At 43.1% G+C, this 288,358-nt stretch overlaps 1 protein-coding gene across 1 annotated transcript; it reads left to right on the top strand.

The window, feature by feature from the left end:
* Positions 1 to 43,093: 43,093 nt before the first annotated feature.
* Positions 43,094 to 171,842, top strand: LOC142097880 (aldehyde oxidase 1-like). The gene is made up of 35 exons (XM_075180107.1): positions 43,094 to 43,200; positions 44,680 to 44,737; positions 50,228 to 50,324; positions 56,241 to 56,349; positions 57,669 to 57,795; positions 58,957 to 59,018; positions 59,106 to 59,156; positions 65,946 to 66,026; positions 76,234 to 76,375; positions 77,236 to 77,328; positions 79,204 to 79,355; positions 81,565 to 81,658; positions 82,739 to 82,842; positions 88,231 to 88,415; positions 88,870 to 89,032; positions 107,962 to 108,048; positions 112,652 to 112,821; positions 115,253 to 115,370; positions 116,742 to 116,864; positions 117,529 to 117,625; positions 121,187 to 121,308; positions 129,106 to 129,239; positions 136,858 to 136,945; positions 137,039 to 137,125; positions 137,407 to 137,598; positions 138,312 to 138,539; positions 138,958 to 139,053; positions 140,249 to 140,377; positions 155,894 to 155,968; positions 157,108 to 157,160; positions 161,003 to 161,117; positions 161,474 to 161,539; positions 166,365 to 166,553; positions 169,994 to 170,161; positions 171,496 to 171,842. Exons 1-35 carry the CDS (start codon positions 43,147 to 43,149, stop codon positions 171,550 to 171,552), a joined length of 3,966 nt encoding a protein of 1,321 aa, XP_075036208.1. The 5' UTR covers positions 43,094 to 43,146; the 3' UTR covers positions 171,553 to 171,842.
* Positions 171,843 to 288,358: the final 116,516 nt, after the last annotated feature.

The raw sequence follows: 288,358 nt of genomic DNA on the forward strand, positions 1-288,358 counted from the left end.
CTACTACAGACCCTCATACATACATTATATCCTATTGGAAATTGCTGCTAGCTATGGCTTAATTACATTGCACCACACAACCTCTCCAAGCCTTTCTCCTATGAGAATTTACTAGACTGGTTAACTGACAGTAGGTATAGGGCAAGCCTTCATCATTTGCCTAAGTTAACATTTTTCATGGAATACCACAACATATCTCTCATGGTACATCCCACACACCTCTGGCGCAGGGACTTCCACCTACTCATCTGCGCCTGCTTTGTACAATTTTCCTGGCAACATTGACAAAGCAACAGCTTCCACATTTCTTGAACCAGGCCTGTTTTTCAAGCTGAAATCACACACTGCTAGGGCATGCTTCATCACATCTTTTCTGGCGATGATCTGTAACAACTCTTGTTCTCTAGACAGGATCTCAGGCTTTGTATCAACAGCTCACCTTTTTCACTATCTGCTCTGAGGACTAAATGGTGACTTCCTCACTAAGGTTTGATCTCTAACAGGAACCATGTAAAAGAAACATTCTCCTGTTTGATCTCTCACAGCAGCTGTGTATAAGAAGGTGATGGGTGGTCAGAGCCCATACAGCACAGCTTCTGAACGATGGGGCCTTGTGTAAATGCTCCCTGTAGTAGTTGTTTTATACAGCTCCCATCTACATTGCTACTCACCATGCATATTTTTCTTACTACTTGGTGTATCAATTTGTCTAGTCAAATATGCAATCCACTTCTCCCCGGACTCTTGAAAGGTGTTTCTCAGCTTGTATAGGAGATCAATTGCACCTTCTGTCACTGACAATTCTATTTCTAGTGCTTCCAGGTAGACTTGAGTGATTGTTTGTAGCCCATCAGATTTTCCAACATTCTCTGGCATTTTAATGGCTCTGGAAATTTCACTCTTCAACGTACAGGGACACTGCATCTCTCCAAGTTGCATATGCCTTCTCCTCAGCCAGTATAATGCTATTGATGAGTATACAGTACTCTTCATGAGTAACCCTGACATTTTTGCCAGATTTAGGGCTAGATTACTAAACTGTGGATGAGAAACCTCAAAAGTGCTCATGCTATGAGGCCCTTCATCTGAGGAAAAATTAGATACATCCCTTCATGCTCTGTAATCTCTGACACACACTACACTCAAACAGAAATAACAGACAACAATAAAACCAAAAAATACCAAATGACCAAAAAATGTATAATCACACAAATAATAAATGCCAAATGGCTGATATTTTCTGCATATTCACCTTCTACCCCTTGTAGAAGAAAGATACATACTTAATACCTGAAATAAGACACGGACACAATTTTCATTTTTGGCAACCTAACTTCACAGTTTTAATTGTATAAATGATGCTGGTGAAGAAAGCAATGCAAGTTTAACTACCAAGCTAATACTATACAATAAAACAGGGACGGCCAACTGACCCATAAACCCAGGTGCTAACTTACGGCATCAGGGAGACCTCTTCTGGTCTCAAAGGGCACATTCACTGAAACACTGCCTAGGGCCTTCGCAGAAAGGACCCTAAGAGAGGCATAGACCGAAGAGGGAAGCATCTGACGGCCAAACATAAACTTGTGCACTGCTTTTCTACTAAAGTTGTGTTCCTTTAACAGACATACAGCCTGTCACCACCTCACCTGAGAATCTCCGCCAAAGAACTAAAAGTGCGGGCTATAAAAATACCCAATCCATCATCCCTGAGATGCACCCCATCGGGTCTATAAAGAAAATGTAATCAAAGGGTGTATTATCACACACCTAACTTCATGATAACTTTGTCCATTACCATTCTACCATTCCACTATGGGCACCTTTCCAACTTAACTTAGGGATGATATTGCACCAGCAGATCATTCGCTGGCCAGCTATCGGCTGAGCTGAAAATTTGCTATAATGTGTAAAATGAGCCCAATCTATTTACCCTTACCCAAGTCGTTACCCCCTAAATGAATTACTAAAAAATCTGCGGCTTGATCCCTGGCAATCATGTTAAATCCTAAATCCTTGAAACTGGGCCAGCATATTCCCCTCCTGCCAATCCACTTAATATCCACCAAGATGGTAAATAAGGAAAATGTCCGCGCTAAGGAATGTCTGGCAGTCCAGTTGAATGAGTGGCCAACAAACCAAACTTGGATGGGCTTCGAGAAATCATCTGTCATTTAGAATATGTCCAGAATGCTAAATATGAAAAGTGGCTATGAGCAATCGCAACAACATGAACAAAATTGAGATGCATCTATGAAAGCAAGGCAGGCCTAATCCAGTGTGAAAGCATGGGCAGGCAACCCATATGAAGGTAAAAAACGTAAAGAACCTAAAAATGTTATGAGGCCCGTCAACTGAGGAAAAATTAGGTTCATGCCCTCACCTCCAAAGGAGTCCAAAGTCTCTCCCTGTTGTGGTTTCACCTGGGTCTGATAGTAAGGTAGACAGCAGTACACAGTTCCTTAATCTCCCACCAGGTCCCATGTTGCGGACAAATCATCCCACCCAGTTGGAGTGGGGCTTTATGCTGCCCTGTGTCATAAGATGAGACAACAATAAAACTGGTCCACTCCTGTGCACACATCCATGGTAGGAGAGCTGTAGTCCTCCATTTCTTGGGTGCCTTGTCCGTCCTCAAATGCTCAACTGCAAATAGTCCCTTGGCACGTACTCTGTTTCTGGAGATCACGCTCCCCTCCCATACATACCCAAATGAAAACTGCCCAGGGGCAGGAAAACTGTGGGGCTCCCTGTCCGGTTCCTTCTCCTAAAGATCTAATCCCCCCTCACCCAAACACTCAAGTGACAATTGCCCAGTGGCAGGCAAATGTGGGTTCTCCATTAATTCTTTGCTGCTGAGGAATCCTCTGTCCCTTTCCCAAACCACTTGTGGGTGCCCATGTATGCATTATGGGTTGCATCTCCCCTCCCCCGCTACCACATCCACCTGTTGCACTACTTCCCTCGCCTATTTAGGTACATCAGGGCATTGTAGATTCTCATTGGACCCAGACATGTTCTCCTGGCAGCAAATAAGAGTGGATAGTCCAGTGCAGGCCTCTGGTATGGGGTCCTGGGTCCCCAGATTTGAAGCTAGATTGCGGTGCTTCAAAGCTTGTGGGGCTGATGATTCTTGCTGTGCTGGTGCCCTCTCAGTCAACATCTCCTCATCTGCCAGTTCTGCATAGGGAAAGGTGTAGGAGTAATTTTCCTTGGTCCCCATGGTAGGGGCCCCTGACATGACAATTCCTTTATCCTCTCCCATTAATTCTGTGATACAGTCTGTAATCATGATTTCTGCTGAAATCATATGTTGAGCAAGTTTATGTACATCATTTGAACCAGAGAGCACACATGTGGTATCCTGCATTACTTCATTGGATAAAACATTTTCAGACACAACAGGGGTGGATAACTGGCCTTTTCTGCCATTCTATTCTGACTCAGACAGTGTCAGGTGCCAATAACGCTGACAGATTATCAGAAGATGCTACTACATGGTACTGGTACTTACATGGCAGCTCTTTTCCATCCCAGTCACCAAATGGGAGGATTTCTCCTAATCCTTTCTGAGTAGTCAGAGTTATAACATCCTTACCTAGCAGTTATTCTCCAGCCTCCCCCAAGATAGTAGCTTGGGCAGCTGTGTATTATCCACTGGAGTGGACCTCCCCCTGATTAACAGACTGAACAGCCCTTTTTTAGAATGTGAAAAAATATATTGTAACTGACATTTTTCAGTATTAATTCGATAACACTGATCCTGTCACAATTCAGTGTCAATAAGTCCTTGTCGCCATACCTCGTCCTCTGCTTCTTCAAAACTCTGTTGCAGATAATGCATTTGTTTCCAGAGAGTTATGTAGGGACCTAAAGTGAGCATCCATATTCTACAGACACTAAAGGCATTAATGGGGTTCTCCTGATCTTTTAAAAGATGTTTGAGAATATCCCTGTGTGCGCAGTACAGGAACGGTACACCCCGGATCTGGCATTCCACTATCAACTTCTCCATACTCATTGTCTCTAGTGGATCTGTAAAATCTGCTAATAGGACAGAATCTCTTAGTACATTTGCATGGAATTCATTAGGCATGTCCCTGTGCTGTAACAGTCCATTTTTGTCTTTGCTTTCCTCTATCTTGGTTGTCAATGTCATTTCATATGGGTACTGCTGATTATTGTTCTAACTGGATTTTCCCTTGGCCAGATTTTGCATAGTACAAATAACTTCATTTGTAAACTCAGCGTATTCTGGTTTATCCTGAAAATTCCAGGCACTTGCTTCCCCTTTCAACATTTGGAACACATCCAACAGATTCTCCAAATTCTCTTGTAGACTGGCTCCTTTCCACATAATTATCTTTAGGTACTCCTCATCCCAATAATCCAAATGTGCTGCATTGTGGTGGAGTGGTGCAACACATCCATATCCCCATCCTGCAGACACTGTCACAGTACTTCATCCCAGAAATCCCTTTCCCTGGGTGCACTGAACTGTTTTATCCCTTCCTTTGGAATCTTTTTCATCACTGGGCTGTGATCTGCTCTCTTCTTACCAGAGCTCACACCCATTTTACTTCCAGGGATCACCTCACTGTGATTTCCCCTCATTGAGACATGGTTCTATCTTCCCGTTCTCCACTGGCGGTGTGTGCCTGCCTTTATCAAATTGGCACATAGGCTGCATCTTCCCTCGCCTACAGCTCACAACTCTTTTTGTGACACTTTTTTACATTAAAGCCTTTAGGAGTAAGTTCAGGATAATGTAGTAACTGGTTTCTAGTGCTAACTGATTTGCAGAGCCCTGGAATGTATCACGATACAGTTCCCCTGCAGCTCTACCCAGAGAGGACCCCACTGCTTGCCACCAAAAATGTGAAGATATCGGGTTTTCTGGCCTAATTCTACCCACTTCACGTTGGCTGACCACCCAGGGGTGCCTTACTATGCCAGGAAAGCCTACCCCAGAACCTTCTAAGGTTCATATAGTCACTCAGGCAAATGCACTTAGAAAGTAAAACAATACATTTATTGTAATAAAAACAATCACTAGAATATAATATACACATAGTAAATAAATGCCAGGCAGAAAAATATATAGGTAACTTGGAGCGCTTCTGTGTTGCTGCCTCAGGAGTGTATCTGGATATCACCTAATAATCAAAAAGTTATAGCGTTTCAAGGAAAATATGATCATACACCTATAGGCGGTACACAATAGGAAAATATTTCAAACAATGATGTTTAGCATATATATGGTATATAAAATACTTAAATCTTTGATCTTGATTGTCCACAAATATAATTAAATATTTCACAAATTCTTTTTTCATCAAATAGGGAGATTTTGTGTATTGAAGAGTGTCTACTTATATTCAGTTCATCAAATTATCCCCCCTATTCAGTGTCCACATCAAATTTTTTCAAACCGTATCCATATTCATATAGTTGGAGCAAGTAAAGAAAGTGAAAACAGAAATCCCATAGTGCATTATCTTTCAATACAATTTATTAATAAATATTGTCAATAAAAACACGTATAAAAGTATTTAGAACATCAAAAAATCCTTAAGTGATAAATATTGGCTGCTTACCAGAAGAGACCGATAGTCTAAACTTTAAAAGTGGGTCTTTTCCTCTGGATTCCCTTTGAAGATATGTTATAGGACGTTGTTTCTGATTGGTGAAAAGGTTAACTATGACACTATAAAAAGGAGGCGTTTTTAACCACATGTACATGCCTTAAAAATGACCCCCGGCGGGTCGAAGCACGTTGGAGTTGATCCTTTTGTTGCAGTATTGACTATCAGGCACCCCGTGAGGCATTAGCATCTTCAAATGCTAGACAGGTTCACCACATTATCTGTCCCTTACATAACTAGCTTAAGGAGTTGATGACCTATGGATCTGTCAATGTATTTCACTGGTAGAGAACGGCAACTGAACACCAGATCTTGCACCTTACAGGAATCAAATCACAGAATGAACATCATCTTCCCCTTGAGTGTCTCCTTATATCTAGAGTGTCACACTCTGCTCCTCGGGTATCTCCACCCGAGCCTCAAACACTGACTATCACTTTAAATCTCTCTTCTTAGTACATTACCTATTATATCAGTGTGCTCTGCAACCTAATCAGGGTATGTTTTGATTGTAAGCTCTCTATTGAAATCCAGTAATGTGTCTTACTTGCATAATAGCCTGGGACTGGTGGGCATCATTGCAGGGGACCCTCTGCTGCAGCTATGGTGCCTCCAGCCCAGGCAAGCCTAAGACTGGTTGAAGGAAAATAGAGGGGACCCCATGCGGTTTGCCCCCCCCCCCTCCTGATTTTCCTCCAACCAGCAGTAGGCTGTAGATATTTTCCACATGTCAGTATTTTCATTGTAGGTATTTTCTCCATATCAATATTTAGAATGTCAGGATTTTATCCATGTCAGCATTTAGACTGTTGTTATTTTTGTGTCTGTATTATTTCCGTTGGTATTTTTACAGTGGATTGCAGCTGATATCGGAGATATCTGCTTTAGTCCCACTGTTATCGTAAGCAATAGCAGTCCCCATAGGTTTCATTGGTGATTGCTATTTTCTGTGATTTAACAAGTTTTGAAAAGTAAAGATTTTCATAACTTGAGCCCGCTGGCTATGAAGTCTGTTGGGAAAGCATTGCGGTAGAGGGATCTTTGGATCACTCACCAAATTAAATGGGAATACTATTAATTTAATGTTGGGGTTAGTTGGAGGGAAATAGATCTATTTATCAAATGTAAGCACTATTACTTTAATGTTGAGGCTGGAGAGAGGCCTAATTATTAAATGTGGGTGCTGTGGATTTAATGGCAGGGATGGTTGGCATTTCTAAATGTACCCATTATTTTTTCCAAATAGGGCCCTCAACATTCCAGGATCCAGACAAGCCGCAACTAAAGAAACCAGCAGCCACAGGTGGTAAAAATGACAACAACAGGTAGGACAGTCTGTCAAATGTTCTGAGTCTAGTTCAGGCTTGGCTAACCTGTGGTACTCCAGGTGTTGTGAAAATACAAGTCCCAGCATACCCTTACAGCAATAAGCTGCTATATATTGGCAAAGCATGCTGGGGCTTGTAGTTTCACAACACCTGGAGTACCACAGGTTAGCCAAGCCTGGTCTAGTGGGACAATCCTGATTTTTGGTGACTGTTCTGCCCAATCTAAGGGGCAGGTCAAGACTGTGTATTCTTTATACACACACTGTATGCTTTATATACTACACTAAGGTGTTAGCTGTCCTTTGAGGACTGACCACTCTCCCTCTAGTGTCAGGTCCCGCCTCTATGATGGCTGACCACACCCCCTCTGGTGGGCCCCTAGTGTTGCAGTCCCCCGGTGGGCCCTTCATGCCCCAGTCCGACACTGTGCAGAACTACCATAAATTCATTGACTACTTATTAAGGGACTTCTGGGTCACCTCATGTCTGTCTGAGGAACCTGACACGCAAATTTGTGAGTCTCAAGTATCATCTGATTAATATAATACAGTTCTAACACAATTTGTTTACTGTTATTGTATTGTTAATTTAATTTTTGAAAGATGAGTGAATTTTGAGTGCATGTGTTTGTGCCTATTGTATGATGTATAAAGGATAAAAGTCACATAAGACGTTGATCAAAGAAGCAAGTAATGGAATAGAGGGAATTAGAGAGTTACTGTTGTGAACATTGGGTGAACATGTTAGACATAGTGCACCAGTCACTTTTCGCGTTTTGGGTTCTGATTACCTTCAAATTTTGGGTTCTAATGGGTTTTGCCAAAACACCCCCCTCAAGGTTTTGGGTTTTGGGTTCTGATTTTTTTTTTAAAAAGCATAAAAACTGCTAAATTCCAGATTTTGTTTTTTTTTTCACTCCTACGCTGTTATTAACCTCAATAACATTCATTTTCCACTCATTTCCAGTCTATTCTGAAAACCTCACACCTCACAATATTGTTTTTAGGCCAAAAGGTTGCACCGAGGTAGCTGGATGACTAAGCTAAGCGACACAAGTGGGCGACACAAACACGATGCCCATCTAGGAGTGGCACTGCAGTGGCAGACAGGATGGCAGTTTGAAAAACTAGGCCCCAAAGAGCACATAATGCCAAAAAAAGAGGTGCAAGATGGAATTGTCCTTGGGCCCTCCCACCCACCCTTATGTTGGGGATGGCCACGTTGATGGCATTTCATCGTCTATGTCATGACTAGTGGCAGCAGCTTCAGCATTAGGAGGAAGTGGTTCTTGATCTTTCCCTACTTTATCCTCCAAATTTTTGTTCTCCATTATATGCAGCACAAGAGAGCATACCCCTAAACCACACACACTCGGCAAAGCCTTTAAAAATTATATGCGGCACAGGAGAGTACCACTGGACTGGAGTTATACGGCTGTACCACTGGACTTATACGGCAGGATCAGTGGACTTATACAGCAGTACCACTGGACTTATTTGGCAGGATCAGTATGGCAAAATATTAGGTTTATTTGAAGTCTAGTATCTATTGGAAATCACATCGGTTTGTCCCAATTCATTTTAAGATTTTAAGAGCATTTACTAAATAGATTTACCATTTCTAACATACATTTCACTGGATGGAAGTGTACTATATTTATGTCATGTAAAACCTGGCCAAGGGTTTCAGAACTATTGTAAACAATGCAGTTGACAGTGAGCCTTGATGACTATCTTGTTCCATGAGAAAAGTTTGAGTTTTGGCTTCTTACTCTAGCTCTGGGTAAAGAGGCTGATACAGAGTTGGCTGCAAAATGAGCATAATTTACTTTAAAAAACACACAGCAATGTTGCATATTGTTCCAATAGCCAAACACTTTCTTGAGAATGCATCTGCACCATCAGCATATATGTATGTATTGTATGGCTGCCACTGAACATAACAGAGGAAATTATTACATTATGGTTAGTTCTTACCGTATATGTTGAGCTAAACCTTTTTTGTTTCAATGGTGGTAAAATTTTGAAGTTGAGCAATCATCGTGTACTCCCCCTGATCAGCCTGTCTGATAGCGTCCAGTCTCAGGCTTCCATTCATAAACAATTCACATCTTCCCATAAACTAATCCGGGTCTCGCGAGATCCGACGGCGGGATTATGAGGTTTTGCCTCGTTTTGAGTTTTGCGATCGGCGGGAATACCCGAACAGTGCTCGGATCGGGCTCGGATCGGCACTGTTCGGGGGTGTTCTGATTGCTAAAATCCGAGCCCGCTCATCCTTAGTTAGACACCATCCCCAGAGATATATCAAAGAAGGGAGATTCTGTTATCTGCCCAAAGTTTAGAAGAATTCCAAAGACCTTCATCCCAGAAACTGTCAAAAAAACTATTTTGCACGGACATCCAGTACAAGGAGACCACAAAACGCGACGTCCACTACAAGGACAACACACAGAAACTAGTTAGGAGTCCAGATTTGGACTCAACATAATGCTGGGAAATATAGATAGTAAACAGATAAATGACAACAGCTCCCCATAGATATGATGCACAAACATTTTAGGAAATAGGGGAATAGAAAGTCTGCAAGGAATTTCTCAAGAAAGCGGTGATAGCCAAAGAAAGAATTGATATGTGTGGATGGAGAAACAAGGGTGCTGCAAGTGGTAATGTGATAAGAACAAAAGGGGTATTGAGATCAAACCCGAAGAGATTGTTTGAGGTGGCAAAGGAAAAGTTAAGGGATCTGGAAAGTCGCAATATATGTGGATATGCTAAATGCACAGAAGCTGAATGCTGAATGATGAATCAATTGTTCAAAAACTGATCCAAATGATATAGTGACTAAAATAATGAATTAAGTAGGTTGTATGCTATTAATGTATGTTTGATGCTGCCCAGCTGAAAAAGTGAAATGTGCCCCCCCCTTATTCTATGTAAAAGATTTCAGAGTGTTGAGATAAGTAGGACTCTGTTTTCTGTTACCTGACAATGTATGTAAAATTGATACAAAGGTTCTTCGAGTATGCTTCAATAATTCAAGAGTAACTAAAATGTGTCCGGAGTGCTGAGTGGTAATAGCATATTGAAGCTGACTTGTATTTAATTTAATGCTGGGACTTGTAGTTCCACAGCTTTAGGCTTGAAGATAACAGTTAATTTTTCTTCCTCTATAAGTGAATTTTTGTTTTCCGTCTTACTGCGTGTGAGGGAGATCCGTGATAAGTTCACGCTGTTTGTTTTCTGTCTTAGCGCTCTGTAAGGGAGAGGTGTGATTTAGTTTAAATCACACTGTTTGTCTGTCTTGTCCATTTTTACAAGAGACATGTTTCAAGGTTGAAAAAGTTGTACATTTATAAATGTAATGCCGGCATTACTTAATTGTAAGCTTTTGAAGAGATGCAAAACAAGTTTTGAAATCTTTGGTCCGTCACTGCACGAATCAGTGGATGTACAAAACTGTAAATAATGTACAGATCGTGTCAGAAGAAAACAGTGACCTTTAGCTGGCTGGGGTCCAACAAGCCGTTTCTGCATTTGAACAAAATAATTTTGTTTCTGAAGTTGAGAAAAATAGCTTTCTCTTTAATGAAGTTGAGAGTTGTGAGAGTGAGCTTTTACATGCAGATATTACAAGCGGTTTTAATTTGTGTGAAAATGGCGCTGATGAATGTTCTCAGAAATCAAGAGAGTTTGTTATGCCCATAAGAAATGTTATGAGAGGGGCGTGGCTAAGACGCCATCTCGGATGGTCGCAGAATTTGTGATCTCCCACTCAGAGGATTCATCATCAATCATCATCATCATCAACATTTATTTATATAGCGCCAGCAAATTCCGTAGCGCTTTACAATTGGGAACAAACATTAATAAGACAATACTGGGTAATACATACAGACAGAGAGGTAAGAGAACCTTGCTCGAAAGCTTACAATCTATAGGACAATGGGAGTTAGAAACACAAGGGCATGTGCTACATCATATTGCACAATGGACCAGCCAGACTGCAAAGGTAAAAGTACTGAGTGGGCTGTGTGTGTTGCAATGTTGGTCAGAAGGTTGTTGTCTTGCGTTAGCAGTGTAGAGGATGGCAATAGGGTAATCTAGGGAAATTAAGATGATGGTTGAGGAATATCATAACCTTGTCTGAAGAGGTGGGTTTTCAGTGAACGCTTGAAGGTTTGAAGACTAGAGGAAAGTCTTACTGTGCGAGGGAGGGAATTCCACAAAGTAGGTGCAGCCCGGAAAAAATCCTGTAACCGAGAATGGGAGGATGTGATGAGAGTGGAGGAGAGACGTAAATCTTGTGCAGAACGGAGGTGTCGAGTAGGGAGATATTTCGAGACAAGTGAGGAAATGTATGTCAGTGCAATTTTGTTGATGGCCTTGTATGTTAGTAGAAGAATTTTATATTGGATTCGTTAAAATATAGGCAGCCAATGTAGAGACTGACAGAGTGGCTCAGCAGAGGAATAACGGTTTGTAAGGAAAATCAGTCTAGCCGCTGCGTGCAAAATAGATTGTAGGGGTTCAAGTCTGCCTTTGGGAAGACCAGTAAGGAGGGAATTGCAATAGTCAATGCGGGAGATGATGAGTGCATGAATTAATGTTTTTGCGGTGTCTTGTGTCAGATATGTGCGTATTCTGGAAATGTTCTTTAGGTGTATGTAACATGATTTAGATATAGAGTTGATGTGGGGAATAAACGACAGTTGTGAATCAAGGATTACACCTAGGCAAAGGATTCATATGCTGCATTACTTTTGAGCCTTCAAGCAGCGTGTCACGGGCACTAGGAGTCTTGCCCAGGATTTCACCAGATGACTGGGCTTACCAGGGTAGTGAAGTTCACACAACGGTCCTCTGGTAGCAGGGTGACTAGCGGAACATATTTCACAGCAGATGGAGAGAGAATGCCAATAAATAATAGAAAAGTCAGTGACTTGCAGCAATCTTTGGTCAAGGAATCAGCGACTAGCTGATATAGTGGAAAGGCAGATTTGAACACGGAGATCAGGATGGACGTGAGTAGATGCAGGGAGGTAGCAGGGAAGTCAGTGGTCTGCGTACAGCAAGTTGTACCACTGCTTATGGTGAAGAGACTTGTCCAGGTGCAGGTAGGTAGCGGGGAAGTCAGTGGTCTGCGTATAGCAAGTTGTACCACTGCTTATGGTGAGAAGACTTGTCCAGGTGCAGGTAGGTAGCGGGGAAGTCAATGGTCTGTGTATAGCAAGTTGTACCACTGCTTATGGTGAGAAGACTTGTCCAGGTGCAGGTAGGTAGCGGGGAAGTCAGTGGTCTGCGTATAGCAAGTTGTACCACTGCTTAATAGGTGAGGATGTGTACAAGTGTTGATGAGTGGAAGCATACAAAGATAATAGGATGCAGACACTGAGAGCACAGAGGAACTTGATCCTAATAGGTATGCAGCGTATCCAACAAAGTCTATATAACGGTATGTGTGGCGCTGCTTGGTAGAGACTTGCTCAGCACAGATATGCAGGCCAATAATGGATAGTCAATCACAGTTATGCATATAACGACTGAGTAGTACGGTTAATTCCAAACAGGTATGCAGCATAACAATAACAGTCTATAGCGGGTATGGATACCGCCGCTGAGCGTGGAAACTTGTCCTAGCGGATATGCAGAGTAAACGTAGAAAGTCAATAACAGATAGGCATACCGCTATTCAGTAGAACAGTCTGTCCACAGGGAGATGCAGGAACTGCAGAGACGCTGGACGGCAGAGACGAGTGTAGGAACCACAGGTGAGTAGATCCGGTAATCAGAGTCCAGCTGAGGACACAGGCAGGAAACCGAAGGCTGTAGCAGGTATGGAAACCAGCGATGAGTAGCACAGGGAATCCACAGGAACTGAAGATACTAGTAGAACACAGGGGACACCTTCAGAGACTCGCAGGGAATGAGACTCCAAGATCAGGCAATGAGGTAATGCACACAGGTGCCTTAAATAGGGAGTTGCCTGATCAACCAATTTGGATTAAAAGCAACAGTCACAAGATTTCTTGGGAGCTGCGCATGCGCAGACCATCAGGATGGCGGACGGCCGCGGTTCAGGATAGGTGCCGGCAGGAAGGCTAGTGAGCCACGCACCAGCGCAGAGGCACTCACGGTCCGGTGAGTGACACAGCGCCTGGGTAGTGGAGAACACTTGCTGGACCCGCTGGTGACACTTGTTTGCTTCCTGGGACGTCTGGGGGTCTCCCGGAGCCGACTGGGCATCCCGCGCTGGGTGCCATCTGATGTTCTGGGCGTGCTGCCCTCCTGGTGGTGGCCTGACTCCAGCTTCTGAGAGTCCCCCCCAGCCCTGTTGGCTCCTAGCTGAGTGCCTGACCTCTCGGTGCGCCTATCGCGGAACTTATGGCATGTTTCCGGTAGAGACCAGGGGCTGGAGTTGGAACAGCCGGGCGGACCCGCTACTTCCGGTTTCGCAGCAAGACTTCCTGTTGGCCCGGATCGATGGGAGCCAGCACCTCATCACTGGAGCCTCTAATTCAAGTTGCCTCCACTGGTCCCCTTAATCGCTGGGCTAAAGCTCACATAGAATAAAATATAGAATACAATAACCACTGGCGCTAAGTGAATGTCAAACTAGGAAAGAGATGATCCCTGCAGCTATCAAGGGGTGGTGCTGACACCCCCACAATATATATAAAAAACTAAAAATGAAGACAGCGCTGGAAAAAATCTCATGCCAAGACAAACATCGTAATGAGATGTCAAGTATTCATAAATCCCCTATTAATATAAATAGAAGAGGATAAGGAGAGGGTAATCCAATGATTTAATCACATGCACAAATAAAAAGTGGATATATATCACAAACCACAATACAAAAATATAAAAATGCACATATCATCACTTGTAATGATCAGGCTTGAGAAAGTCCACAGTACGGTGGACGAAATGCGTTGCCATTGATACCCTAATAGCATCATGCTATAAGCTACATATGACTATCTATATCCTGACCAGCCAAGTAGTGCCCTTGTCCTAATCGTCTATGCGAGTACGCTGAATAGAGACACATCGGGAACACTCGGGCGGTCAATTTGTCTTCCCTAGACGGACATCAGGTGCGCACCTGCTTCTCACATTCACTCTGCAGCAGAGCCGGCAGGCTGACATGCTGTGAAGATTTTCACTAAGGAGCCGGATTCGGGACTTTTATACTATCTAAGGCAAGTTTTGCTTAATAAGAGGATTGTGGAGGTACTTAGTTCTCAGACTGACTATCCGATTGAGGAGGATCTGGGCATATTTTTATCTACCCACATCATTGGAGGATTTCACGGGAGACTAATAAGAGTGTACAACACACATCCTAGTCACTCTTTAGTCTCCAGTTTGTAGATACTTACCCTCCGTATCAGCCTTGGAACTTTTGTTGACGGTCCACCTTGTGCAGGCTTTTTTTCAACTATAGAGTCCTTATATTCAGGATTATTTATGGCCATGGTTGTTTACTTTCATTTCTAGGATAGTGTTATTCAGGTAAACTACCGGTGTTACATTTATTGTTGATCATTACAAGTGATGATATGTGCATTTTTATATTTTTGTATTGTGATTTGTGATATATATCCACTTTTTATTTGTGCATGTGATTAAATCATTGGATTACCCTCTCCTTATCCTCTTCTATTTATATTAATAAGGGATTTATAAATACTTGACATCTCATTACGATGTTTGTCTTGGCATGAGATTTTTTCCAGCGCTGTCTTCATTTTTAGTTTTTTAAAGCTCACATAGGGCTGGTTCCTGCGGACCTCTCTCACCCCTCCGTCCTCCCGCCAGTTCTGGAAACGCTACTGTCCTCATTACCACTGCACCCCCTGCATTACTCCAGATTGCCCCCCCTACGGCTGGATCTCCCTGCACCAGACTGGAAACCACAAATGCCATTGTTGCCATCTGAATGAGGTGATACCTGTTGGATAAAACATGGGAGCTAGAGTACCAAGTGTTAACTATAAGTGGAAAACCCTGCACCCTCTGAAGGTGAGCGTACTGAGGATAAAGCAGTCAGCAGAGCTGTGTGATCCATACCAAGCTTTTTCTTTTTTCTAAAAAAAAAGAAAAGAAAAAAGAAAGAAAGTTATATATAGCTGTCATTGCTCCCATTCTAATACAACGGCTCATTGATGAAGCCTGTATTTTTGTTACTACACTTCACTGCCATCTAGTGTACATAACGATACACTACAGTCTGTATCTATTGAAGCTTCATAACCTTTCACAAAGAGACTGTAGAAAACACAGCTGCTTGAGAAACCAAGGGGTAACTAATTCTGAGTATTTTCGTACTCAGCGCACTAGGGTCGCTTCTCCCCAGGTTGAATTTACAATGTCCGCAGGTCAAAGAGTCTATATACGCATGAGTAGCTAGATGAGCCGGTAGCACATCGGCACACAGGGGAATCCATTGGGCTCTAGCTCTATAACGTCTTTACCATAACGATGGGAGAGAGAAATCTAGCTATCTGTTCACGGGCAGTGGCTATTATTGCTGCCAGATCTCGGAGTGTCTGTTAATCTTTACATCTACATTATTACAATGCCAAACAAAAATAAGAAGTTTACCACCCCGGGCACAGCCTCTATTTTTACTCAAGCTAAAAAGCGATTGGCAGTGCAATCTGAAACATCCTCGCTGACACCGCATTCAGATTCGGACAATGATGATGCTAAATCCACTAATGAAGTGTCAATGTCTACAGAGTTGAGAGACATTATTAAATCCACTATCCAATCTGAAGTTCGTGCTGTAATACAAGAAGAGAATAGAAAAGTAGTACCTGAGCTTCGCAAGGAAATAGCAGCCATTGGCTCCAGAACAGCAGAACTGGAGCAAATGGTTGACGAGGTTTGCCATTACCAAGAATTTGTTTCCACAGAACTCTCAGACATCCGCACAGATATGGAATCATTCAGAGAACACCTCGAAGACATTGAGAACAGAAATAGGCGGAATAACCATCGCATCCGGAATATCCCGGAAACCATAGATAACGATCTACTACCTACGTACCTAGAGAGACTGTTCATGCAATATCTCCCAGAGGCCACAACGTCAGAGGTTCAAACAGAGCACTACGACCAAAACCCTCTGCAAACCAACCGCCTAGAGATGTGATCGTCCGGTTTCACTATTATAAGCTTAAGGAACAATTCGCTATGGCCACCCAAGCTGCCGCTTTGCTTACTTTTGAGGGAATAGACCTGCAGGTTTATCAGGACTTGGCCCCTACTACTTTGCAAAAGCGGCGGGACCTTGCTCCAGTCACCAAACTCCTACGGGATCATAAAATCTGCTATAGATGGGTCTTTCCTTTTCACCTCCTGCTAGGTCATGAAGGACACTCCCACAAGACCAAGTCACTGGAACAGGAGTAAATCTTCTCCCAACGCTGGGAATACCGACTTCCTCGATTCCAAGAACTGCTACGATGGAAGCTACAAGACCAGCTGCTCCTGCGGCCTCATGGTCACAAGCCTAAGGAACTTAAGCAAATAACCGAGTGATTGCTGTCTTTCATTTACTAGTTCACTGACATTACCTGACTCAGCTGGAAAAGTCAGGTTGCGGTTCGGGGTGAACCACTTTGAAGAATGTCTCATTACGTATTGATAACTGTACTTACATAGTAACATAGTTGATGAGGTTGAAAAAAGACACCAGTCCATCAAGTTCAACCTATTTTGGATCTCCTGCGATCCTGCACTTATATTTCAAATTGATCCAGAGTAAGCAACCGCCAATCTGTTTCAATTGTGAAAATCCCCCCAGACTTAATATTGCAGTCCTATTTTTACCCTATATCCACTACTATCCTACATTTTAACGGTCGTATCCCTGGATACACCTTTCCTCTAAAAATTTGTCTAACCCTTTCTTAAACATATCTATTGAATCTGCCATCACAACCTTCCCTGGCAATGAATTCCATATCTTGACTGCCCTTACTGTAAAGAACCCCTTCCTTTGCTAGTTGTGATATTTCCTCTCCTCTAACCTTAGGGGATGACCAGGTGTCCTGTGTATAGTCCTTGGGGTAAAAAGTTCCTATGAACTTTTTCTCTGTATTGACCCCTAATGTATTTGTACATAGTAATCATATCTCCCCTTAGACGCCTCTTTTCTAAAGTAAACATGCCTATACTGGCTAACCTTTCCTCATAACTTAATGACTCCATACCCTTTATCCATTTTGTCGCCCTTCTCTGAACCCTTTCTAGTTCCAAATTATCTTTTTTATAGAGTGGTGCCCAGAACTGTACTGCATATTCAAGATGAGGTCTTACCAACGATTTATACAGTGGCAAAATTACACTGCCTTCCCTTGCAGCTATGCCCCTTTTTATGCATGCCAATACTTTGTTTGCCCTTGCAGCTGCTGCTTGACATTGAGCACTATTGCAAAGTCTACTGTCTACGAGCACTCCCAAATCCTTTTCCATTAGAGATTCTCCTAAATTATTCCATTTAATTTATAGATTGCGTTCTTGTTTTTGATTCTTGAATGCATAACCTTACATTTATCTGTGTTAAACCTCATATTCCATTTGGCCGCCCAATCCTCCAGTTTATTTAAGTCCCTCTGTAGAGAAGCTACATCTTGCTCTGATTTTGTTACCTTACAGAGTTTAGTGTCATCTGCAAAAATAGAAACTTTACTCTCTAAACCATCACCAAGGTCATTAATGAATATATTAAAAAGGAGTGGCCCCAGCACGGAACCTTGAGATACTCCACTTAAGACTTTTGACCAATTAGAAAATGTTCCATTTATCACAACTATCTGTACCCTATTCTCTAACCAGTTTTCGATCCAAGTACAAATGTTGATTCCTAGACCCAGTTCCCTAATTTTGTAAACCAACCTCTTGTGTGGCTGTCACAAGCAAGGTAGTCGGAAGGCCTTACCTGCTGATATCTGCGCTGCTATGCAAGGAGGCGCGGAGTCTAACCACGCCCCAGGTCTTCACCAGGGAACCCCGCAAGGAGTTTTGGACTTAGACGCTGAGACGTGTCGGTTGCGGCCCTCCTATTACTGAAGGCATCTGTCACTTTCAGGAGATTATCAAGCAAATGAGTAGAATCAGAAAGGAACAATAGCATGTCATCAGCATATAGGGCAATTGTATCTACTAACCCTCCTGCAGGGAGGCCAACAATACCAGGATCTGCACGTATAAGACATGCCAGTGGCTCTATAGCCAGAGCAAACAGGGCAGGAGACAGCGGACACCCCTGGCAAGTGCCCCTGCCCAGACCAAAAGCCAAAAGGGGCTGCAGTATAGCCATTTATGCACACCCTCGCTGCTAGAGGGGAATATAATAATTTAATCCATCTGATAAATGTGTCCCCTAGACCAAACTGGCCCAGCACCTCCCATAATTAGATCCACTCAACCGAATCAAAAGCCTTGGCCGCATTAAGAGACACCACCACTGCCCCCAGCTCAGCCCCATGAACCAACTGGAGATGCATGATACGGCGTAAATGAATTTTTGTGGACTTTCATGGCATAAACCCGAACATCGCGTCTCCGTTGCTAGGCAACGGAGACGCTCAGGGCCGCTTCCTGTCGGCGGTCAGACCAGCTGACCGTCGACCTCCACTCCCACCAATGATTAGCAGATGCTACTATTTAAGCCACTAGGGTGCCAGAGTATCCAGTCAGCTAGCCTGTCTCTTGGCTCCTCAGTTACTAACATATCTGTGGATATTCCCTGCTTGCACCTCCGGATTCTGACCCCTGCCTGCCTGACCACTCTCTCGGATTACCCCTGGTTCCAGTATTGATCTCCCGGCTCTGACCCCTGGCTTCCTGACTTCTCTCCTGCTTGACTCCTTTTTACCTCGTTGCCCGCACGGTATTGACCCCGGATTGTCAACTACGCTTGTTCATCTAACCTGGCTGGTAGCTACATCCGGTCTGCCGGGCGGAAGTGACGTCCCGTCACTAAATCAGGAGACAAGGGGCATGAAGATCCTCTTTAAATACCCACGACCGTTCTTCGAGTCCAAAGCCCTTCCAATGAACCAGGTACTGGGGACGCCCACGGAAGTTACGGGTATCCAAAATGTGGCTGATCTCATATTCGTCACCAGTGGCAGTTAATAGAGGCTGAGGTGAAGAGGTCTTGTGGGAGAATCTGTTGAGGACCAATGGTTTTAGCAGGGAAACATGGAAGGAATTGTGGATTCTCAGATAGGGGAGCAGGTGCAATTTGTAGGTTACTGGGTTAATGATCTGTGTAACCGGAAATGGCCCAATGAATCAAGGATCGTGTTTCATTGAGGGTACCCGGAGTCTAAGGTTCCGTGTGGAGAGCCAGACTCTGTCGCCAATATGGAGGATGGGAACGACTCTACGATGGCGATCAGCGGTTTGTTTATATCGTTGTGAGGCTTTTACCAGGTTCTCCCTTGTTGATGCCCAGGTGAGAGCCATATCACGAATAAGAGAGTGGGCGGCAGGAACAGAAGTTGCTGGAGGACGAGAAAAATCAGGAAGGATGGGGTGGGCACCAGACAGAGTAGAAAAGGGAGAGGAACCGGTGGAATCGTGTACATGATTGTTATGAATAAATTCTGCCCAGGGGAGCAAGTTTTACCAGTCATCTTGATTACCGGAGGAGAAACAGCGTAGAAACATCTCAAGATCCTGATTTACGCACTCCGTCTGGCCGTTGGTCTGGGGGTGGTACCCCAAGGAGAATTTTAAGTTGATTCTAAGTAAGGATGAGCGCACTCGGATTCCTGGAATCCGAGCCCCCCCGAACATTGCGGATCCTAGTCATATCCTAGCACTGTCCGGGTATTCCCGCCAATTCTGAAACTTAAAACGAGGCTGTGAGTCATAATCCCGCTGTCGGATCTCGCGATATTCGGAACCTTTAAATTCCCCGCTTGCCGCCGCCATCTTCACTCGGGCATTGATCAGGGAAGAGGGAGGGTGTGTTAGGTGGTCCTCTGTCCTGCTATTTCTCGTGCTGTGCTGTGCTGTGCTGTGCTCTGTCCTGCTGAGTCCAGTGGTGCTTTTGCCAGTGCTCTGTCCTGCTGAGTCCAGTGGTGCTTTTGTCCTGTGCTCTGTCCTGCTGAGTCCAGTGGTGCATCAGTCCAGTGCTCTGTCCTTGCTGAGTCCAGTGGTGCATCAGTCCAGTGCTCTGTCCTTGCTGAGTCCAGTGGTGCATCAGTCCAGTGCTCTGTCCTTGCTGAGTCCAGTGGTGCATCAGTCCAGTGCTCTGTCCTTGCTGAGTCCAGTGGTGCATCAGTCCAGAAACTGAGGGAAATAATCTCTCAGTGGCTTAACCCACTTAGACTCTCCTGGGGATTTGTGGTGTCAGACAACGCCAGTAACATTGTGCGGGCATTACATATGTGCAATTTCCTTTGTGGCTCCATTATCCCAATTAAAAGGATTTTTACCTGTTGGTGTAATGATGTTATAAACACTACACTTGAAAGCTTGAGCCTTTAAATGAAAAAGTCACTCTTCATTGCACGAAGATTTGCAACAGGGACAGTTTTTTTGTTCACAAAGTCAAAAAATAACACTTCGACGCTGTCTGTCTTTGACATACTTGATGGGATCTCAATGATGAATGCTCTGTACCATGGTCGTCAAAAACAAGAGGTAGTGACGCGCTCGAACTACACCCTCTATATGCTGCAGAGGATGTAGGAGCAGCCATATGTGCAGTGCAATTCAGGCCAGTTGAGGGTGATATATTGTGGCCCCGGTACCAAATTGGGTACCGGGGCCACTCCACTACGCAGTCCAGATAGCTGTGCAGTGGAATTCAGACCAGTTGAGGGTTTTATATTGTGGCCCCGGTACCAAATTGGGTACCGGGGCGACTCCACTACGCAGTCCACATAGATGCGTATCAGATATTAAACTACATTCACTGTTACTGCTGTACCCAAAAATAGGTACTGCAATTCCAAACTACGTTCACTGTTGCTGCTGTACCAAAAAATAGGTACTGCAATTCCAAACTACGTTCACTGTTGCTGCTGTACCAAAAAATAGGTACTGCTATTTCAAAATACGTTCACTGTTGCTGCTGTACCAAAAAATCAAATATTGTACCTAAAATCAATATTGTGAGGTGTGAGGTGTTCCGAATAGACTGGAAATTAGTGGAAATGATTGTTATTGAATGTTATTGAGGTTAATAATAGCGTAGGAGTGAAAAATAAACAAAAAACTTGATTTTAACCCTTTTTATGCTTTTTTAAAAATAAATCAGAACCCAAAACCATAAATCAGAACCAAAACCTTTCGTCAGGTGTTTTGGCAAAACAAATCAGAACCCAAAACCTCAAGCTAATTAGAACCCAAAACCCAAAACACTAAAAGTGGCCGGTGCACACCCTTAATTCTAAGGTCCTTACAGAATGCCCTCCAGAAGCGAGATATGAACTGCACCCCACGATCCGATATAATCTCTTGGGGACAACCATGGAGCCGGAATACTTCCCTTATGAAGGCTTGGGCCAATTTAGGGGCAGAGGGCAGACCCTTAAGAGGAACAAAGTGGGCCATCTTTGAAAATCTATCGACGATCACCCAAATAGTATTGAATCCTTCACTAGGTGGGAGATCAGTAATAAAGTCCATGGATATGCTAGTCCAGGGGCGATAAGGCACGGGTAGAGGCAGGAATAACCCAGAGGGGTGGCATCTAGGAATCTTGTTTTGGGCACAAATCTCACAAGACTTAATGAATTCCTTGAGATCCGATCGGAGTGTAGGCCACCAGTAGCTCCGAGTAAGGAGAGAACAAGAGTAAGGATAGAACAAGACTTCTTGAATCCGGCGTGGCCAGCAAACTTTGTAGCATGTGTCCAGCGAAGGGCTTTCAAACGAAGGTGGGGTTCCAAGTAGGAGCAACCAACAGGGGCTCGAGAATGTGAGGGGTCTGGCTGCAGGTACCTCATCAGAATCCTTGAAGGCCCGGGAAAGAGCATCCGCCTGAGAATTCAGAGCACCGGAGCGAAAGGTGAGTCTTAAATCAAATCGAGCAAAGAAAGAAGACCATCTTGCCTGACGAGGATTTAGGCAGCGTGCCTCTCGAAGGTAGGTTAGATTCTTATGGTCCGTAAAGACGGTCACCAGATGCCTTGCTCCTTCGAGAAGGTGACGCCATTCTTCTAGTGCTAGCTTGATGGCAAGTAGCTCTTTATCTCCGATTCCACAGTTGTGCTCAGCGGAGGAAAATTTCTTGGAGAAGAACCCACAAGGCCGAAAAACCCCAGAGGGGAATCTCTGAGAGAGAACAGCTCCTACCCCGACAGAAGATGCGTCCACCTCTATAAAGAAAGGTTCTTTTTGATCTGGTTGAGTTAGGACGTGCGCAGACAAGAAGGCCTATTTCAGGGAAGTAAATGCAGTAATGGCCTCCGGGGGCCAAACCTTCGGATCTGCCGACTTCCGAGTAAAAGTTGACGTGGAAAATTGGTTAATGAATTGTCCATAATAATTAGAAAAACCAATGAAACGTTGAACAGCTTTCAGATTCAAAGGTCGAGGCCAGTTGGTAATAGCAGAAACCTTCTCCGGATCCATCCTTAATCCAGAACCAAAGGCAATATATCCCAGGAATGGTATCTGAGAAACTTCAAGGATGCATTTTTCAAGCTTACAGAAAAGGTTGTTTTGCCGTAGCTGAAGTAGAACCTCTTTGACATGAGAACGGTGGGCAGAGATGTCGGAAGAAAAGATGAGTATGTCATCCAAGTAGACTACAACCGAGCTATAGAGGAGGTCCCTGAAGATCTCATTGACAAACGATTGAAATACAGCGGGAGCATTGCATAATCCGAAGGGCATGACGAGTTACTCATAGTGTCCGTCACGAGTACAAAAAGCAGTCTTCCACTCGTCGCCTTCACGAATCCGGATCAAATTGTAAGCACCCCATAAGTCGAGTTTGGAAAAGATCTTGGAACCACTGATACGGTCAAAGAGTTCGGAAATGAGAGGAAGTGGATATCTGTTTTTAATAGTGATGGCATTAAGCTGTCGATAATCGATACAGGGACGTAAGGTACCATCCTTCTTCTTTACAAAGAAAAAGCCCGCTCCAGCAGGACAGGTAGATCTCCTGATGAACCCGCGTTGCAAGTTTTCCGTGATATACTGAGACATGGCCTGATCCTCAGGAAGGGAAAGAGAATAAATTCTGTCCTTAGGAATGGGCTTCCCAGGTTGTAATTCAAAAGGGCAGTCCCATGGACGATGAGGAGGGAGGAGCTCAGAGGCTGCCTTGGAGAACACATCCAAAAATGAAATGTAAGGAGCTGGAACCTCAAGATGAGAGGAGTGCGTCTGGCACAACGTAAAGGAGAGATCTAACTTCTTGGGTTTGACCAAACTTAAACATCTCTTGTGGCATTGGGGGCCCCAGGAGGTGACCTGTGCTGAACTCCAATCGAACTGGGGTGCATGTAGTCTAAGCCATGGGAGACCTAGAATGACTGAATTTATGGATTGGGGTAAAAACAAAAATTCAATTAACTCGGAATGCAGGACCCTTAACTTTTTATTTAGCCACATTGGTTTAGACTTAATTCTTTTACATTTATTTCCCATAGGAATGAACTTATATGTGTATGTTTCCAACAACATTTTAAAGACAGACCACTTTTCTTCCGTATTTTTTTTCCTTCAAAGGCTTTGTCCCAGTCTATGCTCTTTATAGACTCCTTTAGCATATTAAAATTTGCCTTTCTAAAGTTTAAAGTCCTAGTTGATCCCTTATACCGTTGCTTCTGGAAACTAATTTCAAATGAGACCATATTATGATCACTGTTTCCCAAGTGCTACCTTACTTGAATATTTGATATTACGTCTACATTGTTTGTTATTACTAGGTCCAGTATAGGCTGGTTCCTAGTTGGTTCCTCTACTAATTGGGACATGTAATGGTCTTTTAGCGTGCTCAGAAACCTATTTCCCCTAGCTGTACCGCAGGTCTCAGTACTCCAATCAATGTCCGGATAATTAAAATCCCCCATAATTAAAATTTGACCTAGTTGTGTAGCCTTTTCAATTTGCTATAGAAGTTGGGCTTCCTCAATCGTACTAATATCTGGCTGTTTATAGCATATCCCTATCAGCAACTTCTCTGAACTTTTTCCTCCGCTGGATATTTCCACCTACAATGCCTCTATATTATCACAAATATTCTCATATATAACTTCCTGAATACTTGGTTTTAATTCTGGTTTAATATAAAGACATACTCCTCCTCCCCTTTTATTTACCCTATCCCTCCTGAAGAGAGAATAGCCTTCCAAGTTGACTGCTCAGTCATGTGTATCATCCCACCAGGTCTCCGTAATACCTATAATATAATACTGCTCATTCATTGCTACTAGCTCTAACTCCCCCATTTTACCTGTCAGGCTTCTTGCATTTGCGAGCATACACTTAAGTCTATTGCCTCTCTTAGGTATTTCTTTTTGCTTTAAAAAGGGCCTCTCCTTATCGGCTATGCTTCCCTTTCCCCCCTCTCCACCCCTTGACTCTTGTTAAATTCCTCCTTACTACTCTAAATGTCTATCCCATAAATACTTGCTTGCCCCTCCCCCCATGAGCCTAGTTTAAAATCTCCTTCAACCTTCTAACCATCCTCTCCCCTAGCACTGCAGCCCCCTCCTCATTCAGGTGCAATCCATCATGACAATAAAGATGGCAACTGACCGAGAAATCAGCCCAGTGCTCTAAGCATCAAAAACCCTCCTTCCTACACCAATCTTTTAGCCATGCATTAACCTCCCTAATCTCCCGCTGCCTCCCTGGACCAGCATGTGGCACAGGTAGTATTTCTGAAAATACTACCTTGGTTGTCCTTGCCTTAAGTTTGCGACCTATGTCCCTGAAATCATTCTTTAGGACACCCCTTCTTCCTCTAACTCGGTCATTGGTGCCAACATGCACCAAAACCGCTGGGTCATTCCCAGCCCCTCCCAACAATCTGTCCACCTGATCCGCAATATGCCGAGCCCGAGCACCAGGGAGACAACACACTGTTCGGCATGCAGGGTCCCGGTAACAGCATGCACGGTACCTGTGCATCCTCCTCTGTCTCTGCTCCACCCTGCTCAGCTAACACATCAACGATGAGCTGTAAACTCTGCTCCAGGTTGGCAATGTCTCTCAATGTTGCAATGGTCTGCTTTAGATCAGTTAACTGGGCTTCCAACGAGACCAATTGCTCACATTTCTCACAGAGGTATAAACCTTGGAACACTTGCTCCAAGTGTGCATACATATGGCAAGATATGCATTGAGTGAGATCATCAAGCCTGCTACTACTCATCTTATTATGGCTAACCTAACTTCTTATAGCCTACAGTGAACTTGAGAGTACTAACCTTTGCTAGCCACTTACCAGATTAAACCCCTTCCTGGATTCAACTCCTTACTGGATCTAACTCCACACTTTAAACAAACAGCACTTGAAATCAGACAGCAGTGAAATCACAAGCTCAATGAAATCGCTTACTACCTCCTGTTACTTAGTTAAGTGTTCAAGGTACCCGCAGGAAGCAAGTAAACTTTGTTTGATTAACAGATCACAACTTAAAGGTTTTTGTATTTTAGCTTGAGATCTCATATGAGCTAGTTCACTACAAGAGCCAAATGTTTATTACAAATATTGAATTAGTAGTGAACTATTATAGTGACCATACAACTACTAATGAATGAGTATAAATAATGACTATATAGAACGCATTTATATCATTAGAAGTAATAGGTAAAAATTGCTACTGCTCCACCATGAATTGGTCCACTGAGATCAGCCAAGTATTGATGAACGAATATTACTAGATAGTCATAGTCTTCGCAGGACCCAGATAGAGACTCTACATATGCAAGATACTCCATGGGTGATGATATCGCTTAGTTATAAGATCCCTGATGGTCTGTCTAATTGCTTAGCATAATCTGGCCATAATAAGTGTTAAATTACAGGAACATCACGGTTTAGCAATCTGAGGTCTGGCCCACCATTAGGCCTAGAAATGTTCCCTCGGATTAAACAAGGATCGCCATATATGACCTAAAACAGGACCCAAGCGAGGACTGTGCTATTTGTTGACTAAACTATAATGGAAGAGACCCTCGAGCCCTGAAGTATCTGACTAAATATATAGTTCCATAAGTTGGAGAGCTCTAAGTAAGACGTGCTAATTTTATAAGTGTGTCAGACAACTCGTGAAGGCTTTTGATCTTCAATGTTGAGACATCATGCGAATAGACCAAATGTTAGGTCCAAATGATTGCAAAGTTCGTTGTGTTTATTGATTTTAATAGGAAGGAGTGGCCTCGTGATCTGGGAGATGGCTGGTCAGTAGTACTATTTTTTCATTGTTGATGGGCTGCCTCCCAGGTCAGGATGCAAATTGCCTAGGCTGGCGACAAAGCAATAACTATACATTTGTTTACTGGTCTAAGAAGGTCGCTATGGTTAGCAATTAGTTTAATGTTTTCTAAGATGATTGAACACAGATATTTATCTGAACTATAAGTGAAGTATATTTTAAGTACTCCAATGTTTCCTTTATACAATTTCCCTTCCCCAGTTGAATGTTATTTAAATTGCTAATACAGATACTAACTGGTTTGTAATCCCTTGGAATCCCCTCCACCAAGTGCCCCCTTTCTGCTACGCTACCACCCCCCACACTTCCCAAGTACACAGGATGTACTGGTTCTATTGTTCGGAAGACATGTCTTGCCAGTCAAACTGTCTTCTCCCCTTAGACTTCCCCCCTAAATCCCCCCTTACATACTTTTCTTTTTCTTTAGCTTTCCTGTCTCAACCTGGTGTTTTATTTTATCAATTCAGCTACCTCAGCCGGTCTCGGTCAGATTATCACTGGTATCAGCCATGAATCTTTCGATTCTAACCATTAATGTTAATGGTCTTAATACTCCGCAGAAACGCACAATATTGATTCAATACCTTAAACGACACTCTCCGCAAGTTGTAATGCTCCAAGAAACACACTTTAAACTAGAGATGCTCACTGAACCCCGTGTTTTGGTTTTGGTTTTGGATCTGGATTACCGTCGTGTTTTGGTTTTGCCAAACCGCCCTTCCGTGTTTTAGTTTTGGTTTTGTTTGGTTTTGTTTTTCAATTTTGTTTAAAAATCAATGTTTTTGGGCATAAAATAACCAAATTTAGTGCTCCAGCTGTTTCTTGGATAAGTAATGTAATTGTAAAGCTAATAAATTATCAAAAAAACTGTTTAATTTCTGGTAGGTCGTCATTAATTCTACACACAAACCAGATTGTCTTTTTCTCCATCTATGCATATTGGCAATGCAGCCATCGTCTTTGGGTGTATATTACACCCTACACTTATAGTTAAATATTAATTGAAATGGACAAAGGCAGTTTGGTTTCTGTCTCTCTAGGCCCCCCTCCACTTGTTGAAAATGAAAAAAAATGCAGCCGTTATAGACTGTACAATATTAATTGAAATGGACAAAGGCAGTTCGGTTTCTGTCTTTATAGGTCCCCCTCCACTTGTAGAAAATACAAAAAAATTCAGCCGTTACAGACTGTACAATATTAATTGAAATGGACTAAGCCAGTTTGGGGTCAGTCTGTGTATGACACCCTACCCTTAATGAGAAATTGCAAAAACAGCAGCCTTTCAAGGCGGTACGAGATATAGAAATGCCCCAAGTCTCTTTCCTCTTTGGGGGTAGATTGCACCCTACACTTAAATAGAAAGTTTTAAAAACATGTTATCGTCATCATCTTCAGCTTCATCCTCATCAGTGTGTACGTCATCATCACAGACTATCAATTCATCGCCGCTTGAATCCGCCATTAGAGAACAGTCAGTGTTGGATGTCTTTGATGGTGAAGGCCTTCCTTGTGGAAGACGTAGTTCATTTTTATAAACATCATTTTTTCCACATTTTTGGGAAGTAACCTTCTACGGCGATCACTGACTAAGATCCAGGCTGTGCTGAATACTCGTTCAGAGTACACACTGGAGGGTGGGCAGCTTAGGTTTTGCAAAGCAAGTTTGTACATGGGTTTCCAAATGGCCTGCTTTTCTTCCCAGTAAGGAAAGGGACTGTCTGACATTTTCATATCAATTACCTCTTGAAAATAATCCTCCACCATCCTTTGCATGTTAATACTCGTATTGGATGGAGTTATGGGCAAGGTCACAAATTTTTTGGAAAAATCCTTCAAAACCAGCCCAGATGTTAAACTGTTCTGGTCTGCTCCCTGCATCTTCCCTGCTTCTTTTTTGAAAATTTAATTTTTTACGAGCAGCAGCTGCTTGAGAAACTGAAGGAGGACACAACGCCAAGCCAAGGCCCATTTCATCAGACAGCTTGCTGAGCAATAGCTCCTTGCAAAAGTTCACATCTCGCTCATTTTGAAGCAAAGACTCAATGTAGGTCTCAAACCTTGGATCAAGCACAGTGGCCAAAACGTACTGATCCGAGCTCAAGATCTTAATAACTCGAGGATCATTGTGAAGCAAATTAAGTACTTGATCTACAAGGCCAACATACTTTGCGGAATTGCTTGCTTTCATCTCCTCCTTCAGTTTCTCAAGCTGCTTTTCCAATAGTCTAATTAAAGGAATGACTCAAGCTAGCAGAGTCTGCACTCACTTCACACGTCACAACTTCAAATGGTTTCAGCACCTTGCACAGCACTGAAAGGATTCCCACTGTGCAAGAGTGAAATACATCCCTGCTCCTTTCCCAATGTCATGGCTTGTGCAATACGCTTGGATGGCTTTGCGCTGTTCCTCCATCCTCTGAAGCATGTATAGGGTGGAATTCCACCTAGTTACCACCTCTTGTTTAAGTTGGTGGCAGGGCAAGTTAAACTGTTCTTGGAGCTGCTGCAAACTCCTACATGCTGTGGCAGAATGCCTGAAATGGCCTGAAATTTTACGGGCCACCGAAAGCATCTCCTGCACCTCACGGTTATTATGTAGGAAGGTCTGCACCACCAAGTTGATGGTGTGAGCAAAACAGGGAATGTGATGGAATTCACCCAGCTGTAATGCTCGCACTATATTGTTGGCGTTATCAGAAATGGCATATCCTGGGGAGAGTCCAAGTAGTATAAGCCATGTATCATTCACATCTCTTAGTTTGCATAACAGATTGTCAGCTGTATGCCTGTTAGTGAAGCCTGTGATACAAAGAGTGGCCTGCCTGTGACAAATGTTACATAGTGGTGTATATGCTGCTGCTGTTCCTGCTAGTGAAGGCGAATGACCAACCCAGTGGGCTGTCACAGTCATATTGACTTTGGTTTGCCCACTCCCACTTGTCCACATATCTGTGGTTAAGTGGACAGTGGGCAGAATGGCATTTTTCAGCGCAATCTCTACATTTGTACACACTTTTTGGTATAGTTGTGGAGTAGCTTTACGGAAAAATGGTGTTGCGATGGAGTTCTGTGACACGGACACAAAACCTCAATTAACTGTGAAAAACCAGCTGCGTTTATTGTGGATATTGGACTCAGATCTAACACTAACATGGCAGCCATGGCGCCTGTGATTCACTTGGCGACTGGGTGACTGCTGTCATATTTGCTTCCCCTAGCAAATGATTGTTTCACAGTTAATTGTTGAAATGTAGGACTGCTCTTTTTCTTGGCCTTTCTCTGGGCTGACGATTGACCCCCAGCAGCAGCAACAGCAGCAGCAGTGGGACTAACGCTTTCTTCAGAGGAATCAATTATAGTGCAGGAGTCATCCAGCCTTACTAAGTGGGATGCAGGGCTAACTCTGAGCGCTACTGAGGATATTGATGAGGATGGTGTTGTGGGTGTATTTTGTAGTTGTCGGGATGTAGGTGACCGAAGGTTCCTAGCTGATGATGGAGTGCTTGTTATTTTTTGGGAAGAACTTTCAGCTTTTCCCAACACTTTGCCATGAACTCTCGTCAAATGGCGTAACATAAACGAGGTTCCAAGATGGTTAAGGTCCCTCCCTCGACTCACTGTGGCTTGACATACACTACAAATGGCTATAGAATTGTTGTCTGGATTTGGGTAGAAATAATTCCACACATAAGAAGTGGATTTTCTTGTTTTATGCCCAGGCATGACAATGGCCTTTTTGTTGTCACGTGCCAGAATTGCTGCCACTGGTGCAGGACTTACACAAACAACCCCATCCTCATCAACATCCTCATTAGCGCCCTCGTCACCTACACAAATCTCCCCCTCATCCTCTTCTAATTCTAAAGTGGCATCCTTAATTTGTGTATCACCGGCTACACTCGGGCTGTTCAGGCAAAAATCAGCAGAACTGCTGAAAGGGCCCTTCTTTATGGGTACACTAACAGAATGCTCACGATTAGACCTACCACTGGTGGATGTACTCTCCCCAACGATTGGTGTCATTTCTGATTCACAGCATACATTATCCTCTAATGCCTTACTGTTTTCTTGCAGCTCGGCTTTGACGCTTAACAGTAGTTGTGCACCACTTTTAGACTTCAAATTACTTGGTCTTGCTTGGTCACGAGTGACTGTACAAGATGAAGGCTCGGTAACATTTTTGGATCTGCCACTAATAGAGAAAGGCGAAGGCCTCATTCTTTCTTTGCCACTGCATGTGTAGAATGGCATGTCGGCAATTTATTTTTTTATCGGCACTTAACTTTTCCTCAGTTACACTTCTTTTTCGCTTCAACACGGTAAAAAATGTTTTGGTGTGTGTTGTTTTCCCTGATTTAAAGAGAGTATGTACTTTTACATCGCATATACCAGATGACGTACTGGGAACACTACCATCAGGACTGGTGACAGAACCTGGTTGCTGATTCTGCTCATATGTGGACTGCTTTGCATCCATTTTAATGAGCCCAAAGCACTTGTAGTGCTAAAAATTGTATTAGATAGATACTGCTGACAAATATGACTTTTTTTTGACAGCCAGAAAAATTATCACACTGGGGAATATGGGACACCCCAAAGCACTTGTAGTGCAAAAAATTGTATAGATACTGCTGATAAATATCACTTTTGACAGCCAGAAAAATTATTGTTTCACACTGGGGGATTGGGGACACCCCAAAGCACTCGTAGTGCAAAAAATTGTATAGATACTGCTGATAAATATCACTTTTGGCAGCCAGAAAAAGTATTGTTTCACACTGGGGAATATGGGACACCCCAAAGCACTTGTAGTGCAAAATATTATATTAGATAGATACTGCTAACAAATATGACTTTTTGTGACAGCCAGAAAAATTTGTGTAAAACACTGGGGGATATTGAACACCCCAAAGCGCTTGTAGTGCAAAATATTGTGTTAGATAGATACTGCTGACAAATATGACTTTTGACAGCCAGAAAAATTAGTCTAAAACACTGGGGAATATGGGAGACCCCAAAGCACTTGTAGTGCAAAAAATGTAAAAATAAGCCTCCTCTATCCTTCTGTCTTCCTGCTCTAACAATTGCTAATAGAATTTGAATTAATAATAGAATTGAATAGATTTGAAATGAAAGAATATTAGAAAGAATAAGGTGTACAATTATTGCTTTGTACCTGCGCTAATACAGCCTGTGACCTAACCCTGTTCTCTCCCTCTGTCAAATGGCGATGGATTGCTGTGGAGGCTGGTATTTATGCTTTTCAAATCTCGCGAGAACCAAGCTCAGAAATACGAATACGTCACGATGACGTTTTGCCTCGATTTCGATTCCGAATCGGCGGGAGAGTACTGGCTTGGTACTCGGATAGGCGAAATTTGGATGGATTCAGATCTCGGGGAACCGAGCCCGCCCATCTCTACTTTAAACACACTCACCCAAAACTGCAGTGTAGACAATACCTGCATGTGTTCTATTCAACCTCTTCACAGAAGGTCAAAGGCACAGCAATCCTTCACTACACACTCCCGATGACGGTAGAGACAAATTATGCGGATCCCCAAGGTCGATTTATTATTCTAACAGCCCTACTTTCGCACACCCCTATTACTCTAGCCACGGTTTATGCACCTAATATCTCTCAAAGCGCTTTTTTCTCTCACTTTTTGCCAGACTCTCACAATCTAAAGTGGGAAAGGTAATAATAGGAGGGGATTTTAATACAGTTTTAAATCTACGGTTAGACCGTTCGCAACCTATATTGCGATGCAGGAGTGCTATTCGTGAAGGCTCTAATTTACAGTCGTTACTTACGCTTGATAATCTCTATGACTCGTGGAGGGTACTATACTTTAGCGACAGAGCTTATACGCATTACTCGATGCCACATGGAACATATTCAGGACTAGATATGATCTTTGTAGACGTCAGCATGACACGGAGTGAGATAGGCTAACATCATTCCAGTTCCCTGGTCCGACCATTCAGCTATGTTCTTGCAGGTTGATATTCTGCCACAATTTGAGCCATGGTAGCGTTGGAGACTAAATGACCATCTGTTTCTAAAGAAAGAAAATCTCAATAAGATAAGAAAAGCTTTAAGTGACTTTCAAACAGACAATAGTCCAGAAGAAACCGCTCCTACTGTTAGATGGGAGGCCCATAAGGCAACTATTAGGGGTTGTCTGATCAGCCTTGCCTCCTATGATAAAAAGGTAAACAAACAAATTGTAGCCAACTTAGAGTCTCAGATACAGGCTCTTACTATCCAGCATCAGAGATATCCCAAACGTACAACATATCTTAAACTACTAGCCCTGAAAGGGCAATTAGGTAAATTACTGGCTACCAAGGCGGCGAAAACACTTCAATGGCTACAACAGCGTTTTTACGAGAAAGGAAACAAGGCCGATACGCTGTTAACCCGTAGGCTCCAGAAAAAGTGCTCGTGCAATCGTATTGTAGCCATAAGAGATGAGGCACAACAACTCATATATGAACCCCAAGCAATAGCAAATAGATTCTGTACTTACTACAGCTCGCTATATAACCTTCCCGCACCAGTAGACTCCCCAGACATTTTCAGTAGACGAATACATGAATACCTTCAAACATGTTCTCTCCCACGTCTCACGGATGCGCAGTTGTCGATACTCAATGCAGACGTTGCGATGAAAGAGATAAAGGAGACTATTAAGTCACTTAGAAACTCGGCCGCGCCAGGACCAGATGGCCTCACTGCATCGTATTATAAAACATTTGCGCCTGATATGGCACTGATGCTTCTTTCACTTTTCAGGGCAGTGCTAAGTGGTGAAAGCTTTGAGAGGGATACCACCAGAGCAGATATCATTGTTATTGCTAAGGAAGGTCGTGAGCCTAATTACTGTGAGAACTACAGACCTATCTCTCTGCTGAATGTAGATCTAAAACTATTTGCTAAACTGATCGTGAACAGGCTGGCTCAGGTGATCCCTGCCCTGGTACATCCTGATCAGGTGAGATTTATTCCCGCTTGACAGGGATCGGACAATACAAAACGAGCAATCAATCTTATTGAAACAGCTAATTCAAAATGCACCCCTGCTCTGGTGGTCTCCCTCGACGCAGAAAAGGCCTTTGATAGGGTCTCCTGGCCCTTCATGAGAGCCACTCTTGAGGTAATGGGCTTTGAGGGTCAATTTATGACTGGCCTAGCTTCCTTATATTTCAATCCCTCTGCTAAAGTATGGGCTAATGGAGCTGCGTCACCGGTGTTTCAAATCACCAACAGCACACGACAAGCATGTCCACTCTGCCCTCTGTTGTTCGTCCTAACGATGGAACCCTTAGCCTCTCGAGTTCGGGCCAATGAAGCAATCACAGGAATCCAAACGGGCAAGACCGATTATAAGATCTCCTTATATGTGGATGACCTCTTACTGACAGTCACTAACCCCCTTACCTCTCTCCCTTCCATACAGAAAGAACTTAGTGAATATGGCGAGATGTCTAACTTTAAAATCAATATGGACAAATCTGAAATCCTTCCCCTTAATCTACCGCCCCACCTCCTGGAATCTCTGAAATGGCAAACGAATTTCAGATGGCAACTGAACAAACTGAAATATTTGGGAATCTACTGGACACGTCAATATAGTCAGCTATATACCGCTAATTTTCCTCGGCTCTTGAATGTTCTTAAACAAAACCTTGAGAAATGGAATAAGCTATATATCTCATGGTTAGGACACATGACAGCGGTAAAGATGAACCTAGTCCCACAAATTCTCTATCTATTTCAGATGCTCACTATACGGGTCCCCTCGTTGGCACTAAAAGCCCTTCAGAAACAAAAGTGTGCGGTTTGTTTGGGCGGGCAAACGACCACGGATCCAAGCTCGCATGCTTCATCGTCGGACCTCCGAGGGTGGATTGTGTCTTCCAAATATTTCTAAGTACTACATTGCGATGCACCTGACCCAGCTAGTTCTATTTCACTCTTCACCTGGCACTAGGCTATGGGTTGACATAGAGGCAAATACCATACAGTTGCTTTCGCCACACACCCTTTTGTCCACCACTCCTTTCGCTTCCATCTTCTACCCGTTTCTCACTCCAGATTTGGGACTATAGTACTCGTGCCTTTCAGTTATTAGCTAATCCTGAAATTATGTTTGTGGAACAACCCGGCCTTTCCCCCTGGACAGCAAAAATCCTTTTCTCAACACTGGTTTAATCGCGGGCTCTGGTTTATGACAGACATAGCACCCATGCAAATCTTTTCGGAATTTGCAGACTTGCAGAAAATACACAACAGCCCCTATCAATGTTTCTATCAATATCTTCAACTAAGGCACTTATTTCAATCTCTTTTAGCGTTCAAAACACTCTACCAATTAACACTTTTGTCGGACTAGGTCTCCACCGACCGGTTTAATTTCAACATTTTATAGTCTTCTTGTGGCATTTCATCAACCTATTAAGGATCGATACGAGCTGAAATGGGAGGAAGACTTGGGAATTGAACTAGAAATTGATGATCGGCCCGAAATTAGGACCCGTATCGCTAAAAGCTCTATCTGTGTGAGGACTAAGGAGAATGCGTATAAGCTACTTTATAGATGGTACCTGGTCCCCACTCGTCTCAAAGCTATATTCCCAGATGCATCCAATTCCTGTTGGAGGTCCTGTGGGCAAGAAGGCTCTTTGTTACACATTTGGTGGTCCTGCCCTAAGATGGTCAGATTCTGGTAAAAGGTACATAACTTAATCCTTAGAGTAACCTCAATACAAATCCCTCCATGTCCTTCTTACTCGCTTCTGCACAGGCTAATACCTGACACTGACAAACATGAAACAGCACTAGTGAGCCATATCCTTAATGCTGCCAAGTGCGCGATAGCGGCAAGCTGGAAACACATAGAATCCCCAACGATACCCAAAATAATAAATAGGATCTGGCAGACTTATCGCTGCGACCACATCACAAGTATACTTAATGACCAACCTAACAAATTTCAGAACACCTGGCAACCTTGGCTTGCGTCTTACGGAGTAGAACAATCAAACACCTCTTGAGTTAGATACTGATATCATAAAATTAATATCAAATCTCATAACAAATGGCTGATATTCATTAAGACACCGGGTTGAGCACATTTCTCTTGATTGTTTCCTTCTTTTCTCCCTTCCCTCCCTCCCTCTCCATGCCTCTTCCCTATTGTCTCTTCTTTTGCTTTCCTCCCTTTTGCCAACCTGTTTGTCCTCCTCCTCCATTCTTATTTTCTCTGGTTCCCCTCCTCCCCCCCTCCACTTCTATTTTTGATGTATTATCTTGTTAATAACAAAGTTCTTAATAGCTTTATATATTGATTGAACAATATTTGCTTTAACCTATATGCTGTTAAAACTTGAAAAACTTTTCAATAAAATATGTTTAAAAAAAAAAAAGAAACGTTATGAGATAAAATGCCATCTGTGAGTGAGACTTGTTTAAGTGAATATATTTGTTCTTTCAACACGGAAATCACAGAATCTGGAAATATGTGTGAATATTTGGTGACGGGAAATTCTGTTGAGAAAATGCTGAGTGATTTGCAGACACAATGTGAGGTGTCTAACGAGAGTACTCTTATGAGAGGAGCAGTGTTGCTTTCAAAATGGCTTAATGCCTGGAACCTTTAGAGAGGTCTGTTTGTTATTCAATGTTTGTAAACCTGGAAAACACATTAGAGTCATTCAAGGGGGCTGTACTAGGTGATGATGAGAAAGCAGTGGCTTTGAACACTCGCCCAGGTCACGTCACTTTGACATTCCCTGTTTGTGAGATTAGGGACTGCCCCTTTGAGGAAATCATATTTTCATGGCATGGAACGCATAGCGTCACAGTTAAGCTACACAGAGAAACACGTAAATAAGTGTCTTAGTAGCAGCTGTTCACTGCACAAAAATGTTTGCTGGTTACCTGATAATGGTGTACTAAAACTGACAAGCGTGTTACATGCAATAACACACACTGATTGGGAAATGTGAATTAATGACAGTTACTGTAATCACTAATGAATAAATGTTAATCTCTATGCAAAAGTTTTTTTTCTTCACAGAAGGTCTCCAGCTACAGAGAAAGACCCTTTAGGCTATCCAGATTGAATATATCCAACTTCCAATGAATAGAAGTTTGCAATATGTTTTGGTCTACAGCCACAACAAGCATAAGTAGAAACTAATGAAGGATTTAACTAACATAGACTCTGCTGAGTAATGATTACTGTGTTTTGGAAAGAGATATTAGACTTTATGGGCTATTTGCATAGCAAATGCATGAACTAGGTGGTTTTTCTGTATGTTGTAAGGCATGTTTTGGAAAAGAAAAGGAGAAATGGACTAACATAGTTGAATATGAAATAGTGTTTGGGTTTGTTTGCTTTTTAACCAAATTTTATATTAGATGGTTTGAAAGAAAGTAATGCAATGTAATGTCAAATTATGGTAGATAACAAAAGGTTTTTATTTTTATCCTCATAACAGTTTTGAGTCAATCAGTGTTGTAAAGACATTCACTACAAAGTTATACGAGCAGCACCCAATTGCATAAAAGCAATAGCTGCAGCTGCTTTAGTGCTTGAAAAGATTATAGATATTGTGCTAGGACACCCAGTTACCTTAATGGTATCACACGCAGTAACATAAATGTTAAACCAAGCGCAAACAAAACATTTGTCACCGACCAAATTTACTAAATATGAAGATATACAGCACAATGGACAATCCCTCCTAATGTGAAATAAGTGACATATAACACTTGCCAAGCGCACTGTGTATTTTCTCCGTCCCTTTCCTTTTTTCCTTACCCATGAAATCCATAGTTAGGAGACAAAAGGAAGCCTCAGTACTACTGCCAACTGTGATCAGTGCAGAAACCAAGAACCTTTTCCTTGGATTCCACAGGCTCCTTACTGAAGCCTATCCTTATGAAGAAGCTCAACTAACTCCCAGTAATGTTACACTTAAACGATTCACAATGTTGAATCCAGCTACATTATTTTTGCATGTTTCAAAAGATGGGAGGACACATCAGGGTTCCTCTAGCGATCTGGTGGAAAACCCAGTTTGACCAAGAAGAAAGAACACACACAAATTTTTCTGAACATTTTTTGAACATGATTGTATAGAACTAATGAGACAAGAATCTCTGGTTTTATCTGACATTAAAGATAAACCATTGCCAGATGCAGACATCACTCTTTTTGTAGATGGTTCACGCTATTACATAGATGGTCTTCCTCATACAGGATGTGCTGTAGCCACATATATAGAAATAGTAATTCAACAGACTGTACCGAGTCACAAGAAGCTGAACGAAAGGCCCTGACACTTGCATGCATATATGCACAAGGACAAAAAGTAAACATTTACACTGATTCAAGGTATGCATCTGGAATTGCACAGGACTATGGCCCCATATAAAAAAGTAGGGACTTTTTGGGTTCAGCAAGCAAACCAATCAACATGCTGAACATACCAGGGCACTGTTCACCACATTTCAGCTGCCCTCCAAACTGCCAGTGATGAAGGTGAAGGCACACGCAGAGACACTACCCCCGAAGCTAAGGGAAATAGACTGGTAGACCAGGCTGCACGAGAAGCTGCCATAGCCCCAGTACCCCAAGGGGAGTATGTCTATTTACATGGTGACCCCTGACCCCAAGTTTGACTGAACCACACTCCAAATTATGCTGAGACAAGTAACAGAGAATGAGAAAAAGACTTGGGCAAAACATGGAGCACTATAAGTGCAAGGAGAGTGGTGTAAAGGTCAGGGCTGTCTTTCCCATTGGGCACGATGTGTAAAAAATCCTGTAAAGAAAAAAAACAAAGAAACTTACCTTTTGCGGTTACCTGACCGTTTAGGTCCGGCTCACTCCCTGGTCCTCTCTTCCATGATGCGCTCGCAGTGAATGTCGGGCGTGATGACGTCATCACGACCGACATTCACTGCGAGCACAGCATGGAGGAGCACAGCGACGAAGTACAGAAGAGGATTCAACGCTTCGCGATTGAAAGGTAAGTTAAGATATATATATAAATTAGATATGATCCTTTTTTTTTTTACTTATATATTTATATTGTCGAAGTCGTATAATTGGATGAACGAAAGTATATTGGTTTAATATTATTTTGCCGTACGATTGCGAACCGTACGCCACGTAACACGTGGCGTGGTGCGATCACACGGTAAAATACGCACGCACACTCTCGCATTACAACATTTAGTTATTTATATAATTCATATTCATATTGGTTTCGTTACACTGTAATTTATGAGCAGATAATATTTGGTTTATTAGTAGTATATATATATATATATATATATATATATATATATAATGATTATACGTACACTTCAGTGATATTCAAGGTTCAGGTTATAGGAAAGGCATCATGCCTAGTGTCATATTGAAGCCCTATTCATCAGCAGCTGTCCGGTGCAGTCGGCGAAGAGATCGCACATTGCATACTTTAGTTATTGATATTAGGGAATAAACCTTTGTATGATGCTGGCTATGAAAGGAGCAGACCCCCTGGAGAGACAATCCCCACCTTTGGATTCCTTAGATTGAATCAGCCTATGACCTGTTTACCCTGGACCCACCCAACGTCTGGACCTATAGAAACAATCTACGTCATCGCTATTGTTCACTATGTAACACTGTACTGTATATAATCATAGCTGCACTCCCCCTGGCTCTGTCAACTGACACAGTATTCTAAACAGATATACTGTCCACTGGGTCCCGTGGTTTGCGCAGCGAGCGCATGCGATAGCATCGGTATGTATTTATCTATTGGTATTGGCTTTACTGTACTGTATCATAATATACTAATGTATTGAATTGTTGACTATTTACATCTGCTAAAATAAATCACTTTGTGCTTTGGAAACACATACAATTGATTGGGCAATGCTTATTTGAAAACAATAGAATTACTTTAATAATTTGGGGGCTCGAAGGTGAGTTACGTTACCGGCAGGTATGGAACGCTTATGGTATTCGGTTCCTCAACAAAGGATGGATTGACGGACGCGTCGCATAACAGGAAAGAACGCAATGTGTTTAAGACCTGTGGTTCACTTGGTTCACTTTGTGTTGCGAAACCGAATGTCCGTTGTTGCATAGACTGAAGGAACGCTAATTTGAATCTAGGGACTAGAAAAAAAAATGTTTCTTATTATTGTCGTTTTGCGTTTTAAAGGGTATAGCATTGCATAAGGTATGTGTACTTCCTGGATAAAGTATGTGTACTTCCGGTATTGTTGCCACGTGTGTAAACAGTCATGATCATAGTCTGTTAGCTATGCATAGTGTAATCACTTGGTAAAATCTCTGAAAGGATAGTGCCATTGTTTGGGAAATTTATTTTCTGTACAGAAAACAAAGGTTATGTGTGTGTATGTGAATGTTATTTATACATAAAGGCAAAAGTATACTGGTAACTATAGGCAACTATAGGTTTTTACACGTGTGCCTAATACTAATCACAATGTTCACAGATAACTAGTATCTCTGAGCAGTGCGGTTGGACCGCATGGCAGGGCCGTGATTAAGTATTGGGAGGGCAGTGTGGAACTATTTAAAATTGATAGCGCTTTGGTTCAGGTGTGTGGTAAAAAAGGTGACCTGACAACAAAGGTTCTGTTCTAGGGCTGAGCAGGATATAAAGAAACCTTTGTGTGAGTGGTGTTCTGTTCTAACAAAGAGCAGGTGATAAAGAGACACCACAGAGTATGCATGGCATACTCAAAGCGAAAATAACAGGTTTTCGCGGCATTCCCAAATATTAATCGCAAAGCTTACTGATAGTTAGTATCCGTAAGCGGTGCGATCGGACCGCATGGTTGATTTAGTACAGCTGTGATTGCGACTTGGGAGATGTGGGAGGAAATACGCTGCAACCACTGATATTCTTGATTGATATCAGTTGCTAACAGTGGTAAAGTACTCAAACTAGGAAAGGCATTGATATTTTTAAGGGGACGTACCTGTTGAAACCGTCCAGGGATAAAAATCTCTAGTAGGTTCTGTTTTGCATAGCGTTGAGAAATAGGTTGTTTTTACAATGGATACGAAGCAAAAGCTAGAGATAGTTCATGTTGTGCTACCTAATGAATGGCCGGTTGGTTCGGCGAAGTATGTTATGTATAATAAATACGGTGCGTATGCAACGGCATACTGCGACAAATGGGTCAAGATGACCCGGGAGTGTGTGAAACCTTTCCCAAACATAGGTAGTCTTGACTCAGAGGTGTTAAATAATGTTAGAGATAAAGTAAGGTTGATCAAATCAACAAAAACGAGAATTGAACATGATGACTGTTTAAAATTGTGGCAACAAGAAGGGTACACGTGGCAAGGAAGCGTGTGCTCAGCTGAAGTAAGGGTACGGGAAACAAGCATTCCGGAAGTGTGCGTTGCAAAGCGTGGCGAACTGAGCGCAAACACGCCCCCGACAAATTCGGTCGGGGCGGACAGTACAGCCAATACCAAAAATGTAAAAACTGTAACTAGTAAGTTGTATGATATCTTAAGTAATGTTTTAAAGGAAGAAGATGTACCCACAGTCATTACAGCCATTGCCCATGCCAGTAACATACACAGACAAGGAAAGGGAATGGTTCCACCAGCAGGGGCAGTAGCTGAAATTGGTGAGAATAATGTAAAGGTTATCAAAGGGGGAGACATTCATTGTACTGCAACAGCGATTCCAGCAACTAGTTCAGAACATAGTGATTTGGTAGGCTTATATCCTGTCCGCACAACAGCAGTTCCCAATGGGAAAGCGGACAGAGATGGTGTAGTTCCCATGAAACAGGTAGCAATGTATTTTCCATGGACTAAGACGGAACTATTTACAATTATGTCTGATTTCCCTGATCCTAGTGTGAGAGTATAAAATAATTGATAGTTATTAAGATGTACAAATATATGGTAAATGCCTTAAAAAAGAACTATATATAGGACTACGCTTTGAAGGAAAAAAACAGATTCTTCCTATGGAACAAGACAGCAGCAAGATGCCAGACTGAAGCAAGCAACTGGCAGGAAAAGCATGTAATGCTGAACAGAGGATGTGGGCTTATATGTATATTTGCTGAGCTAAAGAGATTTCCTTATATGTCCTTGTTGTTAACCAGTTAATGCTGGTCACTATGTATAAATAAAGGATCAGTTTGTATGGACCCTCAGAGCTGATTTTGAAACTGCAACACCTCGTTTGTGTTTTATTCTTCACTCTCCTGTTAACAGCAAAATACCACATAGGAAATCAGGTTATCAGAGATCGATAATGAGGGCACCAAGCCTTGGTACCCCGACACTAGAAAAGATTTGGTCAAGTGTCAGAAATTTATTAGACATTTAGGTAATGCACATGAGCCTACTAATAAAGATTGGCGAGTGTTGTTTAGAGCTTGTCTTCCTCTCGATACTGATATACAGAAGTTCATTAAGGATTGTACGTTGGAGAAGGATAAACCCTTAACTGAGGATGATAATCAGGATAATATTGGACGTATAATCACAAAGTTAGCCATATATTTTCCAGTGACAATGGAATGGGACAAAATATTAACCATCAAACAAAAAGGTAATGAGATTACAACTGATTATTTTTCTAGGGCTATAGCGGCCTTGATTAAGTACACAGGGATATCAGATATAAGGGAAGATCCACATCATAGGGAGGTAGCTGTTGCAGTACTAATGGACGGCCTCCGGGAGGATCTAAGGACCTGGATACAAACCTCTTTTCCTAATTGGAGAGGTCTCACGGTAAATGATATTAGAGAGCAGGCTGCACTAAAAAACTAACACTCTCTTCACACCCACATCACACTTTTGCTTTTACTAGTGAAGTGAAAGCTCTCACCCTATGCAGACTACAGCATGCTACCACTTCTAGTTGTATTTTATGTATGCTTCTTTAAATGTGCACAAACATGAGCCTGGCAGGATTAAGGTTAGTCATCCTTGGGGCAGTAGATCTTTTTGCATATGTTCTCATAATAATGTACCATGGGATTGTGGGGTGGGTTAATTTGTATGTTTCTTTTTGTTTCGTTTGTTATTGGGGGAACTCAATAAACAACAATTTGTTATAAAAAAAACACACAAAAAAACTTGCACTACAAATTGAAAAGCTTTCTACTACTACATAGACAAAGCATATCCATTTTACTGTGTAGTTTTGCCTAAAATGCATGCAGTTAATATTGCAAGTCACCACAAGTTGCAAGTCACCACAAATTACTATCTAGAGACTTGACCCTCCAAATCTCTAGATAGTAAATCTGGCCGTTTGGAGCTCAAAACTGCATGCGAACTGCAGAATGCTAAAAATAAAGGCAAATTGATTTGTATTTTTAGGGTTGTTTTTTTTTTTTTTTTTTTTCATAACTTGCAAACTAAAAGACATGTTAAAGTACAATTATAATCCTAAAATTTTGATTAAAAATGTTACCATGGATAAAAAAAATAGAGAAACTATTTTCTACTACATTGTGTAGAACGATTTAGCAGACTTGTCATTTCTTGAAACCTGATGACCAGTTTGGTGAGTTTACAGTATTGCCAAATGTGTTTGCCAGCCTCCAGCCTCCAGCACTTTTTTTTTTTTTTTTTTAAATATTGTAATACACCTTGCTGGTGTCTCAAAATTTGTCAAACAAATCTTTGCAGAGCTTGACAGACCTACAGAGATGTCTTCTCTACAATCTTCAGATGAGCTGATCTTCTATGTGAATGGAAGAAAGGTATGTTTGTATTCATGGTTACATCTCAAGTATTGACATTTTGTTAGGTATAGACTGATTTTGGATGAAGAACAAACTTCAAGCACTTCCTCCATTTGAATGTGTTTCTGTTTCTTTAAATGTCACTGACATAAGGTGTATGCCTATTGAATTGTGCATTGCTCTGATCACACTTTATAATTCTTTAGATTGTATTAGGCTGCATACAGTTGACTTTGCTCTAATGAGCTGTGATCAGCAAAAAGAAAAATATATATTTCTTTTCTTTTTAAACTTATTTTGATTTTGTTTTTTTGAATCTGGAACTGAAAGCCCAAGTCTGGGCTTCCAGTTCCAGTGCACTTCGTGAGCTGGTGTGCTGGCACACGCATACACTAAAGCACCCTCCACTGTCTTTGTAAGAGTCCTCTTTCCTCTGCCAGGCAGTTGAGCAATGCTCAGTAGGTTCGGGAGAACTACCTTAAATTCGGGAGTCTCGTTGATATTCCGGTAGAGTAAGCATGGGTAGGGTACAATATCTACCTCATATATTACAACAATTGTCACCAATGCAGCCCAGATGCATTACTCAGGGGTTAAATAATTACCAAGAAAAACACAAAGATAAATACCAAATGCACACTGTAGGAATCTAGAATTTATTTTTATTAAATCACTTTTTATAAATACAAGACTTTACTGTGTTAAATGTGTTTTTTGTTTTTTTTCAGTCCTAGAGTAGAGGAAAGCTCATTTTTGCAGGCTTATAGGCTGGTTTCCCTTTGATAAATAGACCCCCCTATATGTAGAATAGGACCGTGTGGTCTAAAAATGTATATTTTCCTCCTGTTTTAGGATGGAGGATAATGACTGTGAATGTATTAATATTGCACTATATTTTATACATGTTGGCATGTGTGTGTGTGTGTGTGTGTGTGTGTGTGTAGCATACATAGCTACTGAAGAAGAAAATTATCTATTGTTCAGTCAGTGACCTAGCATGTCGAACGCTCTGACATTTGGCAGCATATTGTAAGTAGCTTCTGCATAATTGCAGTATTGTCATGGCAAGATTACAAGATATTGTTTTGTGTGGCTCCTTAAAGCAGCAAAAATGGTTAGTAAACATATATGGCTGCCAGACAGTCAGTCTGCTACAGACACAGGCTCACTGTTCTCGGCATGTCATGTGATGGAAGAGGGGAAAGGAGGATTTCACAGTGCAGACAGAGCTCAGGGGCATATTCCAAAGTCTCTCTGCTCACTATATCATCTGACTGTGGTTGCTATGATAGTGCAGACTCCTAAATCACTGACAGCCTGATTGGGGGAAAAAAACAAAGGAAAGTTGCAAACACCAACATTCAAGTCCTTTTTTAGGGGATTTCAGGGGATTGCTGCTTTAAAATATTACTTCTCACTGTTTAATTTCACCCTAACACTACATATGGTTTTTACTCAAAACAAATTCTGGACAGTACTAACGTGTTTCTTTTGTAGATGGTGGAAAAACATCCAGATCCTGAAGTTATGCTGCTTCCCTACTTGAGGAAGAACTGTATCCTTTTACATAGTGGAAGACAATGCAATTATAAAAAATTATTTATGCTCCATTTGATGTCAATTTCATGTATCATGCAAGTTTTTAATTGCTGTTCCCAGACCATAATGTAGTTTCTGGGTTAACTGGTTTGTTTTTTGTAATGACAATTTTGTAGAATGTTATTACATTGTTTCCCAGAAGTGTGGATGTGCTGCAGAAATGTACACTGAATGTAATGCACAATCGCAAAAATTGTGGACAACAGGACAAATGACATTTTGTGACATCACTAATCCATTTATCAGAGAATGTGCCACTTTTTATGGGAAGCGCATGGATTTGCACATCAAGATGCGACAAATGTGGCTATGTAAATTTTTGCTCCATCTGGTAGGAGGGTCAGCTTGATGAAACTTTGCACCTACATATAAACAGGAGATTTCATTTTGAGGTTATTTAAATGAGATTCTAATGTTGGAAAGGAGCATTTAGGAGGGCATTCCCTGGTTAGCAGGGGGCTGCAGAGCCTTTTCTGAAGGTCCCATTGTGGACTACCTTAGACTGGGTCACTGGGATACCTGCTACCCTTTTTTTTTTTTTTTAAATTGCTCCTAATAGGCTGAGCCAAGTATCGTGAAACCACCTCCGCCCTGGGCTAAAATTTGCCAGCAAGACCCTCATAGGTGAGAGATCAGGGACATACTTTCAGTGGGATGCATTTTGCACCTTCTAGACTTAAAATCTTAAAATGTATCATAGTAACATAAGTAATAAACAGTCCTGTCATCAGATTACTGTTTAAAACCTAAGTTAAGCTGGAAAGAGCAATATTTTAGAAGAGAAGTTTAAATTAATGAAGGGTATGGTCCTAAGGTGGTGGTAGGTCTCCCCCCCCCCCCATAGACTTTCTAGCTAGAACTGCACTCCCTTATAAAGTCACTTTTCTGTTGGCAGTATCAAAAATGGAACGTGTACACGGTACATAAATAAGCATATTTGGACAAACAAAACTACACTGCAGTTGAGCACTTTTTCCATTCATCACTAATAAGGGCCATTTATAAAAACTGTTACATGCCTATATATACTTTTGTTCTTAATTAGTCTTATAAGATACACTAACATTGTATGTGTAGGATTTGCACTAAACCATAGCAACCAATCAGAGGCTTGCTTTTGTTGTCTAGCATGCAGTATACTAATGAAAGTTAATTGCTGATTGGTTGCCGTGGTTAAGTACAAACTTTGCACTTTAGTGCAATGTATTAAATGAGTGCTATTTTGCTTATATTTATGTGCTATTGATGTATGCATAAGGATTAAGGCTCTGCATACTGTGCAGGCGTTTCCCATGCTGCCTGACTACCCCCTTTTATCCATTACGCAACTTCATCATTATTAATTTAGGTAGTGCCACTTATTCCACAGTGCTGTACAAAAGAACTCACTCACATCAGTCCCTGCCCCATTGGAGCTAACAGTATAAATTCCCTAGCACACACAGACTAGGATCAATTTTGATAGAAGCCAAATAACCTACCAGTATGTTTTTGGTGTGGGAGGAAACCCACGCAAGCACGGGGAGAACATACAAACTCCACACAGATAAGGCCATGGTCGTGAATTGAACTCATGACCCCAGTGCTGTGAGACAGAGGTGCTAACCACTAAGCCACCGTGCTTAGTAACATTTGGAAGTGTGATGTACGCTATAAAACATTAAGTCACACTCATCATTCTGAGATCTACCAACAAGATTGAAAGATTACTTTAGAATCCTAGTTGCCTTCTCTTCCAGAATGTCCAAAATAAGTGGGAGATCTCCCAGACTATCTAGAGCAGGCAATTCTATTGGAAAGAGCGTACTTGTTGCATGGTGGGCAGGGACATGACGCACACGATGTCAAGCTCCATCCACAACAGTAAACCTTGACACTCAGTGGGGCCTGACCACTTCATGACGCAAATCACATCAGAAAGCACTGCCCACCTCCTTTTCCAACTTCACTGCTGTAATCTGTCAAAACAGCCCTGTGCAGGCATTTTCCTTGGAAACTTCCCGATATAATTTAATATAAAAGCAAACACTCACTGTGCAAAGTAAGATGTTCCTAGATCTCAATGATAACAAGTAGCTGGCCCAAGCAGTTCTTGCACTTCAAGCATATTTTCTAATTGCGCTCTTTGATAAAGAACTGTGTGTAGACAGACTACACTCTCCAAATTAACAATTGCTGCTGCTCTAACTAACTTTTTCTATTAAAATAGGAAATGTTAGTGCCACATATTACAATTTGTTAAAATATAGAAAAGTAGTGCAGAGTATGTTTGTTTATACAATGTGGGCAATACCCTCTTGCAAACAGTGTGTACATGGAGTGCAGAGGAGGTGTGTGTGTATATGTATGTGTGTATATATATATATATATATATATATATATATATATATATATATATATATAAATGTTTAGCCATTTTGGCACCCTATTCAATCGGGTGACCAGTCAGGCTGTAGGTTGGCCTGGTAGTACTGTGTAGATATGATTATTACATAAGAGTGATTAGTGTATTCTCTGTATAGCGCTGCAGAATTAGTGGTGCTATTTAACTAAATGATTAAGTTAGGAGCCAAGTTTTCCTTCTGACCAACAAAACAAAAATTCTGTTCTGTTGGGAGGATTGTTTTGCAATAGGGTTTAACCTGTTATAATGCCAAGTTACTGTCTATTTACTTTGACTGTATCCAGAGGGCATGTACTGTATTTAAAAAGCAAAAAGCAGGACTGCAATTGTCAATTTGATTGTGTTCTAGGCATTGGCAAAATAAAGGTTTCCCCTGTACAAATGAAGTGTCTAAAGCTGGGTACACAGTACAGGGTTTTCAGCTGATTGTCAGGCCAAACGAACAATAAATAACTGTTCAGCCCGATATCATGTTAGTGTGGACGCTCCTACGATGAACGATTATCGTTCCAAAGCACATCGTATCATTTTTTTGTGCAGTCCCCCCTCTAACAACAAACTAAAAATCACATTCAATGATGGAAGATAAATCTTGTAAAATGTTTAGTGTGAACACATGAATCGGCTGCTGATCGGGACTTTTTTCTTCTTCAATCATTTCTAAAATTGTTAACTATATCACAACAGGAGAAATTTTATGTAGTGTGTACCCAGCCTAACATAAATCACTCTGATTTATGACCTGAGGAGTTTTGTGACTGACTGGCACCCACTCAAATCAGGTTACTATCCTGGGAATAAAAGGAAACCAATGCCCCATGTGTCTGACAGGGCTATTTTGCAGTGGCAGCCATCTAAATCTTCCACACAGATTGAGTTTTCAAGTTGGACAACATTGTTCTAGGAGAACAAAAGGTTAATGGTACAAAGGTGAAAAGTTGCGTTTTTGCTTTTTAAAAAAGTCTGTGGGCTTAGACCTATATTATAAAGTTGTTGTTTTTTTTGTTTTTATATACAAATCATGATTTTTGACATTCAGACAAAGGTTAGAACCACTATATTATGAAGTTTACCTAAAGATCTAAAGCGTCTAGGCAAGGAATTTAAACCAAAAGTCACAATTATGGGGCACTTCACTAAACTGCAAGTAGTGAGAATGTCCCAATGTAATTGTGCAAATTTTAGAAATTTTCAGTGAGTTAACACCTCTATTAAATGAAATTCTTCACTCCACACATTAGCATAATTGACGCTAAAAAAACAGATTTCATGACTGAAGTCCACAAATGCCCATGAAAAACACATCATAATAAGGAAATTACAATATTTAAAATTTCACTTGACACATTCGATTCTTTTTTTTTTTTAAACAAGAGGGGCTTCGTATAAAAGGTATTTAACTGTATGTAACAGATAATTGGGTGCTATTTCACCTGCTATCATTTATTATGTATAATACAGAAATATTTAGCCTGCTTAAAAGTATGTCCCTTCACTATTTATTTTGGGCTCTATTATAATACAGATTATTACAGTGAAAAGTGCACATTTTTTACCATTGTAAAATTACTAGTTTTACCATTATTTTATCACCATGGTAGATGAGTATCGGCGAAAAATGTCCAGAGCAATAACAAAGGACAATGGGGAAGCATTTGCTAGTAAAAGATATGGCTAGAGCTTCCTATCCGTTGCTTAAAATAAATAAAACCTATAAAAAAATTTAGATTAAAAATCTAATTTTCTGCATGTGGCAATATCTACATTCAATAAAAAAAACTTTCAGCATAAACATTTAGTGCATTTTTTTTTTGCAGTTTCTTTCTAACACAATCCCCAGAAGGCTTTAACAGAACAGATATTTCCAGGAAACTTGATAAATAAACTTCCCCATGCAAAGGCATAGGCAAACCTTTACTATCAAGTATTGCTGGCAGTAACCCCTTTATAAGTCTGTCTGTGGGCTCTACCTATCCACGGTCTAAACATTGCACTAACAATAAACCATACACACAATAAACACCCAGACACATGAACTGTAGTAATAACAAACGCTCAATGCAGTAATGATAAACACAAACTCCACAATAATAGTGAGGACACACATAGACACTGCCGTAATAAACATACTGCAGTATTAATAAAACACATACCATCTACTAGATATACTGCAGTAGCAATAGTCAACCTTTTTCTAATGTAAATATATTGTGCAGCGCTTTAGGTAAATGTTAATTCAGTCACATCTGTCCCTGCCCCAAAAAGTTTAGTCTAAATGCTTATGATTCTCCTTATCACTGTGAACAGCCCCCTAATTTGAGCTGAGCCTGGTGCTGGTTGCCTCTTCTGCAGGGGAAGGGTCTGATTTGGCAGTAACCAGCCCACGTTTCTAATACAGTCCCCTCTTGCTAGTTATTCACACTTTTTTTTCCTGTTTAACTTTAAAGGTATGGCCGTCGACATAATCAAGTTTGACTGCCACATCTGTATGTCTGAGCGTACATCGCCTTCAATCGCATCTGCACACTGAACTTTTAGCTGCATAATCCTTAGGATACGTGCAACTTAAAGTACAAACGTGAAATGTAAATTTGCAGCTATAGGTTTACACTGATGTAGAGCCTGCACTTCTGCGTCCTAAATGAGTCGCCATACAAGTACTAGCATGAAATGCACGTTGTAAGGCTCCTTTCAAGTAGACTAGTATAATTTTGCACGTCAACACTGTCCTTTTCTAATGATCATAATATCTAATCTATATCCTGTCTATTACAAGCTGAAGTGCTCTTGTCCCATAGGGTATTAGTGTTTCCATAAGACTCCCAGAGCAACAATTCCACTCTTGTGAACGGTGCTTTTATAGCTGGAGAAGTGGAGCTACAGCTAACATACTAAACCAGATCACAGTGCTCTATACAATACTTAAATGTATTTATTTGTTTTGTTGACAGATATTTTCTACAGACGTTAGATTCAACGGTTATTTAAAAAGTCTACAACATGAACATGCTGTAATATTTACCTTAACTATTTCCACACCAGTGCGTCTTACCGGCACGAAGTATGGCTGCGGGGGAGGGGGCTGTGGTGCTTGCACAGTCATGATTTCAACCATTCATCCAATCTCAAAGAAAATCCTGTATCCTTTTTCTATGAGAACTCTGATCTGTTCACAAGGAAAAGACCGACCATCATGGGTAAGGATGACTCTTTATAAATAAAGACTTATCTAATTGTAGTAATGTACAGCACATAGATATTTTCAAATGCTTACTTCACTTGTTAAAGTCAATACAATGTTTAGGACCCTGTTCTACCTTGCAAATGTGCGCTTATGTGAAATTCATCCACACATGGAGCATTGTAGCCGTCAACATGACCTCTTCATGTGACAATAAAATTTATTGAAAGTAAAGGAACAGAAACCAGAAACTGAGAAATAAATCCAGAAAGATCCCTCATCAGCTATTTATATAGCACCACTAATTCCGCAGCTCTGTACAGAGAACTCATTCACATCAGTCCCTGCCCCATTGGTCAAAATCCCTTGACATATACACAGAGAGATTGACTAAGGTCAATTTGATATCAGCCAATTAACCTACTAGTATGTTTATGGAGTGTGGGAGGAAACCGGAGCACCCAGAGGAAACCCACACAAACACAAAGAGAACATACAAACTCCACACAGATAAGACCTTGATCAGGAATCAAATTCATGACCCCAGTGCTGTGAGGCAGAAGTGGTAACCACTGAGCCACCGTGCTGCCCCATAAATGCAGCCTTATAGCTTGTCTGATTAAAATACGTGCTATAGAGATAAAAGTTAACAATCACCTCAGTCTCTGCCATAGTGGTGCTTATAGTTTACATTCTCTACCACATGGACACACGTTTTAATTTCATAAGAACCAATTAACTTACCATTAGGTGTTTGGAGTATGGGAGGAAACCCAAACACAGGGAGTAAATACAAATGCCACACATAGTACCCTGGTTGGAATTGAACTCATGGTCCCAGTGCTGTGAGGGATAGTATAAGGTGAAAATATTTCCAGTCAAAAATCTCTTAAGCATAGGATAGATGCTGAGAATTGGGAACAAGTGCAATCATGTGTTTATGTAAATGTCACTAAATTTATTGGTTAACCGGTATAGCAACAATTTCTTTGCTTGTGGCTTCAAATATTAAGCTAAGGTGAATATGGTTTTGTTTCACCCAAAGCTTTAATTTTTACAGGACAGCCTTGATTACCAGTATCTCTACTGTATTTGCTACATGTCATAAATAAACTGGTCAACTTGTGGCCTATTTTCCTTCTGATAAACTAGAAGGTATGGAAGTTTCTAATGCCTTTAAAAACTCGTTACAAACCATGCAAATGGTGTCCAGCTGTTTTGAATAGTGAAATTTTGACACAATTTCACTATTTCAATATTTGATTGTGTCAGTATTTGACTACTCAAACAGCTGGGCACCATTTGCATGGTTTTTAACTAGTAGTATTGTAATGGTGTGTTTTTTTTGTTTGTTTTTTTTTCATATCCAGAGTTACCCAATTCCTTTTGATTAGACACTGCCTTGATGTATGTAATTGGTTTTTAATTCTCTCCCCCTCTCTATATATACTTTGATAATCAATGTATTCTAGTAAATACCAAACTATTCTCTTGGCTATTCCACAGTATAATTTTGTTTTTTGAGAAGGGATTGCAGTATTGCCTTCTAACAGCTGCAGTGCTTAGCTGTATTTGTAACGATTTGATTAAAGCACTGGAGATTGATTTCCATTCATTTGTGCAATTATTTTTATTATTTTTTTGGAACAATCCTTAACACTTTGCAACATTTAAATTAGTTCAGTCAAGAGACTTTCTTTAAAATGGAAAAGTCCTTTCTGATAAAATTGTGGGTCCTTTACCTCAAAACAGTTCTGGTGGTTTGTTTTGAAATGTAATGGCTCTAGAAAGATTGACAAGCATTAAGACTTTAAAAATTGACCCATTATTTGAGGATTCTCTACCTGTAGCTTAAAAAAAAATAAAAAAAAAAATTATGCCAACCTGTATTTTTTTGGATTTGTTTTTAAAAACATGGCAATAATGCACACTGAATTGTACATGCACATTTAGGATGGACAATGTGAGGATACCAATGTTTGTGTATAAGAAGTCTTTTTGGTATTTTTACATTTTCATTTTATTAGCTTTGTATAATTTTCTTTCTTTCCTCCTTTTATATAATGGTATACACAAGATTTTGCTCTCTATTGGTTTTTATTACCCCCCAGCCCCCCCTCCAATGATGGAGTTGAATGAAGGAATAATTTATATTGTAAAATTCATGCTGTTCTCTTGTTTCACTGCTTTCAGCAGCATTGGTGGGCACGCTGATCTTGCTGAGGAATTCAATTTCTTCTTATATTTACTATATAGTATTCTGAAATGGTTAGTGTTTTGACTTCCTTTCAATTTGGCAGTAGCATATTTTTCCCATCTGTTCATCTTGATGTCGTGGGTCCAAGTACTAACAATGCCCTGCAGTTTTATCTTGACTCTTATTTCATTCTCTCTTGACATTGGGATAAAAGTTTGTAACTCAAACTCCTTTCACCTTTACAATGTTCTTGTTAGTGTTTGATGCAATTAATTGCATGGCAGGAATTATAGACTGTGTTTTATTCCCCATTTTGTGCAACTTTAAGCCATGCACCTTTTTTTTTTTTTTTTTGCACATTGAAGATAATTGTCTGTCTTCTACTTATTACATCTGCTCTTTCTTCCCTGTATTTTCTGTAAGATGACAAGTTTGAAATATATGTATTATATACTGGTCACCAGAATGCTGTATTGTATATTGTTCACTACAATGCTATATGTATTGTATAGCGGTCACTAGAATAGTCTTTTGTCAGATGGAAAGGTAGGTGTTTGTCTAATGTGGGCATAGTTTATATAGCTAAAAATGCATAAAACATTTTAAAAGACTAAAAGTTGCAAGCCAGCCCCTGGGATAAACATATTGCTAAGGTTTAGATAGAAAATATTAAGAGACAAAATACCCCCCCCAAAAAAAACCAAAAGAACCCTAAAACACACATAGAGCAGGCTAGATGGATCTATAAGTTTTCTCAAATAAAATTGTTTAATATCAGTGCTTTTAGGTCTGTATAAAACCTATTAGTCAAGTCTATATTGATATTAGAGATGGTCACTGACCCCCGTGTTTTGGTTTTGGATTCGGTTTTGGATCTGGATTACCGTCATGTTTTGGTTTTGCAAAACCGCCCTTGCGTGTTTTGGTTTTGGTTTTGGTTTTGTTTGGTTTTGTTTTGCAATGTGTTAAAAAAATTACATTTATTGGTGCTAAAATAACATAATTTAGGTATTATTTTGTAGCTACATTATTATTAACCTCAGTAACACTAATTTTTTAAAAAAATTGCTGCAGTTCTTGCCAGTGATAACAACAAGGCCATTGTCATGCCTGGGCATGAGACCAAAAATCCACCTCTTAAGTGTGGAATTATTTTTACACAAATCCTGGCAAGAGTTGTCTATCCATTAGTAGCGTTTTTAAAGCCACCCTCAGTAGAGGTAGGGACCTTAACCACCTGGGATCCTCATCCATGTTTCGTCATTTTTCAGCGAGTTCTTGGAAAACTGTTGGGAAAATCAGAAACTTCAGTTAAAAAAAATAACAACAAGCATTCCAGCATAATCTCCCTTCTCTCATCTACATCCCAGCACCTGCAATCTTCCCCCCCAACACCTTCATAATCAATATCCCCTGAACCAACAATTGTCAGTTAAACAATCCTCTGCAAGAGGAAGCAAGAATGAAACCTGTCACCAAGTCGCAAAGCGGATCACAGACGCCCTGGCTACTATGCTAGTGTTAGATCTGCGTCCAATGTCCACTATTAATACAGTTTGTTTAAGACATTTAATTGAGGTGTTCTGTCCCTGTTAGCAAATGTCATCACTATACCATTTTACTAGAAAACCTAATTCTCTCCTGTACCGGAAAGTTCCTTAAAATTTAATCATTGGGCGCCAAAATGGCATTCTACCCACTGTACACTTAACCACAGATATGTGTACAAGCGGAACTGGGCAAACTAAAGATTATATGAATGTGAAAGCCCACTGGGTTGGTCATTTGCCTTCCCCAGCATGGACAGCAGCAGCATGTACCCAGGTACGTCACATTTTTGAGAATTAGGCTACTCTGTGTATCAGCGGCTTCAGTAACAGGCATACAGCTGACAAACTGTTCCAAAAACTAAGGGATGTCATTGAAAGATGGCTAATCCTGCTTGGACTCTCCTGAGGATATGTCATTTCTGATTACGACCTCAATATTGGTCAAAACAGTAAATTTTTTGGGGGTTTTGGTATTTTGGACTGATTTCAAAACACTGTGTAGTTGGACATCGCCTTGCCCAGATGACGTACTGGGAACACTAACATCAGGACTGGTGACAGAACCTGGTTGCTCAATCTGATCATATGTGGACTGCTTTGAATCCATTCTGAGCGCAAAGCACTTGTAGTGGTAAAAATTATTTGGTAAGATACTGCTGACTTTTGACAGCCAGAAATATTTATGCACAATTATGGGGGACACCCCAAAAGCACTGGGGAGTGCCAAATATTTAAAAAAAAATAATAAACCTCTATCCTCCTCTCTTCTCTAGCGATTTTTGTTAGAGCAATTGCAAGAAGAATATTGGATTATCTGTCCCTGCTCTAATCAGCCTGTGACTACACCCTGCTCTCTCCCTCTGTCAAATGGCGAAGGATTGCTGTGGAGGCGTGTATTGATAATCTTGAAGTATCGCGAGAACCGAGCCCCGAGATCCGACGACATCACAATGACGTTCGGCCTCGATTTGGATTCGGAGAGTGCTCGGTACTCGGATAGGCAAAGTTCGGGTGGGTTCAGTATTCGTGGAACCGGACCCGCCCATCTCTAATTGATATAGACATATTTTCATACTTGCCAACTCTCCCGGATTGTCCGGGAGACTCCCGCATTTTGCGAGAGTCTCCCGGACGAGTGTGGCAATCTCCCTGATAGGAAGGGGGAAAAATTTAGTTTAAACGCTGCGATTCACCCGGAATCGCGGCGTTTCGCCCCGCCCCCACCGTAAAATGACGCGATTTGCGTCATTCCGTCACGGGGGCGGGGCCAAAATGACGCGATTTCGCAGCCCCGCCCCCTGCACGCCCACGTCCCAGCCGGCATCTCCCGGAAAAAGAAAAAAAAATGTTGGCAAGTATGCATATTTTATTACAAATTACAATATACTAGTATATCTATTTTGTAGCATACAACTGACTTTGTAGCACAAATTTATTTTATAGCGCATAAAATCCATTTTGCACTAAAATCCATTTTGCACTAAAATCCATTTTGCACTAAAATCCAAAATTAAGCAACTTCTGTGTTGTAACACAGTGCTCTGGGCTAATGCCTACACATTTATTTGTAAGTCTCATTCTATAGCCACACCCTCTGTACTGCTAGACAAACATAACTGGTAATTTTATGACATAGAAAAGAAAATCTAGGTTTTGAATACTCCATTTCCTATAAAATAACACAAACTAAAGACTAAGCTCAATATAGTCACAAAGCAATGACTCCACTAGTAAAATTCATGTAAACTAGCTGCACTACAACCAAATCTTGCTGTACAGACATTAGAAATGTTGTTGTGCATCTTTCCTTATCTTTTGTATAGGAATATAATTTGATACTAGACCTATATCTAGTTAATTCGTAAAATTATGCTATGTTTATCTCATGACACAGTGATACGAAGATGGGTGGTTGCTAGCAGTGTTTCTGTTTAATTGCATGTTTATTTCTTAATGTGATTGTCGCCAAAACATCTGATCTGTCTATCAGTAGCCGTATAACCTAATGGAATAGGGGATAGTAAGGGCTCATGAGGTGGACTTATTTACTATTTGATACAACTAGGTTTTCGGTTTAGAACATACAGTTTTTGCTTCTGCTTTTTATAATCCTTTACAACTTGTTAGACACTATCCAGCCACTGCCTGCCTGCTGCCCATTTGTTCCCTGTATGGAATGGCTGTTACCACAACAGAAGGAATAGGGAATTCGGCATCACGGCTGCATCCAGTTCAGGTAAGCAAAGTAACTGATAAGGAGGTTTGATGGTGGTATGATGAGGGGGCACTGGCTTTACTACAGACATGGACTTCTTACAGTAGATGGTACCATCATTGAGAGTTTCATGTTTTACACCATAAAAAAACCCTCAAACTATTTTGTACAGTTATAATAATGTACAGTGGTTTTCTGTGTTACTGGAAGTCTAATGCTTTATTATAAAAGTTACATAATAGTGTATATTCAGTATATTTGGACTGGTTATATTTACTCGGCTAAGGATACAGTTGGTTTGTCTCCCTTAATTTACATTTGTTATTGTGTAGATTTCATGCCAGTTTCTTTGTAATTTAATAAATTATCTTGAAGCCTGTAGTGTTGTTGTATGATATTTGCAGTGTAATGTACATACCTGCAAGCTGCAAATGTACCTGGCAACAAATATGGCTGTAAGGTAAATTTTACATTATATTAATGAAAACAATTCTCTACATGGCCAATATTTACACAGTAAGACTGCCATAGACAGATTCTGTAAATACTGAATCATTCTAAAAATTAAAGGAGGGAATAGATCTGTTTCAATTACAATAAAACACCATTGATATGAAACTAAACACTCCAAGTGCTCTTGTTCTTTAAAAGGTCACACAAAGTATAAAGTGTCCCTTAACATCATTGATCTCTCCAGCAGGAATAGGCAAAGGTTTACCCTTTAACTTTTATATGCTGGAGCTTTAGCAATAGTTTAATGTGTCCTCAAGGTGTAGGCTTGGAGTGGTAGGAAGGTGGGAGCCACTAGGACTACACCACCCTCCTAGATGTTGGGGAAGTCCACCCATTTTCCTAAAGGCCATGGGGAAAGAAAACAAAAATAAAATATAAGTGACACCAAAAAGTGAAAAATAAATAAGTGGCCATAGGCACCTACCAGAGTAAAAAGGAAAAAAAATGTGCTTTGAAATCTTTGGTGAGCAGGCTTTCACAATCTTCTGTGAGCTGCACTATGAGGTATATGGGTGCATGAGGGATATGGGTACTTGGCACCACAAGGTTCCCACACCATAGCCTTCTGGACAGAAGACACAACACTGCCTCACCTCCGTTGTGTACCTTTTAAACCTAATGGGTACAGGCAGATCTAGTTATTTTACACCTAATATATGGTGTATAGGGAGAGCATACACATTTCTATGGTTATTGAAATGTCCCGCATTGAAAACCAATTGCATGCAAACCAGTATATTGAAAGATGTTGGTTGGACTTAAAAGGCTTATGAATGACTTCTATAGGATAATATTAATGTGTTTCTTTGTCTGGCGTGATTGTTTAGGAGAGATTGGCAAAGGCTCATGGATCTCAGTGTGGGTTCTGTAGTCCTGGAATGGTGATGTCCATGTACTCGTTACTTAGAAATAACCCAGAACCCACCATTGAAGACATCATGGCTTACTTATCTGGTAGGTAACCAAAGGGCTCAATGTTTGAATTTATATTGTAGAATAGGGTACAGTTCGGGAGCAGTATTCGATTTAACATTTCGCAGGTATCGAGGCAACTTTTGACTCCACCTATTTTGTACATTCACATACCAGCTCAAAATTAATTCCAAGGATGTTATCTGGTGAACTGGGTTTGAGCATTGTGGAAGATTGCATGTAAGAGGTTCTGCCATGTCAAAAGACAAATTGTTGAAAATTATACTTGGAAGTAGACTTGCCTCAATACAAAACCATAACCAGACACAGATTTACATTTTCTAATCTTCTAGGTGATGTGTACTCCAAATACACCCACTCTTCATTGATGTAGAATTCCATGACTCAACTCCACCACCTCCATAGACCATGGCAATAAAATAAATGAATTATACCTGAATTTGCAGAATCATTTAAATAACATGCCTTGTTGCAGTCTGCCCATAGCAAATCAAATCTCAAAAAGTAGCAATTGCACAATCAATGGAAAGAGGTCCTTGAGCGCAAGGATTGGTCCTGAAGTTGCTAAAAGTCCAATTTGTATGTAGATCAAATAAAATTCTTATAAACCCCTGTTTTTGTGGTACTTGGCTCCATCTCTGCTATGAGTCATTTACTGGACCTCTTCAAACCTTAGCTTATGAGAAAGAGTGGACTCCGCGACACATTCTCACATTTGGTAGAACTGACTCAGGATTGAGGGCTTCTGGCAAGTGGTTCACAACATGGTTTATTATGTAAGTTCAGCTCCCTCCTAATCTTATTTACTCCCATGCCCTATCTAGGTGGTTCGAAACATACCTTGAAAGTTATCGATCATATTTTTACTGCATCTAAATACCCAATAGTACTTAAATAGGGGGGACATGTCTTCCCATAGTACCTGCTCTTATCAATAAAGTCTGATATTAGACATAGAGAACTTCTGTTATAACTGACATTACTTAGGTTTCATGTTATAACCTGCTCATTTTAGCCAAAGCGGATATTTTAATAGTAAAAAGATTGGTTTGATATAAAACATAAGTATACTAAATGTGCTCTTGCCTATCCTCCCTTTTTTACTCATAGTTTAATTGTTTTCCCTTTGACTCTGTGCTTTTAACATTTTAAATACGGCTGATACCTATTTTCATGTACTAGGAAACCTTTGTAGATGCACAGGATACCGACCAATTTTGGATGGTTTTAGAACTTTTGATAAGGTTGGTATAAAAGAAACTATAAAAAAAAAATTGTATAGTAGTCTTAAATTTATTTTGAGTTTAACTGTTCTGAATTCTTTCTTATAGAACTGCTGTTTAAACAAAATAGAGGAAGAAAATTTGGTGCCTGAGACACAGGTATAGTACAGCTGGCTGTTCTGCTTACTTCATAATCATACAAAGTAGAGATGGGCGGGCTCGGTTTCCCGAGATCCGAATCCAAGTACCGAGCTGGCTCGGTACTCTCCCGCCCCCTCGGAATCTAAATCGAGGCAAAACGTCATTGTGACGTATTCGTATTTCTGAGATTTTCGGTTCTCGCGAGATTTGAAAAGCATAAATACCAGCCTCCACAGCAATCCATCGCCATTTGACAGAGGGAGAGAGCAGGGTTAGGTCACAGGCTATATTATATTGTTCTCAGGGACAGAGAAATAATTGGACACATTTGTTTCTATTCTATTCTATACAATTCTAATATTAATACAAATTGTATTAGCAATTGTTAGAGCAGCAAGAGAGGAGGATAGAGGAGGCTTTTTTTTTTCAATTTTTGGCACTCCAAGTGCTTTTGGGGTGTCCTATATTCCCCAGTGTTTTACAGTAATTTTTCTAGCTGTCAAAAGTCATATTTGTCAGCAGTATCTAAAACAATATTTTGCACTACAAGTGCTTTTGGGGTGTCCCATATTCCCCAGTGTTTAACAGTAATTTTTCTGGCTGTCAAAAGTCATATTTGTCAGCAGTATCTAAAACAATATTTTGCACTACAAGTGCTTTTGGGGTGTCCCATATTCCCCAGTGTTTTACAGTAATTTGTCTGGCTGTCAAAAGTCATATTTGTCAGCAGTACCTATCTAATACAATTTTTGGCACTACAAGTGCTTTGGGCTCATTAAAATGGATTCAAAGCAGTCCACATATGAGCAGAATCAGCAACCCGGTTCTGTCACCAGTCCTGATGGTAGTGTTCCCAGTACGTCATCTGGGAAAGGTGATGTCAAAGTACATAGTCTTTTTAAATCAGGGAAAAAAACACACACCCAAAAAAAATTTACCGTGTTGAAGCGAAAAAGAAGTGTAACTGAGGAAAAGTTAAGTGCCGATAAAAAAAAAAATTGCCAACATGCCATTCTACACACACAGTGGCAAAGAAAGAATGAGGCCTTCACCTTTCTCTATTAGTGGCAGATCCAAAAATGTTACCGAGCCTTCTTCTTGTACGGTCACTCGTGACCAAGCAAGACCAAGTAATTTGGAGTCTAAAAGTGGTGCACAAATACTGTTACGCGTCAAAGCCGAGCTGCAAGAAAACAGTAAGGCATTAGAGGATAATGTATGCTCTGAATCAGAAATGACACCAATCCCTGTGGAGAGTCCATCCACCAGTGGTATGTCTAATCGTGAGCATTCTGTTAGTGTACCCATAAAGAGGGGCCCTTTCAGCAGTTCTGCTGATGTGTGCCTGAACAGCCTGAGTGTAGCCGGTGATACACAAATTAAGGATGCCACTTTAGAATTAGAAGAGGATGAGGGGGAGATTTGTGTAGGTGACGAGGGCGCTAATGAGGATGTTAATGAGAATGAGGTTGTTTGTGTAAGTCCTGCACCAGTGGCAGCAGTTCTGGCAGGTGACAAGAAAAAGGTCATTGTCATGCCTGGGCATAAAACAAAAAAATCCACTTCTTATGTGTGGAATTATTTCTATCCAAATCCAGACAACAATTGTATAGCCATGTGTAGTGTATGTCAAGCCACAGTCAGTCGAGAGAGGGACCTTAACCATCTTGGAACCTCGTCTATGTTACGCCATTTAACGAGAGTTCATGGCAAAGTGTTGGGAAAAGCTGAAAGTTCTTCCAAAAAAATTACAAGCACATCATCATTAGTTAGGACTCTCCGGTCACCGACATCTCGACGGCCACAAAATACACCCACAACACCATCCTCATCAATATCCTCAGTAGCGCTCGGAGTTAGCCCTGCATCCCACTTATTAAGGGTGGATGACTCCTGCACTATAATTGATTCCCCTGAAGAAAGCGTTAGTCCCACTGCTGCTGCTGTTGCTGGGGGTGAATCGTCAGCCCAGAGGGAGGGCAAGAAAAAGAGCAGTCCTACATTTCAACAATTAACTGTGAAACAATCATTTGCTAGGGGAAGCAAATATGACAGCAGTCACCCAGTCGCCAAGCGAATCACAGGCGCCATGGCTGCCATGTTAGTGTTAGATCTGCGTCCAATATCCACAATAAACGCAGCTGGTTTTTCACAGTTAATTGAGTTTTTGTGTTCGCGTTACAGAATTCCATCGCAACACCATTTTTCCCGTAAAGCTATTCCACAACTATACCAAAAAGTGTGTACAAATGTAGAGATTGCGCTGAAAAATGCCATTCTGCCCACTGTCCACTTAACCACAGATATGTGGAGAAGTGGAAGTGATCAAACCAAAGACTATATGACTGTGACAGCCCACTGGGTTGGTCATTAACCTTCACCAGCAGGAACAGCAGCATGTACACCACTACGTAACATTTGTCACAGGCAGGCCACTCTTTAAATCACCGGCTTTACTAACGGGCATAGAGCTGACAATTTGTTACAAAAACTAAGAGATGTGATTGATACATGGCTTATACTACTTGGACTCTCCCCAGGATATGACATTTCTGATAACGCCAACAATATATTGTGAGCATTACAGCTGGGTGAATTCCATCACATTCCCTGTTTTGCTCACACCATCAACTTGGTGATGCAGAGCTTCCTACGAAATAACCGTGAGGTGCAGGAGATGCTTTCGGTGGCCTGAAAAATTTCAGGCCATTTCAGGCATTCTGCCACAGCATGTAGGAGATTGCAGCAGCTCTAAGAGCAGTTTAACTTGCCCTGCCACCAACTTAAGCAAGAGGTGGTAACTAGGTGGAATTCCACCCTGTACATGCTTCAGAGTGTTGCGGAACAGCGCAAAGCCATCCAAGCTTATTGCACAAGCCATGACACTGGGAAAGGAGGGGGGATGTATTTCACTCTTGCACAGTGGGGAATCCTTTCAGGGCTGTGCAAGGTGCTGAAACCATTTGACCATTTGAAGTTGTGACATGTGAAGTAAGTGTAGATTCTGCTAGTTTGAGCCAAGTCATTCCTTTAATTAGACTATTGGAAAAGCAGCTAGAGAAACTGATGGAGGATATGAAAGCAAGCAATTTCGCAAAGTATGTTGGCCTTGTCGATCAAATACTTAATTCGCTTCACAGTGATCCTCGAGTTATTAAGATCTTGAACTCGGATCAGTACGTTTTGGCCACTGTGCTTGATCCAAGGTTTAAGACCTACATTGAGTCTTTGCTTCAAAATGAATGAGATGTGAACTTTTGCAAGGAGCTATTGCTCAGCATGTTGTCCGCTGAACTGAGCCTTGGCTTGACGACGTGTTCTCCTTCAGTTTCTCAAGCAGCTGCTGCTCATAAAAAAATTACATTTTCAAAAAAGAAGCAGGGAAGACGCAGAGGGCAGACCAGAACAGTTTAACATCTGGGGGTAAATGTATTAACCTCCGGATTGTTGAACTCCTGCGAGTTCGCCGTCTTCAGCGCTTAAATTTAAAGCGGCACTGCCTTGTAAAGGGAAACTTCCCTTTACAAGGCAGCGCCGCTTTAAATTTAAGCGCTGTAGACGGCGAACTCGCGGGAGTTCAACAATCCGGAGGTTAATACATTTACCCCCTGGGCTGGTTTGAAGGATTTTTCAAAAAATTGTGTGACCTTGCCCATAACTCCATCCAATATGAGTATTAACATGCAAAGGATGGTGAGGATTATTTTCAAGAGGTAATTCATATGGAAATGTCAGACAGTCCCTTTCCTTACTGGGAAGAAAAGCAGGCCATTTGGAAACCCATGTACAAACTTGCTTTGCAATATTTAAGCTGCTCACCCTCCAGTGTGTACTCTGAACGAGTGTTCAGCACACCTGGGAACTTAGTCAGTTATCGCTATAGAAGGTTACTTCCCAAAAATGTTGATAAAATGATGTTTATAAAAATGAACTACATCTTCCACGAGGAAGGCCTTCACCATCCAAAACATCCAAGCACTGACTGTTCTCTAATGGCGGATTTAAGCGGCAATGAATTGATAGTCTGTGATGATGACATACACACTGATGAGGGTGAGGATGAAGCTGAAGATGATGACGATAACATGTTTTTAAAACTTTCTATTTAAGTGTAGGGTGCAATCTACCCCCAAAGAGGAAAGGGACTTGGGGCATTTCTATATCACGTACCGTCTTGAAAGGCTGCTGTTTGGGCAATTTCTCATTAAGGGTAGGGTGTCATACACAGTGACCCCAAACTGGCTTTGTCCATTTCTATTAATATTGTACAGTCTATAACGGCTGAATTTTTGAGTATTTTCTACAAGTGGAGGGGGGCCTAGAGAGACAGAAACCAAACTGCCTTTGTCCATTTCAATTAATATTGTACAGTCTATAACGGCTGAATTTTTGAGTATTTTCTACAATTGGAGGGGGGCCTAGAGAGAAGGAAACCAAACTGCCTTTGTCCATTTCTTTACATATTTAAGTATAAGTGTAGGGTGTAATATACATCCAAAGACAATGGCTGCATTGCCAATATGCATAGATGGAGAGAAAGACAATGTGGTTTGTGTGTAGAATTAATGAAGGCCTACCAGGAATTGAACTGTTTTTTTGATAATTTATTAGCTTTACAATTACATTACTTATCCAAGAAACAGATGGAGCACTAAATTTGGTTATTTTATGGTCAAAAACATTGATTGTTTAAACAAATTAGCAAAACAAAACCAAACAAAACCAAAACACGCAATGGCGGTTTGGCAAAACCAAAATACAACGGTAATCCAGATCCAAAACAAAAACAAAAACAGGGGGGTCAGTGAGCATCTCTAATACAAAGTGACTTCAGGTGTTGCAGGCACCCACTTGGATATAGATTCAGGTACAGCAGGTAATGTTCAGCAGCACTTGTTAATAGGTGGTAAAGACCACTAATCTATTTAAATAGATTTTTATATTGCTGTACTTGTGAACTTGCAGAGTGAGTGGGTTAGCAGAAGGAACGGGTTCCTCAAGCTTCAGTTTTTACAGAAAGTTGGGCTACTCTACAGTAGCCAACTGAAAATGAGAATAGGGCAACTTGATACAACTGAGCAACAGTAATACGTCAATGAGTCTGAATTAGAGAAGTTTGTTGTTATACTGAGCTTTGGGTCTCTCCACCTTTACCATAACATCTAAGGCTTCATAAGAAAGATGCTGAACTTGTAACCACTAACTTTCTGCACTGTTATGGTAATCCAGGTTGCTGTAGGAAACAAACACCTTTGTTGTGATCTTCAAGTTGTGTCCCACTACTACCTCACCCTCTACATCGGTCACCTTATGTCGCAGGATTCAAATTCTAAGGACTGACAGCTATTAATGATGGATTTTGAATTCTGTCATGTAGGGAGAATTAGGCAGCAAATGGCAGGCAGAACAACCTGAGATCCAACCCTAACAAAAGCATTGTTTATCCAGGTTTCTCATGGAATAAAGACAAAGCAATGGAAACAAAGCCAACATCTTTCTAAAACCATAGAGGTAAAGCCTCATAACACAACTAAAGTTGGGCTAATGCTTAAGTTCTTTCTATTGCTTACCAATAAACATTGTCCAATGCGGTTATTGTGGGTCCAACGCACAAAGATAATTAATTGCAAAATATAGCAGGATTTACAGCAAGCCATCATAACGCATAAAAGATATTACAATAAAGCAGGAGAGTAAAAAAACGCAAATACATTACATATTTACTTCCCCTGGGCACAGGGTTCAGATAGTCATGTTGTCTGGGAGAGAGAGCAATGGGGAAGCAAAGCTTGCTTATATGCAGCTTCAATTTACAAAAAACACTGTCACTATGTAAACAGATAACACTTAGAGAGGTCTTCATTGGTCCAGGGTTAATGATGTTCCAGTTGCCTGCTGGTCATAGGTCAGTTCAATGGATTCCTCTGATAACGTGTGGCCAGCTCACTCCAACAGCTGAGCACATGTTGTGCCTAAGGGAACTGACCCAAACCAGTTTTTACCAGCCTATTTGCATTTAAAACACTATAATTTTGAGCATTAATCCTCTATCTTCCATAACTAGTGATCGCAGGAAGCGATTGTTTTGCCTTAATAGCGGATTCCAGAAGGTCATGTGCAGACTAAATGACACTAAACAATTCCTATATCCGGAGCCTTGGATACTTTTAATATATTATCATTTATGTATAAATATAATACATTTTACTAGTAAATAAATGTGGATTGGAACCTTAATAAATGTATATTTACAAGTGCGAATGTAAATGTGTTATTAATCCATGCGATTGCGTCCTAACACGTGACGTACTAATCGCAATCGCACGGTAAAACAATATTTACTTATTTTGTTTACTTCATCCAATTTGAATTTCACAGCCTTTAAAAGGACACCACTTATGTATCCTTTTCAACGGCTGAGGTTTTAGAAAATGATCTAATTGTCATTGTTCCCTTTAAAGACAGACAATTTTCAGTAAAAAGCTTAAGGGCAGGATTTTTTATTAAGCTGAAACTATATCTTGTGTTTTCTGGCTCTTTTGAATCATTAACTGGTGGACACTGTGCTGCTGTTGTGTAAGGGGCCTGCATTATGTGTATTCTGCATTGCTAATATCCAGTTTGGTGTCTATAATGCTTTCATTCAGTTTTACAAGTTATGATTCTTGTCACAAAACTGAACTTCTGTCCTTGAGTCTTGCTAGTACAGAGTCAAGGTTTACTGTTCTATTCTAATGCATTTATAGTGGAAAATCTTATTTGATACTGTTTTCCTTTATCTAACAATTTTTTTACATTTTTTTTAAGAGCATGCCAAAATTGTTCAATGAAAAGGATTTCTTACCTTTGGATACAACACAAGAGCTTATCTTTCCACCTGAGTTGATGGTGAGTGTACAAAGTGTGAAATACAATTAAGTGCAAGAGATGAGATAGGTGATTCCACACATGAAGTTGTTTCCTACAACCAGTGAACTTGATGAGAGGGATGAACAGTCAGCGGCGGCCAGATGGAGGTGGAAACCTTCTCTCAGCTGCCCATTGGGACAAGATTCAACCTTGACCCCTGGGACAAAACTTTTCTAATCCAATAAAAAGTACTGGGGGTTTAAGTTACTAGTATCATCTTAAATCATGTCACAGGTCTCAGGCCTGATGTTCTAGTTGTCACAAAATACAAATCTGCATTGCCAACACACTTAATATCTGCACTGACCAATCTCCGCTGCCACTTATAAATATCAAATTTGCAAAAATGCAAATATTTATAAATGGCTAAAGGTAGACTTGGCAGCACTGACATTTTATTAACACTGCCTAGTGATGTAGATAAAAGGCCTTAAAGCTTCCTAAAGTTACAAAACCAGTCTCTTTGGTGCGTCAACAGTTGCAACGCTGCAGATTTGACTTTATAAATAGCTGGTAGCACACTTGATAGTGATGATTTAACATGCCTGCCAACATTCTTCAATGGGCAAAATAAGCTATGCTATGATCCATCTATTTTTGTGAAGCCCCACTCCTTGACAGGCATGATATAATAGAATACCACTGCCCAATCTGCCATAGTTATTACTGCCAATGCTAACTTATTCATTTGTTTTTACACTTTAAAAAAAATAAATCATGCATCTTCTCAAATCAAAATTCTTACCTGTTGTCATTGACAGTGTGTATGTGGGAAGGAAGGTGGGGGCTTGGATTTGACACTAGAATGCCAAGAGTGTGAGCAGCATTTTCTGCCAATATTGATACTGATCTGGGAAAGTGGCGCAGTACTAAATTTTGCTCTACCTCCTCTGGTCCAGTCCCCATCTGCATTACTCCTGTGCATGTTGGATTAATACATTTGACCAATATACCATGCAGAGCCCATCAGGTGGGTAAGTACACAAAGAATATGTATCCTCATATTCTTGGTCAAGGCATATAGCAATACTAAGACATGGTATAATGCTCTATTGCATCCTAGGATAGAAATCAGTATTTCTCCTCTCTCTCTCTCTCTCTCTCTCTCTCTATATATATATATATAGTATGGGTGATGCAGAGACCATCACCCATACTGAACAGAACTCCTCTCCCAAGTGCCAAAAAGACATTTTAATGAACCCATATTGCTAGCCACTTACTGCACACAAAATCCCCCATTGACAGTCTTATACTGCACACACTAAGCCCCCTTTGCCACTTAACAACTGCTTCCCCCCAATCACTTGGATGCTCCTATTGCATCCACACTGTTACCATCATCATCATCATCATCATCATTTATTTATATAACGCCAACAAATTCCGTAGCACTTTACATTTGGGGACAAACATAGTAAACTAATAAACTGCTCATCACTGGGTCCCTTTCTCGGTTACAGGACTTTATTTGGGCTGCAACCACTTTGTGGAATTCCCTCCCTCGCACAATAACTCTTCTCTAGTCTTCAAGCGTTCTATGAAAACTCACCTCTTCAGACAAGTTTATAATACTCCTCAACCACCATTTTAATATCCCTAGCTTACCCTATTGCCACCCTCTACACAGCTAACACAAGACAACAACACTCTGACCAACATAGTTGTGACTGAGCATACAGCCCACTAAATACTTTGTAACCTTTGCTCGCAAGCTTACAATCTATGGGACAAAACAATACCACTGAAGCGATTTGAGCTTTCCCTATGGGCATGCAGGACTATAGGGCCATTACTCTTCTAATTCTCCTGGATCTCTCTGCTGCATTTGACACTGACCACACTCTCTTCATACAAATGCTTCAATCCTTAGATCTTCACTGTCCTATCCTGGTTCTTATCCTAGATATCTAATCACATTTTTAGTGTTAATTTCACTGGAACAACCTCCACTCTGCTTCCTTTATCAATTGGAGTACCACAAGGCTCAGTCCTAGGTCTTCAACTATTCTCTATCTACACCCCTTCTCTTGGAAAACTAATAAGCTCAATTGGAATTCCGTATCATCTCTATACGGATGATGTCCAAATTTATCTATCCTTTCCTGATCTCTCACAATCTGTGTCTTGCGTTACTGACTATCTTTCTGCCATTTTGTCTTGGGTGTCCTGTCTCCAACTCCACGTCAATCTTTCAAAAACAGAATTAATAATAATCCCACCCACCAATAGAAGCTTCCTGCCTGACATTTCTGTTTCTGTTGACATGATCATAAATCCCACTCCGCAAGCTCGCTGCCTAGGTGTAATCCTTGACTTACAACTTATTAACTCTGTTTACATCATGCAGCGTACATCTAAAAAATTTTCAGAATACGTACATAATTCACACAAGACACTGCAAAAACTTTACTTCATGCATTCATCTCCCGCATCGACTATTGCAATTCCCTCCTTACTGGTGTTCCCAAAATCAGACTCGAGCCCCTACAATCTATTTTGCACACAGCAGCTAGATTTCCCTTGCAAATCCTTTTTCCTCTGCTGAGCCACTCTGTCTCCACATTGGTTGTTTTTCCATGAATCAAATATAAAATTCTTCTAACATACAAGGCCATCAACAAAATTGCACCAAAAAACATCTCCTCACTTGTCTCAAAATACTTCCCAAATCAACACCTCCATTCAGCACAAGATCTGCCTCTCTTCCACTCTCATCACTGGGTCCCTTTCTCGGTTACAGGACTTTATTTGGGCTGCAACCACTTTGTGGAATTCCCTCCCTCGCACAATAACTCTTCTCTAGTCTTCAAGCGTTCTATGAAAACTCACCTCTTCAGACAAGTTTATAATACTCCTCAACCACCATTTTAATATCCCTAGCTTACCCTATTGCCACCCTCTACACAGCTAACACAAGACAACAACACTCTGACCAACATAGTTGTGACTGAGCATACAGCCCACTAAATACTTTGTAACCTTTGCATACTAGCTGGACAAATATGCAATATGATGTAGCACTTACAATCTATGGGACAATGGTTTGATACACAAGGGTAAGCTTGAGAGCAAGGCCCTCTTACCTTTATGTATTTACTACCCAGTATTGTTTTAATACTGTTTGTATAACACCAGCAGATTCCGTAACGTTTTACAATTGGGAACAAACAAATGATGATGATGGAGTTGCAAGGATTATCTATCTTGGTTCTCCCCTGCATATCAGCCAGGATAGATTCCATATATGCGTGATCTGATAGTTGCTGATTCAGTGTAAACTATATATGACAGCAGGTTACATATTATCAATAGGAGAGACCTACCAAAGGCTCTCCGTTAAAGAAATAAAAATAAAAAATTGATAACCTGATGGTATCGCATGTTTCTATGCCAATAGATAACATAAACATATTTTGTATTCCTATACTTGGGGAAACCCAGCTAATTTTTTATGTTTTAACTATTTATGTTAAAGGAACAATCATGGAAATGTACCTAATCTGTCCTGAAAAAAAAACATGTGGCAGTTAGTATGGTACATAAAATGGTTTCAAATTACGTTGTTAAAGAAACTCATAGTAAAGCTGTAAGATGTGGTAATAAACTGATAAAATACTCCTGGAAATTAAGGGGTTAAGGTTTAGTTTCTTGTTCTGATTCTGGCAGCAAAATCTCAGTCAATCTTACTCATGAGAACTATGCTGACAATGTTTGTTCAGATGAAGCACTGTTGCCCTGAAGCTTAGTAGAATATTTAACCTTCTTGTAATTACTTTATTATGTAATTAAACAAAAGTTTTAGAAACACCCAGCACTTGTTTGCTTTGTTTTATTCCCATATGCAAAAACAGGGAGTGTTTCTAATATGAGCTACACTTTTTTTTTCTACTTCTTCATATTTGCATATCTTTGAACCTTTGTTCTCATTGTTAATACTAGAGATGTTCACTGACCCCTGTGTTTTGGTTTTGGCAAAACCGCCCTTGCGTGTTTTGGTTTTGGATCCTATTTTATTTGCTAAAATCAGAAAATTTTGCTTCCCCCCCCCCCCTACATTAACCTCAATAACACTAATTTCAAGTCATTTGCAGTCAATTTTGTCCACCTCACAGGTCACAATATTTCCATACACTTTAAACAAAGACAGCAGAGACCTGGCTGGATGCTAAGTGACAGAGCAATGACACAAACACACGACAGTTCATAGCACATCTTGGAAACATTGCCACACAGCAGTGGCAGAAAAGAAAAGTGGTGCAAGATGGAAATCAGTTATGGTTCATTTGATCGCTCCACTCGTTCCTTGCACAGCTAATACATGGCGACGAGCGCTGACCCCCCCCAGGGATGCGTGCTTTTATCAGACCCAGACAAATCCAGGGTGCCAGACAATGCACTAAAAAGTGCCATTGTAATTCACAGCAAAAAGCAAGTTCATCACTGAGCTTTAAATTAGCCCCAATTCCCCAAAAATTATAATATAGTTAGGTACCTTTGTAAAGTGCAGATTACCAACACTTTGTGCAATACTGATGAAACAACAGCAAAGTGGAAGGTAATACATATACACGTCTATTTAGACATCCATGCTTACATTACTTCTGCAAGCAACGTTGTTCTTTGTTAATAAAACTGTTGTCTTTATACCGTTCAAAAAAAATTAAAATAATCCTCCACCATTCTTTGGATGTTGATAGTTGATAGTAGGATCAGGGGGAGTTTCAGTAGAGGTGTCACTAATTCTGGTCAATTATTTTACAGTAGACAAGACCAGGGGGTAAATGTATGAACCTCCGGATTCTTCAACTCCGGCGAGTTCAGCATCTTCAGCGCTTAAATTTAAAGCGGCACTGCCTTGTAAAGGGAAGTCTCCCTTTACAAGGCAGCGCTAAGTTCGGGTGTGTTCGGTTCTCGGGGAATCGAGCCTGAGCATCTCTAACTAATACTTGTAAGTTTAGATTTGATTTCACAATGGGTTGATATCTGTGTAATATATTTTTCTTTACTCATCAAATAATCTCTGTATTCTTTACTGCTACTCTTCTACATATCTACTTTGGTGCTGTGCATTACCACAGTCCCATAAATTCTTGCTAATTTATAATGCATATGACATTTTTCAATGTACTCTAATTTACTTGTTTTAAAGAGATTTTTCCCTTGCTGCCCCCTTCTCTGGAACGATCTGCCATGTTCACGCTATTCTCTAGCCTGCTAATCTTCAAACTTTCCCTCAAATCCCACTTGTTCAGGAAAGCCTACCATTCATCTGTCTAACCTCCTCTGCCTTTTCATCCTGCCTCTTCTTGATCCTCTCACTAGTCTCCCTCTTTCCTCCTTTGCTCCCCTTACTACCCTTGTATTCATGTCCCCCTCTTGAGTACTGTCCCCTCACCCTGGCACCCCTCCTAATTTCCTGTAAGTCGGCCCCTTCCCTTTAGATTGTAAGATCACGCAAATGTGTCCTTCTCCTCCTGTTACCTCTGCCTTCGGCTCTCAAGCTTCATTTTTGACAATAGGCCCTTGCCCTTGGTTCTCCTTTTCTTCCTTTTCTTCCATCTCCATCACTGCTCTGTACCTGTAAGTCACACCCCACCACTGGGCTCCGGTCAGCCTGTTTCACTCCCCACCTCTCTTCCTTCTCTTTCCTTGCTTCTATGCTTTCTGGTACTCGCTCATACTGCTTTGTCTCAGCTGAGTTGTTTTTTCGAATTGCTCTGTTTTTGTAATGCCCTGTTTGCCGTGTCTTGTCAATGTTCTATGTACGGCACAGTGGACCCTTAGTATAAATAAAAGATAATAATACACTATTGATATATGCACATGATGGGGGAAAAATAGCAGAATCCAATGTAAAAGGACCTTGCAGAAGTTTTGCAGAGTAAATTCTGCTTATGTGGTTAGATGTAAATTGATGAACAAGTGCAAAACAGAGCCTGAGATTTTGAGATGAATAAAATGTAAATAGAAATGTACAGAGAGTAAGACTTTAAGGGGCACAGCTGCCTCCTGAATAACTTTAAATAGTGAGAAGTGAAACAAAATATCTTTTAAGAACATTATTATTAATGGTACATTATTTCTCCATGTTCTATTTACAAAAGCAAATTAGCAGGGACAGATCACACTTGACACCCCCTGGATATGAACTTATCCCAAACTGTACACTATTCCTACTATGTCTCCCTTTAATGCCTCAGCTTATTCCCAAGTGCTCTCCTTTTCAGTGTATATGCCACTTGGAAGAGCCCTCTGCTCTTTTAGGGCCTCTTCATTGCAGGACCCCCCTCACCTCCAGCCACCCCTTATTGTTACACCCTCTCTATATTCAGGCTTCCTCAACAAGGGGATGGCTTTTGGCATGTAGTAATGGCACAAGTAGTGTTGATCCCACCTGCTCTCATTTGTACCCACAGGGCCACCCAAGCTCACGGCATAAAGAAGTTACTGCCCACCTCCCCACATTCCCTAAACATGCAATTGATTCCTCTACCACACCGTAAGCTTCCTCCACATCCTCTGCGCACACACAGTGGGCCTAAAAATCAAACAAAAAAGTCTGCTCCAATCAACAACTTTCTAAAGCTTTATCTGTGTGACCTCACAGCTGCAATTTGGATCGGGCATTTGGGGCTTATATACAAAATTAATGCTAAAGGTTAATGCAGTACTGCTCTGTAGTCCCCAGACAATAGATTATTTTAAGCTGCCAGCTAATAGGTATGCACAGTATATTACCTCACTGTACCTTAGATTACTATTAAAGTAATTCTATCATTTTCAAATTAGCATTGCATAGGCGATTATATTGTTTTCAACGCACAAAGTGATTTATTTTAGCAGATGTAAATAGTTAACAGTTCAATACATTATTATATTATGATACAGTACAGTACAGCCAATACCAAAAGATACATACATACCGCTGCGCTACCACGGCACCAGTGGACAGTAGTTCACCCTTGAACACTGTGGTCAGAGTAGACTGAAGACTGGGAGCGCAGCTATGATCAGAGAGAACAATGCAGATGACGTGGCATGCTTCTAAAGGTCCAGACTTCAGGAAAGTCCAGAGGGTTGCAGATCATAGGCGGGTTCAATCTAAGGAATACAAAGGTGGGGGTCATCTTTCCAGGGGATGAGCTCTGTTCTACCCGCCAAAACTCCAATTACAACCAGTCCATTAGCATTTTACAGTCAGCATCTGTCACGGGCACTAGGAGTCTTTACCCAGGGATCACCAGGTGGTAGGCTTACCAGAGCAATGTAGATGGTAATAGGGTACTCTGGTAGCTGGGTGATCACGGAACAGGAAACAGCAGATGATGAGATGCTCAGGAAAGTCTATGACTAGCAGCACTGGTAATATGGAGGTAATAGTACACGAGGAACTGTAGGACAAGGACACGTGAAGGTAGTCAGTGGTCTGCGATAGCAAGTTGTACCACTGCTATAGTGAGGAGGAATGTCCAACAGAAACGAGGAGGTGATGAGAGTCAGCGGTCTGCGGATAGCAAGTTGTACCGCTGTCTGAGTGAAGGAATGGAATCCAAGTGGAGGTATCCGGGGAGTCAGTGGTCTGCGATAGCAAGTTGTACCACTGCTATGTGAGAGGATACTGGAACAGGTGATACTGGAAACAGGGATCAGTGGTCTGCTACTAGCAAGTTGTACCACTGAATATATATGTGAGGAGGTGCACGGGGAGAGACTGCAACACAGGATATACACAGGCACCTTATACACGATCCACAGTAACATGCACACTATATATATAAATGACTGAACAGGTCTGCAAATATAGAAAGTCTCTTGAAGTAGTCCAGCACAAGTTAACACAGTCAATGATGGCAATAGACTCAGCGGATAGCAGACTCCAGAGGAGAACCAACACAGTCCAGCAAGATATGCAATACACCAGCACAGTCAATGAGAGGTATGCATACCGTGGTTCAGAAGCAGGCAGTCAGATAGGAGTGCAGCGATACCTGAGCGGCAGGAGGCCGGCTGGATGAGAAGTCCCAGGATAGATGAGGCAGCGGTCTAGTAGGTGCAGCGCACAGATAAGTAGACCAACAGGGACACGAATCCACAGGAATCAGTAACACGTGGAACTGGACTCAAGGAGAACCCAGGAGAGTGGAGATGATCCAGCAGAGGAGTAGTTGATGAGATATAAATCCAATGCTGACAGGAGGGTAGACCAGCGGGACACGTGAAGGCGTGGAGAGCGGGTCAGCAGTAGATGGGTGATAGCGCGGTCAGCAGCAGCAGGACTCTGCGGTACACGGAGGTAACCAGTAGCAACCAATAGGTGTCAGTAGCGATGGAACACGGGAGAGCAGAGTAGACCAGGAGCTGTTGATCACGGAGAGTAGCGAATGGCAATGAGAGCAGCAGTCTCGAGGAAACACAGTAGAGCTGAGAAGAGACTGCAGTGCACAGGGGCAGCGGATAGGAATCAGCTAACTTGTCACGATGATGAACACAGGCGAGTTGCAAGCTGGAGGCTGTAGGGCACGGAAGCAGCGGATAGAAACCAGCTAACAGTCACGATGATGAACACAGGCGAGTTGTAGGCTGGAGGCTGCAATGCACGGAGACAGCGGATAGGAATCAGCAAACAGTCACGATGATGAACACAGGCGAGTTGTAGGCTGGAGGCTGTAGTGCACGGAGGCAGCGGATAGGAATCAGCTCACAGACTTGATGAGGAACAGGTGAGTGGATGTGAAGTAAAGGTTGGAGTGCACGGAGGCAGCGGGTAGGAACCAGCAAACAGTCACAGTGAAATATAATAGCGTGATGTGGATTAGAGGACTGTAGTGCACGGAGGCAGCGGATAGGAATCAGCAAACAGTCACAATGATATGTAGTAGCGTTGAAGTGGTTTGGAAGACTGTAGTGCACGGAGGCAGCGGATAGGAATCAGCAAACAGTCACGATGATACAGTTGATGGTAGAAGTGGTATGGGAACCACAGTAGTAGAAGTGGTTTGGAAACCACAGGAATCAGCAGCGCTGAAAACACGAGGAATACAGGAACACCTTCAGAGACTCATAGGGAATGAGACTCCAAGATCAGGCAACGTGGTGTTGACCACAGGTGCTTAATATAGGGAGTGTTGCCTGATCTGCCAATTGAGTTAAAGGGACATACACTGAAGTATAGGAAAGGGCTGCGCATGCGCAGACCCTCAGGATGGAGGACGGCCACGGTTCCTAAATGTCCGGGAAGAGGCACTCACAGTACGGTGAGTGACAGCATCATATTAAAGGTTTATTCCCTAACATCAATAACTAGAGAATGCGATCTCTTTGCCGAATGCACCGGACAGCTGCTGATGTAAAGGGGATTAATATGATATCAGACATGACACCTTTCCTTTAACCTGAACCTTTAATAACACTGAAGTGTACATATAATCATAATATATAAACTAATAATAAACTAAATACTATCTGCTCATAAATTACTGTATAACGGAACCAATATGAATTATATAAATAACTAAATGTTGTAATGCGAGTGTGCACGTGCGTATTTTACCGTGCGATAGCCGTTTGCCACGTGTAGCGTGGCATACTGAGTGCAATCGGCCAATAAAACAATATTAATCAATATACTTTCGTTCATCCAATTATACGACTTCGACATTACTTTTCCTGTCATTTATTTTGAATGTCAAAAAACTACTTGGTTAAGATGACGGAAGAAATTGTTCTGTGTTCATGTTTTGGTTTTTTTTGCCTTAGTTTATATACCCACAGGGCCAGCACTCACAATAGCCCAACATAGGCAGTAGTGGTATAGCTAAGATTTTTCAAAGCATTATGAAGTAAAAAATCATAAGACAAAGATCCAAATGTGAGAGTCGTTATTCAGGCATGCAAGCATGGCTGCAAAAATCTAACAAGAATCTGTACTAATGCATTTACAGTCTTGTATACCTTGTTACTGGGCAGATTTTGGTTACATTCTCTGTAAGGATTTTCCCTCCCCCACACACCTTTCAGAGCTCCACGGTACATCTGGTTTTTCTTGTAAGTTGGTACCGTCCCTGTGATGCCCCACATTGAGTATTCATCCAACTATTTTGTATCTATTGCTTTGCTCTAAATCCATATATGCACATGAACTATACATTTCAGTTAATACATATATATGAATTCTGTTATTTAGATGATGATGAACAATCCAAAGAAAATGATCACCTATAATGGAGATAGAATTAAGTGGTATTCTCCTTCAACACTTGAAGAACTTCTGGAGCTAAAGAGCAAGTTTCCCAAAGCTCCTCTTGTAGTTGGGAACACTACTGTAGGTGAGCAGAACGTACAGATTGGGAAACTAAATGGTTCTCCTTATGTTAAAATAATGGCACATATTGTAGTAATGATATAGGACACTGTAATATTGACTATACATCCACATATCACCGATTATTATTTTTGAACTATTGATCCATTGTATTGTGTACCGTATATACTCGAATATAAGCCGAGGCACCTAATTTTACCACAAAAAACTGGGAAAAGTTATTGACTCGAGTATAAGCATAGGGTGGGAATTGGCCAAGTGATTTCCTTGCATGCAAATAGAATCACTATACTAAATAACTTGACTAAAATTAAGAACCTCCTATTATTTGTACAACGAGAGAGAGAGAGAGAGATTATAATTATACAGACATATTATTGCATTATCTTCTATGCATATAATGTTTCATATTGCTTATGCAAAATTGTAATTATACAGTGTTTTATCGCTTTGTTTACTAGATTAGATTTCATTAGTTATAAAGTAACTGGTCTTGACATGTCAAGATGTTTAGCTTATACTCTATACAATGTTAATTTATATGCACATGCGTTGCATTGCGGAAGTTAAGAGCTGAAGGACCGGAGAACAGGTAAGTTCACTTGTGTATAAGCCGAGGGGGACTTTTTCAACATAAAAAATGTGCTGAAAAAGTCAGCTTATACACGAGTATATACGGTAGTTTAATGTTACATCTGTTGTTAAGGATGCTTTAAATCATCAAGTGCATATTCAGAGTAGAAAGTGATCATTTCATTTTGAATGATCATTTTTTAATCCATTAGCAACCACAGTAATCTGTTTATAAACTTATTGTAAATATAATTACATACCAGTGACCAATTGTGTATTTATTTATCTTAGGTATTCAGATGAAGTTTGAAGGAGTTGTGCACCACGTTATCATTTCTCCAGTCAGAATCAAGGATTTGTATGTTGTATCTTCTAATGACAAAGGTGACTAAATTGCATTTTTTTTTCACCACTGATTTTATTTCTCAAAATATAGAATATAATTCCAATACATACTATGCAGTAATGAAGATGGTATAGTTGCAACAGTAAAGAACTGGTAGTTGCTCAAATCAATTTATAGGCTATAACAGGTGCATGAAAGGGTGGGGTTATCCTAAAAGGAAAAAACACAGACAAATTCCCCCAGCACACTGCTATAGCCAGCAACAGATCTGCTATTTCTACTGTAGATAAAAATGCAAAAGTCTTTGTTGCACACATTTGCAAATGTATGTTGAAGCCACCCACCACGCCAAGGTGCTTTTCCTAATAGGGTGGTCCTACTCTAAACAATGAGAGTCCCATATATTTGGGCCATACATATGTGTTTTTAAATTGAGAGCAGGAGTTGTGCACCACGTTATCATTTCTCCAGTCAGAATCAAGGATTTGTATGTTGTATCTTCTAATGACAAAGGTGACTAAATTGCATTTTTTTTTTCACCACTGATTTTATTTCTCAAAATATAGAATATAATTCCAATACATACTATGCAGTAATGAAGATGGTATAGTTGCAACAGTACAAAGAAAAAGGGGGCTAATAGAGATACGGTTTACTTTACCAAAACACTGCAACGGGAGCCCCCATTTTCACCAGCAACTTAGTGTTTATACAAAGTCACAGCAGCATATCCATTCAAATAAACTAGCCATAGTATGTGATAAAATATCTCTTACTACTATACTCCTAAACCTAAAATATAGGTAGCGTTTCATAAAACTAATTGTCATCAAGTATATGTATAACTATTAGGACTACGTGTTAATGATATTGAGATGAAGCAATGACCATGCAGTGGGTAGTGAGGTACTTTTTCTACTTATATCAGACTTATCAATTTTTTACCTATTTAACGATTACAATCCTAGAATCCATGACAATGGAGGCTGACTGTATAACAAAAGCTAGATGGTAAAGGTACATTGTGTTACAAATATGTGTATGGCATACAGTATATTCTAACCCAGGGGTTGGCAACCTTTCTATCAGTGTTCCACACATTAGTACCCCAGTTCAGATTGTGCCACACAGTTGTGCCCCCCAATTCATGGTGTACCACATAGTTGTGCCCCCCGGTTTTTAGTGATGCTCTTACTTACCTTTGGAGACACGTCTTCCGTTCCAGAAAGCTGGGAGCTGCTTCAGTAAATCAGCTGATGACTGCCGAAATGTAGCTACTTTTGGCTGTCATCAGCTGCTTTACTGAAGCAGCTGCAGCGTCTGCGTGCCATACCAGAAGTGGTCCGCATGCCAGACATGGCATGCGTGCAGGGGGTTGTCCACCCTAGTTCTAACCTATGCATTGGCACAAGGGACCTTTAAAGGCACACTAAAACCAATTGGTTTTAAAGCTTTACCTACATGATATTTATCTAATCAAGACATTAAAAACATATTTGTATAAACCATTATACAAAAAGGATCTCTGGAGCAGGTCTCAGAATGCACAATGTACAAACAGCAGTTAAACCGGAAATTTGAAGAATCACCGTTGTTTTTGACCATCTCCTACATCGGCTACATTTATCCGCCCCCCACCCATCTCTGCGTCATTTGTCTCCTCTTATGCAGGTAAACATACATTACTTTCAAACCAGACACTTGTTTTAGATTGAAGGATATGAGGACGCAGAATATGGTTCCATGGGCCACTCATGGTGGTTTTTTGACAAACTCTCTATCGCCTACAGAAATGCCCTTCCCCATGAAAGAACATAAAAATACACTATTTTGACGTTTTGCTGCACATAATACAATTATGGTATATATATATATTTAAAATTAGTGTAAACTGGTACATTCCTTAATTCCAGGAATAACAATTGGAGGAGCAGTCAGCTTGGCTCAGGTTAAACAGATCCTGGCAGAGAATGTCGCTAAGTTATCACAAGACAAAACAAAGATATTTAATGCTTTACTGCAGCAACTGAGCACACTGGCTGGAGAGCAAATCAGAAGCATGGCGGTAAGTACATACAAGTTTTTATTTTTGTTTATTTTGGTTTAACAGGGGAATCATGGTCATGAATCCCCTGTTAAACTTTGTTGTAATATTGTATAATTGTGCTGTGTGGAGAATATCCAGTATCGGAATGTAAGAAGTAAATAAAGCAAGTATTGAACATTCAGAAGTTAATACACTGCAAAGCTTGTCCATAATGGAGCAAAATAGTATCCCCGAAATTATTTAAATGGTGTTCTTATAAAAAGTTTAGCATGCAATGTGTGTGTTCCTTCTATTTCAAATAGTGAACATGCATAATCTTATACCAAAGGCTTTACTATCTTGATATTTTAAATAAGGGATGGAAATGGGAGGATTGGGCAGATGTGCTATATGTTTAGGGTTAAATCGGCATATCCAAAGACCTTGCAGTCTCCTATGTAACACAAATTTTTCTCTGCCGGTAGGCAAGCTATATTTTGCTGGTTGGGGTTTTTGGCATTTGTCTGCAACTTTTTAGCAAGTACAAACCAGAAAGTGTGCAGTACATTTTATTTTGCACAAATATGCCTAATTGACTGCCTCCTACATAATAAAGAACACAACCACAATTTGGTTTTTCGAACTAGCACCGTAAAAATTCTCTGCACAGCTTTGTGGGTCCAGCTAGTAATGCACAAGGGAGAGAGTAAATGGTTTACTTACCTGATCTCACTTTAGGGCCACATAAATTACACCAGAAAGATACACTTCCATTGAAAGCATAAACTGAGGCTTGGCTTCTGCCATGTTTTGTCATCTCAGTTGTAGGGTAGTTCAAAGGAAATAATTACTTATTAGTTTCTAGTGCATTGAAAGATGATGGCAGGGCTAGAAACTACATTTCACCTCAAATCCTTATTTATGAACACTTAGGGATTCATTTAGAGTTGGGAGTAAACATGGAATAAAGTTCAATTTTGAACAATGGCAAAACCATGGAAACTTAGAGTTTGCATCTTGCCCTACAAATATACAATTAAAGGTTCTGACACCAAAAAGCATGTGTGTGTGTGTTGAGTCAAATGTATCAAAATACAGCCATCTTAAAACCAGCAGTATTTCTGAATCTGGTACACAAATGCATATACTTAGCCCCGTTATAGTGTAGAGGTGTAGTCTCAGTAGTACATGTGAAAGAACTATTAAAGTGTGTGTGTATATGTCTCTGTCCGTTTACCTTTGTTTGTATTATCCGTCATTGTTTTATTACTTTGTTTGTTGCCAATTGTAAAGCGCTACAGAATATGCTTATGCTATAGAAATGTTGATAAATAGATTACATTTTATAATGTTTTGATAGTGTTATTAATGTGAATTCCATGCTCCATGTAATGAACTGAAAACACATCACATCCATAGTTTACCCCTTTAAAAATACAATGGGACTCTTCTTTCATATTATGGTGTAATCTTTATCCATATTTGCCTACTCTCCAAGAATGTCCGGGAGACTCTCGAATTCCAGGTACATCTCCTGGATTCCTGGGAGGGCAGACAATTCTCCCACATCCTGCACTCAACAAGCCTAAATGAGGCAATTCGCACCGCCCATCCACCTGGATCTCCCAGAGGGCTAGAACAGTCAGCAGTCTTTATCAAACATTTTTGCTGCTGGCCTCCAGAACCAACAAAATATATGCCTCATAAGTGTATCTGTGAATGTGATCAAGTTTCATTCGGTTGCACCTCCAGGGAGCGTGCTACACTTACGTTCCCCAGCCTAATATTTTACTAATTGGGTGTAAAGGGCTGCAAGTCTAACAAATGTAAATATGGACTCTCTTCAGTATGTGCAGTAAGGAAAAGAATGTTTACGCCACAAAAAATGAATGCACAGCCAACTCTCAGGAGGCCCCATGTTGTGCTAGGATTTGTGCTAAATGCAAAAAAACATTTTCCCTGCATGTAAAAAAAATAATAATGCATTTGCACACATGATTTGTACAGAAGCAAAGTTGAATTTTATTCCTTTTAGTAACTTATAGTATTTCTAATAGTTCACTGGTAACTTTCTTTTATTCTTGATGACATCACTGTCTAGGAAAGCTGAATGACACAATTTCATAGTTTTAAGCATCTGTTGTGAAAATAAGCATACTTTTTATGAAATACCAGTGCACTGTGAATAACATTCTTTGCGTTTAGCTGACATTTGCTTCTTGAATGCAACAATAAATTCCATGTTTAGTCTCTAGGAGGGCATGTCATCAGTAAAGGTGGAACAAGTGACCTTAATCCAGTGCTTGCAGCAGGGGGCGCCATGCTGAACTTGGCATCCAAAGGTAATTGCTGTTGTGACTGATGAAATATTTGTTGTCCCACATTGTCTATTCCAGGGCATCATTGAGTCATACCTCAGAATATGACTGGATACCCATCATGCCAGAACTAGTACGTGATGTGTGAAGGGAGTATGAGAAGTAATGAATGATGACTGACTAGTCATGAAGAATGTGTGAGAAGATATGGGAATATTGGGTATATTCATAATCCAAATGCAGTTAAACCAGCTTCAGAATAAAGGATTAGTGATGTATTTTATATCGGCACAGACCAGTACCCCTGTTGGAACCTCCACTTATTTCAAACTGTGATGGATGATGTGATTATAAACAGCAATATGTACTCCTCATTCTCATTGTGTGTGGGAACAGTGATATTGATGGACAAACAAATGATTTCCTAAAATGAACACTGTACTGTCCAGAAATAGGGAATGCTGAGCATGGGGGGGCTAAAGTTTTATGGGAAGATCAGTTGTCTCCCTGAAACAGAGCTACAAATATTCATAAGGTAATTCATCCATTTTATACATAGAATATCAGAACATTCTTTCACTTAATACATGCTTGTATCTGGGAGTCAGAAGCGGTAAAAAGATTTCCTCATCACTTAAGTGACCAGATTACACTGAGGCCTGAGTGCTGTTTTTCCAGATCTGTCCAATTTGATATTTGGCCATACAGATGAGTTGCCAAAGTGATCTTATGGCTCGTCTCTTGGGTTGAGCAGGGAGGTCAGCCCGCATATAGCTAGCATAAGGTTACTTACACGCTGCAGTTTTTAATGGATTGTTAATTGTTTCTAAAAATAATGGGCAAGTCCTAGTTCAGGACTGTCCAACTCGTGCCAATATGTTTCATAAAAGCTTTTTAGTGCCGCCCAGTTACCTGAAGGATCCATGGACTCTAAGCAGAATACTATTAAACCATTGACACATAGTTTAAACAGTGAATCACTCTCATTAAAATAGTTGTATGCCATGCTAGATTTATATTCCTCTACATGATGAATCTTTCTGGGGGTAAGTGAGAGAAAATTTTTAAAATGCATTTGTAATATTCTTTTCTCAATGCATGCAGGTGGATCTCGCACAATCCCACTGAACAATGCTTTTTTCTCCGGTGCATCTGCTCTAAAGACAGACGAAGTCTTGATCACTGTTTTTATCCGTTATTCTGAAAAGGTTGGTGCTTTCTTTTCAAGGTTTTTAAATATATAGCCCCCTAACTGTGGTGGTTCTTGTTTGTAGTAGTATAATGGGATGACTCCTTGAACACCAGTGACACTTCAGAAGTCCCCCAGTGATGGCACACAGGCAGTTTTACAAAATTAGACATAGTAATTTATTCTTCATAAACATGGTACAATACAATAAATAGTGAATATCACCATTCAGTTATACAGTAGTGAATATTATGCTCCTTCAAGCGTGCACTTAAAACTCACCTGTTCCTTAAGGCCTACCAACATATTGGTAGGTTAATTGCATTTTGACAAAATTAACCCTAGTGTATGTGTCCATTTAGTAGGGAATATATATTGTAAGCTCCACTAGCGCAGGAACAGATGTAAATTACTATTCTCTATAAAGCACTGCATAATATGTTGCCAATATATAATTCATAAACAAAGCATGGTCCATCACAAAAATACCACTGCAAACAGCAAAACTACCCTAAAGTTTTCATCAGGTTAATCAAGTGAATTTATTTCAATAGGGCTTATGATGGTGCTCTGTTTTGTAAGGAAGCAGTGGCATAGGCAGACGTCCATCACAGCAATATTTGAGCCAGGATCACCCTAATCCTTATGACACTTTCCGTTTCCCATTACATAATGCAGCCTCAGCATGAAGATGCAATATATATTTAGGCAATGTAAATGAATTGCACCCTACCCTTTTGCACAGACTCCCTCCACCAACCCCCCCTTACAGTTGTGTGGTGTCCCCTCTTCCACCCAGAACCATCATGTATTGTGTGGAGCTATGAGCCTCTCTAACCACATATGCTCAATTTATGTAAGTGTCTCTGTGATGGCAGGGAGGCTTAAAGAGATATATTGTATTTCTATGATCAGAAATTCGCTAATAGCCTTGAATACAGTGGCGGGGGGGGGCACAGTGGCAGGGGGGGGGGCAATTGGGGTAGTCACTCCCATTCTCCCCTAGCAGCAGTGGGCACCCAGTGGCAGCTCACTCTACTCACTTTCTCGGCGACTGACAGGCAGGCAGAGAATCCTGTCCAGCTGCTCGGATTGTGCTTTACTACAATCGGCATGGCTGAGCAGCATACTCTGCCTGTCAGCCGCCGAAAAAATGAGTATAGTGAGCTGCCACTGGATGTCAACTGTTTCTGTTAGCAAAAAAGGGGGGTGGGCGCTAATCGGCCCCCATTTTTTTTTTTTTTAAATCAAGTAAAATTTTATTGCATTTTTTACTTTTTTACTTTTAACAACAAAAAAGCCCAAAACATTAGGCTGGTATAACTAACTAAAACCCGCACAGGGGCAAAAGCAGTGTCAAATATTCATGAATAGCACAGTCAAAATGCATTATAGCTCAGATTTTATGAACAGATTATGCACATTGTCTAAAATACAAGATACAATGAGGTAATAACAGCAATATTGACAGTAAATACAAAATCAACTCCCATTTTTAGAAATAAAACAAATATTGCTAGGTCCGCCCCTGCATCAAGGAGCCTGGAAACTCCACGCAACGTGTACAGTTTCCAGATGGAGAAGGCACTACATTTTGGGTGCCAGGCCATCTCCCTTTACAAACATGAAAAACTTTAAATCTACTTCCTCCAGCACAGAAAAGCAGAATAGTTGCAAACAGGATACATTTAAATGCCTTCTCCTCCTGCACATTGTCAAGCAGATAGATGGTAATGCTTTCTCATTATCTAATTTCTTTACAGTATTCCTAACTTCAACAGCCATTACATACCAGCTGCTGCTGGGAGCAATAGTTCACAGGCACAAACCACAGGTTTACAGACATGCAGATGAAAACCTCACAAATCCTCGGGACCTCCATCTCACTCTACAGGGACTCTCCTTTCATGAGGCACATACATCCCCTCATTCAGGGACCCCTCTGCTATGCAGTCTCCTTTTTCCTTATGGCCACACTCCCAATTAACCACACTGCATTGTGTAGCAACCCACTCATGGTATGGAGGTCTTTCCAAGGGGACCACTTCATGGACTACCCGTAGGAAGTCTTAGTCTATCACCTGTAGTGCCAACCTGTCTGCTGTGAAATCTGTTGCTTCTGAAGGTGGGGTTCACCCTGCTGGTATCTTGATGTGTGCCTTTCATTGATGCTGCTTTCCGTCCCCCTCTTGTTTCACACTTATGGGGTCCTTAACGTGCCCCCACGGCATCTGCCCCACACCACCTCTTCTCTACTTTGGCATTCACTAATGAGGGTTCTGGAGTCCTACATCTGCCCAAAACACATGTCGCGCATCCCTTTACCCCTCCATGGGTTCTTGGATTCCATGGGGGTGACTTTTATAATACTAATCAGACCTTGTGGCTACTTGCCACGCACCGACTGTCAAATTCCAGGGACCACCTCCACACTTTTCCCAGGTCCCTGGCAATATGGCTTGCTCTCCTCCAAAGTCTTTATAAACTCTGCTCCCCCATGTGAGCCAGCTATGGCTATTATTTTTGTCGCTTAGCTAAGCTCTGTCTACTGGCACATCACAGGCCTTTTCTTGAATGAGGTACTGACTGTCTGCACAGGGTCATACTCCTACCACCCCCCCCCTCCCTCTGGTTTGGTGTCGTCCAGTCACTTAGTGTGTCCTGTTGTGTGCATCCCACTTACTGTCGCATCTTTTGCTCTGGCTATGGTGTGTGTAGGGCATCTGCAACAAGGAGGTCCCCTGAATACTCAGGAATTTAAACACTGATAAGGTGGGGTGTCCACTAGTAGTGGTGTAGTGCAAATTTAAAGCAATATTGGGCACCAGGCCATCCGTGTTCAAAACTTAACTTCATTCTAACTCCTTCTCCTGCAGCCCAGGTCATAATGGTTGCAATAAAATTATGTCCTTTTAACACCAAATTCTTCAGCCCGTAAGCCTATTGGATACAATGAATTTATGTTCCATCATCAACTCCTCCTGCTCACACTTAGTAGAAATAACACAACTGTCAGTTCATATACCCGGAGTTATGGGTGGTTGTTAAACCGCAAACAGTAGCCATGAATACAGACACAGTAGGCATGGAACAGATTCTTGAACACTGCCTTCAGCGATTCTCCTGCTGCTGTACAGTAATCCTAAATATCCTTCCTTCCTAACCCTTCTGATGCTGGAATCTACTTTTTCAGGAAACACCCCCAGACTGCTTTCAGGTATTCCTACCCAGTGACCAGGGGTTCACTTCAGCGTTGCAATATCTCACAACACTCCCCTGACTATAGGGTCCACCCATGCTGCTGTACATCACTTTATTTAGGGACACAATGAATCTCCGCCTCCTGTGGCACCTAGCCATGAACCAGTGTGCTGACACTCTTCATTATTGGGGCTCTTTACCTCATTTTTCGTCACAACATACTTCCATGGCAGCCACCACACACTTGTCCCTTTCTAGTGACTTCTCCCTGCCTCCTATTGATGTACAGATCTCATGCAGTTTCATACTGTCTCTGCTGATCCTTTTTGGGATACACAGGAAGACGGGGATCCCCTTCTGTCACTGCTTCTTTACTTTCTTCAACTGTGCTGTATATTCTCCCTAAAGGGTGATTTAAATTGTGCCTATTGTCACCAACTGCCTCCCTAAACATGGGGAAACAGTCTTAATAGACTCTGATCACCCACATGTCTTCCCTATCTCTGGCGCATTCACACAGCACCATTGGCCATGCCGCCGTTGATGACATGGCCGTCTAAGTAATCTCATGGGGTCGCCCTACCTTGGACGCAACCAGACGAGTCATCAGCACTCTCCATACTCAGGCACTAATTCACTGAAATATTCCCCGTGACCTCGTCTGCCATCACTGGGGTGGTGGATATAAATATGCAATACTATATACGTTGCACTTCCATCAAAATTTAGCACACATGGCCATATTGACATACAGGTACAAGTGCTTTCTGCATTTGCACAAAAAATAAGGTCAGAAAGCAGCATATGCCCTAAAGGAAGCATTTTTGTGCTGTGTAGATGGTCCTTGGTAGCATTGTTGGCTCTCAAATCTTCAGTAAGAAAAATCCTAAATTTGAAAGCTGAATGGCTACACCTATTGGCTAAAGATTTCCATTTTTTTTTCATTTCCATGGTAGTTATTCTAGAATAGACTACATTTTTCTTGGGAATGTCTTATTCCATAGTCTACAACCACCCCCTCCCCCCCTATATCTACACCACTGTACTGTGTAGTTGTGTGGTCGGGCCATAGTCCTGTTGTGATTGTACTTAGCCTGGGTATTGGAATTCATCCATGTAAGAAATCAAAGAGAAAAAAAAACATTCTGACCATGCAAAACTATCTCATGTAAATGCTTTATAACAGGCCTGGCCAAACTGTGGCTCTCGGTGTTGTGAAACTACAAATTCCAGCATGCTTTGCTAGCTATTGACTGACTATCTACTTGCAAAGCATGATGGTGCTTGTAGTTTCACAACATCTGGAGAGCCTCAGGTTAGCCAGGCCTGCTTTATAAACTATCTGCCTCTTGGCCTAGATTCTGAGAATGTATTTCAATTAAGTCTCTTAAAAAGACTGCAAAGGCTTTGAGATGGTATTTATTTTTACAGGTAAACTTATTGTCGTGTTAGCTGGGAGATTAAGAAATTTCAAAGAGTAGTGTTGAATTCTATATACAATCATAAATCCCATATAATTAGGGTTAGGTAATAAAGCAAACCAGTTTGTCAACAATTCTTGCATAGCCCCTCCCAGTATTCATGGTGGTTTACATAAGTCCCTTTCTGTGAGTGTTAAAATTTGTATAAAAAACGTATGAGCTCAGAATGGTTTGTTATGTAGTACTTTGTTTTGTTCTTAGGATCAGCCTAATTCCTACTAAATAAGTACCCCACACCCTTACTGCTTGAAACCTATAAACTTCTGGGGAAGTAAGTTAATGGTTCTAAAGCAGTTTGCTCTATTCCTTTCAGAGAATGGCATCAACGCCAAGTAGTGGATTACTATAAATGGCATTCATTTTTATTTAATGACAAATGTGTTTATGGCATCAATGCAATTAAACATCTATCTAAAATTTAGTATTTATGGTCTACTGAGTTTGTACTCCAACAACAAATATGTTGGCTTTAACAACCCGACTGGCCAAGGATGTGGATGGCAACAGTAGGTATGGGGTGGTCTTACTGTCTTTCCTTTTGTATTCAACATGAAAAAGATTTGAATATTAAAGTAAACATGGTCCTGTAACTGTAAGGAAGGGTAAAACAAAAAGTTTCTCTTCATATATCTATCTTGTGTACATGATGGGTCAATTCCTGTTTGTTAATTAGTTTGCAGATTTACAAATGATATACATTTCCCTCTTTTTGGGTTTCTATCTAGGGGGAGTTGATCTCGGCATTCAGACAAGCCCAGAGAGAAGAAAATGCTTTTGCCATTGTCAATGCTGGAATGAGAGTGCAGTTTACAGATGGAACTGATGTTGTTCAGGATATGAGCATTTTCTATGGTGGTATCGGTCCTTCAACGGTGTATGCAAAGAACACCTGTCTCGTCCTTAAAGGGAGGTAGGAAAATGGAGATATTTTGGATATAAACAAGAAGTAATCAGTAGTACAATTGAATCAAAACCCAGGCCATGATTTCAAACTTTCGGGGTTTGAGAACTGCTGTGTGTTTATTTTGCACTTTACTTGCCAGATATTGCCTGAAAGGATATTTACAGAGCTTTAGGGCGGGAGGGACCCTACAGTGTTGCAGACTGTATTGTCTGTTCCAAATTTCTTCTAACCTTTGTCATTCTCAACTAATATTGGTCTGCTCTTAGCAAGACAAAGTTTAAGAGCACTGAAGTAATGGCTTATAGAACAAATGGAACTTGCTGATTCCACAAAATAGTGCAAAACTTATACTAGATTAATAAGTAGTTTTCTTCTATAAAGCATCTTGTAGGTGTTTAGTCTACATGAGAATTTACATGAGAATCTTGTATATTAATATGTTGCTGTGTATTTCTGGCAGGCACTGGGATGATGAGCTATTGGGTGAAGCCTGCAGACAACTCCTTAGTGAGATATCTCTTCCACCCTCAGCTCCTGAGGGAAAGGTGGAATACAGGAGATCTCTGATCATCAGTTTTCTTTTCAAATTCTACCTGCAGGGCCTGCAGAGACTGACCAAGCCTGTAAGTTTGCTTGTAATCTGCAAAGTATATATAATCAGTAACCCTATTTATGGTATCAAATGTGAATGGTTACAAAGATTATAAGCACAAATTTGGAAGAGAATATGTTCACTGGTATAAGAATAGGTTATAGCGAACTATAACACTTAAGCATTTATTAGGGCACGTTCAGTAGCTGTAAACAGAAATAACAAGATCTAAACAATTTAGCTTTCAGTTCTTCTCATCCTGATTCACCATGCGGTTTGTTGTATGTGTGATTATGCAGATGACGCTCAGTCAATGATGACTCTGAACACATACTGGCACCAGGCTGACCTGTTCTATGATCCATTAATACTCTGTGCTTATTTAAGCCAGCACTATATCTTAAAATAAAGATATATCTTTATTTTATCTTTTATCTTTATATGCCTGATTTATACATAATAGAATACCACTTTATTGAACAATATATAATATAGCTCCAACAAGTACATCCCCAGCGTTCAGCATTTATTACAGACCCCCAATTATCCATCCTATAAGACAGCATTAAATTCTGCAGGATAGTGCACAGCATGAAGGGGCTTGATATCCCACTCCAGATACAGCACACCTCCCCTTCCACTGCCACCTTTTACCACTAGGAATTGAGACAGTAACTCCAGGTGCAGAATCAGGCCAGCACCCACTGACAGAGTGTGAATATTATCCATTAAAAGTACAAGTTGGTAGTGCCCTTACATTCCAGTGTTATAAATTACTATGGTTTAGTGGTGTCCCCTTCAATAGGGACTGGAGGCAAGGCATCTAAGAGGTGGTCCATCTGTCTGCTTATGTTGTGACTGACTGCATAGCACTTTTGTTTCTACAAATGATCTGTGGTGCAGGGGGCTTAGAAGTGTGCCATCTTTGTATTGTGCCAGTGCTGTTGGGTAGATAAAGAGCCTTGAGCACCCTGTACCACCCTCACCTCAAACTCATGGGTTTATGTGCACCAGAGTTTTTTTTCCAGCTGTATCAAATGTCCTGAAGCCACAATAAGCCCTCTGATATAAAACTTTCAATGGGAAACGGTTTTCCTGTCACATGAAAACACTGATTTTTATAATGAACCCTGACTTACATAGTACACATACATAAAAAGGCAGAGACTGAGTTTTGAAAATAGTGCCATCACGCTAAAGGAGAGTGAATCCGAATAGCGAGGAAGAAATTGATTGCCGGTATTCTGGAAATGTCTGTCTGATGCATGTTTAAATTCCTTACCCATGATAAAGGACTTTCAAAGATTTAAAAAATAAAAACTAAATGTCACTGAAATTCTGAAATTTGATTGCTGGCAAATGCGTAGCAGTGAAACTGATCTTGAGAAGAATGGAGACTTAATCACAAAAGTTACTAAAGATTGAACTTTCAACAGATTCAAATGCTAGATTAGAGGAGTCTTATTGCTTATATACGCTACTAAAGATCTAACATTCATCCACTGGAAAAATAAATGGGTCCCTTTCATCCAGGAATGAATTGGTAAAATTCACAAGACCCACCATTGATGTAGCAGGTGTGGTGCATCATGGCCCATGCAGGGCCATCTTAACAACATTATGGGCCCCCGGGCAAAGCAGTGCACCGGGGCCCCTAGATATAGATATATAGATGTATACAGATATAGATATATATAGAGATAGATAGGTGTACTTGCTCAGTGACCCTTGTAGGTTTTTTTGCAGGTTTTTTTCTTTTGCAGGATTATTTATTCTCATTAAAAGCCGTGCCTATGGGGCCCCTTTGCCCGTGGGGCCCCCGGGCAGCTGTCCATCGTGCGCAATGGAAAAGATGGCCCTGGGCCCATGGAGATAAAGGGGCACGGTAGAGGCAAAGGGTTGGAACTAGTGAGCTGTGGGCTCCAGTTCCCTCCTCCCTGCTACCCTGCACCGGGGCCCATAGCTCGCTAGTTCTGCCTCTGATCAGGGCCGCCGAGAGGGGGGGGGAGCGGGTACTAATTACCCGGGCCCAGGGGGCCTGTCATAGAGGGGTTAAAAAACAAGGGGGGCTGTCATAGAGGGGTTAAAAAAGCGAGGGGGGGCCTGTCATAGAGGGGTTAAAAAAGCGAGGGGGGGCTGTCATAGAGGGGTTAAAAAAACGAGGGGGGCTGTCATAGAGGGGTTAAAAAAACGAGGGGGGGCCTGTCATAGAGGAGTTAAAAAACGAGAGGAGCCTGTCATAGAGGGGGTTAAAAAACGAGGGAGGGGGGCCTGTCATAGAGGGGTTAAAAAATGAGGGGGGAGGGCTGTCATAGAGTGGTTAAAAAACGAGGGGGGCCTGTCATAGAGGGGTTAAAAAACGAGGGGGGGCCTGTCATAGAGGGGTTAAAAAATGAGGGGGGGCTGTCATAGAGGGGTTAAAAAACGAGGGGGGGCCTGGCACAGAGGGGTTAAAAAAACAAGGGGGGTCTGTCATAAAGGGGTTAAAAAAGAGCCTATTGATTTTGATGTGTTAGCCACGCCCCAATGGTGCATTTGCCATGCCCCCAATTGCATGACCATAGTCCCGATTTTTTTTTTTACCATACTCCACTATAAGGGGGGCCCCATTAATTTGTTGTACCGGGGTCCTGAATTCCTCTTGTCAGCCCTGCCTCTGATGCCCCTATATCAGCCAATTTGGCAGATTTATTGGGTTTTGTCACAACAGGACTAGCCTAGCTCTTTCCTCTACTTTTTCTTCTATGAATATATTTTGCCTGCTCTCCCTGAAATTCCTGAATCGTAGCCTGGGAATGAGTAGGCAACTATGCAAATTATGCAAAGCATAATGGCATTTTTAATGGGATCTGGAATGCAAATGTGTTTATAATATTGGTATATACTGCTCAGCCATCTTTAAATTTTATAGTACTTATAAACATGACACCTTTTCAATATTAACAAAATCCTATTGGACTACTTGTACAAAATGTGCTTATTAGTAGAGATGTTCACTGACCCCCGTGTTTTGGCTTTGGATCTGGATTAACTTCGTGTTTTAGTTTTGGCAAAACCTCTCTAATGTTTTTGGTTTTGGATCCCTATTTTTTTTTTTTTCCTAATCACATAATTTGGCTCTCTTTGTGTTTTTGTTCCTACATTATCATTAGCATCAATAACATTAATTATCAGTCATTTTCAGTCAATTTTTGTCAAGTGACAAGAACACTGCTACCTCTTTCTGTGTGAGCAATGGCGTTGGATCTCTTAGGGAGGGTGGTACTTATGGAATACAAAACCCGCAAAATCCGACAACGCAACAATGACATTTTGCCTCGATTCAGATCAGAGGACGGGCGAAAGTACTGAATCGGCACACGAGCCTACTCGAATAATCTAAGTGCGGGTTGGTTCGTTTTTCAGAAAACCGAGCCCGAACATCTCTATTAGTTGTGCAATGTTTTAAAGAGCTGTTAATTTTGCAATATACACTAGATGGCAGTGTTTCTTTACAAATTGTTTCTGCATGCTGTATAGATGAGACCTGCATGATATTTAATTTGGAATGTTCTTAATTTCCTAAAATTCAGAATATCGGTGTACTAGAATTAATGTGAATTGTTTTTTCCTGTGAAATAAAGAGCTAAAAGAACCATATAATTAAGTGGTAGCCTAAAGGGGAAGAGCCCCCTGAAACGTGTTCTGTTACACTTGTCTATGGTATAATAAAATAGCTCAGATGAGCACACAGGATAAATCCTTGATCTTTTGTGTTTCCTTGTATTAAGTGGTTTTTAATGAGGTTGGGTACAGTAGTGTGGCTACCAGAAACCCGACAACACTTACCCTGACATGAATTATCCAAACTTCTCATCCCCGACAGAACGGTAAATACAACTGTTGAAAAAGCAGAACTTTATCCAATGCGACGAATGAACATGCCGGGATGCTTAAATGATGACCGTTTCAAGGGCCGTTTAATATGCTAAAGGAGTCTATAAATAGCATAGACTGGGACAAAGCCTTTGAAGGAAAAAATATGGAAGAAAAGTGGGCTGTCTTTAAAATGTTGTTGGAAACAAACACGTATAAGTTCATTCCTATGGGAAATAAATGTAAAAGAATTAAGTCTAAACCAATGTGGCTAAATAAAAAGGTAAGGGAAGAAATGCAAAGGAAGAAGCGTACATTTAAATTGTTTAAGTCTGAAGGGTCAGAGGAGTCCTTCCGTAGGTACAAGGAATGTAATAAAACATGCAAAAAGGAAATCAGATTGGCTAAATTAGAAAATGAAAGGCACGTTGCAAAAGAAAGTAAGACAAACCCCAAAAAGTTTTTTAAGTTTATAAATGGCAAAAGGATTAAAAAAGATAATATATGACCCCTAAGAAGTGAGATGGGTGAATTGATAAATGATACTAAGGAAAAAGCAGAGGTATTAAACACTTTCTTTTCGTCAGTATTTACTAGAGAGGAACAAATGGTAGGAATAATACATAAAAATGGAAATGAAACCATGCCATTAATTAATACTTGGTGTCAGAGGAAGAAGTCCAAAGGCGACTGAAGAATATTAAGATAAATAAAGCTCCAGGTCCAGATGGCATACACCCAAGGGTCCTTATGGAGTTAAACTCGGAAATTGCTAGACCGCTATTCTTAATTTTCAGAGATTCAATCTCATCAGGCTCAGTACCAAGGGATTGGCGAATAGCAGATGATGTGCCGTTGTTTAAAAAGGGGACGAGATCACAACCAGGGAATTATAGACCTGTAAGCCTGATGTCACCCGCCGGGGTATCGGGCAGCTCACCCGACCCCCGGCAAACTTACCTGGCTCCGGCGGTCCGCTCCGTCCTGGGCGCCGCTGTCTTGGATTCGGGTCTGCGTGCGCAGACCCGCAACTTATGAAATCTATGACTGCCTTCCTATTGGCCAGGCAATCCTGGCGCCAAATACAAAAGGCACTTCCTTCAAACCCTCAATGCCTGTTCCTTAGTTGCCTTTGGGTACCTAAGAAGTAGCTACTAAGTTTCCTATATACTCGTCTGCTAAGCTAACTCTCTATTCAAGTACCAGCTACTCTACTCATCTGCAAAGCTAACTCTCTATTCAAGTACCTGCTACTATACTCGTCTGCAAAGCTGACACTCTATTCCAGTACCGGCTACTCTACTCGTCTGCAAAGCTAACTCTCTATTCAAGTACCAGCTACTCTACTCGTCTGCAAAGCTGACACTCTATTCAAGTACCGGCTACTCTACTCGTCTGCAAGCTGACACTCTATTCAAGTACCTGCTACTATACTCATCTGCAAAGCTGACACTCTATTCCAGTACCGGCTACTCTACTCGTCTGCAAGCTGACTCTCTATTCAAGTACCAGCTACTCTACTCGTCTGCAAAGCTGACACTCTATTCAAGTACCGGCTACTCTACTCGTCTGCAAAGCTGACACTCTATTCAAGTACCGTCTACTCTACTCGTCTGCAAGTTGACACTCTATTCAAGTACCTGCTACTATACTCATCTGCAAAGCTGACACTCTATTCCAGTACCGGCTACTATACTCGTCTGCAAAGCTGACACTCTATTCAAGTACCGGCTACTCTACTCGTCTGCAAGCTGACACACTATTCAAGTACCGGCTACTCTACTCGTCTGCAAAGCTGACACTCTATTCAAGTACCGGCTACTCTACTCGTCTGCAAAGCTGACAATTTATTCAAGTACCGGCTACTCTACTCGTCTGCAAGCTGACACTCTATTCAAGTACCGGCTACTCTACTCGTCTGCAAGCTGACACTCTATTCAAGTACCGGCTACTATACTCGTCTGCAAGCTGACACTCTATTCAAATACCGGCTACTATACTCGTCTGCAAAGCTGACACTCTATTCCAGTACCTGCTACTATACTCGTCTGCAAAGCGGACATTCTATTCAAGTACCTGCTACTTTACTCGTCTGTAAAGCTGACACTCCTCTTAGGTACCGATTATTCTACTTTATTCGTCTGCAAGGCTGACACTTCAATTAAGTCCCTTCCGCTCTTCTGTCTTCCCAAGAGGATCTCGCTCAGTACTCTGGCAGGGGCCGCGACCTGCGAGCAGACGCAGCTAAGACCATACTGCTTTGCGGCAGTTCCTGGTGAACACCATCTGCTTGTTAGACTCCGCGCCCTGTTGGTGTAGCGCTAGACTGTGCAGATCCTAGGATTCGCATCGTAAAGACCTGCTTATCAATTGAGACCATGACAGTAGGAACAGGCCAAACTTTTCTTTACCATGACGGATCCCAATGTGGAACCTTCGGCGAAAGACATGTTACAGCATTTACTTAGCCGAGTGGAGCAACAGGATTCAATTCAGCGGCAGCTTCTCTAAGGATTTCAAAACCTCGCTGCACGCCTTGATTCTCTTCAAGTATCTCCAGTTGTCCAGGCGGCAGGTCCTCCGGAACCTGTCATACCTCTTCTCTGCAATTCTACGTTGCGCCTTCCAACTCACTCTAAGTTTGACGGGGACCCTAAATTATGTCGGGGTTTCCTGAATCAATGTTCAATACAGTTTGAACTCCAGCCACAAAACTTTCCCACTCAGCGGTCCAAGGTGACTTATCTGATATCACTCCTATCAGACCAGGCTTTAGCCTGGGCTTCACCTCTTTGGGAACGTGATGATCCTCTCCTTGTGGATCGTGCTGCTTTCATAGCAGTGTTTCGAAGAATATTTGACGAACCAGGAAGAGTCACCTCAGCAGCATCTAGCATCCTCCGCCTTCGCCAAGGTTCCCGCTCGGTGGCTCAATACGTCGTCCAATTTCAAACACTGTCATCCGAACTGCGCTGGAACAATGACGCTTTAGTGGCTACCTTCTGGCAGGGTCTGTCCGATAAAATCAAAGATGCCTTAGCCTCACAGGAATTACCCTCTACACTTGAGGCTATGATTTCCCTTTGCAACAGGGTGGATCTTCATTTCCGCGAGAGGTTCTCTGAGAAGGATGCTTCCCGGCGTACTCCGACTAGACTTGCACCTCACTTTTCCCGTCCGGTGCCGGTGGATGAGTCCATGCAAATTGGGTGCTCCCGCCTGACCCCAGAGGAACGTGACAGAAGACTCAAGAAAAAGCTGTGCCTCCTACTGGGCTGATCCAGGTCATCTCCTGAACTCCTGCTTCAAGAGGCCGGGAAATGCCAGACCCTAACCTGCTCCGGAGAGGTCAGATTAGGGCTCTCCAAAACCTCTCCCTCCATTAAAACTCCCAGTATCTGTTTGTTTCCTGTTACCCTCTACGGGCCCTCTGGTCCCATTCTTACCTCTGCTCTCCTGGACTCAGGAGCAGCTGGGAATTTTATCTCTTTTTCTTTGGTTTCTCAGGCTTCCATACCAACTGTGCCTCTGGAAATTTCTGTTTCCATCACAGCCATAGACGGCTCTCGAATTGCTAATGGTACTGTGGAACTTCGTACCCAACCAATCATCTTGCAAGTTAGAGCACTTCATCATGAAGAAATCACTTTCCATGTGCTTCCCTCTATCACGACTCCTATCATCTTGAGCCTACCCTGGCTGCAGCAGCACCCCCCCAGATAAATTGGTCAACTTCTTAACTTCTCTCTTGGGGTCCTGTGTGCTTCCATAAGTGTCTTACTCGAGTGCAACCTCTCCGAGCCATTTCTACTTCAGCTCAATCCACAACTCTACCCGAGCACTATCATTCCTTCCTGGATGTGTTCAATAAAGTTCGCTCTGAACATCTGCCACCCCATCGCTCATGGGACTGTCCCATTGAACTCCTGCCCGGGAAGATTTCTCCTCAAGGTCGAGTATACCCATTAGCATTACATGAGACCTCCTCTATGTCATAGTATGTTAAGGAGAACCTTCTATGAGGTTTTATCAGACCTTCTTCATCCCCTGCCGGAGCAGGCTTTTTCTTTGTGGAAAAAAAGACGGATCTTTGAGGCCATGCATTGACTATCGTGGATTGAATGCTATAACAATAAAAAAAATGTTATCCCATTCCACTCATCACCGAGCTCTTCGATCGGATCAAGGGGGCTCGTGTCTTCACCAAGCTGGACCTGAGAGGCGCCAATAATCTTATCCGGATCAGAGCCGGAGACGAGTGGAAGACGGCATTTAATACACGTGATGGTCATTACGAATATCTGGTAATGCCATTTGGCCTATGCAACGCACCTGCTGTATTACAAAGTTTCATTAATGAAATATTCAGAGATCTGCTCTATGTTTGTGTCATGGTGTACTTAGACGATATTCTAATCTTCTCTCCTAACCTTACATCCCATCGTCTCCACGTGGCAGAAGCTCTCTCCAGGCTACGCCAAAACCACTTGTTCTGTAAACTGGAGAAGTGCTCTTTCGAACTCGACCAAATACCATTCTTAGGTTACATCGTATCCGGATCTAAACTACAAATGGACCCAGACAAGGTGAAGGCAATCTTGGAATGGCCCCTTCCATTGGGCTTGAAACCTATTAAGCGATTCCTTGGCTTCGCCAATTATTACAGGCTCTTTACCCTGGGCTACTCCACCATTGTAGCACCTATCGTGGCTCTTACACGGAAGGGTTCCAACCCAAAATTCTGGCCATCAACCGCTGTAGAGGCCTTCAACTTCCTCAAAAAAGCCTTTGCCTCAGCACCTATTCTCAGGCAACCCGACTCCTCCTCTCCATTCTTTTTAGAAGTCGATGCTTCTAACGTGGGCATTGGAGCAGTACTTTATCAAAAATCTCCCCAAGGTCAATTCCACCCTTCTGCCTTCTATTCTAGGAAGTTCCTTCCAGCGGAGAAGAATTACGCCATAGGGGATAAGGAGTTGCTGGCTATCAAAGTGGCCCTGACAGAATGGCGGTATCTTCTTGAAGGGGCAAGACACCCGTTTACCATCTTCACCGACCATAAAAACCTTCTATACCTCCAAACCGCACAATGCTTAAACCCCAGACAGGCACGCTGGTCCTTGTTCTTTTCCCGCTTTGAGCTCCATATTACCTTCAAGCCTGGGAATAAGAATAAAAGGGCTGACACTCTCTCCCATGCGTTTCCTGCACTAGTGCTCTCTGAGGACGAACCGTCTTATCCTATCCTGGTGTTAGGAACTCCCTAGCCAGCACAATAAAACTCTGAGTCTACTCCGAAAGCCTGGTGTTCGCTGGCGCCCATAGTGGTGGGGACAGACTTGGCCGCAGGCTGACAGAGGGTCAAGAATCGTATACCGGCTAAGGAGAACCCAGGAGTGAAGTGATTGGCGGACAGCAGCGTGGGGTTCAGGCAGAGTAAACCAAGGTCGGAGGTCACAAGCACAGGTTCGGAATCCAGGGACAAGCGAAAAGTCAGGGGCACTGGCGGAGGAGCAGAATCCGGTTTTCAGGTAAATGGTCAGGGTCAGAAGAGTAGGTTCAAGGTCCAGGAACAAGCGAGGGTCATACACGGGAAGTCAGTCACAGGTTTTAACACCAAACAGAGAGAGAACAAGCAGGCAGCAGAACTGTGAACAGGACGCTATAACCGGAAGGGAGGCTAAGCCCTCCCTGCCTTATATACTGGAGCCAGCCAATCAGGGACTTCCCCTGCAAGATGTATAATGACCTAATTAGCCCGCAGACTATAGTGCGCGTGCCCGGCTGTAGTGTGTGGCCGGGGCGCGATAGCATTAAGTCCGTGGCACCGATGTGACGTCCCGGTCGTCATAGCGACGGCCGGGACGCCGGAAGTCAGGGGCAGAGAGTGAAAGGGAAAGTATTTCTATTGTTCTCCGGATACCGGGATGACCTGCTGAGCGGTTGTCATGGCATTCGCTGAGGACCGACTTTCTCAGATGAACTGGGACAAACATTTTTTCATCGGGTGTCTGAGCTGGAGCAATTTTCTAAAAGTGGCGGAGTGTGACCCTGAGATCCTGAGTTAAACCAACATGAATGGAGGTCGAGGAAATTATAGGTTGCGGGTCCGGAGACTGAGGATGGGTTGCCATAAAACTCAGAGAGAGAGAATCAGCTTTGGTATTCTTTGATCCTGGTCGATAAGTGATAAGGAAGTTGAACCGGGTAAAAAACAAAGCCTAGTGGGCCTGTCGAGGATTAAGAGTTTTGGCGGTCTGGATGTACTGAAGGTTTTTGTGGTCTGTGAGGATGGTAATAACATGAGCTGCTCTTTCTAGCCAATGCCGCCACTCTTCGAGGGTCCACTTGATGGCCAGTAACTCCCTATTCCCAACGTCGTAGTTAATTTCTGCTGATGAGAACTTCCTGGATAGAAATGCACACGGGTGTAATTTTTTACTTTGAGGATCTCTTTGAGAGAGAATGGCGCCTCCTCCTACATCCGAGGCGTCTACTTCTACAATAAACGGAAGCTGCGGATCTGGATGCCTGAGGACGGGTGCAGATGTGAAGGCAACTTTAAGGGCAGAAAAGCTTGCCAACGCCTGCGAAGACCAACTAGCTGGGTCTGCGCCCTTCCGGGTGAGGGCAGTAATAGGAGCCACCAAGGAAGAAAAGGAATGTATTAACCTCCGGTAATAGTTGGCGAGGCCAAGAAACCTTTGGATCGCCTTGAGGTTAGTAGGAAGGACCCAGTCTTGAATTGCTTGGACTTTATTAGGGTCCATGGAGAAGCCAGCCGAGGAAATGATGTAACCTAAGGAAGCCACCCTAGGGACTTCGAACTCGCACTTCTCCAATTTTGCATAGAGGTGGTGTTGACGTAACCTCTCCAAGAATTCTCAGATGTGTTGGTGGTGCTGGGACAAGGACTGAGAATAAATTAAAATGTCATCTAGATAAACCACCGCGGTCCTACCCAAAAACTCTCGTAAGGCATCATTGATTAGATCTTGGAAGACTGCCGGGGCGTTACACAATCCAAATGGCATTACCAGATATTCATAATGCCCAGAGAGGGTATTGAAGGCCGTCTTCCATTCATCTCCCTGTCTGATGCGGGTGAGATTGTAAGTGCCTCGTAGGTCAATCTTAGAAAAGATGGTGGCAGACTTGAGCTGGTCGAACAGAACCGAAATCAAGGGCAGCGGATAAGTATTTTTAATTGTGATTCAACCCGCTATAATCGATGCAGGGTCTCAGACTAACATCTTTCTTAGCCACGAAAAAGTACCCAGCGCCTACAGGAGATTTAGAGGGGCGGATGAACCCTTTCTTCAGGTTCTCCACATACTGTTCCATGGCTTGCGTTCGTTTCGGGAGCAGACAACGAATACAGACGCCCCTTGGGCAGTGTAGAACCTGGCACAAGCTCGATAGCGCAGTCATAGTCTCGGTGAGGCGGAAGGGAGTCAGCCTTCTGTTTAGAGAATACATCACTGAAGTCCTGGTAGGGTGCAGGCAACAATTCTGGACTAGGCTGCAGGATTCTGAGAGGCAGGGTCAAGCAAGACGTAGAGCACTCTGGACTCCAATGGATAATTTCCCCTCTTTTCCAGTCAATGAGAGGATTATGGCTGTGAAGCCAAGGATACCCCAGAATCAGCGGAGCAGAGGGACAGGTAATAAGGTAAAATGAGAGTTCCTCCGTATGGAGGGCTCCCACAGACAACCGAACCATTGGAGTCCTTGCGAGAATTCTACCCCCGGGCAAGGGGTTACCATCCAACCCACAGGTGGCAATGCTTGACCCTAACTTGATATCTGGAATGTCAAGCGTCTGAGCCAAGTGTATGTCCAGGAAGTTACCTGCCGCACCACTATCAAGAAAGGCTGTCATATCCATGGATTTCTCACAGAAAGCTAGACGTCCAGGCACTAACAAGGAATTTTCTGAAGAGATAATTTGAAGACCTAAGCGCACCTCTTCGCCTGTACTTAGGCTTTGGAGTTTCCCGGCTTATTGGGACAAGAACGTACTAAGTGACCTGGTTGGCCACAATACATACAAAGGCCTAATGAGCGTCTCCTGGAGCGTTCCTCTGGAGGCAGGCGGTAAGCACCCAACTGCATGGGCTCAGAGGAATCCGGCAGAGTAGCACAGGAAATGGGTGGTGAACCAACAGGTATGGATGATTCCCGTTCAGTCTTTCTCTCTCTGATCCGACGATCAATTTTAATGACGAGTTGCATCAAATCCTCCAGCAAGTCGGGTACCGGATACTGGACTAAGGAGTCCTTAATTTGCTCGGCACTATCGGTGGACCATCGCCGGAATTCCGCACAATATTTTTCAGCGGAACGACGTCCTTGCCTTAACGCTCGGAGATGAGACTCAACTGAGGCCACCCTGTCTGGGTCATCGTACAGTAACCCCAGAGCCTGGAACAAGGCATCCACGGTCTGCAAGGCTGGACTCGTTGAAGGAAGGGAGAAGGCCCAAGACTGAGGGTCGCCCTGCAATAGGGAGATAATGATCCCTACCCTTTGCTGTTCAAAACCGGAGGAGCGTGGTCTCAGGCGGAAGTACAACCTGCAACTCTCTTTGAAGTTGCGGAAAGCTGACCTGCTTCCAGAGAACCGGTCAGGCAAGTTCATTTTGGGCTCTGGTGTGTCACCAGTGGGGGCTTGCTGAAGCTGCATGGTTCTGGAAGCCTCTTCTTGAGCTGCCAAACGCTGGGATAAGCCCTGTACGACTTGAGAAATTGCCTGGATCTGGTTCTCCAGGATCTGGGCTGGAGACAGATTCGATTCTACGTTGTCCATGGCAGTATAACACCAATCTTCTTTTTGAGGCCGGTTTTAATGTTGGGAACTCCCTAGCCAGCACAATAAAATTCACAGTATACTCCGAAAGCCTGGTGTTCGCTGGAGCTCCTAGTGGTGGGGACAGACTTGGCCGCAGGCTGACAGAGGATCGAGAATCGTATACCGGCTAAGGAGAACCCAGGAGTGGAGTGATTGGCGGACAGCAGCGTGGGGTTCAGGCAGAGTAAACCAAGGTCGGAGATCACAAGCACAGGTTCGGAATCCAGGGACAAGCGAAAGGTCAGGGGCACTGGCGGAGGAGCAGAATCCGGTTTTCAGGCAAATGGTCAGGGTCAGAAGAGTAGGTTCAAGGTCCAGGAACAAGCGAGGGTCATACACGGGAAGTCAGTCACAGGTTTTAACACCAAACAGAGGGAGAACAAGCTGGCAGCAGAACTGTGAACAAGACGCTATAACCGGCAGGAAGGCTAAGTCCTCCCTGTCTTATATACTGGAGCCAGCCAATCAAGGACTTCCCCTGCAAGATGTATAATGACCTAATTAGCCCGCAGACTATGGTGCGCGCACCCGGCTGTAGTGAGTGGCTGGGGCGCAGCTCAAGTCTCCTGTTCCTCCTTCTGGGAAAACCTTCGTACCTCCTAAACTCCGCCACAAGCTCCTGAAACACTTCCACTCCACCATTTTCTCTGGTCACTCAGGCATCTGCAAAACCACAGAGTTAGTGTCCAGAAATTATTGGTGGCCCAGTCTACAGTCTGATATCAAGGACTTTGTCTCTTCCTGTAGTACCTGTACACAAAGCAAGTCTTCACATCAACTTCCTGCCGGACAACTGCTCCCTCTGCCACTTCCTCAGGTACCCTGGACCCATATCAGTATGGACTTCATAACCGATCTTCCACCAAGCAAGAATTGTACAGTCATATCGGTCATGGTCGATCGCTTTTCTAAAATGGCCCACTTCATCCCACTTCCTGGTCTTCCCTCCTCTCCCATCTTAGCATCTCACTTTGTTAAGGAGATATTCCGTCTGCACGGCTGTCCCATCGAAATAGTTTCGGACCGAGGCGTTCAATTTGTTTCCAGATTCTGGAGGTCCCTCTGCAAACTATTGGGAATCAAGTTGAACCTATCTTCAGCCTACCACCCACAATCCAACGGGCAGACTGAACGGGTGAACCAGGATTTAGAGACTTATCTCAGAATGTTCTCCTCTGCTAACCAGGACAATTGGGTAGATCTTCTACCGTGGGCTGAATTCTCTCACAACAATGCCTTCCATGAATCCACCTCTAAGTCTCCCTTTCTGGTGGTTTATGGGCATCACCCTTCTCTCCCTAAATTCACACCCCTCCCACCCACCCAGGTGCCTGCTGCAGACCGCAACTTTATCTCTATATGGACTCAAGTAAGATCATGTCTCAAAAAGTCCTCTACACAATATAAATTGGCTGCTGATAAGAGACGTTGGATACTTCCTATATTTAAATTTGGAGATCGGGTGTGGCTCTCCACCAAAAATATACGCCTCAAAGTTCCTTGTATGAAGTTGGCTCTGCGGTTTATTGGTCCATATACCATCTCTCAAGTCATCAATCCAGTTTGCTTCAGGTTAAGCTTACCAACTTCTCTCCGTATTGTCAACTCTTTTCATGTCTCTCTATTGAAACCACTGAAGATCAATCGATTCTCTTCAACGTCCTTTTCTATCATCCCTACAGCACATCAAGAGGTGGAGTTTTAACTTAAACAAATTCTAGACTCCAAGTATTGTAAAGGCGGCCTGAAATACCTGGTAGACTTTGGCCGTGAGGAACACTCCTGGGTTCGTGCTTCCGATGTCCATGCCCCTCACCTGTTGGAGAAATTTCATAAAAAGTTTCCTACAAAACCCTGCAGTAGACGTACGGTGCCGTCTTTAAAGGGGGGGTACTGTCATCCGCCGGGGTATCGGGCAGCTCACCCGTCCACCGGCAAACTTACCTGGCTCCGGCGGACCGCTTCGTCCTGGGCGCCGCCATCTTGGATTCGCATGCGCAGACCCGCAACTTATGAAATCTATGACTGCCTTCCTATTGGCCAGGCAATTCTGGCGCCAAATACAAAAGGCACTTCCTCCAAACCCTCAGTGCCTGTTCCTCAGTTGCCTTTGGGTACCTAAGAAGTGGCTACTAGGTTTCCTGTATACTCGTCTGCAAAGCTGACTCTCTATTCAAGTACCAGCTACTCTACACGTCTGAAAAGCTGACACTCTATTCCAGTATCGGCTACTCTACTCGCCTGCAAAGCTGACACTCTATTCAAGTACCGGCTACTCTACTCGTCTGCAAAGCTGACACTCTTTTCCAGTACCAGCTACTCTACTCGTCTGCGAGCTGACACTCTATTCAAGTACCTGCTACTATACTCGTCTGCAAAGCTGACATTCTATTCAAGTACCTGCTACTATACTCGTCTGCAAAGCTAATACTCTATTCAAGTACCTGCTACTCTACTCGTCTGCAAGGCTGACACTCCTCTCAGGTACCGATTATTCTACTTTATTCGTCTGCAAGGCTGACACTCCAATTAAGTCCCTTCCGCTCTCCTGTCTTCCCAAGAGGGTCTCACTCAGTACTCTGGCAGGGGCCGCGACCTGCGAGCAGACGCAGCTGCTTTGCGGCAGTTCTCGGTGAACACCATCTGCTCGTTAGACTCTGCGCCCTGTTGGTGTAGCGCTAGACTGTGCAGATCCTAGGATTCGCATCGTAAAGACCTGCTTATCAATTGAGACCGTGACACCTGACATCAATAGTGGGGAAACTACTGGAAGATATTTTAAGGGATAGTATTCAGGATTACTTGGTGCGGAATAAAATTATTAGTGGGAATCAACATGGATTTGTGAGGGACAGGTCATATCAGACTAATCTAATTAGTTTCTATGAGGAAGTTAGTGGGAACTTAGACCAGGGTAGCACAGTAGATGTGGTCTACTTAGACTTTGCAAAGGCCTTTGATACAGTGCCACACAAGAGGTTGGTTTACAAAATAAGGGAACTGGGTTTAGGAATCAACATATGTACTTGGATCGAAAACAGGTTAGAGAATAGGGAACAGAGAGTTGTGATAAATGGAACATTTTCTAATTGGTCAAAAGTCTTAAGTGGAGTACCTCAAGGTTCCGTGCTGGGGCACTCCTTTTTAATATATTTATTAATGACCCTGGTGATGGTTTAGAGCAGGGGTGTCCAACCTTTTAGCTTCCCTGGGCCATATTGGAAGACGACGAGTTGGTTTGGGCCGCACATAAGATACACTAACAATAACGATAGCTGATCATTCAAAAAACCATAGAAAACATAGTTAACATATATATATATATATATATATATATATATATATATATATATATATATGAGAAACAAAGTGATATATATATATATATATATATATATATATATATATATATATATATATATATATATATATATATAAGTATATATATATAATCACTTTTTTTTCAAATCCCCCTATATTTACTTTTCAAAAAATCCTCTCTAGTTATTATACTATAATCACTTTTTGTATTGTTTCAATGCAATATCAATAAAGTGCATTTAAGCCAGGCATTGTATATCAGGGTGCCCTGACCAGGCCTGCGGTACCTAACTTATACATCACTGTGACCCCAAATTGTGACCTGTTTTGCTAATTACACCACTATGTTAGATAAGGGATAACAACTTATAATGGGCCAAAGAGAATAATATATAATCCCCAATTAGTATTACAAGTAGAAGTATGTACCCGGGAAATAAGGTCCATGATGCTCCAGGACCAGGTGACTTTTATTCACTTGTCAGCGTCCCTTGAAATATTAAAAAAAATCCCCCTTAACTTACCTTTTAATCGGCTTGTTCTCCTGTCCTCTTCTCCTCTTTTCTCCAATTCTGTGCTGCTGATTGTTCTTCTCGCGCGGGTGACTCCTCTGTGCTGCGCTCTGCAATGGATGTTGGGCGTGATGACATCACGCCCGACATTCACTGCGAGCACCACACGGAGGAGGAGACAAGGGAGGGAGCCGGAGTACCAGCTGACGTGACCGCAAGGTAAGTATTTTCTTTTATTTTTTTTGCAGGATTTTTTTTTCCATTAACAGTGCTGACCCCTTGCCACAACCAAAACTCTTTCTGGGCCACATTTACAGGCGTGCTGGGCCGCATGCGGCACGCGGGCCGCGGGTTGGACAACCCTGGTTTAGAGAGTAAAGTTTCTATTTTTGCAGATGACACTAAACTCTGTAAGGTAATAAAATCAGAGCAAGATGTAGCTTCTCTACAGAGGGAATTAAATTATCTGGAGGATTGGGCGGTCAAATGGAATATGAGATTTAACATAGATAAATGTAAGGTTATGCATTTAGAGATCAAAAACAAGAATGCAATCTATAAATTAAATGGAATTAATTTAGGAGAATCTATAATGGAAAAGGATTTGGGAGTGCTCATAGACAGTAGACTTAGCAATAGTGCTCAATGTCAAGCATCAGCTGCAAGGGCAAACAAAGTATTGGAATGCATAAAAAGGGGCATAGATGCAAGGGAAGACAGAGTAATTTTGCCAATGTATAAATAATTGGTAAGGCCTCATCTTGAATATGCAGTACAGTTTCTGGGCACCACTCTATAAAAAAAATAATTTGGAACTAGAAAGGGTTCAGAGAAGGGCGACAAAATTGATAAAGGGCATGAAATCATTAGGTTATGAGGAAAGGTTAGCCAGTTTAGGCATGTTTACTTTAGAAAAGAGGAGTCTAAGGGGAGATATTATTACTATGTACAAATACATTAAGGGTCAATACAGAGAACTTTCATGGGAACTTTTTACCCCAAGGACTATACACAGGACATGCGGTCACCCCCTAAGGTTAGAGGAGAGGAAATTTCACAACCAGCAAAGAAAGGGGTTCTTTCAAGTAAGGACAGTCAAGATATGGAATTTATTGCCAGGGAAGGTTGTGATGGCAGATTCAATAGATATGTTTAAGAAAGGGTTAGACAAATTTTTAGCGGAAAGGTGTATCCAGGGATACGACCGATAATTTAAAATGAAGGATAGTAGTGGATATAGGGTAAAAATAGCACTGCAATATTGGGTCTGGGGGGATTTTCACAATTGAAACAGATTGGCGGTTGCTTACTCTGGATTAATTTCAAATATAAGTGCAGGATCGCAGGAGATCCAAAATAGGTTGAACTTGATGGACTGGTGTCTTTTTTCAACCTCATCAACTATGTTACTATGATAATCCATGCCAGGGTAAGTGTTGTTGGGTTTGTCTCAGTCACTGCAATGACTACCACTGTTTTTACAGACCATGGAAATTCCATGTCATAGGGATGTCTTTTTTTCGTATTTTAAAAATAAATCCTCCCCTCTATGGAGATGTGCTGAACAATGATATTCTGTATTCTGGATACTTTAATAAATTGGCAAAAAGAGCCTTTGCCATATAACCACGAGGACAGGGGGGGTCCCCAGTCCAACTCCAAAACGTCATAGGGCCTCATACCTGCTGGTGATTTTTAGAATGCATTTTTCACATTTGTAAAGTATGGGAAGTCAGTATGGTGTAGTCTGTACAATAGTGAATCTGCTAATATGTATGATAAGCAATTAATAGTGAAATGAAGACTACCAGAGCCAATACACTACCATTTGAATAAATCCAGGGAAACCCGCTGTAAGCCGACCTATATGAACTGATGCTTTAGTTAAAGTTCTGCATACACACCACTAGATGAGTGAAACAGCTCTGCAGTTTTCGTAACATAGAACGTTTGTTGATCTTTACGGCCAACTTGCATTATTTGAAAAATATATATGTAGTGTCACTACAATGAAATGTTCCCGTGGAATTATCTATTTATTTTTGTGTATATGCTGTAAGTAACACTGGCTCTTTTACAAACTAAAAATGGACCTCATTTCTGATTAGGATGAGATCTGATCTCCACCTCAAAACTAAAATCCACATGTAGAAGAGAACCTGTGCACCCTCTGAGAAAGTAGGGAATTCCACCATACGTGCATGTCCTCCAAAACTCTCATTTGCATAATTGCTCTCAAGTAAATTTATGCGCACATGCAAAAAACAAGATTATCACACTTACACCTAATCCGCACTAAGCAAGAAATGTCCCCAACTCCACTTAACTTCTCCCAGAAACCTATAGACCCCACTAAAGAGCATCCACACTGCGGGTTTGCTGGTTTTTTTTGTCTTAAAATGTTTTCCTTTGATGTGTCTAGGTCACAACGTCTATGAAGGCCCCGGAATATCTCAGTGCCATCCAAGATTTTGAGACTAGAATTCCAAAAACATTACAGATTTTCCAGGTAAGGTTTTGAGATTTTTCTAGTACATTTTGGAATTCTATACATTTTATTCAGAATGCATACATTGTACAGTTAAAGTAATATAAAACACTTATACCGGCGGTTCCCAAAGTGTGCGCTGGGGTGCCGTGGGCCAGGCAAAAAAAAAGAAAGAAAAGAGAAACTTACCAATCCGCGCGGCGCCGGGACCCAGCAGCCTCCTCTCCCGCAGCAGCTGTCACTGACGTCATTCAGTGACAGCTGCGTGGGAGGAGGCTGCTGGGTCCCGGCGCCGCGCGGATTGGTAAGTTTCTCTTTTCTTTCTTTTTTTTTGCCTGGCGCGGGGCAGAGGGAGGGGGACAGAGGGCAGAGGAGGAGGAGGACAGATGGCAGAGGAGGACAGAGGGCAAAGGAGGAGGGGGACAGAGGGCAGACCGAGGGCAGAGGAGGAGGAGGACAGATGGCAGAGGAGGAGGAGGACAGAGGGCAGAGGAGGAGGAGGACAGAGGGCAGAGGAGGGGGACAGAGGCAGACCAGGAGCACAGATGGCAGAGGAGGAGGGAAACAGAGGGCAGAGGAGGAGGAGGACAGATGGCAAAGGAGGAGGGCAGAGGAGGGGGAGAGAGGGCAGAGGAGGGGGGCAGCATGAGAGATGGCAGAGGAGGGGCCAGCGTGACAGAGGGCAGAGGAGGGGGCCAGCGTGACAGAGGGGGCAACGTGAGAGAGGGCAGTGTGCCTGGTTGCAGAGGGGGCAATGTGCCTGGTTGCAGAGGGGGCAGTGTGCCTGGTTGCAGAGGTGGCAGTGTGCCTGGTTGCAGAGGGAGCAGTGTGCCTGGTTGCAGAGGGAGCAGTGTGCCTGGTTGCAGAGGGGGCAGTGTGCCTGGTTGCAGAGGGGGCAGTGTGCCTGGTTGCAGAGGGGGCAGTGTGCCTGGATGCAGAGGGGGCAGTGTGCCTGGATGCAGAGGGGCATTTTTGCATACAACTAAATAAGTATTTCTGTTGTGACCTAAATACTTATTACAACTTTTTGACCCAACTACCTCTAAAACAGCACTGTTCAGTAATTATTTTGGAGGGGTGCCTTGAAAAAATTTGGAGACTCTAAGGGTGCCGCGAACTGCAAAAGTTTGGGAACCACTGACTTATACAATAAAAAGCAGGTAATGCAGTCCTGACACAGAATGCTTTATTTGCACACGGGATACGTTATGTTTTCGATGTGTGGCCACAGAGGGGAGTTCATGCAGCAACTTATTACCTACCCCAACAGGATTCTCCTTCCACCCCCCCCTGTCCCAAAAAAAAGTTTCACTTACCCGCATGCCCATGCTGCTGAGGGTTCTATATATATATATATATATATATATATATATATATTTATGTATATATAAACAATAATAACCCGTGCATGATACTCATGCATTCTAGTCAAATCAAGCTACTTAAGGTCTTAAAAAGGTTCTTGTCATGCATTTGGGCCTCAGGGGAAGAGCGTTACTTCCCGACGCAAGCGCCCTTTTTAATGTGTGTCATGAGGTAAAATTACCTCACGAAAATGAGTTTGGGCCCTCAACTCGTAAATTTAGCCTTTACTACCCCTCCCACGGGGGAAGGGGGGATGATGGAAGTTAACTGACTTCACTATTCTAATTTTTTTGTCAAATAATGTCAGTATACCAAATTTCAGGTCAATTGAATGAGCCCTTTCTGAGATAGTGTGTGTGGAAAAAACTATCAACACACGCCGCTAGGCTTTTACTTTTATATATTAGATAATGTTAAGAATTTAGTAGGTCAGTGTATAACTCCGCCCAGCAGGTGGCGCTGCAGCTTTTTTTTTTTTTTTACACACACAGACTAACACACGCCGCTAGGCTTTTATATTATATATATATATATATATATATATATATATTTGATATATTATATATAATGGCTCTGCTCCTGTGAAATTATGATGTCACATCACTGCCTTGTGATTCAATGAGGCAGCCCTGTGCAGGACTTGTAATTGATCATTGCATGACTTATGTGTGGACAAAAGCTACCCAGGCCCCTGACCCCCACACCCAATCTCCAGAAGCACATTGACAATAGTGTAAATGTTGCATCAAAATTTAATGTAGCACTTTAGTGCTAACCCTTTGCATCAAATTAATTTTTCCATTTATTAGCAATTTTCAATTAAAATACTGTATAAAGTAGTTCATTGATAAAAAGGTGTAATCTATGTTTAGGTTTCTGCTCTACAATCTCTGTGGGATGCAGCACATGCCCCTTACAAATCACAATAGGGAAGCATATATTTTGAAGTTAAAAGAACCCCCACTGGAGAATATAACCAAAGTGCAATGCACTAAATAGAGGCAGGTGAACCAATCTATGAGATGTGCAAATTAAAGGAGTTCCTTTATTGGATGTATAAACTGAGGACTTTGATGTCTGATGGTATAAATAAGGAAAGTAAATGGAAGGTCTTTTTGAAGTGTACTTCTCTTAATGCACAAATCGTAACCATATTTAACACGGCCCTTTAATGGGGTACATAAGTGTCGCATGAACCTTTCAGAATGACCAAAACCAGTCAGCGTCTTGTGACTTACTGTTTTAACCAAAACATTATTAAACGTTAAAGTTTTTCTAGTGTTACAGGAAGTTATTTTCCTTTTTTCATGTTTGATCTTCTCCTGCCAGCAATACCCAATTTTACCTCCTATATGGGATACATAAGTAGATTCTATGGAGCGAAAGTGCTCCTAGATTTCCATCTAAGTGCATGGGTTTGCGGAGGAAGGACTAGATGTTTGCGGTGGAGCACTTTCAATTTGCAGCTTATCTCCCAAGATCCACTTGGTGTGGTGTGCAGACCACTTCGGCACACAGACAAAGCTAGTGCATTTTGCACTTGATAATCAAACACTGATATTTTTATACTTTTACAAAAGCTTTTGTAAATCGTAACATTTTGCTAAGGGAGTTTACATTGAAGAAGTCAAGTTTGTACTTTGATAAAGATAGATTTACTGTGCCATTTCCATGAAAACAAATAGAAGCAGGTCTCAATTCTCTGCTGTAATGCAGCAGAAGTTCAGTGTATTAAAAATGTTATACTTGTTTCGGATGCTGCCAATTGCCTTTCCTAAGGAAACTTTAAAATCTCAACAAGCCATAATGGCAACCTGTATTTGGGGTAAAGATTAGACATGAAGGCCATGGTCTTGGGAGCTGCTGGGTTATCACATATCCAATCATAGTACTTTACTCAGCTATTTTGCAGGTAGTTCGGTCTAACATGTCATCTATCCCAAGTCACAATGGGTTCAAATGAACAGAGTGGTTGGTACCAAAACTAGCTAACAACCTAATACTGAATAATAAACTCTTGTCTGACTCAAGAGTGGTAGCCCATATACTGTCCTTTTTAAAATGAAGGAGATCGGTAGAAACAGAAGTGAACTGATTAAAGGAATTTTTAAACATCCTACAAATTCTTGAGGATCAGACATTTATTGGTCGAATGAGGCTTTTTATTTATATAGCACCAATCATATATTGAACAACATTGTACAGAGGATATATAATTATTCACATCAGTCCTTGCCCCATTAGAGCTCTCATTTTAAATTCCCTACCACACACTAGGGTCGATTGTGTCATTTTTATCAAAAGCTTTTAACCTATCAGTATGTTTTTGGACCATGAGAGGAAACTGGTGCACCTGAAGCAAGCCCAGGGGCAGGCTGGGCAGGGGGACATCTGCCGCTCCGGCCCGGTTCCATAGTGGGCTACTTTGGCTTTTATTCTGGCTCACTGGGCCACCTCCATTTTTTTCCCATTAAAACAGGCAGCTGAGTCAAGTCTTTCCCCCCGGGCTGAAATTTTCCAGTCCTTCCCTGAGGATGCCCATGCAAACATGGGGTGAACACACAAACTACACACAGATAAGGCCCTGATAAGATTTTATCTCATGACCGCGTTGCTGTTCGGCACTAATGCAAACCTCTGTCACCCTATATTGTGATTATTTTTCGTTTTGATATTTTCTCATCTACATGATCAATTATATACTACTACAAATATACTCTATTCAGAACAAGTTGTGTTGGTATGGCCTATAAAGGGCAGTACACTGGTGTTCTCTGACCATATGGCTATTGCTTTTATACTGGTCCCAGAGATCTTTGGTGACTTCTAACGTATGCAAAACTTTCCAGATTAGGACAATTATTCCTTCATTAGAAACACTTCTGTATTTATTAAGACTGACTTGATGCCATCAGAACTCAGCGCTTAAACAGATAATTACAGGAGATTATACATATATTAACATGCCTTGTATATTATGTTTGTAACAGGACAAGTGCTAGAGAATTTCCTTCTATCCTTCATTCCTGAAGGAATAGTTTGATAGAGAGGAGCTTAATAGTAAATCGGAAGATGTTATGGACATACTATAGCACATAATAAACAGCATTAAAGAGTACCTATTTTTTATTCCAGTCTGGCATCGAGATGCTACCTAATGAATGCATAAATCTTGCTGGTAAACATTAAAAAAAATTGCGCTGGCAAGTTTCATGACCAGTGTATTTGTTTTATACCTAATATATTGTGTTTTACACAGGAAGTTAATTCGAACCAATCGGCCAAAGATCCTGTCAGACGTCCAATAGTGCACCAGTCTGGCATCAAGCAAGCCACTGGGGAAGCGATATATGTAGATGACATGCCACCTGTGGATCAAGAACTTTTCATGGCCTTTGCCACCAGCACAAACGCCCATGCTAAGATCTTGTAAGTAAAATAAGAATGGTAGCTCTAAATGTGACCAGTTAATTACTTTCCAACTTATATATTTTTTTCTCCCTGTGAAGAAGATCCTGGAAGGGAGGATAACTTTGGCACCGCCCTCACGGGGCATTGCTGCCATTGTGTCCTGCCACCACGGGGTCAAAGCCAAAATGCCTAGATTTGCCATGTATCACTTAATGGAGGCTCGCATCCTGCCCTCTTCACTAGGAAGTGGGCAGGATGCGGGAGGAGGGCTTGCTGTCCCGGGGTCTGAGATCCACCCTCTATTCGGTAGTCTCCAGGAAGTTCTGGGAGAGTGGGCAAGTATGGTTCATTATAAGACATATATGCTTTATGATGAGGGAATCTTAACATGAAGATGGTGCACAGTGAAGCTTGGAATAAGTAAATCGATTTAATATAAATGAAAGCACTGGATATAATTTCCTCACCCTTTCATCCCTTACAATTGTGTTGCAACGCTTATCTTTTTAGAGATTAGTGTGCAGGGCTTGTCATTGACAGTTTTGTAACACGTTCATAAAAAACTGCAAATGCAATAGGTGCACCAATGCTATGGTAAACATAAAAACATTATATAAAACAAATATTGATTGTGATAGATACAGATTTATTCTGGAATACAAATCCATTTTTGAGGAATTCTGAGTGCACCATTTCTGTAACCTATTTCTCTGTCCATTGCAGCACTACCTGTTTTATTAATGTATCCTTTTGCTGTCACAATGTTAGACTACAGTGAGGGAGATGATTTATGGAAACATTATATAGTTTTGAAATATACTTGCCAACTTTTGAAGTCTTAAAAGGTTAAGTGTGAGGGGGAGCGCATACTTTTGATTGGGGCAAAAGCCACAAATTGTGTGATCAAGAACCTGTTGATGAGGGTGGCCTGCTCGCCCGCAAGCTTGGGAGGACAGCTGGAAACTTACCTACTCTCCCAGAATGTATGGGATATTAACAAATATGATTTTAAAAGTTTGATGTTGGGTTTTTTAAAGCTTGTTTATATAATAAACATGTTCAATGTGGTACATTATCTGTCTGAAATTCTACTTGCCAGCAGCTCATTCTGGCACAACTGAGGATTGTACATACCGCTGCTGACATGTAGAATTAATTTAATATTTGTCAAGCTTGCAAGTGTGCAGCAATCTTGGTTTTGCCTGAGACTGGGACTTTGTCAGGGGAAATTGATTGAGAGCTAAGCAGATTTAAAAATATAAGAATAATTTACATAATTGCATTCAATAGAAAATGTACAAGGCATACAATATAAAACATTTTACAAATGTATAAAACTTTCACACCGTATGATCCCTGACTGACCTAACAAACCGCTAAATTACTAGAAATACAGAAGGTTTAAATTTGTGCTGTGAGTAGCCCGATATGCTACTGCATAAAACATATACATAGCAAGCCATGCATAGTACACTGCATGATACATTAAAAAAATATACATGTCATGCCTGGTACAGTGAAGGGCATGCATTGTGTAGTGTAAACATGTGCACTGAGCTTGAAACATACGTGCCTACTCTCTCCTGGAATTTCTCACGAACACTTGTGGAGGCAGATTGCGCCATTAAGCCTTGCCATTCAGCCCTGCCATTCAATGCTACAAATTTAGGTTTTTTTTGTATCATATGGCGGGGCTATTGTGTCACTACACCCCTTACACTTGGCACATGACCTGTCCTCTGGGGATCTCCCAGAGGACAGGTCTTAAAATTTGGCTAGTATGAGCTTGATAGTGAAAGGGTTATAATAGGTGTACATATTTTTGCCATTCTAGTAAACATTGTGTACATTAGATCCAACTAGCAATCATATACACTCTAATGTCCAGCACATACAGTACAGGCACATTTTCAATACAATCACAATACTCATCATACACAGCAACCTGGCTAGTGTATAAACAACCATGTCCTTACCTATATCACCACATAATGACTGTTATTCAATACAGGTGCTCATTACCTGCACACAGCTTTTCAATTCCTGCATATAGCTGCTTAATGCCCCTGTATAGCTTAGAGTACTTAATGCTGGCTCATAATGCTTCCATATGCACCTGTTTTTGCAACTGTACCATTTTTTCTTACTAAGGGAGGAAGCTGTGATGAGGTAAAAATAGTCTAGCACTAACGTTCACCTGACTAATGAACTCCAATTGGGCAAGTTCATATCTGGTCTGTCTTTTAAAGTAAGTTTGCAGGAAACACTTTGCAGCATTAATCAACGTTACAGTTAAATTGAATGGGACTGGATTGAATCCTGCACAGCTTCTGGATTAAAACTGGTGTTTTTAAGCATAATTTTCCACAGGTTATTCTATTCCGGATATTTTTCCATTAAACTTGGTATATGGATTTCTAGGAAAATGTCCCTTTGTTCTATCTTGTAGGTCAATAGATGCTTCTGATGCTCTAAAAGTTCCTGGTGTGGTTGATGTCATACGGGCAAAGGATGTCCCTGGAGTGAATGACATCTCAGGACAGGGTCCTTTATTTTCAGAAGAGAAGGTAAGGATTAACATAGCATTTTTCTTACTAGTCCTAGTAAAATCACTATCTTCTTTTTCAAAATCTCTCTGGGTGTGGAGATCAGTATGGCGCCTACCAGTCAGACTTAGACTGTTATGTGAAAGCAGAGTCTAGAGATTTCTATAGTGCAGACAGGTCAGAACCTCTCGGCTATCAGTGCAACCAAAGTCGCATGGCCCTTGTTGTAGTCACATGACATTGTGGAAACTCTGATTAAAGCAAATCATACATTCAATACATCTTTTAAATTGCTGCTTTATAGTAAATGACAATTTGACTATTAACCTAACTAATAACATATATTTCTGTAACATTGGCAAATATATGCACCATAGGGAAAGCATATTAATATGTGAATAATCATCTATTTAATCACAGAAGACCTTAATGGTAAATACTTCAAAATAAGCTTAAGGCTCATCACAATAGCTAGTAGACCGAGATAGATAAGATAAATCGTAACAAGTATTAGTATAGCGGGTTCCAGAACCCAACTGAAACTACAATAAACATGCACCAATAATATATTTCAAAACTTTCAATATAAAATTTACTAGCTGAATTCACTGCTGACAGGATTGAATTCTAGACCATCAGAAAAATTTGCATTGGCGAACTGCACTTTAACAGAAATATTTACAATCTCTCCTAATTTCGGTAATCAGGGAAATCTGATAGTCTGTTCCCCACACCTTAATTATATATATCTCTTATCAACTGAGATTTAAGGTTTTGAAAAAAATAATTTTAAGAAAAACGAGTACAATGAGAAATTGGTGGGAAAAGTTAAGCTTAAGATCTGTTTTGCAACTTTTTTTATGTGGATGCCTCCACAATGCCTTCTCTGCTTTGTAAATTAAAATAAAATATGTTCATAATACTTAATTCATCTACTGATGAAAATATTGAGAAAATGGACCCAGGGGTGCAAGATATCACTCAATGTCTCATTACCACTAATTGCAGTGAAATTGGAGTTTAAGTGGGACCCCAGGCTATTTAGTTTAGCCCTTTTGGATTTCCTTTCGGGATCCCCCTAGGGACCTAATGCCACCATGAGTAGCGGTTCTGATGAGCAAGGAAACAGATGTACTGCTCCTATAGTGAAAATACCATTGGTTTCTATGTAAGAGTGTAGCAGCAGTGGAATGCAGAGTGAATCCTCTTGGTGGACCCTGACCTACCATCAGCTCTGTCCAAACAGATGACGCTAGAAACCAGTCTTTCTATTGTTACAATATCCATTGACATTTCTACATGTGTACTTCTGGGCGCTACTTCTATTTTTTGCATTGACTGCAGGTAAACCCATAATGTATCCGCTCCTCATACTGCATGTTTATTTTGCAGGTAGTGTGTGTTGGGGAAATAATCTGTGCGGTCATAGCAGACACTCCAGAACATGCTAGAAGAGCTGTGACAAAAGTGAAGATAACCTATGAGGATCTGACACCAACTATCCTCACTGTGGAGGTACTGAGCTGAAAATCCAAGTATTCCCTGCATTTCAGCATTTAAGGTGTTCTGCCAGCAGAAAGATCACTTAAACGTGATTGCTCAATTCTATCCACGTATTTAAGAATCGGGCTCCACCCAGTTGTCACATGCCTTATTCTGAAAGTGTTCCATGATGTAGAACTTATGGTGAACCCAAACCCTGCCTAGGTAAGAGGATTGGGAGCTAACTGGACTGGGGGGAGGGGGGGGCAGAGATTCACCACCCCCCTTCCCGGGCTGTTCCCACAGTGGTCTAGCTTGGGTTGGGTCATTGGGCTACCTGCATCTTTTTTTTTTTTTATACTCCAAATATTTTCCGATAAGCAGCAGGAAGCACTCATAGGAATGACCAGTAAGCTCCTTGTGCTAACCTCGCTCTGCCATTTGTCTTTGTCATGCTTGCACCACCAGTTATAGATAGATCCCAGGGTAGAGCCCTAAATCCACCTATTATGCTTTGCCATGGCACTGTGTGAAGACTTTCTTGATGGCAGCTACACTGATGGAAGTGAAAGGTGTATAACTGTAACTACAATGTTACAGCAACAACTAGCTTTCAAATTAGTGGAGGATGTGCCTGTATCTCTGGTTTTGATATTCGTATCTTATCTAACATATATTGTGAATTATTCAATTTTAGGATGCCATCAAATACAACTCATTTTTTGAGCCCTCCAAACAAATCTTGCATGGGAATGTAGAGGAGGCTTTTAAAAATGCTGATCAGGTCCTTGAAGGTAGGTATAACAGACGACACATCCATGTCACACACATTATTGCTAGTAGACCTGTACATAAAGTTATATTTATGACGTATACAATTTAGGGCATTAAGAAAGGATAAAGATAGTAGGTAAATGAGAATAGCAGTAGAACATTAAAGGACAGGTGCAACTTAAACTATTTGAAGAAAGTGGGCTTACAGCAAACTTGCCAACTCTCCCAGAACGTAAGATTCCCTGTAGATGTGGGTGTAGAAAGATTGAAGTGACAACTTTCATGAGTGAAACAAAACATGCTTGTTCTGCATTCTAGTTATGTTTGTCAAGCCGAATAAAGACAAGGAACTTACCAGCACACATAGCAAATGACCTCCCTTTCTGCCAGCCACTGGCAGGTCATACATTTATACTCCCAAATTAGTGGGTGATCCCCATAAGTTCTAAGAGAGTTCACAATCTCCCGGGCCAGACAGCAGGGTTGCCAACTCTGAAATGAAAAACAAGCAACCACTTAGTGAAAAACAAGCCCAAAACAATCCTAAAAAGCCCCCAAAAAAGCCCAACTTACAGGGGACCGTCCTTTTCTATAACACTAATTTCTACACTGAATCTCCATTTAGAAAACCTTTATAAAACACAAGAGGACACATTTATACACTGATATGGCAAATGAAAACGCAAATGCTGTAATTTAGGACACTGGTATGTCTATACCACACAGCCCCATGATAGAACAGTATAAAATAGGCCTCAGAAAGCAGTCTTCCAAGTTCTGACATGAGCAGCTTACTGAATGGGAGGGGGAGGGTGTTATATAGCAGTGTTACCTGCTATAAGTGCAGCGATCATGTGTCTGTCACTATTTCAGTAGGTTGCTGTAGATCAGTCTTCCTGTGATTTATTCCACGTCCTCCTCTGACTCCACCCACCCACTTCATTGGAGGAATTCTCTGCACAACCCGCCCACAAAAAAACCCAAAACTAAATGCACCAATCACAAAATGGTAACAGAGAAAAATAAAACGATTATGCAGCCTGAGGACTTGGGAGAACGAATCCAAGCCCAAAAACAAGCTACCCGCGGCAGTGAAAAAACCACGCAACTTCACAAAAAAAGCCCAATTCTGCTTGTTAGAAGCGGAATTGGCAACTATGCCAGACAGTGAAGTGGTGGGCTGCCCACAACTCTGGAGAGAAGAATGACTGGCTAATAAAATAAAGTTTATTTACCAGTAGGTGTGCTTCAAGAAAATGGGTGCTACACTCCAGCACACAGATGTAGTCATTATTCTTCACCCCAGTGTTATCCTGCACACAGAATGTAACACTTAGTTCAGCTCTATACTACATACAAGATATTCCCTTTATTAAGCTTTTTTTTACAGTTTCCTCAGGATAACTGCGTTGTGAGATTGTGCTGCACACAGAATGAGTGAGAATCTGCTCTAGATCTATACAGAAACTGTCCCCTTTCTCCTTACTTTAGTTGAAATAACTTCAGTTCTGATAAGATCCAAAGAGTTTCTTGTATTAGTAGTTTATCTTTAACTTAATTCAATATTTTATGTTTAGTGATTCTGGATAAGAGGTAGGTGTCAAGCTGGGTACACACTAGAGAAAATCACTGCAGATGCGATTTCTGTAACTATTTTATGACAAAGCCCTGATAAGCATGCAAGTTTATCCGCACATACCTACACAATTCAGATTTGTGATCATCTCTCATAACCATCTGCTAAAAAGATCCTTCTCCGTCACCACCTCTGGGTCTCTTTCCCCCCCCTGTCCACCCTTCCAGTTCTGGGACCCTTACTCTTCTCTTTATACACCTCTTCCCTGGGTGAACTCATCAGCTCCTACGGCCTCAACTACCACCTCTACGCCCACGACACTCAACTATACCTCTCCTCTCCTGATCTCTCTCCCTCCCTCCTCTCTAGGGTGTCCGCCTGCCTCTCTGCCATCTCCTCCTGGATGTTCTCTCGATTCCTCAAACTTAACCTCGCCAAAACTGAATTCATAGTCTTTCCTCCCCCTCACACCTCGCCCCCTTCTGACCTCTCTATCACTGTCGACAACACCTCTATCTCCCCTGTCCCCCAACTTCGCTGCCTCTGTGTCATCCTCGACTCCTCTCTCTCCTTTGGCCCCCACATTCTCTCTCTTGCTAAATCCTGCCGCTTCCAGCTGCGTAACATCGCTTGCATCCGGCCCTTCCTCTCCCAAGATGCCACCAAATGTCTTATTCACTCTCTGATCATCTCCCGCTTGGACTTCTGTAACCTCCTTCTCACTGGCCTCCCCCAATCTCATCTTGCTCCCCTTCGAACTGTTCTTAACGCAGCCGCTAGGCTCATCTTCCTCTCTCGCGGCTCCTCGTCTGTCTCCCCCCTCTACCAATCCCTTCACTGGCTCCCCTTCCCCTTCAGAATCTTCTTCAAGCTCCTCACTCTTACTTACAAGGCCCTCGCCAACTCCACTGCACCCTACATCTCCACCCTCCTCTCTATTCATGCTCCATCCCGCCCTCTCCAATCTGCCAATGACCGTCGCCTCTCTTCCCCCCTGATCACCTCCTCCCATGCGCGTATCCAAGACTGCACCCGCGCTGCCCCCCTCCACTGGAACAAGCTCCCTCCCTCCATCAGAACTTCCCCTAATCTGTCCAGTTTCAAACGGGCTTTAAAAACCCACCTTTTTCTTAAAGCCTTCCAGTCTCCCACTTAATTTCCTACCTTTTCTTCTGCCTCTTCCCCTTCATTCCCCTTCCCCTATCCTCCGTTCCTCCCTCTCTCCCCCGTGTCTCTCTGTCTGTCTACCCACCCCTTAGATTGTACGCTCCTTTGAGTAGGTTCACCTCTCCTCCTGTCTTCACCACTGTTAACTCTGCTCTCCAGCTACCTTGCCCTCCTCCTCGAGGACCCTCTCCCGCCCCCCCGTCCCCCCGTCCCCTCTCTCTCCCTCCCTCTCCCCCTTGGGGGTCTCCCTGTCATTTGTGCCCTTCCTCTTGGGCTCTGTCGTATGCAGACCTTCCCCTCTCTCCCCTCCCCTGCCCCTAGCTGTGCTTTGAGCTCACAGAGTGCTTATTGTTTACTATACTATGCTGTCTCTCCTCGTATTGTAATTTCGTTTGTCCCTGTACGGCGCTATGGACACCTAGTGGCGCCCTATAAATAAAAATTAATAATAATAATAATAATTGTGGGAGCGTACACTAATGCAATATCTGATCTAACAGTTGTTTACTGTGTGATTGGCAAGATATTTGGCTGAAAAACCTGTAGTGTGTAGCCAGCTTTAGACTGAGTAGTGACCATGACTGTGATTAACTCATTGAGGTCCCATAGAGGACTCCTGCTCTGAAAATGTGTATGTGGCAGTTTGGAATACAATATGAAGGATTTTGTATTTCAGGGATGCATTCATCAAGAGATGTATGTTTATTTTTTTGTTTAATCTTGGGAGTTTAGATGGCGCATCCTGTATCTTTCAAAAAAAAAAAAAATACCAAATCTTTCTACAGTTAGTGCTGATTGATAGGGCATCAGGGATTATAATAAGTTTATCTTTTTCAAGGGGAAGTTCATATTGGGGGACAGGAACAGTTCTACATGGAAACCAATTCTGTTCTTGTCGTACCAAAAGAAGAGGATGAGTTTGATATATACATCTCAACACAGGATCCCACTACAGCACAGGTCAGTGTTTTACCTCTTGCATACATACTTTAAATTGCTGACCTTCAAAAAGTGATTCATGTTATGGATATTATGTGATTGTAATCAAAAGAACCTATTTTTTCCTTATCACTTAATATTTTTGTCTCTGATTTGGTGGCTTCTTACTGGTCTATTAATGCATATAGGATGTTCATGAGAGATGTAAATAGCCTGATAACTAGGAGTACTGTTTTTTATTGAGGGATGTCATGACACAACCCGCCTGGGCATGTGGTTGTGAAATGGATAATTAAAACAAAACCACCTTGTCCAGAGACTGTTTAAGACCCCATGGGGCCCTAGGCAAGATACTGGTTCTGGTCTCCCTCCATCTCTACAAAAATACCTTAACATACACTACATGGCAAAAAATAAGTTTGGCTATTTCAGCTACACCCATTGCGAACAGGTTCATAAAATCATACATACAGCCATGCAGTCTCCATAGTTAAACATTAGCAGTTGAATGGTAATATTGAAGAGCTTTCAATGGACACCACCTTTCGAAGTCTGCTCCTCAAATTTCTGCCCTGCTAGAGCAACTGTAAGTGCTGTTACTGTGAAGTGCAAACGTTTAGGAGCAACAGCTCAGCAGTAGCCCACTGAGTGCATAAAAATAGTAATGATTGTTGCAGCAGAGTAAGAATAAGTTCCAACCTGCCTCTAAGAGAAACATTGACACAAGAACTGTTTGCCAGGAGCTTCATGGATGGGATTTCATGGCATCAAAGCTGTCATTGAAATACAGTTGAAATATTTCCAATCACGCTTTATCTGCCTGTCTGAAGGACATTGTGGGTTTGGGAGATGCCAGCCGAATGCTTCCTACCCTAATGCATAATGCCACCTGTAAAGATTAATGGTCTGAGGCTGTTCTTAGCTTGGGCTGGGCACCTTGGTTCCAGTGAAAGGAAAACTTAATGCTATAGCATACAATAATTGTAGCGGGCAAGTCTTCAAACCGATATATAAGCAACCCAGACCATACCTCGCTTAATAACCCACTTAAGACTGCCTTTTGGCCTAATGTAACATTTGTCACAATTTTTAATTTAGGTGGACAACAAAGTCCCACATTTCCTATCAGCAGTATTGGGTCTAAACTAGAGATGAGCGGGTCCAGAATTTGTAAATCAGAACCCCCCCGAACAGTGCCGATCCGAGCCCGGATCCGAGCACTGTTCGGGGTTTCCTGCCGATCACGAACCTCAGAACGAGGCAAAACCTCGTCATCACGCCGTCGGATCTCGCGAGATCCGACTCCACCCACTCCTTAATTGTAATGATTGGTAGAGCATGCAGACTCCGGGGGAGGGATCTCACACTGTGACTGGAGGAGGGGGCCAGGCTTCCAGCGAAGTGTACACTGCAGCCGAGGCAAAGCAAAGAGTGCCACTGTCTCGATGGGAACTCTTCTCCATGGGACATTACAGTAAGTGTGTCATCTCTTATGTGCTGTACTAGCTGAAATCTGCTATTATTTGCTGAGAGAAAATGGTGTTCAGCAAATTGCATTTTTTTACTTCATAGCTGGTTTATAGGGTAGGTGATAATACAATGTGTGCTTACTTTCTCAGTGCTTGTGCTGTTGTGCTCGTGTCTCAGTGTAGCTTGTTTGTAGAGGGTCAGTGTTTTGTAGTATTTGTTGTATGCTCCAATGTGACTCGCTTCTTTATTTCCCTCATAAATGGTCTCTTCTGGTGCATTTCTGATGTGCAGTGAGTGCCAGTGTCTATTTCTAAGACATGCTTGGGGTCACGGAGTAGAATCCTGGCAAGTGATTGGGAAAAATCTGCCTGCTATTAACTCCCAAGTTAATGTTTTGACTGAAATACTCAGGGTCTTCAAATTTGCTTTAATCCTTATTAGTGTCACAGAGGCTTCATATTTAATTAGGAAGTGCAAGACTGACTTAGTCTTGATGGGAAATGCTTTTTTGTCCAAACTTCAAGGTTCTGTTCTATTTTAATACCAATGAGATTAATAATCTGTATACTTTGTCACTGGGGGACAGACTGTATCATAAATATTTATGACATGACGTTTTTTTTTTGTTTTAGCAAATTTTAAAACTTACTTGCGATCACTGTATACAATAGTCACATTTTGTAGGATCATTAGCATTATACGTTGCTTGCTGAAATATTTATTTTAAATTAAAACAAGAACATGCATTTCTTGCAAATGCATTCAATGTATAAATGCATTCTATAGCTACGTGTTTATTTATGTAGCATCATGAGTGGTGTGCAGCATTTGCTAAACTAGTACAAAAATAAGACGGTGATAATTATTATATAATAGAATAATAATAGAATAGGAGACGATCAATGAGTGCAAAGGAACAGAAATATTTTGATATTTAGGAATATATTATAAATAAGACTTGATATTAATAATCTGCAATTGCATTTTATATTTCATTATTTGTCTATTAAATTATTATTAGGAAAGACTGAGAGTTTGGAAAGTTCTGTGGCTTTCATAATCATGCACATTATGGGGCCATTTTATGGTAATATTCTCAATATGCCATAAAAAAGGCTTACACGAGATGCATAAATGATTGATAAATAGAAACATAGACAGTTACTGTATGTGGATATAAAATAACATAGACAGGAATAGTTTGTATGAATATGATTTTGTTGTATCCTGAGGCATTGCCATAGGAACTACTTTCTAATAGGTAAAAACAGATATGTTCAGAATAGACTGGAAATGAGTGGAAATGAATGTTATTGAGGTTAATAATAGCGTAGGAGTGAAAAAAAACAAAAAAAAATGGATTTAAGCACTTTTTATGCTTTTCTAAAAATAAATCAGAACCCAAAAATCTTTCGTCAGGTGTTTTGGCAAAAAAATCAAAACCCAAAACCTCAAGCTAATCAGAACCCAAAACCCAAAACCCAAAACACTAAAAGTGGCCGGTGCACACCCTTAGTCTAAACTTACACATCAGTTCAGTTCAAAAAAACAATCCTTACCCCTTAGACATGCGACAAAGTTAGATGCATCTTCAAGATATGCCTTTTATGAGGCATATCTTTGCTCATCCCATAGGCCTGATGCAAGTTGATGGTGTTTTTTTGTGGCAGGCATATCTATAGGCTAGAATTTAAAATTGCACACATAAGCTATGCGACTCGAAATACAGCCGCAGAAACATAGATATACTAGAGATGATCCTAGAAAAAATATGGGCGTTATGGACCAATAGATAATGCTAATCTGGATCGCAGCTCACCAAATATTGGGACCTGTACCCAAAATCAATAACAGGAGAAAAAAAGGGAGGGCTGGGAAAGCGCTGATACCAGATAATGAATAAATTTTAATAAAATGTCGTATATTCAGCGTATAGATTAACATGATAAAACATAATAGATCAAATAAATTAATATTCATATAGAAAAATACAATCTGGGGTTAGATATTGGACATTACAAGTCACGTGATTGGGACAAAGTTACATTCAGGTGTTTGTCTAATTGTACTTATAGTCTTTTTACTGCGCTCAGTATGAGCCAAGTCTTTATTACCTCTGATGAAACAGCATGTACTGCTGAGAAACTCATCAGGCCATAATTGCAAGTTGCTCATTTTATTTGGATTGCTTTCTTGGAGATCTACAACCCCGGGGTTTGGAATTCATTGTTTAGACTTGTGAATCGACATCTATTTCTCATTGTCACTCCAGTTTCCTATGAGGAAGGACATTAAAACTCCATTGGATAAGTATTACAAATTTATCCTATTATATCTGCCTTACTTGGTGCTGTGGATTGTCCCACCATTCCTGAGGGTTCTGCATCTCTACAGCTCATTACACCATCTGGCTGAAATAACAACCTTGTTACCAATAAGGAGTTCTCTAGTCTATTTTCCTATTGCAATGACTATATGGAAACACTTTCTTGAAGGTTCATTGAGTTTATGAACATTGTGCTATACTGCGATACTAGATACCGTTTATATCAATATCTTAATTTTTAAATTAAGTATTTAATATTCTATATGAAACCACTGTTATGAATATAATTCATCATTGACATGTGTTCTAACTCCAGATTGTATTTTTCTATATGAATATCAATTTATTTGATCTATTATTTTTCATCATGTTAATCTATATGCTGAATATGACATTTTATTAAATTTATTGATTATCTAGTATCAGCGCTTTCCCAGCCCTTCCTTTTTTCTCTTCTACTAGAGATGATCACTGACCCTCGTGTTTTGGCAAAACCGCTCTCTCATGTTTTGGTTTTTGGATCTGTATTGTTTTGAAAAATTGCTGAAATCATATAATTTGGCTTTTTTTTTTATTTGTTCCTACATTATTAACCTCTAACACTAATTTCCAGTCATTTTCAGTCAATTTTGAACACCTCACAGGTCACAATATCTTCCACTTTCGGCCAAAGAATGCAGCGAGCTGGCTGGATACTAAGCAACAGAGCAATGGCACAAACACACGACAGTTCATGGCACATGTAGGAAACATTGCCACACAGCAGTAGATGAAAGTAAAAGTCCTGCAAAATATTGAATTTTAAAAAACACATGCACACTTTAACAAACCAAGCACTTCAGCGAAAAGGAATGCCAGTTTTGTGGCTGAAGTGCTTGGTTTGTTTGGGCACCCACAAAACAAGCTACCAATAAGCTTAAAGCAGATAAGCCTCCAGTGCTGTTAATGAACTCTACAGTGGAAAGTAATGCGCCAGTGGAAGCAGTTCTTGCCAGTAATAAGGCCGTTGCCATGCCTGGGCATAAGACCAAAAATTCCATCTCTTATGTGTGGAATTATTTTTCCCCAAATCCTGACAACAGTTGTCTAGCCATTTGTACCATTTGTAAAGCCAGTCAGTAGAGGTAGGGACCTTAACCATCTAGGAACCTCATCCATGTTATGCCCTTTGAAGCGAGTTCATGGCAAGCTCTAGGGAAAATCAGAAACTTATGCTAAAAATAACAAGCAGTCCAGCATCAGCTAGCTCCCTTTTTTTCTCAGCTAGACCCAAGCACCTGCAATCTACACCTAACAAACAATCTACATCTACATCAATATCCTCACTAGTGATCGGAGTTAGTCCTGCATCCAAGTTGCTAAGGCTAGAGGACTCTTCCCCTATTCAGGAATCCAAGAAGAGTCTTTGAGCAAAAGGCCCGCTGCTCCTGCTGCTGGGGGTGGATCTTCAACCCAGAAGCAGACCAAGAAGAAAACTACTAGTAGTTTACAGCAATTGACTGTTAAAGAATTCTTTGCAAGAGGAAGTAAGCAAGTGAGCTGTTACCCAGTCACACAGCTAGTATTAGATCTGCGTCCAATTTATACCATTAATGCAGCAGGTTTTAGACAATTGAGGTCCTGTGTACCCGTTACCAAATTCCATCTCGACACCATTTTACTAGACAAACTATTCCTCACCTCTACCAGAAGGTTACAAAAAAGAAAATTATTGGGCTACAAAATATCATTCTACCCACTGTACACTTAACCACAGATATGTAGACAAACGGAACTGGGCAAAGTAAAAATTATGACTGACAGCCCACTGGGTTAGTGAATTGCCTTCAGCAGCAGGAACAGCAGCAGCATCTAAGAAACAACACCAGGGGGTAAATGTATCAATCTCCATTTTTGTCAACTCGCGGGAGTTCGGCGAGATGACAGCTTAAATTTAAAGTGGCGCTGCCTTGTAACGGGAAACTTCCCTTTACAAGGCAGCGCCGCTTTAAATTTAATCTGTCATCTCGCCGAACTCGCGCGAGTTGACAAAACCGGAGATTGATACACTTACCCCCAGATCTTTCACAGGCAGGCTACTCTGTGTATCGCCTGCTTCACAAAGAAGCATAGCATTGACAACCTGTTTGAAAACCTAAGGGATGTCATTGCAACATGCCTTATCCCACTTGGACTCTCCTGAAGACGTGATTTCTGATAACGCCATCAATATTGTTGGAGCATTACAGCGGGGAGAATTCCAGCACATTCCCTGTTTTGCTCACACAATCAACAGAGCTCTTTAAAAAACGACAGTGACATGCAGGTGATGTTGTCTGTGTCCCGAAATATTTCGGGTCATTTTTGGCATTCTGCAACAGCATATAGAAGATTCCTTCAGCTGCAAGAAGAATTGAATTTGAGGGAATGTACTTTAGTCAAGCGCAGTGGAGAATAGGTTTAAGAACTGTCTTCTTTCTTTCCAGCTGACCCAGATCTGAAGAAATTCAATGAACTCCTGGTCAGCAAACTGACAGCTCAATTGGTACATGACACAATGACGTCTTCTCCCTCAGTTTCTGTGGCAACTGCTGCTAGGAAAACACTTGGCTTTCCTAAGACGCCCAGTGGTGATGCAGATGAGTCGGCACAACATTTTGACATTTGGTTTGGTCTAAAAGAATTGCCCAAAATTCTTGACAGCTCTGTCGTAAAATGAACTACAAATTCCATGAGGAAGGCCATTACCGGCAATTACATCAAAGTACAGAGACTTATGTAATGGTAGATTCTAGCAGGAATGAAATATATTGTGTGAGGATGATGTGAACACTGATGAGGGTGAGGAGAATGACAGTGCAGATTGCAGGTGCTGGGATCTAGCTAAGAGAAGGGAGCTAGCTGATGTTGGTATGCTTGTTAATATATTGGTTAGAATGGCATGTTGGCAACTTTGTTTTTCTACAGTAAACTTTCTCTTTATTAGAGAGGTGTTTTGGTTTTTTTCTCTTTACCAATGTACAACTTGTTTTCTTATTGATATCCGACATTGCACCAATGACGTCTTGCCTCGATTTCAGTTCAGAGGAAGTGCGACTGTACAGAGCCGGCTTGGCTCGGTACTCGGATTGCCTAAGTTTGTGGGGGCTCGGTTTTCAAAAAAATGAGCCTGAGCATCCCTAAGATATACAGATCCATTTTTGTGTCTACAAAGTCACAATATTGGTCCTAAGTGAGCGCAAAGCAAGAAAGAGTACATTTTCTCCTGGACAAACCATGTTACAATGCAAGGGGTGCAAATTAGTTTATTTTGCACATAAGTTAAATACTGGTTGTTTTTTCATGTAGCACACACATACTTGATAGTTTTGTTTTTTTACACTGAAATATAAAGTTGATCTAGGACATGTCCTTCCCCAACTATAAATCTGCCATCACATTTTAAATTTACCTCCCCTCTAATGCAATATGGTTTTGCCCAGCTGCAAAGTTACTCCTTTTTTATGCTTTGGTCACTTTAATGACTCGGGCACATTATGTTTAACACTAAATAAAACATTGGTGTTCTATAATTGTCATGATACCATTTATAAATCTAATTTCCAAAAACTGACAAGCTCTAAAATGTCGCTACTTTTTACATTTTCTTTCTTGCCAACCCCATCCCTGTGACAATACTACAAGAGATATGTTGGTAAGCTAAACTGTTTTACAACTGATTTTATTGCTCTTTTGTTCAAGAACCAAAATTGATTCTTTGCATAAATTAACTTTTTTTCTGGAACATAGCTGATATATGGTATTCCATCAATAATTTTTGCATATGTACATATATTAATAAACAATAGTGACAGTGCCTATTTCTTTTTGAGCTTATGGGATACCCATTGAAGGTATCTACTCACAATTCTGGAACAAAGTTGTACATGGCAGTTTCAATGTATTTGTTTTTAACAGGTGCATTTAAGCACTAATAAAAGCTACAGAAAATATTTGTGGTTTTGCTAGAAATATGTTCTTGATGCTCTTGGTTTTATTTCCAGCTTTCAGTGGCTTCAGTCCTTAATGTCCCATCCAACAGGATAATGTCTCATGTAAAGAGAGTTGGCGGAGCATTTGGAGGCAAGATTACCAAACCAGGCATCTTTGCAAGTGCAGCAGCAGTGGCAGCCAAAAAGTGAGTGGTGCATATACAAACTAGCATAATTATACATTTTGTAGTTTTAAAACTGCAAAGGTATAATTATCCTTTTCTCTATCCTACCACTGGGGGACACTGCGTTACCTTGGGGTATAGTAGGTGGGACTCGAGTTAGGCCCTTATAAACTTGTTTGTTTCCCTGACTCCTCACCAACTATGCCCCTCCTCTGTAGCTGACTTCAGTTGTTGTAATTGCCTTCTGGAGAAAGGTCACTTCTGTATAGGCTCCTGCCTATACTTAGTTTAGCATTAGGTTTTCCTGTTTTTATTTTTGTTCCTTTTCAGGTGCAGCGCTGAACTCCATGCCAAGACCCAGAGGAGTGAATAGTCCCAGTGATTCCTTCACTCTTGAGTTCCAGCGCAGGTAAGCAGCTCTTCAGCACGCTTCCCTCGCACCTCTTCCGGCAGTCTACCCCTAGAAAAAAACAAGCAAAGGGGCCATGTTTTATTTTAAAGTATGCCTTTAAAGGCAGCTTTATGTGGGGAATAGATATATTTATTAATTTCGGCCTTATAGATGGCCGCGGCCATGTTTAAACATGCTGGCGGGAGTGAAGGTGTCTCAGCCTCTCCTCTCCGCCCCCAGACTTGCCGGCAGCCTCCCCCCCCTCCTCCCCCCCTAGACAACGAGCAGCGGGGGAGAAGGACAAGAATCGCTCTCTCAGGAGGCGATTACATTTGTCAGTGAGACCGCACGCACCCTGGGCATGGCAGCGCGGCGGTTCTCACTTCCAGCGGCTACAGACATATTTTGAATATGGGCTGAGCGGCGGTGAGCAGAGGCGGACATGTTAGGAGAGGGGAGTGCACCTCCCCCTCTCTCTCTCCCTAATGGCGCGAATGGCGGCCATCTTGGATCCGGAGCGCACACATCAAGTGCATGCTGTTCCTGACTCCTGCCTCTCTTCACCGGGTAATGTAGTATCGTTTTTAATTCTGTTTTTAAACGATTGTCAGCCTGTTTGCCACACAGTTAGGACCTTTCTTTCAGGATCTTGTGACTGTTGTTTATATTATAGGATTACCTATTAGACATGGTAGTTTTCTATCCTCCTGTGACATATTTTGATTTTCAGGCAGATGTACATTGATATGGGAATACATATCTGTATGATATTCCATATGGTTACTGTGGATGGACTTTTTCCATAAGTCTGGTAAAGGGAGTTCCGTATATATATACAATCCCTTTTGCTGCGTATAGCCTGTGTTCCCAAGTATTGTGGTTAACTTTTATACAGTTTTCCAAATATGCGGTATGTCTGAGGAATTACCTAAGGGGAAATAAACACGCTGTTTTATATGCTCTACATTATTTATGTGGCCCAAAAATAATATACAGTGTTATCCAGTGGTAGGCTGGTTGGTCTGTATTGCATTATGTGCGTAAATGTATATGTGTATGTGTACATCAGGATCTGGGGCTCATCTGATATTTACACTGTTTTGAATATATGGTGTTGTGGGTTCAATCTCCCTAATAGCACATATATATATATATTACCTGTTTAAAAGATAGAACAGATTTATTCTGTGTCTTTTTTCTTACTGTTGTATCAGGTTACAATAGGTGAGTCTTCCAGGAGTAGAATACTCGCTGGTTGGCATACTCAAAAAAATTATATATATATGTATTTATATATATATATCTATATGTGTCTTCAAATTAATTGTTAGACAATCTTATTTCCTGTTACTTTGTCTTCCATTTCCTTATGTTTTCTAATAAAAAGATCAACTGGGAAATAGGAGTGACATTATATATGTGCGAAATGTAATTTTTAAATTATCTTTTCCACAGCCTAGCCCGAATGCCTCGGCACAGACTGCGACGCTAGGGTCTACAAACAGGGTGCTCCCATTTCGGTGTCAGCTGTTTTGCAGAAACAGGTCTGGTCTAAATCACTGTCGCTTCTGGTGGCCGAACGCATTAAGGTGATTTTTAAATTCGAAATGGTACGTGAGTATACCCTTTTTCATGCTTCTACACATGTTTACACTGTGCTGGTTAAGCACCCACACAACTTATATCTGTCCGCTACCACAGAAGCGGCATTACGCTGTTCAGGTATAAAACCATCCGGACAAATATACTGTTGTTCACCATCTTCCACAGATGGAGAGGATTTTATCTTTGACTGTTTCCACAGTCATAATAGGGATGTAGTTCATTCCTCACCAGAGGATGTCTATCTCCATCTTCTTTTACTATCAAGAGGAATATTCTTGCTGATTACACTCACAAGGTGGATAATCCCAGATTAAACTGTACACAGTTTTTGCATTTGCAAGACAACAGTCTATTCTTGATTTTTCAATTGTCAACCTAAGCCTTAGTGACACCCTAGTTGGGAAAATGTTTTTCCTCATATCTTAAACTCGGTGTCTGTCTTTTGTCAAAGACCAGGTAAACAGTAATAGACTGGCTATATTTTCACCTCCCCTAACTCTCCAGAGTCAATACAAGGGAGGTATTCCCTGTTGGTGACACGCCGGCGGGAGCAGACAAAGAGGTCCTCCTACACAGAGCAGGGGCTGGTATAGGGGTTTATCTAGTGGCTTTAGGACAGAATAAGTGCTCTAGCCTTTATTCACGTGAAGGGTTAATTGGGCACCCAGCAGCATCATAGCTGGTAGGCATACAGCTAGTCAGCCATGATATCTATAGTTAGCCACATGCTTACAGGACTACGTTCCAGTATCGGATCTCTCAGTTTGCACTATTACAAATGAGTATCCAAAGGCTTCTGGTGGTAGGTGTGCTTTCTTTTTTTTATGTCAGCGACACCAGGCCATGATGTTTACTTGTTCAATCCTTTGATCCTCTCTGTTGATCTGAGGTCAGGGTGCCACATCCCGAGTCAGGCTTTGCCTTACAGGGGTGGTTATAGTTTATGTACTGTGGCAATCGGGTAAACATTCATAGGTTTGGGGACATTCCCCGGTGGTGGAAGTTATTTATTACACCCAACGCTTAGCTTACAGCTAGACGTTTTCAGCCAGAATTTTATACTGGCAGCCTCTCAGCAAGCTGCAGGGCTTCATTATTGGGTTCACAAGGGGTCTCTTTGAGCCTACCCAGGTCTTCGCTTATTCTACCACACTAGAAGCGTTGGCTTATGCCTTAAATTCTGGATTGGGGTTTTCAGTAGCTTACTACTGAAGAACACACTCCTCTCTTCTACACAGTTCCAAAAATGCTCCTGGCAGAATTTCCTTTCAGTAACAGGAGTTTCTGTTTTGCAAAATAGGATAACAAGTTTCTACTTGTATCTTTGGCTCTCCTTATTCTGAACATCTCCCATGTCTCAACAGGGAGATTTTCATCAAGGAAGGCTGTTTTCATTGTTTTGGACTTGCATAGCACCCCTTTGCACTGATTCACTAATTTACCTGTTGGGTGGTGCTTAGTCACATTGTTTTTATTAGTGAGTCAGTTGGTCTTCTTGTACAGAAGGTCAGAAAACCTGTAGAGATTCGGTCTCAAAATGCAGTGCTGTTGCATATGCAATTCCCGTATCCTAATGCAGGATAAGGGTCGACCTGTGTATGGTCGGAGGGGTGTTCCTTGTGCCATACTATGGGCCAAGCTAGACCAACTTATTATTATTATTGAGGGCCGAATGCCTTAGCAATCAATCCTTTAACAGGTAGAGTGGGTCACCTCAGGGTAATCCTTTGTGCTCTCCTGGTTAGGTTATAGGGCTCTCTGAGAGGAAGCCCAGGTTCTTTTCACATGTTAACCTGTTTTCTCTATCGGCTCTCAATCTATGACCCTCAGGTGGATTTGTCCATAGCCAGGTCGGGTCTCCCTAGAACTTAGGGGGTGTACAGGTGATTCACAGGTCCAATTCCTCGTGGGGGTTCAAGAGTTTCTAGGAGGGGGCGCATCCCAGCTAGTCTGATGGTCCGCCATGTGTCTCGCTAAGCAGTGTTCTACTGGTTTAGGGGACTTGTGTTGTCGTCCCTCCTCTCCCGGTTCCAGAGCGGCCTCATCTCGTAGTTCGGCTCTTTTTGTTTTCATCAACTGGTTTGATGCTGTGGCGTCGGATGGCTATCCTTTTCGGCTAGAGAATCCCTGCAGGGAGATGGTTGCTACCTTCAATTCAGCCGTTGAGCTTCTTCCTCAGCTGTTCTCTTTGGGCTAGAAACTATATTTGATTGGTGTAAATTCCTAGAATTTCACACGCCCCACTCAGCAATCTTTAAAAGGTTTTCTTTAACAGCTGGCTTCAATTGGGTCTCCGCCTTACTTCTTTCAGCGTGCAGCTTCCGTGGCTCTCTGTCTAGCTCAGCGGAAGGTTGTTTTGCTTAAGCGGTTTCTTCATGCTCAGCTCGCCTTTGGTTGGTTGTAGATTTCCAGGGAGTTTAGTTCTCGTCATCGGGAGGCTTGCTTTGGCCTCCGGTGACTCTCTGAATTAGTTAAGCTTTTAGCTCATGGTATGAGTGCTTCCTGGTATATATGTCAGGCTTATGTTGTTAACTCTCTATATGAGTGCTCCCTCAGATATCGCTGAGTTAGTTAAGCCGTTAGCTCATGAAATGAGTGCTCCCTTGTTTATCTTTGAATGCTTTAAGCAATGTATCAGTCAGGCGCGGGCTGGGACACTGCAGGCAGGGGGGCACACAGGCGGCGCATCTCATTACACGGGATGCGGCCGCGTTATTGATGACGCGGCCGCATCCCGTGTCATGGGATGCGGCCTCCTGTGCGCTGACGTGGCCGCATCTGATGTCATCAGATGCGGCCGCAGAAAAAAATGTGGAGAAATTACATCGGGTGGGGCGGCCGGCCGGCCTACCCCCGGCCCTAAAAATCTGACCGGCCCGGGGGGCTGATGCCCCCCTGCCCCCCGGCCCAGCCCGCCTCTGGTATCAGTGCTCCCATAGATATCGCTGAGTGGCTTAAGCTGTTGCATCAGTTTATATGGTGATGCTTTGGATATCACTGAGTGGATTGAGTTGTTAGCTCAATGCAGGCTGCTCACTTGGATGTCACATCTCGTAGGGGATCTGGGGCGAGAGTGTGTATGGCTCTTCCTCATTTTCTTTACCAGAAACTTAGTGGCGCGTTGTATGAGACATTATTGGTTATGACAATTAGTGCCTGCATTCCACTGACACAGAGATTGTAGTTCATCATTCTTGTGCCTCTTTTTTTTGTGTAACGTTTCTCCGACGGGAGATAGTTTGTGCTCTTGTACGCACAGTTCCTGTTTAGGAATTTAATGCCCATTTAGCCTCTCTAACGCTAAAGAGCGTAGGGGGGACAGGGTCTAGGTGGTCTCTTGCCACTGCATCACCACCAACATTCTGTCTGTACCCCTCTGCAGGTTCCAGTGACTTTTACAGTGCACTTTCCAGGAGGGTTGCAGCTTTTTGTACGCCACAAAAGCGTCATTCAATGGCGCTGTTGTACAGAGTGGCAGTGTCTGTTTCTGCTGCATACTGTTTCTTTGTTGCATGCCTTTGCATTCACAAATGCAGGGTTTTGAACACAAAACATTGCGCACAGCCGTTCCAGAGCATTCCCGCACTTTGACACAGCTTTGGTAGCTCCCCAAGGTAACGCAGTGTCCCCCAGTGGTAGGATAGAGAAAAGAGGATTTTTACTCACCGTAAAATCAATTTCTCTTACTACACTGGGGGACACTGCGCACCCTCCCTTGCTCTGAAAGTAGTGCTGTCTTTGGTGTTGCTTTCTGAATTGCTTTTTCTCTCTTCCTGGCTTGGTTATACAAAACTGAAGTCATTTACAGAGGAGGGGCATAGTGGGGGAGGAGTCAGGGAAACAAACAAGTTTATAAGTGCCTAACTCCAGTCCCACCTACTATACCCCAAGGTAACGCAGTGTCCCCCAGTGTAGTAAGAGAAATTGATTTTACGGTGAGTAAAAATCCTCTTATTACAATGTAAATGCTATGACTGTAGCTTTTATTATTGTATCCTACAAATCTCGCCTACTATTCTACAAAACGTGTACTATAGAAAGGCAGGTGTATAACTGTAGACCCCAAATCCCCATACAGGTGTACAAGCAACCAAGCTCAAACCCTGCCGTAATATCCCACTTAAGAATGACTTTAAGTGTAGGATCACATTTCTCTCAATTTAATTTAGGTGGGCAACAAACTCCCACATCTTCTATAAGCATTTTTAGTTCTGACTTACACATTGGTGCAATTCAAATAACAATAATCCATGCCTTTAGAGATGCTGCCAACTTTAAGTTTGATGCATCTTGCATCTTTTTTTTACCAGGAGCAGCGACACACTACAATTAAAGTTGCACGTATCTTAAGATGTATGACTCAAGATACAGCCGCAGAAATTATGGTGTACGGACACTTACGTCTACAAAAAAAAGGCTTACAACTTTATGTTCAACGCTAAATCAGGCCCAAAATTTAAGAGACTACTTTGAAACAGTGGTATTATAAAATAATCATTTGGTGCAATGAGGAGGCAGAAAAGTAAAACAAACATACAGAAGTTCAGCAACATTAGAAGATGTGTTTAGAAATGAGGAATTATCTGAACGGTTTGGAGCACACAGACCTCTTTTTCAATAACTATTTTTTCCCAAAATTGACCACCCATCAATGACTGTCATTGGTCTAAGGTTTGAATGTAATATCCAGGGACACTTGCTGGATAGGTACATGAAAGCACACCAGACAGTGTGCCACAAGCACCATCCATCCAGACATACTCACTGAACATAATGTAATTTTGAATTTTAAAAACATATCTTTAAGAAATATTAGCATATAGAGCCAAGGATAAGAATGTGGTACACACTTCATCTTTAAATACAGAATAAGAGAAACTAGACTATACTGTTTTACATTGAAAATGTGGACATTTAAAGGGACAAGTTTTAAAAACTTGGATGTTGCTGGAAATTAGGGAAGTTGTTATAATTAAACAGTACTTTATTTTCCCGTCTCATTATCTACGATAATACAGAAGTGTGGGCATTATAACAATCCAGGGAATGCTAATTGTGGGGTAATTATACCCAGTGCAGCACCCCAGTTTCACTGGTCTGTCCCCATCTCCTGTCTATGTCCATATGTCTTGCCTATTCCCTCTTCACATATCTTGTATCATTTCTGTCATTCTCCTATCTACTTCCCAATTCTTCCCCATATGTATTGTTTCCCCCTTGCCTACCTCATGTTCCTACTACAAAAGTCAGGATTGTCTCTTCCACGGTATGCACTTCTTCCTACTCAGCACTCAATGCACTCTTGTAACCAGACTGTGTGCATCAGTCGCCCCCAGCTTACCTCATTTGCAGTCTCTCAGCTTGGAGGTAGTTCTGCTCTGTGGTGGTTGACAACATGTACCAGACTAGGGAAGTGGGAAAATAGATGAGTGCGCTTTACCACTTCGCTGTCTTCAGGAAGACAAAAGAACTTACAAAATATACAGAATTTTAAAGTAAATATTTTGATAGAATTTTAAACTACATATAGCACTTCATATACCTATACATGTCTGATATGGTATATTCATTCCACTTTTGCTTACCTGTACTTCTACACAATTACAAAATTAATTAAATGCAAATTCTGCATTTTTGTTTCAGAACCAAAAGGCCTATTCGGTGTGTTCTAGAGCGCAATGAAGACATGTTAATGACTGCCGGTCGCCATCCTTTCAAAGGGATCTACAAAGTGAGTGGGATTTAATAAGGTCATTGTAGGTCACAAAATGTAGCCGGCAGACACTTCTGTCATTAACAGCCAAACTTTGTTATCTTGTCACAGGTTGGATATATGAATGATGGCAGAGTTGTAGCAGCTGATGTAACTTTCTACGCCAATGCAGGATGCAGCCCTGATGAATCTATTCTGGTAACACATTATACATAAATCTGTTTTTTCAATGCAAGATCTTTGCTATATAATTATAGTATGTTTTGTATTTTGCAGTGGTTTAAAGTGCAATTTGCTAATGTGTGGTAGTTAGTGTTTGTATATATGATGATGACAGCTAGGCATGCATGTACTATAAATAAATGTAATAGAGTGGGATAGACAATATTCTACATGACCCCTCTCCTGTCCTGTGTATGGTATCTGAGAATAACTCTATCCAATGAACACTGCAATTTGACATTATTTTTCCTTTTCAGGTGTTGGTAATTTGTCTACTTAAGATGGACAATTCTTACAGTTTTCCTAACCTGAATTGCCGTGCTATGGCTTGTAAGACAAACCTGCCTTCTAACACTGCTTTCCGAGGCTTTGGCTTTCCACAAACTGGATTGGTCACAGAGACTATAATGGATGCTGTGGCTGTAAAGTGCGGACTACCTCCCAACCAGGTGAAAGCTCAACTAAACAATTATCGTTTTCTTTTGGGGTTTTTTTTCAATTTTCTTTATTAGCTATGATTGCCCTACAGGGTAACAATCTATTCAAATAACCAATCAACCTTCCCATAATTCATCAAGTTTTCTAGTAGTTTTGACTGTGTTAAATATTTCCCATGTACATCTAGAGTGAGCAGCCTGCAGTTATTCATTTGGGATTAAATTATTCTGCCTATAGTTCTTAGCTACGTTGCAGCCAGTGACTCCAGAGAGGGCAAAAATGCCTGGAATGGGGTTTCATTGCAAATTGTAGATGTTTAAAATTGACAGGTTCTAGTAAATGCTATCTTGGAAATGCTTGTTTTCCCAAGTAATGAGAAGGAAAAGTACACCTGTCTGTCAAGAAGTATTTGGATTTGGGAAGTGCCTAACAAATCTTGAGTGGTTAGTCTGCAGATTATTAGTTGCATATCAATGTAAACAGTAAAGTAACGCATTACAAGAGAAAATATTAGATTCTGGATGACACACGTTTATAGGTCAATATGTTCAGTAATTTGACTTATAATCAAAATATACTGCAATGATTTCTTGGGACAGTTCTTTATTTTGATTTCACTTATTTATCTATATTTTAGCACATTTGTATCTGTGGTGTTTGTATTTATAAGAAGGATGAAAATTACGGGTTGTCAGTTATTTGCTCCGTGTGTGATGTATGTTAGGTCCGAGAGAAGAACATGTACAGAGACATTGGTCAGACACATTATATGCAAGAGTTTGATTCTACCAATTTGATGCGGTGCTGGAAGGAATGTATGGAAAAGTCTTCTTACATCAACAGAAGAGTCCAAACACAAACGTTCAACAAGGAAAACTACTGGAAAAAGAGAGGAATTGCTATTATACCTCTCAAATTCACAGTTGGATTTGTTGAGAAACTATTTCACCAGGTCAGTGCAACAAGAGCTGGATTCTGATATATAGTATTTTATAAGGAAAGTGTCCTGTGTTTTGTTAATTCAACTTGCTGGCTCCATTTCTCCTTGGATCTACATTAGATATATTGCTGACTTTTAGCGATAGAAATTAGGCTATGTATTTTATATCCACTTTTATTTGCTGTACTTTTTTGTTTATGGATGTTATTGATGGTGTATTTTGTTACAATAAAGTATGCAAACCTACTTTATTGCACATTTGTGTTTAGGGGTGGGGGTGCCTGGAATATATTCAAGGCAATTAATGTCCAAAAGATGCTTAAAAACGAGCAAAAAATATTATTTGGCACTTTCTTTAATTTGTAGCAATTTGTATGTATGTAACGCCTATCAATTCATGTGTTTTCTTGTTATGGGTCTTTCTACTCAGGCTGCTGCTTTGGTTCATATCTACAGAGATGGGAAAGTTCTGGTCAGTCATGGTGGAGTTGAAATGGGGCAGGGTCTCCACACAAAGGTGATGCAGGTACGAGATTTCCTGAAGAGTTCTGTATGTTGTGATATCACTATATATTCAACTTTTTTTTATATTAATGAATGATCATTTAAATGCTCTTAAGTATACTCTGGTTATGCATGTTAAGACACCATAATCAGGCATATTAGGCTAATATAGTTCCATGTATGCAATGTATGTTATGAAGGATGATTAAAAAGTAATCAAATGCAGAACCACTAGAAAAGGTTGTTAAAATGTAATGTGAAAAAAATGTATTTCTTGCCCACTGAGTGGCATAATATGAATTGGGGGCACTTCATTTGCCATAATATGAACTTGATGTACAACTGTGTGGCATAATATCAATTGGGGGCACTATGGTGTGGCATAATATGGGGTTGCTGTAGCATGCCCTACGTTATAGATCAGGGGGGTGTCCTTGCCTCTTTCGTTTGTATTGGACGCCACAAATTGAGTGCAGCCCTGACCTTTTAGAAGTTTAATCCAGCTGTAACCAGAAGAGACAAGATATGGTGACTACTCTGTACATTTCATACTGCATTAATAATAATAAAATGTTTTCTCAATGTTTTGAGGGTTAATAGTAGCTCCTCATCAGTAGGATGCCACCTAACTGGTAGATGAGCTAAAAGAGGGTAACAGACTCTGGTTTGGAATGTACATGCACCATGTGTACACAGTATATACATGTATAGTCTACAAACCGATTCTTCATCTGATGGAGACATGTCCTCCTAAAGTGTATTAAGTGGATTAAAATTTGATTTGAGAGATTTTGGTATAATATATATGTATACACATGGTATGCTGATGCACCTGAAAATTTGTACAATATGAAATCCTGAAACTTTGTACTTTTTTACTATGCTTTAATAGTGTTTTCATGCTTTTGGAGCAGTGTATGTGTGTGTTTCAGTTTCTGGCTTTCTGCTTAATTCCTGCTACTTTACATCATGGCACTGTCACATATAGCCTTTACTTAGCTAATTTAACGGCAATAAATGTACTGTATCCTACAAGACCAGAACACTCTTCTGGAATACTGGGCTGCTGTGACAATTCCTGTGTTTCGTTTGGTAACTGGTGTGCTATCTCCACCCATTTCAAAACAGAAGACAAAGAATCAATACAAAAAGTGTTTTGACCCTTGTTATTAATATAAAACCTTAAATGTATCTAAATCTATTTTACCCTATACTAGATTGCAAGCCGGGAACTAAACATACCAATGTCATATATCTACATCTCTGGGACCAGCACAGTATCTGTACCAAATTCCATTCCATCTGGAGGGTCCATCAGCACTGATGTGTACGGGTTGGCAGTCAAGGTAATAGTTTGACTTTAATGTAGTCTTGGTACCACCAAGTCCGCTTACAACTCAATAATCAATCTGATGTTTGTATAATTAATCGCACCAGAAATTAGATTGTAAATCCACAAAATTAGATATAAAATAGATTGTAATTACAGTTTAATTTGACATTTGAAAGTGAGCAAAAACCAGTTCAAGAGGAAGTTTTTATGCTCATTGTCACCTGCAACATTGTTTGCTACCAAATAACACTCAACTTGAAGTTAAATAAGTCAACAAGCTTTCCATCCTTGGGGGATTTAATTGGCCACGAGGCGCTGCTGTATATCGCCTCGATGTCCAGCTGTACACATTGCTGGCCAATATAGTAAGGAAACTCCACTCCTTTTCTCATATCTTGTGAGATGCAAGGGAAAATGAGCTGAGATTTGAGCAAATACATTGAGGTGAACTGTGTCCACATACTGCTTAGGAGAATCATCAAATTGAATTTGCCACTTTATGTCTGAACATCAATGTAACGCATAGACTAGCTTCCAGAACAGGAACCTCGGCCCTTTCCTGAAGCCTTTAGCCAAAGTTGTTTCATCTGAATGTAGCTGCCTGGCACTCTCCACTTCTAACTGAACTGGAGTGCACATTCTGCTCTGTTAATTTTAATTGCCATATTCATATTCTTCTGTGGTCCAGCTCCTTGGTTCAGGTAATGATGACATAAGCATACTAGTAGGTTAATTTGCTGCTACTAAATTGCCCTTAGTCTCTCGGTCTGTGTGTATGTTAGGAGATTTGGATTGTAAGCTCCAATGGGGCAGGGACTGATGTGAGTGTTCTGTACAGCGCTGCACAATTAGTGGTGCTATATAAATAAATGATAAGTTTTTCCGGAGGAAGGACCCCCAACCTATTTGCCATCCTATTTGTTCTGTTTCCCATGTAACAATGCATAAAGGAGAGATATTGGATAACCATTTTTAAATGTGGATAAATGACAGGGAGAAAAACCATCCATTATGGTCAGTTTAATATGACTAGTTTATTAGACACAATATGGCTCTCATGTATTGGGAATGTTGTGCATTTTACTTAGTGTACTGTAATGAACATAAAAGCTAGCAAAACTGCAGTTCTTTGTACATTTTATGGTATCATTTGCAAAGTCTAAAATGTACAATGTGAAGTTATACTATACACAATATATGTAACACAGTGCGGGTGGTATGTCATCCTTGCATTTCTCCCCATTGCCCGAGTAGCTCACCACTTGGAGACAAAATTCTTTGCAAATAGCATGGTAATCAATTGTCACACAGACCTTGGTGCATTGTGGTCTCAAGAAAAATGGATGCTGTCTGATATAACTCTGTCTGTATTAGGCACAGGTTGTAAGCCAAATCTTAACTCAGCTGAAACTGCTGAAAAGACCTTTCCCCGGCACATCAGAGTGAACAAAGCATTTCTCATGTTTGTACTACATTACCCACTTCTAAACTTTGTTTTAGAAATTTTCACTTCGACCATTGGTAACACACAAACAAATACACTTGAGTGTCTGCTCTATATTTTTCAGTAAATGTGTCCTACTTGCATACTTTTTGGGATCTCCTGGAGAAGAGGTCCAATGGGCAAGTGTGGGGGGTGTAACAACTCTATTCACGTCATTACAGTCCTGAACCCCACTATGCAATAATGTCACATCTTGGGCCCCCACTTCGAACATGTCATGTAGCTTGGCCATGTGACCATGATGACTGAAATCTCGTCGTCATGCGTCCATCCAGCCCTCTTTACAAGAGGTGATGCGGGATCTCGAAGGGTGGTCTGAGTCCATGAGAATTACCCTGAATTCGGAAGTCTCTGGAGACATGAGAAGATAAATATTATATGTGGGGCAAACCTAACATGAAGAGGACATTCTTATGTAAGAAGTCAGGTGCAGTGCTTTTGATATTGATAATGTATGTATTGAAGTAAACTGGAAACATTTAAATAAAAAAGAAAACAAATACGTTCATGTGCCAGATAGATTTAATGTGGAACTTAAGATAAACTACTGTTCTGTTTAAAAGTGATCAACCCTTACAGTTGCAAAGTACTACGGAGTATGCTGGTACTTTATAAATAATTTTTGACAAATAGTTGCAAAATGCAACTACTATGGGCCCTGGGCAGTCTTATGGGAATTAGATTGTGTCCTGCATGCTTTTTCTGTGCCTGATTGCCTATTAAAATGCTGCTACTCCATAAATATCCACTGTAGAGCACTTATTAATATATAATATTAATATATACAGGATGCTTTATATACCAAATAATTGCAATAAAGAGCAAAAAATCTCCTTAATTTCTCTGCAATGAAGAGCAACAAGCATACACACTCCGCACAAATAAGGCCTTGGTCAGGAATTGAACTCATGACCCCAGTGCTGTGATGCATAGGAGGAGCTGCATGTGCCTGTGTCGAACAGTTTTTGCAGGGTATCTCTGTGTAAAGGCTGCCAAGGAGGATGTACTATTGTCTGGGGTTTTAAACATTTCTTTCATTCCTTTAAAAACGTATTTTGAAACTATTATTATTGTGCCACTGTCTTCTAATATTACCTATTGCTATACTTATTACTATTTTCTTGATATGATGATACAGCATAGATGCCCACTTTTAAGATTCCTCCCCCGGAAGATCCCGGGGAGACGGGGAGAAGTCATGTGACATGGGGCAGGAGGAGGGCGTGGTGACATTTCACCATAGCCCCGCTTAAAAAGCCGAAATTCACGGCATTGAATGGAGGGGACGGGGCTTAATAACGGGATTAAGCCCCGCCCCCTCCATTTACTGCCGTTAACTTCACCAAATTTCGTGAGTTTTGCCTACTCTTCCGGGACTCCCCAGGGAATTTCGGGACAGTAGGCAGGTATGTGATACAGTGCTTGTAGAAAATCATCATGCCCTGTCAAAATAATTAGCTTTTTGTCACATTACACCATGGAAATTTAAATCCAACATTTTCCAGCTTTATTTACACTAGGGGTGTGCACCGGCCACTTTTGGTGTTTTGGGTTTTGGGTTCTGATTAGCTTGAGGTTTTGGGTTCTGATTGGTTTTGCCAAAACATCCCACTAAAGGTTTTGGTTCTGATTTTGGATTCTGATTTTTTTTAAAAAAAGCATAAAAAGTGCTAAAATCCATATTTTTGGTTTTTTTTCACTATTATTAACCTCAATAACATTCATTTCCACTAATTTCCAGTCTATTCTGAACACATCACACCTCACAATATTGTTTTTAGTCCAAAAGGTTGCACCGAGGTAGCTGGATGTCTAAGCTAAGCGACACAAGTGGGCCGCACAAACACGTGGCCCATCTAGGAGTGGCACTGCAGTGGCAGACAGGATGGCAGTTTGCAAGAGTTTGCTAGAGGTGCAAGATGGAATTGTCCTTGGGCCCTCCCACCCACCCTGATGTTGTTGAAATAGGACATTCGCACTTTAACAAACCAATCAGGAACAGTGAACGTAGTTTAATCTCTGGTACTAATATTTCTGGACTGCAGGAACAGTGAATGTAGTTTAATCTCTGGTACTAATATTTCTGGACTGCAGGAACAGTGAACGTAGTTTAATCTCTGGTACTAATATTTCTGGACTGCAGGAACAGTGAAAGTAGTTTAATCTCTGGTACATATATTTCTGGACTGCAGGACTATCTCTGATCGAGATAGTGGAGGAAATTAATGCTCCCGTTCCGCCGAACGTCACTGGAGAAAATCCCGCTCCCTGGCTGACTTCCTCCACTTTAAATTCATCCTTTCATCCAACAGCTCTGCCCTCTCATTCGCTAAACAATCTTTCTTTAAATCCCTCATCTCTTCCCAGTCCTCTAACCCCCGCCGCCTCTTTGCCACCTTCAGCACTCTCCTGGCCCCCTCCCCTCCCCCCCCTCCCTCCTCCCTGACTGCCTCCGATTTCGCCTCCTTCTTCTCCTCTAAAATCGAGGCCATCCGACTTGAAATCTCCTCCTCCACTCTCTCTTCCACCCCTCCCACTCTTCTGTCCTCCTCCCCCAACCACCTTCCCCTCCACTCCTTCCGTCCCACCACCGGCGAGGAAGTCCACTCTTTCATTTCATCCTCCCTCCCCCCACTACCTGTCCCCTAGATCCCATCCCCTCCCACCTTCTTCGCTCCCTTTCCCCCACCACCTGCTACCACCTCGCTCACCTCTTTAATCTCTCCCTCTCCACTGGCATCTTCCCCTCCTCCTTCAAACATGCTCTCGTATCCCCCATTCTTAAGAAACCTAATCTCGACCCCACTTCTCTCTCGAACTATCGCCCCATATCTCTTCTCCCTTTTGCCTCCAAAATTCTCGAGAGGCTCGTCTGCAGCCGTCTCACCTCCTACCTTTCTGAATACTCCCTCCTTGATCCTCTCCAGTCTGGTTTCCGCCCCCTCCACTCCACTGAAACTGCCCTGGCTAAAGTCACCAATGACCTCCTCTCTGCTAAAGCCAGGGGCCACTTCTCCCTTCTCATCCTCCTTGACCTCTCTGCAGCCTTTGACACCGTTGACCATCCCCTCCTCCTTCACACCCTCCAGTCTTTAGGCCTCTCCGGCCCAGTCCTGTCCTGGTTCACCTCTTACCTTACTCACCGATCCTTCTCTGTCACCACCTCTGGGTCTCTCTCCCCCCCATCCATCCTGTGACAGACCCGGGCCTTATATTGAGAATATCGTGCCAACCCGGTCTGTCCTCAGTGGGCCAATTGAACAACCATGGCCCACTCTGTTATTAAATGCCGCCCGGTGGCCAGATCTGTTATTACTGTGGTGTCCAGAGAGGGAGGGGAGAGGCAGCTCACAGGAAGTGTGAATCAGCTGTGGACCCTGTGACATCAAAAAGTAGTGGAACGGGTTAAAAAAAGGAGGGTCAGGACCTTATCTAAAATCAGTAGGGGGTCTCTCCCTGTTTGCTAACTATTGTTCTAGCAAGTCTGCAACACAGTCTGAATGGCACCATCACAGCAAGGGGTGACCACTGATGTCATGCACTATTTCCACCCCGGTTACCACCCAAACTCTTCACACCACCAATCACAAGAGGACAGTGAGTGGGGGGGGGTGGTGAGAAGGGACCAAAAAGGAGCTGTCTGGGGGATGGGAGTGTTGTTGGAGAATCTGGAGACAGCAAGGACCTGTTAGAGAGTAACCGTATTCTCGCAGGGCCTTAAAGGAATGCTTGAGGCAGGAGCTTCTTGACAGAGATCGGACAGTGTACCTCTAGGACTGATTCTGTTACCACTCCATCGGGAGACACTCGCAGATTCTGGGGAATTGGTGAGCCTACATCCGTAGGGAGACTGATACCCAGGGTCCCACCAAGCTGGTGGAGAGTTGGCCGAGCGGCTGGGATCAGCAAGATACACAGACCCACCTTAAGGATCAGAAACCCTGGCCCACTTGGATTGTCAGCTGTGGATTTTATTACCAGGAGTTTGGGCCTGCTAGGACTCTGTGCTTGGAGGTAACCTGCTGGGGATTTTGTTGGGGAGTTTTACTTGCACTGGTGATTTTCTGACACTTGATATATTTGGCGGGGGGAACAAGTTTCTCCTTGGGGAGCACTGTTGTATTTTACTAAGTGTGTGCACTTTGTTTAATAAAAGGGATTATTATTTCTTTCCTGTCTCCTTACCTGTGTGACCTGTGAACCTAGAGGACCGGGTATCTAGAGAGCTTTGGTAATAACCCCGGTGTCCTCACAATTTTGGTGGCAGCAGTGGGATCACACAGTCCCAACGTTTGGGTAGAGCGCAGGGACTCGTATCCAGATACGGTCAGGCTCTGTAAGGACACAAGGCAACAGTCTGTCAGCACCAGTGTTAGTAAAAAAAAAAAAAAAAAAAACCCTAGCTAGGAAGTCAGCAGGAATGGCCACAGAAGCAGAGCAGATCAGCTTAAAAGCCACAGAGAGATTCTATATGAAAGCAAGGAAACAACACTTGCAGGGGTTCTGCAGAACCAAAGGGGTGGACTTTGATGACACAGACGTGCGTGAAGTTCTGGTGGCCAAACTAATGAAATGGGAAAAGGCCCACCCTGAGGAGATGGAAGAGTCAGAGGTGGAAGAGGAGGAGGCCAAAGACCAGCCACAGAGACCCCCTAGTGGGACACAACCCAGACCACCGTCCGGCACTCCAGCAGTGCTGCAAGATTGGCTGACAGCACTGGGGGAAAGGGCAACCCTGCATGAAAGGGCAGCCGTACTCCAAGCAATGTTGGGGGTAGCATATGAGGTACCCCAGATTCAGAGAGTAGAAGGTCGGGGAGAGGCCCGGTTGAGACCTCAGCTGGGATATAGTGGAGTCCCAATTTTTAAAGAGGCAGACACAGACATTGATACCCATCTCCAGGTTTTTGAAAACTTGATGGGAGTCCATGGGATTGAGGAGGAAGAGTGGTCCAAATATCTGGGACCCAGCCTGACTGGGAGAGCGCTGGAAGCTTACCAGGCTCTAAGCCCTCACGAATGTGGGGATTATGGTACAGTGAAAAAGGCACTGATGGTAAAATTCCAGTTAAATGCAGAGACCTACAGATACAAGTTCAGGACTTTGAATAAAGGAGGGTCACAGTCGCACCAGGAATTTGCCAGCCAGCTACAGAGGGCCTGCGAGAAATGGATGGAAGGGAAAGGGGCCCGCTCCGCTAAGCAAATTAAAGAGCTCATTATGCTGGAGCAGCTGACTCTAAAAATGGCCCCAGAGATCCGGGAATGGCTGGCGGACAGAAAACCTGAGACCCTGGAGGAGGCAGCAGGGCTAGCTGATGAGTATGTGGTGAGTCGACCAAGATGGAGAGCCCCTAGTATGCCTAGTCAAGCAGCTGCAGGGAGGGGGAGCCGAACAATTCCAGCAGGTCTAGTGACACCGGGAGCCCCCTTTATTAGAGAGAACTCTGCCCGGAATCCAAGAGATGAACCAGCCCGATCCAGACCCTGGGACCTGAATCCAAAGAGGTGCTTTCGGTGCAACCAGGTGGGGCACTTCCAGAGAGATTGCCCCCGTACCAGAAGTCCGATCCCAGGAGCCAGAGCTGCACCAGTGGCCGCTGTACAGTATGCCCCAGGAGATTTTGAAATCGGCATTGAGGCCGAGCCACCCTGTCCTGATGTGCCAGAGGCAAGGGACGGGGTGTATGTGGTGAACCTGATTTTGGGGAAGGGGAGGCAGAGCCCTAGGAATATGCAGGGTCATCTACAGGACGTGTGGGTGGGGGACTGCAAGGTCCAGGGGTTGAGAGACTCAGGAGCATCCCTGACCCTGGTGGAGCCTGATATAATTAAAAGATCCCAAGTAATGGAGGGACAGCAGGTCCGGATTTCCACGGTGGGGGGCCATCTTGCAGATATTCAGGTGGCCCGGGTACATTTGGATTGGGGGGCGGGATTTGGAATGGTGGAGGTGGGCATTCTGGATGGACTACCAGCAAAAGTGATTTTGGGGAATGATTTGGGCCAGGGATTGGTCACTCACTTTGTGCAAGCTGTGACCCGCAGCCAGAGCCGAGCACAAGCCACAGCAGCACAAGAAGCCGCAACGCCAAGGAGACCACCAAGATTAACCCCGGCAACCAGAACCAAGGAGCCAGAGGCAGCACCGTTGGTGAGTAACCCAGAAATATCTGATGTTGTACCAGAAATTGATTTGGGGGAGGAGGACAGAAGGGAATTTAGGAAGGCCCAACAGACTGACCCATCCCTAGCCAAACTGAGGAGTGCAGCAGACGCTGGGGGAGGGGAAGTGGCAGGCAGTAAAGTAGTGTGGGACAAAGGACTGTTATATAGGGTAGTCACCCCCACCCTAGATCAAGACCCAGGGACAGAAGTGAAGCAGTTGGTAGTACCATGGGCTTACCGGACCCATTTATTAGCGCTGGCCCATGACATTCCAGCAGCGGGGCACTTTGGGACCAGAAAAACGTTGGCCCGGTTGTTGCGGACTTTTTTCTGGCCTCAAGTCACCCAGGATGTGAAACGTTACAAAGCCTCCTGTGACACCTGTCAGAGAATAGGGAGAGCCCCTAAGAAAGTTCCACTACAATCCCTGCCTATAATTGAGGAGCCCTTTGCCCGGGTGGCTATAGATATCGTAGGTCCATTAGCCATCCCCAGTTACACCGGAAAAAGATTCATCCTCACCCTGGTGGACTTTGCCACCAGATACCCAGAGGCAGTAGCCCTGTCGTCCATAGACGCAGAGCATGTGGCCCAGGCTCTGGTGGACATTTTCAGCCGGGTAGGATATCCCAGGGAAGTGGTTACTGACCAGGGGACCCAATTCCAAGGGGACCTAGTCCAGACCCTATGGGAAAAGTGGGGCATTAAGCCCCTACGAACCACCCCGTACCATCCCCAGACCAATGGGTTATGTGAGCGTTTCAATGGAACGCTGAAACACCTCCTGAAGGCATATGTACAGTCTGAAGGGAGAGACTGGGACAGGGCCCTGCAGCAGCTCCTGTTTGCATACAGGGAAGTACCCCAGGAGTCCACCGGATACTCTCCTTTCGAACTTCTGTATGGCCGGAGGGTACGAGGCCCCCTAGACCTGGTTAGAGAGAGCTGGGAAGGAACATTCCAGGCCAATGAGCAGCCTATCCTTAAATATGTAGAGAAGATGAGGGAGAGGATGAAGAGAGTAGCGCAGCTGGCGCAAGGCCATTTAAAAGGAGCCCAGGCAAGACAAAAAGAGTGGTACGATGCCCACGCTCAGGATAGGAAGCTGAACGCAGGACAGAAGGTGATGGTGCTAATCCCAATGAGACGGAATAAACTTCAAGCCACCTGGGATGGCCCATACAAAGTGGTGAGGCAGGTAGGGCCGGTTAACTATGTAGTAGCGCTGGATGATGAGGAAACCTGGCTGAAAACCTTCCACATCAATCGACTAAAAGGTTATGTGGAACGGCAAGTGGCAGCAATGGTGGTGTGTTGTCCCCCCATGGGTCCCACAGAGGTAGACCCCCTACTGGAGATGATAGGGGAGGTGAGAGAGGAAAAGGGGGTGGAGACAGTGACAGTGGGGACGCAGCTAGGAGAGGGACAGAGGCAGGAAATGAGGGAGGTACTGGAGAAGGAGCAGGCCCAATTTACCTGTAAGCCCGGTCGTACCCACCTAGCCACCCACCATGTAGACACGGGGGAGGAGAAGCCCATAAGGCAGGTAGCATACCGCATGACCCCCGCTGTACTGGCCCAAGTACGGAAGGAGATAGAGGAAATGCTGGCCTTAGGAGTAATTAAGAAGTCAAATAGTCCATGGGCTGCAGGGGTGGTATTGGTCCCGAAGAAGGATGGGACCACCCGCTTCTGCGTGGACTACCGTAAACTAAATGAGGTCACCACCACTGATGCTTATCCCATGGCCCGAATAGATGAGCTACTAGACAGGCTAGGGGCAGCCAAGTTTGTGTCAACTTTGGATCTGAGTAAGGGCTATTGGCAAATTCCCCTCACCCCCGAGGCTCAGGAGCGGTCAGCCTTTATAACCCCACTGGGATTGTTTGAATGTACGACAATGCCGTTTGGGATGAAAAATGCTCCAGCCACATTCCAACGGATGGTTGATGACCTGTTGGGGGGGTGTCAGGAATTTGCCCAGGCTTACTTAGATGACATTGCCATCTTCAGCCAGACGTGGGAGGATCACTTAGTGCAGGTGTCAGAGGTCCTGAGGAGAATCAGGCAGGCAGGGTTGACCATTCGCCCAGACAAATGCTTCATGGGCATGGTAGAAGTGCAATACTTGGGGCACCGTGTTGGTGGGGGAATCATACGACCTGAACCGGCAAAAGTAGAAGCCATTGTTCAGTGGCCCCGACCCACCAACCAAAAGCAAGTACGAGCGTTCCTCGGGATCGCAGGGTACTACAGAAAATTTGTGCCGCAGTATAGCACTGTTGCCAGGCCCCTGACTGACTTGACAAAGAAAAAATACTCTAGACGTATAGAATGGACCCCAGAGTGCGAGGGAGCCTTTGACGCTCTGAAGGCAGCATTGACCCAGTCCCCAGTGTTAGCAGCCCCAGACTTCAAGAAACGATTTCTGGTACAGACAGATGCTTCAGGGTGTGGACTCGGTGCTGTGCTCAGCCAAGTGGGGGAGGATGGGCATGAGCACCCAGTAGTTTATTTATCCCGAAAGCTGGTGGATAGAGAGGTAGCCTATGCCACCATTGAAAAAGAATGCCTGGCCATAGTGTGGGCCCTAAAGAAATTACAACCCTACATTTATGGGCAAGAGTTCACAGTAATTACAGACCACAACCCCCTTTACTGGTTACAAAGATCTGCTGGGGAAAATGGGAGGTTATTACGGTGGAGTTTAGCATTACAAGGTTATAACTTTACTATCTCGCACAAAAAGGGAAAAGACCACTCAAATGCGGACGGACTCTCCAGAAGAGAGGAGGAGAACCCTTCATTAAGGAACCCACCGTGCCAAGGAGAACATCTGGAGCCCGACCACCAGACTCCAACTGTCCCCTTGATTTAATAAGGGGGAGGTATGTGACAGACCCGGGCCTTATATTGAGAATATCGTGCCAACCCGGTCTGTCCTCAGTGGGCCAATTGAACAACCATGGCCCACTCTGTTATTAAATGCCGCCCGGTGGCCAGATCTGTTATTACTGTGGTGTCCAGAGAGGGAGGGGAGAGGCAGCTCACAGGAAGTGTGAATCAGCTGTGGACCCTGTGACATCAAAAAGTAGTGGAACGGGTTAAAAAAAGGAGGGTCAGGACCTTATCTAAAATCAGTAGGGGGTCTCTCCCTGTTTGCTAACTATTGTTCTAGCAAGTCTGCAACACAGTCTGAATGGCACCATCACAGCAAGGGGTGACCACTGATGTCATGCACTATTTCCACCCCGGTTACCACCCAAACTCTTCACACCACCAATCACAAGAGGACAGTGAGTGGGGGGGGGGTGGTGAGAAGGGACCAAAAAGGAGCTGTCTGGGGGATGGGAGTGTTGTTGGAGAATCTGGAGACAGCAAGGACCTGTTAGAGAGTAACCGTATTCTCGCAGGGCCTTAAAGGAATGCTTGAGGCAGGAGCTTCTTGACAGAGATCGGACAGTGTACCTCTAGGACTGATTCTGTTACCACTCCATCGGGAGACACTCGCAGATTCTGGGGAATTGGTGAGCCTACATCCGTAGGGAGACTGATACCCAGGGTCCCACCAAGCTGGTGGAGAGTTGGCCGAGCGGCTGGGATCAGCAAGATACACAGACCCACCTTAAGGATCAGAAACCCTGGCCCACTTGGATTGTCAGCTGTGGATTTTATTACCAGGAGTTTGGGCCTGCTAGGACTCTGTGCTTGGAGGTAACCTGCTGGGGATTTTGTTGGGGAGTTTTACTTGCACTGGTGATTTTCTGACACTTGATATATTTGGCGGGGGGAACAAGTTTCTCCTTGGGGAGCACTGTTGTATTTTACTAAGTGTGTGCACTTTGTTTAATAAAAGGGATTATTATTTCTTTCCTGTCTCCTTACCTGTGTGACCTGTGAACCTAGAGGACCGGGTATCTAGAGAGCTTTGGTAATAACCCCGGTGTCCTCACACATCCTTCCAGTCGGGGTCCCTCAGGGCTCTGTTCTGGGACCCTTACTCTTCTCTCTACACACCTCCTCCCTAGGTGAACTCATCAGCTCCTTCGGCTTCAGCTACCACCTTTACGCTGACGACACTCAACTATACCTCTCCTCTCCTGATCTCTCTCCCTCCTCTCTAGGGTGTCCGCCTGCCCTTTTTGCCATCTCCTCCTGGATGTCCTCTCGATTCCTCAAACTTAACCATGCCAAAACTGAGCTCATAGTTTTTCCTCCCTCTCATACCCCATCCCCTTCTGACCTCTCCATCACTGTCGACAACACCTCTATCTCCCCTGATCCCCCAACTTCGCTGCCTTGGTGTCATCCTCGACTCCTCTCTCTCCTTTGGCCCCCACATCCTCTCTCTTGCTAAATCCTGCCGCTTCCAGCTGCGCAACATCGCTCGCATCCGGCCCTTCCTCTCCCAAGATGCCACCAAATGCCTTAACCACTCTCTGATCATCTCCCGCCTGGACTACTGCAACCTCCTCCTCACTGGCCTCCCCCTCTCGATCCCCTTCGATCCGTCCTTAACGCTGCAGCTAAGCTTATTTTCCTCTCTCGCTGCTCCTCTTTTGTTTCCCCCCTCTACCTAGCCCTTCACTGGCTCCCATTCCCCTTCAGAATCCTCTTTAAGCTCCTCACACTCACCTACAAGGCCCTCGCCAACTCCACTGTGCCCTACATCTCCACCCTCCTCTCTATTCATGCTCCATCCCGCCCTCTCCGTTCTGCCTCTGACCGTCGCCTCTCTTCCCCCCTTATAACCTCCTCCCACGCGTGTATCCAAGACTTCGCCCACGCTGCCCCCCTCCACTGGAACAAGCTCCCTCCCTCCATCAGAACTTCCCCTAATCTGTCCAGTTTCAAACGGGCCCTAAAAATCCACCTTTTTCTTAAAGCCTTTCTGTCTCCCACTTAATTTCCTACCTTATCTTCTGCCTCTGTCCCCCTACTCTCCCTCTCTCCCCTGCGTCTCTGTCTGTCCACCCCTCCCCTTAGATTGTACGCTCCTCTGAGCAGGGCCATCTCTCCTCCTGTTTCCACCACTTCTAACTCTGCTCTCCAGCTACTTAGCCCTCCTCCTCGAGGGTCCTCCACCCCACGTCCACTCTCGCTCCCTCCTACCCCCTGGGGGTCTCCCTGTCTTCCGCGCCCTCCTTCTTGGGCCCCGTCGTTTGCGGATCCTCCCTCCCCCTTCCCCGCTCTCTCTAGCTGTGCATTGAGCTTACTGAGTTGCTGTGTTTACTAGATTGTGCTGTCTCCCATTGTATTGTAATTTTGTTTGTCTCTGTACGGCGCTGCGGAAGCCTTGTGGCGCCTTATAAATAAATATTATTAATAATAATAATAATAATAATAATAATAATAAAAATTGACGAGGAGGGTGTTGCTGGTGTGGATACAACAGGACCAAGGGATTTAGGTGTCCCTGGACTGCTGACGGTCCTATCCACAGGTCCTGAACTAAACACTGAATTATGAAGGTTCTTCAGGTGACGTATAAGGGAGGATGTCCCTAGGTGGCCAAGATCCTTATCCCTGCTTATTTGAGCTTTACATATGGCCATACATTGGTTGTCCGGATTAGGATAGAAATAACTCGACCGAAGAGGTGGATTTTTTGGTCTTCTGCCCAGGCATGACGATGGGCTTTTTCATCCCATGGACAACAACTGTTTCCCCCCCTGGTGCCTCATTTAAGATAACCACATCAGCATCCTCCTCGTCAAGTTCCTCCTCAGCGCCAGCTACATCAATATCCTCCTCCCGGTGTACAACATTCACACCTTCATTAGCCAAATCTGTAACTGGACTGTGGGTGATCCTTCCAGCATATGCAGAGGGCGTGCTGCAAATGGTGGAAGGAGCCACCTCTTCCCATACAGTGATGGGAAGGTCAGGCTTCGCAACCACCAACACCCTTGGACTCGCCTTGGGGATTTGTGATGTCATCTCTTTAGAAGGCAGAGTTGTTTGCTGTGTTGTTGATGACAGCTTAACTCTCTTAAATTTTTTAGGGGGGGGGGGGAGGAGGAGGGCTTAGATCCTTGGATGAAGCTGAACCACTAGTCATGAACACGGGCCAGGGCCTAAGCCGCTCCTTGCCACTCCGTGTCGTAAATGGCATATTGGCAAGTTTACATTTCTCCTCAGATGATTTCAATTTTCTTTTTTTGCTAATTTTAGTGAACTTTGGCTTTTTGGATTTTACATGCCCTCTATTAGGAGATTGGGCATCGCCCTTGGCAGACGACGTTGATGGCATTTCATCGTCTATGTCATGACTAGTGGCAGCAGCTTCAGCATTAGGAGGAAGTGGTTCTTTCCATACTTTATCCTCCAAATTTTTGTACTCCATTATAATTTAATCTCTGGTACTAATATTTCTGGACTGCAAGACAATGAACGTAGTTTTATATATTGCAGTACTAATATTTCTGGACTGCAGGAACAGTGAACGTAGTAAAATATTGCAGTACTAATATTTCTTGACTGCAGGAACAGTGAACATATTTATATATTGCAGTACTAATATTTCTGGACTGCAGGAACAGTGAACGTATTTATATATTGCAGCACTAATATTTCTGGACTGCAGGAACAGTGAACGTATTTATATATTGCAGTACTAATATTTCTGGACTGCAGGAACAGTGAACGTATTTATATATTGCAGTAGAAAAAAATGTATAATTTTTTTTTATAATTTTTTTTTTTTTATAATTTTTTAATAACAATGGACTTAGCAGGACAGAGCACAGGACACAGCACCACTGGACTCAGCAGGACAGAGCACTGGACAAAGCACCACTGGACTGATCAGCAGGACAGAGCACAGGACACAGGAGCGCCACTACAAACTACAACCTCCCTCTTCCCTGATCTGAGCCCGACTGAAGATGGCGGCCGCAAGCAGGGAATTTATGCAATCCGAGTCTCGCGAGATCCGACGTGAGACTTGGACGTCATAGCCTCTGTTTCATTTTTTTGCCCGCCGGAAATACCCGAACAGTGCTCGGATCCCGTTGGATCCGCACTGTTCGGGTGGGCTCGGATTAGCGCAATCCGAGCCCGCTCATCTCTAATTTACACATATCGCCTTACAACATTTAACAAACAGGTCAATAGTTAATAATAACCCCACCCTCCCCCCAAAAACAAGAAACTAGAATAACTTGTAACCCCAGTGACCTGAGTGGGCTGCGCATTGCCAATATCGGCATCCCCTGCCATCTGAGAACTACATCTCCTGACAAGACAAAGATGTTTTTGGTGCCAACAGACTCACAGAGCTGGAAACCATGCAGAGGTTTGTTGGAAGAAGGGGGGAGGAGTTTGCACACAGGAGGCAGTGAATTTGTCATTGAGCGGAATGGAGATCTGCGAGGGCTGGAGACAGACCAGAGGAGGAATTGAGAAGGGAACAGAAGAGGCCATGTTAAATTGAGAGATACAATATTAATGCATGTTGGCTCTGGGGACAAGTATTAAATTCGTATCTGTGCTGATTTCCGGAGCCAAATCATTGAAGTTATGTTTATAGTGCAGTTGCCACTGTATGACATGTTGGCTTATTAGAAAGAAGTGTGCATGCAATAGTCCTGCAGTGTTCTAGAAAGCATTTATAGGATTAGTGAGGCTAAGTGGGTCATAGCACAATAGGAGAAAAATGTAATGTGTTCAGTGTTTGTCAACATTTAGGTGTTACTCTTGTCTTCGTTTTTCTATCAAAAATATATAGAGGTTTTTTATATTTTTGTATATAAACAATATTTTAGCGGTAGTTCTAGCAAAAAACTGGAATATGCATTTAATCGGACGTATAGTACAAAATAGTCAAATCTATTTACATTTCCTTCTATTATCAAGTACGCCTGTGAGACTCTCTGGCAAACATTGGAACCTTTCGTCAAAAACAATCCAAATGGAAAATGGGAGGAATGGGTGAGTTCATTTTATATTTAATAAATTGCAATATATATGGTTTGCTTATTTCAAGTTGTCAATGTGATTCTTTATGTGAATGTTTTTTTTTCCTAGGAACAATTTAAAGGGTTTTTATTTTTCAACATTCAATTGACTAACCATTAAAGTTACTTTGAGCGTGGACCAACCCACCTTTCAATGGGCAGTAAAACAAAAAACAAAACAAAAAAAACCAAGCTAAATTAATAGAGAAGACAAGCTTCTCTGAAGTGCAAAGTAAATAAAATGGAACCAGTGCCAGTAAACTTGATGATCTTTAGCACTGTGGTGAATGCAGCATGGTTCTGTCACTGCCTGTTGGGACAGTCCTTTATGATGCACATTCATTGCACACAGCAAAACACCTGGGGTATGGTCCTTCCAGCGCATTATTTGGCAATCTTGCTCTCAAGCAACATGAATTTCGCATTACTTTATGTATTTGTTTATATCCTTTCTTTAGCAGAGGTGCTTTCAAGCTTTCTTTAGCAGAGGTGCTTTCAAGCAACATCTAAATGTGTGTTTACAGTAGTCAGTTGTTTCAGAAGCTTCAATATTGACCACTGGATGGTGCATGAGTACAGTGCTGCAAAAAAGGTTTTCTTTGAAATTTTCAATGCTTTTCAAATAAAGGGTTAAGGTATTGGCCTACCTCCTGCTCTTAGAAGATGCCTGCTCAACCTAGAAGTGTGCATGTGTGTTAGAGGCATAAAAATCTTTCCCTGTGTTAATGTTACATTAAAGTCCAATCTCCCACTTTAATCACCCATTTCAATATTTATTTTTCTTATAAAATACTGCTAAAATGTCAAGGAATTAAGTTTGGTAATGCTTGGGAAAATTGTGTACCCCAATGGGAAAAGGAAGAAATAAAATTACAAAAGAAAATAAAACATCATAAAAATGTAGCCATGTGTATCAGTGTCATGTGACGAGGGACTGTTATGCTGTTAGCTTCGCTGTCGGGTGACTGACTATGAAAGGAGTATAATTTAGCTTATTGGCTGTATCCTGATCTAAGAAAATGACTGTACTACACAGTACTGATTTATTGTGCGTTTTTCTTGCAGAATAATTATCTAAAGTTTTCACCCTTCATTGTGATGCTTGTATTACAGGTACTACAAGCTTTTAGTGAGAGAAAAAGCCTTTCAGCCACTGGATTTTACAGGTAGATAATACTTGCCACAAAGGACCCATGACTTTGAAATTCTCAACTTTTAGCATGCATTTGTTTTAACTAGGGATGCTTACTGACCTCTGTGTTTTGGTTTTGGATCTGTATTTTCTTGCTAAAATATGCTAAGATTGCATAACTTAGCTATATTGTTGTTGTTTTTTTTGTTCCTACATTATTGACCTCAATAACATTAATTTCCACTAATTTTCAGTCAATTTTGACCATCTCACAGGTCACAATATTTTCATCCAAAGGCCAAAGACTGCAATGAGCTGGCTGGCTGACTTTCCTCTATACCTATGAATATATCTATAAATCTATATCTATGAAAGCAGCTACCGTGCCCTCACCTGTATCCTGTACCTGTACCCCACGCATGGCCGGATTAAGGGGGGGGCACAGGGGGCACGTGCCCCGGGCCCCCCTCTCTCTGAGGGCCCCCCGCCGCCGGCTGGTCGGATCACCTGTCAATTGGTGATCCGATTCTTTTGCGGCTGTGGGGCCCCCTGGCGCAGGCGCACACCCCCCCCCCCCCCTCCCCCCTCACAAAATGTGACAGCTTGCTTAATGTACAGCAGCACCGCGGCTGCTGTACATTCTAGGAGGCTGTAACGGAGCTGCTGCGCATGTGCAGCCGCAGCAGCTCCTAATCCCGGGGCAGCTTCCTAGACCAGAGAGCCGGCGGTGCCCCAGGGGCTGATCAAAGCGGCAATGAAGAGTGTCCAGCTAAACCTGCCAGCCAGAGGCCTGACCAAAAGTGACTGAACACGGGGGGAGGGTCTGTGGGTGACAGGAGAGGGACTGGGTGTCTGTGGGTGTCAGAAGAGGGACTGGGTGTCTGTGGGTGACAGGAGAGGGACTGGGTGTCTGTGGGTGACAGGAGAGGGACTGGCTGTTTGTAGGTGACAGGAGTGGTTATGGGTGTCTGTGGGTGACAGGAGAGGGACTGGGTGTCTGTGGGTGACAGGAGAGGGACTGGGTGTCTGTGGGTGACAGGAGAGGGACTGGGTGTCTGTGGGTGACAGGAGAGGGACTGGGTGTCTGTGGGTGACAGGAGAGGGACTGGGTGTCTGTGGGTGACAGGAGAGGGACTGGGTGTCTGTGGGTGACAGAAGAGGGACTGGGTGTCTGTGGGTGACAGAAGAGGGACTGGGTGTCTGTGGGTGACAGAAGAGGGACTGGGTGTCTGTGGGTGACAGGAGAGGTACTGGGTGTCTGTGGGTGACAGGAGAGGGACTGGGTGTCTGTGGGTGACAGGAGTGGGACTGGGTGTCTGTGGGTGACAGGAGAGGGACTGGGTGTCTGTGGGTGACAGGAGTGGGACTGGGTGTCTGTGGGTGACAGGAGAGGTTATGGGTATCTGTGGGTGACAGGAGAGGGACTGGGTGTCTGTGGGTGACAGGAGAGGGACTGGGTGTCTGTGGGTGACAGGAGAGGGACTGGGTGTCTGTGGGTGACAGGAGAGGGACTGGGTGTCTGTGGGTGACAGGAGAGGGACTGGGTGTCTGTGGGTGACAGGAGAGGGACTGGGTGTCTGTGGGTGACAGGAGTGGGACTGGGTGTCTGTGGGTGACAGGAGTGGGTCTGGGTGTCTGTGGGTGACAGGAGTGGGTCTGGGTGTCTGTGGGTGACAGGAGTGGGTCTGGCTGTTTGAAGGTGACAGGAGTGGGTCTGGCAGTTTGTAGGTGACAGCAGTGGGACTGGCTGTTTGTAGGTGACAGGAGTGGGCCTGAGTGTGACTGGGTGTCAGGAGTGGGTCTGGGTCATAATCATCTAATTATATATATATATATATATAGTCAAAACTGATGTCATTTTATCAGTGTTTCTTTTTTTTAATGTGCAGTATCAATGCTAGTTTATTAAACAGTATTAGATTGGGACGGGGAGCTGGGTGGCATATGCCCACTGGGCCGGACAGAAAAAAAAGACTATTTTGGGCCGGTCCCAGCACTGGCCCAAGTCTCTATTACTTGGTGGCTGGCCCCTCCTCCGAGACCAGCCACCTTTTATCATTGGCTGCGGATCCTTACGATCCGTTCCCCCCTTCCCCTATGTGTCTCCTGCTATTGGTGTCACATGGGACGTGCACCACAGGACAGGTGGGGGTAGTATGTTAATATAATGTGTGTGTGAGGGGGTAGCATGTTAATAAAATGTGTGAGAGAGGCGGGGTTCTTAATATAATGTGGGAGGTAGGTTATTAATTTAATGGTGGATTGCAGGTGGATGCTAATTATTTAATGGGTGCTATTTTATTGTGGGGTGATGGTGGGACAATTTAATTTAATAGTGGGGTTTATCAATTTAAGATGAGGTGATTGGACCTTAAAATTTAATGCTAGGGTGGTTTGGAAGTTCATAAAGGAATGTGGGGCTGTTTTGGAGAAAATTAGGTCTTTTTATTAAATGTGAATATGAATTATTTAATGCCGTGGATGTGGGAAATGATTATATTTTTTAAACGCCATATAATTTATTGCTGGGACTGTTTGGAGGGAGGAAAATATGTTTATATATTAAAAGGGAATACCATTGTTTTAATGCTAGGGCTGGTTGGAATTTTCTAAAATTTCATGTATTTTTTTTTCCATATAGGGCCTCCAACATTCCAGAATTCAGACAAGCAGCAACTGAGCTAAAGACACCAGCAGCCACAGGTGGGGTCAGTGATAAGAACAGGTAAGAGAGCAGGACAGTCTACCAACTGTCCTGAATCTGGTCGGGCAGTCCTGAATTTGGGTGACTGTCTCGCGTAGTCAGGATTGGGTCTGACTATAAGGACAGTTGGGAGGTATGTCCTCCTTCACACTGTACTGCATGTGAAGGCAGAGTTGTGTGCACCTAATAGTAGTGCACACTGTATTGTCTGTGCATTTGTATAAAATGATAACCATGTTACATCATAGGGGCCCCCCTGTCTAAAGTGCCCCGGGCCCCCCAGAGCCTTAATCCAGCTCTGACCCCACCTGATCCTTACCCATGACCCACCTAACTTCAATTTAAGAACAATGTATAACATCACTGTAATATTAACAATATGCATTTTTGCAATGAGTAACGTATAGTGAAAATGTCTCCTATATAGACATGACTACAATGTCCCCTTATCCACATAAAATTAGACACAGCATTTGCACTCTGGTGAGCTGAGAACATTAACAGAGTTATAAAGCACATGTTATGCTCCACATTTTGTGAGAAACAAAGAATAGGCTGGTTGAGTGATATCAAACTTGTTTTGTCACGGTGACCACTCCAGGTATAAAAAAAATACAATGATTTTATCATACTTGCCAACTCTCCCGGAATGTCCGGGAGACTCCCGAAATTCGGGTTGGTCTCACGGACTCCCAGGAGAACTGGCAAATCAATTGCGGGTCTAAAATGACGCGATTTGCGGCGAATCACGTCAAACTTCTGCATGAACGCAGTCACCAAGCAAAATAAATTACCAACAATGACTTATACTTTTTTCTTTGCAGAATGCCATTTTACACTTCTGATGTAGTAATTTGCAGATTACCCTTTTACCCTCCTTTGATACATTTGTGCTGAACATTTTTATGATTGATACATACATTGATATGAAAGGTACAGAATCTAATAACTGCACACAATGATTAGTGCAAAAGCTGACTTTATTTTACACCCCACACCTTCTGGGCATCCATACTTGTGAATTGTTCCCATCTGCCCCCCTATTCTCATGCACCCCTGGACTTAATGTTGCCGATTTAGCTTGGAATAAAATGCTATTTCTGGTGTTTGTCAGCATAAACTTGTATTCTCTTACGCTTTCATTCAGTCACTGACGCATGTCTCTCATACAGGGGATATGACTCTGACATGGACTGGGAGAAGGGAGTGGGTCATATCGCTCCATATTACATATTTGGGGCGGCTTGTTCTGAGATTGAGCTAGACTGTCTGACTGGAGCGCACAAGGTAATAGTATTTTTCATATGGCTTAATAGGGCAAAGCACGGTTTGTGAATGATTAACTGGACCTCACATGATACAACTGCATGTTTCTAAATAAGTTAATTGGATTTACTAATTTAATCTAGTCATAAATGACAAAGTGAATTCTTTGTGCACATTAATGTTGAAAGTCATTTTAATGGGTGGAAGGCTAATAAAATATATTCAGTTTTCACATCCTGATAGCTGACATAGCTGGCAACCTTATTTCTGAGTTTCAATGTATTTTTATGTAACATCTGTGTGTATATATAATAAAAATTTATTACACACATTGTTTAATGCTTACATTCTGATTGATTTTAAATTTTATCTGACAGAACCTGCGAACTGATATTGTTGTGGATATTGGAGAAAGCATAAATCCAGGAATAGACATCGGTCAGGTTTGTGAACTTTGCTACAAATTAATATCTGGTTCTTAAAGGAACATTTAATAAATATATAACTAGACAGTTATATGAGGTTTGTCAATTCTATTCTGTGCATGGATACTACCATATTTTTTAGATAGATTTGAGAATCCTTTTGCATATGCAAATGTAACACTAATTAAATTGTTTCTTAACGGTGAGCAAAACTTCCACCCATTGAGTCTTATTTGAAGTACCATGGCTAATTGCATGCTTTTCTGTTGAAAAATTTTAAATGGGTCACAGTAAAAATCATAGTTTACTCTTACAGATGCTGTACATAATAAATGATATTTAATTTTCAATTGCTAGTATCTCTTCTGGTCTGAGCGCAGGTGACTGTCAGTCACTTGGAGAGAAAACAAACATGGCTGAATAGTAGGGAACTGCAAGTAATTCAGTTAACTCCAAGCACACCACAGATTGATTCATGTAATTAAATTAATGGGTAAGTGACCCCCTCCAACCATACCCTGGAATACAGTTGTAAGGGGCCCAGACTGACTAGGGGCCCACCAGTTATTCATAGAAATGTCTGTGCTGTACAGATGGGCTATGTTGCCCGGAAACCCCCCATTTCAGCTCGGGGCACTGTATGATTCCTGGTGGCTGGCTTCTACTCCAGGGCCATGTGGCCGCAGATTATATGACCCGTTCCTTTTTACTTTCCCTATGTGTGACCACCTCCCCCTGTGTGCACCCACTTTACTTACTGACCATGTCTCTCATGGGGTGTAGACCACATTACAGGCACTCCGTCCCATATGCGCAGGCTGCTAGAGAGATGGACAGAAGAGTTTGCCTCTCCAACATGATGCAGATGGAAGAAAAGTGTGGAAGGAGGGGATCGCAATGTAGGTGGGAGATCTGCTATAAATTTAATGTAGTGAGGGTAGGGACTTATTATTTAATATTGCTATATATTTGTTGGATGATGATGGGGTAGTTTAGTCTTATAGTGGAGCCGATTTAAGGTTGGGTGATGGGACCTTTCATTTAATGCTGGGGTGGTTTGTGGGGATATTTGTTTAATGTGCTACTTAGTTTGGGGAAGAGAGCTTTCTATTAAATGTGAATACAAATGATTTAATGTTAATGATTAGTGTTGGAAATAGGTGTATTTATTAAAAGTAAATGCTATTCATTTATTTTCGGGAGAGGCAAATGGGTTTGTTTATTAAATGGAAATACTATTTAATGTTGGGGCTTGTTGTTAAATGTTAAACGTGGGTGCTACTGATTTTAACTCTGGGGATGGCTGGGGCTTTCTATATTTCATGTACCGGTCTTTTTTCCAAATAATGCCCCAATATTCCAGGATCCAGAAAAGCAGGAACAGAGCTTAAGGCACCAGCAGCCATAGGTATTGAAAATTGAAAGAACTGGTAGGAGAGAGCAGGATAGCCTGCTACTTTTGTCCACCTGGCCCAGGGAGATAGTGGTCTGGTCGAGGAGTAGAAGGAGTCCCTGCTGTTTCATTTGTACTGGGCCCCACATTTTCTGATGGCAGTCCTGCCAGAGTTTGTTCCAGAAAAGTCAGTTCAAGGTTGAAGTGTGCACTGCATCCTGGTTAAAAGATAACCATATGGAGGACAGACCAGGAAAAATGAGGGCCTCCGAACCATAAGTATACTGCCTTTCCCAGCAACTCTGCAAAATGCTGCTTGACACCTCAGAATTCTCCTGGAATGCACCGGATATGTTACCAGTATTATGGAGCCAAAGTCCACCCGCCAAACAGCCCGAAGAGCACCCATTCTAGGTAAGCCTCAATGTCGGGGGTTCTTTGTTTTTGTATAGTTAGTATTTTCTCCATCTCCATACTCTTTCAGAGCCTGTGGAAGGGAAGAAAGATAATGCATTTCAGTATCTGCTCTGTGGGGCCTTTGACAAACTATTACTAGTGGATTATGAAGGGGTCTTTTATGTAGCATGTAAGGAATGGCTTGTATTAGACAATTTCCAAGCTCCTTGAGCAGTTGGATCAGATGTTTCCTTGAGGCATTCTATGGATAGGAAGATGAAAAGTTGTTTTAAAACTTCATGTTTCTTTTGAAATTCTTGTGGCCATGGCTTCAGTGTCCAGAACAGCCTGTGGGGACAAAATCTTTGTGTGAATGTTCAAAAGAAAGAAATAAACTGCACTTGGTTATTTAAAGTAGGAATATAATTCTTTAGTGAGGCATCTCTGGATACCATTGTCTTTTCAGCCAGAGCCATAGCTTCAGTGGCAGTAGCTAGAAAATTTCTCTGGCTGCATCCATGGGCTAGCTAAGCTTCCCTTTTAAAGGTACTATATTCTTTGGCTAGATATCATGATTCAAAAGATTTCCGGGGGTTAGTCCAACCATCTGCTGCAAGATAGAAGCGTTAAGTGTTCATCATGTCAACATTTTAAGGATATGAGGAGCTACAAACCCTGAAAACTGTACTCTAGAAAGTGGTGGCAATAAATCACCCAAAACCCCTTTTGGGCGTTCAATCTTAAGGATGGGAGGCTGTCAAAAAGCCTTTCGTTAATTATTTAAGTGGGCATTAGAATCACTGATTATATATGTTCTGGATAAATGGGTTCTGGACATTGTCAGGAGAGGACACTACTTTTTGTCAAATCCAGAACCACATCAGCTCCAGTGGAATTGGAAGTGATACACATTGGCCTGCAAACATTGCAGGAAGCCCGAGCGATTGTTCTTATTCCACAGACCCAGAGGGTTGTAGGCTTTAATGACAAACTTTTCCTGGTCAGAAAATCTGCAGGGTGTTTCCAAATTAGATCCAAGGTGACTCGATCACTTTGTTCATGCATAGCCTTTTCATACGGAGTCCATAAATTCTTTTCTTGGCACCATAGGTGAAAGGGACTTTTCACATTCATAGAAGTTAACAACATGGGTGGGAATATTAGGCTGCCATGGAGTATTTCAAGAAAAAGCAGCAAACTTTAAACATAATCTTCATAATTTTTCTTGCTTGGTCAAAATCTTAAAAAATCCCCACCTGCACACTATGAACTCTGCAAAATTATGGTGAAAAAAAGTCAGGACTCCCCTTCACCATTAGCAGGTTACAAGCAGCCAGTGATGGGTACTTCTGGCTTTAATTTGTTTAGCAGCAGTTATTTTAAGCAGTAGGTAGGTCATTTTATTTGTGGGGAAATTCTGTTTTTGAATGGATCAATCGAGTACAAAATAATTTTTATTTCCCAGTTGGACTAACACAGATCAAGGGAAAAATAAAATATATTTTGTACTTTAAAATAGCGAACAAGGGTTTTCAATTACTTTATTTTAAGATTATATGGGTGTGTTCTTTTGATCTTGGTATAATGGACAGGAGCCTTACGGACTCACTTTAATTACATTTAGACCCTATGGCCTACAGGGGTCAGGAAGAGCCCAAGCACTTTTCAACATGGGGCTCATACTCTAGGAGGGTAGATGATGGGTTTGGGGTTTTTTTGTTTGTTTTTTTTGCAAAGAACAAGTCTGATGCTTGTTCTCATCATAGCAGGTGAACCTCTTCCCAAACTGCCAAGCATTAGGGATGGTGGATGATTTGGGGTGGGAACACTCTGCCTTGCTTGTATTTTTTATTTTGTGTTACAGTGCAGCTTCAGTGGTCTGAGCGGAAGTAACTGTCTATGGCTTGCACATCACCACTATTCAAACGTGTGTATTTCTGCAGGTGGCGGCTACCTCTGTTAAGACAATAAATGCAGCAGATTCATTAATTTAATCCGGCGGTTCCCAAAGTGTGCGCCCCGGCTCCCAGGGGTGCCGCGGGCCAGCCCTAGAAAAAAGAAAGCAAACAGAAACTTATCAATCCACGCGGCGCTAGGACCCAGCAGCCTCCTCTCTCCCGCAGCTGTCACTGAATATCGACGTCAGTGACAGCTGCGCGAGAGAGGAGGCTGCTTGGTCCTAGCGCCATGCAGATTGGTAAGTTTCTGTTTGCTTTCTTTTTTCTATAGCTGGCGCAGGGCAGAGGAGGAGGCGGGTCAGATGGCAGAGGAGGGGGGGGGCCAGATGGCAGAGGAGGGGGGGCCAGATGGCAGAGGAGGGGGGTCAGAGGGCAGAGGAGGGGGCAACGTGAGAGAGGGCAGTGTGCCTGGATGCAGAGGGGGCAGTGTGCCTGGATGCAGAGGGGGCAGAGTGCCTGGATGCAGAGGGGGCAGAGTGCCTGGATGCAGAGGGGCATTTTTGCATACAACTAAATAAGTATTTCTGTCATGACTTAAATACTTATTACATATTTTTGACCCAACTACTTCTAAAACAGGACTGCTCAGTAATTATTTTGGAGGGGTGCCTTGAAAAAATTTGGAGACTCTAAGGGTGCCGCGAACTGCAAAAGTTTTTGAACCACTGATTTAATCCATGGTGTAAACATAATTTAATTCACAAAGCACAGTATGCATGTGCTGTTAACTCTTCATTTATCTGACATGTCCGGCATGATTCTCTTAAAGTGATCTGGTGGCAGAAAATGTTTTTTCTATTTCCTTCGGAAACTGACTTGGTGCAATGTCTTTCCTTAGGCGACGACATTGAAGACTAAATAATCCAGCATAAGAAAACAATTTGACGCATGTTACATTTGTTATTGCGTGCACAAAATATCTACAATTGTAACTTTTCACAATGTATAAAGAAAGCATAGCTTGATAAGTTTACATATTGTCATAAATCCCATTCCAGTCTTTCATGTATGTCTGTTTCCCCCTAAAGTAGAGATTTGTATTACTCTGCAGTTAATAAACATTTACCTTTTTTATTACTCTAATTTTTTGTATTAGATTGAAGGTGCATTTACTCAGGGACTTGGGCTGTTCACAATGGAAGAACTGCATTATTCGTCCCAAGGTGATATGTATACCCTAGGACCTGATAAGTATAAAATACCAGCCATTTGTGATGTTCCCATTGAGTTTAATGTCTCTCTCCTGGCATCGTCTAAGAATCCATACACCATCTACTCCTCCAAGGTGAGTTACATTCTCTTACCTCCCTTCTTCCCAAATATGTTATAGAAAATGTATTAGGCTGTGTGCATCTTAACATAAAGAGAATAAAGGAAAGACTGAATCTCACAGATATCTTTAATCTGCATGGACAGGCAATGTTACAGTGCACATTACTGTGCAATACAGTTGATGGAACAGGTGCAGAAGATTTTCTCACCTATTTAATAGGAGTTTTCGTTTTATTAACATTTATCTTTCAGGCAGACTTGTTCTAATTTCCTTGACTTTGGTTATGACCGATAAGCTCAGTGGAAAGAAGTTTATATATATACACAGTAGGTCTGTTGTGATGTCTCAGGCAAACAAATCTGCCTGGAAGATCATTTTTTGAAGGCCCTCTTTAATAAAGGGTCTTTGAAGTGGAATTGGCTCTCATACATTTTTTGAGTAATGTTCTGTCTACAATGTGCAGGTAAGAACTAGACCGACTATAGGGTTTTAGAATCCTCTTCCTTCTCCTAGAGCAGGCTGTCCTGCTGGAAGCTCACAGTCCAGATTTCTTTCTGCAAGGTTTTATTTATTTTTGTGGCCTTGTAGCGTCTGCGGGAAACAGGAGAGACGCACACAGAAGAACTTACTTTGTAAATGATGGTCACCTCCAGTCTGCTTCTGATGTCCCAGCTGCGATTCAATCCCAGCAGATCAGCAGCCACAACCCTTGTCACCTCCAACCACGTCCCTCTAAGAAAGAGACAAAGATTACGGCCGTGCCTACCAGGGAAGGGCTGTCCGAGAATACAGCAATGAACAAGGACACGCTCAGTCCAAGCTCACTTGCCACCTCCTCACTTTGCTCTCGCCAAGGCACGGGGGACTACAGGCACTTGAGACCAGGAACAGTCCCGCCTCAAGTACCTCGCACACCAATTGGTGAGGGCCTAACCGAAAGGGGGAATCGAGCGTGATACTCACCGGGACACTCCCACTACCGATCCGGTTCTCCTGCACCTCCCCGACACCTGCGGATGACAAGGAACACACAGCCTCCCTCTGCACTCTCGGTGAGATTAAGATGGGCACCCACGACGCTAAACTAACTACAACAGTGACCCGACCCTAACAACACTCTAATGGTCGGCAACGCAATTAAGTCAAACAACTATAACTAACTAGGTGTGGTGCACTAACGGAACTACTCACTAAGCACTACGGGGAACACCAGCCGGTGTTCACGGACTATACCGGAGGGCGGTTCCTAACCCCCTCACCCAGGTCTAACCAAGGAGACTGTCTCCTTACTATGGGGTCACCCACGGACCCCAAGGACCGGCTGCACCAGGCCCGACTGAGGCTCGCTGGAACAGCACACTAACCCGCGGGCCGACTGCCGCACGGAACAGCTGATCGAGCTGAACCGCCCGACTGCCTGTACTCGGGTATCGAACACGTGTCCTTACACCTGGAACCACCAGGGAACCTGCATGGAATTCAGGCTTGGGGACCCTCGACCAGAACCATGGGCCGCCCCTGGAACTGCCTCGAGCTGTGCTGCACTGCCACTGGATCACTCAGTCACCCCCTCTGGGAACCAGCGTGACCCCCGGGACCTAAGGGGCGGCAAAACTACGTATGTTCTTCCCTGACTATATGTAAGCTGGTAACTACACTTGTCCCCGCAGCACGGGTTAGTACAGGAAAACACAGAAAACAAGAGCCTACCTTTAATGGGGGCCTGACGCCTTGCCCCTGGAAACAGTTGTATAGCACACCCAAAAATACAGTGATACAGACAGTACTCGCCGCACAGACAGAATAAATGCAGTATGCAGTACTTTGTATGCTACTTACCAGAGCACACAGCTGCTAGCCAACCAGCCGGTTGCTACAGCATCAACAGGAGCCTCCGCTCTACTGTACCTCCTAAGTTAGTGTGCTCACCTCACACAGGACCGCACCTACACTCACAAGGCTCTCACGACTCTGTCACACCACCACGGCCTTATGCCCTACACACCATGGGCCTCAGCCCAGCTACATACAGAGCCTTGTGCTCTGTTTACGGGCATTAGACCCTCTCTAACTCAGGGCTCTGAGCCCACTAACTAGGGCCTTGTGCCCTGCTACCTAGGGGGACTAGCCCCTGCCTACTTAGGCCTTGTGGCCTCCCTAGCTATCTACTAGGGCCTTGTGCCCTTCCACAGCCTATGGGCTATCAGCCCCTACTTAGGCCCTGTGGCCTCTAGGCCACTACCTACCTAAGGGCCTTGTGCCCTTGTACACCTGGGGCCCTTACGCCCCCTACCTATCTAACTAACAGGGCCTTGTGCCCTTTGACAACTATATGGCATACTGGCCCACTACTTCATAGGGGCCTAGTGCCCAGCTCCCTGGGCCTTGTGCCCCTAATTTACTGTCCCCACGGGCCTTGTGCCCGACCATGGCCACGGGCCTAGTGCCCGACCTAACGTTGAGTGTACTTACCTGCTCTGCGCAGGATACTCAACTTGCTACACCGTCTTCTGCCTTCTTTTCCGGGTCTTCCAGACCCTCCAGCCGGCGGCGCCTCTTCTCCTGTTCGGCGCTGGCTCCGCTGCTGCTCTGGAGGCGGGGGCGCTCTCAGCCCTTACAAGGGCTCCCCGCCGACGATCTCTGCTCCGGTGGCTTGATTGAAGACTTCTTCCACCGCTCCGCACGTCTGATCCCTTCCTCCGACGGACTTCTGGCAAAATGGTGTCAGCCGGCGCCGCCGCGAGCGCTAATTGGCTCGTCACGGTGCTTAACTTTTAAACGGCCAGGCGCGAGCCGTGATTGGCTCGCGTATCCGGCCGCTGATTGGCCAGCGGGGAAAGGTGAGCCCTGATTGGCTTATCCTTCCACCGCTAACAGGACCTGCAGGAAAGAAGCGATACTCACTGCTGGAGCACTGGACGGGTGAGTAACCTTCTTTCTTCACCCGCTTGTAGGGCTCAGCCATCCGGGGACTCTTCAGCACCTTAAGGGGCACAGCGAAGCCAGACATCTGCACCGCAGGGACCGTCTTTACAGCCTTTCACTTCCTGGACACCATCAAACACTCTTGCAGTGATGCCTGGTCCTGGCAGTGATATATGTGCATCTGTAAATAATTGACTGCACTGCTCTAAAGCATAAATTGTTCTCATTTAATGTTTTTGACATATTTTTAATGCTACAGAAATGCCTGGTTAATTTTTGCAGGGTAATTATTTTTTCCAAAGCAGGACATTGTAAAATAACGTGCTAGCATCAAATAAACATATGAAAGCAGTAGCCTGTTGCTTGATGTAAGAACTTTTGATTACTCAGACTTAAGACTGCTTTTATTAACTCATGCTCCTGCTGGCCCAATAATACTAGGACAAAGAATGACATTTGTTTGAAGTTTCAGGTGCTCTGCATGTAAAGCTGTAGGTGATATTCTCATAACTATGTTACTTTTACAGGGTGTTGGAGAGCCAGCTGTATTTTTGGGGTGTTCTGTGTACTTTGCTATAAAAGATGCAGTGGATTCAGTTCGTGCAGAACGTGGTTTACCCAAGATCTTCACTCTCAACAGCCCAACAAGCCCTGAAAGAATCCGAATGGCCTGTGAAGACCACCTAACTAAAATGGTAACTTATAGGAACTTGTTTAATTGTTTTGCTAAATGGCCAGTTTGTTACTTTACTATGAGATTTCTTTTTGTTTGTCGAGCCCCCCCCACATTACTTGCAATAATAATTAGATTACAGATTACACCCCATTACAATACCATTCAGAGTACTCTTTCTGGTGGGCAGAGTGTACTCCTCTATAGCCTGTGGTTCTGCTACAGCTCTGAGTTGCTATCAACCTCTGGAAATATTGGCTGGTAGTAGATCCATTTAGTCTCCTCCTCTAAACCCTGGACTTCAGTATAAATAGGGAAACTGCATGTTTTGTTACTGGAAAATGATTTCCAAAATATTAAAATATTCTCCTAGTGCACAAATCTAACCCTATCAAATCAAATTCCTAATACCCAATAATATCAAAACCCTGAGATCAGCAGCACAATATCTGAAAAAACAGGATCAAAATCAGATCTCTGACTGAGAATGGGAGTATTTTTTCCTTTACTCTGCTTTAATACGGTCACCCCACTTTAACAATGTAGGATGGTGGGTGAAAAAATTAATACCTTCACAAAATCAGTGTCTCTATTGGTCACTTGCCATTTCCTAATTTTCTGTAATATCCTCCACTGCTGTTGCCTCTTTCTTCTTGAGTACCACAAGACTCAATCCTCTGCTCTTCATCAACAAACTCTTTTTTCCACAAAGGCTACAGTATCACCTGCAGAACATTCCCGGAACTAATACTATTCCCCCCATTCACTTCCACGCCCTTTCCTAAAATGTACCTTCTCATGTATGAGCAGGCTTTCCGTTTCACTAGTTAAAAAAATAAATAAAGTATAAAAGATGTCTTTATTTTCGGTAATAAAAAGATTATTTTAATTATTTAAACTGTGTTGCACTCAAACAAAGCAGGCATTGTGGGAGTGCAAGTACATAATTCTATACTTAGGATGGAGGAGCTTTAGCCGGCAAGACTTAGGGCTTGTACCACCAGCATTATCAATGTAAATAACACCTGTTTTCACTGACAACAGGGTTCTTCAACCTTTGATAACTACTTATAATTCATTCTTCTTAAGTCATACATTGTGTACAAATCAACATAGCCTCCTCAACCACTTCTCAAGTCAGGTATGCTTCTCTATATTGGTGTCTCATCCTCCTCACCAGTTATGCTCTGATATCAGACTGTACAAACAGACCTTCAACACAATACTACAGTATATTGATTGACAAATTAATTTTACAGCAATTTTCTACATATTATAGTGACCAGATATGATTATGAAAAATAAATGGATTATAGGGGCTGAAAGAAATGTAACAATATTCACATTGTGTTTCAGATCCCAAGAGATAAAGCTGGAACATTTACTCCCTGGTCTGTGGATGTCACAAGATGAACAATGAAACGTTTATTACCTGCTCAGTGAAGCATTTATCATGATTTATAATGCAAATAAATATCCTCGCCTTCTACTCAATGATATTAAATGGTTACTTAATGATATTAAATGGTGTGTCTCTTCACCCTATTCTCAAGCAATTGACAAATCATTTGTTGTGAAGCCGGCATAAATACTATAATTTGTCCTGGTTTGTAATCTAGATTGATCTGCCATACACTTGGAAAAATGTTATGTTGCATAAAATCTGCTCTGCATCATAAAATAAAGACACTGGGTAATAGTTATTTTGTTTATACTTGATTTTTTTTTTTCTAAATAGACAACTAAGCACACATAAAAGTTTTCAACTGCAGTTTTGTTAAAAAGAAAAGTATAATTGAGTATTTTCTTCCCCTTCCATCACAAATGGAAATAGATGCATCGCGCAACTCTTTACCAATACCAAAATGTTGTTGAGAAGAGTCCAAGTTCAATGAGCAAAGTACAAGATATCAGTTATTCCCAATAACTAGTAATCACAGGGCCCTGTAGCACAATTTTGAAGGGGCCCACACACTCAGTGTCGGACTGGGGCATGAAGGGCCCACCGGGGGACTGCAACACTAGGGGCCCACCAGAGGGGGTGTGGTCAGCAATCATAGAGGCGGGACCAGACACTAGAGGGGCAGTGGTCAGTCCACGAAGTACAGCTAGCACCATATTTTAGTATATAAAGAATGCAGTGTGTGTATAAAGAATACACAGTCTTGACCTGCCCCTTAGATTGGGCAGAACAGTAACCAAAAATCAGGATTGTCCCACTAGACCAGGCTTGGCTAACCTGTGGCACTCCAGGTGTTGTGATACTACAAGCCCCAGCATGCTTTGCCAATATATAGCACCTTATTGCTGGAAGGGTATGCTGGGACTTGTAGTTTCACAACACCTGGAGTACCACAGGTTAGCCAAGCCTGCGCTAGACTCAGAACATTTGACACACTGTCCTACCTGTTGTTGTCACTTTTACCACCTGTGGCTGCTTGCTTCTTTAGTTGCGGCTTGTCTGGATCCTGGATTGGACAAGGTTTACCGGGGGGGGGGGAATGATTTTTCCTCCCTCCCTATAAATATATACAAGTCCCCTGGTTTGATTCAGAAGGGCAGCATTATGGCACAGAGCATATAAGTAAAACAAAGTATTAAAAGCCATGATCTTGGATACCGAAGAACACATATTGTGTGCCTAATCTTTGAATTTTTGTAGTATGAGTACAGGACACCTTCGTCTCCCAGCATCCTCATTTATTTATATAGCAACAGCAAATTGGATAGAATTGAATAGATTGAAAAATAGAAAAGATTAGAATATATTGCATTTTTTTTAGGGTGTGCTGACCCTCACAAACATGCAATAAAATATGATACCTAGTACCCTTGGCGCTGCAAATAATACTCAAATCATACACATTACGGTAATATGAGTCCCAAAAGTGTCCACATTAATAGGTAAAATTTTATTGCAAATGTCCTTTTTTCACTTTCCAGAAATATATCCAATATGTTAGTTCTCTTTCATACAGGGTCGGCGCTTCCATTAGGCAAGCTTAGGCAGCTGCCTAGGGCGCCATGCTCTGGGGGGCGCCACTGACTCAGGGTAATAATGTCTTTTAATGTTAGCGGTAGCCGCTGGCATAATTAAGCTCACTGCCGCACGTCATTTGAATTCACCAGGGGTTCAGCGAATCATTGTACAGCAGAGAAGCAAGGCACCCTTCTGTCTGACTTCCGCACACCTATTCATTAAGTTCATTAAGTAATAATGGCGCCCAGAGCTTCAGTATGGGTGGGACCCCGGATAGCAACTCACAGACTGGTTGATATTAATGTTATTTGGGTGTCAGTGGTGCCGCTGCCAACTCCTCGTCTATTAATCTGTGAGAATGGGGAAGTGAGGGGGATTCTGTAAAATCGGAGGCAGCTTTAGAAGCAGTCTCTGGGGGAAGCTCAATTGTATGTCCAGCCAAAGCACCCAGTGAATTTCCAGCCTTACTACATTCAGCTGCAGCGTGAAGGCAGCCGAGAGAGCTAAGAGTGAGCCAGGGGAGGTGCTGTGGTGGAAGCACTGCTTAGAATGGCTGTGAAACAGGAGCAGCTCTGTTTAGTTGGACTAGGAAACTTGGAGTGTAAGGTAATTAAACCTTTCCTGATTTCTTCTAATATACTGATTTTTAGGCTTTTATTTAACTAAAGAAGTCATGGGCATTGGCTTTACTTCAAGTGATTTTTTTGGAGTTTGTGAATTTAGTGCAATGGACTATTTACGTAACATCTTGTGGAAATGGCACTTCATTGAATAATGACACATAATGACACATCAGAACTGTGCGTTAGAAAGCTTTTACAATGGGCAAAAAGGTAGCGTCTTCAAGCACTCATCTATTACAGCTCATTTGAATATCTCAGGTACAGAGGCAAAGTATTGTTTTTGCACTATTGCTCTGTATCTGGTACACAATTGTGACTAGATGGCCTATGGAGAAGGACCTCCCCAGTCTGTCCAGGAATTCTGTACGCCAACGCAAAACCTAGTGGAAGTGTACAAAGCCTGGTGCAAAACCCAGTAAACACTGCTTGTACTGCTATGCGTCACTGTGCCTAAATACATCCATCATAAAATATAAAAAGATTGCAATGCAGATCAACAACACCATGACACCCATAGGTGCCCATGTGTCCCCCTGCCCATGTGTGTCCCCGTGCCCATATTTGTCCATGTGTCCCCGTGTCCCCTTGCCCATGTATGCCTGTCCCCCCCTTTGAATGTGTGTAACTCTGTCTAGACAATAGGGAACCCCCCTCTGAATTGCTCTGGGCTCCCCAAAGCCTTAAGCCAACTCTGATGGTGCCTATGTAACGTAGGCATTGAAGAAAAACAGCAACAGCAGTTGAGCTACCAGCTTTGTGTCAGACTTTCATTTTTAGGCAAGGTTATGAGTATGGGTCGAAGATTTTTTTTTTTTGGGGGGGGGGGGGGGGGGAGAGGCTGAAGCTTTGCCTAGGGTGCTCGGAAACCTTGCACTGGCCCTGCTTTCATATAATATTCATAGGTCCATGCCAAAAGAGAAAGAGAAAAAAATTTCCATAGTGTATTACCATTTATAACAGGATTTATTACGCCACATCAAAAAAGTAAAAACATAAATACATTATAATATAAAATCTGCATACATTATAAAAAATTCTCCATTGAGAAGGTAATGGCCGCCTACCAGAGTAAACTGTTGTTCTGAGTGTGTCAAGATGATGCGCTGTGGATTCCTCCAGATCACTGCAGGCTCCCAGCGTTAGTATTAAGGGTGTGCACCGGTCACTTTTAGTGTTTTGGGTTCTGATTAGCTTGAGGTTTTGGGTTCTGATTTGTTTTGCCAAAACACCCCACTCAAGGTTTTGGTTCTGATTTAGGGTTTTGGGTTCTGATTTTTTTTTAAAAAAAAGCATAAAAAGTGCTAAAAAAACGGTTTTTTTTTTTGTTTTTTTTTTCACTCCTACGCTATTAATAACCTCAATAACATTCATTTCCAGTCTATTCTAAACAGCTCACACATCACAATATTGTTTTTAGGCCAAAAGGTTGCCCCGATTTCACTAGCACAGCACTCGGGGCTGGTGACACTATAGCAGGGAAACTGCATATGCACACGGCTGGATTCCCTAGGGAGATGGGGTCCACACAAAAAATGCTGAAAGCATTACGGCTCTTCCCACAGCCCTGGGTGGCGGGTGTGGGGTAATAAATGGTTAAAGTTAGAATAAACACTATTTTGAGTTGGTGCACTACAGGTCCCAGCAAGCCCAGAGTGCCATTAACAATCTGGGCATGCTTGCACGGAGAAATTAAAAAAAGTGGAGTTATATCAAAATATGTATTAATAATGTTAAGTTAAAATTCACAACAGTAATTTGTAGCATTTCTAAAAGTTGTTTTAAGAGAAGTTTAACATGACTTTTGTACGAAAATGTAAATAGAACATATAAAGTAACATATAGCAGATAGTGACAATATGTGAAATTGTGACATTTACACTTACATGTAGACATTTTAATATCTTATCAAACATTTATGTCATTAATGACTGTGCAATTGTTTTCTGAAGAGAATATGCAGTATATAGCTCTTCCTCAGTGTCATCCCAATATCTGACCATATCATATATCTGACCATATCATATATCTGACCATATCATATATCTGACCATATCATATATCTGACCATATCATATCTGAACATTTCCAATATCTGACCATATCATATATCTGACCATATCATAGAAATGTTTCCTCTTACCCACAGACATTGGTAGCTTTTTAAAACCATTAAATCATTACCCTCGTTCTTCAGTTGAGAGGATCTCTTTTTCGTACTATCCTTGCGTCTGCCTACAAACTGAAGATGGCGGCGGCAATCCGAGTCTCGCGAGAATCCGACGGCGGGATTTGCTCAGCCTCGCTTTCAGTGTTTCTCCCCGCCGGAAATACCCGAACAGTGCTCGGATCGCAGTCGGATCCGCACTGTTCGGGTGGGCTCAGATTGCGATAATCCGAGCCCGCTCATCTCTAGTTAGTATCACACATCAAATCACAGTGGGGGGGCAGCAAACCAGCCAACGCATTTTGACCCTCCTGGGGTCTTTATCAAGGCATATAGTAAGCATAACACTTGTCCCTTTCTTATAGTGTCACTAATACACTTCCAGCCAATCAGCATATAGTTCTACATATATACTTACATTTTGTCAAATTTAACATCATTAACTCTCATATATAATGTCTGCAACCAAGTCTTTGGCACAAAAATACATAATTATTAAAAACAACGTTGTATTATTATTTAGAACATCTATGTTCCTGATCACATGATCAGGTGGTCTTGCATTTATATATTATAATAACTAAATAATTTGTGTAAACAATGGATAATAAATAGAAATAAAATAGTTGCACATAATACCAAAAGTGTAACCAGCATTCTGACCTGTTTTTTCTCAAAATTAATATAGATTTTAGAAGTTTTAATCTCAGCAGATAGTCACATGATCAGAATGAATCACATGTTAGCATTACACCAATGGGGCTCCCTCAGCAGATAGAGTCACATGATCAGAATGAATCACATGTTTGCATTACACCAATGAGGCTCCCTCAGCAAGTTAGGTCACATGATCTGACATAATCATGTGTTAGCTTTCCACCAATGGAGTTCCCTTCATTTCTGTGTATAAGTTGAGTATATCTCCAAGGTGATAGTAGTACAATTCTATTGGAGGAGCCAAGCGTATAACCTGTATAAACCAATAAAAACTCTAAAATGCCGTCCTCTATAAAAAAGGATCTTTTTACATATTCAGATTTTTGTATGTAAAGCTATTCATTAACGGATCTATTGTGAATATATTAATCTATAGTAATAACAGACTTGCCAACTCTCCCGCATTTTGCGGGAGACTCCCGCATTTTGCGAGAGTCTCCCGGGCTCCCGGGCGAGTGTGGCAATCCCCCGCATCTGGATAATTCTGCCCACTTCCTAGTGAAGTGGGCAGAATTAAGTCCCAAACGCCGCGATTCCCGGTGAATCGCGGCGTTTGGCCCCGCCCCCCGCTGTCAAATGACGCATTTTGCGTCATCACGTCATGGGGGCAGGTCCAAAATGACGTCACTTGGAGCCCCGCCCCCCCCCGTCACGCCCACCTCCTCTGCAGGCTCCCGGATTTCACCAACAGAAAGTTGGTAAGTATGAGTAATAATGCTAAATATCTCATTAACCTACATCAATATTTTAGCAACATACACCATTAGAGTGAAGGCTCTACATTCCTATTGGAGGATTGAGTCACGTGACTAGTATTTACCAATTGAAAACCTCAATTGTTGTACCATAGCATTCATTAATAGAACTATATATATTGCAAAGGTTGAAATATATTGCTAGGTTGTTAAATCTCTTACAAACCTATTAATAGTGTACTGCATGAATAATTTTGATAACACATCCCTTTTTGATACATTCCAATTTCACTAATTAACAAAAACATTTCTATTGTATAATTGATATAATAAAAATTCATCTCGTACATATAGTATGGTGTTATCACAATTAAAATGTGGTTATGTAAAAATTATTTTAAATATAAAAACATAACTTTATAAAATATGTCGCTGACATATTATTATTAAGCAACATATTTAACATGATTTACCAATTTCTATAATAATAACAATATATATGTTCTTATTACAAGTTAAAACACTATCTATACGATAATAACATGTTTGGACATAAAAGTTTTTTGTTAGAACTAATCTCAAAAATCACAGATAAAACATGACATACCCCAAATAGGTTCATAGAAACCAATGTAGTTCAAAATCAGACTTCAGACCAAGGTATTTAAAGTATAAATCCAAAACATCTCTTTTTTAGCTAACTTCGCCATGACATTTTTATCTCTCCAATCTGGTTCTATGGTTGTTATACCAACAAACTCAACAATACATTTCTGAGAGCATAGATGTGTTTCTTTGAAATGTTGTGACAATGGATGTGTCATTGTCCCCTTTTTGATGTTATTGAGATGTTCTGTCATCCTAATTTTCAAAGGACGTGTAGTGCGTCCAATATAATATTTATTACATTTGCACCTCAAAAGGTATACTACATTGGTGGTATTACTAGGGATGTGCACCGGCGACTTTTGGTGTCTCATGTTTTGTGTTTTGGATCCGGATTTTCGCGATGTTTTGGGTTCAGATTTGTTTCGCAAAACACCTGCCGAAAGGTTTTGTTTCGGATTTAAGGTTTTGGATTCAGATTTTTTTTGAAAAAAGCATAAAAAGTTAAAAAATCAAGTTTTTGGGCTTATTTTAACTCCTACGCTATTATTAACCTCAATAACATTCAATAACAATCATTTCCACTAATTTACAGTGTATTCTGAACACCTCACAATATAGTTATTAGTCCAAAACGTTGCAACGAGGTATCTTTCTGGACTGCGTAGTGGAGTTGTCCCCACAATATAATAAGAAAACCATCAACTGGTCTTAATCGCACCAAAAAATGTACCTGGACTGCGTAGAGGAGTGGTCACCACAATATAAATTAAAAACCCTGAACTTGTATGATTCGCACCAATAAATGTATCTGGACTGCGTAGAGGAGTGGTCACCACAATATAATAAGAAAACCATCAACTGGTCTGAATCGCACCAAAAAATGTACCTGGACTGCGTAGAGGAGTGGTCACCACAATATAAATTAAAAACCCTGAACTTGTATGATTCGCACCAATAAATGTATCTGGACTGCGTAGAGGAGTGGTCACCACAATATAATAAGAAAACCATCAACTAGTCTGAATCGCACCAAAAAATGTACCTGGACTGCGTAGAGGAGTGGTCACCACAATATAAATTAAAAACCCTGAACTTGTATGATTCGCACCAATAAATGTATCTGGACTGCGTAGAGGATTGGTCACCACAATATAATAAGAAAACCATCAACTGGTCTGAATCGCACCGAATAATGTACCTGGACTGCGTAGAGGAGTGGTCACCACAATATAAATTAAAAACCCTGAACTTGTATGATTCGCACCAATAAATGTATCTGGACTGTGTAGTGGGGTGGCCCCTGTACCCAATTTGATACCGGGGCCACAATAAAATAAATACACCCTCAACTGGTCAGAATTCCACCAAACAAGTATCTGGACTGCGTAGTGGGGTGGCCCCGGTACCCAATTTGATACCGGGGCCACAATAAAATAAATACACCCTCAACTGGTCAGAATTCCACCAAACAAGTATCTGGACTGCGTAGTGGGGTGGCCCCGGTACCCAATTTGATACCGGGGCCATAATAAAATAAATACACCCTCAACTGGTCAGAATTCCACCAAACAAGTATCTGGACTGCGTAGTGGGGTGGCCCCGGTACCCAATTTGATACCGGGGCCACAATAAAATAAATACACCCTCAACTGGTCAGAATTCCACCAAACAAGTATCTGGACTGCGTAGTGGGGTGGGCGCGGTACCCAATTTGATACCGGGCCCACAATAAAATAAATACACCCTCAACTGGTCAGAATTCCACCAAACAAGTATCTGGACTGCGTAGTGGGGTGGGCGCGGTACCCAATTTGAAACCGGGCCCACAATAAAATAAATACACCCTCAACTGGTCAGAATTCCACCAAACAAGTATCTGAACTGCGTAGTGGGGTGGCCCTGGTACCCAATTTGATACTGGGGCCACAATAAAATAAATACACCCTCAACTGGTCAGAATTCCACCAAACAAGTATCTGGACTGCGTAGTGGGGTGGCCCCGGTACCCAATTTGATACCGGGGCCCTGATCAATGCCCGAGTGAAGATGGCGGCGACTAGCGGGGAATTTATAGGATCCGAGTATCGCGAGATCCGACAGCAGGATTATGACGCCGAGCCTCGGTTTCAAGTTTTCATTTGGCGCCAATACCCGTATCTGTCTCGGATCCGACTCGGATCGGAAAGATTCGGGTGGGCTCGGATTCACAAAATCCGAGTGCGCTCATCTCTAGCTATTACATGTAATAAATTGCTGTATCTTATAAGTTTTTCCTTGTATTTTTCGAATTCAGTGATTTTATTGGATATTTTAGCATGATAAGTGTTTTTACACATTTTGCAGGTTCCACACCTGTGGAATCCTGCAGAGGCTAATGGTTTCTTAACCATGTTACCTTCTCCTTTTACTAGTTCCATTTTTAAGTTTTTCGCTCCTTTTTCGCTCCTTTGTAGTTTTTCGCTCATTTATAGGTTTATGTCTTGTCTTTCTTTTCTATTGTTTTTTTCTTTAAACAGGTCTCCCTATCTATCTTTGGCTTTCTTCTTTGCTTTTTCTATTGTGGCCGTAGAATATTCCTTGGCTAAGAATTCTTCTGCTGTCTTGTCCATAGAGTCAATACATTCTGTATCTTCCGTGCAGTTCCTCCGAAAACGTACAAATTGTCCAGATACCTCTCCCGGGAAGCAGCAGTAAGGAGCGCTCAGGTGTTAATCACTTTTTTTGGTTATATTACTCACAAACAGCCTTGTTTAAATATATATTTCACTGAATGACCCTTCCAAAATAGACAATATATAGCCGTTCTTTGGGGTGTGCAACTGCAGTTGAATCTCACATGCAATCACCCAGTTTTTTTTCAAAATTCAGAAAACTTTCAATTAAAAAAAAAGAAAATCTCTTTGTTTTTTTGGATTCTGCTGCTAATAGTCTGACAGCAAAAGCATTGTTTTTCTCAAAGTATATACTAGTTAGTTCAGAATGATATCCATCTAACTCAGTCTTTATGTACCGTCTAGTACAGGGTTTCCCAAACCCAGTCCTCAGGGCTCCCCAACAGTGCAGGTTTTCCATATCTCCTTGCTGGAGCACAGGTGTAGTCATTACTGACTGACACATTGCAACAGATCCACAGGTGGTCCTAATTATGTCACATGTGATCCGGAAAACCTGCACTGTTGGGGAGCCCTGAGGACTGGGTTTGGGAAACCCTGGTCTAGAACATTATTTTCCAAACCCAGTCCTCTGGGACTCCTACCAGTGCTGGTTTTCCAGGTCACAAGTGAAATAATTAGTACCACCTGTAAGTCTTTCAAAATGTGTCAGTCAGTAATGAATTCATCTCTGCTTCAGCAAAGAGATCTGGAAAACATTGGTCTAGCACTATAATATTTATGCAGGGCCCTCTTAACAACATTTTGGGCCCCCGGGCAAAGCAGTGCACCGGGGCCCCTATATATACATATACAGGCCCGGCGCTCCCATTAGGCAAGGTTAGGCAATTGCCTAGGGCGCCGGGCTCTGCAGGGCGCCTCGAGAAAAAAAAAAAAAAGTGAAATCCACGGGGAGGAGAGGAGGGAAGGGGCTATTGAAACTTACCTGCATGAAGCTGCTCCTCTCTGCTCTGTCTTCTCCCCTCCGCTCACTGACAGTGACAGGCTGTGATGATGTCATCATCACGGCCCGACAGTGTCTGTGGGTGGAGGGGAGAAGACAGAGCAGAGAGGAGCAGCTTCATACAGGTAAGTTAAAGAAAGACATGGGGAGGGGTGGGGAGGGAAGCGCAGCGGCGATTTTTAAAGGGGGGGGCGGCGATTTTTAAAGGGGGGGCGGCGATTTTTAAAGGGGGGGGCGGCGATTTTTAAAGGGGGGGGGGCGGCGATTTTCAAACTGTGCCTAGGGCGCCAAGGACCCTAGCACCGGCGCTGTACATATATATATATATATATATATATATATATATAAAAAAAAAGTGACTATATATATATATATATATACAAGTTAACCCATGCATGATACTCATGCATTCTAGTCAAATCAAGCTACTTAAGGTGTTAAAAAGGTTCTTGTCATGCATTTGGGCCTAGCCCAGGCCTCCTCAGGGGAAGAGAGTTACTTCCCGACGCAAGCGCCCTTTTTTAACGTGGTTTTGTCCACATCTCACCACCTCATCATTTTTCTCCATCACCTCATCCTTCATCTTCATCGCCACATCCTTCATCAAGCTACTTAAGGTGTTAAAAACTCCCCACTGTCACCCCTGGCAACCACCAACCACTCCCAACTGTCACTTCTCCTTCAAGAAATATATAGGTCAGTGTATAACTCTGCCCAGCAAGTGGTGCTGCAGCTTGGGTTTTTTTTTTCACACACGCCACTAGGCATTTATTTAGTAGATGGGCCCTGCAGCCCAGGGGGGCCCGTCGGAGGCAGCACAAAAAAAAAAACCTGAAAAAAAAGAAGAAAATACTTACCTTGCGGTCAGCTGGCGATCCGGCTCCCTCCCTGGTCTCCTCCTCCGCTGGCTCCGCAATGGATGTCGGGCGGGTGTGATGATGTCACGCCCGACATGCACTGCGAGCGCCACACGGAGGAGGAGACCAGGGAGGGAGCCGGATCACCAGCTGACCGCAAGGTAAGTATTTTCTTCTTTTTTTTCAGGTTTTTGTTTTGTGCTGCCTCTGACGGGCCCCCCTGGGCTGCAGGGTTCCCGGGCACCTGCCAATTGTGCCTAATGGGAAACACAGCCCTGTATTTATGCAATGTAATGCATTAATAACAACCAGTAGCCAGTAGACTGTGCAAAGTGTATTTAAGATTGAAATTAAAAGCAATTGATCAGCAAGCTATTGTAGCTGACTATTCTCTACAAACTGCTTTATAATGATGACAGGATTCTACTGCTTTCCTATGTCCGTGGTTCACCCATAACGCTATTTCTCCATCATCCATTCTGGGTGACACTGCTACCTTGGGGTTGTCTGAGGGCGTTGGAGTTGGCACTTAAACAGTTAAGAACTAAACTTGCTGCTGACTCCTCCCTTCTGCAATCCCCTCCACCTCAGTTATGTCTAAGTGCCCAAGGAGTTGGGCTGCGTTTGGTACTGCTTAGCAGTACCTGCTGTTTAGTGTTAGATTTTATTATTTTTTATTAGTTTTCAAATGAGTGTAGGTGAGGTTTTAATGTTAACACTTTTTTCCTCATAGATATTTATAATTGAACAAAGTTCCGTTCCTTTAAGAAGAAAGAAGGTTTTTTTAAAAAAAGAAAAGAAGCTACACGATTTGTTTGGTATTTAGTGAGTGGTGACAGCGCTAAGCGCCTGTCATCACTCTGTCCTGGTGGGTCCGACACTGCCATAAGGCAGAGAGTGTTGCACTCCGTCTGAGGACGGGACATGTTGGGAGATACCAAGTCCCCTCTATAGCCGCAGGAGGTGTTGTGGATGCGGAAGGAGTCCCGAGTGAGCAATAGGAGAGGCACAATATATGCTCACAGGACTGAACAGTCTGAGGTTTTATTTATGACAAAGAAGACAGCCAGAGGTAGTTTAAAACTATCGGCTGCTCAGTGAAAGATCCCAAGGCGGGAGATTTTCCCGCCCTTTTCTACCTGACAGGGCTGGGCAGCGACTCGATCTCCCCTCAGGATCCTCTTCAGATTCCTCTGTTGTTAAAAACGCTAAGTACCCCATAGGGGATATATATATATATATATATATATATATATATATATATTTATACATATTTTTTTATATATGCAGGTATAGTCATATATATATATATATATATATATATATATATATATATATATGTGTATATATATATATGTACATTTTCTGAGTTCACAACCTGTTCCCCTATTCCCACCCTTACCCTATTGAAACAAGGGCTGGTAACCTATTTTATTTTAGCGTGCACAAGTTAAATATATTTGCTAAAAGCTATTTTTTTTCTACAAAAAAAAAAAGAGAGAGCACAGGAAATTTATATTTAATTTTTGAGAGGAATTATATATATAAAATGTCTGACAAAGGAAAGAGTGTCAGTGTTAAATATTTTTCTTGTTCTAAATGTTCTGCTAAACTACCAGTAGGACAAGTGGACAAAGGGGCTGTGTGTACAAAGTGTGATTCGGGAGCACAGAGCGAGCAAATCCGGGGTGATCCTTCTGCCGTGGTGGAGGAACCGGTATGGGTTTCCTCTTTGGCGCAGTCTGTTTCTATGCTCACCTAGCTTATCAATAGACAGGCAGAGACAAATTCCACTGTAATTGGAGTGGATTCTGGTTCTGCTTCTGCAAATTCTAGCGAAATAATTAAGACTGGGACCTCAGCCGGTTTGGTGCATGACTTGTCTCAGGTACAGCCCTCTACATCTCAATCTGAACCCGCATGGTCATCCGCCTTGGGGAAGCGTTTGGACCGATTGAATAGTTTCTTAGACTCTTTTACACGTTTAGCTCCCAGAGCAAATCGCCCTCGCCATTCTCATCCTTTGTTACTTTCTGATTCTGACGGTTCATCTGGAGAGGAAGGCGAGGTAGGAGAGGATTCAGATTCTGTACAATTAGATGACTGGGATGATAATTCCAGAAACCAGGGGATTCAGGATTTGGTGTTAGCGGTACGTCAGACCCTTGATCGCATGGAAGAGGATTTAGTTCTTCCCGTCCAGCGCAGTAGACCTAAAACTATTTGCTTTCCTACTTCCCCTGAAACTTACGGAAATTGCTGAATCTGCCTGGAAACATCCAGATAAGAAGTTTTCAGTCCCTCGTAGATATGCTATGCTTTATCTTCTAGAGGAACAGGATGTATCTCGCTGGGAACAGCTACCCAAGGTAGATACTCCCGTAGCTAGGCTGGCATGTCATACCACCTTGCAAATTCCAGGCGCAGCAGTTCTCCAGGATTCTAGTGATCGTAGATTAGAAGGGTTCCTAAAAAATATTTTTCTTGGGACAGGCTCTTCTTTTAGACCCTTGTTTGCATCTGCGTGGGTGGCTAGAACTATGGAGTCCTGGGCTGGCCAATTAGTAGCAGGTTTACAGGATACGGAATGTCTTCCTTTAGCCCTTCATTTAAAAGAGGCTTCTGGTTATGTCTATGAGGGAGGCCAGAATGCAGGCTTCAATTTCTTCCACGGTCTCTGCTTCAGCAGTGGCAGCTAGAAGAATGCTTTGGCTTCGTTCATGGAATGCGGACTTGGAATCTAAAAGATCTTTGGAGGCGTTACCTTTTTCAGTGTCCGTCCTATTCGGTTCTGAATTAGATGATATGATCAGTCAGACTACTGGAGGTAAAAGTACTTTCCTACCAGTTAATTCTTCTAAACCCAGAATTCCACTGTTCAGTTCCTTTCGGCAGCCCTTTCGTGGTAACTCAATTTCAAGAGGACAGTCCTCCATTAGGGGTAAGCCAATCGCTCTTAGAGGTCAATCTCAGAAAGGAAGGGGTTCTTACTCTAAGAGGCGTCCACCGTCCAAGATATCAGATAAGCCTTCCGCATGAAGTCATTCCCCCTCTCCTAGCGGCTGCGGGGGTGGGGGGTCAACTTCAATTATTCAAAGATCAGTGGACAGCTTCCACCAAGGATGTTTGGATATTGGAAATAATTTCCAGAGGTTATTTCTTAGACATTTTTGGCCCTACCCCCAATGTTTTTTCCAGACTCAGTTGCCTCAAGATTGCATCAATAGAAATGCGATGTTACAATCGATCGCTTCTCTTATTTCCACCGGCGTTATTTGCAAGGTTCCAGAAAGTCAAAGAGGCAAGGAGTTTTACTCAAACCTATTCTTGGTTCCAAAACAAGATGGTTCGTTTCGGCCGATTCTGAACCTCAAAAATCTAAATCTTCACCTTCGGGTAACCAAATTCCATATGGAATCAATCCGCTCGGTGATAAATGGTTTGGAACATCTGGAGTTTCTTGCATCGATAGACATTCAAGACGCATACCTACATGTCCCTATTTGGAAGGGACATCAGTCTCTTCTTCGTTTTTCGATAGAGAGCTCTCATTTTCAATTTAGGGCTCTTCCCTTCGGTCTTTCCACTGCCCCCAGGGTTTCCACAAAAATTATGTCAGTAATGGCGTCGAGGTTACGTGCTAAAGGAATAAACGTAATCCCATATCTGGACGATTTGCTAATAAAGGCTCCATCGTATCAGCTCCTGTCTCAACATCTTACCTTGTCCCTGACTTTTCTGCAATGACACAGATGGATAATCAATTATCAAAATTCTCATCTACAGCCCTCTCAGAGAATGGTCTTCCTGGGACTTTTGATGGACACGTCTCTTCAAAAGATTTTTTTTCCAGAGCAAAAGATTTGCTCAATTCAGAACTCTGTTCAGCTACTCCTGAACCATCCTCGTCCTTCAATGAAATTGGGCATGCGGATTCTAGGATTGATGATGTCAGCATTCGAAACTCTTCCCTACGGTCGATTCCACTCTCGGGCCTTCCAATGGAATCTTTTGGATCAGTGGTCAGGATCACACCTACATCTGGAATCTCAGAGAATTCATCTTTCCAAAAAGATTTGCGATTCTCTGGGTTGGTGGCTTGTTCGGGATCATCTAAGGATAGGCAGATCCTTTGTTCTATTAAACTGGGTCATAGTGACTACAGATGCAAGTCTGCAAGGATGGGGAGCAGTAGTTCTCCATCTCCGACTACAAGGACTTTGGTCCAGCAGTGAGGCTCTTCTTCCAATCAACATTCTGGAATTACGAACCATGTTACTGAGCCTTCAAGGAGCGCAATCCTTCCTTCAAAGAAAACCGGTCCGTCTACAGTCGGACAATACCACGGCAGTGGCATATGTAAATTGTCAGGGAGGAACAAAAAGTGCAGGAGCAATGCATGTGGTGGAACAGATCTTGTCTTGGGCAGAGATCTGGGTTCCAGCAATTTCCGCAGTCTTCATTTCAGGAGTGGAAAACTGGGATGCGGATTATCTGAGCAGGCATGCAATCCTTCCAGGGAAATGGTCTCTACATCCACAGGTGTTTCAGCAACTAGTTCAAAGGTGGGGTCTTCCAGATCTGGATTTGATGGCATCGAGATACAACCATCAGGTTCCAAGATTTTGAGCAAGAACCAGAGATCCTTTATCAGTAGCAGTGGATGTAATGTCAATGAATTGGGATTTCAAACTGGGATATCTTTTTCCCCTAATTCCGATGATTTCACAAGTATTGCGAAGAGTAAGAATGGGAGTGCATCCAGTAATTCTAGTAGCACCAAATTGGCCAAGACGGGTTTGGTTTACAGACATCTTGAAGATGGCAGAAGGTCAGGGTTGGGGTCTTCCCCTCAGATCCGATCTGCTAATTCAAGGTCCATTTCATTATCTGGACTTAACTCGTTTGGCTTTATAGCCGTGGTTATTGAAGCCAATCTCTGGAGCTCCAGAGGTTTCTCATCTAGCGTAGTGGATACCCTGATGAAAGCTCATAAACCAGTATCAGCAAAGATTTACCATAGAATATGGAAAATTTACGTACAATGGGGTGAAAGTAATAGTCATGATCCTGTGTCTTTTAGTCTAACTCGGTTTCTGGCGTTTCTCCAGGATGGGTTAGAGAAGGGTCTTAGATTAAGCTCCCTGAAAGTTCAGGTCTCTGCACTGTCTATTTTCTTTCAACGCCGCTTGGCCTCCATGTCAGATATTCGTACTTTTCTTCAGGGGGTTTTGCATGTGCAGCCTCCCCATACTCCTCCGTTGGCCCCATGGGATTTAAATTTAGTTCTGAATGTTCTACAACATCCTCCTTTCGAGCCTCTGGAATCGGCTGACATCAGATTTGCGACATGGAAAGTTGTTTTTCTCTTAGCCAACGCTTCAGCTAGAAGAGTATCTGAATTAGGAGCCTTCTTACTTAATTTTCCAAGAGGACAGAGCGGTCCTCAGGACAATTCTGTCTTTTTTGCCAAAGGTGGATTCAAGTTTCCATATGAATCAAGAAATAGTGATTCCAGCTTTTAAGGAAGAAGAGTCCTCTCCTGGGTCCTCTTCTCCGTCTTTGTCAATAAATCTGGATGTGGTCAGAGCTTTAAAAGTATACGTGGAAAGGACTTCTGTTTGTCGAAGAACTGATTCTCTTTTCGTGCTTTACAACTCCTCAAGGAGAGGATGGCCAGCTTCCAAACAGACAATTGCTCGCTGGATTAAGTCTGTAATTAGGCATGCCTATATGAGTGTGAACCGGCCTGTGCCTAGAGTTGTCATGGCCCACTCTACCCGTGTGGTGGGGACATCTTGGGCTGCTCGTTATGGGGCTTCTGCGGATCAATTGTGTAGGGCAGATACCTGGTCTTCTGTCCATATATTTACTCGGTTTTACAAATTCAACATTTTTGCGTCTTCAGATGCCAATTTTGGCAAAAATGTATTACAAGCAGGGAGACCAATTAATTCACACCAATAGAGGGGCTATTTTAGAAGGTCCTCGATGTAGCAGTGTCCCCCAGAATGGATGATGGAGAAAATAGGATTTTTGTACTTACGTTAAATCTCTTTCTCCGAGTCCATCTGGGGGACCCTGCGTTCCCTTCCTTTTGCTGTTATTTTAGTTAGTTAGACTTGGCCAATTTTTTCTTGGGACTTTAGTATTAACTGAGGTGGATGGGATTGCAGAGGGGAGGAGTCAGCAGCAAGTTTAGTTCTTAACTGTTTAAGTGCCAACTCCAACGCCCTCAGACAACCCCAAGGTAGCAGTGTCCCCCAGATGGACTCAGAGAAAGAGATTTAACGTAAGTACAAAAATCCTCTTTTTATGAGTAGAGCACTGTAGCTAACCTCCTCCCTACACACTGTCTGTTCTAAAGTGGCACTGAAGAAAACAAGGGAGAAATAAAAACATTTTTTATATATATATAATTATTTCCATTTATTTTTTTACCGGAATTGATGTTCCTGCTTGTTTTAAGATCTGAGTTTGGCAGGAGAGATCATGTTACAACTCGGTTTCACTCGGATTCCCAACGTTGGATTTCAAGGAACCCGAACTGCTCATCTCTAATATATATATAGTTGAAGTTTAATAACTGGATAAAGGTGGTAGTCAATATTTACTGTAGACTAATATTGTATGTGATAAGTACGCAATCGAATAATTATTATTACAGATAAGTTTAATCTATTTATTTTAGTTAATATCAAAATAATGTGGTTAAGAGGCTAAATAATGTTTACAACTTACAAATTACATCGATTTTGGTATCAATCTGTTGGTAATGTTTCCGGTATTATTTATATAGCTAGTTATAAATAATATCACTTTTTCATACACCAAATAGCCAGTACACAGGGAGCATGAAAACCAGTTTAAACAGGTCAAGAGGAGGGAGCCCGAGGTAAGGACACCTGGCAATCTCAAGGAACAATGACCAGAGAAATCCATCAATGCTACATCGAGTTCTTGGGAGATCAAGGCCCTTCGACCTATAAATAAAGACCTTAATAATGTAACTGTGTATCTTTGTGATGTCACTGATTTTTGCAACTGTACTGTGTATAAACTATTCACCTCTCATAGATGCTTGAGTTAGTGCTAACACGTGCATATGCATACCAAACTTTACCATGTAATATATTTTTTGCGAATAAAACCTTTGTGCTTTGGAACCCCAAAGACTTCTTTCTTGAATGATGGTGCTTTTATTGTACACATCACCAATAATACATAGCACACTCTTGTCAGGACATAATCTGCTCCAGGTAATAACAGGATTTGCAGAGAGCAAGAGGCTTTTCAACTTGATCTCCTACCTGCAAATTCCAGTGCAGGTTTTCCGAATCTTCCTGCTGGGACGGAGCTTCAGTCACACCCATCTGCAAACTTTCTTTTTGGCACACTTTACTATTTTTCTTGCCCCTGTTAACTAAAGTAAAGACAATTTGCACCGGCAACAACTACTGTTTATATTATTGAAGTATTTAAACAACAAGCTTCATCTTTACATATATGCAGCACTTTCCACAGGTAAATAGCCCAACTTCTTTGCACAGGTTTCTGGATCACACCCCACTCACAACTTGGCAAGTGTGGCACTGCAATAGAAGGTTTTAAAGCTTTTTTTTTTTTTTTGTAACACATCAATTTTTTTTTATAGTGGTATTTAACGTTTCACTTACCACCATTGTATCTGGTTAGTTGGGCGGTCAACGTCACTTTGGCTAACCTTTAGAGATCCTATTTCTGACATCACTTGTGACAATGACACCCGGCAGATGACTGACACAATGACTTCTTCCTTGAATGATGGTGCTTTTATTGTACACATCACCAGTAATACACAGCACACTCTTGTCAGGATGACACTAGGCAACCCTAGCTCTGGCTTGACATATACCTCCTGCCTAGTCTTGGGCCACCTAGCTCGACATCAGTCAGACCACACAAAACAAGTTTGGTGGAGGAGGAATAATGGTATGGGGCTGTTTTTCACGGTTTGGGCAAGGCCCCTTACCTCCATTAAACAGCAATCTTAATGGTTCAGCATACCAAGTCATTTTGGACAATGCTATGCTTCTAACTTTATGCCAACAGTTTGGGGGAGGCCCTTTTCTGTTCCAACATGACTGTGCCCCAGTGCACAAATCAAGGACTACAAAGACATGGTTTGATGAGTTTGGTGTGGAAGAACTTGACTGGCATACACAGAGCCCTGCCCTCAAACCCATCGAACATCTTTGGGATTGTCATGAGTTAGATAATTTGGAAGGCCTTACCTGCTGGTATTGGCACTGTTACGCAAGGAGGCATGGAGTCTAACCACACCCCAGGTCTTCACCAGGGAACCCCGCAAGGAGTTTTGGATTTAGCGGCTGAGACGTGCCGGTCGCGGTTCTCCCAGGTAGCCACCAGCGAGGTAACATGAACAAAATTTAGTAAACAGTCCGGGGTCAAATCCGTGCAGGCAGCGAAGTACAGAAGGATGAGGCAGAAGAATCGTCAGGAAGCCAAGGGTCAAACCAGGATAACAAACAGGAACCAAGGGGAATCCGAAGAGCAGTCAAAACAGGCAGAAAGTCAAATCCGGGAAAAGCAGGTAACAGGTATGCACTAACACAGGGAAGCCTAGAGACAAGCTATTAGACTAGATACTCTGGCACCCTAGGGATGCCAGAGTCTGGTTTAAATATTGCTGAGTCCCTAACCATTGGTGGAGTGGAGGTCGGCGGTCAGCTGATCTGACCGCCGACAGGAACTGCTGCTGAGCGTCCACGTTGCCTAGCAACGAGACGCGATGTTCGGGTGCCGGAAGTGACGTCCCGTTGCCTAGCAATGGGACCAGTGGCCATCGAGAAGGCGTCCGTCCCGGCACTAGGTAAGAGTGCGGGGCGGAGCCTGAAAGGGATGAACTGGAATGGAGATTGCGAGCCAGGCCTTCTCTGCCAACATCAGTGCCTGACCTCATAAATGCTCTACAGAACGAATGGGCACAAATTCCAACAGAAACACTCCAACATCTTGTGGAAATCCTTCCAAGAAAAGTGGAATCACTGCAAAAGGGGGACCAACTCCATATTAAAGTACATGTATTTGAATACAATGTCAGTGTAATGGTCAGGCATCCAAATACTTTTGTCCATATAGTGTGTGTGTGTGTGTGTGTGTGTGTGTGCATATATATATATATATATATATATATATATATATATATATATATATAATTACATGCAATTCTGTGCAGTAGTTTCAGGTAGGTGTGGAAACAATTCTGCAAAGTAAGAATGCTTTCAAGAATAGTGTTAATAGTTTATTTTTATAAATTAACAAAATGCACAGTGAATGAACAGAAGAGAGATCTAAATTAGATCAATATTTTGTGTGACTACCCTTTGCCTTTAAAACGGCATCAATTCCTCTAGGTACACTTGCACAAAGTTTTTGCTGGAATTCGACAGGGAGGTTGTTCCAAACATTTTGGAAAACTTACCACAGATCTTCTGTGGATGTAGGCTTGCTCAAATCCTTCTGTCTCTTCATGTTATCCTAGACAGACTCGATGATGTTGCGGTCAGGTCTCTGTGGGGACCATATCATCACTTACAGGACTCCTTGTTCTTCTTTATGCTGTTGATAGTTTCTAATCACATTGGCCAAGGAACACAAAGGTAGATCATAAACACGGAATCTCATGTCTGAGAATCCTGAAACCTGTACACAAAATAACAGATGCACATCAACGTATCAAACCTCCTAAACTGGTATGTATAGAATCTGAAAACCCTGACAAGCCAACAGCTAGTGACCCAGAGGATCGTCTCCGGCAATCATCTGGGGAGCTTGGGGGGAGCGCCTTCTCCCTCAGTTGTATAGATATGCCAGGTATTCCATTTCACTAGAGGAGAAGCAACTGTAGTGGAATAAGGCACCCCCAAAGTCTACATCTCGAAACTATAGTTTACTATCGATATAATCCTAGTCAGTGGAGGAGGTAATGTTTGCTTCCAGGATTGAGCTATATCTGCCCTGGTAGCTATGAATAAATGACCCATCACATACATATCCCTTTGTGGAATGGAGGGTGTATAGCGGGGAAAAAAGAGCAGGCTCTTGGGAGGGAGACACGGGTACTGGAAGATTTTACCAAGCATGTCAAAAACTTCAGCCCATAGGTGTTGTAGAATTGGACAGGACCAGAAAATGTGAAAAATGTCCGAGTGGCACTTTTTAAACTTTCTTACCACCCTGCCTTACACAGCAGCTTTGTGTAAAGCTTGTGAGATAGTTATCATATGCACAGACCGAGCAATCTCAGCCATAGTCTTTAAAGTTGCCATTGGCCTCTTGGTAGCTTCCCGAATCAATACCCTCCTGGCTATGTCATCTAGTTTGAAGGGACTGCCCAATCTAGGCAAGATGATGGTTGCGCTATATGCTTTAAAATTCTCAGTAATACTTTTCCTAACTTGTGCCTTTCCACAACTTTATCCCAGAGCTCTTTTAAAAGCAACTTTCCAACCACGCACTATTCAAGAAACAGCCAGTTTTATTCTGAAGAAATCAAAACCAATACAATTTATGTCAGGTGGTGGCCAATTACCCTGTTGTGTGATCTGGATGATCATTGGTTGTACCTGAGCATGTTTATAATGGTTACTCTAAGGCTGTGATCACTTATCCAAACAGGTATTTTAGTAATTAAATTACATTCATTGTTAATAATTTTTGTAAAAGTTATTTTCACTTTAAAGTTGAGGGTTATAATGTATCAAAATAGCTGTAAAAAGTTTGATTTAATTTATTTAGATTTCTGTGGTGTAATGTGACAAAGGGTAATGCTTTTGACAGGGTATGATGCTTTTCTATAGGTACTGTACTGCAGTTAATGCCCCTATTTGTTTAGAGGAAATTGTGAGTTATTTGAAAAAAGTGTATGGGTGCCTATAATTTTGGCAAGAACTATCAGGATGAACGTAACATTGTTACTGATAGTGGAGGTTTAGCCATATGCATAGCCACACTTATACTTGTTAGAACAATAGTGCAAAACTTGTAAGGTTTTAACGCATTTATTTGTTAAATTCTGCCAGAAATGGTTAATCAACTTAATGGTATTGGAGTTCAACTTTTAAATATTTGTAATGCTGACTTGTTTTGTGAACTGTATATATGTAATATCAACTACTACTGCTAATATCCCCTCCTGTGTCTCAGTTATATTTCATTGCAACTTTTTCAGTGTATGTAAAATCATGTTGTTAGCAATTGATATTAACTGTGTTATACTGCTAATCAGTGAGGCATATTATTTTAAACCAATCTGGGCTAGTTCTTATCTAGGCTAACACAGAGTAAATGTTTTCATCAGCTGACCAATTAGCTCAGATGTAGCCTGTTTGTAAATTAGCCTTACTATATCTTAAAAGTCATTCCAAGGGGATGATTAGTTGGGGGCAGGACGTGTTTTCCTTACTAAGATTCAGCCCCTTATATAAATTTATTTAGCATATTGCTGCTGGATCGGTGTGTTTGGATCACTTATAAATAACTTGTTTGTGGTTGGATCCCACAGAAATAACTTATTGTAGATATTTATATTAAGGAGTGCAGTGCACCTCTGTATATCATTGCAAATGTACTTATCTTTTTATATTGGTATGTGTTTTGTATGGAAATGTATGGACTTCTGAGACAGTATGTCTTGTTTGGGTTTTGCAACTGTCTAGAGACAAGTAATCGCATGCTAATTAGACCATTTCATTGCTGAGTGACCAAAACGTCTGTTGAGCCTGAAAGACTGGAGGAAGTCATTATACATGCTGGTAGACTTCTTATGCAAGTGATCTCAGATGAATGTGAATTTTGCTATTTAAATGGCGTTCAAAGCAAAATTAGAGAGATGTTATATCCTGATGGTAAGCATTCAATAGAAAACCTCAGATGAAGTGGGACCGCTAGCAGCAATGTAAAAAGGTGTTAAACCCCTCCAGTCTGATTTATGGGCAGGCTGCATGAAGCACTTGGATTGGTTATAGGGACAGGAGGCTGGATTACCTCCTGCCAGGGTATCTGTGTAAATCTGTATAAAGAGTGCAGGTGTACCAGTCCAAGTGTCCAGCCAGAGGGTAGCCAAGCAGCGAGAGTTACCCAGAAGGAAGCAGTTCTATGTGCCGCTAAGGAGCCTAGTGGTGGCAGCAGCAGAAGACCCTCCTACTGCATTGGGGGGCACATTTAGGAGACAGAAAGGGGACAATGGCATGGCATGCCCCAGTCGGTCCCCGGCATCACAATAGAAAGAGTGGCATAGGAGGCCAATCGGCATATATCTGTACAGTGTGTATGCGATAATCAGACATTGGACAGTAAATCGTGTCAAATGTCTATAGTGTTTATGCATGAATCAGCATGCTGATTGGGACTTTCAGTCGTTGGTAAAATAGTTAACAATAACGCTTTAGGAGAAATTTTCTATAGTGTGTACCCAGCCTAAGAGTCTGATTCAGAGTTAGATGTACATCGGTTTGAGCAGTGTATCTTTGTGTTTTTCACTCTGTGCACAGGGCCGGACTGGGACTAAAAATCAGCCCTGGCATTTAAAGTATATAGACCCACCTCTGTTAATGAGTAGAAAATAAAACATGTGCCGGGGCCACATTGCATTAGGGGCGTGGTCAACATGGGACATTGATAAATACATTATAATAAAACATTACATTTATTATGCCCTCCCCATCCACACTATGACACCCCCAGCCCACTGTACTTATCTATTCTTCTGGTGCTGCTGACATCATCAGCGTGGGAACTTCCTGTAGAATGAGCAGGGAAGCTCTTAACCTCACAAAATTACCAAATCTCGTGAGACTTAGAGCTCCTCGGCTTGCTGCAGGCTGTGTCCTGTCCGGGGACTATAAGCAACTATCAGCTTGCTCCTGCTAACCAGAGCTGGATTAAGGCTCAGGTGGCCCAGGGCACTTAAGACAGGGGGGCTCGTATGATGTATTATGGTTATTAGTAGGGATGTGCACCGGAGACTTTTGGTGTCTCGTGTTTTGTGTTTTGGATCCGGATTTTCGCGATGTTTTGGGTTCGGATTTGTTTCGCAAAACACCTGCCGAAAGGTTTTGGTTCGGATTTAAGGTTTTGGATTCGGATTTTTTTTGAAAAAAGCATAAAAAGTTAAAAAATCAAGTTTTTGGGCTTATTTTAACTCCTACGCTATTATTAACCTCAATAACATTCAATAACAATCATTTCCACTAATTTACAGTGTATTCTGAACACCTCACAATATAGTTATTAGTCCAAAACATTGCAACGAGGTATCTTTCTGGACTGCGTAGTGGAGTTGTCCCCACAATATAATAAGAAAACCATCAACTGGTCTGAATCGCACCGAATAATGTACCTGGACTGCGTAGAGGAGTGGTCACCCCAATATAAATTAAAAACCCTGGACTTGTATGATTCGCACCACTAAATGTATCTGGACTGCGTAGAGGAGTGGTCACCACAATATAATAAGAAAACCATCAACTGGTCTGAATCGCACCGAATAATGTACCTGGACTGCGTAGAGGAGTGGTCACCACAATATAAATTAAAAACCCTGAACTTGTATGATTCGCACCAATAAAAGTATCTGGACTGCGTAGAGGAGTGGTCACCACAATATAATAAGAAAACCATCAACTGGTCTGAATCGCACAGAATAATGTACCTGGAATGCGTAGAGGAGTGGTCACCACAATATAAATTAAAAACCCTGAACTTGTATGATTCGCACCAATAAATGTATCTGGACTGCGTAGTGGGGTGGCCTCGGTACCCAATTTGATACCGGGGCCACAATAAAATAAATACACCCTCAACTGGTCAGAATTCCACCAAACAAGTATCTGGACTGCGTAGTGGGGTGGCCCTGGTACCCAATTTGATACCGGGGCCACAATAAAATAAATACACCCTCAACTGGTCAGAATTCCACCAAACAAGTATCTGGACTGCGTAGTGGGGTGGCCCTGGTACCCAATTTGATACCGGGGCCACAATACCTCCTCCAAGTTCAAAGTCTAGTGTTTATAACATCTTAACACTACATTATTTCTAGCACGTCAAAACCTCTTGTTTTAAATAATAACAGGGCATTTAACTTTTGATTTAATTTATGGAATTTGTTGGCATTTCCTTTTACTTTTTGAACATGGCAAACGACTGTTGAATAGTCACATAATGCCAAAAAAAAAGTTGCAAGATGGAATTGTCCTTGGGCCCTCACACCCACCCTTATGTTGTTGAAATAGGACATGCACACTTTAACAAACCAATCATTTCAGCGACAGGGCCTACCAAACAACTGTGGCTGAAATGATTGGTTTGTTTGGGCCCCCACACCAAAAAAACAATTCATCTCTCCCTGTACAAACTAAACAGGCTCTACTGAGGAAAGATGTCGTCCTCATCCTCAACCTCTGATTTCTCTCCCCCTACAGTGTGTACTTCCTCCTCCTCACACATTATCAATTCGTCCCTGCTGGACTCCACAACCACAGGTCCCTCTGTACTATCTGGAGGGCAGTGCTGTACTTCATTGAGGAATTGATTATTCATTTTTATAAACATCCTTTTTTCAACGTGAGGAAGCAATCTCCTTCGCCGCTCAATTGACCAGGTTCCCCGCTGCACTAAAAACTCTTTCCGAGTACACACTGGAGGGGGGACAACTCAGGTAAAATAGAGCCAGTTTGTACAGGGGCTTCCAAACTGCCTTTTTTTCCTGCCAGTAACAATATGGACTGTCTGACATGTCTACTTGGATGGTGTCAGCAAAGTTATCCTCCACCATTTTTTCAATTGTGACAGCATCCAATGCAGCGACAGTAGACATGTCTGCAATGGTTGCCAGGTCCTTCAGTCCGGACCAGATGTTATCAGCATCCCCGCCAGCGCCTCTTTTAGGAAAACTGAGCTTTTTCCTCGCAGCCATAGATGTGGTAGAAGATGAGGGTTTCCTATGTCGTAGGTGGCTGTGTAGGCTTGAATGGCCTTTTGATGCTCCTCCATCCTCTGCAGCATATAGAGGGTGGAGTTCTAGCACGTCACTAACTCTTGTTAATTTAGATTGCAAGGCTTGTAAATACTTTGAAGATAAAAAAAAAGCAGGCTGCACAGACTGTGGAGCTAGAAAGTAAAATTTAATAGACCATGTTTTTTTGGTGGCTAGTATCTATGCCCCCCCCCCCCGCCCTACACTTGTAGTTGAATATAAAAAAAGCAGCCTGCATAGACTGTAGAACTAGAAATTCAAATATACAAAGAAATGGACAAAGGCAGTTTGGTATTTGTCTGCATCAGATCCCCTCTCCACTAGGAGTAAAATACAAAAACTATTCAGCCGTTATATAATCTAGAATATAAATAGAAATTGAGAAAGGCAATTTGGTATCTGTCTGCATCATAATCATCAACATCCTCCTCACCGCCAGCTACATCAATATCCTCCTCCCGGTGTACAACATTCACACCTTCATTAGCCAAATCTGTAACTGGACTGTGGGTGATCCTTCCAGCATATGCAGAGGGCGTGCTGCAAATGGTGGAAGGAGCCACCTCTTCCCGTACAGTGAAGGGAAGGTCAGGCTTTGCAACCACCAACACCCTTGGACTCACCTTGGGGATTTGTGATAATTTCTCTTTAGAAGGCAGAGTTGTTTGCTGTTTTGTTGCTGACACCATAACTCTCTTCAATTTTTTGTAGAGGGGGGAGGAGGAGGAGGGCTAAGATCCTTGGGTGAAGCTGAACCACTAGTCATGAACACGGGCCAGGGCCTAAGCCGTTCCTTGCCACTCCGTGTCGTAAATGGCATATTGGCAACTTTACGTTTCTCCGCAGATGATTTTAAGTTTCTCTTTTTGCTACTTTTACTTAACTTGGGCTTTTTTGATTTTACATGCCCTGTACTAGGAGATTGGGCATCGGGCTTGGAAGATGACGTTGATGGCATTTCATCGTCTATGTCATGACTAGTGGCAGCAGCTTCAGCATTAGGAGGAAGTGGGTCTGGATCTTTCCCTACTTTATCCTCCAAATTTTGGTCTCCGTTATATGTAGCACAAGATACTGCAGAATGTGTGAACTTGGTAATATTGCAGACAGTACCAATGGACTTATACTGCTGGATTGGTTTTGCAAATTTAGTTATAATTATTTATTTTTTTTATTATTTTTTTTTAGTGTGTTTTTATAACTTTTTTTTTTTTAAAACTTGGGATTAATGGTGAAATAACAATGCCCTTAGAAGGACACAGCACAGGACACAGCAACACTGGGCTGAACAGGACACAGCACAGGACCCAGCAGCACCACTGAACTCAGAAGGACAGAGCACAGGACACAGCACCACTGGACTGAACAGGACACAGCACAGGACCCAGCAGCACCACTGAACTCAGCAGGACAGAGCACAGGACACAGCACCACTGGACTGATACTGCAGAATGTGTGAACTTTGTAGTATTGCAGTACCACTTTTACTGCTGAATGTGTGAACTTGGTAATATTGCAGTACCAATGGGCTTATACTGCAGGATTGGTTGTGGAAATTTTGTTGTAATCAAAAAAAAATGTAATTAGTTTTTTGTATTTTTTTTAATAATTTTTTTTTATTTTTTTAAACACTTGGGAATAATGGGGAAATAACTATGCCCTTAGAAGCACAGAGCACAGGACACAGGACCACTGGATCACTGGACTGAACAGGACACAGCACAGGACCCAGCAGCACCACTGAACTCAAAATTGACAGAGCACAGCACACAGCACCACTGGACTTTTACTGCTGAATGTGTGAACTTGGTAATATTGCAGTACCAATGGGCTTATACTGCAGGATTGGTTTTGCAAATTTAGTTTTAATTAATTAATTTTTTTTTAAATTATTTTTTTGTATTTTTTTTTATAACTTTTTTTTATTTTTTAAAACACTTGGGAATAATGGGGAAATAACTATGCCCTTAGAAGCACAGAGCACAGGACACAGCACCACTGGACTGTCACTGAACAGGACACAGCACAGCACCCAGCAGCACCACTGAACTCAGAAGGACAGAGCACAGGACACAGCACCACTGGACTGAACAGGACACAGCAGCGGACCCAGCAGCACCACTGAACTCAGAAGGACAGAGCACAGGACACAGCACCACTGGACTGAGCAGAACACAGAGCACAACAGAGCACAGCACAGCACAGCACAGCACAGCACAGCACAGCACAGAACTGAACTGAACAGCACGAGATATAGCAGGACAGAGAGAGGAGGTGTTTTGTTTTAGCTCTGACTTCCAGAAGCCTGCAGGGTAAAGTTCTGTGCCTAGCCCAGCCTTGATGGAGGATCCTGGGGGGGGAGTGGAGGAGAGCCCCCAGGCTCCTGGGCCTACTGAGTCTAGTATGAAAGCTAGCATCTCCTGCCGGCCTTATATCAGCGTGGCCACGGTTCTGGACCCTGCATGTGTGGAAAGATGCCCTGAAGCTATGGAGGTGACCCCCCCAGATATGGAGGATGGAGTCCCAGGGCCTTCTGTTACTGTCAGCCCGGCATTTCCCTGTATGGAGAATAATACAGGGGGTCATATGAAAGAGGCCTGTGTCCCAGCTCTAGTGAGGCAACTAGGGGCTGTGGAAGGACTGCCTGTGATATCTAACAGGCAGCCTCATGCAGTTAATCAGGTCATCCCGGAGCCTGTGTCATCGCAGCAGGCCGGGGAAGAGGGGTCCCATATGAATACTAATATGGGGCCTGAAGAGATCCAGCCGGCTTCTGTGATGATACAACAGAAGTCGGGCGTGGGAGCCGAGATCCGGAGGTGTAATGTGCCCAGAGATGAGGTGGATCCAGCGTCAGTCGGTCTCCCGGATACAGAGAGTGAAACGGAGGAGTCAGAGACCGGGCAGCGGGTGAAAGAGCTGGAACTCGCCGTCGCATGCCTTGAGAAGCGGATAGCTGCAAGGAAGAAAAAAAGAAATCGTGCTTTCAGCTGGGACCGGGCGATTATCTCAGTGGAAATTGAAGAACTGATCGTCTCCCTGAAAGAAAAGAAAAAATCATTAGCAAAAGTTAAAGCGCTCCAGCGCGCTGTGCTCCTGGAGAACTCAGAGCCTCTGCCTCCCAATGTAGCGGGCGGATCAGATGTGGTAACCGAAGAGTTGTGCCTATATGATAAGATCTGGGACATGGAGGGGGAGAGGTCTGTGAAGGGCCTGGTGGACGCGGAGGGTGTTCCCGGTGGGTATTCAGTCCAGGCCGCCGTCTTGGTGGCTGACTCATGTGCCCAGCCGCTAGCGGTACTTCCGGCGGACACCGGAAGTGATGTACCTGCCCGGAGACTGGATGTTGTGAGCGACCCCTCCGTGAGTAAAAATGATAATGTTGATACTGTAAATATAGTGTCTGGTTCAGCTAGTTGTATGGGAGCAGCGCCGTCCCCGCTGGCAGTGTCTCCCTGTCAGGCGGACCCGGCTGTTTCTACCAGTCTGTCCACGGGTCATGCCATTAATCCTGATATAGTAGCTGGTGATATAGTAGCTGGTGATATAGTTGCTGGTGTTGTATATGGGGTAGATATTCCTGCAAAGCTTGAGCCGATGAGCAGGAGAGTCTCGGTCACTGTCCCTGGAGTGCTAGTGGGCAAGGGATCTGAGAGGTCTGTGGATAAATCTGCAGCTACTGACCCAGCCCCCACAGGAGACCTGGTGCTTGAGACCTCTCTGGGAGGCACATTAGTCAAAAATGATAATGCTGACAAAGTTTGTGGTGTTAATAATAATGATGGACCTAATCAAGTATGTAATACTGTTAAAGTCAATGTTAATGTTGTTGGTTCTGCTAATAATAGTATGAATAAGTCTATAAGGGAAGAGCTCAGCCCAGTCCAGGCTCATGTTATAGATACCATCTATGGGCCCCTGCACATTACAGACAGGGCAAAAAGGGCTGCTGTTTTGATAGAGGACGTCTCAAAAAGAATGCCCAACATGTTGGCCCAAGGAGATGTTAGGTTGGATAAATCAGCCCCCCAAGCCAAAGCTCCCCTAAAGAATCGTTCTATATCACAGTGTGATAATGATCCCAGTGGGGAGGGTAATAGTAGGGTGAAGGGGAATGCTTCTGTCCAGAGCCCGGTTGTAAGATCTGGCCCTCTCCCTGGTATAATGTCATATGCGGGTATAGTATCTGGGACAAGCCCGTGGCCTGGGGTGAATGCTCAGAACGTTATATCAGCTCCAATGGGGGCTCAGCCCTTTAAACGACCTAATGTTGTTCAGTTTAAATATGTAGGAAGGGACCCCCCAAACAGGGCGGATTTCCTTAAGATATTCTTGGACTCTTTCGGGTTTGTTCCAGCGGATCTCTTTGCTTGCATCCACCCTGTTAGTACTGCAGAATACGATGTAAGTTTCATCTCTTACCAAGGGCTACAGGCTTTTTGGGGCAGGTGGGGTGGGTGCAAGGGAAGAGATCCATGGAGGGATTTCAGAGCAATCCCTATAACACGTCAAGGGAGGGTGAGGATAAATATACTTGTTAGGAATGAGTCCATCCCGGCCGCAGATTTGACCTTTTGGGTCAGGAGGTTTGCTAACTTGATATCCCCATTGACAAAGGTCCCTGATCCGAGCCACGGTGTCTGGGGTGGCGGGTGGTCTGCAATGGTGGATCTCAGGTGCACGGAGGCTGGTCTGGTGCATTTACCATCTGCAGCATTCCTGGGGAGGGACAGAATTCAGTGCTTTTACCCAGGTCAGCCGAGGATGTGTCACCGGTGTGGGGATTTCCGCCACCTCAGTGCCAACTGCCCCTTGCAGAAGTGTGGTCATTGCGGGGATATGGGCCATGAATCTAGAACTTGCAGTCGAATCCGGTGCAATCTATGTGGGGTGATAGAGCACCCTTTTAGTAAATGCCCGCATGCGGCCCACAATTCTGCTATCACAGATGAAGAGTTGGTGAGGATAGCTGAGGGGCTTGAGAAGGGTGAGACAGCAAGGAGTTTGGTTGTCCCTGTTAGTGTGATTTCTGTCCCCCCACTTCCCCCACCCCCTGTTTCTGAACCACCTGGGGTGTCGTTGTTGGTACCCGCAGATGACGATTCAAATCAGTGGGTCAAACAAAAAACCAAGAAAAAAAAGAGTAGAACAGAAAGGGAAGGGATTGTTCTGTCCAACAAGTTCCAGTTTTCAACAAGTGAGGAGGAGAGTATGGAGGAGGGCGAGGTTATGATGACGGAGGAGGGAGACTTAGTGCAGAAAACGAAACCAGGGAGGAAGACAAAGAAGTCCAGGGACCTTTCAGTTTTGGGAGAGGTTGCGAAAATTTCAAAAAAACCAAAGGGAAAGAGAACAGCTAGGTCTTTTCTAAAAAATCCAGAGTTACTTCCATCTGGCCCTCTCTCGATAGAGGACCTAGTACCTCCCCCCATCCGTGACCCCCCTCCCACCCCTCCCTTAGACGCCGACCCCTCCGGTCAAAATTTGGAGGTCCGTCCTTTGGAGACGGGGGTTTTGGCCTCGGTAAATGACCCAGTCCCCACTTCCCATCAAGCCCTTTCTATATGTTCTGACTCCACAAGTCCCATCCCCCCTCCTGTCCCTTCTGACACTTCCCTTAGTTCTCCTTCTCCTGATCCAGTCCATGGCCCGTTAGGAACATCAGTGGCTAGGTTCCCGGATAGGACTATTCCTAATGGCTCTGTGAGTGAGGAGGATAGGTCGGGCGGGGTCCCTCCCTCTGGGGAAGAGGTTATTCTTCGGGGGGAGGAATCCCTGCCAGCAGGCCTGAGCTATAAGAGATTCGGGTCCTCAGATGAGGACTTGGCGAAAAAGTTTAAAAAGAAGTAAGTTGTTCCTACTGTCTATAGCTCTGAAGGATGGCTTCCCAGCCCATTAGATTCGCTACCATTAATGTGGCATCTATAAAATCCGAACGTGCTCGTTATATGGCCTTTGATTTTTTCAGCACGGTTGAGGCTGATTTTTTATTTTTGCAGGAGACCAGACTGGGTCAGCTTGCTGACCTACATAAAGCCAAAAGTGAGTGGAGGCGTGGGCCCTCCTACTGGTCTCTTGCGGCCGAGCCGTATGGTGGGGTGGCGGTGCTTTTTACCGGCATGATAACCATCCAGCGAGTCATTGAGCTTGAGGTAGGTAGGTGCATGGTGCTAGATGTCAACCTGAGGGGGCACGACCTGAGGTTAATTAATATTTACGGCCCTCAAACAAAATGGGGAAGGAAGTGCCTCTTCATGGAGATAAAGCCATACCTTTTTACAGCCCGGCAGATAGTCTTTGGTGGTGATTTTAACACCGTCACTAGGACAAAAGACAGGGGAGGTTCAAGGGCTTCTCTGGGCTGCGATTCCCTTTTTCTAGCAAGTATGGTTAGGCAGGCTGGTCTGGTGGATGTGCACATTCGTCATTTCCCAGACCACACGGGTTTCACTTTTTATAGAGGTAGTTGTAGGTCTAGGATAGATAGGTTTTTTGTTAAGGAGAGCTCGAAAACCTTGGCTCCAGAGCTGAGGCCGGTAGAGTTCTCTGACCACGTTTACCTATCTATGTCCTTGAATGCTTCGGAGACTCTTCGGAAGGGTAGGGGTCTCTGGCGCTTGAACTCTAAGCTTCTGGAGGAGGAGGTGATAAGACAGTCTTTTAGGGACTTCTTTGAATCCCAGGAATCACTTTTGGAGGCGGGTTGGAGTAGGTCTGAATGGTGGGAGATGCTGAAGAAAAGGACCTTTTTTCGGGGCCTTGTAGTCAGAAATAACTTGTTAAAAGAGAGCGCCTACATGGCACTGAGGAAAAAACTTGGATTCTTGATCTCTGGCCAGGGGGATAGTGGGGAGATCCCCCGGGTGATGGCTCAGATGAGAGAGATACAGTATGACCGGTACGCATCCTTGGTTCTGGAGAGGGATTATGGGAAGTACCATTCGCCCGATCCTTTCCAGAGCTGTAGGAACTCGGTAGATGCTAAGGAGGTGAGGGGCCTGCGCGATGCTGAGGGTGTCCTTAGGGAGGAGAAGGAGGGCATCCTTGGTGTAGTGCGGTCCTTCTATTCCGATCTCTTATCGGAGAAGTCACTTGACAAAGAGAGGATGGACCAGTTTTTGAGGGAAACTCCTGGCCTTGGTGATTTTAGCGGCCTGCTTGAGTCCTTGGGCGATGAAATAACGGTGGACGAGGTCAGGATGGCAATAGATGGTTTATCTGTCAAGAAAGCCCCAGGCCCAGATGGCCTTACATCTGATTTTTTGAAAATCTTTAGGGACATTCTGGCTCCGCGTCTCGTGGAGGTTTTTAATGAGAGCCTGGGCAGAGGTTTATTGCCTCCCTCCATGAGGGTCTCTGCCCTTATCTTACTGTCCAAGGGGAAAGATCAGTCATGTATTGAGAACTGGCGCCCCATCGCTCTTCTCAATACTGACAGGAAGATTCTGGCGAAGGTGCTTTTTAATAGAGTGATGCAGGTTTCCGGCCAGTTGCTCTCTCCTTCTCAGCACTGCACTGTGAAGGGCCGAAGCACTTTCAGTGCTGTCCTGACGGTGCGGGAGGCCTTTGAGCGGTGCCATGCGAAGAAGTGGGGGAAGTACCTTTTAGCCTTAGATCAGTCGAAGGCTTTTGATAGGGTAAATCATGAGTACCTTTGGGCTCTACTTCTGTGGTATGGTCTTCCAGTGCAGGTGGTGAATTGGCTCCGTACCATTTATAGACAAGCTGAGAGCTTCCCTCTTGTGAATGGTTGGGTGGGTCAGTCCTTTGAGGTCAGCTCTGGAGTAAGACAAGGTTGTCCCCTGAGCCCCCTCCTGTATGTGTTTGCCATAGATCCCTTCGTCAGAAGGGTTGGTGGTAGCTCGTTGGGAGGTGTGCTGTTGGGTCCGGAGTGCCCCTTGAAGGTAGTGGCCTACGCTGATGATGTTACTGTTGTCTTGTCGAGTTCCGCGGAAGCTGAGGAGGTAACGACTCTGGTCCGTGGGTATTCTGAGGCCAGTGGCTCATTAGTAAACCAGGAAAAGAGTAAAGTTTTCTGGATGGGGAGGAGGGTTGTGAATTCAACCTTCCAGACAGTCTTCCCCGGGCGAGTGAGAAGATCAAAATTTTAGGGATTCATTTTGGCCCTAGTGATTATGCCAAGCAAAATTGGGAGTTAAGGCTGGAGGAAGCTTCCCGGAAGGTAGTGAGCTGGAAGAGGTGGAAACACTCTCTCCGGGAAAGGGTGGACCTGATCAAGACCTTCCTGATCCCGGTATTCCTGTACATCAGCTATGTGTGCCTTTTGCCGGAGTCTTTATGGTCTAGGGTTTATGCAGTTTTCTTCCAGTTACTCTGGGGGAATAGGCTGAATCTGGTCAAGCGGGCTGTGACCTACCGACTGAGGAAGGATGGGGGCCTGGGTATGATTAACCCTGTGCTGTTCTTTATGTCAACCTTTCTGAAGTTGCACCTTAGTAGTCTCCTAGTTGAGACCCCTCCTCAGTGGGTGGGAGGCTTCAGGGTATGGGTGGATCAAAGCCTCAGTGCATGGTATGGGGGAGGCACCGTTAAGAGTTTCCGGGTCCGGCATGGGTATCTCCCGACCTACGTTTCCTTGGGATTGAAGGTGACAAGGCGTTGGGGCTTAGGGGCGGGGGAAGTTGGGAGCTCTTCTAGAAGGGAGTTGGAGAAGAGAGTCCTGCACTCCCACTATTTGGGTTCCGCTGTCACTGAGAGACTGCCCAGGTGATGTGAGTTCGGTGGGGCTTTCCTTGATTAACTGGAGGAGAATCCCGTTAAAGCTTCAGGACATTGCCTGGCTCTCCTTTCACGGGAGACTTTATGTAAGAGGGAACCTTAAGCACAGAAATGCTGATGATCGTGGCTGCCCACGGGAGGAGTGTCTAGGGGTGGAGGAGACTATGGACCATTTCTTGCTCGAGTGTCCCTTTAATGTAAAGGTTTATAAAAGAGTCTCCAGGTCGCTGGGGATCCCCTGCCTTTCGGGGCTTAGTTACCCTGAATGGGTCTACGGGGCATTCAAGGCAAGGTGGAGGGCTTTTGATTTCTGTACACTTTTTTTAGTCAGTTTAGTGGTCAGGTATTTCACGTGGAACGCACGGTGTCAGGTCACCATCCGGCAGAAAGTCCTTCCCTGTGAGGTAGTGGTGGAAGATATTCTCCACGAGGTGTGGAAATTGAGGGGCATGGAGGGTCGCCGGATGTCCAATGCTAACTGGCTCAGGCTGTGGCGGAGTCTGAGACCTCCTTAGGGGGTCAAAGTCTGGTGCCTCTCCTTTCTAAGTGGCTTCTCTTGCTGTCCTTTCACCCCATTAGATTTTGTGTGGTGGAAAATTTTTTCAAGTATGGCTTACATGCACCTACAACTTGCTTCTTAGTGGGATACGGTGATGTATATGAGTTGGGTTTGTTGTTTGTATGGTGGCACCTTCTTGTTTTATGTGATTTTATCCTTTTATATTTACTGGACTTATGAATTGGGCAAATAGCCCTTCTGGACTTTCGGTTAAGTTAGGCAAATCAGCCTTTGATTTCAGTTGGTCTTTTTTAATATAGGTTGGTGCCACCTTTAGTAAAGTTTATTGGTTTTATTGTTTCATATGTAATGTTATGTTGCAAGTTTTAAATAAAAAAACATTAGCAGGACAGAGGACCACCTAACACACCCTCCCTCTACCCTGATCAATGCCCATGTGAAGATGGCGGCGACTAGCGGGGAATTTATAGGATCCGAGTATCGCAAGATCCGACAGCGGGATTATGACGTCGAGCCTCGGTTTCAAGTTTTCATTTGGCGCCAATACCCGGATCTGTCTCGGATCCGACTCGGATCGGAAAGGTTCGGGTGGGCTCGGATTCACAAAATCCGAGTGCGCTCATCTCTAGTTATTAGACGCATTTTAGACATATACACAGGCACTACTGTGAGCACTACTATTAGGTGCACGCAGTTCTTCCTTCACAACTAGTACAATGTGAAGCAGGATATACCTTCCAACTGTCCTTGTAGTCAGACCAAATCCTGACTAAGCGGGACAGTTACCCACCAAATTCAGGACAGTTGGCAGACTGTCTTGGCCTCCCCTACCTGTTCTTGTCACTGTCACCACCTGTGACTGCTGGTGTCTTTAGTTGCTGCTTGTCTGGATCCTGGAATGTTGGGGGCCTAATTTGGAAAAAAAAATGGATACATGAAATTTAGAAAACTCCTACCAGCCCCGGCATTAAATCAATAGCACCCACATTATATAATTAGGCCTCCCTCCAGCCGCAACATTAAAATAATAGTATGCACATTTGATAAATAGATCTATTTTTCTCCAACCAGCCCTGTAAATTAATATCCTCAAACCACCCCAGCATTAAATTGAAGGTCCCAATACCTCACCTTAAATAAATAAGCCCTGTTTGGAAAAGGGATAGATATTGTTCACCTCCTGGAAAGCTGCACAACTAATAAACACTCCCCCAAACCAAAGCCCCCCAACCAGCTCCAACATTAAATCAATAGCATTCACATTTAACAAATAGGTTTATTTCTCCTAACGACCCCCAACAGTACATTGTTAGCACCACCAACACATCAATAAATACCATGTCAATACATTCATAGTACCCCAATTACAGCAATAAATACCTCCCGACATATACACTTATACTACATCAATACCCACTCACACTACAGCAATCAGCAATACCCCTACGCTTACCAGCAAAACTCCCACATTACAGCAATCATGAATACCCTCCCAAATTACAGCAACTAGCATTACCCCCACATTGGAGCAATACCTTCTCCCACTTATTAACAATACTAACCCCCAAACACACTACATCACTACAACCACCACCACGCCACCCCCAAACTACAACAATGCCACCAATTATACAGGCGCCACTGTAGGGAACCAATGTTCTGCTTTTTTTAAATCTCCCACAAAATTGCAACAACAGAGTAGTTACACACATATAATTAGATTGGATGTTTGGTAGGCTTTGAGGAACAGGTGAGTTTTAAGTGCCCATTTGAAGGAGCACAGATTAGGAGAGAGACGGATGGAGTGAGGGAGGTCGTTCCAGTGAAGGGGGCTGAACGGGTGAAGTCTTGGATTCTGGAGTGGGAAGAGATAATCAGAGTGGTGGAACTGACAGGAGTTTGAATGGAGAGGAGGTTAGAGATATAGGGGCAGTAGACTGGGAGAGAGCCTTGTACGTGATGGTAAGGAGTTTGAAAAGAGTTTGAAATGTGATTTAGCTGCACAACACAATCAAACCCTATGCACAACCGGCACCTTCCTTAGCCCTTATCCCCAATACAGCAAATAGTTCTCCCAGGTGCATTATGGTTTAACAGGCACTTTGTGTAACCTCAGAACAGTTAGTAAATTTAAGTGGGATTTACTATGAATATTTAAGAGAGTTGTCCATTTTTATTTTGCTATATATCCCCCACCAGTACTTTGGTGGTGGTGCCTTTCCGGTGACTGCCGCTGTGTGTTGAATTCAGCAGGGTCCTATTACTTAGTCACTGGGGATCTCTTCAGGTCAGACTACAAATTACAGCTGGAAGAGCACAATGGCCATCCTTTGAGGAGCTGGTTATCACATCTAGCCCTGTATTGGATCATTACACAGTCACCACTAATTAGTAAATGCTAAGTCTGCTGAACGCAGACTGAGGTCTCATGGGGAAGAGGGGAGTATATAAGAAATATGTACGATACCCAAAAAGCCTTAAACTTGTTATATATATTCTTAAAGCCACATGGAGAAAATGCATGCAAATCCTTCATACAAGAGTCAGACACTGGGATGTCTGGCAGATCTTTGGAGATATATCAGATGCTGCAAGTAACCAAGGATACCTTTTTCTGTATAGCCTGACAGGTGAAATCACAGGGAGACAAAGTATGCTTCTTTATTTTCTGCCACTTTAAGATTGAATGCATGACGATCGGGCAGACACTCTTCCTATGACATTACCCCAGCTCTCCATAGGATATTCCCACCAGGAGAGCTGACGAACCCATCTCACTCACCATCTCACAGACCGCACGGCACAGTCTAACATTTACTGCAACATCTACCCTGGTGGGCTGACATGTCCGACGATCCGCAGCTGTCTCCGAGGGAGCAGTGGACAGAAGGAAGGAGCGGGGAGGCGGAGCAGCCCAGAGCTGCTCTGCGCAGCAAATGTAGTAAGGTGGCTGGTTCCTGGGGAGGAGCCAGCCACCAGGAAGCCAGTCATTGTTGGGGCCGGCCACCAATAGGCTAGGGCCTGCCCCATTAGCTTGTGCACACATTCTCACGCCGGGACCCGTCTTGTCCCGGAAGATAGTAATGCCAATCCGCCCCTGCTTAGACCGGCCCATCCAGCCATCGGCCCTTCTGGCATTTGCCAGAAGTGCCAGATGGCCAGTCCGACCCTGACTGTGCATGTTCAGAAAGTGATTGAATGCAACTGTGGATACTCAGACCTGTGAATTTTTGCCTCTTAAGATTCCTTACACCTCCAGAGACATGACGGTGGAGGGAAGGGATGTTCTAACATAGTCAATGTACAGTAAGGGCGTGTTAAAGCAATTGCGCATTGATTCAGACTGGGACATAGTCACAGATACATCTGAAAACAAGGTTTTATTTGCTGGTAGTCAGGGGCAGGTGTCAGTAGCATATGATGATGGCAACGAACACCTGAACTAGCGACCTGTTTGTAATTAGAGGTTTGCTAATGATTCGCAGGTGCTTGTTGAGACTTTAGTAATTAGTCAGCCACAGGTTAGGATTTGCTGAACGTGTTGTAGGAAAGATACCTTTCTAATTTTTTTTGTATGTGGGTCAATAAGTTGTTCTTGTTATATTAGTAGCTAATTAAAGTTTAAATGATGCTCCATAGCAATTACGTACTGTGGCAGAGCCCGCTACTGCAGAAGCACACGCGTACAACTTCTTCCTTTTTATGGTTCTTTATTGTCAGGATGGTAATAATGTTTTGACACCGTATACTTGCACAGCAATTATGGAGACCCTCAACGCTTACTATACATAGTCCAGCTCTCTGTCCAGATCAGCCAGCTAGCCCAGCGTTGATCTCCCTGAACAATGAAACAAGCAGGGTTTTATACCTGACACTCCTCCCACAGGCCTAGCTTGATGGACAGGTGACACACCCACCTTCTCTTTAAAAGGAAACGCCCATCCCTGGCTCTGTTTAGACTATCAGACCCACCCTGTCTGTTTGCTGAGAGGAAGCAGCTTTTAAATCATGTAAGTAAACCAATTTTAAACTACACATATGTTTTTACCTGGTTTAATCTCCACTTAGGTACATAACTGTGCCAATGTTTTACTCTACTTCCCTGCTTTCTCTGCATATTGCCAGCTCAATGCCTCCTTTTGTTACAGTACATATAAAATAAAAGGTTCTTGTACATGTTCACAAGTTAGATGTAAGTGTTTGAGGGGTGTGTCTGCTGTAAAGCAGGTGCATCTACTGCTCATCCAGACCTGGACAAATCTTCAAATCTGAGTAAGGTGTATGTACACATTCACTTATGTTATGTTTTACCTGGTTTAATCTCCACCTAGGTACATAACTGTGCCAATGTTTTACTCTTCTTCCCTGCTTTCTCTGCATATTGCCAGCTAAATGCCTCCTTTTGTTACATATCCCTCCCCCTAGAGTCTCCAAGTAGGGGGACGCGGACTTTGCGAGGAGCGCATATTTTCGTGACAACGCATCTGCATTTTTGTGTAGAATCCCAGGCCTATGTTCTACTGAGAACTTGAAAGGTTGTAGTGCCAAGAACCAGCGGGTTACCTTGGCATTTACCTCCCGGTTGTTCTGCATCCATCTTAATGGTGCATGGTCTGTTATTAGGGTGAACTCTCTGCCTAGGAGATAATAGCGCAGAGCTTCTGTAGCCCATTTTATGGCGAGACATTCTTTTTCCACAGTGGCATATTTTTGTTCCCTTGGGAGCAACTTACGACTTAGGTACAGGACAGGATTTTCTACTCCATTCTTCTCCTGTGACAAGACTGCACCTAAACCAACACCAGAAGCATCAGTTTGGAGGAAGAACCTCCGTGTAAAATCTGGTGCTTGTAGAACTGGAGAGGAACAAAGAGCTAATCGAAGATCAGACCAGGCGGTTTCTGCAGAGTCAGACCAGGTTAATCTATCTGGACAACTTTTTTTTAACATGTCCATAAGTGGAGCAGCTCTAGTGGCGAAGTGGCTTACTAAGCCTAAATAGGTTCTTAACTGTGACTTTTTCTCTGGTCTTGTCCAATTTTTGACTGCCTCCACTTTGTTTAGCTGGGGTTTTACATGCCCTCGTCCAACAATGTACCCCAAATATTTGGTTTCTCTCATGGCTATGGCACATTTCTCTGGGTTAGCTGTTAACCCTGCGGACCGTAATGAAGCTAAGACTGCCTCAACTTTGGCTAAATGTGATCCCCAGTCTGGGGTATAAATCACTATATCGTCCAAGTAAGCAGCTGCATAAGCTGTGTGAGGTCGTAGCAATTTATTCATAGCCCTTTGGAAGGTGGCAGGTGCCCCATGCAACCCAAAGGGTAGGACTTTATATTGATAGAGACCATCAGGGGTGGAAAATGCAGTCTTTGGCTTGGCCAGGGAAGTCAGGGGAACTTGCCAATAACCCTTTGTTAGATCAAGGGTTGTTAAATAATTGCTACCAGCAAGATTTTCCACTAGTTCATCCACACGTGGCATCGGATAGGCATCAAACTGCGACACACTGTTTAGGCGCCTAAAGTCATTGCAGAACCTAATTGTCCCATTGGGTTTCGGGACAAGCACAATGGGACTATTCCATTCACTAGTGGACTCTTCAATTACATCTAACTGGAGCATCTTCTCGACCTCCTTTCTCACGTCCACCCGTCTGGCTTCTGGAATACGATATGGCTTCTGCTTGACAATGACTCCTGGCGCAGTGACAATGTCGTGTTCGATTAAGGTAGTGCGCCCAGGAATGGAAGAGAAGACATCCCTGTTTCGGCAAATCATTTCTTCAGTCTGTTGTCTCTGCTGAATGGACAAGGCTGGCTCTATGGGCACTTCAGACTTTTCAATGGCAGTACTCACTACCATCATGCCAGGGTTTAAGGAGGTTCACATGATATATTTGCTCCTCCCTTCTCCTACCTAACTGGTGGACTCTGTAATTGACAGGACCGACAGCCTCTAGAACTTCATATGGACCCTGCCAATGGGCGAAAAGTTTGCTTTCCTGGCAGGGCCACCATCAGAAATCGTAGGGCCCAGTACAATGAAGCAGGCAGGGCCCCCCCCCCGATGACCCCCCCCATGAAACAGGGTCATCTTTCCGACTGGGCACGATGGGCAGGTGACAGGGGGAAAGCGGGCCCAAGGCAATGGAAAAAAAAATCCTGTAGAAAAAAAACAAAAACGTACCTTTTGTGGTCACGATCCGGCTTCCTCCCTGGTCCTCTCTTCCATGAAGGGGGTCAGACTTAGGCGATTGAAAGGTAAGTTAAGGGGGGCCCTAATATATATATATATATATATATATATATATATATATATATATATCCAACTAAAGATGGATAGTTGCATCTACTATACGGGACATACTCTCTTGTTCAGCCTTCAATATCCTTATAGCATATAATTATAGATCCTTGTGAAAGTTAGTATCAATAGACTAAAGGTATCCTTGTTGTTTTCTATGATGGTTGTTTGCTCACAGCACACACTGCTTACTGCATTAGTTGTACAGGAAATAGTTGGGGGTTACTATTGCTAGCTAAGTACAAGATGCTTGGATGAACTAACTTTTTTTTGTACTATGTATTTTAAATTTACTTGCCAACATGATTCTCCAGTTCTATATATGTCTAATAACATATCTGCTTGCCTCTATTTAAAATTAGCTCATGTGTCCATCTGGAATGACATCTCACATTTGGCATAAATAATGGCAATAATAATCAGAAATGTATTTGGTTATATAAATAATCCATATCAGATGTGGGGATATTTTTTACACAATTAAGGTAACATTAAAAGTGATAAGCCAATAAACAATATCCAAAACTATTATGTATAATAATGTGAATTATGAAGGTATTTAATGATACAACATATTCATTTAAACTATTTGTTTATACAGCTTAAAAATAAACTGCATTTTATAAATGTTTTGGTTGACATTTTAAAATTTATATCTGTTTAAATTAATGTGTGTGTGCAAACTAATACTAATATATATATATATATATATATATATATATATATATATATATTAGTATTAGGGGAGAGGGAGGGAGAGAGACACTTCTGGCCTTACCTCCTGCAGTGGAATGCATATGTGTTCCACCAACAGGAAGTTCAAAATGAACTTCCTGTTGGTGGAACACATATGCGTTCCACCAACAGGAAGTTCGGCATTTGGAACTTCCTGTGCGTTCCACTGCGGAAGTTAAGGCTGAAGTCCTTCAGCCCTGGTGTCATCGCTGCTGTCTTCAGTCTGGCTGTCACAGTGACAGCCAGGCTGAAGATAGCGGGCCCTCTGGTAAGAGTGTGCCGCCGGGCCCCCTGGTGAGCCCGGGCCCGGTACACGGGTACTGCCTGTACCCCCCTGATGGTGGCCCTGTTTCCTGGGTAGGAACCAGGACTAGGACCTTGTCCCCAGGCTTGAAAGATCGAACAACAGCACTTTTGTCATAACTTTTCTTCTGTCATTTCTGAGCCTCTTTTACATGTTGCTGCACAATGGGCCCTATCTTTCCTAGCCTCTCATACATTTGGGACACAAATTGTACCAGATTTGGCTCCCTGGGACCTTGCTGCTCCCACCCTTCTTTTAACATATCCAAGATACCCCTGGGCTGTCTCCCAAACAATAACTCAAAGGGACTAAACCCTGTTGAAGCTTGAGGTACCTCACGGATGGCAAACATCAAATAGGGAATAAGAGTGTCCCAATCTTTTTTCTCTTGAGCCACTGCTTTCCTGAGCATGTGCTTTAATGTGCAGTTAAAGCGTTCCACCAAGCCATCTGTTTGTGGATGGTATACAGAGGTGTGAAGCGCCGTAAGCCCTAGCAACTGGCACATGTCCTTCATCAGTTTGGACATGAATGGAGTACCCTGATCTGTGAGAATTTCTTTGGGTATTCCCAAGCGTGTAAACATCAATACAAGTTTTTTAGCTATGGTGCTGGACTTTATGTTTCGTAGGGGAATTGCCTCTGGATACCTGGTTGCATAGTCAAGCACCACTAGTATATATTGGTGCCCACGTGCAGATTTTTCCAGGGGCCCCACAAGGTCCATAGCTATCCGTTTAAAGGGAACTTGTACTATTGGTATTGGAATGAGAGGTGCCCTGTACATGGGTTTGGGACAGGTTCTCTGACAAATGGGACAGGACCGGCAATACTTTTTCACTGCCATGTGTACACCGGGCCAGTAAAACCTAAGCAGAACTTGTTCCCGTGTTTTATCCTCCCCTAGGTGTCCCCCACAGACATGTGTATGTGCTGCTTTTAACACTAGGGTTACATGGACCTGAGCAACCATTAATTGTTCTACTTTTTCCCCCTGTACATTAGCAACTCTATACAGAAAATTATTTTTAACAATAAAATATGGTATACCTTCTGCAGGCTGGGCGGCTTTCGCTACCCCATTTACCTCAGTCACACTTTTAAAGGCATGTTCCAAAGTGGCATCATTAAGTTGGTCTCGAGCAAAGTCCTGCAAAGGAAACAAAATTGGTATTGCGGACCAGTCCGTATCCTCACTGACAGGTGGGGTGGGCTCATCTGTGACATCACCAACCAATGCTAGTTTGGACTGTCCATGTTTCCCCACAGTTGGATGCTTTTGTGGAACTCCTGCTGTGACTCCCAGGATGGCATTCGGGTTTGGCGGTTCCCAAAGATCAATGTCCAGATGTTGTGGATTCTTAGGCGGTTCATTTAAGACCGGGCTTCCGACCGTTGCATCAGTTGCCGGCATGTCCGGCCGAATCCGCTCACCGAGGACATCATTAAACAGTGGGAAGTCTCGCCCCAAAATGAGTTGATATGGGAGTTTAGGTGCTATGGCAGCTACCACCATAACAGTTTTGTCTTTGAGTGTGACTGGTAGTATTGTTCTCTCATACTCCTCTGTTGTGCCATGTACGCAAAGAACTTTCACTTTGGGCAACCGAGAAGTTATGGTATCAGGTAAAGCAGAGCTGGAAACCAATGAGAGTTCACTCCCCAAGCCAACCAAGGCCAGAACAAGGTTTTGGTTGATTAGCACAGTCACCCGGAACAAACAAGGACTTCCTGATGCGGGACTCATGGTAAAACAGCTTGGAAATGCAGGTCCAATATGTGCTACAGAACAGTCCATGGGTTCCTGTAGTTTAGGACACTCTGCCTTAAAGTGGCCTGGCTCACCACATTCAAAACACTTCAGATTAGACAGCTTTGCACCTGGCCCTCTGTCCGTAGCAGTTTTGCCATTGGGCCCTGTGGAAAGGATTGTCAAACCTGGCTTTTGGCGTGGCAGTGGCTTTGGCACAAATGCAGGTTCTTTAGTCATTTGCTGTAGCGCACAAAACCTTTCTACCACGGTGGCAAGCTCTTCATAAGTTTGTGGGTCTGATTGCAGAACCCACCTTTGCAAATTGCGGTTCAGCCCCCGGATGCAGTGATCTATCGCCAGAACTTCAATAATCCGAAAAGGCGAATTCTCCTCAGGCTGCAGCCACTTCTTTAAAATTTTAGAAAGCTCAGCCACTTGCGCTCTGACCGTTTTTTCTTTATCATAGCGCCATTTGTGATAGCGCTGGGCTCTGCCTGGCCCGGAAACTCCAATGCGAGCCAATATCTCAGACTTTAGACACAGATAATCAGAGGCCCGTTCCTCATCTAGATCCATATAAGCTCGCTGAGCTTCACCAGTCAGATATGGCACCAGTCTCTCAACCAAATCTTTAGGAGGCCATTTTGCCCTTTTTGCAAGTCTCTCGAAAGACACCAGATATGCTTCTACGTCATCAGCTGGTGACATTTTCTGGAGAACAGGACCAGGTGGTTCATTTCTGTCATGCCTCACCTGACTTAACTCTTCTCTTAAGAGCCTTGTGTTTTCCACCTGTGCCTCAGCGACTTGTAGCATCTGAGCTTGCTGCTGTAGCTGCGCAGTGGCCACATTCACGAGGGTTCTCAGTACTTCCTCCATGTTGACGTTTGCGCGGGTTGGGTAGCGGAAACTTGCTTCCCGGAGAATCCCACTCCTGACATCACTTGTGGCAAGAGCCCACTACTGCAGAAGCACACGCGTACAACTTCTTCCTTTTTATGGTTCTTTATTGTCAGGATGGTAATAATGTTTTGACTAGAGATGAGAGCACTTGGATTTCTGAAATCTGAGCCCACCCGAACGTTGCCGATCCGAGACAGATCCGGGTATTCCCGCCAATTGCAAAACTGAAACAGAGGCTCTGAGTCATAATCCCGCTGTTGGATCTCGCGATACTCGGATCCTATAAATTCCCCGCTAGTCGCCGCCATCTTCACTCGGGCATTGATCAGGGTAGAGGGAGGGTGTGTTAGGTGGTCCTCTGTCCTGCTATATCTCGTGCTGTTCAGTTCTGTGCTGTGCTGTGCTCTGTGTTCTGCTCAGTCCAGTGGTGCTGTGTCCTGTGCTCTGTCCTTCTGAGTTCAGTGGTGCTGCTGGGTCCTGTGGTGTGTCCTGTTCAGTCCACTGGTGCTGTGTCATGTGCTCTGTCCTTCTAAGGGCATTGTTATTTCCCCAGTATTCCCAAATTATAAAAAATTTCAAAAAAAGTTATAAAAAAAATAACCAAAAAAGTAATTTAAAAAAAAAAAAAAGTCTCCCAAAACAATCCTGCAGTATAAGTCCATTGCTACTGCTATATTACAAAGTGCACTCATTCTGCATTATAAGTCCATTGGTACTGCAATATTACAAAGTTCACTCATTCTGCAGTATAAGTCCAGTGGTACTGCTATATTACAAAGTTCACTCATTCTGCAGTATAAGTTCATTGTTGTTACTGCTATATTACAAAGTTCACTCATTCTGCAGTATAAGTCCATTGGTACTGCAATATTACAAAGTTCAGTCATTCTGCAGTATAAGTCCAGTGGTACTGCTATATTACAAAGTGCACTCATTCTGCAGTATAAGTCCATTGGTACTGCAATATTACAAAGTTCACTCATTCTGCAGTATAAGTCCAGTGGTACTGCTATATTACAAAGTTCACTCATTCTGCAGTATAAGTTCATTGTTGTTACTGCTATATTACAAAGTTCACTCATTCTGCAGTATAAGTCCATTGGTACTGCAATATTACAAAGTTCAGTCATTCTGCAGTATAAGTCCAGTGGTACTGCAATATTACAAAGTTCACTCATTCTGCAGTATAAGTCCATTGGTACTGCTATATTACAAAGTTCACTCATTCTGCAGTATAAGTCCAGTGGTACTGCAATATTACAAAGTTCACTCATTCTGCAGTATAAGTCCAGTGGTACTGCAATATTACAAAGTTCACTCATTCTGCAGTATAAGTCCAGTGGTACTGCAATATTAGAAAGTTCACTCATTCTGCAGTATAAGTCCAGTGGTACTGCAATATTAGAAAGTCCACTCATTCTGCAGTATAAGTCCATTGGTACTGCAATATTACAAAGTTCACTCATTCTGCAGTATAAGTCCAGTGGTACTGCAATATTACAAAGTTCACTCATTTTGCAGTATAAGTCCAGTGGTACTGCTGTATAACTCCAGTCCAGTGGTACTCTCCTGTGCCGCATATAATTTTTAAAGGCTTTGCCGAGTGTGTGTGGCTTCGGGGTACACTCTCTTGTGCTACATATAATGCAGATCAAAAATTTGGAGGATAAAGTAGGGAAAGAACAAGACCCACTTCCTCCTAATGCTGAAGCTGCTGCCACTAGTCATGACATAGACGATGAAATGCCATCAACGTCGTCTGCCAAGGCCGATGCCCAATCTCCTAGTACAGGCCATGTAAAATCCAAAAAGCCCAAGTTCAGTAAAAGTAGCAAAAAGAGAAACTTAAAATCATCTGCGGAGAAACGTAAAGTTGCCAATATGTCATTTACGACACGCAGTGCCAAGGAACGGATTAGGCCCTGGCCCGTGTTCATGACTAGTGGTTCAGCTTCACCCAAGGAACTAAGCCCACCCCCTTCAAAAACTTTAAGAGAGTTATGCTGTCAGCAACAACGCAGCAAACAACTCTGCCTTCTAAAGAGAAATTATCACAAATCCCCAAGGCGAGTCCAAGGGTGTTGGTGGTTGCGAAGCCTGACCTTCCCATCACTGTACGGGAAGAGGTGGCTCCTTCCACCATTTGCAGCACGCCCTCTGCATATGCTGGAAGGATCACCCACAGTCCATTTACAGATTTGGCTAATGAAGGTGTGAATGTTGTACACCGGGAGGAGGATATTGATGTAGCTGGCGCTGAGGAGGATGTTGATGATTATGATGCAGACAGATACCAAATTGCCTTTCTCAATTTCTATTTATATTCTAAATTATATAACGTCTGAATAGTTTTCTATTTTACTCCTAGTGGAGAGGGGATCTGATGCAGACAGATACCAAATTGCCTTTCTTAATTTCTATTTATATTCTAGATTATATAACAGCTGAATAGTTTTCTATTTTACTCCTAGTCGAGAGGGGATCTGATGCAGACAGATACCAAACTGCCTTTGTCCATTTCTTTGTATATTTGAATTTCTAGTTCTACAGTCTATGCAGGCTGATTTTTTGATATTCAACTACAAGTGTAGGGCGGGGGGGGGCATAGATAGCCACCAAAAAAACGTGGTCCATTTAATTTCAGTTTCTAGCTCCACAGTCTGTGCAGCCTGCTTTTTTTTATCTTCAAAGTATTTACAAGCCTTGCAATCTAAATTAACAAGAGGTAGTGAGTGACGTGCTAGAACTCCATCCTCTATATGCTGCAGAGGATGGAGGAGTATCAAAAGGCCATTCAAGCCTACACAGCCACCTACGACATAGGAAAAGGAGTGGGGATGCGCCTGAGTCAAACGCACTAGAGAATGATTTCCGTGTTGTGCAAGGTTCTGCAGCCATTTGAACTTGCCACACGAGAAGTCAGTTCCGACACTGCCAGCTTGAATCAGGTGATTCCCCTGATCAGGCTTTTGCAGAAGCAGCTGGAGAAAGTGAAGGAGGAGCTGGTACACCATTGCGATTCCACCAAGCATGTAGCTCTTGTGGATGAAGCCCTTCGTACACTTTGCCAGGATCCGAGGGTGGTCAGTCTTTTAAAGTCAGAGGAATACATTCTGGCCACCGTGCTCGATCCTCGGTTTAAAGCGTATGTTGTGTCTCTGTTTCCGGCGGACACAAGTCTACAGCGGTGCAAAGACCTGGTGGTCAGGAGATTGTCCTCTGAAGAAGACCGTGACATGCCACCAGCTCCACCTTCATTTTCATCACTGTTTGTGCAGTTCCAAAAAAGAGGAACTGCCATTTCTATTGCTACCTTCTTTCTTTCTGTATTTCCTGTGTCCTGTGGTCTGTTCTGCTAAGGGCATTTTTATTTCCAAGTTAGCCAAAAGTTCTAAAAAAACAAATTTAAATTTATAATAAAAAACTTAAAAAATTAATAAAAAAAATAAATAAAAAAAATAATAAACAATTTAAAAAAAAAAATTGGAAAAAAATATTACAAAATTGGAAAAAATCTAGCTTGTACTGCTATTTAAAAGTCTAACTACGATCATTCACTGTTGCTGTACCCAAAAATAATAGGTACTGCTATTAAAGTACAGTCCAGTGGTACTCTCCTGTGCCGCAGATAATGTGTAAAAGCTTTGCCGAGTGTGTGTAGTTATGTATCACAGGTTTTAAGAAGACGCACAACACTGACAATCTGTTAGAGAAACTGAGGGAAATAATCTCTCTGTGGCTCACTCCACTTAGACTCTCCTGGGGATTCGAATAACTGCCATTTCTAGTACTACCTTCTTTCTTTCTATATTTAAAAAAAACCACAAAATGTCATTTCTATTACTACGTTAATTGTTTGTGCAGTCACAAAAAAGAGGAACTGCGCCCTTAACTGCTATGTTGGTTTTAGACGTCCATCCGGTGTCCGCCATCTGTTCCCTGGAATTCAGACCAGTTGAGGGTTTATTTATTATATTGTGGGGACCACTCCACTACGCAGTCCAGATACTTGTTTGGTGGAATTCAGACCAGTTGAGGGTTTATCTATTATATTGTGGCCCCGGTATCAAATTGGGTACTGGGGCCACTCCACTACGCAGTCCAGATACTTGTTTTGTGGAATTCAGACCAGTTGATGGTTTTCTTATTATATTGTGGGGACCACTCCACTACGCAGTCCAGATACTTTTTTGGTGGAATTCAGACCAGTTGAGGGTTTGTTTATTATATTGTGGCCCCGGTATCAAATTGTGTACTGGGGCCACTCCACTACGCAGTCCAGATACTTTTTTGGTGGAATTCAGACCAGTTGAGGGTGATATATTGTGGCCCCGGTACCAAATTGGGTACCGGGACCACTTCACTATGCAGTCCAGAAAGCTACCTCGGTGAAACGTTTTTGACTAAAAACAATATTGTGAGGTGTGAGGGTGTTCAGAATAGACTGGAAATTAGTGGAAATGATTTTTATTGAATGTTATTGAGGTTAATAATAGCGTAGGAGTGAAAATAAGCTCAAAAACTTGATTTTGGAACTTTTTATGCTTTTTTCAAAATAAATCCGAATCCAAAACCTTAAATCCGAACCAAAACCTTTCGACAGGTGTTTTGCGAAACAAATCCGAACCCAAAACATCAAGCAAATCTGAATTCAAAACACAAAACACGAGACACCAAAAGTGGTCGGTGCGCATCCCTAGTTTTGACACCGTATACTTGCACAGCAATTATGGAGACCCTCAATGCTTACTATACATAGTCCAGCTCTCTGTCCAGATCAGCCAGCTAGCCCAGCGTTGATCTCCCTGAACAATGAAACAAGCAGGGTTTTATACCTGACACTCCTCCCACAGGCCTAGCTTGATGGACAGGTGACACACCCACCTTCTCTTTAAAAGGAAACGTCCATCCCTGGCTCTGTTTAGACTATCAGACCCACCCTGTCTGTTTGCTGAGAGGAAGCAGCTTTTAAATCATGTAAGTAAACCAATTTTAAACTACACATATGTTTTTACCTGGTTTAATCTCCACCTAGGTACATAACTGTGCCAATGTTTTACTCTACTTCCCTGCTTTCTCTGCATATTGCCAGCTCAATGCCTCCTTTTGTTACAGTACATATAAAATAAAAGGTTCTTGTACATGTTCACAAGTTAGATGTAAGTGTTTGAGGGGTGTGTCTGCTGTAAAGCAGATGCATCTACTGCTCATCCAGACCTGGACAAATCTTAAAATCTGAGTAAGGTGTATGTACACATTCACTTATGTTAAATTATACTTATACTTAGAGCTGGATTAAGGGAAGGAGCATGCAACCCGGGCCTCCCTCTTTCAGGAAGCACCCTGCCGCTGAAGACAGTTACTAGCCTTATGCATATAAAAATACATGAGGCTAATCCGATTACAGAGACCCCTCAGAGCAGTGGGGGCGATCGGGGCGATCGCCCCCCTACCAGGGGCTTGCTGCCGACAGCTGCACACTGTGCAGGTCCGTTCAGCAGTGAAAGTGTGCTGTCCCGCTGCTCTGATTGTGTTTTAAACACAATCAGAGCGGCGGGACAGCACACTTTCACTGCTGAACGGACCTGCACATACTGTGCAGCCGCCGGCAGCCTTAGAACACAGAAAGGGGGCGGGGCCTAAATCGCCCCCCCCCCCCTAAAATCGCCCGGGGTAGGACAAATGTCTGGGTCCCCCCCTGCCTCGGAGTGCTGTGTAAGCGTTCCCGAGGAGAAGTTCAGCAGCCCCACAATACAGTGCTTAGATAGGAAGTGTGTCAACTTCCTGCTTGAGCAGCGTGGAGCTACAGAATGGCGCTGGTGGCAATTACAACTAAAGGTAAGTAATGTGTGAGACCGTGTGCCTTCCATAGCGAGTCAGTTGCAACCGATTAATTTAAAAAAAGAAAAAAGTGATAACAATGAGCCTGATTCATGCGGACAGATTTCTAATTGGATAGGGCATGTCCTAGATCAACTTCAAATGTCAGTATAAAAATAAAGCTATCAAGTATTTGGGTGCTACATGAAAAAACAGCCAGTATTTTCCTTATGTGCAAAATAATAAACTAATTTGCACCCCTTGCATTGTAACATGGCTTTGTCCAGGAGACAACTTACTAATTTTTTTGCCTTACTTTCCTTAACTGGTGCTATTGGATGAGCTTCATGTTTCAGTACAGTATGCTGTAATTTCATTGTGAGATTCCATTGGTTTGTGTACTGTTTTGTTTTAATACAGCACATCTGAAACCTTTGTGTATTATATTACTAGAGGGATCAAAATAAGATATAATTTTCCCAGTCTGATTACTCTAGTTTATGCTATCATTTATTTGCACTTTATGTAAAAGGTTTTAAATCTGTTCATCGCAGATCCTGCATATCCTCTTTTGTGGGACATGGGGGAAGGGTGCATAAAAGGATACTCTTGGGGAGCTTCATATGAATGGACATCATAATCCCAAAATTATGTCTCAAATAACATTGGTTCAATGGATTGCACCACATAAAATAATTGTGAATTGCTCAATGAATATATGAACTTTTAACTATTTGTTCTTAGTATAATTCCCCCAAAAAATATGTATTTGGTTGAATTTGATAAATTCTAGACCACCAATTCTTTAACTTTCAATTCTGCTTTACTTTGAACTAGGGATGTGCACGGCCACTTTTCGCGTTTTGGGTTTTGGGTTCTGATTACCTTCAGGTTTTGGGTTCTAATGGGTTTTGCCATAACACCTTCCTCAAGGTTTTGGGTTTTGGGTATTGGGTTCTGATTATTTTTTTTTTAAAAAAAAGCATAAAAACTGCTAAAATCCAGAATTATTTTTTTTTCCACTCTTACGCTATTATTAACCTCAATAACATTCATTTCCACTCATTTCCAGTCTATTCTGAACACCTCACACCTCACAATATTGTTTTTAGGCCAAAAGGTTGCACCGAGGTAGCTGGATGACTAAGCTAAGCGACACAAACACGTGGCCCATCTAGGAGTGGCACTGCAGTAACAGACAGGGTGGCAGTTTGAAAAACTAGGCCCCAAAGAGCACATAATGTCAAATAAAGAGGTGCAAGATGGAATTGTCCTTGGGCCCTCCCACCCACCCTTATGTTGGGGAAATAGGACATGCGCACTTTAACAAACCAATCATTTCAGCGACAGGGCCTACAAAACTGTGGCTGAAATGATTGGTTCGTTTGGACCCCCACAAAACGAGCTGGCAAAGAAAAAAAAAAAGGTGCAAGATGGGTGTGGGAGAAAATGAAGGAGGAGCTGTTGCCATGTCACGGTCCTCTTCAGATGACAATCTCCTGATCAGCAGGTCTTTGCACCGCTGTAGACTTGTGTCCGCCGGAAACAGAGACACAACATACGCTTTAAACCGAGGATCCAGCACGGTGGCCAGAATGTATTCCTCTTGACTTTAAAAGACTGACCACCCTCTGATCCTGGCAAAACATACGAAGGGCTTCATCCACAAGAGCTACATGCTTTGTGGAATAGCGAAAGCGTCCCGCAAATTTTGCGGGCCACCGCAAGCATATCCTGCACACCCCTGTCACTTTTAAGATAATGCTGCACCACCAAATTTATTGTGTGGGCAAAACATAGCACGTGCTGGAAATTGCCCATATGTAATGCCCGCACAATGTTACTGGCGTTGTCCGACACCACAAATCCCCAGGAGAGTCTAAGTGGGGTAAGCCACTGCGAGATAATTTCCCTCAGTTTCTCTAAGAGGTTGTCGGCGTTGTGCCTCTTACTGAAACCGGTTATACACAACGTTCCCTTGGAACGAGCAGGCGTTTCGGAGATGCTGCTACTGATGCTGCTGCTGCTGTTGCTGCGGAAGGCGATGCATCTACCCAGTGGGCTGTCACAGTCATATAGTCCTTAGTTTGCCCTGAACCACTTGTCCACATGTTCGTGGTTAAGTGGACAGTGCGTACATCCGAATTATTCAGAGCACTGAGGACACTTTTTCGTACTTCTCTGATACCCGGGATCGCCTGCCTAGTGTAGTGGAATCTAGACGGGATTTGGTACTGGGGACACATTACCTCTGGGAAGATGACCGACTCCCAGCAGCGGCATTAGTAGGCGTACCGCTGCAGGATCCTCCGGAAGAATCCTGGATTGAAGAGGACTCAGTCATGCCGATGACATGGCCTGCAGGACTATCTCCGATCCAGATCGAGGAGGAAATTGACGAGGAGGGTGTTGCTGGTGTGGATACAACGGCACCAAGGGATTTAGGTGTCCCTGGACTGCTGACGGTCCTAGCCACAGTTCCTGAACTAAATATAGAATTATGAAGGGTCTTCAGGTGACGTATAAGGGAGGATGTCCCTAGGTGGCCAAGATCCTTACCCCTGCTTATTGTAGCTTTACATAAGCTACATATGACAATACATTTGTTGTCCGGATTGGGATAGAAATAATTCCAGACCGAAGAGGTGGATTTATTGGTCTTCTGCCCAGGCATGACGATGGGCTTTTTCATCCCATGGACAACTGTTTCCCCCCCTGGTGCCTCATTTAAGAAAACCACATCAGCATCCTCCTCGTCAACTTCCTCCTCAGCGCCAGCTACATCAATAGCCTCCTCCTGGTGTACAACATTGACACCTTCATTATCAAAATCTGGAACTGCACTGTGGGTGATCCTTCCAGCATATGCAGAGGGCGTGCTGCAAATGGTGGAAGGAGCCACCTCTTCCCGTACAGTGCTGGGAAGGTCAGGCATCGCAACCACCAACACCCTTGGACTCTCCTTGGGGATTTGTGATGCCATGTCTTTAGAAGGCAGAGTTGTTTGCTGTATTTTTGATGACAGCTTAACTCTCTTAAATTTTCTAGAGGGGGGGAGGAGGAGGGCTCAGATCGTTGGGTGAAGCTGAACCACTAGTCATGAACACGGGCCTGGGCCTAAGCCGTTCCTTGCCACTCCGTGTCGTAAATGGCATATTGGCAACTTTACGTTTCTCCTCAGATGATTTTAATTTCTTTTTTTGGATCATTTTTGTGAACTTTGGCTTTTTGGATTTTACATGCCCTCTACAAGACATTGGGCATCGGCCTTGGCAGACGACGTTGATGGCATTTCATCGTCTATGTCATGACTAGTGACAGCAGCTTCAGCATTAGGAGGAAGTGGTTCTTGATCTTTCCCTACTTTATCCTCCAAATTTTTGTTCTCCATTATATGCAGCACAAGAGAGCATACCCCTAAACCACACACACTCGGCAAAGCCTTTAAAAATTATATGCGGCACAAGAGAGTACCACTGGACTGGAGTTATACGGCAGGATCAATGGCCTTAAACAGCAGTACCACTGGACTTATACGGCAGGATCAGTGGCCTTAAACAGCAGTACCACTGGACTTATACGGCTGTACCACTGGACTTATACAGCAGTACCACTGGACTTATACGGCAGGATCAGTGGCCTTAAACAGCAGTACCACTGGACTTATACGGCAGGATCAGTGGACTTAAACAGCAGTTCCACTGGACTTATACGGCAGGATCAGTGGACTTAAACAGCAGTACCACTGGACTTATACGGCAGGATCAGTGGACTTAAACAGCAGTACCACTGGACTTATACGGCAGGATCAGTGGACTTAAACAGCAGTTCCACTGGACTTATACGGCAGGATCAGTGGACTTAAACAGCAGTGCCACTGGACTTATACGGCAGGATCAGTGGACTTAAACAGCAGTGCCACTGGACTTATACGGCAGGATCAGTGGACTTAAACAGCAGTACTACTGGACTTATACGGCAGGATCAGTGGACTTAAACAGCAGTACCACCGGACTTATACGGCAGGATCAGTGGACTTAAACAGCAGTACCACCGGACTTATACGGCAGGATCAGTGGACTTAAACAGCAGTACCACCGGACTTATACGGCAGGATCAGTGGACTTAAACAGCAGTACCACTGGACTTATACGGCAAGATCAGTGAACTTAAACAGCAGTACCACTGGACTTATACGGCAGGATCAGTGAGCTTAAACAGCAGTACCACTGGACTTATACGGTAGGATCAGTGGACTTAAACAGCAGTACCACTGGACTTATACGGCAGGATCAGTGGACTTAAACACTCCTTATTTGTTAATACAAATAAAATAGCGAAATATTAAAAAAAGGGGAATGTAAGCATTTTCGTGTAAATTTGGAATAAACTGCTAATAAAGGTAGCTGAGAACTACCCTAGCACGCCGCTGTAGAAATAATAGATCAATAGTATATTTATTTGATAAATAGTATAATTTCTATAATACCTGCTATATATAAGTTACGAGATCCAGACTAAACATATAGTATTAGTGATCTGTTAGTAATAGGATCACATACTCAAGAGGGATGGTAGCTGTCTATTGTCTACAGCTCCTTCTTATCCCTCCTATACTGTTCCTGATAATTGGATCAGACAGGCTCACTGGGATAAGGAATTCACACCAGAGCTGTATAATTGTGTGTTTCACCACTGGACTGAGCAGGACAGAGGACACCACCACACACCCTCCCTCTTCCCTCTCCAATGCCCAAGTGAAGATGGCGGCGGGCAGCGGGGAATAATATGAATCCGGATCTCGCGAGATCCGACGGCGGGATGATGACTTTTGCCTCTGTCTGAGTTTTGCGTTGGGCGGGAATCTCCGAACAGTGCTCGGATCCGGCTCGGATCGGCACTGTTCGGGGTTGTTCGGATTTCAAGAATCCAAACCCGCTCACCACTACTTTGAACTCTATGTTTGTCAAAGTATTATGCTTACACTTTGGACCTTGAAATTGAAAAATCAGCTATAGAATGACTGCTTGTCTGGTGCCTGTTACTGTCAAATTCTGCCATATTGACTGCATTTACACTTGGGTAGGTGCAAGCAAGGTTTCCAGATAATTCTTTGCATGTGAGGTTTATGCTGTGCAATGACATCTGTACAGCAAATCACCAGGAAAGGACAGGACAGAATAGGATATTTCTGTGGCTTTTGTTGTTGATTATGCATGAAAGGAATATGCCAGAATGGGGAGGCCAATCTAGGTCTCACTGCAAGGGGTCATGCTGCAGTGCATTAATCCAATATAGCTTTACAGAATCTGAGGAAAGAACTGTTCTGATGGTCTGTGTGCCTAGTGGACTCAAAAATAGAAACTTGTTACAGGCATTGGTTTATCTAAATACATAAGACTGTCACATACAGCTCAATGAATTTTTATATATGGCAAATGGCCTTCCCTCATTTTGTAAAAAAAAATTCTGTGGCCCACTAGGCCACAATAAGATCTGTACTGAGAGATTACTCTTTTGACACACAAACACATCATGACAATTTGGATGCATGTACTTCATTTTATATGAAGCTACAATGTTTCCTCATCAGTTTACAGGAGCCTTCCATCACTACTCTATGATTTTGGGGTTCCCTGCTGCTTACAGTATCTATTGTTAGTTCAATGGTTTCCTGATTCCCTCCATCCCCCCCCCTCACATGATGTGTCTCTGTCACATGTAGCCCTCTTCTTGCTAAAACAATCACACAAATAGACAAGCCACTGTCATCCCATGCAAGATAAGCAAACCCATATCCTGAAATAATCTGTGCTGATGATCACATGATGCTATGACTGGCTGCACATTTTTAAATTGATTACACATGGGTGTGCAGGAGGTGAATAATGATGAATACAAATAGTGCTCTGGCTCTACTGAAATGCATCTAATACCATTATTTTTACTCATGTTCTTTTTAGTTAAATGAAGATTATTTACATTAAATTACTATTGCATCATTAAATAAAGTCTAACTGCTACTTTCTCAATGTGGCTAAAGTGTACGCAGGTGCCAATTCAATGCCCGACTCATTACAAGCAATATTTTAGTGTTATATTTAAGCATTTTCTTTTTCTGCATTTTGTGAACATGGTAGAAGGGAGAGATAATCTTTTTTTTTATTAAGTAACATAATTCTGACTTTTTAGCCATATCAAATAGGTAAACATAAAACAAACAGTCATAACCAGATGTTATCAGGGATGGTCCCAGAGCTGGAACAGGGGGAGTGTGGAGCACGTGTCCCAGATCTCCCGCCACCAGTGACTGTCATCTGATAGGAAGTGTGTTCACTTCCTGCCTGAGCAGCAAGGAGCGCGGGGCTACAGAATCGCACCTGCAATCACAAGTGGGTAAGTGTCATGAACATGCTCCAGCGTCCGTTTTGGGTGTTTACTGTATGGGGTTACACACAATTCCAGCACTCAGTCTTTCTCTCACCTATCACACAGGTTATGGATTTGTTGAATCGCCCTCAAACAGCACTCACAAACGCACAGACACTTAGGTTCTGCCACCACCTATTACATAAGGTCAATAGGACCCCAATATACTGTCACACACTGACACACAGTGTTCCTTGTTTCACACAACTTAGCAATGCACACACCATCAATCAAAGGGTTAACACCTTAAGGCTCTGTTACACAAATATACACGTTAGCCCACACTAGTTTTGTTAGTCAAATGAATTAACAATTCACAGGCCAGCATTCAAAGGCTTAACATGGTCAAGCAATAATCTTCATAAAAGGCTAATAGGTTTGTTATCAAGGATAAAACTTATTACATTTTATATTTAATATACAAAGGTACAGGGCATTTGGATATAAAAACAAACATATAACAATTGACATACAAATAATGAATGCATAATAGTTATAAAAACAAATGGGATGAAATTACAGAAAATAAATTTACATATGATAATCTGTGCCTGGGGCAGGCAGAAGAGAAGGACAGTCTTTCAATTAGATTGAGACCCCAAGAGCTGACCTTCTGCCCCCCCACTCTTTGTATTCTAGCTGAAAAATATGCAATATGATCTAGCACTTACCCTTGTGTATCAAACTCCCTTTGTCCCATAGATTGTAAGCTTGCGAGCAGGGCCCTCTTACCTCTATATCTGTATGTATTACCCAGTATTGTTTTATTACTGTTACTGGCACTATATAAATAAATGATGATGAGGATGGGGAGGAGAGGCATAGATGTGAGGTACGACATTTTATTTTAAGTTTGATTGCAACTGTTTAGCATCATAGGTTTTTCTACCACTAGAAGAACCAATGATTCTAAACAGTTGCAATAAAACTATGACAGTGCTAACAATGACAGTAGCATTAGGAACAGGCAGTGGGTAGCATAAAGGTAGTTTTGAGACACAGGTGGCAGTGAAGTGGTGAAAAAAATATATTACAGTAAGAACAGCATAAATGCAGATAACTGATATAACAATGGTCATTAAAACAATGGCAGTAACAAAGAGAAGAGACAATAGTGAAACCCAAGTAAACGTGTAGTGGTAAGCAAGTATGTGGAAAGCAGAAGTAAATCCAGTAGGTTGTTTGCTGAAAGTAAGTGTGTTAGGCGAGTGCAGGCAATTCTCTAGAGAAGCTTGGAGGGGCATGGGAGCTGAGAGATAGGGCGCTAATTTGAGAGCGAGTTTGGGTCAAAATTTTGTTTTCTCAGAATAGGAGTAATTACTGCGTAAATAGTGATGGAAAAATACCAGTAGAAACAGATAGATTACAGTTAGAGGTGGAATGAGCACAGGAGACAGGGACCTACCAATTTGTGAGGGTATGGGATCAAGAGGACAGGAGGTAGAGTAGGAAGATGAGAAGAGAGTAGAAACTTCCTCTTCATTCGTGGAATTTAATGAAGAGAGGGTGTCAAAGGGTGCTACAAAGGAATTGAGCTGATTGCTTGTCGAGGGAGATGATACCATTTCAAGTTGGATCTTATCAATCTTGCCCTTGAAATCGGAAGCGAAATCCTGGGCACTGAGGGTAGTTTGGGTGTGTTTGGTTCTTGGGGAACTGAGCCTGAGCATCTCTAATTTTGACAGAAGTAGTAGATAGCAGTATATGTGATGACATCATTAAAGGTACAAGATTTATGACAGCGACTGTGAGGAAACGGGGTACTACTGGACTGACAACTTTTTATTCTTCACCCATTTCTCACCGTTTAATGTATTTTTGGGGGCTGGATAGTGTGAGAAGCCCACCAATCGAGACCAGGAAGTTCCCAAGGTAGGATTATGAAGTGATAAAAGAGGCTATCCTGGGAGCTGAGGGAGTGTGTGACTGACTTTGGCCAAGAGGTGATGCTCTGCCAGAGATTCGCTCGAACATACCTCACCGTATTTATTGGGACTGATACCCTCACTTGTTGGACCTGCTATTGTTAAGGGGGCCATGCAATACATTATTATTATTATTATCCTTTATTTGTTTGGCGCCACATAGGTTCTGCAGCGCCGTACACTGTACAAAACAGTAGACTATATACATATCTCACTGCATTTATTTTAACTGATTTCCTCACTTGTTGGACCAGCTATCATTAACGGGAACGTGCTGTATTTAAATCTGTTCTGCAGAATAAATCATCCTTCTATCTTTCCTCTAATTCCGTGTTTGAGTGATTTGGGAACCACCTATCTTCACATTTGGTGGCAAGCGATGGGATCACTCAGTGACAAGTACGGAATTGGAAAGGCATGGCAGAATGGAGGCAGTAGCGCAAACAAACAGAAACACCAGGTCTGGGGTTGTGGGTGAAATAGAGACCTCTATGTGAAAGGACTGCAGGTGAGGCAGTGTCCTTTCCACTGCGGGACTTAAAGGTTGAAGCTTCAAAGTCTTGTAAGTGAAAATCTCTCTCTCTCTCTCAAATTTTTAAGCACAGAAGCAAGTATAAAAGATATAAATTGGATTTTAAAAATAAAGGTTTAAAAAGAACAGGTAGGGGGTATTTATACATTAAATTTGTTGCTTTGTAATGAAAATTTAAGACTATAAAATTGCTTTATGTACTAAGCTTCTATGGGATTAAAAAGCTTTTGGAATGATACCAGTGTGCACATGGATATATAAAAATTAAGAGCAGATAATGGGAGTATTTTTCACATGTACTTTACAGGCTTTGCCTAGATCACTCCTATAGCAATACGCTAGTGGACGTGACATATTAATCTGAAAACTTGCGTGAGTATCGAGAAAATAGACAGGTAACAATAGCCACACTCACTTGTCAAATGCCACTCCCACTTAGATGGGGGCGCCAGTGCCCTGTCTCGCCCAGGGCACCAAAATTTCTAGTTACGGCACTGTTCCATCCACCAGTGTATGTTCGGGCACCCGGGGAACGCTGCACCTCAGGCTCCTAGCAACTGTTGTCTATCACAGGCGCCATTTTACGCCCCACTGCGTACATGGACATTCACACCTAATCTTAGCCAAAAGGGCGAGAAGCGACCCCACCTATTATCTATGTAATCTATACCCACCAATCTCTCACCCCTGCCTCTGCCCCACTGCAAGAGCATCCTTGACTCCACCTCTCCCCGCCCTAACTGGCTCTACACTCCACTCTCTGCCAGTTGATACACTGGCTCCCTCTCCATTTCAGAATCCAACTCAAACTCCTTACTCTCACCAATAAAGCCCCCAAACACTCATCTACCCCTTTATATCCAACCTGATTTCCATACACACTTCCTCCCACCCACTCCCCTCTGCCAATAACTGCCAGCTCACCTCCTCATTGATTAGCTCTTTCCACTCGCTCCTTCTGGATTTTTCCTGCACTGCTCCGTAAGTCTGCAATCCGCTCCCACTCTCTCGCCTCTGCTTCCTCACTCAGTGTTTTCCTTATGTAATTATGTAACATTTAGTGTTTTAATTGTGTTATTATGTAAATGTGTTGTTTGTATTTCATTTTTTCTTTGTTGTACTTATATTATTTTGTCAATTTTTTGTCTGTTCTAGTTCCCTATGTATGGCACTGCGGAACGCTTGTGGCAACTTAAACAATGATGATTGTCAATGGAAAATATTGGTTATATTAATAGGGAACAGAGAGGTGCAGTGATTGATGCATTTTGTGGTTGTCACCTGGCTAAGAGGAACACATTGTGCTCATAATCTTTATATATTTTGTATAGTGTACAGATGGGCAATTGTTTACTAAAGTCATCGCCCTATGGAGATTCAAAACAAAATATTATCCTATATTAATTTTAGCATAATTACTGTTATGTGCGTATTGTCGCTAACCAATAACGATTGTCGAACCTCGAATTGTGTTTCCAAAGCACAAAGATTTATTTGCAAATAGTAGAATAAATATGCTCAAGCGAAGTGATAATAAATACAGCCGTTACTTATCGCAGGCGCTCTGGATCCAGTGCAGTCATTCAATCCTGAAGTCTGGGGACAAGATGTCTGAACACTGGATGTGAGGCTGCTGCTTATATACACAATCAAATACAGTAATACAATGAAGATGGTATAGCTTGCATCTATTGGTCCAGGTCTCAGGAAGGTCCAAGGGGTTGTCAATCATTGGCTAGTTCATCCTAAGGAATCCTAAGGAGGGGTCACCTCTCCAGGGGGTATGCTCGGCTCTTCCCGCCAAGATTCCTTAGTCTTAAGTAGTTCATAATTCCCTATCATTCATAACTTGTGTATGCACTCTGCGATTCCCTCGCAGAGTGAACCAAACAGTAGGACATGTAACGAGGTTCATTATGATACCACTCATGATGTGATTCCTTCAACCTGTTCCGTGTATTTCACTAATATGCATGTAACTCTGATATAACATATAAATACTACTATATTTCGACATAACTGACTATGTGTTGCAACTACCATACTATTTTATAAGTATGCGTGTTTGTGCGAATGTATGGTAAAAGACCAATTACTGTTGCTGCCACGTGTAGTGGATGCGTACGCCCTTTCACACCGTAGCGTGCCCTTGTACGTAGATGCGTACCGTACGCATCTTTTCAGACAAAGACAACCAAGTTTTGCTAGACTTTAATTGAAATGACTTTATCCAATTTGCTGACTTCGACAGCTCCACCCTTTGATAGTGTAATAACCTATCACCCAATCTCCGTTTCAAGTTCAGGATTATACAATACTTCTTCACAGACCATGATCTCGGTATCTGGTACCACCCTTTCAGTCTCTTTCTCAGTGTTACTCCTATGAGACCGTTTTCCACACTTCAACACAGTAGGAACACATTTGACAACTAAATCAATTGCTAAGATGACACCCAGTATAAGGAGAAGGAGCTTACCTACACTAGCAACCATTTCCTGTACCCACTCCCCCAGACCGGAGAACCATTTCACAGGGTTCAACCACGAGAACCAACCCGCCACCTTTTCCCCGACCTCATATAACGAAGAATTATGGCTCTTTCGAAATTCCCATTTCAGCTGCAAAATTTCATCCATCTTCCGGTCTATAACCTCTTTAGGGTCATCCGTATTATTAGTAATGTACGTGCAACATTTGACACCGAACTGGGTGGCCAGTGTCACACAGTACCCACCAGTAATAGAGGTGAGATAATTTAGTACCAGTCTATGTTGCACCAACTCCTTCTTGTACGCTTGTAGCTCCCTTCCAGTATACCTGAAAGTGTCATCATACATCTCGGTGATATTATCTATTAATTTAGCCAGGTCTTGGATATATTTAAAGTTTAAAGTTCCCCGAGCGGTCCTGGTGAGTTCTAGAGCAACCATAACTTGGAAACCAGCAGTTTCACTAATCAATTTTGTAGCTATGGGTTCCTCACCAGGAATCATATTTCTCTTGCCACGGTGTTCATACTCTGTGTGTGTGTATGTATGGTGGTGATGTAGTCTTGTGAATACCAACCATTTCTTCATGAGTAATAGTCATGATTTCAGGAACCAGTTTAGCTAAGAAACACAAGCCCTTGGAACTCGGGGTCACCCAGGAATACGCTTTCCTCCCACAAACAAAATACACATCATCAGGGAGAACATAAGGAACAGTATGCCCATGAATTATATCACACAGAGTTTTGATAAAACTACCCATGCCCAGTGTCTCCATTTGTTCTAGACACGTGTCGGTATTAATGACATTTTTACATTTATCTGTAGAGACTTTTCCAATGGATACCTTCTTATGTTTGGTTATACGCCCTAATCTGTGACTTCCATCAACATTCCTGCCTAGTAGTGACCTTGTGAGTCTCCCTCTAAAATGAGTGTGGCGAGCCATTGTCTGATCTGATAGGTCAGCCTCCCAATTCTCCAGGAGCTTTGCATGAGATATGTTTAGGCACAGCAAAGATCTGCCTATGGAGTATTGTCGAAGCGTCAGACTAGGGGACCTAGTGTTATTGTACCTCCCATCTATGGGCCTCCCACCCCTTAATTCGAGTACTTCAGATATGTTTAGAGGGAATGGCACTAGTCCTATATTATGCTGCCCTTGCGGCACGTGAGAGCACACCCAACACTTGGTTTGGTTTAGCACCTTACCCACCAGGGAGTGATAATCCTCCAAAGGATGCCCGCCTATATTCAGGGTACTGGGGGACTGGCAACGTTGGATGCATCTCTCTTCAACTAGGGAGTCGCAGAACTTGCAGACACAATACTCATCAGACAATAGCCCCTCACACTGCCTCCGAGTTCCTGAGCTAGCAGACCTTTTCATAACCCCTGGACCAAGTTTGATAATGGGCTGCTCTGAGTATCCTATTAACTTTTCTTCGGCCTCCATTTCATCCGTATCACTCCCAGAACTCTCCTCCGTCCTCCATCCTCCTTCACAAAAATAAAATGTCCTAGAAAGAGTAAAAACAAGGAAAATCCAGGAACAAAAGAAAAACAAAAACCGCCACTCCATCGCTGGAAAGATAATTCAGAGGCAACGTCTCTGGTTCAGGTGTCTCGACTGCAGGCTTTAGGTCTCCCGGAACAGGCTCACAAGTGACAGCTCTATGTCGTCGGTCTTAGTTTTATCTTGCACTTTCTCTGGATTATGGACTCTCCTGCAGTGGGTGGAATGGGCCCAAGTGTCTCTCTCTGCAACCTTCAGTGATGTAGTAATGGTCAGCTTGCTCTTTATAGTACCGTTTACTCTCTCCACCTTACCACTGGCTTGTGGTCGGTAAGGGGTGTGAAGTCTGCTACCGATTCCCATGAGTTTACACATATTTTGGAAGATATCACCAGTAAAATGGGTACCCCTATCACTTTCAATGATTCTAGGGATACCGAACCTACACACAAAGTCTTGTACAATTTTCTTTGCAGTGAACACAGGAATATTAGTGGCTGCCGGATATGCTTCTACCCAACCGGAAAACACATCAATACACACTAACACATACTTTAAATTCCTGCACGGTGGTAATTGGATATAGTCAATTTGTATTACCTGAAAAGGTCCGTCTGTAGGAGGGATGTGGGATGGCTCAGTTGGAATAGTTTTTCCGACATTTTTCCTCAAACAAGTAAGACATGACATTGCTTTCTTACCAGCCTGAAAGGAAAATCCGGGAGCACACCAGTATGCTCTCACCAGTTTGCACATACCTTCTTTACCCAGGTGAGTCAGACCGTGTGCTGCTTCAGCCAGGCTTGGATAGTATGTTCGGGGAGCTACAGGCTTACCTTGTCCATCCCTCCAGAGTCCTGAGGACTCTTGACCACATCCCTTCGCCTTCCAGACCGCCTTTTCCTGCAGGGAACACAAATCTTGCATTTCAATTAATTTCTGCATGTCTAATGTCTGAAAAACCATCATAGTCTCGGTCGAAACAGTCATAGGTTGCCCTGCTGCCCATTTAGCAGCTTCGTCTGCCCTGTTGTTGCCCAATGACACTGGGTCTTCTTCAAAGGTATGGGCTTTGCACTTTATGACGGCTACTGTTCTGGGTAACTGTATCGCTGTCAGAAGTCCTTTTATGTGTTGTGAGTGTGCCACTGGCGTACCTGCTGCTGTCGTAAAGTTTCTAAGACGCCAAAAGGCCCCAAAATTGTGTACTACCCCGAAGGCGTACCTAGAGTCAGTATATATATTGGCTGATTTACCCTCTGCCAATTCACATGCTCTCCTTAGTGCTACTAGTTCCTCCACCTGGGCTGAGTGAGGTGGGCCAAGGGGTTCAGCTTCTACCACATCCTGATCGTCTACAACAGCGTAACCAGTACATAGCTCTCCTGTCTCTGTCTGTCTATGGCAACTTCCGTCTGTATAAAACGTAAAATCTACATTTTCTAAGGGGGTGTCACGTATGTCGGGCCTTGCAGTAAAGGTCTGATTCAGGTGTTCCATACAGTCATGCGTGTCAGTATTCTTGCCTAACTCATCATCAACCAGGGTCTCCTCACCTCCCACCCTTTGTGTCTCTAGAGACATATACGGAAGGTATGTAGCTGGATTTTAGGTGCTACATCATTTGATGGTGATGTTTGAGGGTGCCATCAGTGCTAGTTCCCACTTTGTGAATCTAGCTGAAGAAACATGTCTGGTTTGGGCTGAATTTAACAGAGCTGATACAGCATGGGGTGTATAGATAGTTGAATTATGTCCTAATACTATGTCCTCGCTCTTACTCACCAGAAGAGCGGTTGCTGCTACACTTCTGAGACATGTTGGGAGTGATCTTGCCACATTGTCTAATTGTGCACTGTAGTATGCTACCGGTCTGCTAGCGTCACCATGTTTCTGTGCGAGGACACCTGCTGCACAACCATCAGCTTCTGTACAAAATAGCTCAAAAGGCTTTTCATAATCAGGTATTCCCAATGCAGGTGCTATAGTCAAACTATCTTTAAGATTAAAGAACGCTTGCTCTGACTCTTCTGTGTGTACAACACGTTCTGGTTTTGAGGAAGAGACTAGCTCCTGCAATGGTAATGCCAGAATAGAAAAACCTGGGATCCAGGATCTACAGTATCCACACATCCCCAAGAAAGTACGAATCTGCTTCTGGCTCTGCGGCAGAGTCATGTGTTGTATGGCCTCAATTATGTCGGTTGTCAGGTGTCTTAGCCCCTTAGTGACGTAGTGTCCTAAGTATTTGACCTTAGTCTGACATGGCTGTAATTTATCCTTTGCCACCTTGTGCCCTGTTTGTGAAAGATGAAGCAACAACAATTTAGTATCATGTAAACATGACATAAAAGAATAAGAGCACAACAACAAATCGTCCACATATTGAATTAGAACAGACCCATTGTGGGGTTGAAAGGATTGCAAACAGTCATGTAAGGCTTGGGAGAAAATACTGGGGCTGTCAATGAACCCCTGGGGTAGTCTGGTCCATGTGTATTGCACTCCCCTGTAGGAGAATGCAAAAAGGTGAAGAGGGACTGAGAAGAAAGCAGAACATAGATCAATGACAGTAAAATGACTGGCAGACGGTGGAATCTGCGTGAGGATGACAGCTGGATTCGGCACTACGGGGAATTGGCTCTCAACAACTTTATTAATTCCCCTTAAGTCCTGGACTAATCTATAGCCCCTCCCCCCATTCTTCTTCACAGGGAAAATGGGACTATTTGCTGTACTGGCTGTATGAATTAAAATCCCTTGTTGTAACAGCCTCTCAATAACAGGATATACCCCTAGTTCCACCTCTGGTTTTAATGGATACTGTGGGATTTTTGGAGCTATCCTACCACTTTTTAGATTGACCATGACAGGGGCTACGTTTGCCATCAGTCCAGTGTCCTGTCCATCTCTGGTCCATAGGGAACCTGGTATTTCCAGCAACATCCCCTTTACTTGAGATGGACTTTGTTCTATAACAGGAGAGTGTAACATTAACCTTTGAGGGGTGTCCAATATATCCTGTACCTCAATTGCGACCTTCTCCGGTATATCTAAGAACACACCATCAGAAGTACAGTATATGACACATCCCATTTTACATAACAAGTCTCTCCCTAGCAAGTTAGTAGGAGCCGCTGCAGCCAAGAGAAATGAATGCTTAGTATGCAGAGGCCCGATAGTAACTTCAGCGGGTTTAGTTAGAGGATAATGTAACACTTTTCCCGTTACCCCCATAGCTGGAATGGTTTTACTGGTCACCTGTAGATTGAAAGGAGAGGTTATCACAGATTGGGCCGCCCCTGTATCTACAAGAAAAGTTTGTTTCCTACCAGCTATGTCAACTAGTGGGGTGGCCCTGGTACCCAATTTGATACCGGGGCCACAATAAAATAAATACACCCTCAACTGGTCAGAATTCCACCAAACAAGTATCTGGACTGCGTAGTGGGGTGGCCCTGGTACCCAATTTGATACCGGGGCCACAATACCTCCTCCAAGTTCAAAGTCTAGTGTTTATAACATCTTAACACTACATTATTTCTAGCACGTCAAAACCTCTTGTTTTAAATAATAACAGGGCATTTAACTTTTGATTTAATTTATGGAATTTGTTGGCATTTCCTTTTACTTTTTGAACATGGCAAACGACTGTTGAATAGTCACATAATGCCAAAAAAAAAGTTGCAAGATGGAATTGTCCTTGGGCCCTCACACCCACCCTTATGTTGTTGAAATAGGACATGCACACTTTAACAAACCAATCATTTCAGCGACAGGGCCTACCAAACAACTGTGGCTGAAATGATTGGTTTGTTTGGGCCCCCACACCAAAAAAACAATTCATCTCTCCCTGTACAAACTAAACAGGCTCTACTGAGGAAAGATGTCGTCCTCATCCTCAACCTCTGATTTCTCTCCCCCTACAGTGTGTACTTCCTCCTCCTCACACATTATCAATTCGTCCCTGCTGGACTCCACAACCACAGGTCCCTCTGTACTATCTGGAGGGCAGTGCTGTACTTCATTGAGGAATTGATTATTCATTTTTATAAACATCCTTTTTTCAACGTGAGGAAGCAATCTCCTTCGCCGCTCAATTGACCAGGTTCCCCGCTGCACTAAAAACTCTTTCCGAGTACACACTGGAGGGGGGACAACTCAGGTAAAATAGAGCCAGTTTGTACAGGGGCTTCCAAACTGCCTTTTTTTCCTGCCAGTAACAATATGGACTGTCTGACATGTCTACTTGGATGGTGTCAGCAAAGTTATCCTCCACCATTTTTTCAATTGTGACAGCATCCAATGCAGCGACAGTAGACATGTCTGCAATGGTTGCCAGGTCCTTCAGTCCGGACCAGATGTTATCAGCATCCCCGCCAGCGCCTCTTTTAGGAAAACTGAGCTTTTTCCTCGCAGCCATAGATGTGGTAGAAGATGAGGGTTTCCTATGTCGTAGGTGGCTGTGTAGGCTTGAATGGCCTTTTGATGCTCCTCCATCCTCTGCAGCATATAGAGGGTGGAGTTCTAGCACGTCACTAACTCTTGTTAATTTAGATTGCAAGGCTTGTAAATACTTTGAAGATAAAAAAAAAGCAGGCTGCACAGACTGTGGAGCTAGAAAGTAAAATTTAATAGACCATGTTTTTTTGGTGGCTAGTATCTATGCCCCCCCCCCCCGCCCTACACTTGTAGTTGAATATAAAAAAAGCAGCCTGCATAGACTGTAGAACTAGAAATTCAAATATACAAAGAAATGGACAAAGGCAGTTTGGTATTTGTCTGCATCAGATCCCCTCTCCACTAGGAGTAAAATACAAAAACTATTCAGCCGTTATATAATCTAGAATATAAATAGAAATTGAGAAAGGCAATTTGGTATCTGTCTGCATCATAATCATCAACATCCTCCTCACCGCCAGCTACATCAATATCCTCCTCCCGGTGTACAACATTCACACCTTCATTAGCCAAATCTGTAACTGGACTGTGGGTGATCCTTCCAGCATATGCAGAGGGCGTGCTGCAAATGGTGGAAGGAGCCACCTCTTCCCGTACAGTGAAGGGAAGGTCAGGCTTTGCAACCACCAACACCCTTGGACTCACCTTGGGGATTTGTGATAATTTCTCTTTAGAAGGCAGAGTTGTTTGCTGTTTTGTTGCTGACACCATAACTCTCTTCAATTTTTTGTAGAGGGGGGAGGAGGAGGAGGGCTAAGATCCTTGGGTGAAGCTGAACCACTAGTCATGAACACGGGCCAGGGCCTAAGCCGTTCCTTGCCACTCCGTGTCGTAAATGGCATATTGGCAACTTTACGTTTCTCCGCAGATGATTTTAAGTTTCTCTTTTTGCTACTTTTACTTAACTTGGGCTTTTTTGATTTTACATGCCCTGTACTAGGAGATTGGGCATCGGGCTTGGAAGATGACGTTGATGGCATTTCATCGTCTATGTCATGACTAGTGGCAGCAGCTTCAGCATTAGGAGGAAGTGGGTCTGGATCTTTCCCTACTTTATCCTCCAAATTTTGGTCTCCGTTATATGTAGCACAAGATACTGCAGAATGTGTGAACTTGGTAATATTGCAGACAGTACCAATGGACTTATACTGCTGGATTGGTTTTGCAAATTTAGTTATAATTATTTATTTTTTTTATTATTTTTTTTTAGTGTGTTTTTATAACTTTTTTTTTTTTAAAACTTGGGATTAATGGTGAAATAACAATGCCCTTAGAAGGACACAGCACAGGACACAGCAACACTGGGCTGAACAGGACACAGCACAGGACCCAGCAGCACCACTGAACTCAGAAGGACAGAGCACAGGACACAGCACCACTGGACTGAACAGGACACAGCACAGGACCCAGCAGCACCACTGAACTCAGCAGGACAGAGCACAGGACACAGCACCACTGGACTGATACTGCAGAATGTGTGAACTTTGTAGTATTGCAGTACCACTTTTACTGCTGAATGTGTGAACTTGGTAATATTGCAGTACCAATGGGCTTATACTGCAGGATTGGTTGTGGAAATTTTGTTGTAATCAAAAAAAAATGTAATTAGTTTTTTGTATTTTTTTTAATAATTTTTTTTTATTTTTTTAAACACTTGGGAATAATGGGGAAATAACTATGCCCTTAGAAGCACAGAGCACAGGACACAGGACCACTGGATCACTGGACTGAACAGGACACAGCACAGGACCCAGCAGCACCACTGAACTCAAAATTGACAGAGCACAGCACACAGCACCACTGGACTTTTACTGCTGAATGTGTGAACTTGGTAATATTGCAGTACCAATGGGCTTATACTGCAGGATTGGTTTTGCAAATTTAGTTTTAATTAATTAATTTTTTTTTAAATTATTTTTTTGTATTTTTTTTTATAACTTTTTTTTATTTTTTAAAACACTTGGGAATAATGGGGAAATAACTATGCCCTTAGAAGCACAGAGCACAGGACACAGCACCACTGGACTGTCACTGAACAGGACACAGCACAGCACCCAGCAGCACCACTGAACTCAGAAGGACAGAGCACAGGACACAGCACCACTGGACTGAACAGGACACAGCAGCGGACCCAGCAGCACCACTGAACTCAGAAGGACAGAGCACAGGACACAGCACCACTGGACTGAGCAGAACACAGAGCACAACAGAGCACAGCACAGCACAGCACAGCACAGCACAGCACAGCACAGAACTGAACTGAACAGCACGAGATATAGCAGGACAGAGAGAGGAGGTGTTTTGTTTTAGCTCTGACTTCCAGAAGCCTGCAGGGTAAAGTTCTGTGCCTAGCCCAGCCTTGATGGAGGATCCTGGGGGGGGAGTGGAGGAGAGCCCCCAGGCTCCTGGGCCTACTGAGTCTAGTATGAAAGCTAGCATCTCCTGCCGGCCTTATATCAGCGTGGCCACGGTTCTGGACCCTGCATGTGTGGAAAGATGCCCTGAAGCTATGGAGGTGACCCCCCCAGATATGGAGGATGGAGTCCCAGGGCCTTCTGTTACTGTCAGCCCGGCATTTCCCTGTATGGAGAATAATACAGGGGGTCATATGAAAGAGGCCTGTGTCCCAGCTCTAGTGAGGCAACTAGGGGCTGTGGAAGGACTGCCTGTGATATCTAACAGGCAGCCTCATGCAGTTAATCAGGTCATCCCGGAGCCTGTGTCATCGCAGCAGGCCGGGGAAGAGGGGTCCCATATGAATACTAATATGGGGCCTGAAGAGATCCAGCCGGCTTCTGTGATGATACAACAGAAGTCGGGCGTGGGAGCCGAGATCCGGAGGTGTAATGTGCCCAGAGATGAGGTGGATCCAGCGTCAGTCGGTCTCCCGGATACAGAGAGTGAAACGGAGGAGTCAGAGACCGGGCAGCGGGTGAAAGAGCTGGAACTCGCCGTCGCATGCCTTGAGAAGCGGATAGCTGCAAGGAAGAAAAAAAGAAATCGTGCTTTCAGCTGGGACCGGGCGATTATCTCAGTGGAAATTGAAGAACTGATCGTCTCCCTGAAAGAAAAGAAAAAATCATTAGCAAAAGTTAAAGCGCTCCAGCGCGCTGTGCTCCTGGAGAACTCAGAGCCTCTGCCTCCCAATGTAGCGGGCGGATCAGATGTGGTAACCGAAGAGTTGTGCCTATATGATAAGATCTGGGACATGGAGGGGGAGAGGTCTGTGAAGGGCCTGGTGGACGCGGAGGGTGTTCCCGGTGGGTATTCAGTCCAGGCCGCCGTCTTGGTGGCTGACTCATGTGCCCAGCCGCTAGCGGTACTTCCGGCGGACACCGGAAGTGATGTACCTGCCCGGAGACTGGATGTTGTGAGCGACCCCTCCGTGAGTAAAAATGATAATGTTGATACTGTAAATATAGTGTCTGGTTCAGCTAGTTGTATGGGAGCAGCGCCGTCCCCGCTGGCAGTGTCTCCCTGTCAGGCGGACCCGGCTGTTTCTACCAGTCTGTCCACGGGTCATGCCATTAATCCTGATATAGTAGCTGGTGATATAGTAGCTGGTGATATAGTTGCTGGTGTTGTATATGGGGTAGATATTCCTGCAAAGCTTGAGCCGATGAGCAGGAGAGTCTCGGTCACTGTCCCTGGAGTGCTAGTGGGCAAGGGATCTGAGAGGTCTGTGGATAAATCTGCAGCTACTGACCCAGCCCCCACAGGAGACCTGGTGCTTGAGACCTCTCTGGGAGGCACATTAGTCAAAAATGATAATGCTGACAAAGTTTGTGGTGTTAATAATAATGATGGACCTAATCAAGTATGTAATACTGTTAAAGTCAATGTTAATGTTGTTGGTTCTGCTAATAATAGTATGAATAAGTCTATAAGGGAAGAGCTCAGCCCAGTCCAGGCTCATGTTATAGATACCATCTATGGGCCCCTGCACATTACAGACAGGGCAAAAAGGGCTGCTGTTTTGATAGAGGACGTCTCAAAAAGAATGCCCAACATGTTGGCCCAAGGAGATGTTAGGTTGGATAAATCAGCCCCCCAAGCCAAAGCTCCCCTAAAGAATCGTTCTATATCACAGTGTGATAATGATCCCAGTGGGGAGGGTAATAGTAGGGTGAAGGGGAATGCTTCTGTCCAGAGCCCGGTTGTAAGATCTGGCCCTCTCCCTGGTATAATGTCATATGCGGGTATAGTATCTGGGACAAGCCCGTGGCCTGGGGTGAATGCTCAGAACGTTATATCAGCTCCAATGGGGGCTCAGCCCTTTAAACGACCTAATGTTGTTCAGTTTAAATATGTAGGAAGGGACCCCCCAAACAGGGCGGATTTCCTTAAGATATTCTTGGACTCTTTCGGGTTTGTTCCAGCGGATCTCTTTGCTTGCATCCACCCTGTTAGTACTGCAGAATACGATGTAAGTTTCATCTCTTACCAAGGGCTACAGGCTTTTTGGGGCAGGTGGGGTGGGTGCAAGGGAAGAGATCCATGGAGGGATTTCAGAGCAATCCCTATAACACGTCAAGGGAGGGTGAGGATAAATATACTTGTTAGGAATGAGTCCATCCCGGCCGCAGATTTGACCTTTTGGGTCAGGAGGTTTGCTAACTTGATATCCCCATTGACAAAGGTCCCTGATCCGAGCCACGGTGTCTGGGGTGGCGGGTGGTCTGCAATGGTGGATCTCAGGTGCACGGAGGCTGGTCTGGTGCATTTACCATCTGCAGCATTCCTGGGGAGGGACAGAATTCAGTGCTTTTACCCAGGTCAGCCGAGGATGTGTCACCGGTGTGGGGATTTCCGCCACCTCAGTGCCAACTGCCCCTTGCAGAAGTGTGGTCATTGCGGGGATATGGGCCATGAATCTAGAACTTGCAGTCGAATCCGGTGCAATCTATGTGGGGTGATAGAGCACCCTTTTAGTAAATGCCCGCATGCGGCCCACAATTCTGCTATCACAGATGAAGAGTTGGTGAGGATAGCTGAGGGGCTTGAGAAGGGTGAGACAGCAAGGAGTTTGGTTGTCCCTGTTAGTGTGATTTCTGTCCCCCCACTTCCCCCACCCCCTGTTTCTGAACCACCTGGGGTGTCGTTGTTGGTACCCGCAGATGACGATTCAAATCAGTGGGTCAAACAAAAAACCAAGAAAAAAAAGAGTAGAACAGAAAGGGAAGGGATTGTTCTGTCCAACAAGTTCCAGTTTTCAACAAGTGAGGAGGAGAGTATGGAGGAGGGCGAGGTTATGATGACGGAGGAGGGAGACTTAGTGCAGAAAACGAAACCAGGGAGGAAGACAAAGAAGTCCAGGGACCTTTCAGTTTTGGGAGAGGTTGCGAAAATTTCAAAAAAACCAAAGGGAAAGAGAACAGCTAGGTCTTTTCTAAAAAATCCAGAGTTACTTCCATCTGGCCCTCTCTCGATAGAGGACCTAGTACCTCCCCCCATCCGTGACCCCCCTCCCACCCCTCCCTTAGACGCCGACCCCTCCGGTCAAAATTTGGAGGTCCGTCCTTTGGAGACGGGGGTTTTGGCCTCGGTAAATGACCCAGTCCCCACTTCCCATCAAGCCCTTTCTATATGTTCTGACTCCACAAGTCCCATCCCCCCTCCTGTCCCTTCTGACACTTCCCTTAGTTCTCCTTCTCCTGATCCAGTCCATGGCCCGTTAGGAACATCAGTGGCTAGGTTCCCGGATAGGACTATTCCTAATGGCTCTGTGAGTGAGGAGGATAGGTCGGGCGGGGTCCCTCCCTCTGGGGAAGAGGTTATTCTTCGGGGGGAGGAATCCCTGCCAGCAGGCCTGAGCTATAAGAGATTCGGGTCCTCAGATGAGGACTTGGCGAAAAAGTTTAAAAAGAAGTAAGTTGTTCCTACTGTCTATAGCTCTGAAGGATGGCTTCCCAGCCCATTAGATTCGCTACCATTAATGTGGCATCTATAAAATCCGAACGTGCTCGTTATATGGCCTTTGATTTTTTCAGCACGGTTGAGGCTGATTTTTTATTTTTGCAGGAGACCAGACTGGGTCAGCTTGCTGACCTACATAAAGCCAAAAGTGAGTGGAGGCGTGGGCCCTCCTACTGGTCTCTTGCGGCCGAGCCGTATGGTGGGGTGGCGGTGCTTTTTACCGGCATGATAACCATCCAGCGAGTCATTGAGCTTGAGGTAGGTAGGTGCATGGTGCTAGATGTCAACCTGAGGGGGCACGACCTGAGGTTAATTAATATTTACGGCCCTCAAACAAAATGGGGAAGGAAGTGCCTCTTCATGGAGATAAAGCCATACCTTTTTACAGCCCGGCAGATAGTCTTTGGTGGTGATTTTAACACCGTCACTAGGACAAAAGACAGGGGAGGTTCAAGGGCTTCTCTGGGCTGCGATTCCCTTTTTCTAGCAAGTATGGTTAGGCAGGCTGGTCTGGTGGATGTGCACATTCGTCATTTCCCAGACCACACGGGTTTCACTTTTTATAGAGGTAGTTGTAGGTCTAGGATAGATAGGTTTTTTGTTAAGGAGAGCTCGAAAACCTTGGCTCCAGAGCTGAGGCCGGTAGAGTTCTCTGACCACGTTTACCTATCTATGTCCTTGAATGCTTCGGAGACTCTTCGGAAGGGTAGGGGTCTCTGGCGCTTGAACTCTAAGCTTCTGGAGGAGGAGGTGATAAGACAGTCTTTTAGGGACTTCTTTGAATCCCAGGAATCACTTTTGGAGGCGGGTTGGAGTAGGTCTGAATGGTGGGAGATGCTGAAGAAAAGGACCTTTTTTCGGGGCCTTGTAGTCAGAAATAACTTGTTAAAAGAGAGCGCCTACATGGCACTGAGGAAAAAACTTAGATTCTTGATCTCTGGCCAGGGGGATAGTGGGGAGATCCCCCGGGTGATGGCTCAGATGAGAGAGATACAGTATGACCGGTACGCATCCTTGGTTCTGGAGAGGGATTATGGGAAGTACCATTCGCCCGATCCTTTCCAGAGCTGTAGGAACTCGGTAGATGCTAAGGAGGTGAGGGGCCTGCGCGATGCTGAGGGTGTCCTTAGGGAGGAGAAGGAGGGCATCCTTGGTGTAGTGCGGTCCTTCTATTCCGATCTCTTATCGGAGAAGTCACTTGACAAAGAGAGGATGGACCAGTTTTTGAGGGAAACTCCTGGCCTTGGTGATTTTAGCGGCCTGCTTGAGTCCTTGGGCGATGAAATAACGGTGGACGAGGTCAGGATGGCAATAGATGGTTTATCTGTCAAGAAAGCCCCAGGCCCAGATGGCCTTACATCTGATTTTTTGAAAATCTTTAGGGACATTCTGGCTCCGCGTCTCGTGGAGGTTTTTAATGAGAGCCTGGGCAGAGGTTTATTGCCTCCCTCCATGAGGGTCTCTGCCCTTATCTTACTGTCCAAGGGGAAAGATCAGTCATGTATTGAGAACTGGCGCCCCATCGCTCTTCTCAATACTGACAGGAAGATTCTGGCGAAGGTGCTTTTTAATAGAGTGATGCAGGTTTCCGGCCAGTTGCTCTCTCCTTCTCAGCACTGCACTGTGAAGGGCCGAAGCACTTTCAGTGCTGTCCTGACGGTGCGGGAGGCCTTTGAGCGGTGCCATGCGAAGAAGTGGGGGAAGTACCTTTTAGCCTTAGATCAGTCGAAGGCTTTTGATAGGGTAAATCATGAGTACCTTTGGGCTCTACTTCTGTGGTATGGTCTTCCAGTGCAGGTGGTGAATTGGCTCCGTACCATTTATAGACAAGCTGAGAGCTTCCCTCTTGTGAATGGTTGGGTGGGTCAGTCCTTTGAGGTCAGCTCTGGAGTAAGACAAGGTTGTCCCCTGAGCCCCCTCCTGTATGTGTTTGCCATAGATCCCTTCGTCAGAAGGGTTGGTGGTAGCTCGTTGGGAGGTGTGCTGTTGGGTCCGGAGTGCCCCTTGAAGGTAGTGGCCTACGCTGATGATGTTACTGTTGTCTTGTCGAGTTCCGCGGAAGCTGAGGAGGTAACGACTCTGGTCCGTGGGTATTCTGAGGCCAGTGGCTCATTAGTAAACCAGGAAAAGAGTAAAGTTTTCTGGATGGGGAGGAGGGTTGTGAATTCAACCTTCCAGACAGTCTTCCCCGGGCGAGTGAGAAGATCAAAATTTTAGGGATTCATTTTGGCCCTAGTGATTATGCCAAGCAAAATTGGGAGTTAAGGCTGGAGGAAGCTTCCCGGAAGGTAGTGAGCTGGAAGAGGTGGAAACACTCTCTCCGGGAAAGGGTGGACCTGATCAAGACCTTCCTGATCCCGGTATTCCTGTACATCAGCTATGTGTGCCTTTTGCCGGAGTCTTTATGGTCTAGGGTTTATGCAGTTTTCTTCCAGTTACTCTGGGGGAATAGGCTGAATCTGGTCAAGCGGGCTGTGACCTACCGACTGAGGAAGGATGGGGGCCTGGGTATGATTAACCCTGTGCTGTTCTTTATGTCAACCTTTCTGAAGTTGCACCTTAGTAGTCTCCTAGTTGAGACCCCTCCTCAGTGGGTGGGAGGCTTCAGGGTATGGGTGGATCAAAGCCTCAGTGCATGGTATGGGGGAGGCACCGTTAAGAGTTTCCGGGTCCGGCATGGGTATCTCCCGACCTACGTTTCCTTGGGATTGAAGGTGACAAGGCGTTGGGGCTTAGGGGCGGGGGAAGTTGGGAGCTCTTCTAGAAGGGAGTTGGAGAAGAGAGTCCTGCACTCCCACTATTTGGGTTCCGCTGTCACTGAGAGACTGCCCAGGTGATGTGAGTTCGGTGGGGCTTTCCTTGATTAACTGGAGGAGAATCCCGTTAAAGCTTCAGGACATTGCCTGGCTCTCCTTTCACGGGAGACTTTATGTAAGAGGGAACCTTAAGCACAGAAATGCTGATGATCGTGGCTGCCCACGGGAGGAGTGTCTAGGGGTGGAGGAGACTATGGACCATTTCTTGCTCGAGTGTCCCTTTAATGTAAAGGTTTATAAAAGAGTCTCCAGGTCGCTGGGGATCCCCTGCCTTTCGGGGCTTAGTTACCCTGAATGGGTCTACGGGGCATTCAAGGCAAGGTGGAGGGCTTTTGATTTCTGTACACTTTTTTTAGTCAGTTTAGTGGTCAGGTATTTCACGTGGAACGCACGGTGTCAGGTCACCATCCGGCAGAAAGTCCTTCCCTGTGAGGTAGTGGTGGAAGATATTCTCCACGAGGTGTGGAAATTGAGGGGCATGGAGGGTCGCCGGATGTCCAATGCTAACTGGCTCAGGCTGTGGCGGAGTCTGAGACCTCCTTAGGGGGTCAAAGTCTGGTGCCTCTCCTTTCTAAGTGGCTTCTCTTGCTGTCCTTTCACCCCATTAGATTTTGTGTGGTGGAAAATTTTTTCAAGTATGGCTTACATGCACCTACAACTTGCTTCTTAGTGGGATACGGTGATGTATATGAGTTGGGTTTGTTGTTTGTATGGTGGCACCTTCTTGTTTTATGTGATTTTATCCTTTTATATTTACTGGACTTATGAATTGGGCAAATAGCCCTTCTGGACTTTCGGTTAAGTTAGGCAAATCAGCCTTTGATTTCAGTTGGTCTTTTTTAATATAGGTTGGTGCCACCTTTAGTAAAGTTTATTGGTTTTATTGTTTCATATGTAATGTTATGTTGCAAGTTTTAAATAAAAAAACATTAGCAGGACAGAGGACCACCTAACACACCCTCCCTCTACCCTGATCAATGCCCATGTGAAGATGGCGGCGACTAGCGGGGAATTTATAGGATCCGAGTATCGCAAGATCCGACAGCGGGATTATGACGTCGAGCCTCGGTTTCAAGTTTTCATTTGGCGCCAATACCCGGATCTGTCTCGGATCCGACTCGGATCGGAAAGGTTCGGGTGGGCTCGGATTCACAAAATCCGAGTGCGCTCATCTCTAGTTATTAGACGCATTTTAGACATATACACAGGCACTACTGTGAGCACTACTATTAGGTGCACGCAGTTCTTCCTTCACAACTAGTACAATGTGAAGCAGGATATACCTTCCAACTGTCCTTGTAGTCAGACCAAATCCTGACTAAGCGGGACAGTTACCCACCAAATTCAGGACAGTTGGCAGACTGTCTTGGCCTCCCCTACCTGTTCTTGTCACTGTCACCACCTGTGACTGCTGGTGTCTTTAGTTGCTGCTTGTCTGGATCCTGGAATGTTGGGGGCCTAATTTGGAAAAAAAAATGGATACATGAAATTTAGAAAACTCCTACCAGCCCCGGCATTAAATCAATAGCACCCACATTATATAATTAGGCCTCCCTCCAGCCGCAACATTAAAATAATAGTATGCACATTTGATAAATAGATCTATTTTTCTCCAACCAGCCCTGTAAATTAATATCCTCAAACCACCCCAGCATTAAATTGAAGGTCCCAATACCTCACCTTAAATAAATAAGCCCTGTTTGGAAAAGGGATAGATATTGTTCACCTCCTGGAAAGCTGCACAACTAATAAACACTCCCCCAAACCAAAGCCCCCCAACCAGCTCCAACATTAAATCAATAGCATTCACATTTAACAAATAGGTTTATTTCTCCTAACGACCCCCAACAGTACATTGTTAGCACCACCAACACATCAATAAATACCATGTCAATACATTCATAGTACCCCAATTACAGCAATAAATACCTCCCGACATATACACTTATACTACATCAATACCCACTCACACTACAGCAATCAGCAATACCCCTACGCTTACCAGCAAAACTCCCACATTACAGCAATCATGAATACCCTCCCAAATTACAGCAACTAGCATTACCCCCACATTGGAGCAATACCTTCTCCCACTTATTAACAATACTAACCCCCAAACACACTACATCACTACAACCACCACCACGCCACCCCCAAACTACAACAATGCCACCAATTATACAGGCGCCACTGTAGGGAACCAATGTTCTGCTTTTTTTAAATCTCCCACAAAATTGCAACAACAGAGTAGTTACACACATATAATTAGATTGGATGTTTGGTAGGCTTTGAGGAACAGGTGAGTTTTAAGTGCCCATTTGAAGGAGCACAGATTAGGAGAGAGACGGATGGAGTGAGGGAGGTCGTTCCAGTGAAGGGGGCTGAACGGGTGAAGTCTTGGATTCTGGAGTGGGAAGAGATAATCAGAGTGGTGGAACTGACAGGAGTTTGAATGGAGAGGAGGTTAGAGATATAGGGGCAGTAGACTGGGAGAGAGCCTTGTACGTGATGGTAAGGAGTTTGAAAAGAGTTTGAAATGTGATTTAGCTGCACAACACAATCAAACCCTATGCACAACCGGCACCTTCCTTAGCCCTTATCCCCAATACAGCAAATAGTTCTCCCAGGTGCATTATGGTTTAACAGGCACTTTGTGTAACCTCAGAACAGTTAGTAAATTTAAGTGGGATTTACTATGAATATTTAAGAGAGTTGTCCATTTTTATTTTGCTATATATCCCCCACCAGTACTTTGGTGGTGGTGCCTTTCCGGTGACTGCCGCTGTGTGTTGAATTCAGCAGGGTCCTATTACTTAGTCACTGGGGATCTCTTCAGGTCAGACTACAAATTACAGCTGGAAGAGCACAATGGCCATCCTTTGAGGAGCTGGTTATCACATCTAGCCCTGTATTGGATCATTACACAGTCACCACTAATTAGTAAATGCTAAGTCTGCTGAACGCAGACTGAGGTCTCATGGGGAAGAGGGGAGTATATAAGAAATATGTACGATACCCAAAAAGCCTTAAACTTGTTATATATATTCTTAAAGCCACATGGAGAAAATGCATGCAAATCCTTCATACAAGAGTCAGACACTGGGATGTCTGGCAGATCTTTGGAGATATATCAGATGCTGCAAGTAACCAAGGATACCTTTTTCTGTATAGCCTGACAGGTGAAATCACAGGGAGACAAAGTATGCTTCTTTATTTTCTGCCACTTTAAGATTGAATGCATGACGATCGGGCAGACACTCTTCCTATGACATTACCCCAGCTCTCCATAGGATATTCCCACCAGGAGAGCTGACGAACCCATCTCACTCACCATCTCACAGACCGCACGGCACAGTCTAACATTTACTGCAACATCTACCCTGGTGGGCTGACATGTCCGACGATCCGCAGCTGTCTCCGAGGGAGCAGTGGACAGAAGGAAGGAGCGGGGAGGCGGAGCAGCCCAGAGCTGCTCTGCGCAGCAAATGTAGTAAGGTGGCTGGTTCCTGGGGAGGAGCCAGCCACCAGGAAGCCAGTCATTGTTGGGGCCGGCCACCAATAGGCTAGGGCCTGCCCCATTAGCTTGTGCACACATTCTCACGCCGGGACCCGTCTTGTCCCGGAAGATAGTAATGCCAATCCGCCCCTGCTTAGACCGGCCCATCCAGCCATCGGCCCTTCTGGCATTTGCCAGAAGTGCCAGATGGCCAGTCCGACCCTGACTGTGCATGTTCAGAAAGTGATTGAATGCAACTGTGGATACTCAGACCTGTGAATTTTTGCCTCTTAAGATTCCTTACACCTCCAGAGACATGACGGTGGAGGGAAGGGATGTTCTAACATAGTCAATGTACAGTAAGGGCGTGTTAAAGCAATTGCGCATTGATTCAGACTGGGACATAGTCACAGATACATCTGAAAACAAGGTTTTATTTGCTGGTAGTCAGGGGCAGGTGTCAGTAGCATATGATGATGGCAACGAACACCTGAACTAGCGACCTGTTTGTAATTAGAGGTTTGCTAATGATTCGCAGGTGCTTGTTGAGACTTTAGTAATTAGTCAGCCACAGGTTAGGATTTGCTGAACGTGTTGTAGGAAAGATACCTTTCTAATTTTTTTTGTATGTGGGTCAATAAGTTGTTCTTGTTATATTAGTAGCTAATTAAAGTTTAAATGATGCTCCATAGCAATTACGTACTGTGGCAGAGCCCGCTACTGCAGAAGCACACGCGTACAACTTCTTCCTTTTTATGGTTCTTTATTGTCAGGATGGTAATAATGTTTTGACACCGTATACTTGCACAGCAATTATGGAGACCCTCAACGCTTACTATACATAGTCCAGCTCTCTGTCCAGATCAGCCAGCTAGCCCAGCGTTGATCTCCCTGAACAATGAAACAAGCAGGGTTTTATACCTGACACTCCTCCCACAGGCCTAGCTTGATGGACAGGTGACACACCCACCTTCTCTTTAAAAGGAAACGCCCATCCCTGGCTCTATTTAGACTATCAGACCCACCCTGTCTGTTTGCTGAGAGGAAGCAGCTTTTAAATCATGTAAGTAAACCAATTTTAAACTACACATATGTTTTTACCTGGTTTAATCTCCACTTAGGTACATAACTGTGCCAATGTTTTACTCTACTTCCCTGCTTTCTCTGCATATTGCCAGCTCAATGCCTCCTTTTGTTACAGTACATATAAAATAAAAGGTTCTTGTACATGTTCACAAGTTAGATGTAAGTGTTTGAGGGGTGTGTCTGCTGTAAAGCAGGTGCATCTACTGCTCATCCAGACCTGGACAAATCTTCAAATCTGAGTAAGGTGTATGTACACATTCACTTATGTTATGTTTTACCTGGTTTAATCTCCACCTAGGTACATAACTGTGCCAATGTTTTACTCTTCTTCCCTGCTTTCTCTGCATATTGCCAGCTAAATGCCTCCTTTTGTTACATATCCCTCCCCCTAGAGTCTCCAAGTAGGGGGACGCGGACTTTGCGAGGAGCGCATATTTTCGTGACAACGCATCTGCATTTTTGTGTAGAATCCCAGGCCTATGTTCTACTGAGAACTTGAAAGGTTGTAGTGCCAAGAACCAGCGGGTTACCTTGGCATTTACCTCCCGGTTGTTCTGCATCCATCTTAATGGTGCATGGTCTGTTATTAGGGTGAACTCTCTGCCTAGGAGATAATAGCGCAGAGCTTCTGTAGCCCATTTTATGGCGAGACATTCTTTTTCCACAGTGGCATATTTTTGTTCCCTTGGGAGCAACTTACGACTTAGGTACAGGACAGGATTTTCTACTCCATTCTTCTCCTGTGACAAGACTGCACCTAAACCAACACCAGAAGCATCAGTTTGGAGGAAGAACCTCCGTGTAAAATCTGGTGCTTGTAGAACTGGAGAGGAACAAAGAGCTAATCGAAGATCAGACCAGGCGGTTTCTGCAGAGTCAGACCAGGTTAATCTATCTGGACAACTTTTTTTTAACATGTCCATAAGTGGAGCAGCTCTAGTGGCGAAGTGGCTTACTAAGCCTAAATAGGTTCTTAACTGTGACTTTTTCTCTGGTCTTGTCCAATTTTTGACTGCCTCCACTTTGTTTAGCTGGGGTTTTACATGCCCTCGTCCAACAATGTACCCCAAATATTTGGTTTCTCTCATGGCTATGGCACATTTCTCTGGGTTAGCTGTTAACCCTGCGGACCGTAATGAAGCTAAGACTGCCTCAACTTTGGCTAAATGTGATCCCCAGTCTGGGGTATAAATCACTATATCGTCCAAGTAAGCAGCTGCATAAGCTGTGTGAGGTCGTAGCAATTTATTCATAGCCCTTTGGAAGGTGGCAGGTGCCCCATGCAACCCAAAGGGTAGGACTTTATATTGATAGAGACCATCAGGGGTGGAAAATGCAGTCTTTGGCTTGGCCAGGGAAGTCAGGGGAACTTGCCAATAACCCTTTGTTAGATCAAGGGTTGTTAAATAATTGCTACCAGCAAGATTTTCCACTAGTTCATCCACACGTGGCATCGGATAGGCATCAAACTGCGACACACTGTTTAGGCGCCTAAAGTCATTGCAGAACCTAATTGTCCCATTGGGTTTCGGGACAAGCACAATGGGACTATTCCATTCACTAGTGGACTCTTCAATTACATCTAACTGGAGCATCTTCTCGACCTCCTTTCTCACGTCCACCCGTCTGGCTTCTGGAATACGATATGGCTTCTGCTTGACAATGACTCCTGGCGCAGTGACAATGTCGTGTTCGATTAAGGTAGTGCGCCCAGGAATGGAAGAGAAGACATCCCTGTTTCGGCAAATCATTTCTTCAGTCTGTTGTCTCTGCTGAATGGACAAGGCTGGCTCTATGGGCACTTCAGACTTTTCAATGGCAGTACTCACTACCATCATGCCAGGGTTTAAGGAGGTTCACATGATATATTTGCTCCTCCCTTCTCCTACCTAACTGGTGGACTCTGTAATTGACAGGACCGACAGCCTCTAGAACTTCATATGGACCCTGCCAATGGGCGAAAAGTTTGCTTTCCTGGCAGGGCCACCATCAGAAATCGTAGGGCCCAGTACAATGAAGCAGGCAGGGCCCCCCCCCCGATGACCCCCCCCATGAAACAGGGTCATCTTTCCGACTGGGCACGATGGGCAGGTGACAGGGGGAAAGCGGGCCCAAGGCAATGGAAAAAAAAATCCTGTAGAAAAAAAACAAAAACGTACCTTTTGTGGTCACGATCCGGCTTCCTCCCTGGTCCTCTCTTCCATGAAGGGGGTCAGACTTAGGCGATTGAAAGGTAAGTTAAGGGGGGCCCTAATATATATATATATATATATATATATATATATATATATATATATATATATATATATCCAACTAAAGATGGATAGTTGCATCTACTATACGGGACATACTCTCTTGTTCAGCCTTCAATATCCTTATAGCATATAATTATAGATCCTTGTGAAAGTTAGTATCAATAGACTAAAGGTATCCTTGTTGTTTTCTATGATGGTTGTTTGCTCACAGCACACACTGCTTACTGCATTAGTTGTACAGGAAATAGTTGGGGGTTACTATTGCTAGCTAAGTACAAGATGCTTGGATGAACTAACTTTTTTTTGTACTATGTATTTTAAATTTACTTGCCAACATGATTCTCCAGTTCTATATATGTCTAATAACATATCTGCTTGCCTCTATTTAAAATTAGCTCATGTGTCCATCTGGAATGACATCTCACATTTGGCATAAATAATGGCAATAATAATCAGAAATGTATTTGGTTATATAAATAATCCATATCAGATGTGGGGATATTTTTTACACAATTAAGGTAACATTAAAAGTGATAAGCCAATAAACAATATCCAAAACTATTATGTATAATAATGTGAATTATGAAGGTATTTAATGATACAACATATTCATTTAAACTATTTGTTTATACAGCTTAAAAATAAACTGCATTTTATAAATGTTTTGGTTGACATTTTAAAATTTATATCTGTTTAAATTAATGTGTGTGTGCAAACTAATACTAATATATATATATATATATATATATATATATATATATATATATATATATTAGTATTAGGGGAGAGGGAGGGAGAGAGACACTTCTGGCCTTACCTCCTGCAGTGGAATGCATATGTGTTCCACCAACAGGAAGTTCAAAATGAACTTCCTGTTGGTGGAACACATATGCGTTCCACCAACAGGAAGTTCGGCATTTGGAACTTCCTGTGCGTTCCACTGCGGAAGTTAAGGCTGAAGTCCTTCAGCCCTGGTGTCATCGCTGCTGTCTTCAGTCTGGCTGTCACAGTGACAGCCAGGCTGAAGATAGCGGGCCCTCTGGTAAGAGTGTGCCGCCGGGCCCCCTGGTGAGCCCGGGCCCGGTACACGGGTACTGCCTGTACCCCCCTGATGGTGGCCCTGTTTCCTGGGTAGGAACCAGGACTAGGACCTTGTCCCCAGGCTTGAAAGATCGAACAACAGCACTTTTGTCATAACTTTTCTTCTGTCATTTCTGAGCCTCTTTTACATGTTGCTGCACAATGGGCCCTATCTTTCCTAGCCTCTCATACATTTGGGACACAAATTGTACCAGATTTGGCTCCCTGGGACCTTGCTGCTCCCACCCTTCTTTTAACATATCCAAGATACCCCTGGGCTGTCTCCCAAACAATAACTCAAAGGGACTAAACCCTGTTGAAGCTTGAGGTACCTCATGGATGGCAAACATCAAATAGGGAATAAGAGTGTCCCAATCTTTTTTCTCTTGAGCCACTGCTTTCCTGAGCATGTGCTTTAATGTGCAGTTAAAGCGTTCCACCAAGCCATCTGTTTGTGGATGGTATACAGAGGTGTGAAGCGCCGTAAGCCCTAGCAACTGGCACATGTCCTTCATCAGTTTGGACATGAATGGAGTACCCTGATCTGTGAGAATTTCTTTGGGTATTCCCAAGCGTGTAAACATCAATACAAGTTTTTTAGCTATGGTGCTGGACTTTATGTTTCGTAGGGGAATTGCCTCTGGATACCTGGTTGCATAGTCAAGCACCACTAGTATATATTGGTGCCCACGTGCAGATTTTTCCAGGGGCCCCACAAGGTCCATAGCTATCCGTTTAAAGGGAACTTGTACTATTGGTATTGGAATGAGAGGTGCCCTGTACATGGGTTTGGGACAGGTTCTCTGACAAATGGGACAGGACCGGCAATACTTTTTCACTGCCATGTGTACACCGGGCCAGTAAAACCTAAGCAGAACTTGTTCCCGTGTTTTATCCTCCCCTAGGTGTCCCCCACAGACATGTGTATGTGCTGCTTTTAACACTAGGGTTACATGGACCTGAGCAACCATTAATTGTTCTACTTTTTCCCCCTGTACATTAGCAACTCTATACAGAAAATTATTTTTAACAATAAAATATGGTATACCTTCTGCAGGCTGGGCGGCTTTCGCTACCCCATTTACCTCAGTCACACTTTTAAAGGCATGTTCCAAAGTGGCATCATTAAGTTGGTCTCGAGCAAAGTCCTGCAAAGGAAACAAAATTGGTATTGCGGACCAGTCCGTATCCTCACTGACAGGTGGGGTGGGCTCATCTGTGACATCACCAACCAATGCTAGTTTGGACTGTCCATGTTTCCCCACAGTTGGATGCTTTTGTGGAACTCCTGCTGTGACTCCCAGGATGGCATTCGGGTTTGGCGGTTCCCAAAGATCAATGTCCAGATGTTGTGGATTCTTAGGCGGTTCATTTAAGACCGGGCTTCCGACCGTTGCATCAGTTGCCGGCATGTCCGGCCGAATCCGCTCACCGAGGACATCATTAAACAGTGGGAAGTCTCGCCCCAAAATGAGTTGATATGGGAGTTTAGGTGCTATGGCAGCTACCACCATAACAGTTTTGTCTTTGAGTGTGACTGGTAGTATTGTTCTCTCATACTCCTCTGTTGTGCCATGTACGCAAAGAACTTTCACTTTGGGCAACCGAGAAGTTATGGTATCAGGTAAAGCAGAGCTGGAAACCAATGAGAGTTCACTCCCCAAGCCAACCAAGGCCAGAACAAGGTTTTGGTTGATTAGCACAGTCACCCGGAACAAACAAGGACTTCCTGATGCGGGACTCATGGTAAAACAGCTTGGAAATGCAGGTCCAATATGTGCTACAGAACAGTCCATGGGTTCCTGTAGTTTAGGACACTCTGCCTTAAAGTGGCCTGGCTCACCACATTCAAAACACTTCAGATTAGACAGCTTTGCACCTGGCCCTCTGTCCGTAGCAGTTTTGCCATTGGGCCCTGTGGAAAGGATTGTCAAACCTGGCTTTTGGCGTGGCAGTGGCTTTGGCACAAATGCAGGTTCTTTAGTCATTTGCTGTAGCGCACAAAACCTTTCTACCACGGTGGCAAGCTCTTCATAAGTTTGTGGGTCTGATTGCAGAACCCACCTTTGCAAATTGCGGTTCAGCCCCCGGATGCAGTGATCTATCGCCAGAACTTCAATAATCCGAAAAGGCGAATTCTCCTCAGGCTGCAGCCACTTCTTTAAAATTTTAGAAAGCTCAGCCACTTGCGCTCTGACCGTTTTTTCTTTATCATAGCGCCATTTGTGATAGCGCTGGGCTCTGCCTGGCCCGGAAACTCCAATGCGAGCCAATATCTCAGACTTTAGACACAGATAATCAGAGGCCCGTTCCTCATCTAGATCCATATAAGCTCGCTGAGCTTCACCAGTCAGATATGGCACCAGTCTCTCAACCAAATCTTTAGGAGGCCATTTTGCCCTTTTTGCAAGTCTCTCGAAAGACACCAGATATGCTTCTACGTCATCAGCTGGTGACATTTTCTGGAGAACAGGACCAGGTGGTTCATTTCTGTCATGCCTCACCTGACTTAACTCTTCTCTTAAGAGCCTTGTGTTTTCCACCTGTGCCTCAGCGACTTGTAGCATCTGAGCTTGCTGCTGTAGCTGCGCAGTGGCCACATTCACGAGGGTTCTCAGTACTTCCTCCATGTTGACGTTTGCGCGGGTTGGGTAGCGGAAACTTGCTTCCCGGAGAATCCCACTCCTGACATCACTTGTGGCAAGAGCCCACTACTGCAGAAGCACACGCGTACAACTTCTTCCTTTTTATGGTTCTTTATTGTCAGGATGGTAATAATGTTTTGACTAGAGATGAGAGCACTTGGATTTCTGAAATCTGAGCCCACCCGAACGTTGCCGATCCGAGACAGATCCGGGTATTCCCGCCAATTGCAAAACTGAAACAGAGGCTCTGAGTCATAATCCCGCTGTTGGATCTCGCGATACTCGGATCCTATAAATTCCCCGCTAGTCGCCGCCATCTTCACTCGGGCATTGATCAGGGTAGAGGGAGGGTGTGTTAGGTGGTCCTCTGTCCTGCTATATCTCGTGCTGTTCAGTTCTGTGCTGTGCTGTGCTCTGTGTTCTGCTCAGTCCAGTGGTGCTGTGTCCTGTGCTCTGTCCTTCTGAGTTCAGTGGTGCTGCTGGGTCCTGTGGTGTGTCCTGTTCAGTCCACTGGTGCTGTGTCATGTGCTCTGTCCTTCTAAGGGCATTGTTATTTCCCCAGTATTCCCAAATTATAAAAAATTTCAAAAAAAGTTATAAAAAAAATAACCAAAAAAGTAATTTAAAAAAAAAAAAAAGTCTCCCAAAACAATCCTGCAGTATAAGTCCATTGCTACTGCTATATTACAAAGTGCACTCATTCTGCATTATAAGTCCATTGGTACTGCAATATTACAAAGTTCACTCATTCTGCAGTATAAGTCCAGTGGTACTGCTATATTACAAAGTTCACTCATTCTGCAGTATAAGTTCATTGTTGTTACTGCTATATTACAAAGTTCACTCATTCTGCAGTATAAGTCCATTGGTACTGCAATATTACAAAGTTCAGTCATTCTGCAGTATAAGTCCAGTGGTACTGCTATATTACAAAGTGCACTCATTCTGCAGTATAAGTCCATTGGTACTGCAATATTACAAAGTTCACTCATTCTGCAGTATAAGTCCAGTGGTACTGCTATATTACAAAGTTCACTCATTCTGCAGTATAAGTTCATTGTTGTTACTGCTATATTACAAAGTTCACTCATTCTGCAGTATAAGTCCATTGGTACTGCAATATTACAAAGTTCAGTCATTCTGCAGTATAAGTCCAGTGGTACTGCAATATTACAAAGTTCACTCATTCTGCAGTATAAGTCCATTGGTACTGCTATATTACAAAGTGCACTCATTCTGCAGTATAAGTCCATTGTTGTTACTGCTATATTGCAAAGTTCACTCATTCTGCAGTATAAGTCCAGTGGTACTGCAATATTACAAAGTTCACTCATTCTGCAGTATAAGTCCAGTGGTACTGCAATATTACAAAGTTCACTCATTCTGCAGTATAAGTCCAGTGGTACTGCAATATTAGAAAGTTCACTCATTCTGCAGTATAAGTCCAGTGGTACTGCAATATTAGAAAGTCCACTCATTCTGCAGTATAAGTCCATTGGTACTGCAATATTACAAAGTTCACTCATTCTGCAGTATAAGTCCAGTGGTACTGCAATATTACAAAGTTCACTCATTTTGCAGTATAAGTCCAGTGGTACTGCTGTATAACTCCAGTCCAGTGGTACTCTCCTGTGCCGCATATAATTTTTAAAGGCTTTGCCGAGTGTGTGTGGCTTCGGGGTACACTCTCTTGTGCTACATATAATGCAGATCAAAAATTTGGAGGATAAAGTAGGGAAAGAACAAGACCCACTTCCTCCTAATGCTGAAGCTGCTGCCACTAGTCATGACATAGACGATGAAATGCCATCAACGTCGTCTGCCAAGGCCGATGCCCAATCTCCTAGTACAGGCCATGTAAAATCCAAAAAGCCCAAGTTCAGTAAAAGTAGCAAAAAGAGAAACTTAAAATCATCTGCGGAGAAACGTAAAGTTGCCAATATGTCATTTACGACACGCAGTGCCAAGGAACGGATTAGGCCCTGGCCCGTGTTCATGACTAGTGGTTCAGCTTCACCCAAGGAACTAAGCCCACCCCCTTCAAAAACTTTAAGAGAGTTATGCTGTCAGCAACAACGCAGCAAACAACTCTGCCTTCTAAAGAGAAATTATCACAAATCCCCAAGGCGAGTCCAAGGGTGTTGGTGGTTGCGAAGCCTGACCTTCCCATCACTGTACGGGAAGAGGTGGCTCCTTCCACCATTTGCAGCACGCCCTCTGCATATGCTGGAAGGATCACCCACAGTCCATTTACAGATTTGGCTAATGAAGGTGTGAATGTTGTACACCGGGAGGAGGATATTGATGTAGCTGGCGCTGAGGAGGATGTTGATGATTATGATGCAGACAGATACCAAATTGCCTTTCTCAATTTCTATTTATATTCTAAATTATATAACGTCTGAATAGTTTTCTATTTTACTCCTAGTGGAGAGGGGATCTGATGCAGACAGATACCAAATTGCCTTTCTTAATTTCTATTTATATTCTAGATTATATAACAGCTGAATAGTTTTCTATTTTACTCCTAGTCGAGAGGGGATCTGATGCAGACAGATACCAAACTGCCTTTGTCCATTTCTTTGTATATTTGAATTTCTAGTTCTACAGTCTATGCAGGCTGATTTTTTGATATTCAACTACAAGTGTAGGGCGGGGGGGGGCATAGATAGCCACCAAAAAAACGTGGTCCATTTAATTTCAGTTTCTAGCTCCACAGTCTGTGCAGCCTGCTTTTTTTTATCTTCAAAGTATTTACAAGCCTTGCAATCTAAATTAACAAGAGGTAGTGAGTGACGTGCTAGAACTCCATCCTCTATATGCTGCAGAGGATGGAGGAGTATCAAAAGGCCATTCAAGCCTACACAGCCACCTACGACATAGGAAAAGGAGTGGGGATGCGCCTGAGTCAAACGCACTAGAGAATGATTTCCGTGTTGTGCAAGGTTCTGCAGCCATTTGAACTTGCCACACGAGAAGTCAGTTCCGACACTGCCAGCTTGAATCAGGTGATTCCCCTGATCAGGCTTTTGCAGAAGCAGCTGGAGAAAGTGAAGGAGGAGCTGGTACACCATTGCGATTCCACCAAGCATGTAGCTCTTGTGGATGAAGCCCTTCGTACACTTTGCCAGGATCCGAGGGTGGTCAGTCTTTTAAAGTCAGAGGAATACATTCTGGCCACCGTGCTCGATCCTCGGTTTAAAGCGTATGTTGTGTCTCTGTTTCCGGCGGACACAAGTCTACAGCGGTGCAAAGACCTGGTGGTCAGGAGATTGTCCTCTGAAGAAGACCGTGACATGCCACCAGCTCCACCTTCATTTTCATCACTGTTTGTGCAGTTCCAAAAAAGAGGAACTGCCATTTCTATTGCTACCTTCTTTCTTTCTGTATTTCCTGTGTCCTGTGGTCTGTTCTGCTAAGGGCATTTTTATTTCCAAGTTAGCCAAAAGTTCTAAAAAAACAAATTTAAATTTATAATAAAAAACTTAAAAAATTAATAAAAAAAATAAATAAAAAAAATAATAAACAATTTAAAAAAAAAAATTGGAAAAAAATATTACAAAATTGGAAAAAATCTAGCTTGTACTGCTATTTAAAAGTCTAACTACGATCATTCACTGTTGCTGTACCCAAAAATAATAGGTACTGCTATTAAAGTACAGTCCAGTGGTACTCTCCTGTGCCGCAGATAATGTGTAAAAGCTTTGCCGAGTGTGTGTAGTTATGTATCACAGGTTTTAAGAAGACGCACAACACTGACAATCTGTTAGAGAAACTGAGGGAAATAATCTCTCTGTGGCTCACTCCACTTAGACTCTCCTGGGGATTCGAATAACTGCCATTTCTAGTACTACCTTCTTTCTTTCTATATTTAAAAAAAACCACAAAATGTCATTTCTATTACTACGTTAATTGTTTGTGCAGTCACAAAAAAGAGGAACTGCGCCCTTAACTGCTATGTTGGTTTTAGACGTCCATCCGGTGTCCGCCATCTGTTCCCTGGAATTCAGACCAGTTGAGGGTTTATTTATTATATTGTGGGGACCACTCCACTACGCAGTCCAGATACTTGTTTGGTGGAATTCAGACCAGTTGAGGGTTTATCTATTATATTGTGGCCCCGGTATCAAATTGGGTACTGGGGCCACTCCACTACGCAGTCCAGATACTTGTTTTGTGGAATTCAGACCAGTTGATGGTTTTCTTATTATATTGTGGGGACCACTCCACTACGCAGTCCAGATACTTTTTTGGTGGAATTCAGACCAGTTGAGGGTTTGTTTATTATATTGTGGCCCCGGTATCAAATTGTGTACTGGGGCCACTCCACTACGCAGTCCAGATACTTTTTTGGTGGAATTCAGACCAGTTGAGGGTGATATATTGTGGCCCCGGTACCAAATTGGGTACCGGGACCACTTCACTATGCAGTCCAGAAAGCTACCTCGGTGAAACGTTTTTGACTAAAAACAATATTGTGAGGTGTGAGGGTGTTCAGAATAGACTGGAAATTAGTGGAAATGATTTTTATTGAATGTTATTGAGGTTAATAATAGCGTAGGAGTGAAAATAAGCTCAAAAACTTGATTTTGGAACTTTTTATGCTTTTTTCAAAATAAATCCGAATCCAAAACCTTAAATCCGAACCAAAACCTTTCGACAGGTGTTTTGCGAAACAAATCCGAACCCAAAACATCAAGCAAATCTGAATTCAAAACACAAAACACGAGACACCAAAAGTGGTCGGTGCGCATCCCTAGTTTTGACACCGTATACTTGCACAGCAATTATGGAGACCCTCAATGCTTACTATACATAGTCCAGCTCTCTGTCCAGATCAGCCAGCTAGCCCAGCGTTGATCTCCCTGAACAATGAAACAAGCAGGGTTTTATACCTGACACTCCTCCCACAGGCCTAGCTTGATGGACAGGTGACACACCCACCTTCTCTTTAAAAGGAAACGTCCATCCCTGGCTCTGTTTAGACTATCAGACCCACCCTGTCTGTTTGCTGAGAGGAAGCAGCTTTTAAATCATGTAAGTAAACCAATTTTAAACTACACATATGTTTTTACCTGGTTTAATCTCCACCTAGGTACATAACTGTGCCAATGTTTTACTCTACTTCCCTGCTTTCTCTGCATATTGCCAGCTCAATGCCTCCTTTTGTTACAGTACATATAAAATAAAAGGTTCTTGTACATGTTCACAAGTTAGATGTAAGTGTTTGAGGGGTGTGTCTGCTGTAAAGCAGATGCATCTACTGCTCATCCAGACCTGGACAAATCTTAAAATCTGAGTAAGGTGTATGTACACATTCACTTATGTTAAATTATACTTATACTTAGAGCTGGATTAAGGGAAGGAGCATGCAACCCGGGCCTCCCTCTTTCAGGAAGCACCCTGCCGCTGAAGACAGTTACTAGCCTTATGCATATAAAAATACATGAGGCTAATCCGATTACAGAGACCCCTCAGAGCAGTGGGGGCGATCGGGGCGATCGCCCCCCTACCAGGGGCTTGCTGCCGACAGCTGCACACTGTGCAGGTCCGTTCAGCAGTGAAAGTGTGCTGTCCCGCTGCTCTGATTGTGTTTTAAACACAATCAGAGCGGCGGGACAGCACACTTTCACTGCTGAACGGACCTGCACATACTGTGCAGCCGCCGGCAGCCTTAGAACACAGAAAGGGGGCGGGGCCTAAATCGCCCCCCCCCCCCCTAAAATCGCCCGGGGTAGGACAAATGTCTGGGTCCCCCCCTGCCTCGGAGTGCTGTGTAAGCGTTCCCGAGGAGAAGTTCAGCAGCCCCACAATACAGTGCTTAGATAGGAAGTGTGTCAACTTCCTGCTTGAGCAGCGTGGAGCTACAGAATGGCGCTGGTGGCAATTACAACTAAAGGTAAGTAATGTGTGAGACCGTGTGCCTTCCATAGCGAGTCAGTTGCAACCGATTAATTTAAAAAAAGAAAAAAGTGATAACAATGAGCCTGATTCATGCGGACAGATTTCTAATTGGATAGGGCATGTCCTAGATCAACTTCAAATGTCAGTATAAAAATAAAGCTATCAAGTATTTGGGTGCTACATGAAAAAACAGCCAATATTTTCCTTATGTGCAAAATAATAAACTAATTTGCACCCCTTGCATTGTAACATGGCTTTGTCCAGGAGACAACTTACTAATTTTTTTGCCTTACTTTCCTTAACTGGTGCTATTGGATGAGCTTCATGTTTCAGTACAGTATGCTGTAATTTCATTGTGAGATTCCATTGGTTTGTGTACTGTTTTGTTTTAATACAGCACATCTGAAACCTTTGTGTATTATATTACTAGAGGGATCAAAATAAGATATAATTTTCCCAGTCTGATTACTCTAGTTTATGCTATCATTTATTTGCACTTTATGTAAAAGGTTTTAAATCTGTTCATCGCAGATCCTGCATATCCTCTTTTGTGGGACATGGGGGAAGGGTGCATAAAAGGATACTCTTGGGGAGCTTCATATGAATGGACATCATAATCCCAAAATTATGTCTCAAATAACATTGGTTCAATGGATTGCACCACATAAAATAATTGTGAATTGCTCAATGAATATATGAACTTTTAACTATTTGTTCTTAGTATAATTCCCCCAAAAAATATGTATTTGGTTGAATTTGATAAATTCTAGACCACCAATTCTTTAACTTTCAATTCTGCTTTACTTTGAACTAGGGATGTGCACGGCCACTTTTCGCGTTTTGGGTTTTGGGTTCTGATTACCTTCAGGTTTTGGGTTCTAATGGGTTTTGCCATAACACCTTCCTCAAGGTTTTGGGTTTTGGGTATTGGGTTCTGATTATTTTTTTTTAAAAAAAAAGCATAAAAACTGCTAAAATCCAGAATTATTTTTTTTTCCACTCTTACGCTATTATTAACCTCAATAACATTCATTTCCACTCATTTCCAGTCTATTCTGAACACCTCACACCTCACAATATTGTTTTTAGGCCAAAAGGTTGCACCGAGGTAGCTGGATGACTAAGCTAAGCGACACAAACACGTGGCCCATCTAGGAGTGGCACTGCAGTAACAGACAGGGTGGCAGTTTGAAAAACTAGGCCCCAAAGAGCACATAATGTCAAATAAAGAGGTGCAAGATGGAATTGTCCTTGGGCCCTCCCACCCACCCTTATGTTGGGGAAATAGGACATGCGCACTTTAACAAACCAATCATTTCAGCGACAGGGCCTACAAAACTGTGGCTGAAATGATTGGTTCGTTTGGACCCCCACAAAACGAGCTGGCAAAGAAAAAAAAAAAGGTGCAAGATGGGTGTGGGAGAAAATGAAGGAGGAGCTGTTGCCATGTCACGGTCCTCTTCAGATGACAATCTCCTGATCAGCAGGTCTTTGCACCGCTGTAGACTTGTGTCCGCCGGAAACAGAGACACAACATACGCTTTAAACCGAGGATCCAGCACGGTGGCCAGAATGTATTCCTCTTGACTTTAAAAGACTGACCACCCTCTGATCCTGGCAAAACATACGAAGGGCTTCATCCACAAGAGCTACATGCTTTGTGGAATAGCGAAAGCGTCCCGCAAATTTTGCGGGCCACCGCAAGCATATCCTGCACACCCCTGTCACTTTTAAGATAATGCTGCACCACCAAATTTATTGTGTGGGCAAAACATAGCACGTGCTGGAAATTGCCCATATGTAATGCCCGCACAATGTTACTGGCGTTGTCCGACACCACAAATCCCCAGGAGAGTCTAAGTGGGGTAAGCCACTGCGAGATAATTTCCCTCAGTTTCTCTAAGAGGTTGTCGGCGTTGTGCCTCTTACTGAAACCGGTTATACACAACGTTCCCTTGGAACGAGCAGGCGTTTCGGAGATGCTGCTACTGATGCTGCTGCTGCTGTTGCTGCGGAAGGCGATGCATCTACCCAGTGGGCTGTCACAGTCATATAGTCCTTAGTTTGCCCTGAACCACTTGTCCACATGTTCGTGGTTAAGTGGACAGTGCGTACATCCGAATTATTCAGAGCACTGAGGACACTTTTTCGTACTTCTCTGATACCCGGGATCGCCTGCCTAGTGTAGTGGAATCTAGACGGGATTTGGTACTGGGGACACATTACCTCTGGGAAGATGACCGACTCCCAGCAGCGGCATTAGTAGGCGTACCGCTGCAGGATCCTCCGGAAGAATCCTGGATTGAAGAGGACTCAGTCATGCCGATGACATGGCCTGCAGGACTATCTCCGATCCAGATCGAGGAGGAAATTGACGAGGAGGGTGTTGCTGGTGTGGATACAACGGCACCAAGGGATTTAGGTGTCCCTGGACTGCTGACGGTCCTAGCCACAGTTCCTGAACTAAATATAGAATTATGAAGGGTCTTCAGGTGACGTATAAGGGAGGATGTCCCTAGGTGGCCAAGATCCTTACCCCTGCTTATTGTAGCTTTACATAAGCTACATATGACAATACATTTGTTGTCCGGATTGGGATAGAAATAATTCCAGACCGAAGAGGTGGATTTATTGGTCTTCTGCCCAGGCATGACGATGGGCTTTTTCATCCCATGGACAACTGTTTCCCCCCCTGGTGCCTCATTTAAGAAAACCACATCAGCATCCTCCTCGTCAACTTCCTCCTCAGCGCCAGCTACATCAATAGCCTCCTCCTGGTGTACAACATTGACACCTTCATTATCAAAATCTGGAACTGCACTGTGGGTGATCCTTCCAGCATATGCAGAGGGCGTGCTGCAAATGGTGGAAGGAGCCACCTCTTCCCGTACAGTGCTGGGAAGGTCAGGCATCGCAACCACCAACACCCTTGGACTCTCCTTGGGGATTTGTGATGCCATGTCTTTAGAAGGCAGAGTTGTTTGCTGTATTTTTGATGACAGCTTAACTCTCTTAAATTTTCTAGAGGGGGGGAGGAGGAGGGCTCAGATCGTTGGGTGAAGCTGAACCACTAGTCATGAACACGGGCCTGGGCCTAAGCCGTTCCTTGCCACTCCGTGTCGTAAATGGCATATTGGCAACTTTACGTTTCTCCTCAGATGATTTTAATTTCTTTTTTTGGATCATTTTTGTGAACTTTGGCTTTTTGGATTTTACATGCCCTCTACAAGACATTGGGCATCGGCCTTGGCAGACGACGTTGATGGCATTTCATCGTCTATGTCATGACTAGTGACAGCAGCTTCAGCATTAGGAGGAAGTGGTTCTTGATCTTTCCCTACTTTATCCTCCAAATTTTTGTTCTCCATTATATGCAGCACAAGAGAGCATACCCCTAAACCACACACACTCGGCAAAGCCTTTAAAAATTATATGCGGCACAAGAGAGTACCACTGGACTGGAGTTATACGGCAGGATCAATGGCCTTAAACAGCAGTACCACTGGACTTATACGGCAGGATCAGTGGCCTTAAACAGCAGTACCACTGGACTTACACGGCTGTACCACTGGACTTATACAGCAGTACCACTGGACTTATACGGCAGGATCAGTGGCCTTAAACAGCAGTACCACTGGACTTATACGGCAGGATCAGTGGACTTAAACAGCAGTTCCACTGGACTTATACGGCAGGATCAGTGGACTTAAACAGCAGTACCACTGGACTTATACGGCAGGATCAGTGGACTTAAACAGCAGTACCACTGGACTTATACGGCAGGATCAGTGGACTTAAACAGCAGTTCCACTGGACTTATACGGCAGGATCAGTGGACTTAAACAGCAGTGCCACTGGACTTATACGGCAGGATCAGTGGACTTAAACAGCAGTGCCACTGGACTTATACGGCAGGATCAGTGGACTTAAACAGCAGTACTACTGGACTTATACGGCAGGATCAGTGGACTTAAACAGCAGTACCACCGGACTTATACGGCAGGATCAGTGGACTTAAACAGCAGTACCACCGGACTTATACGGCAGGATCAGTGGACTTAAACAGCAGTACCACCGGACTTATACGGCAGGATCAGTGGACTTAAACAGCAGTACCACTGGACTTATACGGCAAGATCAGTGAACTTAAACAGCAGTACCACTGGACTTATACGGCAGGATCAGTGAGCTTAAACAGCAGTACCACTGGACTTATACGGTAGGATCAGTGGACTTAAACAGCAGTACCACTGGACTTATACGGCAGGATCAGTGGACTTAAACACTCCTTATTTGTTAATACAAATAAAATAGCGAAATATTAAAAAAAGGGGAATGTAAGCATTTTCGTGTAAATTTGGAATAAACTGCTAATAAAGGTAGCTGAGAACTACCCTAGCACGCCGCTGTAGAAATAATAGATCAATAGTATATTTATTTGATAAATAGTATAATTTCTATAATACCTGCTATATATAAGTTACGAGATCCAGACTAAACATATAGTATTAGTGATCTGTTAGTAATAGGATCACATACTCAAGAGGGATGGTAGCTGTCTATTGTCTACAGCTCCTTCTTATCCCTCCTATACTGTTCCTGATAATTGGATCAGACAGGCTCACTGGGATAAGGAATTCACACCAGAGCTGTATAATTGTGTGTTTCACCACTGGACTGAGCAGGACAGAGGACACCACCACACACCCTCCCTCTTCCCTCTCCAATGCCCAAGTGAAGATGGCGGCGGGCAGCGGGGAATAATATGAATCCGGATCTCGCGAGATCCGACGGCGGGATGATGACTTTTGCCTCTGTCTGAGTTTTGCGTTGGGCGGGAATCTCCGAACAGTGCTCGGATCCGGCTCGGATCGGCACTGTTCGGGGTTGTTCGGATTTCAAGAATCCAAACCCGCTCACCACTACTTTGAACTCTATGTTTGTCAAAGTATTATGCTTACACTTTGGACCTTGAAATTGAAAAATCAGCTATAGAATGACTGCTTGTCTGGTGCCTGTTACTGTCAAATTCTGCCATATTGACTGCATTTACACTTGGGTAGGTGCAAGCAAGGTTTCCAGATAATTCTTTGCATGTGAGGTTTATGCTGTGCAATGACATCTGTACAGCAAATCACCAGGAAAGGACAGGACAGAATAGGATATTTCTGTGGCTTTTGTTGTTGATTATGCATGAAAGGAATATGCCAGAATGGGGAGGCCAATCTAGGTCTCACTGCAAGGGGTCATGCTGCAGTGCATTAATCCAATATAGCTTTACAGAATCTGAGGAAAGAACTGTTCTGATGGTCTGTGTGCCTAGTGGACTCAAAAATAGAAACTTGTTACAGGCATTGGTTTATCTAAATACATAAGACTGTCACATACAGCTCAATGAATTTTTATATATGGCAAATGGCCTTCCCTCATTTTGTAAAAAAAAATTCTGTGGCCCACTAGGCCACAATAAGATCTGTACTGAGAGATTACTCTTTTGACACACAAACACATCATGACAATTTGGATGCATGTACTTCATTTTATATGAAGCTACAATGTTTCCTCATCAGTTTACAGGAGCCTTCCATCACTACTCTATGATTTTGGGGTTCCCTGCTGCTTACAGTATCTATTGTTAGTTCAATGGTTTCCTGATTCCCTCCATCCCCCCCCCTCACATGATGTGTCTCTGTCACATGTAGCCCTCTTCTTGCTAAAACAATCACACAAATAGACAAGCCACTGTCATCCCATGCAAGATAAGCAAACCCATATCCTGAAATAATCTGTGCTGATGATCACATGATGCTATGACTGGCTGCACATTTTTAAATTGATTACACATGGGTGTGCAGGAGGTGAATAATGATGAATACAAATAGTGCTCTGGCTCTACTGAAATGCATCTAATACCATTATTTTTACTCATGTTCTTTTTAGTTAAATGAAGATTATTTACATTAAATTACTATTGCATCATTAAATAAAGTCTAACTGCTACTTTCTCAATGTGGCTAAAGTGTACGCAGGTGCCAATTCAATGCCCGACTCATTACAAGCAATATTTTAGTGTTATATTTAAGCATTTTCTTTTTCTGCATTTTGTGAACATGGTAGAAGGGAGAGATAATCTTTTTTTTTATTAAGTAACATAATTCTGACTTTTTAGCCATATCAAATAGGTAAACATAAAACAAACAGTCATAACCAGATGTTATCAGGGATGGTCCCAGAGCTGGAACAGGGGGAGTGTGGAGCACGTGTCCCAGATCTCCCGCCACCAGTGACTGTCATCTGATAGGAAGTGTGTTCACTTCCTGCCTGAGCAGCAAGGAGCGCGGGGCTACAGAATCGCACCTGCAATCACAAGTGGGTAAGTGTCATGAACATGCTCCAGCGTCCGTTTTGGGTGTTTACTGTATGGGGTTACACACAATTCCAGCACTCAGTCTTTCTCTCACCTATCACACAGGTTATGGATTTGTTGAATCGCCCTCAAACAGCACTCACAAACGCACAGACACTTAGGTTCTGCCACCACCTATTACATAAGGTCAATAGGACCCCAATATACTGTCACACACTGACACACAGTGTTCCTTGTTTCACACAACTTAGCAATGCACACACCATCAATCAAAGGGTTAACACCTTAAGGCTCTGTTACACAAATATACACGTTAGCCCACACTAGTTTTGTTAGTCAAATGAATTAACAATTCACAGGCCAGCATTCAAAGGCTTAACATGGTCAAGCAATAATCTTCATAAAAGGCTAATAGGTTTGTTATCAAGGATAAAACTTATTACATTTTATATTTAATATACAAAGGTACAGGGCATTTGGATATAAAAACAAACATATAACAATTGACATACAAATAATGAATGCATAATAGTTATAAAAACAAATGGGATGAAATTACAGAAAATAAATTTACATATGATAATCTGTGCCTGGGGCAGGCAGAAGAGAAGGACAGTCTTTCAATTAGATTGAGACCCCAAGAGCTGACCTTCTGCCCCCCCACTCTTTGTATTCTAGCTGAAAAATATGCAATATGATCTAGCACTTACCCTTGTGTATCAAACTCCCTTTGTCCCATAGATTGTAAGCTTGCGAGCAGGGCCCTCTTACCTCTATATCTGTATGTATTACCCAGTATTGTTTTATTACTGTTACTGGCACTATATAAATAAATGATGATGAGGATGGGGAGGAGAGGCATAGATGTGAGGTACGACATTTTATTTTAAGTTTGATTGCAACTGTTTAGCATCATAGGTTTTTCTACCACTAGAAGAACCAATGATTCTAAACAGTTGCAATAAAACTATGACAGTGCTAACAATGACAGTAGCATTAGGAACAGGCAGTGGGTAGCATAAAGGTAGTTTTGAGACACAGGTGGCAGTGAAGTGGTGAAAAAAATATATTACAGTAAGAACAGCATAAATGCAGATAACTGATATAACAATGGTCATTAAAACAATGGCAGTAACAAAGAGAAGAGACAATAGTGAAACCCAAGTAAACGTGTAGTGGTAAGCAAGTATGTGGAAAGCAGAAGTAAATCCAGTAGGTTGTTTGCTGAAAGTAAGTGTGTTAGGCGAGTGCAGGCAATTCTCTAGAGAAGCTTGGAGGGGCATGGGAGCTGAGAGATAGGGCGCTAATTTGAGAGCGAGTTTGGGTCAAAATTTTGTTTTCTCAGAATAGGAGTAATTACTGCGTAAATAGTGATGGAAAAATACCAGTAGAAACAGATAGATTACAGTTAGAGGTGGAATGAGCACAGGAGACAGGGACCTACCAATTTGTGAGGGTATGGGATCAAGAGGACAGGAGGTAGAGTAGGAAGATGAGAAGAGAGTAGAAACTTCCTCTTCATTCGTGGAATTTAATGAAGAGAGGGTGTCAAAGGGTGCTACAAAGGAATTGAGCTGATTGCTTGTCGAGGGAGATGATACCATTTCAAGTTGGATCTTATCAATCTTGCCCTTGAAATCGGAAGCGAAATCCTGGGCACTGAGGGTAGTTTGGGTGTGTTTGGTTCTTGGGGAACTGAGCCTGAGCATCTCTAATTTTGACAGAAGTAGTAGATAGCAGTATATGTGATGACATCATTAAAGGTACAAGATTTATGACAGCGACTGTGAGGAAACGGGGTACTACTGGACTGACAACTTTTTATTCTTCACCCATTTCTCACCGTTTAATGTATTTTTGGGGGCTGGATAGTGTGAGAAGCCCACCAATCGAGACCAGGAAGTTCCCAAGGTAGGATTATGAAGTGATAAAAGAGGCTATCCTGGGAGCTGAGGGAGTGTGTGACTGACTTTGGCCAAGAGGTGATGCTCTGCCAGAGATTCGCTCGAACATACCTCACCGTATTTATTGGGACTGATACCCTCACTTGTTGGACCTGCTATTGTTAAGGGGGCCATGCAATACATTATTATTATTATTATCCTTTATTTGTTTGGCGCCACATAGGTTCTGCAGCGCCGTACACTGTACAAAACAGTAGACTATATACATATCTCACTGCATTTATTTTAACTGATTTCCTCACTTGTTGGACCAGCTATCATTAACGGGAACGTGCTGTATTTAAATCTGTTCTGCAGAATAAATCATCCTTCTATCTTTCCTCTAATTCCGTGTTTGAGTGATTTGGGAACCACCTATCTTCACATTTGGTGGCAAGCGATGGGATCACTCAGTGACAAGTACGGAATTGGAAAGGCATGGCAGAATGGAGGCAGTAGCGCAAACAAACAGAAACACCAGGTCTGGGGTTGTGGGTGAAATAGAGACCTCTATGTGAAAGGACTGCAGGTGAGGCAGTGTCCTTTCCACTGCGGGACTTAAAGGTTGAAGCTTCAAAGTCTTGTAAGTGAAAATCTCTCTCTCTCTCTCAAATTTTTAAGCACAGAAGCAAGTATAAAAGATATAAATTGGATTTTAAAAATAAAGGTTTAAAAAGAACAGGTAGGGGGTATTTATACATTAAATTTGTTGCTTTGTAATGAAAATTTAAGACTATAAAATTGCTTTATGTACTAAGCTTCTATGGGATTAAAAAGCTTTTGGAATGATACCAGTGTGCACATGGATATATAAAAATTAAGAGCAGATAATGGGAGTATTTTTCACATGTACTTTACAGGCTTTGCCTAGATCACTCCTATAGCAATACGCTAGTGGACGTGACATATTAATCTGAAAACTTGCGTGAGTATCGAGAAAATAGACAGGTAACAATAGCCACACTCACTTGTCAAATGCCACTCCCACTTAGATGGGGGCGCCAGTGCCCTGTCTCGCCCAGGGCACCAAAATTTCTAGTTACGGCACTGTTCCATCCACCAGTGTATGTTCGGGCACCCGGGGAACGCTGCACCTCAGGCTCCTAGCAACTGTTGTCTATCACAGGCGCCATTTTACGCCCCACTGCGTACATGGACATTCACACCTAATCTTAGCCAAAAGGGCGAGAAGCGACCCCACCTATTATCTATGTAATCTATACCCACCAATCTCTCACCCCTGCCTCTGCCCCACTGCAAGAGCATCCTTGACTCCACCTCTCCCCGCCCTAACTGGCTCTACACTCCACTCTCTGCCAGTTGATACACTGGCTCCCTCTCCATTTCAGAATCCAACTCAAACTCCTTACTCTCACCAATAAAGCCCCCAAACACTCATCTACCCCTTTATATCCAACCTGATTTCCATACACACTTCCTCCCACCCACTCCCCTCTGCCAATAACTGCCAGCTCACCTCCTCATTGATTAGCTCTTTCCACTCGCTCCTTCTGGATTTTTCCTGCACTGCTCCGTAAGTCTGCAATCCGCTCCCACTCTCTCGCCTCTGCTTCCTCACTCAGTGTTTTCCTTATGTAATTATGTAACATTTAGTGTTTTAATTGTGTTATTATGTAAATGTGTTGTTTGTATTTCATTTTTTCTTTGTTGTACTTATATTATTTTGTCAATTTTTTGTCTGTTCTAGTTCCCTATGTATGGCACTGCGGAACGCTTGTGGCAACTTAAACAATGATGATTGTCAATGGAAAATATTGGTTATATTAATAGGGAACAGAGAGGTGCAGTGATTGATGCATTTTGTGGTTGTCACCTGGCTAAGAGGAACACATTGTGCTCATAATCTTTATATATTTTGTATAGTGTACAGATGGGCAATTGTTTACTAAAGTCATCGCCCTATGGAGATTCAAAACAAAATATTATCCTATATTAATTTTAGCATAATTACTGTTATGTGCGTATTGTCGCTAACCAATAACGATTGTCGAACCTCGAATTGTGTTTCCAAAGCACAAAGATTTATTTGCAAATAGTAGAATAAATATGCTCAAGCGAAGTGATAATAAATACAGCCGTTACTTATCGCAGGCGCTCTGGATCCAGTGCAGTCATTCAATCCTGAAGTCTGGGGACAAGATGTCTGAACACTGGATGTGAGGCTGCTGCTTATATACACAATCAAATACAGTAATACAATGAAGATGGTATAGCTTGCATCTATTGGTCCAGGTCTCAGGAAGGTCCAAGGGGTTGTCAATCATTGGCTAGTTCATCCTAAGGAATCCTAAGGAGGGGTCACCTCTCCAGGGGGTATGCTCGGCTCTTCCCGCCAAGATTCCTTAGTCTTAAGTAGTTCATAATTCCCTATCATTCATAACTTGTGTATGCACTCTGCGATTCCCTCGCAGAGTGAACCAAACAGTAGGACATGTAACGAGGTTCATTATGATACCACTCATGATGTGATTCCTTCAACCTGTTCCGTGTATTTCACTAATATGCATGTAACTCTGATATAACATATAAATACTACTATATTTCGACATAACTGACTATGTGTTGCAACTACCATACTATTTTATAAGTATGCGTGTTTGTGCGAATGTATGGTAAAAGACCAATTACTGTTGCTGCCACGTGTAGTGGATGCGTACGCCCTTTCACACCGTAGCGTGCCCTTGTACGTAGATGCGTACCGTACGCATCTTTTCAGACAAAGACAACCAAGTTTTGCTAGACTTTAATTGAAATGACTTTATCCAATTTGCTGACTTCGACAGCTCCACCCTTTGATAGTGTAATAACCTATCACCCAATCTCCGTTTCAAGTTCAGGATTATACAATACTTCTTCACAGACCATGATCTCGGTATCTGGTACCACCCTTTCAGTCTCTTTCTCAGTGTTACTCCTATGAGACCGTTTTCCACACTTCAACACAGTAGGAACACATTTGACAACTAAATCAATTGCTAAGATGACACCCAGTATAAGGAGAAGGAGCTTACCTACACTAGCAACCATTTCCTGTACCCACTCCCCCAGACCGGAGAACCATTTCACAGGGTTCAACCACGAGAACCAACCCGCCACCTTTTCCCCGACCTCATATAACGAAGAATTATGGCTCTTTCGAAATTCCCATTTCAGCTGCAAAATTTCATCCATCTTCCGGTCTATAACCTCTTTAGGGTCATCCGTATTATTAGTAATGTACGTGCAACATTTGACACCGAACTGGGTGGCCAGTGTCACACAGTACCCACCAGTAATAGAGGTGAGATAATTTAGTACCAGTCTATGTTGCACCAACTCCTTCTTGTACGCTTGTAGCTCCCTTCCAGTATACCTGAAAGTGTCATCATACATCTCGGTGATATTATCTATTAATTTAGCCAGGTCTTGGATATATTTAAAGTTTAAAGTTCCCCGAGCGGTCCTGGTGAGTTCTAGAGCAACCATAACTTGGAAACCAGCAGTTTCACTAATCAATTTTGTAGCTATGGGTTCCTCACCAGGAATCATATTTCTCTTGCCACGGTGTTCATACTCTGTGTGTGTGTATGTATGGTGGTGATGTAGTCTTGTGAATACCAACCATTTCTTCATGAGTAATAGTCATGATTTCAGGAACCAGTTTAGCTAAGAAACACAAGCCCTTGGAACTCGGGGTCACCCAGGAATACGCTTTCCTCCCACAAACAAAATACACATCATCAGGGAGAACATAAGGAACAGTATGCCCATGAATTATATCACACAGAGTTTTGATAAAACTACCCATGCCCAGTGTCTCCATTTGTTCTAGACACGTGTCGGTATTAATGACATTTTTACATTTATCTGTAGAGACTTTTCCAATGGATACCTTCTTATGTTTGGTTATACGCCCTAATCTGTGACTTCCATCAACATTCCTGCCTAGTAGTGACCTTGTGAGTCTCCCTCTAAAATGAGTGTGGCGAGCCATTGTCTGATCTGATAGGTCAGCCTCCCAATTCTCCAGGAGCTTTGCATGAGATATGTTTAGGCACAGCAAAGATCTGCCTATGGAGTATTGTCGAAGCGTCAGACTAGGGGACCTAGTGTTATTGTACCTCCCATCTATGGGCCTCCCACCCCTTAATTCGAGTACTTCAGATATGTTTAGAGGGAATGGCACTAGTCCTATATTATGCTGCCCTTGCGGCACGTGAGAGCACACCCAACACTTGGTTTGGTTTAGCACCTTACCCACCAGGGAGTGATAATCCTCCAAAGGATGCCCGCCTATATTCAGGGTACTGGGGGACTGGCAACGTTGGATGCATCTCTCTTCAACTAGGGAGTCGCAGAACTTGCAGACACAATACTCATCAGACAATAGCCCCTCACACTGCCTCCGAGTTCCTGAGCTAGCAGACCTTTTCATAACCCCTGGACCAAGTTTGATAATGGGCTGCTCTGAGTATCCTATTAACTTTTCTTCGGCCTCCATTTCATCCGTATCACTCCCAGAACTCTCCTCCGTCCTCCATCCTCCTTCACAAAAATAAAATGTCCTAGAAAGAGTAAAAACAAGGAAAATCCAGGAACAAAAGAAAAACAAAAACCGCCACTCCATCGCTGGAAAGATAATTCAGAGGCAACGTCTCTGGTTCAGGTGTCTCGACTGCAGGCTTTAGGTCTCCCGGAACAGGCTCACAAGTGACAGCTCTATGTCGTCGGTCTTAGTTTTATCTTGCACTTTCTCTGGATTATGGACTCTCCTGCAGTGGGTGGAATGGGCCCAAGTGTCTCTCTCTGCAACCTTCAGTGATGTAGTAATGGTCAGCTTGTTCTTTATAGTACCGTTTACTCTCTCCACCTTACCACTGGCTTGTGGTCGGTAAGGGGTGTGAAGTCTGCTACCGATTCCCATGAGTTTACACATATTTTGGAAGATATCACCAGTAAAATGGGTACCCCTATCACTTTCAATGATTCTAGGGATACCGAACCTACACACAAAGTCTTGTACAATTTTCTTTGCAGTGAACACAGGAATATTAGTGGCTGCCGGATATGCTTCTACCCAACCGGAAAACACATCAATACACACTAACACATACTTTAAATTCCTGCACGGTGGTAATTGGATATAGTCAATTTGTATTACCTGAAAAGGTCCGTCTGTAGGAGGGATGTGGGATGGCTCAGTTGGAATAGTTTTTCCGACATTTTTCCTCAAACAAGTAAGACATGACATTGCTTTCTTACCAGCCTGAAAGGAAAATCCGGGAGCACACCAGTATGCTCTCACCAGTTTGCACATACCTTCTTTACCCAGGTGAGTCAGACCGTGTGCTGCTTCAGCCAGGCTTGGATAGTATGTTCGGGGAGCTACAGGCTTACCTTGTCCATCCCTCCAGAGTCCTGAGGACTCTTGACCACATCCCTTCGCCTTCCAGACCGCCTTTTCCTGCAGGGAACACAAATCTTGCATTTCAATTAATTTCTGCATGTCTAATGTCTGAAAAACCATCATAGTCTCGGTCGAAACAGTCATAGGTTGCCCTGCTGCCCATTTAGCAGCTTCGTCTGCCCTGTTGTTGCCCAATGACACTGGGTCTTCTTCAAAGGTATGGGCTTTGCACTTTATGACGGCTACTGTTCTGGGTAACTGTATCGCTGTCAGAAGTCCTTTTATGTGTTGTGAGTGTGCCACTGGCGTACCTGCTGCTGTCGTAAAGTTTCTAAGACGCCAAAAGGCCCCAAAATTGTGTACTACCCCGAAGGCGTACCTAGAGTCAGTATATATATTGGCTGATTTACCCTCTGCCAATTCACACGCTCTCCTTAGTGCTACTAGTTCCTCCACCTGGGCTGAGTGAGGTGGGCCAAGGGGTTCAGCTTCTACCACATCCTGATCGTCTACAACAGCGTAACCAGTACATAGCTCTCCTGTCTCTGTCTGTCTATGGCAACTTCCGTCTGTATAAAACGTAAAATCTACATTTTCTAAGGGGGTGTCACGTATGTCGGGCCTTGCAGTAAAGGTCTGATTCAGGTGTTCCATACAGTCATGCGTGTCAGTATTCTTGCCTAACTCATCATCAACCAGGGTCTCCTCACCTCCCACCCTTTGTGTCTCTAGAGACATATACGGAAGGTATGTAGCTGGATTTTAGGTGCTACATCATTTGATGGTGATGTTTGAGGGTGCCATCAGTGCTAGTTCCCACTTTGTGAATCTAGCTGAAGAAACATGTCTGGTTTGGGCTGAATTTAACAGAGCTGATACAGCATGGGGTGTATAGATAGTTGAATTATGTCCTAATACTATGTCCTCGCTCTTACTCACCAGAAGAGCGGTTGCTGCTACACTTCTGAGACATGTTGGGAGTGATCTTGCCACATTGTCTAATTGTGCACTGTAGTATGCTACCGGTCTGCTAGCGTCACCATGTTTCTGTGCGAGGACACCTGCTGCACAACCATCAGCTTCTGTACAAAATAGCTCAAAAGGCTTTTCATAATCAGGTATTCCCAATGCAGGTGCTATAGTCAAACTATCTTTAAGATTAAAGAACGCTTGCTCTGACTCTTCTGTGTGTACAACACGTTCTGGTTTTGAGGAAGAGACTAGCTCCTGCAATGGTAATGCCAGAATAGAAAAACCTGGGATCCAGGATCTACAGTATCCACACATCCCCAAGAAAGTACGAATCTGCTTCTGGCTCTGCGGCAGAGTCATGTGTTGTATGGCCTCAATTATGTCGGTTGTCAGGTGTCTTAGCCCCTTAGTGACGTAGTGTCCTAAGTATTTGACCTTAGTCTGACATGGCTGTAATTTATCCTTTGCCACCTTGTGCCCTGTTTGTGAAAGATGAAGCAACAACAATTTAGTATCATGTAAACATGACATAAAAGAATAAGAGCACAACAACAAATCGTCCACATATTGAATTAGAACAGACCCATTGTGGGGTTGAAAGGATTGCAAACAGTCATGTAAGGCTTGGGAGAAAATACTGGGGCTGTCAATGAACCCCTGGGGTAGTCTGGTCCATGTGTATTGCACTCCCCTGTAGGAGAATGCAAAAAGGTGAAGAGGGACTGAGAAGAAAGCAGAACATAGATCAATGACAGTAAAATGACTGGCAGACGGTGGAATCTGCGTGAGGATGACAGCTGGATTCGGCACTACGGGGAATTGGCTCTCAACAACTTTATTAATTCCCCTTAAGTCCTGGACTAATCTATAGCCCCTCCCCCCATTCTTCTTCACAGGGAAAATGGGACTATTTGCTGTACTGGCTGTATGAATTAAAATCCCTTGTTGTAACAGCCTCTCAATAACAGGATATACCCCTAGTTCCACCTCTGGTTTTAATGGATACTGTGGGATTTTTGGAGCTATCCTACCACTTTTTAGATTGACCATGACAGGGGCTACGTTTGCCATCAGTCCAGTGTCCTGTCCATCTCTGGTCCATAGGGAACCTGGTATTTCCAGCAACATCCCCTTTACTTGAGATGGACTTTGTTCTATAACAGGAGAGTGTAACATTAACCTTTGAGGGGTGTCCAATATATCCTGTACCTCAATTGCGACCTTCTCCGGTATATCTAAGAACACACCATCAGAAGTACAGTATATGACACATCCCATTTTACATAACAAGTCTCTCCCTAGCAAGTTAGTAGGAGCCGCTGCAGCCAAGAGAAATGAATGCTTAGTATGCAGAGGCCCGATAGTAACTTCAGCGGGTTTAGTTAGAGGATAATGTAACACTTTTCCCGTTACCCCCATAGCTGGAATGGTTTTACTGGTCACCTGTAGATTGAAAGGAGAGGTTATCACAGATTGGGCCGCCCCTGTATCTACAAGAAAAGTTTGTTTCCTACCAGCTATGTCAACTATCATTGTTGGTTCTTCTCTCTGACTCTCAGTTAACCTCACTGGCTGTAGACTACAGGTATGACCTGACCCCTAGCGCTGACTATCATTTTCCCGCGCAATATTTGTGGTTATAATATGTGCGGGTAGATGTGAGTCTTTGATTCTATGTGAATTCTTCCTTGAAGGATATCTATGTGTCCCACCTCAAAGGCTGAATCTGTCTTTTTTACAATCCCTCCTCATGTGTCCTTCTTCATTACAATTGAAACATCTGATCACTCTGTTTCTTATTATGTGGGTTGTATGCTGGTGGTCGTGTATGCATCCCCTCTAGAGCCTGTATACTCACCGTCATTAACCTATCACCTTTCTCCTCCTTTTGTCTAAAAAGGTTTTTGTTGTGCTCCACAGCAGACTCCCTAAGAGAATCTACCGTGACACCTCTCCAATTAGGTAATGTGGTTTGTACTCTCGTCTTTAAATTTTCTCTAAGGCCATCCATCAGTACTCCTACAGCTACCTCTCTGTGATGTGGGTCCTCACTTATGTTGGATATCCCAGTAAACCGTGTTATCGCTGCTATAGCTCTAGTGAAGTAATCTGCTGCTGTTTCACTATCCTTTTGTTTAATGGTGAAAATCTTACTCCAATTTACTACTACTGGAAAATAGATGGCTAAGTGTTTGACAATTTGTTCTATATTCTTTTGGTTAATCTCATCAGTCAAGGTGTCATCTTCCTCCAACAAACAATCTTCAATAAATTTTTGTATGTTAGTATTGGGAGGAAGACACGCCCTCAACACTACACGCCAATCCTTATTGGTTGGTTTGTGGGCATTTCCTAAGTCTTTAACAAATTTCTGACATTTAGCTAACTCCTTTCTAGGATCTGGGAATTCAGTCATAATGGAACATAATTCTGATCTGGTCCAGGGACAACGCATTGTAACATTTCTTAAAGGAACTACACCATCCTTATCCGGTTTCCCATTGGGAACTGATATTGTGCGGACTGGGTACGCACCCTCTGGTACACTGACTTCAGGGGACACTACAGGATTTGCTGGTTCTAGATTTAGAACGCTTTCACTCCTAGTGATCACGCTACTCTCACCTATCTCAGCCATTTTCTCATACTTGCGCTGAGCCTCTAGTACACTAACAGCATGGGCAATGGCCGAAATCACAGTGGGTTCATCTTCATCTTCAGATACACTTGATTTAAACTGGCTTAAAACAGGATACAACTTAGCAATTTTTCTTTTCTCAGTTTTAATACCGGCTGGACTTACCGCTCCCGCCACATAAGGTGGCGGGGGCGCACTTGCGCTGAGTTTGCCACGCTTCTCAACGGTTACTTCGGTTGTGCGCGTGCTTTTAGCCACGCCTACTTCCGCTTTGCATTCTCTGCTCTGCCACGTGTTACCTTCCATTTGCCACAATTTTAAACAATCATGTTTATTCCTCACTTTCATTGAGGTAATCAACCATACTTTATCTTTTACAGTATTTAGTACCTCTGCATTAAAACTCCCTATTGTTGGGAAAGGCCTATCACGATCTTTGGTCATCTTGACCCACGTGTCACAATACACAGTTGCGTATGCACCATATTTCTTACACATGAGAAACCTCGCTGAACCAATAGGGCCTTCCTTAGGCAGTACACTGACCATCTCTAGCGTATGCTTAGCACCCATGTTGAATAACACCAATCTATGCAGACCACTTTCAACAATTTGCTACAAACACTCTACCGCTAGAGATCTCTTACTGGCCGTGGACGTATTTGCTCAAGCCGCGTCCACTCACTTCCTCTTGTAATAAACAAGGACCCCTAACACAGACATTATCACTGTGGGACCCAAGGGCTATCAGCTCCTCGATACCCTGGCTAAACCACAAAAATCTGTTGAGTTTATTATAACTGGGAGAACAAAGTCGATACAATCAACCAGCCTTTCCAATATAATTCCTCCTAGCTGCTTCACCAATTCGCACTAAAGATGCGGTTAGATCGCACTGCCTACCAATACTAATTATTAGCAAACCTTGCGATCTATTGGTAGCGCTTTGCGAAAACTCGGTTTGCACATTCGGTATACCTGCCCTGTATACCGTCCTTCAGTTGGGCAATCCGCCTCGTCAGACAGCAACTGAGCACAATAAATAATAAACAGTGTATCTACGTTACAACATCACACGCTATACACCTTTTCTGCGCAGAAAATCAAAAGTTCCCAACAACAGTAATAATATCTCAGAGGCTTTCACAAGTAATTATACTATGCATGTATAATAACTATCAAAACGATTGTTTAACCACGTGGCAAATCTACCGGAAGTTCGCGTACGCACAGCAGGAAATACACATACGCTAAGCAATGCAATACAGTTAAAACACACAATGACAGTAAAAAGAAACAGTTTTCTCTATTGTCCCTAGGTTCTAGTTAGCGTGCCCTAGATAATGCAAAACGGACATTTGGTTTCACAACACAGAGTAAAATTCAGGTTTTGAACACAATGCATTCTTACCTGTTTATGACGCGTCTCCACCCTTTGTTGCGGAACCGAAATCCGTTGGTCTTGCGTATCATCGGCAATGAAACCTCCAAAGCTCACGAGCCCCCAAATTGTTATGTGCGTATAGTCGCTAACCAATAACGATTGTCGAACCTCGAGTTGTGTTTCCAAAGCACAAAGATTTATTTGCAAATAGTAGAATAAATATGCTCAAGCGAAGTGATAATAAATACAGCCGTTACTTATCGCAGGCACTCTGGATCCAGTGCAGTCATTCAATCCTGAAGTCTGGGGACAAGATGTCTGAACACTGGATGTGAGGCTGCTGCTTATATACACAATCAAATACAGTAATACAATGAAGATGGTATAGCTTGCATCTATTGGTCCAGGTCTCAGGAAGGTCCAAGGGGCTGTCAATCATTGGCTATTTCATCCTAAGGAATCCCCAGTCCGCACAATATCAGTTCCCAATGGGTCACCTCTCCAGGGGGTATGCTCGGATCTTCCCGCCAAGATTCCTTAGTCTTAAGTAGTTCATAATTCCCTATCATTCATAACTTGTGTATGCACTCTGCGATTCCCTCGCAGAGTGAACCAAACAGTAGGATATGTAACGAGGTTCATTATGATACCACTCATGATGTGATTCCTTCAACCTGTTCCGTGTATTTCACTAATATGCATGTAACTCTGATATAACATATAAATACTACTATATTTCGACATAACTGACTATGTGTTGCAACTACCATTAATGTGTACTATTTTATAAGTATGCGTGTTTGTGCGAATGTATGGTAAAAGACCAATTACTGTTGCTGCCACGTGTAGTGGATGCGTACGCCCTTTCACGCCGTAGCGTGCCCTTGTACGTAGATGCGTACCGTACACATCTTTTCAGACAAAGACAACCAAGTTTTGCTAGACTTTAATTGAAATGACTTTATCCAATTTGCTGACTTCGACATTACTTTAACCTTGACTAATTCATATTTTAAAATACCAATGGCAATTTTAACCTATCACCAGTATGGGTGACATCCGGAACAATTTTGATATAATCCCTGCAGCATCTCCTACCTACTGAAGATTTAGGTAAAGGTAGCGGCTAGTTCCCCTTCGCCCTAAGGAGCCTATGATGTATGTATGGGGTGGGGACAAGGGGCGGGCTCACAGACAGTGGGGAGGATTCACAGACAGCTTGCCAGAAAATCACGAGACAACGCTTAAACACTCGTGATTCTCTGCCTGGCGCAAAGTTTGCTGATAGTCTCTCTGGCTGGCAAGGTTATGGGGGGATTAATGGGGAGACATGAGGAGAGATACTGGGAGAGACAGGAAAAATAATGGGGAGACATGAGGAGAGATACTAGGGAGACAGGATAGATAATGGAGGGACATGAGGAGAGATACTGGGGGAGACATGAGAAGAGATACTGGGAAAACATGAGGAGAGATACTGGGAGAGACAGGATAAATAATGGGGAGCCATGAGGAGAGCTACTGGGGAGACAGGATAAATAATGGGGAGACATGAGGAGTGATACTGGGGGAGATATGTGGAGAGATACTGGGGGGACATGAGGATAAATAATGTGGAGCCATGAGGAGAGATACTGGGGGAGACATGAGGATAATTAATGGGGAGCCATGAGGAGAGATAATTAATGGGGAGCCATGAGGAGAGAAACTGGGAAGGCAGGATAAATAATGGGGGACATGAGGAGAGATACTGGGAGAGAGATGCGGAGAGATTCTGGGGGAGACAAGATAAATAATGGGGAGCAATAAGGAGAGATACTGGGGGACACATGAGGATAAATAATAGGGAGCCAGGAGGGGAGATACTGGTGGAGACATGAGGATAAATAATGGGGAGCCAAGATGAGAGATACTGGGGGAGACATGTAGATAAATAATGGGGAGCCATGAGGAGAGATAGTGGGGGAGACATGATGATAAATAATAGGGAGTCATGAGGAGAGATACTGGGGGAGACATAAGGAGAGATACTGGGGGAGACATGAGGATGATGTGCAGGGGGACCATGTGAGGGAAACGCTGGTGTACAGAGGAGCAAGTGAGGGGAAAACTGGTTTGCAGGGGGGTATGTGAGGGAAATGCTGGTTTGCAGGGGGGGGGGCATGTGAGGGGAATGCTGGTGTGCAAGGGGGCATGTGATGAGAACGCTGGTGTGTAGGGGGGGATGTGAGGAGGGCACTGGTGTGCAGTGGGGGCATGTGAGGAGGGTGCTGGTGTGCAGGGGGGAGCAAGTGAGCAGGGCGCTGCGCTGGCTGGTATTGACACAACACAAGGCAAGTTGCCCACCTCTGAAAAACAGGTAAATATTACTTGTACTGATACAGCACATGCCAGGTTTCCCACCATTTCAAATCATACCCTTGTACACTGTTCAAATGAGCTTCTGATCAGGTATTCTGTCCACTATCAGAGGCCATGGCCTTCACATGAGAATAGCCGGACTGGGCAGCAGAACTGAATGACATGGGAGTAGTACCAGCTATTTAGAATAGTTTTGTGACTTGTACATTGATATACAATCAACCCTGTATGAATTGTACCTATGTCGTTAATAATGAAAAATGTTCTATATTTTTTTTATGCATGAAATTATCTAAAATGCAATTTTAAACAATCCATTGTTCTTTTATCTGAGCCATTTGTTAGGAACCCCTCCAGCCGGCACAACACAACCCGGAGTCTACTCTGCCAGTCAGGTGTTCACTGGAGCCCCTGATGGTGGGGACAGACTGGGCCGCAGACTGACAGAGGGTCGTGAAGTGTGTACCGGCTGGGGAGAACCCAGGCAAGAAGAGTCCGGTCCACGCAGAGGTCAAAAGGTCGGCAGCAGGTAACAGTAACGATGAACAAGCTGAGGTCAGAGGTCACAGGCAAAGTAGCAGAACGGGTAAACGAGCCAAGGATCAGGGTCACAGGAAACACAAGCGAAGTCAAATACGAAGCCAAGGGTCATGCACGGGAAGTCAAACGTAGATACAGGAACAGGAACAGGAACTGGAACAAGCAGGTAAGCAGACTGGAGCACAGAGCTATAACCGGCAATGAGGTGGCAGACCTCATTGCCTTAAATACTTGAAACAGCCAATCAGGGCCTGGCTCAGATAGAAACCAGCCCCCTACTTCATTAACCCGCAGGTTAGTAATTCCGTAGAGCGCATGCGCCCGGCTTCTCAATGCCGGGACGCAGCGCTGGAGCGTCTAGTCGTTGCCCCGGCAACAGCCGGGACATGAGAGGAAGTGACGTCCCGGTCGCCATAGCGACGGCCGGGACGCAGGTGAGTGAGTTGCGGCGGCTGGGCACCGCCGCGGCTCGTAACAGTACCCCCCCCTTGAGGAGGGGTCGAGGGACCCCGACATCCAGGTTTTCTTGGAAATTTCCTGAAGAATTCCTTCAATGTTTGGGAGCATGGAGTTGTCTCCGTGGGATCCAAGACCGTTCTTCTAACCCACGATTCCTCCACTGCACTAGGAAGTGCACCTGACCTTGCACTTTTTTGGAATCCAAGATCTTCTGAACAACGTATCTTGGTGATCTGTTTGGTTTTCTCTCAGGCAAATTTGAAGACTGGATTTGAGTAGGATATAATACCGGCTTCAACAGAGAACAGTGAAATGTGTTGGGAATTCTCAACGAGCCCGGAATTCTTAACCTAAATGCAACAGAATTAACCTGCTTGATGATAAGGAACGGGCCGATGAACTTGGGACCCAACTTTTTGCAAGGCTGTCTGAGTTTAATGTTTTTTGTAGACAGCCACACTCTCTGGCCCACCTTGAAGGAGCAGATGGTACGGTGGCGATCCGAAAATTTTTTTGCGATAACTGAAGCCTGTTTCAGAGATGCCTGTACTTTCCTCCAGATAACTCTGAGATCTCTTGCAGTGGAACGGATCTCCTGGACACCAACTGGGTTAAGCGAATACAGGGAGTTAGATCTGGGGTGAAAACCATAATTGCAGAAAAACGGAGAAGTTTTAGTAGATGAATGACAGGAATTGTTACAGGCAAATTCCGCCCAGGGTAACAAGGAAGACCAATTATCATGGAACTCTGACGTGTAGCATCGCAAAAACTTTTCCAAGGACTGGTTAACTCTTTCGGTCTGCCCATTAGACTGAGGGTGATATGCGGATGACAAACTAACCTTGACTCCGAGAAGAGTACAGAAAGATCTCCAGAATTGCGCTATGAACTGAGAACCCCGATCGGAAACTATGTCAGTAGGGAGTCCATGGAGCCGGAAAATATGTTGAATGAATAAGACGGCCAAATCCCGAGCTGTAGGCAGTCTGGGTAAGGGAACGAAATGGGACATCTTGCTGAACCGGTCTACCACGACCCAAATGGTATTGTGTCCTGCAGAAGGTGGTAGATCCACTATAAAGTCCATGGACAAGTGGGTCCATGGTTTTGCAGGTGGTGCCAAAGGAACTAACTGGCCTATTGGGCGGATCCTAGGAACTTTGTTTCTGGCACAAACCTCACATGAGAGGACCTGACTCCTGACGTCAG

The sequence above is a fragment of the Mixophyes fleayi genome, chromosome 7 (genome assembly GCF_038048845.1).
Source record: "Mixophyes fleayi isolate aMixFle1 chromosome 7, aMixFle1.hap1, whole genome shotgun sequence".
Taxonomy (NCBI): Eukaryota; Metazoa; Chordata; class Amphibia; order Anura; family Limnodynastidae; genus Mixophyes; species Mixophyes fleayi.

Bases quoted from the DNA above. Each gene is read 5' to 3' on its own strand.
- LOC142097880 (XM_075180107.1), top strand. From the start codon at position 43,147: ATGTCTTCTCTACAATCTTCAGATGAGCTGATCTTCTATGTGAATGGA. The intron at 82,843-88,230 runs GTTGGTGCTTTC...GTTTCTATCTAG, and splicing joins TTATCCGTTATTCTGAAAAG to GGGGAGTTGATCTCGGCATT. The intron at 116,865-117,528 runs GTACTGAGCTGA...ATTCAATTTTAG, and splicing joins CAACTATCCTCACTGTGGAG to GATGCCATCAAATACAACTC.